General features: G+C 40.3%; 1 protein-coding gene across 2 annotated transcripts; it reads right to left on the bottom strand.

Annotated features, from left to right (window-relative positions):
- Positions 1-45,680: 45,680 nt before the first annotated feature.
- Positions 45,681-237,046, bottom strand: LOC136856724 (monocarboxylate transporter 12-B). Of its 2 annotated transcripts, none has more exons than XM_067134798.2 (8): positions 236,916-237,046; positions 132,704-132,851; positions 107,654-107,780; positions 88,410-88,553; positions 78,767-79,243; positions 73,011-73,313; positions 58,969-59,160; positions 45,681-46,680 (listed from the first exon to the last, which is right to left on the bottom strand). In XM_067134798.2, the coding sequence occupies exons 2-8, from the start codon at positions 132,794-132,796 to the stop codon at positions 46,556-46,558; spliced, it is 1,461 nt and encodes a 486-aa protein (XP_066990899.2). In that variant the 5' UTR covers positions 132,797-132,851; positions 236,916-237,046; the 3' UTR covers positions 45,681-46,555. The 2 variants fall into 2 exon arrangements, with proteins under 2 accessions (XP_066990899.2, XP_066990898.2); XM_067134797.2 differs by having other exon boundaries at positions 73,011-73,319.
- Positions 237,047-288,358: the final 51,312 nt, after the last annotated feature.

Consider the following 288,358-nt stretch of genomic DNA (forward strand, 5'->3'; position numbering starts at 1 on the left):
AACGCATAATAACTAAGTAGTATTGTTTTACAGTTATACATTGTTCTAATTCATGTTATATGTATTAACCGCCCTTATGACAACTCTGCCTGGTGCCATAGATGGATCATCTCCTGAGACCGCGTCCAATTACTTACCCTCAAGATTTGTACTTTTTTGTCGTCGGGCGCTCAAGAGTGAGTTCGTGTCATTAAAATGTGTATTTTGTAAGAGTAATGTTCCGTCACGCTTTGTTTCCTTTTCGGCTGAGTAATGCCATATTTCATTTCTTGTTTTTAAGTAGATCTCAGTTTCGAGGATTAAGTCAGCTTGTGGACATGTGAAGTAATTTATTTGTGCAATGCGGAAGACTCATTCGAGTGTTATAATGTCCAACAGTCCCATTCACTTTGTTTTAGAGATTGCATCCGAAGTAAATTCAGGATTAACAGTAAATTTGCGATGATGATGATGATGATGATGATGATGATGATGATGATGATGATGATGACGATGATGATAATATATTATGTCACGAATTTAACTGAGTAATTTTTCTTAAAGTATATGGTTATTAACTTCATGTGGAATTCAGAATTGCGAAACATTGTATTTGACACAATATGTTTGGGATATATTTGAGGTGCAAACTTTGGAATTTTTGTATGTCACCAAACTTGGAGTGGGCGTTATAGTTACGTGTCGGGGGACATTTCATTTCAGACTATGTTGTATTTCTTTAAGGTCCAACGCGATAGCCCCTGTGGAACTTTTATCTGCACACGATTTTTTGGAGGGGGATAGGGTGTAGTCAAGTTTGAGCTCTTTGTCGAAGTTATAGGGTCTGTTGTCGTGTAGTGTTTGGGATTATGTGAACACGATTTTTGTAGCCGTGTTTCACTCTGGAGGGCACTCGTGATTACTTTAGATGTCCGAAATCGTTGTGTAAATGTCCGTCACCCGGTTCTGATTCTACGTAATATCCGTTGTTCGATTAAACTTGCCTGATGACTTTCAAGTGAAGCTTAATGAGAGTAGATCGTTCTGTGGCCTAAATAATCGGAACTGAGAGAGTAGGTGAGAAGATCTTGTCGTATACATTTCATGCCACGTTTATCCATGTTAAGTTCATGTTAAGTTCACGTTAAGTTCAATATTTCGTTTGCTAATGCCGTAGGTTGATTTCTGTGTTGCATTAAAGAGTAACATAGTTTCACATGGGAGATTAGAACACATTTGTTAGCGAAGTGATGAAGTCTTTGTCTTTAGTCATCTAAATTTTCACCAGTGACCACTTAAATCCGATTTTGATATTCTCATAAGTAACCACTGACATGGTAGGTATGTATAAACCACGCCCGTAACCATCAGCGTTGCAAGTCGGTTGTATCCTCATTAGTGCGAAGGAGGTGGAGTTTAATAAACAAGTTATCATTTTGTAATGCCAGTGGTGTAACTTTATTTTGTTGTATTTCTACCATAGTTACTTTATTCACGATAGGACTGTGCCGATCACTTGACGTTGGTCATGATTACTTTTGATTTACTTTTCTTTTCTGGTTCTCATATTTAACGGTTTGTTTGAAATCTTACGTGTGTTTATTTGTTGCTAGTGTTTGGGGTTATATCTTGAAGGATACAGAGGTCATTGCCGGTGTTGAAAGTCAGTCAGCCGGGATACATCAGCACTGCGTAACCCAGTCCGATATATCTATAATCTCATATAATCCCATCTAATGTTTATTGACTCTGACCACTAACAGACTGTTATTTGAATTTGTTGTAGCATTCCATGTTCATGTACACCATTTAATCTTTATTTACGGGTTGTAAATGATTATCTCGTGGTGTAGGGGTAGCATGCCTGCCTCTTACCCGGAGGCCCAGGGTTCGATTCCCGGCCAGGTCAGGGATTTTTACCTAGACCTGAGGGCTGGTTCGAGGTCCACTCAGCCTACGTGATTAGAATCGAGGAGCTGTCTGACGGTGAGATAGCGGCCCCGGTCTAGAAAGCCAAGAATAACGGCCGAGAGGGTTCGTCGTGCTGACCACACGACACCTCGTAATCTGCAGGCCTTCTGGCTGAGCAGCGGTCGCTTGGTAGACCAAGGCCCTTCAAGGGCTGTAGTGCGATGGGGTTTGGAAATAATTATCTCTTGGTCGCACAACATGTTCCTGTTTGTTCCTTGAGTGTGGTTGGACTCAGTGATAGTGAATCCAATTTACTTGATAGCTGTTGTCCACAATAGGGTTGGGTAGTGATAGGCAATGCTCTCGCTCGAGACTCTCGAGACTGACGTCGCAGATCTCGAGACTCTCGCGAGAATCCCGAGACCGATTCTCCTGTAGCGCAAGCTGTGCGACGTACCAGTAACTACGACTGTAAACTTGATAGTATATCACTGGCAGTTATTGCGTGAAATAACGTTCTCTTATGAATACGTGTGAGCCAATACATTTTGTCAAAAGCCTGAAAAAGTACTGCATGTTCAACTATGAACCCCTTAATACCATTAACTAAAGTGAAAACAGAATGTCAGTATCTTAAACTGTTCACGACTTATTTCGGGTGGACATCTTAGGTGAATAACAATGAATAATTTGTGAATAACTGTAGATAGGATGTACACCTACTTGGATACTAGAGGCGTGCATTATTCGAACCTGAGACGATGAAGATGTGCTTTGCTACATACGCAACCCCCATTACACATGAGTGGAACTTGTAACAGGGGTGATAGGCAAACGCTCTCGAGACCGATTCTCGTGTGCTGCGAACTGTGCGACGTCCCAGTAACTACGAGTGTAAGTTTGATAGTTATCAGCAGTTCTCACATGGAAACGTGTGTGACGATAAATTTTGTCAAAATCCTAGGAAAGTACTGCATGTTGAACTATGAGCTCCTTACCATTAACGAAAGTGAATACAGATTGCCAGTATCTTAAACTATTCACGAGTTATGTCAGGTGGACTTCTTAGCTGAATAACCTATATAATTTGTTAATAATTGTTATTAGGATGTAATCCTACCTGGATGCCTCACAATCGTTGTCGGCAGGGTAGTTTCTTGTGATTCAGACCAGGCCAGAGGTGTTCTGTGACGATTTCTCTTCATTGATATTATGTGTTTGTAAGTGCCGGATCATTCCAGAAGTATTTCTGCCGATGTATTTTACTTCTTTTGAATAAGCAACACAGTGGGCTGTGCTATGTGACATCTCTTAAAAATAACCGACATCCACGACTTACGTTGCGTTTCCGACATAGTCTTCAAGTTGTCGCGTACAATTAGACACCATTTCACATTGCACCGTCATGCATCGAAGTACCTACCCATTTATGACGCGAATACTCTATAGCAATTTAGACTGCACATTCCACTCATGCGTAATGGTGGTTGCATATGCAGCAAGGCGCATCTTGCCTCTTCTCGAGTTCGAATAATGCACGCCTCTAGTATCCAGGTACGTGTACCTACAGTAGCCGTCAGGTTCTGTACTAAAACCACTCATTCGTGTACCTACCAGTGCATACAATGCCCGAATGCGTATCCTTTATAATTATGTTATACTTCGTAAAAATAGACCTCGGTATAAATGAACGCCCGGTTCGTATCCCACTGTCGGCAGCCCTGAAAATGGTATTCCGTGGTTTCCCATTTTCACACCAGGCAAATGCTGGGGCTGTACCTTAATTAAAGCCACGGCCGCTTCCTTCCCACTCCTAACCCCTTCCTGTCCCATCGTCGCCATAAGACATATCTGTGTCGGTGCGACGTAAAACAACTAGCAAAAAAAAAATGAACGCCCTAGTCGCTTGTTGACACGTATTTACGAAAATGATGCGACCCGTGGTTGGCTATTCGCATATTCGGAACAAACAACATTCAGCTCCGACTACCTGCAGGCTTACGACACGCTGCTCGCCGCACATTGTGGGGACAACGCTCTCGAGATTTCTCGAAATTTCTCGCGAGAAATAATGCCTGCGCTAGTCTCGAGAAATCCCGAGAAATCTCGAGACCTCGTCTCAGACTGCCCATCACTAGGGTTGGGCACTATGTCCCTGTTTCGGCACACTGTGCCGGTTCATACTTATGTTCCGCCGTTCCGGAACACGGAGCGTCAGTTGTTCCGAAACATTTCCAAGTGAGACTGAGACAGTGACTCGCTGTCCCGCCATAAGGCCACTATGCACTGCCCTTCATCTACTAGCTGACTGTCGATACCGGCAGTGTGCCGCCATGTACTGGAGTGTTCCGGGTTCCGTCGTATCCTCTTTGTTCTGTGATTCTGTTGCACTGGCAACTGGCCTTCGGTGCATGCGGATAACTTAATGCGTTCTGTTTTGTAAGAGTGTTTTCATTAAAGCCTAGTAATATCGTACGAAAGACGGTAAACTTTGAATAATGTCGTAAGACATATCTGTGTCACATTCGAATAGAATAAAACCGGACAGAGTGACATGCAATTTATGTTCTACTATTTTGTCTGCAAAGGGATCTTCAACCGGCACAATGACGAGATATTTGAAACTTAAGCAGCCTACAATTTTTATTTTCGTGTTCCGCTTGTATAGTTCTAGTTTGATTTTTAATTTCCTGTTCCGCTTGTATATAGTGTTTAATTAATTCTTATCTTCTTTTTTGTTTGTATGGGTTATTTTTTATTTTCGTGTTCTGCTTGTATATTGTGTACGTAAATAGAGTACTGACGAATGTTTCTTCAACTGCGCGAGTATATTTCTAATTGTTGAAAATAACATTGTGACATTTTTAAACACATCTACTACCAGTGTAACTGTGACAGGTGTATTTCAGAATGAATGAAAACATTCTTATCCTAAAATGAAATGAAATGTCGCATGGCTTTTAGTGCCGGGAGTGTTCGAGGACATGTTCGGTTCGCCAGGTGCAGGTCTTTTGATTTGAATCCCGTAGGCGACCTGCGCGTCTTGATGAGTATGAAATGATGAAGACAACATATTCACCCAGCCCCCGTGCCAACAAAATTAACCAATGATGGCTAAAATTCCCGACCCTGCCGGGAATCGACCTGGGCCCCCTGTAACCAAGGCCAGTACGCTAACAATTTAGCCATGGAGCCGGACATTCTTGTCCTAAAAACCACATTTAGACACGATTTTCTGCGTGCTTATTTCAGAGTTCCGACTGCTGGCCCTAATTACTCACAATATAGGCTGATGTATGCAACTGGTGAAAATATCCTTGGATTAGTTACTTTTAACACCTGTACTGCCATTGTAACCGTGTTATGTGTATTTCATATTGACCGAAAAAAATTTCACCTAAAAGCAGCCTTTATACGTTATTATTGAGCGCGAATTTCCGACTGTTCCTTCACGTTCCGCGCAGCTTTACGCTGGCCGTAACTAACACAGTACGTCCGGCACAGCAGCACATTCCTGCTGAAGCGGAGCATGTCATGTTACCTCTCGAAGTTCTCTCTACTGCGCAGTTACAGTCCCGTGTCCCGTGTGTCCACTACGCGCAGCACGTTCGGTACAGGCACATTCCTGCTGACGCGGAGAATGTCATGTTGTCTCACGAAGTTCTCTCTACTGCGCAGTTACAGTCCCGTGTGCCGGCACACTGTACCGAAACACTCCACCTCAAGCTCTTAATGTTCTGGAACAACTGGTTGTTCCGGTCTGCCCAACGCTAGTCCACATGTGACAATTGAATTTAATGTTGTGTAATATGTTTAGTGTGACGGAAAAATACAGTTTACAAATTTGTAAATATTCATTATCTGGGCAGTAGCTCATGTCCATCTGTGAACAAACAGTAAAATGTGTATTCGAGTTCACGATAGGTTCATTTATTCAAGTAATTCGATGCTTAGATTGAGCATACTTGTTTCAATCTTATTTGTATTAATCACGTCATGAACCCGAAGATTATTTTCGTTATTAACTAATTTTAAAATGTAACAGTTTGAAGAAGAGTTCAAAATTTCGAAGCCTTTAACATGTTCATTTGGAACGTAGGTTTTTCTTGTTGTTGGTTTTAAGCATTTTTGATATAGTCATGATGTCAGTTCTCATTGCAAGTGATGCAGTATTATCCTTTCTTGTTCTTGGTTTTCGGTTATTTGTAACTGTACTTTAGAGCATTAAGCATAGATGAGAAGTACCTTTCATTTCATCAAATAATGATTAATGTTTACCAACTGGTTCAAGTTAGATTGCTAGTGGCTTTACGTCGCACCAACGCAGATAGGTCTTATGGTGACGATGGGACAGGAAAGGCCTAGGAGTTGGAAGGAAGCGGCCGTGGCTTTAATTAAGGTACAGCCCCAGCATTTTCCTGGTGTGAAAATGGGAAACCACGGGAAACCATTTTCAGGGCTGCCGACAGTGGGATTCGAACCCACTATCTCCCGGATGCTAGCTCACAGCCGCGTGCCCCTAACTGCAGACTGTTGGCAGCCCTGAAGATGGTTTTCTGTGACTTCCCATTTACCTTAATTAAGGCCACGGCCGCTTCCTTCCCACTTCTAGGCCTTTACTATCCCATCGTCGCCATATCACCTATCTGTGTCGGTGCGACCTAAAGCAAAGTGTAGAAAAAAATTCAAAATCGGTCCAGCAGTTACTGAGATTACCAGTTACATATACACAAACTCACAGTCTCTCTTCATGCGATTCAGGTTACAAGTCACCCCATAGAGCAAACGATACATGGTTGATGAATATTGGTATATTTATTGAAGTCACGTCATTCACCCAGTGAGTAGTGAGTAGTAGATTCGAAGCCCATTGTTGGCAGTCTTGAATATGGTCTTCTGTGGCTTCCCATTTTCACAACCAGGCAAATGCTGAGGTTGTACCTTAATTACAGCCACGGTCACTTCCTTTCCAGTCCTACCTATACAATCGTCGCCGTAAGATATGTCTACTTCGGTGCTAAGTGAAGCCTAGTATAGCGGAGCGTGACCTCATTAGTTGGCAGTACGGGAGAGGCCCTGCTACAAATACAGCACACAGTAAAACATCATTAATCTTGATTGCTTGGGGGTCGCTGCTCTCCGAATCAATAAAAATATAATTATATCAGGATTAATTAATAACAGAGGTACATGTGTGCTTAAGAACAAATCACTTCTGCTAACACTTAATCTAAAGCCCATGGCGCTAAAGCCATGATATGCCTTGAGCGACCACTGCTCAGCACAAAGGCCTGCAAATTACGACGTGGCGCATAGTCAGCGCAACAAATCCTCTCGACCGTTATCCTTGGTTATTTATAACGGGGATGTTTTCCACCGTCATGTAGCTCCTCAATTGTAATCACGTAGACAGATTAAACGCCAAACCAGCCCTCAGATACAAGTAAAAAAATACGATATCAGCAGGAATCGAACCCGGTGCCTCCGTATGAGAGGCAGGCACTCGTCTCTTAGCCCGCACTTAAAGTACATTACTAACTTTCAAAGTAAGTGAATTATTAAATTAATTCATAGAAAATAAAAATGCATACACATATCGTAATGAAAGTATTTTAGCCGTTTAATTTGAAAAACGCTGTATATTTGTTCATCTGCTCAATATTATTATGTAACACGGTTTATTTCATGAATATTATGAGTTTACATTCGCTACTTTTTTCTTAAATCTCATTGCGATTTTCATATGTAGTTTGCCGTATAGCGCCTATCATTCCTCATAATATACCATACAGGTGGACAGTTCACATTCCTTGCGGCAGAAGGGATCTTATTTTCTACTAAACTTGGTGATTAACAATGCACACTCCCCATTATTATGAATAATACTGGCACTTCCAAATTTATTAGTAGTTACAATAAAACAACAGAAACTCTATATCCGCACAAATCCAATTACTTTGTTAAAACCGGTTTTCGGAAATACCATCATTAGTAACATGGCATGTAAATAATATAGGTTAGAAATGGTATGTAAATATTATGGGTTTTCTACGACTAGGCAATAGATGCGTTCGGCTGGGGCCCAAGTTGCGCAAAACTCGCCTCGTGTATGTGAATGTTATGTATGTCACTGATGATGGAATTCAATTTCCGAAAACTAGTTTTAATAAAGTACGGTAATTTGATTTGTGCTGATGTAGACTGTGTTTCTATTATTGTCCAGTATTGCGAAACATCAGCACTGCTTTTTAAAATACTGCTTTGTCATTTGATGATGATGATTGTTATTATTATTATTAGTCGGTTAAGAGTTTTCCTTCATTTTCAAGGATAGTCGATTCAATCTTGTCTTAGGTCGGTGGTATTTGAAGGTCGGTATTTAAACTCCGTGTCGTAAGCTGTCAACAAACTATAGAACTTACACCGGGCGAGTTAGCCGTGTGACTAGGAGCTTGCAGCTGTGAGCTTGCGTTCGGGAGATAGTGAGTCCGAACCCCACTGGTGGCAGCTCTGAAGATGGTTTAACGTGGTTTCCCAATTTCACACCAGGCAAGTGTTGGGCCTGTACCTTAGTTAAAGTAATGGCCGCTTCCTTCAAACTCGTAGCCCTTACCTACCCCCATCGTCCCCATAAGACATATCTGTGTCGGTGAGACGTAAAGCATGTAAAAAAGGAAAATATTTCCCGAGGGATACTGTGGCGGCTATCTTATCCCACATCAATTTGAAGGAACGTTAAACAAATGACATTAATCTTCAACAACAGAACTTATATCAAATGTCGCACGAAGGATTAATTCGGGATGCTTTCACATAAATTATTTCATATTTTAAGCCTTCGGTTGCGGGAAGTAAAGTACAAATATCAGAAAATGTTTGACTTGAGCGAATCATAAAACAAAATAAAATTAAAATGGAAATGTGTACGAAGGAAATGCATAGTAGCCTACATTAAAAATTACTTGTAAGGGAAAGAACAATTATAACTACTTACATCACGGGTGATTTATTTCCATTTCTTCGCTTGTGATGAAATTAGGTTAAAATTTAGCGAATAAGTTAGTAAACGAAACCTTGCTTACCATGGGGCAGTGCCGTCCTTTTTAGTCTTGCACAGTGCATGGACACAAGAGCGCCTGCCCGGCTCCACAACGACTTAGACATTATGCGCTTACGGGAATCCATCACTCTGAAGGGGCTATCTGATGCCATTCACGATGGACGTTAAATATTTATCATATAGGCCTACCGTGTAATGTGGCTCTGTAGAGGCATCAAAGATTTTAGAGTGCAAACCTAACCCGATCAATATTGCAGTAATGTAGAACATCTCTTGGGGAGCTTTAATCAACGTATTTATAACAGGCTTAACAATAAATACAAACTGTGATCAAAATAAATCCAACGAGCCCCATGTAGACGTATAAATATAACTAAATTCATACTAGCAATACTGCAGTGCACAAAGTATATTTTATGCATTAATGCCTAAAACTATTCAATGGACCAGTAGGTTGTATAGTGTTTATTGTATGCTAGAAAAATACAGCTACGTATGTCGACATTCATTAACATTAAACACAGGTATTATACATTTTGGTGATGGCAGGATGCATAGGCGATATAGCAAAGGCGTACTCGGATAGACATCGGTTAGATTCCCTGTCAGGAAGTTGATGAATTAAGAAACGGTATTTACTCTTCAGGAAGAGCACATGACTCAGGGATTCACTTAATGAGTATACGGTTAATTTCCAGATGAAAAAATCTAGCAGAGTTTTATGTCGCGGTCATGGCCACAGAATACATACCATGTGATAGGTATTGTGAAATAAAGTATCTTATGGAGTTAGTATGGGTTTGAAATAATCTACCGCTGGGGCAGGAAATGTGGTCGGCACGGGCTCCACCACTTGCGCACAACTCACGATCTTCCGATAAGTCTTTCGAAGGTCAGCACTGGTTATTTTGGACCTTTTGCAGTTCTGAAAAGTCACACTTCCCCCATAATTCTGAAGCCACTTATTGCCCATATGACACGACACTTTTCACCATACTTTTCTCAAATATTCACTGTTTAATTTTGTTTTGCCATAGACTTGTAGTGCTCACTATGACTACAGTAATCAAACAAAATCTCACACGTAATGCTACCACACAGAAGTCAAGGCTGCACGGCTAATGCATCACTCAATAACTTCATGCTGGGGCAAGAAACATGTTACTAGATGCATTGATCCTTCCCCTGCATAGTGATTTGTGGTCACTGCAGAAGAAAGAAGTATCTACTGTAAGGATATAATTGATGCATTTGGTTCATCAACTTTTATTGATTAGCCTACAATCTGGAATACCTTCCTTGTTCTGACAAACCATTCTATCTTTCCGATAACTCTGAAGCGATTTATTACCATTTAAAGTAGAGAAATGGATCTTGATGATTTCCGACAAACGAGTAGTGTTACGAAAATGTTACAAAATTTGGACCAGGAAGACTTGGGAGAAAGGAGAGGAGCTGTTCGACTAAGCGGTACGTAGAATGACATTCGTAGATGAATAAGGTTGAGTGGTGTTTTCAAAAGTAGGAGTGATCACAATAAGAAGATAAAGCTGGAATTCAAGAGGACAAATTGCGGCAAATATTCATTTATAGGAAGAGGAGGTACGGAATGGAATAATTTACCAAGGGAGATGCTGAATAAACTTCCAACCTATTTGAATTGATCTAAGTCTAGGTAACAATTGATAAGGGCTCTGCCACCTGGGAGACTGCACTTTATGCAGATCAGTGGCGAGTGATTGACTGACTGACTGACTGACTGACTGACTGATTGATTGATTCTGGCGGTATAACAGATTTCAGGTTAGGAAACGCGCTATTCACATCATTATTTTTCAGGTTTTTCAGGAATAGAGTAGCATATAAAATTTAGTCATGCCACACAAAAAATTATATTTCGATATTAAATAATATATTGTAAAAATTACCACGTCCTACATTTGCTGCGTTGCTAATTTCTTCGTGCGTTCGGCAGGTGTGTATTTCACTATGGTACTGATTTCCTTATGTTGCAAATTTATCGTGCTGCTAATATTCAATGAAGGTTTATTTAAAGCATATTTTAAATGTTATCGCTTTATTTATTATTTTCGTAGCCTGTTTTAGCAGCAAACTTGATATTTTCAGGCCTATAATTCCATGATATAGGCCCTACTCATAAATAATGCTGGGTTTACCCTTCAGTTTCTGAAACACACAAAACTATCATTACGGTACCATGTGCCTGTTGGCAGCATAGAATATTAGCAACCTAATTTCCTGCATGTAATGACGTTCTTAAATTGCAGTTCTTATTTTATAGTGTTTCAGTATACCTCCCAGTTGTTAAAGAACAGCCACTGTAAAATTACAGTTTCAATTACATTAAAAGTTTCAGAAATTAACACATCCTAGTCCAGACTAGTAGAAGCTATAAAGCATTGTAAACAGCTTTTGCACATTAAATTTATTTCGCTTTTAAAGGACCAGTTATTTTATTTTCTCTCCACGGTTCTCTTTTTGTGTCTAGCTTGACGGGGAGGGTATTTTAACCCCCATACACCCACACAGACCAGCCGGCCAATAATAAAGGCCCAGTAGCTAGTCACGTTGCCATGGCAACAAGCTGAAATGTGCCATTAGTTTGTTCTGGTTACGGTTTTTATGACTGGCCAGTTCGCATCTTCTCTTCCTTCGCTGATGTTATCACTTGGATAAAAGCATCTTCTAGATTCTACAGGCTAGAGTGGACCAACTAATTGAATAAAGAGGGGATGGAGTGGTACACTGGGAGGAGTTGAGGAGAGAGGACAGAAGAAGAGAAGTACGCACGAGGGACGAAAAGAAGCCAGGCAAACTTGTTGCAAGCCCCCAGAAACTGATGAATTCTGCCTCTTAAAACTTAATCCTTGGATTTATTGTGAGTCTTTGTAGCTTCACAGCAGTTAACAGCGCTACCCGCTTTGCACTTGGCAACACTTCTTGCCAGATTCTATTCACTAGAAATCCCGACCTACGCTGCAAGACTACATTTTGGAGTAAATCCCTTCTTCCTTGTACTTCCCTTGTATAACAAATCTTCACGGTTTACAATTTTGCCTGAGTTGGCAGACTTGGAATATTTCTACTAAAGGAAACCTTCCCTGAAAATGTGGCAGCAGCGAAGTTATTTCGTACGATGTCAAGTTTACTGTTCCTTAACACTCATAGAGTAAGTTGAAGAGACTTCGAGGTCGCGCAGAAAAACCAATTACATGCTGGAAGACACGACATCCGAGGAAATCTCATCCTGACGTTAATGGATGTCGGATTGAAAGTCGAAAAGCGTGATATGTTTCAAGTTTAACTCTGGCTTTGTAACACACACTCACTGCATTAAAATATTACCTGTGGCGTTAAACATTATTCTAGGATTCCTCGGTGAAACACGACACTGAACATCAATGTTACACGTACTCCGCTACAGTAGCAAAATTATATTTTGAATAAACAAATGCATAAAAAAAAGAGTCCATGTTAGTTAATTACCTTACGTGTAATACTTCGACGGTATAATTGCTTGCCAATGGTGTGATTACCAAGAGGCATAGTCACTGGATTTTCACCAAGCCCGCTACGGTTCGAATCCTGACCTGTGGATATGAGAATAGTGAAACGAAAATTCGCATCCCTGTGGTTCAGATTCCGCGTAAAACTGGATTCTCGTTTCTATGATCACAATATTAGTGGTCATATAAAACTAAAAAATGCCTTTGCTGGCAGGACCTAGTGTTTACAGTGCACTATGTCTTCTGGTATGGTCTAGAGCAATTTTATTACTTTCATTGATCTGTCTCTGTCTTACCCTTGGCTTTGACAATATGAAAGTGACTGAGGTATGAGCGATGCTAGTAATGCCATTCCTTATGCAGCCAGTCCCTGTGAAAATGTTGCTCATAGGGTCGGTTGATGCAGTTCAGTGGGCTTGGCAGACTGATATGTAATAGCAACTCTGGCTCGGTGAGGAAAGCAACGGGAAACTATCTCACTCCTCATTTCCCTAGTACGTCTCTTTAGTGATGCCTAAGCCATCTATGACAGCTGATGGCAGAGCTGTTGAGGATCCCACCAGCGGAATCGCTGACGGACTGAACATACATACAAAATAAGTTACGCAGTTTAGGATAAAGTGTTATTTCGTTCCCCTCAATTAGAGACTATCATATTTTCAGAGTCCGACTCGTTGGCTGAATGGTCAGCGTACTGGCCTTCGGTTCAGAGGGTCCCTCATTCGATTACCGGCCGGGTTGGGGATTTTAAGCTTCATTGGTTAATTCCAGTGGCCCGGGGGCTGGGTGTTTGTGCTGTCCCCAACATCTCTGCAACTCAGACACCACACATAACACTATCCTCCACCACAATAACACGCAGTTACCTACACATGGCAGATGCCGCCCAACCTCATCGGAGGGTCTGCCTTACAAGGGCTGCACTCGGCTAGAAATAGCCACACGAAATTATTATTATTAAAATAATTTCACAACTTACATTTCTCTTCTCCTTCACCTTCTTCTCCTTCTTGATCTTTTCCTTGTAAAACATGTCGATTTGACCTATGTTTGCCGTCTGATACCCTTCCTGTCACCAACCCTATTTGGAACAATATAATTAGTATAGTGTGTGTCTGTGGTGGTTGACAGTGTGATGGGTTCTGTGTACACGAAGGGGTTTCAAAGGTCATCGTTTTAAGAAATTATTTGTAAAAAAGTAATCTGAAAATATATCCAAGTCTATCAACTAAACATGTGGAACATACAGCTCGTAGTTTTGCCTGCCAAGATGACTGCTGCACATATATTTGAACGCATGTGGTCCGCATGATAACATCCTCAGCTGTATTGACTGACTTTCTTTAACAAGTTTCTGCCTCTTGTATCAGCTGTTCTCACGAAGCCGAGTAACCTCCGTTCCAGTCGTCAGTCCAGGATTAAAAATCATAAGCAAACCGGGAATCGATTCCAGAGCCCCCGGATGAGATCTGTTTCGATGATCGAGTCCCCGGTTGGCTATCGTCCGGGGATCCCTGGTTCGATTCCCGGTCAGATCAAGGATTTTTACCTGGGTCTGAGGGCTGGTTCAAGGTCCTCTCATCCTAAGGAGCTATCTGACGGTGAGATGGTATCCCCGATCAAGAAAACCAAGAATAATAGCAGAGAGGATTCGTTGGGCTAACCACGCATTCAGACTGACTAGCGTCACTTGATGGACCAAAGTCCATCAGAGCTGTAACGTTATGGGTTCTCTAATACTAAAAATTCATACGCTGTGAAAAGTTATCTAAATAGCTATCAAAATCATATATGTAGGAGATGTAGAATTCATAGTGTACAAATGAAATAGTACTTTTAATAGAATTTCTGTATCATCTAAATTTAAAACGTTTTAAGCTTTCTCCTTTTATTTATAAACTAGCATATATCCGAGACTTTACCCGCGTTTATTAATTCAACAGCTAGATGTTTTTAAAACTATTTATTTGAAAGCAAATTGAAAGTACGTATTAACACACATGGTTTTTACGTAAATTCCATTAATTACATTATTTTGTTTTCTAAAAATTGTTTCTTCCACTGCCTAAGATGTATCGGCTTGGTGGATGGTGCAGATACAGTAATATTAAAACAATATAACGGAGCTTCCGGATAAACTATATTAACTGTTCTTTCTTTTGGAACTAAGATGTATAGTGTGTTTGCCATTCGAACTCTTGAACAACCCACGTACAGTCGACCATAAGAGAAGCACACACAGTTTTGATGATCGAGTCCTACAACTTTAAGCGATTGCTCTTGTGCCTTGTTCTTGTGCACATCGAAACTCAAATGGGGGAACTGCAGATGTCTAAATTGAAACGATATATCCGAAGATATCATTTGAATCCGAGGAATGAATACTACACCTGCGGCATAACCAGTCATGATGGTGGCTTCAATATATTCGGCATCAGTTTCTTGACTGAGAGTCATATTCCTTTGCAGAGGGAAGGAGGGTTCATATTCCTGAGGAGGATAATCGGTGCCACAATCGCCCACTTGAAGATGTTCGCGGTACTCCAGTTGATTCCAAGTTCTTCAGAAGCTCTGTAGTGTAGTTGACAGCCTCTTCTCTATTACATGTGTCGATAAACTTGGAAATTTGTAAAAAAAAAACCGGGATTTTTTGTAAAAGTCACTTGTCGATGACGCTGACAACTCCAGTTTTTGGAACAAGAATTTCTCTATGACACAGCCATGCGTGATCGATGAAATGCTGTACCGACCTATGACAAACCTTTCAGATCTCTGCGTGCCGTAGATTTGGCTGGGCATCGCACAGATACATGCGAACATTTCCGGAAATTACGGACTAAATTTGGCTTCTCGTGTCGGGGAACGAAAATGGCTTCCTACGCCATGGACTTAAAATGGCTCCTTGACTTGTATTACCTATCTTATGTACGTTGCCTACTGATGGTGGATCTATGCTGGTGGCAGCACGTCCTATATATATAAAGCCACACGGCTAACTGACTGACTGACTGACATTAATGTTTGCCCACTTCCAAGTGAGCTAGGAACTTGAAATTCGGCAGTCTGATAGCTATTAGGCTGCAACCCAAGGAAAAATTCAAAAAGGTTGAAATTTTCCATATTTTGCCCCCCTCCCGAACAATCACATTATCGGACTAAAATTTAGTGTTAGACCCTTCCAGATGAGCTAGGAACTTGAAATTCGGCAATCCGATAGCTATTAGGCTGCAACCCAAGGCAAAATTCCAAAGAGTTCAAATTTCTTATATTTAGCCCCCCACCGAATCAAAATTTCGGACTCAAATTTCGGGTTAGACCCTTCCGTTCCAGATGAGCTAGAACCTTGGAATTCAGCAATCAGATAGCTATTATTATATAACCCAAGGAAAAATTCCAATAAGTTCAAATTTTTCATAATAGCCCCCCCCCCCCAACGAATCAAAATATCGGACCCAAATTTCGTGTTACACCCTTCCGCCCAATCCAATAATCGGACTCAAAATTCGTGTTAGACTCTTCCAGCCGGCAAGCTGATACATATTAGGCTGTAACCCAATTCAAAATACCGGAATGTTCACATTTTTCATATTTAGCCCCCTCCCGCGCTCATTCAAATTATCGGACTCAAATTTTGTGTTATACCCTTCCTGCCAATCTAATACCTACTAGGCTGTAACCCAAGGAATAATTCCAAGAAAGTCAAATATTTCATATTTAGCCACCCCCCCACCGCCGAATCTTCTTATATATATAAAGCCAGAATGCTAACTGACTGACATAAATGTTTAGCCACTTCGGCATGCGCTAGAAACTTGAAATTTGGCAATGTGATAGCTATTAGCGTGTAACCTACGGAAAAATTCCAAAAATATTAAATTTTTAATTTTTGCCCCCCTCCCCCAAACAAAATGGCGGACACCGAGATGCAGTGCCCTACAACATTAAAATTTGGCATAGTTCTAGCTCCTGGCCTGTAAACGACGTAGAAATTGCAATAAGTTAAAATATTTAATATTTTATCCACTAAAAAATTCGAAATGTTAAGCCAAATTTAATGACTGTGCAGGCTTTCGTTTCGAGCTCTCTTGTGGCTAAACGGTAATGGTTATCAATAAACGGACTGCACTTTCCTACCCTAAAATGAGGATATCTACAACTTTGGTCCTATGACTTTTTGTCGTATCTCGACTCCTCCTACCTTAGATTGAGCTTCATTTTCCCGGTTTTGGTCATTTTTGTTAAATTTCCATACATTATTATACTGATTCACACACTCATAAGATAGATAGATGAACGAAATTCAGCACGCTTCTTGACAACGTCATTGGCCATATGTAGACTGACTTTCGTTATTCTAGCTGCCCTCCAAGTATGGGAAAACGAAGGGTATATGTGGAAACACTACTGAAATTTTAGCCTAATTTATGATTCCTAAGCAATTTATGGCGAAGCCCTTTGAGATACGGCAAAATCTCCAATAACCAAAATTATAGGTACTTTCATCGTCAACCTGTCTGCAAAGTTTCAAGACTGTAGCTGTCTGCTAAGTTGACAAAATGATTTTTCAACTGGTGCTAAGCGGACGAAATTTGATATGGATCGAAACGTTCACCCCTTCCTACGGTATAAATAGGCAAGATACGAGAAAATGCCTCAGACACCACTGTAGGCGACTAAATAGGACGTTTGATGGTGAAATCCGTACCTCGATACGACTTACGGTTTGGCCGCAGTGAATTTCCAAATGAAAGTCTGCACTATTTAGCGTGCACATTGCCCGGCTCTATCTTATATGTATAAAGCCACAAGGCTGACTGACTCACTGACTGACTGACTGACTGACTGACATTAATGTTTGCCCATTTACAGGTTACCCAGGAACTTGAAATTCGGCAATCTGATAGCTATTAGGCTGCAACCCAAGCGAAATTCCAATAAGTTCTAATTTTTCATAATTAGCCCCCCCCCCCCCCCGAACAATCAATATATTGAGCTCAAATTTCATATTCGGACCTTCGAGATGATCTAGGAACTTGAGATTTGGTAATGTGATAGCTGTTAGGCTGCAACCAAAGGAAAAATTCCAAAAAGTTGAAATTTTTCATATTTAGCCTCCTCCTTGTCGAAACACTCAAATTTCGGGTAGACCCTTCCTGATGAGATAGGAACTTGAAATTCGACAATCTAATAGCTATTAGGCTGTATCCCAAGGAAAATTCCAAAAAGTTCATTTTTTTTGTATTTAGCGCCCCCCCCCCCACCCCCCCCAACGAATTACTCAAATTTCGTGTTAGACCCTTGCAGATGAGCTAGGAACTTGAAATTCGGCAATCTAATAGCTATTAGGCTGAAAACCAAGGAAACATTCCAAAAAGTACAAATTTTTCATTTTCAGGCCCTCTTCTGCCCAATCAAATTATCGGACTGAAATTTCGTGTTAGACCCTTCCAGATGAGCTAGGAACTTGAAATGTGGCAATCTGATAGCTATTAGGCTGTATCCCAAGGGAAAATGACAAAAAGTTGGCAATGTGGTAGCTGTTAGCGTGTAACCTACGGAAAAATTCCAAAAGTTTCGGAAAGTTCAAATTTTTCATATTTAGCCCACCCCCCGCTCAATAAGATTATCGGACTTAAATTTCGTGTTAGGCCCTTTGAGCCGGCAGTCTGATACCTATTAGGCTGTATCAAAGGAATCATTACACAAAGGCCAATTTTTTTCTATTTAGCCCCCTCCCCGAATCAAAATATCGGACTCAAATTTCGGGTTATACCCTTCCAGATGAGCTAGGAACTTGAGATTCGGCAAGCTGATAGCTATTAGGCTGCAACCCAAGGAAAAACTCCAAAAAGTTTTAATTTTTGATATTTAGCATCCGCCTCGCCCAATCAAAATATCGGACTCAAATTTCGTGTTAGGCCCTTCCAGATGAACTAGGAAGTTGAAATTAGGCAATCTGATAGAAATTTGGCTGTAAGCCAAGGAAAAATTCCAAAACATTCCAATTTCTCATATTTACCCCTGCACCGCTCAATCAAAATCCTCTGCCCTAAGAGCACCAAACAAAGTGGCGGACGCCATAATGCAGTACCCTAAAATATTAGAATTTTGCAAAAAATCTTGCTCCTAACCTGTAAGAGACGTAGAAATTGCAAGAAGTTCAAATATTTAACATTTACCCACTCAAAAATTCGAAATATTAAGCAAAATTTAATGACGGTGCAGACTTTCGTTTCGAGCTATCTTGCGGCTCAACGGTAATCGCTATTAATAAACGGATTGCACTTTTGTGAGATAAAATTAAAAGATCTACAACTTTGGTCCTATGACTTTTTGTCGTATCTCGACCCCTTCTACCTTAGATTGAGCTTCATTTTCCCGGTTTTGGTCATTTTTGTTAAATTTCAATAAATTATTTTACTGATTCACACACTCATAAGATGGGTAGATGAACGAAATTCAGCACGCTCCTTGGCAACATCATTGGCCATATGTAGACCGATTTTCGTTATTCTAGCTGCCTTGCAAGTATGGGAAAACGGTGGGTACATGTGAAAACACTATTGAAATTTTAGCCTAATTTATGATTCTTAAGCAATTTATGCCGAAGCCCGTTGAGATACGGCAAAACCTCAAATAACCAAAATTATAGGTCGTTTCATCGTCAACCTGCCTACAAAGTTTCAAGACTGTACCTGTCTGCTATGTGGGCAAATTTATTTTTCAATTTTGTTAAAAGTGGACGAAATTTGACATGGGTCGAAATGTGCACCTCTTCCTATGGTATAAATATGCGGGATACAAGAATGCACTTAAGACAGTAATGTAGGCGACTAAAAGGGACGTCTAACACCGCAATCCGTACCACGATACGACGCACCGTTTGGCCGCAATAAATTTCCAAATGAAAGCCTGCACCATTTAGCATGCACATTGCCTGGCTAAATGTTGATTTTTGTTATTTTTATTTCCCTCCCCTTAAACTAAATTGTGGATGATGTGTTGCTGTGCGCAAGAAAATTGATATTTATCGCACTTACAACTTTGGCCTCCAACCGACGGAGAAATTCGAAAGAGTTGCATTGTTTAACGTTTTTATCTCCAGAAATTATCAAAATCTGGAAGCAATTTTCATGATGGTTATAACTAACTTTTCGAGGATTTTGGTGGCTAAACTGTAAATCGTACCGCCAAATCGACAAGACGTTCGGATACCATCATGAAGAGATCTACAACTCTGGTCCCGGGAATTTTAGTCGTATCGTGATCCCTTATGCCTTGAATAGAGCTGGGGTTTTTTTCCAGATTTGACGTCCATTTTTTACATCCATAATTAATGTTACTGTTTTACACACTTATAAGACCGAGAGAATCATAAAATTTGGCACGCTCATTGGAACGTTTGTGGATCATATGTGAGCAAAATGCATGATTCTAGCACCCTGTAAAAATGAAAAAAAAGGAAGTAATACGTAAACACTGTTCTCCTAATCCAAGGTTCTAAACCAATCTTCGCAGATACGACAGAACACCAAAGAACGTAAATATACAGCGTTTCAACCACGATAAACCTACCAAGTTTCAAGTTTATAACTCCCCGTAACGTTAGGAAAATATTTCTTATCTTGTGAGAATCGTACGTAATTTGCACCGCGTCCAAACATTTAACGCTATCGTTGCTATAAATCGTGAATATACGGTACGAGAAAATATTATAGGACCAAAAATATACGCAAATTAATGGGCCGTCTCGTGGCACAATACGTTTTTCGTAACGAAGTACCGGTTCCTCACAGTAATTTTTCATGAGACCACTTGTAATGTAGAGGAATTGGGGGTTTGGGGGCGCAGCCCCCAACGAGCGAAAGCGAGTTGTATTTCTATAACCCAACACACGTTTTCCGAAATAAAAGAAACACACATACAGGGGGCTTTATATCTGACAACAGCAAGTTCATAAAGGGCAGCCATGTTTCGAGTTGTCAAAAGAAAGCGGTGATCAGGTGACAGGGAGATTGTACGTGGCGATTGAACGTCATAAATTTGTGAGAAGTGAAAAGTTAGATTCTCACCTTCAAGAATGCCAGACGTATGCTCAGCGTATGGCTGCACTAATCGGAGTGCCTTGTGCTTGTGTATTGGACTGATGTACGCCTATTTCAATCGTCTACCAAGTATGCTAAATACAGTATTTTACTGCTTTTTGTGAAATGTTAAAGTGTTTATTGTAGATGTCAGTCACATTAATATTTAAAATAAGGCAGCACATCATAATGGACAACTTTCAAGGTTATATTTAAGCTAGTAATCCCAATACGTTAGGGCAATTGAACAAAATGATACTTCCCCTACATTATAATAAATCATAACTTCCAGTATCCAGTAATCGGGAGACTGTGGGTTCGAATCCCACAGTCGGCAGCCCTGAAGATGGTTTTCCGTGGTTTCCCATTTTCACACCAGGCAAATGCTGGGGCTGTACCTTAATTAAGGCCACGGCCGCTTTCTTCCCATTCCTCGGCCTTTCCTATCCTACCGTCGCCATAAGACCTATCTGTGTCGGTGCGACGTAAAGCAAATAGCAAAAAAAAAAAAAAATCATAACTTTAAATCGTAACATTAAATAATTATAGTGGTACTCATGAGGATGCAATACGTTTAAAAATATGATCAGAATGAAGCGGCTTTTTTAATGTCGCACTGACACTTCGAAGGTTTCGGCAAGCGAGGATGGGAAAGGGCTAGGATTGGGAAGGTAGCGGTCGTGGTCTTAATTAAGTTACAGCCCTAGGATTTGCCTGGTGTGAAGATGGAAATGTACGGGAAATGATCTTCAGAACTGCCGTCGGTGGGATTCGAACACACCATCTCCCGAATGCAAGCTCGCAGGTAGCGCGACCCTGACCGCACGGCCAACTCGCTCGGAGGAGGAATGAGGTTGTAACGTATCGTGGGTTACTTTCGTTTTAAGGATTTCCGTCCTAAATACTCATTTCTGTCAAGTTTTTTTTATATTTAATTAGTTTTTTTTTTTTTTGCACTCAACCACAACAGCCGAGCAGGTTAACGTTCTTGATGCGATTTCGTGGTCAGTTCATATGTCACTGTATGACGATTTTCCCTAGATACCTTTCGATCTACCCTACAATCAGCTGATTGTGATGTTGGCCTCGCGCCGCAATATGGATTAAGTGGCGATATTCACAATCTATCATTATTAATGCTCTAAGCTTTCGGCTAACAGTAATTTTGCACTTGTGATTTTATAATGCGTATTTTCGACATTTTTCCTCATTCGAGAGCCACGTCCCCTTGCTTACTTGACCACTGGAAACATGGCGGACATATGTACAGTTAGGTTCAGCTAGGCAGCGCTTCCGCCTCTCTATGTTATTCCAGCTCGTAGCATTCACTACAGGAAGATATGTTTCATTTCATTCCCACTTCCAGTTTCTGAGAGAGAGATTATCCTTCATTTTGTCTGTCTCCAAGTGGTTCATTGTTGTGATTTGGTAATAACATATAAACCAGATCAATGAGAAATTCACACACGTGTAGAGAAATATACCACAGCCTTTTAAAATGTACTATAATTGTGAATTTTCTTCCTACTGTAATTTCTTAGATGTTACGCTTTTCGTTACTTATGGCTGTAATTTTTGTTACTTTCTGAGAGTACCTGTGCAACAATCAGTGCCCGTTGTTTGCGGCGTAGGATATGTATACGGTATTCCCTGCCTGTTGTGAGAGGCCACTAGAAGGGCTAACCCTAAACTTGATACCGCAGGGCCCCTAGCCATGTCTGACATTGCTTTCCGATCTAGGCAGTATTGAACTTGCGAGACCTAGCCAAAGTGTTAATTTTCATAGCTCCCTCACACAGTATATATGTCCATTTCTTACTCTGATCCGACTCCAACGTTCTTAGGTTTGTGAGACTTAGGGAGTGGACTTGGCCCGGTTTTTCGACCGAATACCCTTCACGACACTAACTCTGTGTAGAAGGCTGTATTGAATAATTACGTTTTTCTGCAGTGGTTAGCAGTGTGCTGTGCCGTGTGTATAATTTGAAGATCTGAAACAGAACCCAATGAACCAAATAATACTATTATTGATTTTATGTCCCAATAACTACTTTAAAGTTTTCGGAAATGCCTTGGTGGCGTAATTGTGACCCGCAGCAGTTGTTTTAGGTGCCAGTAAATCTACTGCCTTGAGGCTTCGCACCTGAGCATATTAAAATATCGCTTTTACTGTTTGGACTAATCAGCTTGACACACAGCTGGAGTCCGTTACTCTAGTTACTCAGTCATAAACTGCTCATCTCAATGGTATTATTGAATTACATGTACAGTATTATTTTTATTGTTATTATTGTTATTAGCGACAGTGAATCTATGCATTTAATCTTGGTAACAGCACGTTGGAATGTCATATCCAACACACGTTTTCCGATGGTTTTTCGTTTATAACTCACCAATGAAGGCGAAAATGAAAAATCCGGCTTCGAGGTGCATTCGGATACCCTTCCATCTACCTACGCGATGTTCAAAATTTCATATCTCTGCGTGCTGTAGATTTTGCTGGCCATCGCGCGCGCACACACAAACACTACCCTTTACTTTTATTATTATTATTATTATTATTGTTATTATTATTATTACTATAGATGGATCTAGAAGATACTGCATTATATTCTTGTGTTTTGAAATGTCATTTCATATCTTAACCTGATTTTATTGTATTGTTTTCAACCTACGCAAGTTTTAGTTATGAAGAATCTCCAGTTTACAGAGTGTATCAGAACTATACCGACAAAAAATCCGGGATGCTTTTTGTGTTATGGTAAGAACGATGGTGCAATCGGATTGGCGAAGAAAAATTATTTTCGAGAAAATTTGGCTACTTCATTACTTCCGGGCACACGATTCAAACTGACGAACTCGTCTCAGTTTTTACGCCGGAGCACAAGCCACTGCAGTGTTTCAGGGAAGAGAAGGGGAGAGAGGGGAAGTGGGGGTATGATGAAGACAGAGATAATGCTCCGCGCATATGCACAAGTTGCATCGTTCGACTCGCACAGGATTCTCCTTGTCTCTTACAGGCAATATCCACAGTTCGTTTATTAAATAGCCATAACTGCACACACAGTACAAGAGCACACTATAATTAACACACACTTGTCAGTCAAGGAATGCACCAGATCGTTTCCCCTCTCGTCAGTTGGTCGCAGGAACGTTCGAAGATAGCAACGCCGTCGATAAATGCAGAGTGGGTCTCGGCCCATAAGTGGCCATGATTGGTCCGTGGTCTAACAGCTGTGTACTCTGACCGGCCAACCGAGCAGAGGAGACTGGTAACGGCTCTACCATGGTTCTACACCTCTGCATTCGGGAAATGGGTCAGGACTGGACCTCACGGCTGGCGCCAATCGTCGGCTGTCCTGAGAATGGTTTTCCGTGGTTTTCCATTCCCCTGCACTAAGAGGAATGCCGGCACAGTTCCTAGCATAGGCCGCGGCCGCCAACCCTTCACCTTCTCCGAGCATCTCTTTCACCGCAACAAATCTCCCGGCCTGAGAGACGGGGTAACTGTCTAAGAGGCCCGCCTCCCCCTTCAGGGGAGGAATGAAAACATTTTAGTAGTAGATGCAACGCTGTCATCCAACGATTGTGTATTCCTTCACACACAACACTGTAAATAGAACTAAATACTGAACGAAGGATACAATACACCAAGTGATTTGATTACGGTATGTGTTCAGTACGCCCCCCTCCTCCTTCGATGCACAGTTCACGACGATGTAATAGAGTCCTTTAGACTATGTTCAGGATGTGTGGCGTTTCGTGCATTTCTTCTGTCTCCCATTTCCCACTTACCCTCCCTTCCCTTCAGTCCTCTGACGTACAGCAACAGGCAGCATCTGTCTCTCTGGCATAGCAATTATAGCGAGTTAGTCAATTTAAATCGCGAGCCCTGCGTTAAAAAAATGTAACCTCATTTTCTTGAAAAGAAAATTTTCTCCACCAGTCCGATTTCACCATCGTTCTTAATATAACATGAAGAGAATCCCTGATTATTTTGTCGGTGTAGTTCTGTTACACCCTGTAATTTATTCAAAGGTTAATTATTTATTTCTCTCGTGGTATGGAATGATGGAGTTGTATGTTTAACGCTTTTCTTCACGTATTCCTGTGGGCTGGAGTTCACTCTTTTCCATTCTAGCAATAGGATCAATAATGAAATGAACTAGTTAATCACTCGTGGATAGGCCTGAATGGCCTGCTCGTTTCTGTCACACAGGGCTGACGGGTGTTTATAGGCAGTTTTCTTGATGAAAGGTTTATTAGGCAATTCTCATGGTAATGTGTGGTGGTGGGTGTTTCTAGGAAATTATCTTGGTGACGGGTGCTTCTAGACTAATCTCCAATAAGTACAGGCTCCTAAAATGTATGCAAGTGTTCTTTCTCACTCTGCCAATGCCGACAGTGTGTAACAAAACTGACGAGGAACATTTGAGAAGCGCCTGACCGATAATGGTATAAAATCAAATACGGTAGAATGTTTAATCAATACTTACAGTACCAACTTTAGCTGCCTATAGCACACTGGATTAGTGATGCATTTGTGCAGTTGGGAACTGAGCAGCTCCAATGCATTTACTGTCTTTTAAATTTGTGCTTAACGTATTTCTACATCACAACCTACAGATATGCTTGAGTATATATGAGGACAGCTAAAATTAGTAGAATATTATTTAGAGCTGAGTTTCTTCTCGTATTCTTTATTATACCAATATATAAAACGTGCTACGTGTACCAAAACAGTCAAAAATGTATTTAATAGTCAATATGTGTTCTTCTGGTATTAACAACGATTTTTTATTAAGTAGTGAACATCCATCAAATAGGGAGGAAATATCTTTACTCCGAATGTACAATGAGGGCCATTGGACTAGACAAAAGAGTGACTCAGTGGGTTGCTATATTTCTAGAAAATAGATCTCAGAGAATTAGAGTAAGCGAAGCTTTATCTGACCCTGTAATAATTAAGAGGGGAATTCTTCAAGGCAGTATTATTGGACCTTTATGTTTTCTTATATTTATACTGTATATATAAATGATATGAGTAAAGAAGTGAAATCAGAGGTAAGGCTTCTGGCGGATGATGTTATTCTCTATAGAGTAATAAATTACAAGATTCTGCGCAACTGCAACGCGACATCGATAATGTTCTGAGATGGACAGCAGGCAATGGTATGTTGATAAACGGGGTTAAAAGTCAGGTTGTTTCACAAATAGGAAAAGTCCTCCAGTTGTAATTACTGCGTTGATGGGGTGAAAGTTCCTTTTGGGGATCATTGTAAGTATCTAGGTGTTAATATAAGGAAAGATCTTCATTGGGGTAATCACATAAATGGGATTGTAATTAAAGGGTAAAGATCTCTGCACATGGTTATGAGGGTGTTTAGGGGTTGTAGTAAGGATGTAAAGTCTCTAGTAAGACCCTAACTAGAGTATGGTTCCAGTGTATGGAACCCTCACCAGGATTACCTGATTCAAGAACTGGAAAAAAATTCAAAGAAACGCAGCTCGATTTGTTCTGGGTGATTTCTGACAAAAGAGTAACGTTACAAAAATGTTGCAAAGCTTGGACTGGGAAGAATTCGGAAAAAGAAGATGAGCTGCTCGACTAAGTGGAATGTTCCTAGCTGTCAGCGAAGAGATGGCGTGGAATGACATTAGTAGACGAATAAATTTGAGCGGCGTCTTTCAAAGTAGGAAAGATGACTATATGAAGATAAAGTTGGAATTCAAGAGGACAATTTGGGGAAAATATTCATTTATAGGAAGGAAAGTTAGGGATTGGAATAACTTACCAAGGGAGATGTTCAATAAATTTCCAATTTCTTTGAAATCATTTAAGGAAAGGCTAGAAAAACAACAGATAGGGAATCTGCCACCTGGGAGACCGCCCTAAATCCAGATCAGTATTGATTGATTGATTTATTGATTGATTGATCCTAATAACCCTGGTCTACCTGTGTACGACGTACGTTTTGTAAAATAATAATCTACTATTGTGTTTATTAGTACCTCCTAGCTGCATTCCTCAGCATCTATATATAGACTAGTCACTTGGAAAGTATTCGACTTTAGAAGATACTTTGAAATTTTACAGATGCACCAAGAACTTTATTGACGAAAGCAAATATTATAACACTTTCACAACGATTCGTGCCATATCCGTAAAGTAGAAGTAAATGATTTGACCACTTCCAAGACCCGTCATAACGTATGCTTCACTAACGAATATCTATACTGGAATATTCGTAAAATTCGTATTTCCCTTTGTTATGATAACCCTTTTGGAAGTGTACAGTGGTGACTTAAGATTCACCTGAGTTTCGCATTGTTTCCCTTTAATTCTGCTATGCTCCTCACTTTCATTTCTACTGTAACATCCTTGGTCATATTCTGTTCACTTTCAACCCAGAAGCAGAGGTTTCTTGAAGCCCAGAATGGCCTTCTCGCTGTTTATCCGATACCTTCATTCGTAAGGAGATTGGACCTCTTCCTTTGTTTTGTATGGTTGTTGTCAGGAGAGGGTTATAATTATGTTGTCTTTTCGCTTAAAGTAATTGTCAGAACAACAGAGTGAAATGAAGTACTGCTGGAACTTAAGAATGGTATGAAAGGATATCGCATGTATAATGCTCAACGCTCTAGAAATGTTTCCATGTAGCAATACTTCGAAAGGATTCACAGTAAGAGAAAACTATTCAAAAAATATTATACGCTAATTTGTAATGTTACTACAGAAACAGGAAAGACCTACTTAAAATATTAGCATATATTGTAGCTTCCTGCCCAGTTGCACATTAAGTTCACTTCCAGTTCTACTACGGAAGATTTAAATATTGGAACGAACGCTATAACGTGATATTTCAAATGAAGGAAGAGAAATAGGTTCAAATTCCTATCTGGAAGTGGATCTCTTTGGAATTCAAATGAATTCTGAGATAATACCTGACAGGTGTGGTAAGTGTAGTGGCTTTCAGCTACTAGCTTCCTGGATTAAAATTTTCATCCGATACATGTACCTGAGTCAACCTCAGTTAAGAAAGGGCATCCAGCTTTAAACTTCTGTCCAAACCTAAAATGAATCAGAGTGGGATAAGTTGTAGAAAACATCATTTTCGAAATGGTATCCGAAACGGACTTTTCTTCCCAATTCTATCCCCTGTTATTTACAAATCGACAACCATTACACCAGACATCTCAACCTAGTTATTAGACAGATTTCACATGTACTAATAAATGAATCTGTTATTTGAGAAATCACACATTGACATTTTCAGCAAAAATGAGTCTGATGCATAAATGGTAATAATATAATGTGTTTACATGTGTTAGAGAGAAGGTATACATGTTTGCCTCCTTGTAACTGTGCTTTAAAGATATTTTTCTTTCACGAAATCACATAAATATAACCAAAGACAAAATGTTACTCTAAATACAAGAAAATTTAAATTTAACAACGTTACTTTTAAAAATAAAGTACTTGGATCGATACGTAACTACAAGTTTCTGCATTGACAGTCCGATATGACCATCCATCCATCCATCCATCCATCGTTACCCACTACGAAAGCATACCCAGAAGGTCATTTGACAATCAAGGTGAAGAATTTCCAGACATACTGCATTTACCTCATGAGGATGAAATTAAGAGTTTCTATAACAATATATTATTCTGGCCTGCTGTTAACCGGGAAGATGTAGCTAAAGAACTTGAATGAAAGCTATGCAAGGTAATCTCCTGGTCTACCGCAAAGAGATGTTGCACCAAGTAACTTTTATAAGATACAGTACATTGTTAAGTTAAAGTCACAAATTTTCAGATTTTAAGCATTAATTTCGTTTTATGAATAGAGATTTAAACTCATAACTGATCTCTTTCCAGATTTAAATGTAACTATGTAATGTATCGTATTTAAACATTGTTTGTGAGCTTTAGATAAAAAATAAACTAATTTTTTGGTCGTTTATACTAAGAGTTTCTTTATTTCAGAAACCACATATATTTAGGAAATGTTTGACGAAGCATCACTCTTATACAGAAAAATGTTTTTCCTTAATGCCACAAAGGATCTCAAACTCATTTTATAAAAATCAGAACAAAAGTCAAGAAAGCACAAGCTAAAGACAGTTTCTTCCATTTTTCTCAAAACGAGCAGCAGTGGACATGTATAGTTCCTGAAATAATCAATTCACATATATTTGACTTCGATATTCCGTACACAGACTTTTCAATTTCATTGACAGAAACGGGAGAAGAACTCTGGTGAATGTCGAGTATCGTCAAATGTACACGTGCCTTGAGGTGGACCTACACATGTTATAGTGACTAGATCCTAACGGAGGCTACAAAAATTTCATACAACGGATGGGAATTCTCGCTCGATGCTCTCAAGACCGGTAGCCAAACTCTCGAGAATCTGACAACCACTTTCGATGCGTGGGACTCGAGCATTTTTTAAGAATCGCGTTTTCAGTTAAACTGGTGTAACACAGCGCAATACCTTTCTAGAATTACTTGAAAACTATAAAACTATTATTATTATTATTATTATTATTATTATTATTATTATTATTATTATTATTATTATTATTATTAACGTAACAGCGTATTGCAAGAAGAAATGAAACAGAACAAAGCCAAGTTTAGAAATTCTTCGTAAACAAACGAGATGTTATTTCCAATTATATAATAATTGAGTTTTGTTATTTCCATGATTATGCTTTGCCTACGAACACAACCTGCAACGTAGAAGTGCTATTAGTCGATGTTCGATTGCCTCTATCCATGGCTCTTCAAGTGGGGCTCGTGCCCGATGTGTGTCTACTATCGAAATTAATACACTGGATACAAATATAATATTTTACTTTACTTTCTGGAACTTTTGTGAAATATTCCCTGGTCTATGTCTTTCTATTGATGGCCATGAATGTGCACTCAAAATACAGCCTTCAATAATGATGTGCGGATGGGTGGAGATCCTTACCATCCGCCATAAAACGAAGGCTTAGGCACAAAGTAACAGAGATAATAACTGACTCGTGGGTTAACGGAGGTAAGTCAGACCTGGCTACCACATTCCTTCTCTCTTGCAGATACCGGTACGTCTATCGTATGCGCTGTGAATGGAAAGCCGAACCACCTCGTGACTCGTCGAGTTAATCAAGACGTCAGTCTGTTATCGCTCTCAGTGTACCACGTGACGTAAAAGCATCCTTAGTCCTCTCGTGAGGCTCATGATGTGTGCCTCCTTTGCAAGACATCAAGAAATTTTTGGGACTCTCGAAAGATGCCCACACGTTTCCCACCTATCTTCTATCATCTGAGTATCCTTTAAAGCAAATGATGTTCAGCCGGCAACCGACCACACTGGCATTCAAACATTAAAATAATTAGTTATTTTACGCAACGTATTGTTTATGAATGAATGGTACATTATCTGGTAAGTGTGTGTCACAAACGACTCCATACACAACACCAAATAAAGTAAACTGTCCAAAAGAATTAGCGGAATACGTTTTTGAACTTACGCCATATTGCATAGAACAATAATTCACAGCTATCAATGCTACCAGATATACCTGCATTGTTTACACATGACTTACGCCTCAACACATCATTCGGTTCTAATGCGCTTTTAAATAACACAAATGTCCGAACAGTGTCAAAAACAAAGTGGGAATAGCCGCTCATCCAGTCATCCAGTTTGGTTTCCTTCCGAGTTTGAGGGCTTCAGTATCGTGTATACTCTCCGTTAGCATTTATCACAGCCTGATACATATGTGGCATACTCCGTGTATTCCTATAAAGGTCATTCTGCGGTTTCCGTTCCCACTCTTCAATGAAAGCCACTAACAAGGGGGCATTCCCTACTCATCACCACCGATTTCGCTCAAATTTATAGAACATGCAGGGTTTGGCTAGAAATGAAAGTACCCGAAGTTGGAACTCCAGATGGCCAAGCGTATAGAAAATAAAAACAAAACAAAAAAATGTTGACGCGGCTCTCGCACCGTATAAGCCACTTACGTTAGAGCGCACGGCGAGTAGTAGTTGGTGTAGCGGTATGAGCTTGGATTGGTAATTCGATGGTCGTGGGTTCAACTCGCCGTGCGGAGAATATTTTTCTCAATTTTTATATTATTCATTTTAATTTATTTTATTTATTTATATGCAAAAGGCATATAGGACGTCATTTTTTAATGAGCGCACAATTGTAGAAAATTTGGAGTTGCAAACTTTCCCGACGTGTTCAAACAGAAATTCTTCTTTTCTCCTTTATTGGCTATCTCCCCTCCTTGGGGAATGTGCCATAAACGTGAATAGTCGTTTCGCTGTAAGATTCAATCAATCAATACTGATCTGCATTTAGGGCAGTCGCCCAGGTGGCAGATTCCCTATCTGTTGCTTTCCTAGCCTTTTCCGAAATGATTTCAAAGAAATTGGAAATTTATTGAACATCTCCCTTGGTAAGTTATTCCAATCCCTAACTCCCCTTCCTATAAATGAATATTTGCCCCAGTTTGTCCTCTTGAATTCCAACTTTATCTTCATATTGTGATCTTTCCTACTTTTATAGACGCACCTGACAAGTGAAGGTTGCTCCTGCCGGCTGTACACAAACAATAGATTATTGGCACAGGTAGAATAAAGTCTGACAATGAAATCCCAATTTTTTACCTTTTCTATGCCTTTTTGCGTATAAATAAATAAATAAATTAATTAATTAATTAATTAAATGAATTATTCTTCTCTTTGCGTAATTGGAAAATGAATAATATAAAAGTTGACAGAAAAAGCAGTTTCCACGCGCGGGGCAGAACCCACGACCATCGCATTATCAGTCCGAGCTCTTACCGCTACGCCAACAACTGCTCGGCGTGCGCACTAACGTAAGTGGCTTATACGGTGCGAGAGCCGCGTCAACATTTTTTTTTTTTTTTCTATACGCTTGGCCATCTGGGGTTCCCACTTCGGGTACTTTCATTTCTAGCCAAGCCCTGCATGTTCTATAAATTAGAGCGAAATCGGTGGTGACGAGTAGGGAATGCTCCCTTGTAAGAGTTCTTGGAGAGTCTGTGGTGCAATGGGCCGACCACGAACACGTCTGCCAAGCATGGCCCAGACGTGCTCAGTGGAATTCAGTTCGGGACTACTTTCATCGCTTGAATATGAAGCCTTCTCCTGACGTCCTGTATGAGAAGGAATCCAGGACCCACATTGAATTCATTAACCACCACATGGTCTAGCATGATCTCGTCGGTGTATTCCTTGGCGGTAAGGCGGCCACGGACAACGACTAGATCTGTATGGCTAACGACACTACACACCATCACTGAACTATGTCCGAACGTTACTTGCCAAATGTACAGCCAAGTCGACACGAGAAGCTATATTCAGCATACAGATACTATTTTAGTGATGCAGAGAAACACAATTTGTGACATTTTTGCATTTCATTAACTACAAGCAAATGTACCCGTGATTCGCTACGGCATTCTACCTTGTATACGGAGTTCTATGTAAGTGACTGTACACGCAGTGAGTAAGATTATATTAAATTGCATGTCTCTTAGCGCTATCCGAGAAAAAAAAACGGGGAAATCACCATACGTTGTTTCCAATGTAATGTGCACATTGTGGACATTTTGATGGTAATGACAGGTCACATTTCCTACAGCCATTCACAAACGAGTTCGAGAGTTTCTACAATAAAGGCAGGCTCACTTCCCAAGTGCCATTCACAATACAGATGGATAGTTTTTATAATAATTACAGGTACCATTTCCTAATGCCAGTCACAATCGAGTTGGGGAGAATTTATTATAATCGAGAAATGCTGCGCTATCTAAAGTATAAAGAATCGAGATACGACTATAAGGCATAGGACCATACTTGAAGATCTCTCCAAATTGAGCAGCGATTGTGTAATCGGCTTTGTGAAATGACTTACCGTTTAGAAAGTAGTTACAACGAAATGAAGGACGGCAAATCATTGAAATTGTCTCCATATATCGACATTTTCCGGGGCCAAAAATTAATACATTTGAAAAGTCTGGAACATTCTTCAAACGAAAGAGTATCCAGTGACGAAGAGAATTTATGTACACATGAAGCGACGTTTCACATATAATGCATGGATTTTGTAGAAAATCAATAGTATAAGACAAAACAGAATAAACATATTGTGGTTTCCCTATACATCCCAACTCTATTCAGCGATTTTTAAATCATATGCATAATTATGTAAACCTTTCCTGGATAACTATACTCTATATATGAAGTTTGGTCGAGATCTATTCAGCCATTTCGCCGTGATGGAGGAACAGACGGACAAACATGCAGTCAAACAGACACGAAACCTAAAAACCATAGATCTGGTCTTGAGTTGACCTAAATCGGATAAATATCTGAACAATTAGCAAAATAAACGAAATTACAGACAGATGACCCCCTACAACTTTATAGGTATGGGCACGTTAATAAGTAAGCAAAGCAAAGTCATATCCGTACAGGCCAGGAAGGCCCTTGGAGGGGTGGAAGGTAAAGGCTTCCACTATCCGTAACTTCCGCACTTGATGGGGTAGAGTGGTTAGCTCTACGCCCGGCCGCCTTTGCCCTCAGGAATTAACCTGGTACTCATTTTTGGTGTAGACTGAGTAAACCTCAGGGCCATGTGCACCTTCGAAAGTGGAAATCTAGTTTCTTAAATTTTACAACTTCTGACGGGGATTCGAACCCACTTCCTACCAGGTGAACCAAGTACGGCTTTACCGCCTCGGCCAGGCAGCCCCTCGCGTTAATAAGTGCAGACCTTCATTTCGAGGATTACTGCTTATAAACTGTACGTCGTATCAAGAAACGGATACCGCAATCATACTCCCCTTTTAGTGTCCTACATGGTTGGTTCTATAACATTTTCTTCTATCTCCTGTATTTATGGGTGAGACTTAGGGCCGGTTCTACCAACTACTGTTAAAGTAGCGTGTAACTTTCCCTCCGCGTAAAAGGATGTTTCCGTTCGACCACTCCCAGGTAGCGCTATCGGCAGCATAAATCGTAGTTACCCGGGGCGTAATGTATCGAATACTTCGAGGGCCCGATAAGACTTTACCTGTCGGGCAAGTTTTGAGAGCTGAACATTATTAGCTGTATTTCTGGTGGCATAAACTTAAATTAGCTTAGTATACTGAAAAAAGCATGATACTGTAACAGTGATCGATATTGTATTGCAGGATTTTGAACATTAATGCTTCCCTTGAGTTGCAACGGTCACACCAGCCTCTCGCATTGGTAGCGTAGGGAACACATTTTATACATCAAACTTTCGCAAATAAATACCAAAAGGATATAAAATCAAAACCTATTTGGAAATCATTTTAAATGAGCTCTAATTTTCTACTTTTTCAGTTTCCAGACACCAGGTATAACTTAGAACTTAGTGTATGTATGCTAGCCCAAGCCTTCTCGTAGCGTAATGGCAAACGTGTTAATTTCACAATACGAGATATGCAGGTTCGAGTCTTTATTATGACGAATCTATTTTATTTTCATTATTAGCGATGTGTTCATCTGTATGCCTCTTTTCATACGTTCTTTTGTTAATGATATATTTCATTGAAATGTTTCATCACAATATTATGTCTACTAGGAAAATGCTATATATGTGGTCTACTTATAGAAAGTGATGTTATGATATCATATAGGACTGTCGCCCAGGTAGCAGATTCCCTATAGTTGTTTACATAGTCTTCTTGTAAATGATTTCGAAGAAATTGGAAACTATTGCATTCCCAAATTCCTCTCCCTATGAATGGATATTTCCTACCTTCTAACTTTATCTTCACAAACATTAGAATGAAATGCATTATCAATAAATGGAAGCGTGTGAAACTAAACGAGGTCACAGATCTAGTTACAAATAGAGCATCGTGGAGATACTTCATCAATTCACAGAAACCTGCAGATAGTATGCTCAAAGACAATAATGTGTGTGTATATATATACGAATATGGAAGCGCGTAAAGAGTTAAGAACAACGGCAGGGAAAGAAAATAAATGTTTAAATGTAAATTAGAAAGGCGATGAAATCCTGTGTATCTTCTATTACGAAGCGAGCGACTTAACCAATCTACTACGAGAATACATTCCAAAAACGCTGCCTTAGATGACAGGTTATAACTGGCGTAAGAAAATGCAATATCGAGATTTTAATCCCAATTAGGTATTGATTTTTGAAGCTCAGATTAAAATCACGAAAGCTTGACATAAATCGTTGTCCATGACTCTTAAGACTCCCCTTATTAGGCTTTTTGGTGATAATCAGCAGATGCAAGCACCGGAAAATAAGACAATCGAAATGAGCTTAATACATCTGACGATAGATAGCGCCACACTCGAAAGCGAGAAGTCATTGAAAATCAGTCCAGCCAACTCCGTATATCGATGTCGAGCTCCGGGTAGCTACCCAGCGCTTGCGCGCAGGTGGTTGCACGCAAGGCAAACTACCAGCTGATTTACACCCCCAGGTAGTTCACCACCCGGGCAGCTGCCAGCCACTTTACCAGCAGATGGTAGAACCGGCCCTTTGTTAGAAACATTACAAAGGGTGAAATTTGGGTACGGTTTTCAAACATTACTTTATTTTTCGGATGCGTATGTGGCAGCTGGAATCATAAAATTTGGCTAACATATGACCACTGGTCGTGTCAACGAGCGTACCGAATTTTATGATTCTGTCTTTTCTAAAAGTGTGCCAGACGATAAGATATACGTGTAAAAAGTACAAAATTAACTGAAAATTGAGAAATGCAGCTCTATCTAACGTATAAGGGATCAAGATACGACAGTATGCCATAAGACAATATGTCACCACAAATTGAACCGCGATTTTCCAGTCTGTTTTGTGGTACGATTTGCCGTTTAGCCACCAATTACCCCGAAACGAAGGTTTGTACAGTCATTAAAATTGCCTCCGTATTTCGATACGTTCTGGGATCAAAATTTTATACATTTGCACAGCTTGGAAGTTACCTCGAAGGAAATAATGTCCAGGTCTCTGGATTAGCACTCGCATACATAAGGACTAAGGAAGAAAGCATTACAGTTAAGAAAGTGGAAATTAATAAAAAATAGGATTATAACTGAAGACAGCCGTATAGGACAAATATGCAACTACCAAGTGGATGTATTGTAAAACAAAATGTCCCTCACTAAATTGTGATGATATATGAAGGCAGTAACAGAGGAGAAATATAGGCGCCGTGATTTTTAAGTAAATAGGCAAGAAGATGACATATGGTGTTATTACTTATGCCTAAAGAGGCAAGAGAGATACAAGAAATTAAAGCGGAAAACAAAAGAAGGTCCGCCTCTGTGGTGTAGTGGTTAGTGTGATTAGCTGCCACCCCCGGAGGCCCGGGTTCGATTCCCGGCTCTGCCACGAAATTTGAAAAGTGGTACGAGGGCTGGAACGGGGTCCACTCAGCCTCGGGAGGTCAACTGAGTAGAGGTGGGTTCGATTCCCACCTCAGCCATCCTGGAAGTGGTTTTCCGTGGTTTCCCACTTCTCCAGGCAAATGCCGGGATGGTACCTAACTTAAGGCCACGGCCGCTTCCTTTCCTCTTCCTTGTCTATCCCTTCCAATCTTCCCATCCCCCACCAAGGCCCCTGTTCAGTATAGCAGGTGAGGCTGCCTGGGCGAGGTACTGATCATTCTCCCCAGTTGTATCCCCCGATCCGATGTCTGAAGCTCCAGGACACTGCCCTTGAGGCGGTAGAGGTGGGATCCCTCGCTAAGTCCGAGGGAAAATCGAACCCTGGACAAACAGATTAAGAAAGAAAGAAAGAAAAACAAAAGTAGAAGATAAATGCAGTAAAATGTATAGCAAATACCAGAAAACACCTTACGGTGTGAAATCCTGGGTACTGCACTCTTCAAGTATTAAGAGTCCCTTTAGAGCTATTCGAAGACGTTTGTAACCTCAAAGCGTATTCCGCAAATTTCCCGCAGAATGGCAGCATAACGTCTCTCTCTTGCCTTCTACGCAAGGGACAACCACGAGTTTACAGGAAAATTGACGAAAATGACAATATGTTACTTTTCCTCTGGCAAGCCATGGTAACCGGTAGTTTCGTTGTCTGTCTGCGACTAAATGCAGAGCATGAAACTCGCAGAAAGTAGCAACTTTTTGCGTAATTTGAAGAGTAAGCGAAATTATGTTCAAACAAAAGTTGTTTAAAATGAAGGGAAGTTTCACATGTAGTCCCACGGATTTCACAGAAAACCATTAACATAAGAGAAAATGGAAAACTGTTGTGGTTTCCCTTTAAACTCCCATTCTATTCAGTGATTTTTAAATCGTGTGCATACCTAAACCTTCCCCAGGGTATGTATACCCTATATATGAAGTCTGGTCGAGATCTGTTCAGCCGTTTCGCCGTGATGATGGAACAGACAGAAACAGAGAAACAGATATGAAAGCTAAAAGCCACTGATACGGTCTTAAGTTGACCTAAATTGGACAAATATCTGAACAATTTGCAAAACAAACGAAATTAAAGACAGCGGACCCCGTACGACTTTATTTGTAGTACATCATGCGAATCACTGAGTGCCTCTAGGTGTTCATAATTTATAAGGACAGAGCTTCCTTGAGGTAATCACATTAACGGGGTTGTAAACAAAGTTTGCAAACCTCTTCATATGATTATCTGGATGTTTAGGGGTTGTAGTAAGAATGTAACGGGGACGCCAATGGTTCCACTGTATGGCACCCTCGCCAGAATTATTATTAGAGAACTGGAAAATATCCCGAGGAAAGCAGCACGATTTGTTCTGGGTGATTTTCTACAAAAGAGTAGTGTTACGAAAATATTGCAAACTTTGAGGTGGGAAGATTTAGAAGTAAGAAGATGAGCTGCTGGACTAAGCGGTATGTTCCGAGATGTGATGAAGAGAGCGTGGAATGACATTAGTAGACCAATAAGCTTGAATGGAGTTATGTAAAGAAGGAGAGGTCATAATATGAAGATGAAGTAATTTTAGAGGATAAATTGAGTCATACTCGCTTATAGGAAGAGAAATTAGGGATTGGAATAATTTACTAAGTACCAAACGGTTTAGGTCACTTAGCTGTGAGCTTGTATTCGCGGGATGGTGGATCCAAATCCCACCGTCGGGGCAGCCCTGAACATGGCTTTCCGTAATTTCCCATTTTCACACCAGACAAATATTGGGGCTGTACCTCCATTAACGACACGAACACTACCGCCCCAATCCTTGCGTTGGAAAGGTAGCGGCCGTGACTTTTCACTATGTCACAGCCTCTCATCAAACACAGGTCAGGTAATAATGATGACTGTGTTAAAAATACCTACTTTTGTCAGGTGCCAATACACAAAGTGCGACCCGGAGACAGATACCAAGCCGTCAGTCCGAAGAGAGCCTCAGATAATAGTGACCTTCGGTTCAGAGAGACCGGGTTCATTTCCCTTCCGGACCGGGGTTTTTAAGCACGTTTGGTTAATTCCTCTTTCTCGATGGCTGTGTGTTAATGCTAGACTTACACATATCTTCGTTTGTATAAAATACATCAGCCTGGAAACACCACAGAGGCACGCAACAGTGAATACATCCCTCCACATAGGGGCGGCGTCAAAAAAGGCAACCGTCCGTAAAAGTGGGTATTAGTGTCGAAGCCAAGTAATTGAGAAAGTCCAGAAGGAAGAAGGTACGAGACGACTCTCCCATCAGTTTCAGGAGACTATGATTCCAGCACTCAAATTTGAATTAAAAGCATCAATAATGCTGAGAATCGAAGTAGAGTTCTCAGGAAAAGAGATATTATTATTATTATTATTATTATTTCGCTTAGGTCTGTCCACAAGATGAAAGCTGTCACCTGTCCTCGCCACGTGCGGACAGGGTTGTAAAGTGTCGACGGGCGCCCTGCTACAATTAGTATTAAGAACTAAATGCATTCAGCGATAAAACTGCGTGCTGTAGAGCCGGTCGGTCTGTCGGCCCAATGCTCGTTTGGCGTTCCTCTCCTCCCGAACGTTGTCTGCATGTTAAACATTCCTCCCGATGGATTGCACGCTCACACACACAGACCCGCCCCTGTATCTACAAATGAACAAAAGAGCTTGCTTTCATTAATTCAATACACGTTTGTTCTATACTGGTTGTTATTCTTATGTGAGAGATAAAAGTGATAGTGACAGAGAGAAAGCTGCTCGTTGTTTTGAAGAATGGTCTGAAGAAATGCTAACACTCAGATTTACCCAGATGCTTCCTTCGCATTTCTCAAGAAACTTTTTCACTGAGGAGATGGATATTGTTAACCATTTCTGTTTCATTTTGACTTGTATCCTGGACGTTCGAGTCAGTGACACAAGGAAAAATTTAATGTTTAAAGTTTATGATTCCCAATTAAAATTGTCGCTAAGTTGAAATTTTAAAGGGTGCATTGTTCCAGGTCTAACTTATTAGAGAGGGAGAAAAATAGAGAGATGAGTGAACTGTCCTGACGGGTGTGAAGTAGGGATTATAGACCAGAGTAATACAATTTAAAAGTTGGCAACGTGTGATAAAATAATTGAGTAAACGATAAGCAAATACGTTACAGAGGAATAAGAAAAGATATATGTCGAAGAATAGATGGCTGTAGATAAATTTAAAAAAATAAGTAGATATAGGACAATGAAACTTTCACAAGAAAAATATTAGCTTAGATGGAAAATAATTTCTAGGGAAGTAACATACCGCAGGGACACTGAACAGCTTAACAAAGGAAACATCTATATGACGATGTACCGTGTAATTTAAAGAAACGGAAGATGGAAGACAGTTTTGAAGTAAGCATTTCACGCAGACTTTTAGAATCTAAGTAGATATAAGGCATCTGTAACTGATGATATATTAAAGGGAGTGTTGGAGGAAAAACTATGTAATTTAGTCTAGTGTTTGGTTTAGAATCATGTAGGATGGATGCAAGAAGATATGTTATCCAGGAGAATAGTGAACTTAGCCACAGAAGGAAAGAAAAGCCGGGGGAGACCAAGGTAACGATAGTTATACATATACGCGTATTATAAATGTGATACATAATAATTATAATTTGATATTTATTTTACATCGCACCAACACAGACAGATCTTATCGCAAAGATGGGGTAGGAGAGAAGCGACCGTGGGCGTAATGAAGGTACAGTCACAGCATTTGCCTTGTGCGGTAGTGAGAAACTACATAAAAATATAATCGAGGCTACCAATAGTGAGATCCGAACCCACTATTTCTCAAACACAAACAGCTACGTAAACCAAACTGCGTAGCCATTCGCTTGGTCAATCAATAATAATAATAATAATAATAATAATAATAATAATAATAATAATAATAATAATAATAATAATGTGGCCTCAGTTACTGAGAACAGGCAGTTTCACCCGTCGTCATTCAGGCTACCTCGGTGTCAAATTTGAACTTCCGTTCCGTTCTACCATGTGACAAAGTAAACAAGAACTATGTCGGGTGGCCCACTGCAAAGTTTTCAATTGATTTTATCGGGTAAAACACCGAAGATCCTTTACACGTGGACATCATACGACATGAGAGTACAGTACAGGCAGCTGAAATTAAAGTCCTTTACGGCCCTCTGGATAGTTGTCAGCCTGGTAGGTAGAGGTCTACGACATCCCTTCTTGCTACAAGGAAGAGAGAGGCACTTCTGAATTGGGTGCTACATGACCATACCACCTCAAGTGCGCCCATTTTTTATTTTTCAATTGGCTTTACGTCGCACCGACACGTAAGTCTTGTCGGGACGATGGGATAGGAATGAGAAAGAAGCGTCCATGGTCTAAGGTCCAGTCCCAACATTTGCCTGATGTGAATATGGGAAACCACGGAAAACTATCTTCAGGGCTGCCGACAGAAGTGTTCGAACCCACTATCTCCCAAAAGCAAGCGGACAGTTACGTGACCCAAACTACACAGCCACTCTCACGGTAAGCGCGTTCCTGTTAGCTTTTCAGGGATGGGACCTCGAAACTTAGTTGCCATGGCCAGTGTATCCCCAGCCGGCCAGCCTGTGAGTTGTAGCGGAACATTTGCTTTTGTCCCTTAACGCCCTTGAACGCTATCAACAACGTGTGCCTGCGATTCTAGTAACAGGTTGTTGCCAAGCTGGCCCTTCACTGCTCTCTTCCGTAGAAAAGCATATGTTTATAGATGCATTTTAAAAGGTTGGGCTTCCACAATAAACTAGCACAGTTACGTAAAATCGTACTAGTAAAATCAAACCCTAATCACAAGCGTACAGCTTTACATACTAGTATACGTTCAGTCGTTGCAGACGAGGGAAGATATTTGGCAGCAACGCTGAGTTGCAAGTTTGGAAGATTGCCAATGACTGTGTTTCAAAGCTCTTCCACTCGCTTTGATCCCGGATCGAGAGTCAATGGTCGAGACGACAATATCCATTCATCGCTTGGTTTTCCAGTGAGATTCCCCCTGACGAGACGATACGCATCTCACCTGTACAGAGTTTCTGTGAGTGCGTTTCCTTAACCCAGGGCCTCTCAAACTCCCAAAATGTCACGTGTGTAAACCAAGGCGCAAGGGCTCCATGCACTGTGCATCGGTCCAACTCGGCTCAACTCGGCTTGACTCCGATGGTGTAATACCAATATAAATGGTCCATTATTGGACATTATAAATTTTCCAGCTAACTCATTCCTGGTTGCCAGCGTTTCGCCCCCGTGTGCTAGTTTGGGCTCATCAGTTGGTACCTAGCACACCTACCAAGATGCATGGCTAGTGCATACCGTGGAGGCCACTGCGTAGGCTACTTGAAGCCACCGGCAGCCACCAAGCAGGCATCAATTTTTGGTAGCGAGCAAAAGTCTCTCATAGTGCAATGGCACTGCCGGTGGCTTCAAGTAGCCTACGCAGTGGCCTCCACGGTATGCACTAGCCATGCGTCTTGGTAGGTGTGCTAGGTACCAACTGATGAGCCCAACCTAGCACACGGGGCGAAACGCTGGCAACTAGGAATGAGTTAGCTGGAAAATTTATGATGTCCAATAATGGACCATTTATATTGGTATTATAAATTTAATCATTCGGGACTAATATTTCAAATTCCCTATGGGAATCCACATCTATATCATCGGGTGGTGTAGTGTGCTGAGAACGACAAAGCGTTCCGTGATAGACGGCTTGTTTATCAGTGAAATAGATAAGCGCAAGACAACATAATAATGGAGCAACCTGTTTCGAAGAAAGCAAAGACTTCCGAAAGTCTATTTCAATCGAACTGGGAACTTTCGTATGTTTTTCTTAGTTGTGACGATAAAGCCAAATCTGTGGGAAAATAATTACGTGATCATCAAAAAGATCTATTTTTCAATACAAAGTCTTTGCTCGAATTCTACGAAAATTTGTCGAAGGAAGATTTTTCTAAGCCGCATCGAGAATCAGCTAAGTTTATTTGTATGTTTGGTTCCACATGCATATGTCAAAGTTTTCTATTTTAAAACTCTGTTTTGACTTGTACGAAAACTAGATTGCGTGGGAGTATATCTGATCGTAATTTAAAGAACGCTCTCAGAATTGCTGTCAGCCGATCCCTTGTTCCAGATATTACTGATATAATTGCAAATAAAAAGGAAAAGAAGAGCTAGAAGATAAATTGTCTGCTCAAGCCACATTGAAAGACGAGGTTTTTTTTAACACCGGTAACGTTGCTCCATATAACTGAGTGTCCCCGCTCACGGCACAGAAACATTTCCCAGTGAGGGGAAAATCAGTGGGGAAGGCGAAAAAGGCGGAGATAGTCCGAATGGGTGAGAGAAATGTAGGGAAAGAGGAGTGGTGGTTTGCACACTGGTCAACCTAGTGAAGTCGTCTCCTGCACCTTGCACCGTGCAGTGCACGGGCGCATGCATCCTGGGAAGCCCTGCCAGCCGCTCAGCGTTCAATGTCAGAGCATGGCTGACCGAACAGCAGCTTTGTTTACTTTACCCTTTGTGCTTATGGGTATTATTTTATAACACGGTGTCCTATTAAGATTGCACCACTTAGCCCAAGCTGTATTTATAATGAATATCGCAAAACTTCCATTGTTTACAAACTGGTAAGCCGATAAGCCGGTTTCTTTTAACGATCATTCTGAACAAATTCACTAGGTTGTTCAGTGGGGTTTGAATGAGTGTAGAAATAGGAGAAATTCAGAAAGTTGTGATGAACCTTCGGAGCCACTGGTCAAGATTGTCCCTAGCTCGTTAGAGCTTACGTTTTCACGTCCTACGTCACGTTACTTTCTTCAGCTTATCCCGGTTATTTCTAGGGTCGCTGTTGAGACCCGGTTCAATTAGGTGTCGGCTGGGGGTTTAAGCTGGTTGCCCTTCCTGACGCCGTTTTCTTTTTTAATTTACAATTTCCAACGCAGGATCGACCAGAATTCGAACCGTAGTCGTTCAGGAAGAAGGCCAGGCTGTCCTAATTGGAAGCGTTGCTTTGCGGTGCTAAGCGGCGCTTTACTGCTCACGGAAAATATTTCAAACGTGACTGTCCTAACTGACTGACGCGTTGAATCATCGCTTCGCTTACCACCGCACAGCACAGCGAGCATAACAAGCCACTTTGGTTTGACACCACTCCACTTAACCCTAGAAGTGTCTGTTTTTCCCTTAATGCCAGGCCTTTTTCGCATGAATTACACATTTATGTTTTTCACTACGTTAAGCACGCTTAGGTAGAGAAAAGTTAGACATGCAGCATACCATATTACTCAGAAAGCTTTATTTACCATTCTTATACAATTATTAGATAATTTACTTATCTGATTCATATCAGACCATCAAAATTTTGGAAAACTGAACAGTTCTTTTCATATTTTCAAGTTCACCATCTATCTTCTTACACACACACACACACACACACACACACACACACACACACACACACACACACACACACACACACACACACACACACACACACACACACACACACACACCAGAGGGCTCACGAACGCCGTACTTTCTACATATAAATGTCCCGCATGCACAAATGATGAATGGGATGCCTACCAACTGATTTTCACAGGGGAACTACTGCCAGCGGGCAGGTTACGTCAGAATATGAAGAGATAAGAATCGGAGTGCCGCTCGCAGCATGTTACTCAGCGACACCGGTCTAATGCACCCCTTGCATTAGTAAACCTCGTTTTCCACCGCATAGTTCTAGGCTAGTGTATGCTACAGCCGCACTATATTTGCTGTCTGCATATCGGCAGTAGCTAGTGTGATCAGCAGCGGTGATTACACAGACATTATTTTAATCTGAACAACCTGGTCGGAATGCAACAGAAGCTCCAAACAGACGTATGCCTTCTACTCACGTGTTTCGCCGAACAGTATTAGTTTTTGTTTCATACAATCAACTCTTTTATCGAGTGGAATGTCTACACGTGTATACATTAATAAGTCATTAGTTATCCTTTACTGCATCTTTGGCGTTTCTACCAACAGTAGCGGCGATTTGATCAGGGGGTGGGGCGAGGAGGGACAGTCACCGCCCCCCCCCCCCCCAATCACCACTCACTTTGTGGAATAAACATTACATTTTTATTCCACTCTAGCCAGCTGGAACTAGGAATTGTTTTTAAAAAGCTCTTTGTACAAGCCTTGTTGTCTTATATGCTAAAACTTTCCTTTATTTATTAACATAATTATTGGCGAAAATACGCACAAAACGCCGTTTGTCGCGGCTAAGCGACTTTTACAGCGCTACGCCAAGTAGTGGAGACTTTGCATGTGCTGTGAGGAAGGGTAGTAGGGAACTTACTTTTTTTTTTTTTTGGCCAAGGCCGTGGCCACAGTTATAATTCACCCGCATGCCGCGCGCATTCGTCAGTCTGGCAGTCACTTTAGTGTCTGTTAGTTTATTAGTGTGTATTCAAATACTAAATGATTTTTAATTGCATTATCAGCCGTACTTCTATGTAATTAAACCGGGCGAGCTCGCAGTGGAGTTACGGTTGCGCAGCTGTGAGCTTGCACTCGGGAGATAGTGGTTCCGAATCCCACTGTCGGCCGCCCTGAAGATGGATTTCCGTGGTTTCCCATTTTCATACCAGGCAAATGCTGGGAATGTACCTTAATTAACGCCACGGCCGCTTCCTTCCCGCTGTGTCAGTGCGACGCAAAGTCAATTGTGAAAGAAGATATAATTGATTGTAATTTCAACGCGAGAGAATACCAACTTTACTTTCACCGGACTAAATTCTTCCGTTTTATATTATGTTATTTTATATGTAAATGTAATTAACCTGCCCCGTGGATTATTCTTCATAATAGTTTTCTTTTGAGAATTTGATTCAATGCTGTATAATCAAATTTCCACCAGGTCTCACAAACATACTACAGGGCAGGTTAAATACATTTACTTAATAAATAACGTAAGACAAAGAAATAATTTAGCCCAGTGAAAGGAACGTTGGTATTATATCCCGTTGAAATACAATTACAACTGAATATTTTTTTTTACAATTGGCTTTATGTCGCACCGACATAGATAGGATTTATGGCGACAATGAGACAGGAAAGGGCTACGCGTGGAAAGGAAGCGACCGTCTGAGCCTTTCAGCTCTGCCTCTAATGTAAAGAGAAACGCGTACGGACAAAAAAATCCAGTCTCCTAATCAGAGGTAATGAGAGGAATTAATCGGACACCATTAAAAAGCCCGACCCCGTCAGAAATCGAACCCACGGCCCTATGAAACAAAGGCCTCGATGCTAACCTTTCAGTCAAGAAGCCGGACTCTACAAGCTTGGAAAATATGTTTCATGTATTGTCCTTAACCCCTTACATGAAGCAATAATATGAAACTTGTGTTGGATTCTCCATCTACTTAAATACGGTTCATCTTCTAATCAGGCCTCACAGCGGAAACAAAGGAATTCGTAATCTACCGAGATGTATAGCCATGACAACTTCGAAGGCAGGTTCAAATATCTATCACACTGCATCTTTTCACTGTCTGATCATCAGATAAATCCTCTTGAAAGACGAATTAGGTGTTGGTTTATGAAAACAGAACTAAAGAAACACTTCTAAATGAGCCATTCCTTTATTTTCCCTGAGTTTCGTACGTTTATTTACTATATTTTCCAAATAAATGTGCACTTGCACTCTTTCGATTTTTTATCAGAGGTCTTAATTTTAGAATTTAAATATTTCAAACTCACTTTCTCTAATATATTGCTTCGGAATTCAATGTTATAAAACATTACAGACCACTGGAAACCACTAAATACTCCACATACACTTTTTGTAACATTATTAAACATAAAAATCATAAATCATGCTTTTGTACCTCTTGCTACCTTCACTTCACTTTCACAAGAGCTCATCGCGATTACTAATACATACTAACATAGATTATACTGTAAAATTAATAACATTATTACCATTTTGCGAAGGTAGTAGACTTAAACACACGCACTTCCTTGAATATGAGTTCATATTCTTCTAACACACACACAAGAACGTTATGATATATTTTGAAAGTTGATTATATTGCCTATAAAAACACTGTAATTTGAATTGACTTCTGATATGTTGCATTTCATTCTGGTCCTTCCAGATTAATCATGAACAGAAGAAATCAAACAAGGCTTTAGATGTTTTATATTACAAAGAAAAACCTCTCACTCTTCTATATCGTCGAATTCTCTCAGCACACTAGAAAGCATATACCGCAAACTATAGTAAACTATAGTAATCGATTTCCTCCTTTTGAACACCAGATCTCATAACATATTGTCGTGTTCACTGACTGAAATTATCATCTCAGGAGATATGTAACTAGGTTTGTGTTGGTGTTGTAATCAGAACACACCAGATGAATAATACAGTTTCGTGGACTTCTCTCCCCCACTGGGTGTGTGTTTAGCATTTTTTTTTTTTTTTTTTTAGATTTAAGGTCACCTCACACATCGATGTCTCTTAACCGCAAGTTCAATCAACCAGATGATCATGGGGATCACTATCATGATCGAGAGGGCGTGTATGCACAGAGGGAAGCTTCCAGTTTTATCTCGGAACCATCCTGAAACACAGAGATCCGAGTAAGATAAAGAAATTATTGCATTAAATAAAAATAAAAAGTAGCAATCATTTATTCAGTTTAAACAAAATATATGATACTATAAGGTCTAGGAAGCTACAAATCTGCATGCAGTTAGCCCCTAACCCAAAAGGATGCAGGAATAGTTGATGGAAAATGACCACACACTTTGCGAAAAAGGAGATTTCCAGAAAAATAATAAATTTTCCAAACTATTTTTCCTTTACAGTAAGTTCTTTTTAAGGTCGAAAGGAAGTTCATTTGGCACATCATCTCGTACGATGTCAGAATGTAAAAGACACATTCGGTGTTTACTCGACAAAATATAGCCACAGATCGCCCGACAGAAATCCATTTCTCTGCCATCTTGAAGAGTAGAATGGTACGTCCAAATTAGAATATTGGCAGCCTAAATGATGTCCAACTTGCCTTTTAAAAACAATTTGAACCAATTTGGAGTAAAGGATTCACTACGAAGGCAGTATGGCAGAGCGGGAAGTGTTTAAATGTGCTATAACCACCTCTAACTTCAGAGGAGGCCGCTAAGAATGCCGGCATTAACACAACACTGGAAGGAACTGGAAAAGTTGGAAAAAGTAAGCTGACGTGGAAACAATATGCGAGTCAAGTGGGAAATTAGAAGAGCCTGGTACTAAGTAGAGAGTAATGGTGGAAACTTCTGGAAAAGTCAGTCTCAAAGAAAAAAAAGGAAGGGTGTATTCTGTTCGAAGGCAGGTCTGAACCTCCGCAGAGCTGTGCCTGAGCCGGAGTTTACGTACGGTAGGGTGGCCAGGTCGTTTCCGCTCCTCCATTCCTTTACCCCCCCACCAACAGTGCGTGGCAACCCATCCAAATTTTGACCACGCCCAATGTTGCTTAACCTCTGAGATCTCACGGGATCCGGTGTTTCAACAAGGCTACGGCCGTTGGCAGTTTCAAAGAAGATGGTGATTATTATTATTATTATTATTATTATTATTATTATTATTATTATTATTATTATTATTATTATCGGTATTTATTTTATTTACATTGTTTACGCCCACACCGGAGCACCAAAATTAAACCTTAAACAACAAAGTCTTCAAAGAATAAGTTCAGCTTTTAACACTTGACAGCATTTTCCTTTCCAAAAATGTCTTTATTCTGGATGATCTTGCGGCTCTTTCTTCTGCAGATATAACATACTGCGTACGCTGCGATATTTTTAGTGATAGGCTTGTGTACTTGTTATTTAGAATCCGTTGCTCTTCTCTCTTTTCAATTTGATCTTTAGTAATTTTCATTTCATCTAAATCCATCTGTATTTCTTTAAACCATGCGTTTTTTTAATTTTACTATGTCAAAAGAAATAATCTTGTTCCAGGGGTCTAGTACTTGGTGAGCGGTATCTGTGTCCATAAAAATGCAATCCTCCCTTTTCGCATCGTGTCAATGATCGACTCACTTCCCTTGTAAAGTACTGAATTTGGCAAAAGTCTCCAATGGTCAGCAATCTGGCGCCTTTTTATTAATAATTGTGCGAAGAATATTCTTTTATCAGCTTTCTGCACTTTGTCTGTTGTTTATTGGGTAGTTATCTTAATGTTTCACTTGCATATGTTGCATCTTGCTTAACGACGGAGTAATAATGTCGAAATTTAGCATCAATCGAGGGAGACCGTTTCTTGTAACTCGGCCAGGTAATTTGTTGTGCTCATCTCAGTTTTTGAGTTCCACTATGTATGGATACTTTTTCGTTAGAATTCTAAGTTATAATCTCACTAAGATATTTAATTTGTCTACAATCTTTATTTTTTGAGTATTATTTAACATAATATGTGAAGTGTCGACTTGAAAAGATGGCATCATTTCTGTTCTCTCGAACATAGCCTTCACTGCTAATCGTTCCAATTCCTCTACTTGAAATTTAGCATCTTCAATACCATTTGCTAATAATGCTAGACCATCAGCAAATGTGAGGCAATTTAGTCAAATATTTCTTCCAGTCTTAACAGTCAGTATACATACCTTATTCCATTCACGCCTAATTTTTTCCAGCACACAATTAAACAACTGCGATAATCCATCTCCCTGTCGAAGACCAATATTAATTTCAAATGGCTCAGAGATTTCTTTTCTGAACCTAACTTTAGAGTTTGTATTATTTTCTAAGAGTGACCGAAATAAGGTTAACAAGTTTCCGATGTAAACCCCATAGAGTAAGGTCATGCAATAATGATTCACGATGGATACTATCATAAGGGTTTTGAAAACCAACGAAAGTGATCACTACATTTTTGCTCCTAATCCTTTGATGTTTAATAATCCATTTGAGACTGATAATTTGATCTGGACAGCTTCGTCCTGGACGAAAACCATCCCGATATTCACCAAATTCACTACCAAGTTGTTCCTGAATTCTGGAATACAAAATCTTAGAGAAAATCTTGTGATATCCAGCAAAGAAATTCCTCGATAATTACTAGGATCTGCCTTAATTCAGGTATAGGCTTTTTTTGTGTAGTGGGTATATAATTGCAACATTCCATTCTTCAGGCAATTTTTCGGTATTTCATATGTCCATGAGATTTTTACGTAAATTACGAATAGTCTCTACATTTGCATTCATCCAAAGTCCCGCTATTAGTTGATTCTCCCCCGCCACTTTAAAAGTTTTAAGTGAATCAATAGCTGCACGCACTTCATCGTAAACCGGTTGGTGTGATCTTTTGCAGAGGTGCTTTATTTCTGGGATACATATCAAATTGAAAATAATCCTCCAGTTCATCACTATTAAGTAGTGTTTTGAAGTGTTCAGCCAAAATTATTGCATTGTCCTAATCATTATGGGCCATCTTTACGTTAGTATCCTTCATCAAAAGAGGAGGGGGAGTATAATTTGGTATTGTTTAAATGTCCTATAATAGTCTCTTGTTTTATGGTAATTGAAAGCTTCATCATTAGATATTAATGTCTCCTTCTGATGTTTTTTTATTTTATTTTATTTCATTTTATTTTGTTGATTTTATTTTACGTTCTGCTAGTGGTTTAACGTCGCACTAACACACTGAAGCTTTTCGACGACGCGTCTATGAAATGCTAGGATTGGGAAGGAAGCGGCCGGGGCCTTAATTCAGGTACAGCCCCAGCATTTACCCGGTGTGAAAATGCGAAAACTACGGAAAACAATCTCCAGCGCTACCGATGGTGGTATTCGAACCAACTATCTCCCGAATGCAAGCTCACAACTACGCGACATTTACCGTACAGCGAACTCACTCTGTATTTTTTATTATCGTATGGCTTTTAGCGCCGAGAGTGTCCGAGGGCATGTTCGGCTTTCCTGGTGCAGGTATTTCTATTTGACGCTCTAGGGTGACCTGCGCGTCTGGTTATGGGATGGTGGGGATGATGATGACGACGATGACGATAGGGTTCTCTGAAATCTTTAACGCAGAGTAAGGTCTTGTGTTCGACGTAACTTCTACTACGTAGATATGTGGGTGCTGAATGAGAATCTATATAGTCTCGCAGAGTAACACAAGACACGCGCGTGACAATGCAGAGACATAGGAACCTTCTCACTTCCCCACCCTGCTCTTGGGCTCTAGGTTTGATTCCTGGTTTATTCGAAATGTAATTCCATCAAGTCTAACATGTCTGCAGTTTTAAGGAGGAAGGACCAATGTATCAAGCAACAAGAACCTGACCTCGGTGTGACGTTAATGGGCGATACATTAGAGCCGCCATATTTAGGTACGAAAACTGACGTGCCACGTGGCTAACAATTAGCATAGCTCTGGACTCCGGCGTGTTAACACGTCTATGAGGTGCCATCAGATTAGTTTCTGTGAACTCTCTAAGTATGCGGCTACGTCAAAACTTGCAGCAGTGACCCTAACCCAGCCCTGCTACATTTTTTCTATAAGGTGTAAGAGAAAGGCGGCCCCGCGGTCTAGGAGTAGCGTGCCTGCCTCACACCAAGAGAGCCCGGGTTCGATTCCTGACCAGGACAGGGATTTTTACTGGTTCTGAGAATTGGTTCGGTGTCCAATCAGCCTACGTGATTACGACCTATGTTTAGAAAGCCAAGAATAACGGCCGAGAGGATTCGTCGCGCTAACCAGGTGTCACCTCGTAATTTGCAGGCCCTCGGTCTGAGCACCGATCGCTTGGTAGGATAAGGCCCATCAGGGCTGTGGCACGATAAGGTTAGTTTGTTAAGGTATAAGAGTAACTAAATTGGATAACCTATTGTCGAGTTTTAATGGTCTGTCTGTTAGGTCATCAGCCCAGAGGGTGGTTGGATCCTCAAATAGCATCACCAAAGGCTATGCAGTTATAGGGAAACCACAAAAACCAATGGCAGTACCAAAATGAGGCGTACTAGGCAAGATGAGGAGTGAGGTAGTTTGCCATTGCTTTCCTCACTGGGCCAGACAGTGCTATTGTAGCACAACTAACCCTATGAGCAACACCTTTCAGGACACTCAGACACACTGGTTGTGCTCCGAATGTCATTAATCAGCACCACCCATACCTCAGCAGCTTCCATACTGTCACAGCCATGGATGAGACTGGGACTTCAGTGGAAGCTACACTTTGCTCTGGCCTGTGCCAAGAGATGGATGCAAAAGTACTGTAACCATCAAGAAATGACAGCAGGCATGAGCTTTAATTATTTCTCATTTAATACTGAATGTATCACTAGAGATGATGTTTGTGCCGTCTTACTACCTGGGGTCAAAGGAACTTGCGATTTTGCGGTAGTCTCTTACAGAATGGAGCTACCACGTGTGCTCAGAAATTAGTTTTCTACAGAACATTCATACGCAATTCTTTTCTAACTACGGAGACTTACTGGTTTTCTTTGTTTTGGTGCATCCTTTTTCCCAAATAACAAAAACTAAAGATGGAAGGTTAGTAGTATAAAGAAAGGAACATATATACAGGCTCTATATAGTGTATATAAAATCCCTATTCCTACAATAAAAATACAACCAACCTTCCATAACTGCGAGGGTTTGAGTCAAGTGATTGTGTGTCATGTTCTCCATGTTGACGCGCACCCATTGGCATGAGGTCGAACTACGATCATCCTTGATGACATCTAACAAACTTCCTTCGTGGATGCTTCATTATAAGTATTTCCATAGTAGAGATATAATTCGGAGAATTATTTGTATATTTGATTTTTTCTCGATGGAATGCCTCTCTTCAGAGAATTGCTTTTGTCTTTTTGTTACAATATTATCATTTACTGATATGAGTGAACTAAGTCCCACCTATTGCTTTGAAAATGTCGCAAATAGAATGCGATACATAAAAAATGAGGGTTGAATATTCATTGCATTGTAAATGGTTGCCAATCAACAAAGAATAACGTAGATATAGCTACAGGTACTGCCGAGTTTTGTGTCTGTAGCCATATTAGCGAAACCATTAGTATCACCAACGAGCACAGAATAAGACAGAACACATCACCAAAGTGCTGCCATAGCTGAAGCCAACGGACAAGTGTGGGCACTAAGGCCATACCCAGGGGGGAGGTTAGTGGGGGCTCAAAATCCCTCCGAAATTGCCTACAATACATTGGAAATATTATAAAAGCAAACATTTGCAAAATAAACTATTGAATTTAACGTATAAGATCTGTGCCATCTTTAGATGTTTCTCTATGGATATAGTTAACAAGTTTACTGAAAACATAACTGGAAATGTTAATTGGTTAGATATATAGATTTTTTTATTTTCTTAATACATTTTGCACCATAAAAATCAATTTCAATAAACATATAGAAATATTTTCATGTTATTGAGCCGCTAGAAGATTTAAAAAATGAATCAAACTACTAAATGTTTTTATAATTACAGTGAAACATACTGTTGCCTATATCTTTAACCAAATGACAAATCTTTGTGTCGCACTTCACGCACGTGTTAAAGCGTGTTCTGCCTACCAGAAGGCTATACATTCACCTTTCTACTTCACCCGTTGAGTTGTAAAAGGTTTTGCTCTGAAACTACTTCAAACTCTTTCTGTAAAACCAATTTGGAAATTTAAAAAATCGTTACTATAGTTTTTGTTTTCGGAAGCCCCCTCCTCACACACACACACACACACACACACACACACACACACACACACACACACACACACACATCCTAACCCCCTCCGAAAAAATCCTGGGTATGGCCTTGTTGGGCGCTATATTGGTTGGACCAATACATCAGGGACCGGTTGCTGCGTATGATTGATCAATGTACGACGTTTAAAATAAGTTCAAGAATTCCGTTTTATGATTCGGGTTTATTGGGATATTGAAAAAAGACCTGCAACAAAAAGGAAGGTATGCACACAGGAAGATATTAGTAATTGACATACAAATGACAGGAAACTGAAAATGGCAGTAAAATTAGCTGCAGAAGCCTAGAACTACTTCAAACGACTTCAGATTTTAGTAGTCTACTATATAATATAAGTTATTCACGATCCCTGTTCAGTCAAGTTGAAATCTATGGCCCAAAAGTACTTTTAAGCTAAAAAGAAATGTAAAATCTGTAGATCCCAAATGTAGTAAAACTCGGCAAAGGAGAATTAGGCCACAATTATATTACTGATGTTTCACAAAATATATATATTAGATTTATATTCTTATCCAAATGAGAATTCAATTTACGAAAGTGACAGGAAAATGTCAGACCAACAGATTCTAAAAATAATAATAATAATAATAATAATAATAATAATAATAATAATAATAATAATAATAATGCTATTTGTTTTACGTCCCACTAACTACTCTTTATGGTTTTCGGAGACGCCGAGGTGCCGGAATTTAGTCCCGCAGTTCTTTTACGTGCCAGTAAATCTACCGACACGAGGCTGACGTATTTGAGCACCTTCAAATACCACCGGACCGAGCCAGGATCGAACCTGCTAAGTTGGGGTCAGAAGGTCAGCCCGGCCCAACAGATTCTGAACATTTTGAAAGGTAATAAAACACCATACTAGCATTAACTCCGATGAACTTAATGAAGCAATACATTATCCTGCTGAATGCGTAATTCACAATTTAGGAATAAAAGTTGGATGCGTCATAATACTTATTTACAATCTGAATACTATTGCCGGTCTAACCAACGGAACGATATTGACTGGGTAAAGTTGGACAAAGATAGTACTCATGCAGAAATTCTGAAGGGCTCAACATCAGGAAGAACGTTTTCTATTCCAATAATAGATTTGGCAATCCTGACTTAGCATTCATTCCTGGAGGCAATTTGCGTTTTGTTACAATCAACAAGTCACAGGGACAAACTAGGTGCGTTGGTGGATCAGTGGTACAGTGTCCGAGTCACTGGTTTGATTCCGGCTGAGGTACTTGATTTTTTAGGTGTACCAAATATTTCGCCACTTTGTGTCATTGTTGTTGGCAATTTAAATATCTCTGCTGGTGCACTCCAGTGTCATCCAACAAAATTAATTTACTTCATCCATAGCAACCGTTCCAGTATCCGCTTTCGTTTCTAGATTGTTGAAACTCATTGGTAGATCGCCTAGATGGCACCAATTCAGAAGACCGCTTGTGATTCTAATAAAATCACATGCGTGAAAAATGGGAAGTGGAACTTTTATTCCTAAGAAACATTGGCATATTCCTGCATGTCAAATGTGGTACAGCTGGGTGGTTAATGGTGAATCATTATGGGTAGGCGTTAGTGATGGAAGTCCGAGAAACCATATAATGTTCCACTCTGTGAGTGAAAGTTTGGGGCAGAATATAGAAAGCTACGGTCTTGGACAAAGTAACTGAAGCAGAGGCCGAGGAAAGAGATGAAATGTGACAGAAAGGGTGATCAGAAATAAGCAGTGGACTGCTCAATATTGTTACCAAATCGAATTAAGTCTTACTTTAACGTGAGTGAAGCCACAGGAACTGACAGTAAACGATATTTTCGCATTATTATCCTAAACGAGCTACGACGAAATACTTTTATCAGACATGTGTCCCAAATCCCGATGGCAGTGTTTTAAGAAGGATTGTTACTCAATGTGAGAAGCCATTCCTAATAATGTTATTGGCTTAACGTCCTACTACGTACTTTTAGGGTTTTCGGAGACGCCGGGATGTCCGAATTTAGTCCCACAGTTCTTTTACGTGCAAGTAAATCTACCGACACGAGACTGACGGATTTGAGCACCTTCAAATACTAACGCACTGGGCCGGGATCGAACCTGCCAAGTTGGGGTCAGAAGTCATTGCCTCAACTGTCTGAACCACTCAGCCCGGCCCATTATTTTCCTCACTGGGCCAGAGAGTGTAGCACGACATACCCAAGGGATAACATATTTCATACCATCAAGAGGCACCAGTCGTGCCCTGAATGATATTACTGAGCAACCACGGATACCTCAGCAGCTTTCCTACTGTGTCGACCATAAATGAGATACACAGTGGAAGATACATTTTGCTCTGGCCTCAGTCAAGAGATACACACTTCCTGAACAAAAGTATCGGACATCCCTATGTAATGCGGAACTGAATCCTAGATGTCACGAGAGATGGGCCCGTCAGTTGTCGGTAGAGAAGCAGTAGCACCAGAATGGGTCGGTCAAGAGAGTTCAGTGACTTCGAACGTGGACTAGTCATTGGACATCACCTGAGTAACGTCCGGCTCCATGGCTAAATGGTTAGCGTGCTGGCCACTGGTCACAGGGGTCCCGGGTTCGATTCCCGGTATGGTCGGGAATTTTAAGCATAATTGGTTAATTTCGCTGGCACGTAGTCTTCATCATTTCGTCCTCATCATGACGCGCAGGTCGCCTACGGGAGCCAAATCAAAAGACCTGCATCTGGCGAGCCGAACTTGTCCTCTGACACTCCCGGCACCAAAAGCCATTTCATTTTTTATCTGAGTAACAAATCCATCAGAGACATTTCAAACTCTGCTAATGCTGCCCTAGTCGACTGTTTGTGATATGAATGTGAAGTGGAAATGCGAAGGAACAACCGCAGCTAAACCAAGACCAGGTAGATTTTCTTTTTTTCTTTTTTTTTTTTTTTTTTGCTAGTGGCTTTTCGTCTCACCGACACAGATAGGTCTTATGGCGACAATGGGATAGGATAAGCCTAGGAGTTGGAAGGAAGCGGCCGTGGCCTTAATTAAGGTACAGCCCCAGCATTTGCCTGGTGTGAAAATGGGAAACCACGGAAAACGAGCTTCAGGGCTGCCGACAGTGGGATTCGAAACCACTATCTCCAGACCTCCTTTTATGACGGACAGGGACCGTCGAGCATTGCGGAGAGTGGTTGTAGAAAAACCGGAAGGAATCACTCGTGAGTTCCAAAGTGCTACCAGCAGTCCAGCCAGCACAATGATTGTGCGCCGGGAGTTAAATAGAATGGGATGCAATTGTCAAGTTGCTGTTCATAAGCCAAACATTTCTATAGTCAGTCCTCAGCGACACTTGAGATGGTGTAAAGAGCGACGCCACTGGACCGTGGATGACTGAAAACGTGTGACTTGGAGTTTTGACTCACATTATACCCTCTGGAAATTCGATGTAACGTTCGGCGTTTGGCGAATGCCTGGATAATGTTACCTGCATAGAGCCAACAGTGAAATACGGAGAAGGTGGTGTTATGGTACGGGGTGTTTTTTGTGGTTAGGATGTGGTCCCCTTGTTGCGCTTAAGAATACTAAATGCAGAATGATATGAACACATTTTAAACCATTGTGTACTGCGTACAGTAGAGGACCAGTTCGGAGACAATGACTATCAGCATGACAATGCACCCTGTCATAAAGCTGCATCTGTGAGGCAATGGTTTGTGGAGAAAAACATTCCTAAAATTGACTGGAGTGGCCTGCCCTTCCCTGAGTCCGACCTGAACCCAATGGAACTCCTTTGGGACCCCAGCGTCCGCCAGTTTAAAAGGAGGCGACGAGTATTCTCTGGTTTCGGCTATTGAGGAAGAATGGGCTGCCATTCCTCCACAGAGATTCAAACACCTCATTGCCAAGCAGAGTTGAAGTCTTCATAAAGACGAAAGGAGGATCCACCCCATATTAATGTCCAATAATAGGGAACATGACACGCGTAATGTCTAAGTGAAATTTCAGATAGATGTCGGATACTTTTGTTCAGGTAGTGTATGCTAAATACTGCACCTAATAAGAAACGGCCAACATTTTATGAACTTGACACATCTATTGCATACCTATTTCCCTTTCAAAGGCACAAATAAAACCATACATTTGGAACATAATTGTAGAGTTCCTTAGCCCTGTTAAGTCATCTCGCCACAGTAGGTGAATGAGAAGCAGTGCCTGTCAGAGGCACCATGAGTAAAAGGTGAAAGTGTCCAGAGTGCTTAGCTGGGCGAAGGGTAAAACGTCCGTTACTCAGGGCATTTCTCGGCGGTAGTCCGTAAGCGTGGTCGTTATCATATTTATTTTAGTTTTCAGTAGTACTATAGTGCAAGAGTCAGTTATTATATATTATAATCAGAGCTTGTTTACTTAATTACTTTAATGTAATGTTTACAGTGCACTATGTCTTCTGGTATGGGATAGACTAAATGTGTTACTTTCATTGAACCTGTCTCAGTCTCATCCTTGGCTTTGACAGGATGAAAGCGACCGAGGTATGAGCGATGCTAGTAATGCCATTCCTAATGCAGCCAGTCCCTGTTATGAATGGTGTGAAAATATTGCTCATGGGGTCGGTTGGTGCATGCATGTCAGTGGGCTTGGCAGACCGATATATAATAGTAACTTCTAGCCCGGTCATAAAAGCAACGGGAAACTACCTCACTCCCCTTTTCCCAAGTATGCCTCTTCAGTATCTATGACAGCTGTTGGCGGAGCTGTGGAGAATCAAACCAACCTTCGGCTGGATACCTAATATACATACAATTACGAACTTAACATAGGCCTACACAGTACGTTGAAGATTTCTTCGTTAAGAGAACCAATTGCGTTTCCGTTTCAATTGTATAAACAGGTAATGTTTAGAATTTACTAGTTTTCATTTTCCGTTTACACAATATTTAATGTCCTTATTTGTAAGCTGGAAACACAATGTCTTTATAACGTAAACCAGGTAGTCCTGTATTTTAACCGCGGCTTGACATGTGCTTACGAATTTCTTACTTATGTTTTGTTCTTCACGAAGCATTTGATACCGATTATACTAAAACGCATCAAGGCCTGTCTTTGTAGCTAATAAAAGAAGAAATATCTCACCATCCGCTTAAGTTGAGAAATCACCGCCTTAATGACACTGTCAAATTGACAACGGTGGTGGTCTCAGCGGGTCAGCAGACTCATCCCTTCTGTAGAGGTTTGCACTCAGTGCTTCTTTTTGCAAGTTGCTTTACGTCGTGCCGATACAGATAGGTCTTATGGCGACGATGGGACAGGGATGGGCTAGGAGTGGGAAGGAAGCGGCCGTGGCCTTTATTAAGGTACAGTCCCAGCATTTGCCTGGTGTGAAAATGGGAAACCACGGAAGACCATCTTCAGGGCTGCCGACAGTGGGGTTCGAATCCACTATCTCCCGAATACTGGATACTGGCCGCACTTACGAGACTGCAGCTATCGAGCTCGGTACTCAGTGCTTCAATCTATTCTATATATCAGAATAGATATAGTGGTGTGTTTAGTGACTCCTTCATAGAAATATCCTGTAACAGTCCAAAAATTGCAAGAGTTGATAGGCATTGGTTCTTCATCTCTACATACCAGTATGATAATTTTTTTGCATGTATATAGATGGACAAGATGTTTGTAGAACCTACTGTGCCCCCCTATCAATTTTTCCGTAACTGTTTAAGTCACATAAAGATAAGAACTTTTCTGTGACAGACACGAAAGATATTGATTATGGTTTCAAAACGTATCGCCCTGGCACTTTCCTGAAAATAAGAGATCACGGATAAACATTTCAGTCCGTCAATAGTGGAATTCAAACCCACAATTTCCCGAATGCAGGTTCAGAGATAGATGACCCGTGCCATGTAACCAACTCAATGAACTCCCACTACTTGTGTTCCAGTGTCTCCAAAATCTTTGTCACTAACGTAACATATCATTGTTCACTACATGGCCATATCTGCAATAACATATTATCAAGTAAAGCCAAAACCGAGCGGAAAATGTTTGCTGTATGTATTAAGATCATTGGACGTCTGCGAGAGGATTAACATAGATGGGGAGGGGGGGGGGGGGAGGGGAGACTTCTGGAGGCAATATTAAGGGAGATGCATCTCATCAGCTTACCAATGAATGGACCGATCATAAGAATAGTGATCCCCTTGAGTACCATATTGATGCCAAGAGCGGCCGGGAGTTTCTCCGCGCTGCAGGACTCGCTGATTGAGAGGTTGAGGTTGACAGTCGTGGACCCTCGCACGAAGCCCAACAATGTTGAGATTCCCATCAGCCAGTTAAGATCCGACTGCGTTGCTATCCCTGGAATCAAGAAAAGTGTAATGTCAATTTTAGAACGACAAATTCTGTCATGATACACCCCGCAAGAATGGAAGCAAGTGAAATTTGAACAGAAAAAGAAAGACAGTGAGAAAAATTAAGGCACGTCATATAAAGCTTCAAATTATGAAACATCACTGAAGTATATTAAAATGATCTACGGAATGGGAACGAACTCTAACAACAAATTTTCTGAGGTTAATGCTATTTATTCGGGGCGTTGACCTAAGAAGAACTTTTGCCCCTACTTTGCGCCATATGTTGTGAACCTGCGTGCATTTGGAAATGGGGGGAGTGTAAAGTGTTGAATTTGAGGAAAGGAACATTAAGGACGACACAACACCTAGTCCCCAGGCCAGAGATATTAATCACAATTAAAAACCCCTGACCCGGCCGGGAATCGAACCCGTAGTCGCCGGGTGACAGGCGGACGCGTCGCCCCCCCCCCCCCACTACACACACCGCGGAGCCAGACTTCAGAGGGTTTAGATGTACGGTATCCATGGTCATTAGTGAGCAAATGCATTTATTTACTTTTCCAAGTCTAATACCTTTGTGTTTGTTTACATAGTATTTGATTTTCGAACTAAACTACCTATTTACCACAGTACTCTCTATTGAGCGTGAGTTCTACGTTGCCGATTGCAATCTCGCCACTGGGCGTGAATTCTGCCGTGATAATATATGAACTCAAGCTCGATCCTGTCTCAGGTTCAGCTTTCTCTAGTGCTTTAATACATAACTTGTAGTGTGAGGTACAGAGAGTAAGCCGTGTAACGGTTCAAATCCCGTTACAAGATGATATCTGTATTTTTAATTATTGTATGATTTTATCTGTATTATTATTATTATTATTATTATTATTATTATTATTATTATTATTATGTCAGTATTATTATTATTTTATCTGTGATATTGTACTATTATTGTAATTATCCGTTTTATTCAATTTTGCAATTGCCTGTTGCTTGCAAGATTGCACTTTGATGTATACATATATACGTATGTGTAGTATAACACTCAATACCTGTACAGTGAGAATTGTTGTATATATCAGAGATCGGATGTGACGTTGGTGCATTGTGCAATATTGTTGGCGATTCTGCCAAGTCATCGCCACTCCATGGCTATGTCATCGTATTTATTTAGAATATGCGCGCATCGACTCAATCGCCGTGGGGCTATTTCACCACTGTGTGTAATATCTGTCGCGTAGGTGGGAGTATGTCATTGTTATTTTTGGAGATTACGTAGCTGTGTCAACCAAACTCTATATAAGGTAGCTCCATATTGTAGCGTCAGTCATTAGTTATACGGATGCAGTACAGTGAACAAGTCTACTAGATCAAGAGGCCTTAGTTGGCCAGTGAACGAGAGATGGTGAAGACTCAGTGAGCCATTATTGGTCATTGAGAGAGTGAGACCAAATGGTTGGTCCGTCACTTAGTGGAAGAAGCGGACGCAAGGCTTACCAAGGAGTCAGAGAGGGCAACCCTGGACCTACCAAGAGGTCATACCATATTGACTTACAAAGAAGTCAGATGATATGGAGAAGAAGCAGTCTCAAGGATGTATCACCACGTTAGGCGTGACACATCTACAGTAAACACCAGAGCAATGGATTACGTCGTAATTACACTCAAAGTGTTAAAGGTACAGTCAAGTGAATCAGTGAGGGAAATATTTCGTATAAATTGTTAAATGTTCGGTCAAGAAGAATTCAAATTCATGCCTAGTTTCTGTCAGTTGCAATGTCATAATTTCATATTCTCATCTGTTTTATCGCAACAAGACTCACTATTTTTTGATATATTATTTAAAGAATATATATTGTTCTATCAAACGAATTCAGAGTTTCATTTCATTGACAGTAAAATATCTTAACCTCAAAATTAATGGGGAAACCGAACGCCAATCTCCTTTTCCCAGAACTTATATGGTATGTTGTCAAAAGTAAGCTTATTACCCCACACCCTAGAGATGGTCAAGAGTCTCATTCTATTATTGCTGTACTGAGTGACAGCTGGCGCCCATCAAATAACGTATGTGTAAGTAAGCAGGTAACAAGTAAGTGTGAGTACAAGGTTCAACAAGTGTGTATTTTATTTAATGAATGTTAATTTTCAGATTTTCCATTTTAAATGCAGATATTCAGATTTTTCAAGTAAAATTCAGATTAATAATGTTTGTAAAGTTAGTCAGACAGTTAGGAAGGTCTCAATGTGTCGACGCAACGTGGGACTCGAATAAATTCAGAATCTGTTCTGAATGACAGCATATCATAGGTTCATTTTGGGAGGAGGATGCACAATTTAAGCCAACGGAATCATTATCGGTAAATGTCAGGAGTGTAAGTTTGTGATATATATTTGTATTTTGGGGATATGTCAAGGGATTTGAAGAGGGAAATTAATTTGAGATCGCGTACTATCACTAGTGAACCAAAGATGGACAAGGAAGACAATAACAAGTCATGTGACGACGAGGTCATTGCTTCTGCGGACATCCAAGGTGAGATTGAAAATAGGGAGCAGGTGAGCACGATGGAAGGTTCTGAGATAATTCAGGAAAGTGCAGAAATTGAGAAGCATACTGAAACTCAAAAAGAAATCGCGGGGGGAATGAACCAAGATATTTTAAATTTGCTGATGGCCAGATTTACCGAGTTCAGTAATGAAAATAAGAAGCTCAGTGAAAAGATTAGTGAAAATAATAAGAAGGAGATGGAAGAGATGAAAGAATTCTTTAGTAGTAGTAGTGAAAAGAATAAGAAAGAGATGAAAGAATTAATTAGTAATAATAATGAAAATTGTAATAAACAGATTAACTCTCTAAGTAATAAAATGGAAGAAATGATTGGTATTAGTAGTGTAAATAATAAGAAAGAGATGAAAGAATTAATTGATAAAAGTAATGAAAATTGTAAAGAACAGATTGAAAAGAATAACGAAAAGTGTATGAAACAGATGGAAAAAGTGATTGGTATCTGTAGTAAAATGGGAGAAATGATTGGTAGTTGTAACGAAAAATTTAATGTGATCAATGATAAAATAGACGGGTTAAGTGAATCACTAAATTCTAAAATAGATACTAAGATAGTAGAGGTAACTAGTCAAATATGTAAGTTAGAAAATAAGTTTAATAAAGAGTGTGTTGACCTCAGAGGAGAAATAGAGTTGAATCATACTCAAATTGAGCATGTCAAAGAAACATTTACAGAGAATATCGTAGAGTTAAGTAATAAGATTTCTAGTAATCGGGAAGAAATTCATGAGATGGTCGAAAAGAGATTGGACAAGATCCATAATGCAGTGGTGCAAGATATGAGAGAATGTGTCAGTAAGGTAGAAACGTTTGAAAAAGAGCTTGGGCAGGTCAGAGAACTAAAGAACAAACAAGAAACTTTGTCGCAGAAGGTTACAGAGAAAGAGGAAAAATTACAGGAAGAATTGAGAATAATGAAAGAGAATGCGGAAAGAATAGCGGAAGAAAAAGTTTTGAATTGCCAGAGGGTGCTACGGAAAGAAATGAGAGAAGGTCAGATTACAAGAGAAATAGTAGTAACGAGTGGTTTATACAATAGGGACCAAGATTTGCCTAAGTTTACTGCAAAACAATTTAATCCTATGGAATTTGTAACATTAGTTGAGAAAAGATTTGCAAATAAGTTAAGGGATAATATTATCGAATGGGAATACGTATTAGAGATCTTGTCTAATTCTTTCATCGGTGAAAGTAAAACCTGGTTTCAAGTGTACCGTAATGATATGTCTAATTTAGGAGAATTTAAAGAGAAGTTCGTTGACAAGTTTTGGGATGAGAATATACAAGATCGTGAGAGAGAACGGATTATGCTTGGTAAATATAGACAACAGGAGGGAGTGTCTATGACAGAACACTTTCTGACACACGTGCTTATATGGAAAAATCTTAATAGTATTGGTTCAGAAGTTGATATCGTAAGGATTATGTTAAAACATTATTCTGATAAGATTAGGGAAGCTGCGTGTATGCAGAAAGTCAGTACTATCAAAGAAATGGAGGTATTGTTAGATAGTTTCGAGGCTCTGAATGGTAGAGTAGGTGATAATCGACCGCAAAGTAGAACTGTAGAAGGAGCGGGAAACAGGTCAGATAATTATCAGAGGAGAGTGAATAATAATGATCAGCCGAGGAATAATAGAAATTTCAATAGTGATAGAGGTCAGCAGAATTACCAGAGAGAATCGGAAGATGGGAGGCGTGCAGATGTGAATTATGTGAGGAATTATATACAGAATAGCTGGAGAGGGAATAATTATGATCAGCCGAGGAATGATAGAAATTTCAATAGTGGTAGAAGTCAGCAGAATTACCAGAGAGAATCGGAAGATGGGAGGCGTGCAGATGTGAATTATGTGAGGAATTATAGACAAAATAGCTGGAGAGGGAATAATTATGATCAGCCGAGGAATAATAGAAATGTCAATAGTGACAGAGGCCAGCAGAGTTACCAGAGAGAATCGGAAGATGGGAGGCGTGCAGATGTGAATTATGTGAGGAATTATAGACAGAATAGCTGGAGAGGGAATAATTATGATCAGCAGACGAATAATAGACATTTCAATAGTGATAGGGTTCAGCAGAGTTATCAGGGGCAATCCGGAGAAGGAAGGTGTGAAAACTTTATAGGCCAAAGTGACGGAAGGCGTGAGGATTTCAGTCATCAGAGAGAGAGTAATAGGCTAAATGCGAATGGTATTCAGGAATAGTCATCGAGCAAGAGTATTCCAAATTCACAGGGAATCGGGTAAGTTAAGTGGACAGGCCGAAGGTAGAAGATGAATAGGTATGTAGTATAAGTAGTTATGTAGTGAAAGTAGATTTAAGAGTAATGTGATTGTGACCTAAGTAATGTTAAGTGAGATATTTAAGTAGTGACGTAGTCGTAGATAATGAAGTAATTGATGGTAGCAGTAAGTTAGACGTAAGAAGTGTTCTGTTAAGTGATGTAAGTACTTGTAATGCCGAGAATGTGATGTAAGTAGTGAGGGAATAACTCCGATGATGGAAATTGTGATATTAAGAAGGTAAGTGAAGGTACTACCAGATCTTATAACAGCCGTTGGGTAAGTCACAGTGAGTAAATAAGATGATAGCGGTAGTAATCACGATAGAAGATGATTGTAAGTTTCATCTATGCGTTGTACCAAAACTTGTGTATTCAGTTGTTTTAGGAGCTGATTTGGTTGCAAATCATGGAAGTAGAATAGACTTTAATTTAGGTAGTGTGTGTTTGTTCTGGGAGTAATCTAGCAAAGAAGTACGTGTTAATTATGATGGTCTGAGGTAAGTGTGTTGGTGACGTGTGTTCTTTGAAATATATGAGAGGTAAGTGAAGTTGTTCCTAGTGAGAGGAAATGTTTTGTTGGGTGTGTTATGTGCCTGTACGACCAGTATCCGAGGGATAGTCGGTATGAGGCAGTGACGTGAGGTAATTTGAGTGAATTACAGGAGGAGTAATTGTGTGCGATGTTAGGTAAGCATCTAGATGTAGTTAGTGGTAAGTGAGGAAGAACACGTATATGAATATAAATTTGTAGTACATGACCATAGATCGTTTGTGGGAGGTAAGTACCCCATTCAACTTAGAAATGCTAGTGAAGTCTTAGAACAAATAAACATTATGCTGGATTACGGAATAATTGAACCATCTTGTAGCCATGGTATTGATCCTTTAATTATTGTTGCCAAGGAGGATGTGATTTTTTGAGATATGTAAGTTTACAAGGGCAAAATTGATTCGTTTGAGTGACAGAGTGCTACTCAGAGTTCCATTTCATCATCTGCAGAGGCGGGAAATATGTTGAAGTTATTATTTTGTATCAGGGGTATTTCACTATTGTGAACCGTATCGGGAAGTGTGCATATTCCTTAAAAGATCAGGAAGGGGATATTGTCGGTATTTGTAGCATTATATATGTAAAGGAGTATTTCACGTGAGATTTGTTGAAATAAGAGTAAGATGATTACATTTTTGTAAGAAACTGGCAAAATAAAATTAACATACATGAATTAGCGTGTGAACCAAGTGTCGTATTGGTGCATTGGAAGAATAAGTGCTACATTGTCATGTTCTGTGTGACAAAACTGAGAACAGGACATTGGACAGTTATCTGCGATAACCATATGCGAGAAAAGTTCTCATATAAGTGATATTTCACAAAATATTTTGATATGTAAAAAAAAAAAAAAAAAGGAGAAGAATGTTGTATATTGATTGAAAATTATTTGTGTGTGTTAAATCAAGTGCTATACTCTTGTGATTTGTATGAGAGAAAGAGAGAGAATGGGACACTGGACAGTTATCTACGATGGCAATGTGCGAGAAGAATTCTCATATTTGTGATATTTTATAAAATGTATGGATGTTGAAAAAGAAAATTATTGTTGTATACTCATTTAAAATGTTTATCTGTGTCAGTGTTATATATATAATTTTGTTCATAAATCAATCGATTCTTTGTTCTTCGATTTATTTATGAGGGAGGCGAATTGTAACGGTTCAAATCCCGTTACAAGATGATATCTGTATTTTTAATTATTGTATGATTTTATCTGTATTATTATTATTATTATTATTATTATTATTATTATTATTATTATTATGTCAGTATTATTATTATTTTATCTGTGATATTGTACTATTATTGTAATTATCCGTTTTATTCAATTTTGCAATTGCCTGTTGCTTGCAAGATTGCACTTTGATGTATACATATATACGTATGTGTAGTATAACACTCAATACCTGTACAGTGAGAATTGTTGTATATATCAGAGATCGGATGTGACGTTGGTGCATTGTGCAATATTGTTGGCGATTCTGCCAAGTCATCGCCACTCCATGGCTATGTCATCGTATTTATTTAGAATATGCGCGCATCGACTCAATCGCCGTGGGGCTATTTCACCACTGTGTGTAATATCTGTCGCGTAGGTGGGAGTATGTCATTGTTATTTTTGGAGATTACGTAGCTGTGTCAACCAAACTCTATATAAGGTAGCTCCATATTGTAGCGTCAGTCATTAGTTATACGGATGCAGTACAGTGAACAAGTCTACTAGATCAAGAGGCCTTAGTTGGCCAGTGAACGAGAGATGGTGAAGACTCAGTGAGCCATTATTGGTCATTGAGAGAGTGAGACCAAATGGTTGGTCCGTCACTTAGTGGAAGAAGCGGACGCAAGGCTTACCAAGGAGTCAGAGAGGGCAACCCTGGACCTACCAAGAGGTCATACCATATTGACTTACAAAGAAGTCAGATGATATGGAGAAGAAGCAGTCTCAAGGATGTATCACCACGTTAGGCGTGACACATCTACAGTAAACACCAGAGCAATGGATTACGTCGTAATTACACTCAAAGTGTTAAAGGTACAGTCAAGTGAATCAGTGAGGGAAATATTTCGTATAAATTGTTAAATGTTCGGTCAAGAAGAATTCAAATTCATGCCTAGTTTCTGTCAGTTGCAATGTCATAATTTCATATTCTCATCTGTTTTATCGCAACAAGACTCACTATTTTTTGATATATTATTTAAAGAATATATATTGTTCTATCAAACGAATTCAGAGTTTCATTTCATTGACAGTAAAATATCTTAACCTCAAAATTAATGGGGAAACCGAACGCCAATCTCCTTTTCCCAGAACTTATATGGTATGTTGTCAAAAGTAAGCTTATTACCCCACACCCTAGAGATGGTCAAGAGTCTCATTCTATTATTGCTGTACTGAGTGACAGCTGGCGCCCATCAAATAACGTATGTGTAAGTAAGCAGGTAACAAGTAAGTGTGAGTACAAGGTTCAACAAGTGTGTATTTTATTTAATGAATGTTAATTTTCAGATTTTCCATTTTAAATGCAGATATTCAGATTTTCAATTAAATGCAGTCGTAATATGTATGTAAAGGTAGTCAGCGAGTTAGGAAATCCTCAGCCGATATTCACCTCGCGTGTGGTGCAGTAGCATGGAATGGAAGAGCTGTTCGACGACGCTATGTAGACCTTTTCTTATATCCAAACGGTCACCCAACATTCTTTAACAACCTGCCGGAAGAGTCCACTTCTAACCTGCGTAATGTAGATAATGAATTGCTGAAGGTTGCCTAGCAAACGAATTTCAACGAAGTGTTCGCAGAAATTTACTCAGAAAAGTAATACCGTAAATGTACTGCTTAATCAACTGCATACAGTCCTTAATTTAATAATACTGAGCTTGACTTCATACTGCTTAAATCCAAGCTCTTCATGAAGTATGCAAATAGTCAGACCACCCTGTAAGGTGTTAGTCGGGAGACGTCTATTCTCGATTGTGTCGTGAATTCGAGTCTGGTTTCAGGATTTGACATCTTCGTAGGGACAACTGAGGAGGTATCTGTGACAGTTCAGATCCAATTAAGGTAGCCGTAGATCAAGAGCCTATGGAGACTGAAATTCCATGTTTATGCATACAGACAGACAGACAGACATTTTCATTATAGTGTTATGCCTTTCAGTGTTCAGTCGCAAGCCTCTGTGAACTTATTCCACAATCCTTTATTTCTAACTAGCTCTTTATCCTCGTTGAGTTCTATATCACTTATCTGTAAATCATTATAAACTGACTTTAACCATTGTCGTCTTGGTCTGCCTCTACTTCTCTTACCCTTCAAGACAGAGTCCATCATTCTCCTATGTAAACAATCCTCCATTCGCCGCAAAATACCACCACCACCACCAAAGCCGGTTTATGCGTACAGCTTCATGCACAGAGTTCATTGTTAACTTAGCAATTATCACCTCATTCCGAGTATCCACCTGCAATTTCTCACACCTGTTTGCACCAGCCGTATGGCGCTCGCTTGGGGATTCCGCAGCCTGTGAGCAGAACTGTGAAGTCTTAAACTATACTACCTGTAGTATAGGAAACTAAAGTATTAAAGATATGATGAATGAATATGAGGAACTGTTTGTAGCAGCAGAACTTCCTGAATAGATGGTGTAATGGATTTCAGAGTTCCACAAACTATTGTTCAGATGACACTCGAGATCTACTGTAATCTTGTCCTTCCGAACATGGACAGGCGAATATTAAAGGGTTCATTGTTTGAGGAGATCCACAAAAGCACAGATAGTAGTCTTGAATAATAATTTTAAAGCTTTCAAAGTAGCATTTAACCTTTCCATAGCCAGAGAAAAACTAAAAATTATTTCGGATACTAATGTCTTGTACAGGCATCGGCTATAAAATATATTTGGAAAGAATAACTCTCTTGTGACAGACTTGTACATGAGGTCCAGACGTTGTTCCACTGACTTATTAGGTACGTTTTGATTTGGGATTTTCCGTAGCTTCGGAGCGATTTTTTGTAGGTAAATTCTATAGAGGACGAGGAGACTGCTTTTGTGAAGATATGTGCCTTTTCATTTAAAGGAGACCCACTGTCCTCGTATCCAGGAAAGACAGACGTGGGGGCACTGCCTTACTCTAGATCTTATAGTAACAGCTACTGGGTTTAAATTGTGCTTGTCGTTGATGGAGTTCAATGCAGCCTACGAGTCACTTAGTATCCCAGTATAGTTGGGAGATCAGAAGAATGCACATGCCAGGTGAGGCACGGGGCGAAGGGGTTTTCACCAGCAGAGCCAGTGACGCAATGGTTACCATAGCAACTGCGCTACTACCCAGGCGACTTTATATTATCTTCTACTGGCAGCTCTTCGCTCTTGTCAGCTGTAATCCAGCAAACTGCAAAGTATGAGTCAATGTTCTCGTGAAGCAGATAAGAGCAGATAAGAGCCGATCTGTCTGGGTAGAACAGGAAGTTCGTGCTTGCAGGCCACATTCCTCATTCTTGCATTCTTCTCATCTCTACACAGTACTACTGTTGTGTTCACACCGTGCCACAGCGGATTTGTTGGCCCATGGCTCGGTTAGATATACTGGGCAGCTGGATGACAATTTATATTGGACTGAAAACACTTTGCTATTGTTCTCATAAACAATGAATGAGCATCCCACTTTGTCAAATTCAGCGATATTTGGTGTGCGAGAACCGTCTGTGTAAATGTAGTAATCGTGGATGAGCGAGCAACTATTACAGACTAAAGTCTTGAAGATAGTATGATGACCGGATTCCATCAGTGACAGTTTTTCTCGACAGTAGTTTTGATAATTGGTGCAGGAGATGTTCTGTTTTTATTCATTAATATAAGTTCGTGTGTTTCGATAGAAAATAACAGGAGTTGTATTCCTGTGATGACAAGTGCTACTTCTGTAGATATTGTGCGAAATTCGAAGGACGATTCCTCTCTGAATCGGCAGAAACTTTCCTTTTGTCCATCGCTTTTCGATTTAGAACGAAATGATTAAGCACAATATTAGAACCACTGTAGTATATAATGCGGAGTCCTTCCGAGTTAAGTCCCCACGGCGACCTGCATACAATAGTGATGGCTTGAATAAATGTATCTGATTAAGCTTTAGTTTATTGAAATGTGCCCTAAAAGTTAAGTTTCTGTCCCACAGGCCTCCCAAATCTAAAATTTGATCTTCTGGCGAGATTTTGTATCCGTACATCGTGAGTTGTGGCTTCAAAAGATATTTTCTTGTTGTGACAACCATGGACTTAGTTTTCAATGGATTAAATTGCAGCTTGTTTTTGGAAATCCAGTCGAATAGGATATCCAACGCCGTGTTCACTCTAGTGCTTAAATCTTCATCAGTGTAAGCTTCAATTAACAAAACCACGTCGTCAGCAGAAGCAACAATCTTGTGGTCTGTGGAAGAGGTACTTCGAGAACGTCGTCATATAATATATTCCAGGTAGATCCCTGTGGGCACCTTTGGCTGATGATTCTAGTGGGCATTGCTTTTTGCTTAGCTGATAGAGAATTTTCGGCCATCAGGCGTTATCACACTCATTAGTTATGTTCAAAGATATCGATAAGCCTATTTTTCGCCTTGAAAAGATGTCTCGGATCCACTGAGTCGCTTAGACAACAGCGTCTTCGGTAGCTTTTTGTGGGGTACAGCAAAACTTAAATTGGGGTAACAGGCTGTGATAATGCATGCAGTATATGTAATTGTCGATTATTAGCTTATCTAGAATCTTTCCTAAAACTGACAGGAGGTAGATAGTTCTGAAACAGCTGTAAACTTTGCTAAGGTACTTTCCTTCGGAATTTTCACTACTGTGATTTTCCACGAGGCAAGAAAATTGTTCAAAATGAACAGTGTAACGAGTAAGAATGGAAGACAGAAATGATACATTTTATTATGCTGCACGATATGCCATCTCAGCCTGGTGCTTTCTTATCCTATTGTAGAATGATTCGCTCGACACTTCTTGACGTGAGAACGTCGTCATCAGCTGTGTCAGGGGTGATCTTAGATGAAATTCTCACTGCTCCTACAAAATTACAAAACCAAAGAAATGCAATTAGGCGTTAACAAGAACTAAATTCGCAGCATCCTGCTACGTCATTATTATTTTTTTTTCACAATCTGCTTTACGTCGCACTGACACAGAGGTCTTATGACGACAGCGGGGCAGGAAAGGGCTAGGATTGAAATAGAGGCGACCGTGACCGTGGGGTTCGAACCCACTATCTCCAGAATGCAAGCTCACAGTTGTGCGACCCTAACCGCATGGCCCCTTGCTCGGTAGTCATTAAATTGCCCAATATGCTAGAAAATATTCAAGGTCATAAAATCTAAAATGAACTATGGTTGAACTTCTACTCGACCAAAAACATTTACATAGATCAGTTGTTCTTACTCAAGAACTAAAAATTTTAAATTTCGAGCATAATGATAGAACAATTTTGTGTGTTCAGGTACCAAGCGTTAGAAGTAATAGAGTTTTAGATTTTGGATAAACCTTTCACATCCACGCACCGAAAACAAACACACCTGAGAAACGGATTCGAGCTGCAATCTTAAAGTCTAAAACATCATGTTACTCTCACAATACTGCACTGCTGACAGAGTTGTTATGCGCACCGCATATAAACAACGAGATTTCTACATCTGTTACGTTTACTTTGACTCAAAACGAGATATTCACACGATCTTCGACAGATATGTGACGAGTTAAACTCCTAATAGCAGGAGAATTCAACGCTAAACATAGGTCTTGCGTTGAGGATGCACTTTTCGACCACTCTCTGAATGCTTCATATTTCCTGAGGCTGGCTGCTTCAGCAGTACCTAAATGGCTAACCATGAATGAAATGCACAAAATGTGAAGAAAATAGTCGAACCGATCAATAGGCATGAAACACAGAGTTTCAGCACCTCCCATTTGCACCATGTGTATTCATTAGCTATTTCTCGACAGGGCAGTTCAGGTCCATCAGAACAGTGTATCCTCTTCGCCTGCTGATATGCCATATTGTTTCCCTTACGCTGGCTGAGAATTCCTTACGGTTAATTGGGCAAACTACTGGTTTTGAAATTGCATTTCTCGCTCTATGAAATCCATTGTAATTGTTAAACAATTGTTAAATTATTGTCGATATCCTCCGGTTTCTCGTGGAGTACGAACCAAAGGGACAATTTTCACTGGGGTGCCTGTTGCTATTTCTTAATAGATGCAGTCTTTTTGCAGCTACCTTTTGACACAGGTCAGACTAAAACGTAGTTTCAACCAAAGTCTCAGTATCATTTACGCTGTAACAGTATGGAAGCTGTTTAAGTATGAGTGGTGCTGAGTATACCATTTGGAGCACGACTAATGTGTCCAGATATAATGAAAGATTATACTCATAGGGCAGGTCGTGCTGCAATAACACTTTCTGGCCCAGTCAGGAATGTTGCTAACTACCTCACTTCGCGATATGCATTGTGCGCCTCATTTTGCTGCCGATTCTGGGAATGCATTTGGATTTTCACGTTTAAATCGCCTGAAGGTAATGCCAATTTACATCAGGAGCAATGTCCGACTGATGGAAAGCGTATTAAGTATTTGCCCATTAGACAATGCCGCAATTTGCTACGTATACAATGCACACAATCAAAGGTAACTGAAAAACCAATTAGAACTTCATGACCTAGTATGCACTTTACACGCACATAAAGTGTATATTTTCAATGTGATAGTTGTATCATGTGTGAACCATTAGTGTGGGTGATTGAGTGAGTGAGTGAGAGTGAGTGAGTGAGTGGTGGATCATTGTTTCAGGAGGATTTTTTTTCTTACAATTTGTTTACGTCGCCCCGACACAGATAGGTCTTATGGCGACGATAAGAGGAATTATAACTGGGCAACCATCCTCTGAGGCAGGGCCTCTCAAACGCCCAAAATCTCACGCGTGCAAACTGAGCCGCAAAGGTTCTGTGCACAGTGCATCGGTCCCACTTAGCTCGGCTCGGACCAGCGCGTCGTCTCGGGGCGACTCGGCTAACCTCGGCTCAACTCGGCTCGGATTTGGAGCACTACGGAGCAAATGAGAAAGAGGGAGACAGGCGGAGCAAGCGAGACGGGTGTGGGGAAGGAGAGAGAATCCGCTATTGCTCCAAATTGAGGAGTGGGGGCCTGCACTCTGGTCAACCAAGCGAAGTCGTATTTTACACCGGACACAGCGCAATGCACTGGTGCGTGCACCCTGAGAGGCCCTGGGCCTCTGAGTGATAGCAGTATATGTATTGTTTACTTTACGACTAGTATTGAGAAAAGGCGACTGTGGTACAATCCAGGCATTGTGAAATGTATTTTAAGCCGTCGACGTGCTAACAAGAGCTCCAGTGAATGCCATTCGTGGTCTAAATGGAGAAAAATAAGATATAATATAATTATGTACTTACAAGATCGCATGCCCGCCAGGCACAAGGATCCCACCAAGAAAACGGAACGGCTGCGTATCCTGGCCCAGTCCGTAAGGAAGGGGAGGATAAGCCTGCAGGTGATGTCTCCCCCAGCCAATAGCGACATGCACATTGCGATTTCAGAACGACGCAGTCCTACACTTTCCAGGAAGAAAGGGAAGACCATTCCAAAATTCATTCCAGCAGTGTACACGGCAGCAAGTCCGATCACCAAGTTGACAAATGACATATCACGGAGCAGATCTAGGTCGAATATCTTGACGATTTTGCTCCAGCAGGATTCTAAAACTAACAAACAAAATATTGTACAACCAGCAAAATCTCCCCACCACAACCTTTGACATAAGGAGGTTAAACAAACTTCCCTCCACTTCTTTGAAACAACAAAGTGAACTCTAAAACTGAAGAATTCCTATCTACATTTTAAAAATCGAACGCTACCATACACCTCTATGAAACATTATAAGGTACTGTATAATATTTAAAACTTACGAAGTTACAAGTAAGTAAGAAAGAAAAATGTTACTTGTGTTACTGGTTAAAATTTAAGTCAACATGCAACAATTCCGCACGAGTCAATATAAATTGAACTCGTTGTGCCTTCGTTTCAGACGGGCACAAATTTAAGATTTTTTATTTAAATCATTTTTAGTCGATAAACAAGTAAGACTAATATCTAGAAAAGGTAACCTACTGTTTCTCATCAGTAATATGTTGTTACCATTGTACGAAATGCGATTAGTCTAAAGAAAATTAGAAACAAGAGAAAATGAATTTCGAAATAATTTCCAGTCTACGACTCAAGGAATATGGAAATCGAAATCAAAGACCCGAAGTATGTTTAGTGCGAATAATATTTTAACACGCTAATACTTTGGACATATGTACGGCTTCTTGGTTGAGTGATCAGCGTACTGGCCTTCGGTTTTTATGGCAACAGATTCTATTCCCGCCCGGGAACGCACAATAACTACCCTACCATCCACTAAAGAAAAATGCAATAGCGAGTTCACCGCTCCACATAGGGTTGGCGTCAGTAAGGGCATCCGGCGGAAAATCCGGAACAAAACCACATCAAGTACTGATCCAAATGAAGTATCAGGAAGGCGAGGAAGGCGAAGAAGAAAGACAAGAATAATGTAGACATATAAAATCGTTCATAATTTATTCTGCGGGCAGAAACTTTCCATCGGATTGTAGCCTAGAGAACGAGTTGAGGGCAGTGACAATAAAACAGAACAGAGAACTGCCTTACTTCTGTGAGTTAAAACTGGTCATTTTATTTCAAAATGTGTTTGATAAGATGACTTGAAAGCATGATACAGTGAAATGTTTCCCTACACATTAAATATTTTACAAACATTTTGAAGGAAAATGTTGAGCTAGAGCTGATAATATTACTTACAGGATTATCATCATCCGCAACATCAGGTGCCTGATTTTTCCTTTTACCTATCACCCCGTGCCCTGAGGGAGTATGGCGGGCGTCTTAGCGGGTGACACCCTCTCTCAGGTCAGGAGATGTGTGGTGATTTGCAGTGCAGTGAAGGACGAAGGAGAGGGGAGAATGAGAAATCACAGAAAACCATTCTCAAGCCAACCGACAGTGAGGTTTGAGCTCACTCGTTTCACGAATGCACAGTAGCTCCCCAGCGGTCTGCTCGGAGTCTCATGCACAAATGCATTTATTTCATTTACAAGTCCGATTTCATTGCGAATGAATTTTAATGGTAGACCCAGTATAAAGAAATGTGCCTGGTCGAGTTTTTTGTGACCTCGACAAAATAACTTATTCTGACTTCAATGACTTTCATAAAAATGGAATATAAATAACTCTTCCTTTAGACCAGTTGAAGCTGACTACTTTGCCATATAATACTTATAACGAAGAGTAGATCTATGTATTTTCGGAACAAATACCGGCCATTCTACGTTTTATGTCGCAACTTCGAAGCAGCTCCCTTTCTGGATCAGTTGTAGAATTCAGGCCTCTAGATCCTAACATTGCGGGTTGAAATATGGCAGAGGCAGTCCGATGTTTCAAGGACAGGAAAAATTCAACATTCCATGAATGTGATGTCAGCATTTGAAGATCTGTGGCGTCTTATTTTTTAAATAAATGCTATTTATTCGGGACGTCGACCTAAGAAGATCTTTAGCCCATACTCTGCACCATACGTTGTGAACCTGCGTGTATTTTTGAAATTGCTGAAGTGGAAAGTGTTGAATGTGAGGAAAGGAACGTTAAGAACGAGACAAACACCCAGTCCCCAGGCCAGGGATATTAATCATTTATAACTAAAAACACCTGACCGGCCTGGAATATAACCCGGGGCCGCCGGGAGACAGGCGGACGCGTTGCCCCCTACACCGCGGGCCCGGAGGGAGTCATATTCGGTGTTTTCTCAATAAAATGAAATAAAACAAAGACATAAATCACCAAATAGAGGTAAGGTTTATTTGAAATCTGGCGGACTATAAAACGGGACGTCAGAATTGAGAGCAGGCAGCCTATATGGCGTCAAATCAAAATGCCTGCACATGGTAGCCTAGGCCATGTGAGTATTATTATTATTATTATTATTATTATTATTATTATTATTATTATTTATTTATTCTTTTACCGATCACAAATATTTTCACATTCGTATTTTCAAGGTACTTTTTAATCTTATTTTTATTTGAATTTCGTATCATTTTTCTGTACTATCGTCAGAGCCAGGGTCCCTGCCTGTCGCAACTTTAGCACTAACCAACCGGTTAGGAAATTGTAACTCAAAACTCTTGTCAGCTCGGAGGAAAGTAGCCGAACTAAATGTGCTACACAAAGCAGGTAATGGTTTATTTAGGTCTCCAGAATTAGTTCCCATATTGCTCCTCCACGTCCCGTGAGGGCGTGATTAGCTCAGTGACTTAGCTGTTGGCTTACCCGGAAGGCTGAGTTTCGAATCCCGGTCGATTCTGGGTCGAGATCTTCATCTCAAGAATCACGTGCCGTCAGGAAGGGTATCCGGTCTTAAACCCCCGGAAAAAACCAAAATGAGCTCCATCGACCTCAGAAATAACTGGGATAAGCTGAAGAAAGTATTGCTCCTCCACGTCCCATCCCGTAGTACCAGAATGAAGACCCTCTTCCATATTACATTTCTGTGCATATTCCAGCAATGTTTAATACCTTACAGTATATCTATTAACAAGAACTTAGATATCTTAGTATCATATCCTTCCTTCCGCCATGATAATTCTGATCTGTATAATAAACTAGTTTACTAAAAACAGCTTTGGAAAATCCGTCCGTCCGTTCTACTGGACCGATTTGCTTCCTTTCTGTTTTATTCTCTCCGGTATTACCTGCCGGTGAATTATGAGACATTGATAGGTCTGTAAGTTCAGCCAACTTTGAGTAATCGTAAAATCAAATCATTAAATGATCACTCCAATAACTGCAGGCGAAGGTTTAACCTAACCCGCAATACATTCTGTACTTAGCAGGTTGCTCAGCGACTAACACTTTCATTAATATTCTAATATAAGATTTCCATCCCTAGTAACGTCATTTCATACAGGCATGTTTGATTACTACCTGTCAAGGCAGAGGGTAAACGCTTCCTCTGAACATGGAGGAACTTTTAGACCTATCAACGCTTCATGATTCACCGACAGGTAATTCCGGAGGGAATAAAACAAAAATGAAGCAAATCGGTCCAATAGAACGGAAGGATGGATTTGCCAAAGCTGTTTTTAATAAACTATTTGAAGTCATAGATGAGAAATATGACGAAAACAAGGATACGATACGAAGATATCTAGGTTCCTGCTAGACGTTTTGATTCTCTAACCTTTCCGAGCTTCCAAATATATTCAACAGATGGAAGAGTGTTCCTAATAAATGACATGCTGCTAAGAGAAAAAAAGTCTACGTACAAGCAGACCCTAACACGACATAGGCCTTAGATGTTATCTGGGAACACCTATCGAAGGATAACGTAGCTCAATTAGAAAGAATGAAGGCCATGTATGTTAAAAGTTCTCTGCCTGGCAAGAAACGCTACTTCGAGACTAATCTAGGAGCTTACAAGACAACCGTTCTATATAGAAGAACTGCGATTAAAAGAATAATTGCTTTCTACGACACAATACCAAGCTTTACATCAAGAACTGCAGGATATGGATAGATTTTTACCGAACAGATGGCATGGTGGCGTCAGAATGGATCAGTTCTGGCTATGAACTGCGGCATTCGATAACGCGCTTTATTTTAAATGTTCATAAAACCATTGAAAAGGGCAGGCAGAGCAATATGACTACGACATGCATATCAAGACGAGTTTCTGACGTATTTATAACTAATGCTGCGGAGCAGCGCGGGTTCTCTAGTAAAACTTAATTGTCCTTCCTGTTCTTTCCTGGTTCTTCTCTTGTATTTATGTGTATTTTCTTTTGTTTATGTCTTTGTTTATGTAAATATGTAATATATAAGGTTGCAGAGTTTTTATTGTGTATATTTGAGTCCTTTGCACACACACACACACACACACACACACACACACACACACACACACACACACACGCGCGAGGGTTGGAACTTAAATAGTGGCAACACTGCCGTGGAGACGCTATGCAACGAAATCTAATACTGTCGCTGATAGCACACGTTGGTTACATACCTACCTTACCTCAGAGCAAATGGACTCGCCCTTCCCGCATCACCTGCGTGCGCACAAGCGAGAGAAACACAGTCACTTGTGTGCTAGCGGTCTAACGTAACGTTGTCACTATATTTTTCAAACAGGAACAACAGAGTTGGATCAATATTGAACGTGCCAGAGGTCGTACAGCACGACAGTGTCATCAAGGTCTTCAAGAGGCTTGCGGGGAATCTGCATTGCCTTACAGAACAGTGGCACGTTGGGTAAAAGCTTCAACGATGGTCGGCAAACTGTGGCGGACATTCATCGGACAGGTCGTCCTACGAGCGTCAGTGAAGAAGAAGTGCATGCTCTTGCCACATTACTGGACAGTGATGAAACAAGACGATTCGTGAGCTCTCTTGCAGAGATTCGACAGGCAGTAGACCGCTCCATTCGCACATCAACAGAACAGGCTCTGCTAAAGGTATACTACGACTTCCACATCGCTGGCAACGGGTTATACACAACGCTGGTGACTACATTGAAGGACAGTAAAGGTTGCTAACATGTAACTCTCTTGTATCTGTTGTAAATAAAGTTACCACTATTTAAGTTCCAACCTTCGTTTATTTATTTCTTTATTTATTTCTTTTTTCTTTATTTATTTATTTATTTATTTATTTATTTATTTATTTATTTATTTATTTATTTATTTATTTATTTATTTATTTATTTATTTATTTATTTATTTATTTATTTATTTATTTGTCTTTAGTAGTAGCGATGTTAGGACTCATGATCCTCTCTTACACTTATATATATCTTTCATTTTAGATTAATAACTATCGTACGTATCTCGGATCTTTGTAATTCGGCGTTATGCTGTTGCTGATCCTGAATAGGTAAATAAATAAATATTATCATTAACAACAAATACCGATGATACACTTAAGAAAATGACGACCTGGAGTTTTCTACTGGACTAAATCCGATAGTAACTAAAACAATAGCACTGACCGTACAAAACTAAATAAATACTACTTTATTTGGTATTCATAATTCGGGAACTTGTAATAGCAAATTAAAATTCAATTTTACACATACCTGAAGAGTCCTTGTCCACAATTCTGAGGTGAAATTCTTCCGCAGACTTCTCTGTAACAGATTTCTCGATCTCAGCTCTATCCCCGGATAGACTCCCCGATCTTTTGTTGTCAGCTTTGATTGCAACAATAGCAACCTGATCGCTACACAGGGATAATGCAGAGGGATTTCTCTTTGGTGGTGACGCCTTCTGAAGAGGTTCTTTCTCCCCCTCAAGAGCTGGTAAACGGCGTGAATGCCACTTTACTGGGTGGAAGAGAGAAGCTCCAACTAAAGAATTCAGTGCCAGGGCTCCTAGAATAAGTACTGTACCACGGAAACTGTACTCATCAAGCAACACACGAACTGCCTGGGGCATCAGCATTTGACCCAGTCCTGTACCAGCCATGGCCAAACCCACTGCCCGGCCCCGAGCTCTTAGGAAGTACGAATTCACAGCCACAAATGTTGAAGGTGAGAGCAAGCCCAAACCTAGACCTGGAAATAAATAAACACATTACTAGGAATGTTTACAGCAAAAGTGTTTATCCAAAATTCTTATATATATATTATATTTCGTATGGCATGAGGATACATTGTTACAATTTGGTTATTAACAAATATGTACAATTACACGAAAAACAGTTTCATCTATACACACAGAACAAGTACGTAATAAACAAACTATATTTATACATTTGAGCTCATCAATATCTGCATTGCTGCTAAAGCTGAATGTCCAGTTTTGTTAGCCAACTCACAGCTTCATCACTGGCCTCGTGGATATCCTTTATTGTCCCACTGAATCTTCGGAGTGGGCACTCTGTGACGATATGTTGAACGGTCTGAGGCACGTCAGAGCAGTCGCAATAAGGATCGCTGGTAATCTTCCACTTGTGTTTCCAGAAGTTGCATCTGCCATGTTGAGTTCTGATCCGATTAAGTGATGACCAGATTTTTCTGGGTAAGTTGAAACCAGGAGGTTGCATAACTGGATCCGAAATTAGACCTAATCTGTCAGGGTTTGAAGCTGCCCACCCATAGCGCCAGGCAGTGTTAGTACGAAATTCATCTTGGACTAGCCTCTTTCCTAGTAACCAAGAAGGTTTCCTAGATTTCAGCCTGAGATTTTCACGTAGGCAGTCTTGATGTATTGGTAGAAGAGGATTGTCACAGCATTTAACCCATTCTTTCTTCAGTGCCATTTGTCTTCGGAGATGAGGAGGTGGAATATTTGAAAGAACTGGTAACCACTCCAAAGGTGTGGATTGGATGGTTCCTGATATAGTCCTCATTGTATCGTTTAACTGAGTATCTATCTTCTTTGTATGGGCACTGTTGAGCCATACTGGGCAGCAGTATTCGGCTACTGGGTATACTAACGCAAGTGCTGTAGTTCGGAGGGTGGATGCAGATGGGCCCCAGCTTGTTCCAAAATTCTTAAAAATAAGGCACTATAAAACCCGGTCACTCCATGTGAGATTTGTGCTGGACAAAGCGGTGGTGGAACAGGGTTTTCTTCGGGTACTCCAGTTTTCCCTGCCATCCTTCATTCCAGCAAAACTCTACAATATTATTTCCTTCTGTCCGTCATCACTCATTGCCCCAGAGGAGTGCGACAGGCTTCGACAACCGGCACAATTCCTATCCTCGCCGCTAGATGAGGGTTTCATTCATTCCACTCCTGACCCAGTCGAATGACGAAACAGGCTATGGACTTTTCAAGTCACTCTATAATATAGTTTTCTTATTATCCTACAGATTTTCCCACACCTGTGGATTAGCGGGTGCGAACTGCGTCGCACATGTGGATTTGGCCCTGTTTTGTGGTCGGATGCCCTTCTTGACGCCAACCCTATATGTAGGGATGTAATCACTAACGCGTGTTTCTGCGGTGGTTGGTAGTGTGGTATGTTATTTGAATATGAAGAGTGAGAGTGTTGGGACGGACACGAACCGCAGGCCCGAGCCAAACGAATTAATCAGAAGAGATTAAAATCCTCGACCCGGCAGGGAATCGAATGGGACCCTCTGAACCGAAGGTCAGTACGCTGATCATTCAGCCAACAAGTCGGACAAGACACTATAATACAGTTGTGAAACCGAAATGTCTATACGCGAGCGCATACTTAGTATTGAAATATATATTCGATAGACTAAGCTTGAAATGTTAGGAAAATCCCGAATCCAAAGAAATTACAGAATTATGGAAATGGAAAAAGTAGTAACGAAATCTAAATACACTGACTGACAGAGCAAATGCAACACCAAGAAGGAGTGGTCAGAACTTTATGCCAATTGCAGGGTAGACTGACGTCGCTGAGGTATGCTCATGATGTGAAATGCGCCGCTGTGCTGCGCACGTAGCGAACGATAAATGGGACACGGCGTTGGCGAATGGCCCACTTCGTACCGTGATTTCTCAGCCGACAGTCATTGTAGAACGTGTTGTCGTGTGCCACAGGACACGTGTATAGCTAAGAATGCGAGGCCGCCGTCAACGGAGGCATTTCCAGCAGACAGACGACTTTACGAGGGGTATGGTGATCGGGCTGAGAAGGGCAGGTTGGTCGCTTCGTCAAATCGCAGCCGATACCCATAGGGATGTGTCCCCGGTGCAGCGCCTGTGGCGAAGATGGTTGGCGCAGGGACATGTGGCACGTGCGAGGGGTCCAGGCGCAGCCCGAGTGACGTCAGCACGCGAGGATCGGCGCATCCGCCGTCAAGTGGTGGCAGCACCGCACGCCATGTCAACCGCCATTCTTCAGCATGTGCAAGACACCCTGGCTGTTCCAATATCGACCAGAACAATTTCCCGTCGATTGGTTGAAGGAGGCCTGCACTCCCGGCGTCCGCTCAGAAGACTACCATTGACTCCACAGCATAGACGTGCACGCCTGGCATGGTGCCGGGCTAGAGCGACTTGGATGAGGGAATGGCGGAACGTCGTGTTCTCCGATGAGTCACGCTTCTGTTCTGTCAGTGATAGTCACCGCAGACGAGTGTGGCGTCGGCGTGGAGAAAGGTCAAATCCGGCAGTAACTGTGGAGCGCCCTACCGCTAGACAACGCGGCATCATGGTTTGGGGCGCTATTGCGTATGATTCCACGTCACCTCTAGTGCGTATTCAAGGCACGTTAAATGCCCACCGCTACGTGCAGCATGTGCTGCGGCCGGTGGCACTCCCGTACCTTCAGGGGCTGCCCAATGCTCTGTTTCAGCAGGATAATGCCCGCCCACACACTGCTCGCATCTCCCAACAGGCTCTACGAGATGTACAGATGCTTCCGTGGCCAGCGTACTCTCCGGATCTCTCACCAATCGAACACGTGTGGGATCTCATTGGACGCCGTTTGCAAACTCTGCCCCAGCCTCGTACGGACGACCAACTGTGGCAAATGGTTGACAGAGAATGGAGAACCATCCCTCAGAACACCATCCGCACTCTTATTGACTCTGTACCTCGACGTGTTTCTGCGTGCATCGCCGCTCGCGGTGGTCCTACATCCTACTGAGTCGATGCCGTGCGCATTGTGTAACCTGCATATCGGTTTGAAATAAACATCAATTATTCGTCCGTGCCGTCTGTTTTTTCCGCAACTTTCATCCCTTTCGAACCACTCCTTCTTGGTGTTGCATTTGCTCTGTCTGTCAGTCAGTGTAAAATAACGGAAACAAGCAATTGGACAGAGCTATTTTCTGGGCATCTCTTTAGGATGGATGAAAACAGATTGTAAAAGAAGATATCGTCGCAGGAAAGGTAAAAGGTTGTATTCCACAAAGCTCTTCCTATCAATTATTCTCCTTAAGACTGGTCACGCCTCCCAGCCACATATGGATACGCAGTCCATCAGAACAATGTCCGTTGTGTTCGTTATCCTATGTCGACGATTAAACGAAAATTAACCTTACATGCATTGTACACTAGGAGTGCGCAAATACGTAATGCAAACGTACATTCCTACAGTACGGTACTGTAAGGTTCATTTTCCTTTACACATGGGCATAGGAAAATGAACACAACAAAATTTGTTCTGATGGACTGCATATCCATACGTGGCTGGGAGGCGTGACCAGTCTTAAGGAGAAGAATTGATAGGAGGAGCTTTGTGGAATACAACCTTTTACCTTTCCAGCGACGATATACAAATACAATTTACAATCTGCTTTACATCGCACCGACACAGATAGATCTTATGGCGACGATGGTACGGTAAAGGGCTAGGAGTGGGAGGGAAGTGACCATGGCCTTAATTAAGGTACAGCCTGGTGTGAAAATGGGAAATTAGTGAAAACCATCTTTAGGACTGCCGACAGTGAAGTTTGAACACTATCTCCTGAACGCAAGGTCACAGCTGCGTGACCCTAACCGCGTGGCCAACTCGCTGGGTTATATTCAAATACCCTTGGAAGAAAAAGTAAATAAAAACCTGGATATAAGAGGTCAAGAAAGATTTGGATCGAAGAGAAGAAGAAAAAGAAAAACGCATTTTTAAAATTAAGTGTTGAATATAGATGGATGATGCAAAAGGGAAAGAAAACTTGTAACAAAAAGGTTTAAAGAGAAAAAGAAAGATGAAGGAGAATTGGAAAGGAAGGAAAACTTCAAAGGAATTTAAATTTAAATTGGAACATAGTCCCTATCAAGTCATAATGGGAAGGAGAAGAAGTAGTATTATACATTAAAAAGACTGATCTACGAGTACAATACTTTAGAAATACTTATCAGAGTGATGCACTGCACCCGAGATATTTCGGGGTAGTGCTAAAAGATTGCTGCAAGGGTACTGTTCGTGTGAGTGTGTACAAAATATAGCTACAGTTTTTTGAACTGAATGAGTTATAGGTATAGGTAAGTGTGCTGTGCAACTTTATACATTACCGGAGATATCCGGCAATAAAGCGAAAACTGACGACCAGTTCGAAGGGCCAATAGGAAGAAGTCTAGGGGATTTTACCCTCCCCACTTCTAACCACAATAAGGCTCACAGAAGAATGAGACTAACTGGCTTTGGTCGGAACGTGTTACGATGAACCTTTAAAAATAGTGCATCTAGGACCAAGAAACGTAATCTTCGGACTCCACTGCACCATCGTGTTTTGTTTGACACATCATAATATTTAAAATGAGGTCTGATTAGTCTTTTTTACAATAAATAAGCGAATTATTATTTCGCATTTTCTCTAACGCCCATTTCGTTATTGACTAATGAAATTGGTAGCTTAAAATTTAAGTTGCGCTGACAGGAACACAAATATGAATATTCATTTAGGTTGGATGAGCTATTTTCTGTACCAAGGTAGAAATACACGAGATATATGGGCTACAATACTAGCAGTTACCCGCGGCTTCGCTCGCGTGGATTTCGTAATTTGGTAAAAATAATCGTTCTTCGGCACTGCCCCCAATCGACCCCCCTCCAAAAAAAAAAAAAAAACTATGAGTTTCTTTGTTTTCAAAACAGATTGCAAATACCAACCTTCGCGTCTGTAACATCTTCAGTTTTTTATACATATAAGTATCCTCATACAAATAATTCAATAACTTTTCAATTCTTTCGTGCCCCCTTAGATAGATTTTCCGAAAACAATACTTGTTTATCTTTAAAGGAGTTTCCAAATACAAATGTTCACGTCTGCAACATTCTTAGTTTTTGAGATATAAGTATCCTCGTACAAATAATTCAAATAAATTTTCAATTCTTTCACTCCGTCTAAGTGGATTTTCCGAAAACAAAATACGTGTTTCTTTTTTAAAGGACACTCCAAATACTAATTTTTGCGTCTGTGACATCTTCAGTTTTTGAGATATCAGTATCCTAATAAAGCCCGACTCGTTGGCTGAATGGTCAGCGTACTGGCCTTCGGTTCAGAGGGTCCCGGGTTCGATTCCCGGTCGTGTTAGGGATTTTAACCTTAATTGGTTAATTCTAGTGGCTCGGGGGCAGGGTGTGTGTGGCGTATTCAACATCATCCTAGTTAGGGCCCTCATCTGCACAGACATGCAGGTCGCCTAATAGGCCGTCTACTGGAAAAAGACCTGCACCAGGCCTCTCCGGAAGCCATACGCCATTATATTATCCTAATAAAAAGAATTCAACCTCCTTTTTAATCCTTTTTAGTACCCTTAAGTGGTTTTCCGAAAACACAAATATACACGTTTCTTTGTTTTTAAAAGATTAAAAATACCAATTTTTTTTTAGATATAGGCTACTGTAGATATGCTCATTTTGAAAATTCACTCTCTTTTCCAGTTCTCCTTAAGATGATTTTCCGAAAACAAGTTATCTTTCTTTAGATTTATAGGAGATTCCAAATACATCTGTGACATGTTACTTCTCTGAGATATAATATAGATATAGTCTTTTTCTTTAATTCACCCCATTTGTCACTGCTGTTCACCCCCATTAATTGGATTTTCCAAAGAAGATTCCAAATACCAATTTCTATGTCTGTAACATCTTCAATTTTGATATATATGTATCCTCATAAAAGGTACTCAACCCCTTTTTCACCCCGATTGATAGGATTTTCCAAAAAACAAAAAAAAATACATGTTTCTTTATTTTTAATGGAGATTTCAAATACCAACCTTTACATCTGTAAAGTTTTAAGTTTCACCCCCACCCGCTTTTCACCCCCCTTAGCGACGGAATATACAAAAATCCTCCCTTAGTGAGCACCTACACTCTAATATAAATGTATCTCAAAAATTTTTCTTTATGTCCAGTAGTTTTGGTTCGGCGATGATGAAAGGAGGAGACCCAGCTTAACAAAGAAAAAAATTAATATTCTTTCGATCGTTAAATATGCTACAATTTATTGTTGTTGACAATTGCTGCACATATCCCAGTACTGGCATGCATCCTGGCAAGCAGAAGCAACTCCCTTATAAATTCGAAGTTTATAAGAATTTTCATACTTTTCCCTTTTTAAACTGCGTATCAAATCTCCACCTACAAAATGAACCTCAATCACTAACCTAGACCGTGATTTAGATATTTTTGTGGAGTTTTTATTCCGAGCACCTGAAAATATTAATATTTTTGTAAATAAATATGTTATATAAAATCTAATATACATCCTATTGACCTGAAAGAGGTACAGATTGTAGTACAACACTATGGGAGGAAACCCTGGAAAAAAAATCAATTATCCGTGAAACAGTAAGAGAGCTATGAAGGAAACCGCGATATATTGTTAAAAAGGCGGGAAATTTTGAACATTTTATTTTAAAATGTTATAATTAGAATTTTGGCATTATTGAAGTTGCCTCTTATTGCTAGGAAGCATGCCAATACTGGGATATGTGCAGCATTTGTTAACAACGTTCGAAGCATATTTAACAATCTAATGAATATTGGCCTATTTTTCCCGTGTTAAGTTGGGTCTCCCCCCTGAATCAATCAGTCAGTCAGTCAGTCAGTCAGTCAGTACATGTTATTTTATACGTATACATTGAATCCAATCGGCATAAATTGACCCAAAACACAACTTCATTTCCGTATAAAATAGGTGAGCGAAAAACTTAAATTTGATTTATAAAGTTAGTGGAGCCATCACCGATAGTCCAGGCGAAACGAGTGGCGTAAATAAAGGGAGAAACCACCCAGTGACCAGTCATGACAGGCTCTTGTTCTGTGGAAATCAGTTCTTGAACATTTAGCATTTAAAGTTTTATATAATTGCCCTGTAAAAATGATATATAACAAAATGGTTTCAAACAAAGCATGATACTGGACAGTGTTATTCGTACTCGGTCAAACAATTGAGGCTGCCTGGCAGAGGCTGTAGTGGCGCGCTCGGTTCACCCCAAAGGGCGGAGAAGACAAGAAATGTAAAAAACGAGATTTTCACTTCCGGAGGCGCACAGGATCCCGAGGTTCATTCAGCCTACACCAAAATACCAGGTTAATTCCTGGGGACAAAGGCGGCCGGGCGTAGAGCTCTCTATCCCACCAAGTGCCGAGGCTACGCGTAGAGGAAGCATTTATTTTCCACGCCTCCAAGGCCTTTCATGGCCTGTATGGTGATGCCATTACTTTGCTTTCGCTTCCCATGGTCGTAAAACCTATTCTTCATATAGATCCCATTTCCATAACACAGGTGTTATATTGTAGAAATGTGTACCTGTAAATTATGTATTTCATTGCATTGTTAATTCGAGATATGTTTCCCAAATTTTTACAGTAGCGATCTACCACAGACTAACATTTCAAATTAAATCCTCCATTCTTTGTGGAATACGTCAAATTGGTGAAGGACAAGGCCAGATAACATTATCGGATTGCCGTAAACTATGGAAGCAAGAGTTTTACTATCCAGTTTTCTAATAATGTTATTGGCTTTACGACCCACTATTTTTTCGGTTTCCGGAGACGCCGAGGTGCTGGAATTTAGTCCCACAGGAGTTCTTTTACGTGCCAGTAAATCTACGGACACGAGGCTGAGGTATTTGAGCATCTTCAAATACCACCAGACTGAGCCAGGATCGAATCTGCCAAGTTGGGGTCAGAAGGCTAGCACCTCAACCGTATGAGCCACTCAGCCCGGCTGTCCAGTTTTCGCTGCAATATACGAACAGATTAACTGGTTACTTATCCAACTGTTAGGGTTAAGGTAATCTTAAGAGAGTTACAAATTAACTTGAAGAAGTAAAAATTACATTCCATCTCGCGAGATCTACTTAGAATACAATTAGATACAACCAACAATGCAGCGTTGTTATATCACCGAAGTTAAGTAACATTGGGCTTGGCGATATCTTGGATGGGTAATCCACGTCCTGTTGGCTAGAAGAAGACCAAAAAGGACTGACCACCCCATTCGCAAGTGAATAGGTTGCCTCGTCAGCGGCTTAGCTGGGGACTTTAACGCACTTCGAAATTGTCTATATGTCATAGCTCTGGAAGTAGGAGGCAGCCAACAAGTTACTAGACTACTCCTTAACGTTAGTGGGTGGTTTCTCCATTTCTTCGGAATCATCATCGTCGTCGTTGCCGTCATCGTACCTTAAACAATGAAACCTTATATGCTTTCATAGATGGCTGAATGAGGATTTGCATGTATCTTACAAGTATTATCTTTGCAAGTACAGCACCAAGGAGTCTTTTCAAGACTAGGTTTCATTATAAAGAAACATGACAGTGCAATAGTAAAGTATAACAACCAGCACGACCAGAGATATACTTTTTATTTATTTAATTGACCATTGTTGTAACAACATTTGGTCATCCTCCATGTACAATGAACACTTACAGCACACATACAAAAATATGAATTGTCAGCGCAAAGTACATTCAATAAATAAAAAGCTAATCGCCCACATTCTTCAAGTACCGAACACCACACTGAATCTCTCTTCCGGGCGGAGAGGGGGGGAACAAACAAAACACTGGCAACAAAGTGATGAGCACAAAGTCAAATTCTTATATCTTCGGTTCTTAAAAAGTCCATCACAGCATTGAGAACTGAATTGCTGCTCGGTAACGGCAGAAGTATACATGCATTACATTCGATATTTCACTGAAGTTGTATTAAACAAACTACTGGTATACTACTAAATTATTATAATAATTAGGCCTACTGTTTCAAGCGGCTGAGCTATAAAATATTCTTTATTACTTTCCTGCTGAAATTCCATGAGCAGGTGAAATGAACTCACCAACGAAAAAGCTGTAGGTGATGATCATGTGAACCAGTGTAGTCGACAAGCTGGTAAGCATCAGGCCACTAGCTGTGAAAATTCCACCAGCCATGGCCACTGTACGGAAAGAGAAACGACGCATAAGAGGTCCTAACATCAAACCTGCAAAAGACCAGAGAATTCTTGACTGAAAAAAATTGCGTAAAATAAATCATAAACAAATAAACGTACAAATGAATGGATGAAGACCATAACGGTATAAGTGACTTATTTTTAAATGAGTTAAGTGCAGGATGTAACTCCGGGAGGATGTATCTTTTGACCAGCAAAGAGATACAAGTGATAGCGATAATATTCTGCGCTCTAGTGATGTGTGGCATAACTACAAATAGCATGCTTTATATGAGTGTTAAGATGTTTCAATGCCTTTTTCTCTGAATGACCAAAATGCTACTTATACCATTATGGTTTTCATCCATTCAAATGTATTAATATATAGCTTGATTAATTTAAAAGTTATTTATTCTAAGAGGACCACTGGTCTGGCTACGTTATATCGTTAAATTAAACATGAAAATTCGCTACGTGTTACGAACTTGAAAGAAAAGGAAGAAGACTGAAATAAATATTAAGTTAGGATTGTGTCTTAATCCCTGCCGAAATTGAACCTACTATTCTCGGTCTTTTCAGTCGATTGCTATAGACTTACTTGGGAGTATCTAACATACAGACCCCGACGACTTAGATGAATATCCTTTTCTCCCATACATTACGATAATAAGACTACATAGTTCCCCCTCCGCCTCTTTCACGGGCGGTCTACCAGGAAGCATGGGGTAGCAACCGTGGGACCTATAACTGAGTCGTCGCTCCAAACAGACTTCTTACTTCATCTTTCCTATCCGAAATATTTTGGTCAAACGCGTTCTGATAACAATGTTATTGGTTTACTTCTCAGCAACTACTTGTACGGTTCTCGGAGACGCCGAATGGCGGAATTTTGACACAGAGGTTCTTCTACGTGCCGGTAAAATTTACCGACATGAGACTAACGTATTTGAGCACATTTAAATGCCACCTCATAGAGCTGGGGTCGAACCCGTCAAATTTGGGCTCCAAGTCAGCACTGTACTGCCTGGGCTATTCAGCCCGCCAACTTCCATTCTCTTCCGATTCCTACGGTATTAGGTTTTTGAGGCATAGGGAGTCGTTCATTTTCAAGAACAGGAAAACTGAAGTTCGGATAAAATTTAAGATACAGATGCATAGGATATAATACCATATAGATGTATTAGAAAATGAAATTAGTCTCACTAAATTCTGATCATATCAGTACAGAGGAGAAATTTAGGCACAGGGCTTGTTAATGCGCCCACCCTGCGTCCAGGTACGACACAAATAAAAATACTCCGACAGCTTAATAATCTCTCAGGGTAAATCTTCATGTAAATAATTTGGCTTAACGTGAATTCAGAAGAGAAATTCGACCTTATGCGAAATAATTCAATACCGGATGAACGTCTCCATCCTACCGCATGTTTTTCCAACGCATACATCATCAGAAATCGCAAAAATCCACTTAAGACAAAGTTATCCTACGACAATTACCTATAAATCAATCACTCACACATATACAAATCTATAATAAGTTTATTAATGTAATTTAATACAGAAGAAAAGATAAAGTAACTTGTTAAAATATTCGTCCGATAAATCATAAAATAAATTAAAATTATCCATGGATTTCATTTATATTAGCGCTGACTTAATAAAATTAAATTTCAATCCTGACATTAGCTAACATCTTGTTTTTACATCTTCATTTGATAGGTAAAAAATTTAGTTAATCATTCACATTATTTAAATAATAATCAAATTGGAAAAATCAATCGTATCACTGATTCTTATAACACATGATTCATATTTAGATGTTTTCTTTCAAGTTAAGCAATCTAAATTGTTTTATGAATATCGTTTCATCTTCGTTGAATGACATGCTAAGGTCACTAACACCTATTGCCACTTAGGTATAATCTTGGCACCTACCATCCTAGTCTTACAATGTTTACGTATTCGTAAAATCATCACGTATCTTTCACAAATAAAAATAATGTAAACCTCATTACTAACTCGACTAGTTCTTAATTAGCCATAATTTCAACCTCTTATTCCATAACTGGCTTTACCTGCAGCATTATTTTCGTTGAAAAGTTAAGCGACAGCTCAGTATTATCTCCGACATCTATGTTATTTAACACAGCTACACACACACCCCGTCTTTCAATTCGTGTATTACCTTTATATGATATTTGTTATGGATATGTCCTTACTACACAGCCTTATTTTAATATAGCAGAAACCATCTACTCTGATATACGCGTCTGGGTTAGCCATGCCTACCTTGTCTTACGATATTCGCACGAAGTATTAATCATTCTATGTGCTTGCCTCTTATAATTGATCCATAATGTGAATATTTATGTTTAGCACCCATCATTACATCTTTGCTGCAACTATCTTCCTAACACTTCATTTCACTTCTTTCATATTACTCCATTCAGTTCTATATATCGCTCAATTTAATCAATTATAAACATCAACATAACCATTTTTCTTCATATCATAACCTCTTCACATATAAAACAATTCCTACGACGTATTATGTTTCATTGCATCTATATTCACTTCATTGGATCATAATATTTTACATCTAGTATTCCATAATACCATTTCATAACGTACATCAACAAGGAATAACTCAATCTACACGGAAATGATAGAGTTATGAGGTCACGACGATCAGTAATGAGCACAACGACTAATGATGATGATGCTTAAGAAGCATGTTCGGCTTCCAAACCCATTTAAGAAATCTAATACGTGCATACACTCTCATTCTGCTGTGTGAAATCTACACTCATTCTCGCAAATAATCATACATTAATCAGCTATCATAATACACTCAATACATGTATAATAACTTCCTCGAGATATATCGATTTTATCACAACTTAACCTCGTAGTATATAATTCAATGATTGCACTTCACTAGGTCACTTTTTATCTTAAATACTTCACAATTACTATAAATTTCATGAGGTTACTACATTCTAAATTAAGAACTATCATTTAATAAGCTTGTCATTCAATGGCTATGGCGGCTTTGTAGCTCTCGGCGCTACATCTGTAGTCCTTGGCGGGCTGGATACTATGGGTCAGCTGGAGTTCTCCCCTTCATCAGGTTTGGTTGGCTGGCTGGTTACATATTCATCTCCAGGTTCGTCCACCTCGAATTTAGCAAGTCGTAATCATCTTCTCTCTTGCGCTAGTGTTAACATAAAATAATCCCAACAAGTAAGAATTCATTTTAATGCTCCTTGAAAATCAAATATCTCGTCAATACTCTTGTATTTGGTTATTGAGCTGACGTTTCCCAAAATATTTAACTCTGGGTTCAGTGTGTCTTCGATCTTATCTTTGCCTGCGACGTAAAGCCACTAGCAAAACACAAATTATCTTTGTCTTAATTTTTTATATACAGTAGAATTTTATATAATAATTCTGTTCTTTAAGGCTTAAGAATCTCTTAATTTCGCTTCTTGGTAATGATTCTTGGTTATTTTTCTGTCCTCCAATCTCTATTTTTTCATAAGCTTCGACGTGTCGTTTCGCTCCTCGTCTGATCAGTTGATGAGCGTATTTAATTCAAATCTCCTTATTTCACGGCGCGATTCTTTTCTTCTGCGCTGAATGCTGTGTATTACGCTGTATCTTCTTTAGAACGAATAATATTTGAGTATTTCGTTTAATTTGGCTAATATTTTTCTTTCCTGACGCAGCTGGAATGTTTCTTGTCCGTCCAGTATCTCGGCAGATTAGTTAGTGTAATAATAATATTTACTTGTTTCTTTTCAAACAATCCACTTTACATTTTTATGTTCTCTACTCACAGCATTTGAAATTGTGCGCTTCTTACTCGGTCTTGGCCTCCTGTGAACTTTTAAATTATAGTTTACTTCATATAATTCTGGCATGTGTGGTCCATACCTTCACTCTGATGCCATTTTGGAACACGTCAGAAAATGCAATGGGCACATTAAGTATTCACATGAGATGATGACTGATTGTTTTATTATTTAGGCCTAAAGAGCCAAGGCAGAGTCTAAAGGAGCAACCAAGAAATTAAAGCAGAAAGGAGAAGTACAGTAACAGTTATAGCAAATGCCAGAAAATACCTTTCAGTGTGAAATAATGAACTACATTCCACAGTACTGCTCAAATATTAACAACCACGCTTAATAAAAATACACAGCCTGTTTCCAGTCATTTGACCGGGTCAGGAATGGAATGAATGAAGCCCTCATCTAGCGGCGAAGATGGGAATTGTGCCGGCTGCCGAAGCCTATCGCACTCCTCTGGGGCAATGATTAATCAACGACAGGTGAAATGAAATGATTTTGGAGAGTGTTTCTGGAATGAAATACGACAGGGAAAACCGGAGTACCCGGAGAAAGGCCTGCCCCACCTCCGTTTTGTCCAGCACAAATCTCACATGGAGTGGCCGGGATTTGAACCACGGAACCCACTGGTGAGAGGCCGGCGCGCTGCCGCCTGAGTCACGGGGGCTCTTACAACCACGCTTACGAGGGAACACATACATGTCGTCGCTGGAAAGGTAAAAGGTTGTATTCCACAAAGCTCTTCCTATCAATTATTCTCCTTAAGACTGGTCACGCCTCCCAGCCACGTATGGATATGCAGTCCATCAGAACAAATTTTATTGTGTTCATTTTCCTATGCCCATGTGTAAAGGAAAATGAACCTTACAGTACCGTACTGTAGGAATGTACGTTTGCATTACGTATTTACGCACTCCTAGTGTACAATGCATGTAAGGTTCATTTTCGTTTAATCGTCGACATAGGAAAACGAACACAACGGACATTGTTCTGATGGACTGCGTATCCATATGTGGCTGGGAGGCGTGACCAGTCTTAAGGAGAATAATTGATAGGAAGAGCTTTGTGGAATACAACCTTTTACCTTTCCAGCGATGATGTGTTTCACTCGGATTCGGTTGAAATTTGGTAGGAATATTCATGGGAGGCAGTAGAATGCTAAGGTGAAAACTGCATGTTCCCAGCGTAAGTTTAAACGCCAAAATAGAACAAATAAATAGTCGTAAAATAAGAAGTGCCGCGGGAGTATCTGGGTGTGGCGGAGAGGGAGGGAGGAGCGAAGCAGCGGACCTGAGCAGCGTATAGTCGGGCTGCTCGCTCGAGTCGAATGAATGACCACCCCCGCCCTCCCGGCCACTCTTCTTTACTACACCGCACTTCGCGCATGCCTCGTATCTTCCCGATTAGAAACGTCAAAGCAGATCAAAAGGAACACATTGATTAGTCGTCCGATGAGACAACGTTCTTACAATGACAGGTCAAATCTGACGTTCTTATAGTCATTTTTATGAATGGTGACTGTATATTTACTTTAACCATGTATGGTAATAATTGAATTTTTTACACCTAGATACAAAAAATACGCTCACTACAGAAGTCATTCAATCCGTGGAATGTAGTAGTGTGCCTACAGAATTGTTTTGCAGAGTGTGACAAAAAAGACACCCCATTTTCTGAAGATGAAAGGAATTTGGGATGGGAATTATATCGTAAGTAGATCAATGTATTTATATATATTTACTTTTACGAGAAAAACAAGCGTTCACAGGAATTGCGTTCTTGTCTCCGTTTTACAGGTCTAATTGCCGACAGGGTTTTGGATACCGATATGACAGTGGAACTGGATGGCACATTGGATTATGTCAGATGATGGCTTTGATTTCGAGGAAGACAATATTGAAACACCGTTATTTGACCTCATCTCCAAAAATGTCGCTTCTAACCCTGCATCCACAACAACGGCTGAACGATGCCCAATCCCAATAACTTATAAGAAGAAGGTCGTCGAATATTGGCGAAACAAAGGTGAGAAACAGAGGAGCTTCGCATCAGTGAAAAACATGTTTTGTAAATTAAAGTTCCGGGAAGAGCTTTACAGGTGGGAGCAACAACTGGAAAACGGTGGCACAATGGGAGAAAAAAATTTATTTGTTACGAAGACGACTTATCAAAAGTTCAAAGAAAGTAGACAATGAAACAAAATTGTTCACGATATAAATATTAAAAAATGGGCCTTAAAGTACGCTCGTTTAGTTAACTACAACACGTTTCCAGCGTCTCATTCCTGGGTAATGAGTTTTAAAAAGAAATTCAAAATTGGATCAAGAAAAATTTGCAAATTCGTATCTAAAAAGTACCAATTTGAAGGAGAAGAAGAAGAAGAAGAAGATACTAATTGTAACGCGACACTGTTTGTTGAAAAAGTGTCGCAATTAATAGAAAGTCACGGCCCAGAGTGCGTGTTTAATACTGATCAGTCTGGTTTTCATGAAGAGTTCCATTCTGGCAGGACCCACAATGAACGAGGAGAAGAAGTCGTATTAGCGGAAGCAAAATTTATGAATTCACTAACTCATAGCTACACAATACAGCCAATAATTTCGGCAGATGGACAACTGCCGAGGTTGCTAGTGGTGTTGAAAGAAAAAATGGCAAATTTGGTCCTAATATAGAAAAAATACTATTTACCGCACCAAATGTGTACACTTTGCCTTCAAAGTCTGGAAAACTGACCAAAGAACTTGTACAGAAATGGTTACGGGATGTTTATTGTGAGCTAGTACCAGAGTACAGTGTTTTAGTACTCGATTCCTGGACCGGACAGAAAGAAGAAAATATTTTAAATGCTAAAATTGGGAGTAAGAAAATCATTAATGTTCAAACAATTCCGAAAGGAACCACTGGACTTATCCAGCCGTTAGATGTTTTGGGCTACCGCATTTGGAAGCAATTTATACGTATTTTGTACGATTTAATTTTGTTAAACTCGTTAGACATCAAGGTACATTTAAGGAACAACATTTTAAAAGTGCAATCTTTGACGCACAACCAGTTCTCTCCGCGTTTTCGTAGCATATGGCAGTACATTTGGTACAAATGTGGCTATGTTAACAAGAAACCTTCACAATTTGTTAATCCAGTCGATTATTGTTTCAAAGAAGAGCCTTCCTATAATCAATGTAATACTTATGAAAGCGACAGCGCTGTAAGATGTGCATGGTGCACACAGTATCTGTGCCTTGTACACTTTTTTGTAAACAATCACTATTGCACTAATTACAACGAGTAACAAGAACTCGGGCGTGAATTCTTCAAATCGTATTGGCATCGTTGTTCAAACATCGTCCTTTGTACACTTGTTTCATGTGCTATTTTTCATATTTACGTTTTGCACATCTAACCGGCAAGTTAAGGGGAACGCGCTAACTATAAGCTGCCTGGCTGTTGGCGCAGCTCGACACAGCCCAGTTGGCTCACGTCCGCTGCTTCGCTCCTCCCTACCTCTCCGCCAAACCCCGATACTCTCGCGGCACTTCTAATTTTACGACTATTTATTTGTTCTATTTTGGCGTTTAAACTTGCGCTGGGGACATGCAGTTTTCACCTTAGCATTCTACTGCCTCCCACGAATATTCCTACCAAATTTCAACCGAATCCGAGTGAATCACATGTATGCGTTCCCTCGTTAGTATTATACGAATACGACCGTAACCTCCAACGGTATTCCTCAAGTATCCCACAAAATGGCTGTTTTTTTGCCTCTCTCACCTACTACCCAACGAACCACCACGAGTTTATACGAATGATGAACATTTCGTTACCTACGTTACTTCCTTGTCGTCAAGCGGGCTGAGACGTTGCCAACACAATCGGTAGATTCACTGACGATCTGCGAGAGTCTGTCATTCGCGGCAGAACATTAACTCCGTAGAAAACAGTAATTTTCTCCGTCATTTGAAGAGTATTTGAAACGTAGAGAACAAACAAATTAAAATAAAGGGCCATTTCCCGTATAGTTACATATTTTACAGAAAAGCGACAGTATACGAGAAAACATTGAATAACGCTTGAGTTTTCTTATAACAATCCCAGTTTATGAAGTGATTAAATCAAATATATCCAAGCCTGCTCCTGGGTGAGTACTGTAGACAAGTTTGGGAAAAATGCATTCACCAGTTTCCCCACGATTGTAGAACAAAAACAGGCATACGGACAAACTGTCAAACAGATAAACTGACACGAGAGCTAAAAACTACATGTACGGTCTTCAGCTGAACTAAAACAGATAAATATCTTAAAAATGCAAAATATCATTTTTCTTTACATAGCTTGTAATTGACGACTTCGAAACTGAGGAATTCATTGTGATACTGCATAACAAAAGTTTTAACCATATCAACCGCCGTAGCGTTAACACAGTCCTCAGTCTGTTAGAAATGGGAAGGAAAATGCTGTTTACTGGGGAACCAACTCCTGTACTGACCCTTCAGTTTCGGAACCAGCTCATTTGTCTTCTAGGAAATGGTTGGGAACTATCTGACAGATTTGGGAATCGGACTCCAGTACAGATGATGCAATCATCCTGACCAAGCAGCACTCCAATATCTGCATACCCTCGGGCTGGGCAGCAGTCGTCATGGTATGCCAAGGTCCAAAATGGGTTGTACATGACACGCGCATTGAAATAGGGAAGGAAAAATTTCAGTGGTTCTATTGAGTGGAACATTCCTCTCATGTGAATGCACATTTCGACAAAGACTGGAACAGTACTAAGTATGGATTCCTGTTAACATATTGCATATTAGTCCTACGTTAGATCTAAGTAAACCGAGCTCGATAGGTGCAGTCGCTAAGTGCGGCCAGTATCCAGGAGATAGCAGGTTCGAACCCCACTATCGGCAGCCCTGAAGATGGTTTTCCGTGGTTTCCCATTTTCATACCAGGCAAATGCTGGGGCTGTACCTCAATGAAGACCACGGCCGCTTCCTTCCCACTCCTATCCCTTTCCTGTCCCGTAGTCGCGTTAAGACCTATCTGTGTCGGTGCGACGTAAAGCAAAAAGATCTAAGTAATTTACAGCTGGAGAGCAATCAATACAGTTCGTGTCGCTGCAACGAGCGGTCCCTGTTTTCTGCTGTCCTTTTCTGCTCCGCGTAACTTCCAAAACCCATCTGGCTCTTCATATCTTCGGAGCCTTCCACTCTCCTTTCTTCTCAGACATCTCCACGGCTTCTAGAGGGCGAGTTCCGCGTCGTTTGTCATCATTCCTAGATGTCGCATGTCGGTAAAAGAGAGAGCGGGCGCTGTCGCACCGTTCCCGTACGTCCGTAAAAATCCCCCAATCAGAGTAAAAAAAAGCAAATTGAAAAGCAATAAAACCCTCGGCAGTAAGTATTGAATGTGCCCTCTCTAATACTGAAAACAAACATTCTAGCGTATGATGATATTCTGGTTCACGTTCTGTCCTTCAGCCTCACGAAGCTTAAATGACGATACGAATTACATTTAAAAATCAGCAAATCATGAACAGCACTTAATTCATAATCCATGAAACATACTAAACCGATCGCTGTGTGAGCTATAAGGATCAGGCAGCTATTACATCATACTGTATATTCACCCAGACTGACACCTGGACTGCGACTTTCTTTCTTCCAATAGTCCAGCTTTCACTAAGGAAGGTTTTGTTATTATTTTTGTTAAATCTAAATGTCTGCATGCTAATGTACTGCATTTGTTATTGAATAAGCTATCTGGGCAGTTGCTATCCTTCTCCTGATGCAGATTATTGTCTGGAAAATAATTTTCATTCGTGCTTCTAAATGAGATGATTCACAATATTCACAGCCGCTAGAGAAATCAACCTCCAACTCCAGTTATTGGCCAAGTTAATATCTTCAATCATCCGCCTCTCGCCATCAGTTTTTCATATCCTCAATAACTGTTGTGTTATGTCTCGAGACGTAATTTTTTCAGTGGTTTGCGAGCTGGAGTTTATGAAGGTATTAGAGCAAAACCCAGTAGGAAACAATGGTCGTTTCAATAGGGCATCGAACCTGGAATGCCAGTGCTCCCGGGACAACTATTTGGGCTCTTTGACTAACCCGACATTCCACATAGCGGCGTATTCTTGCTACACGAGACTATTTCATGTGGGGAGGAAGCTCGCCCTTCTGCTCCCATGAGCACACAAGTCAATTTTCCAAGTAAAAAGATTACAAATGCCACTGCTGTAAATTACATCACCTGTCATTTCGCATTCAACGAGGCTTTTCAATTATATTCCCACATAACCTGTTAATACGCAACTACATCATGACGGAGAAGGTAACCAGTTCAACTAAATTACTTTACAGTTAGTTCTCCTTTAACGATCTCTAAGAATAGAGTTCATAGACAACAGCAGAGTGCATTTTACCCCAAATAAATACTATGCCTTACTTTTGAGTTGCGACCTTTACCAGCATATCTGTCTTACGTTTTTGAAATATTACCTGTGCATACGCATATGTAAATATTACTCCGGCCTCTTAATTCTAAGTATCGGGTCGCAAGTCACACAAAGATTCCAAACTGGAATTGTATTCATGAGCATAAGTTCTAACATATGGCATATAATCATTTCTCAGGGTAAAACTCGCTTCATTGTTCCTAAATGCATTAAATAAATCGCGGATTCCGTTGAAGAGTCGCCATCCGTTGAAATATTTATAATATATCCTTATATTAAAAGAAGTTATCAGATCCTCACCTAATATTAAGCGTAAGCTAGCTCAATAATTCCGTATGCTATCCTACTACTACCTACTTAAGGATTATAAATGCAAAATCAAATCTATATACAATTTATTAGCATGCTAATGTATAATTACAATGAATCATATATATTCATTGGCAATAAGGAAAGGAAAATCGTAATATTTTGAGTATCATCCTCAAAGTGCTTGGATTCCGGAATAAACATATTTGAAAACGTTCAAATCTTCAATACATTTGCTTACATAATTGATAATAACCAAATTATACCATATCTTCCATTATTAAATTCGTATGAGGGGACAAATAGGGATCAGACCTTTATTAAATCAAGGAGGAGTGGAATATCTTTCATTTAATGTTGTTTGGAATTTTCTTTGGGGCATAAGTTAAGTTTTATTTTGGTTTTCGGTCTATTTGACCAACAATTTAAATATACGTTTGGCTTCTTGTTAGTGACTTTCCACGTTACGAGATAAGCATTAGCATTTTTAATTATGGGTTCAAAACACCCATACAGTTACCAAAAATTCCTATCATAACCCAAATGAATAGATTAATTCAGTACATCACCATCTGTACAACATAAACCAACTAAATCTAGTACGGAGTGCCATAGATTTGACGGTACGTCATTCTAATCTGCGAAAATCGTGCCATACAGTGCAAGTCATGTGCTAAAATATTTACATACTCCCAAATATTTCTTCGCTGTGCCATAGTTTCGATAAAGCAGACCGTACTTCGTGTAAGCGCTAACATGCTGACCTTCAAATACGTAAATGTGCGAGATTTCATTCTACTCCTAAAGATATATATATCGTAATACGTAACAAACACGTAACCTCACCATATCCTCTTCCGAAAGTTACAACGAAACAAAAACAGCATGGATCGAAACATGCATTCAACTCAACATGGCCTATATTCATTACCGGTACTTGCAGTGCTAACCAAAATCTAAATATAATATGTAACACAGGAATCCGCATTTCATTTATCTATCCCATTCTTTAACAACGAACCGAAACATATCTCCTCATTCTACTTATAACATGCCACATTAACATTTCATTTCCTCTGTAAATATATATATTCCTTCATATTTAAAATATATCATCACTCAATTCCACTAAAATAACCCCTGTGTTACGGACGCAGTATTCAATAACCTGACTATTCTTTATACACTGCAACTTCGTAATATCAAACACTTCTTTACCATATTATTATCATACTGGCCATGGTTGGTATACATATTGACCTGAATTTCTAGGTTACGTCTTATATCTCGCTTATATTTATACATCCACAACTGGTTAAACGCTTCACGGTCTATACGTATTAATTGGCACAAAACATGCATAAATACTCAGTCAGATCTAGTTACCAATAACCTTAACATTATCACATTAGCATTGCAGTTATATAGCACAAAATAGCACTTTTCATCGGCTAATAAATCGCATTTATATTCATATATCTTCTCATCGGCACTTGATCTCTTATATCTAGCACTCCTGTACACCTATAAATATTTTTCATTAATTGATTTGAAATTCATTACGATGCAACTCGTAATACTTATCTCGTAACTGGATTTCTGCTGGCTCTCAGCTGGACTACGGCATCATGGAACAGGCAATCGCTGCGATCCGAAGACTACGTCATCTGCGGCTTCATCTTGGGTCTTGGCTTGAGCTAATCAGTCTTGAGCAAAACATTTCCTCTGTTTAAGCTGAGTCCATGTCACCGGTCATCATGCAATCATAAAAGAACAAATACATGGTAGAGTACATAGTATACTGGTGAAAAATAGGCAATTCAATTCCCAATACTTGTTGTTGGAAACTCGTGTTAGACGAAAATATTCTTTTCTTTAAATTTATAATGTTCTCTAATTTGGCCTATTCCTTGTTCTTTCTTTTGCTTAAACAGCTATTGCCTCCCTCCTGGAAACAATAAATTTTGCCACTATGGTACTGTTTTCGGCAATGTGTATTTCAGCTGAAGCTTCTTCCCCGATTCTGACTTCAGATCTCACAGTGACGAATATTTCTTTCAAATATACTCCTTTTCCGTATTGTATTCTTGCAGATAGAGTCTTCTATTCCGTTAATATATTAATATTTCCGTATGTGACGTTGAGTTGATCCTTTAATAATCTTATTATAAGCCGTGCAGCTTCCCTTAAACTTGTATCTTTCATCAGTCACAAAGTAGTCAAGAATCGTTCTCTTTCAAATTTTTTTTTGTCCGTCATTATTTAACTCTTGAAATTCTTTTCCCTTGCGGCCGGGCGATATCGATTTATTAGATCACAACTCTGTGTACTCGCACCTGAAGTTATTGTCCGCCATCTTTGTCCACTGTATTCATTACATTGACGGCCGCTAATGTAACGTAATGGTACAATACATATATATAAATAAATAAATACATAAATAAATAAATAAATAAATAAATAATGCCGGGCTGAACGGCTCAGATGGTTGAGGCGTGGGCCTTCTAACCCCAACTTGGCAGGTTCGATCCTGGCTCAGTCCGGTGATATTTGAAGGTGCTCAAATACATCAGCCTTCTATCGGTACATTTAGTTGTACGTAAAAGGACTCCTGCGGGACAAAATCTCGGCATCACTGCGTCTCCGAAAACCGTAAAAGTAGTTAGTGGGACGTAAAGTATATACATTAATGCATACCGTATATTGAAAGTAATAAAAACAGCTTTGGCAAATCCGTCCGTCCGTTCTACTGGACCGATTTGCTTCATTTTAGTGTTATTCTCTCCTAAATTAGCTTCCGGTGAATCATGAGACATTGATAGGTCTCTTAAGTTCAGCCAACCTTAAAATCAAATCAATAAATGATCACTCCAATATTGCAAGCGAAGGCTTACCCTAACCCGCAATACATCCTGTACTTTAGGTTGCTAAGCGACTAGCACTTTCATTAGCATTCTGATATATGGGATTTTCATCCCTAGCAATGTCATTGCATGCAGTCATGTTTGATTACTACCTGTCAAGCCAGAGAGTATACACTCCCTCTGATCAAGGAAGAATACTATTCCCTGCTATATACTCCTTGATTCTCTAACTTATCCTAGCTTCCGAATATATTCAACACATGGCAGAGCGTTCCTAATAACTTGCATGCTGCTGAGAGAAAAGTCTACGTGCGAACAGACCTCATCTTGACATACACATTAGACATTATCTGGAACACTTATCAAAGGATAACCTAGCTACACTAGAAAGAGTAAAGGCTATGCATCTTAAAAGTAGTTCTCTGCATGAAAAAAAACCGCTCCTTCGAAACTAACCTATGATATCACAAGACAACTGTTCTGCAGGATAAAAAACGCGAATATATGGATAGATGTTGTGATAGCACACATATCACACCCTCGCACTCTCGTAAGAAGTGAGAGATATTATTGTCGATTTCCATTTATTATCATCATTGTTATTATTATTATTATTATTTCATTTGTACTTTATTATTAATATTGTAAGCTGGAAGGTCTCCATATGCGGTACGAGTAATTTGTTTTGTACAACTGCTGGGAAAATCATTGCTATCATAACTCAGGAAATTCGTATGACTCATGTGTATATCCCAAAGTCTGATGAGGTGGACTTGTTATTGTAGTCGAAAAGTCCCGATGTCTCATGTGAAACACCCTAGTGTCCGTTGATGGTTTTATTGTCTTGGGGCCAGCAAGAGATTCAGGCGTGGTCTTGACTAGAGTATCTACTCATGATTGGCTCGCCAGGATGAATCTAGACGGATCATGTGACAGGAAGGGGAAAGATGATGTGTATTTAGGCATGTGAGGATACGGCGAGAGAACACTGGTACACTTACAACTTCTGATACGGTACTTGAGTGACACTGCTGCACTATACTGGACTGGACTTGACTTCAAACGTTCTTGGAACGTAGTGTTTTTATGTTTGTGGAACTGGCTGACCTACAAACTGTGGAGTGCTTAGGCACTGGGTATTGTATCACTTTGCGGCGGCCTGGTGTTACATGTTGGTGAAAGCTACCTCGGACTTTCCATAATTTATATTCAGGAACGACAAGTGTGTGTTGCTCAAGTAAATATATCTTTAAAACAAGTATTAAGAGTCAGTGCACACAGTATTATCAGGTACAGTATCTGTGCGATATAATAAGTGCCAATTATGAGTATCTGCAGGTCGTGTTGATACAGAGACAGTGCATATATGTGCATTGTTCAACGGACTAACTGAAAATGATGGCTTAGTCCTCGCTTTCGTTTTCCCACAGCTTTCAATGTTGTTGTAAATATGGAGTCTTCCAGCAATATTTTGTGTGTGTATTATAAGTGTATTTTGGTGTGTTGATGAGGTGCTCTTGCACGGATTTTATTGAGAATATAGTTAGTTATTTTAGAATCAGTGGAGTTATTGATGAACCTCGGTGCAGTTCCTACTTATTTAGTCGTTTTCAGAAGGTTAGGTAAGGCCTGAAGCAGATGTACCAGTACGCAGCTTTACGTATACTTCCTGGGGGAGAACGAATTATTATCATGGTCTAGTAAAATTCGAGGGATCCATTCTGGTGAACTCTGGCGCCCATACTACGAATATTTCGATTAATTATTTTTACTAATTTAGTTTATTTCAAATATTTTATTACGTTCTTGAGTAATTTTATTTCAGATATTTTTATTATTGGTATTCTGAAAAACAGTTACAATGTTTACGAAACAGACGGCACCTTGACGTCAGAATGGATTAATTCTGTCTACGAACTGCGGAATGCCAAAACGCGCTTCTCATTAAATGTTCATAAAACCACTGAAGAGGGCAGGCAAAAACAATATGACGACAGGCGTATCAAGACGAGTTGTCTGATATATCTATAATGAACGCTACGGAGCAGCACGGGTCCTCTAGTAATAGTAATTATTTTTCTTCAGCTCATCCCAGATATTTCTGAGGTCGCTGGGGCTACCTGGCTCATTTTGGGTTTCGGCCGGGAGTTTAAGGTCGGATGCCTTTTCTGAGATTTTTTTATAGAACTTGCTTTAAGGCGCACTGACACAGATAGCTCTTATAGCGACGATGGGATATGAAAGGGCTATTTGTGGGAAGGAGGCGACCTTGGCCTTAAGTAAGATGCAGTACCTGGTACGAAAATGGGAAACGACGGAAAATAATGTTCAGTGCTGCCGACAGTGGGGCTCGAACCCACTATCCCACGAATGCAAGCTACGTGACTCAAGCCGCACAGTCACTTGCTCGGTGTGATTTTTTTCGAATGAAAATTCGTACCCGCTATTGATCGGGAATCAAATCTCCGCCGTCTGAGTAAAAAGCCAGAAACTAAGCCACTAATTTAATCACGCCCTCGAATAATAATAATAATAATAATAATAATAATAATAATAATAGTTTTTGTTCCAATAACTACTTTGAGAGTTTCCGAAGACGCCGAGGTGTCAGAATTTTGTTCCTCAGGAATTCCTTCACGATCCAGCAAAAATCTAACGGCATGAAGCTGGCGTATTTGAACACCTTAAAATATCAGCGAACTGAACCGGGATAGAACCCGGAAAGTTGGGCTCAGAAAACTAGCACTCTACCACCTGTGCCACTCAGCTCGACCACTGTAATTATCATCGGCCAACGGCGTAGCCATGTTGAAGCACCGGAAGACAATGTATGCAGACCTGTTATGAGTAAACTGTCGACATTGACCCATAGCGACACGTTGCTTCTTACCTGTGCCGTGCAGGAACATGTCTCCAATGCCGGCCTTACAATTCATGGAAATGCCGGCCATCTTTAGTACGAATATGATATACGAATATACAAACATTCGGTTGGCCAGTATTTCAAACATCAGAGCTTCACCAACGCATTTGTTTAAACACGTGCAGCAGTTTTCCAGTAAGATTACTACTACCACCACTCATATCTGTTGACGGCTTACAATATAGCCTCCCTCAAACGCGTCCAATTTTCAACAGCGCCTGTTTACATTTTTTTTATATCTCCGTTATGATCTGTTGCACGATAAAAATGATTAGAACATTAAAAGATTACAAAAAGCAACTCCTACAAATTTTGTATTATAAAATATTTTGATAGAAGAAACGGCAGTAATAATAATAATAATAATAATAATAATAATAAATATTAATATCTAAATATATAAATGTTAATAAATATTATTATTATTATTATTATTATTATTATTATTATTATTATAACATATGTACCCGATCTTCGCACGGTAATTTGTAATCGACGTCACGATTCCTTCCTGAATTTATGCTTAGTTACATGCCTGTATTTTTTTAAATAGACGCAAGAAAAGTTTATTTCACTTTTAGCTGTGAAATACAGTAGAGTGCAAGAAGGGAGAGGTGATAAGAAACATGACAAGCAAATATGAGAATATGATTCAGTTAAGATCTGCAGAAACCAATGGTAACAAATAAAGTAGTATTTATATTCTGCTAAAACTAAACATATGGCGAATTAGCAAACTCAATGATGAATTTTAATTTATTTTGTTTCATGTGCCTTCAAAAAATTTAGATAAACATTACATTATATCCAACATTCTGCATTGATAAAGTATACAAATGTGTGATTTTGTTCCTTGTATTCCTTGATATGTTACTTGCATTATTAAAGTCAAAATACATGTATTTTTTAATTATCCTTCAATAAATGTTTTATAGAAACATTCTGTAAGCTCATTGGCTCTTAATATAGGCAATGTATGAAAGTTTGTTAGAAGTTATAGTATTCAGTGTTGCTTAATTAGAGTTTAAAATTATTACTTGGGCTTTTGAGTTTGTCGGACATGCCTATATTCAAACGTTTTATACGGCATGTTAAACTGATATTATTCTACGAAAGCACGTGGCCGTAACGTGAAGTACGATAAAGCTGAACAAAGTGGAGACAGAATGGGGTAGATCAAAAGAGTGGCACTGTAGCTGAAGACTCGTGAAACCAATCATTGACGATAACCTCCTTTATTATCAGTTCTATCGAAAAGAGTAAAATGGAGTTTTAGTTAAACCATTAAGGACAGTTAATGATTTCTCCTCGTTTTGCAATGATGCACATGAGCAAAAAGTTTTTAGAAATTATTTTCCATTAAGGCAGGTAGATTTCCATTAAGTTTGGTTGTGTAGATTTTGTGGGAGGGCAAAATCTCTGTTCCGGCTTCATATAAACCCCCACTCAGTTCAGGGGTTTAGAAACAATATTGGCCTGAAAACCTACCCAAGGACAGGTAGATTCTAAATATGAAGTTTGGTAGAAATATATCCAGTTGTTTTCAAACTGTAAGAACTCAGACAGAAACCAAAGAAAAAAAAATATGCAGATGTTCATTATTACTCCTAAAACAGATAAATGAATGAACATTTCACCAAAATAGTCAATGTACAGACAGTCTGACTCACTGACAGAATGGTCAGAGTTGAAGCATTCGGTTCAGAGCGTCCCGGGGTTCGATTCCTGGCCGGGTCGGGGATTTTAATCAAGTCTGATTAATTCTTCTGGCCCGGGGACTTGTCCCAACACTTTCCTCTTCATATTCAGACACTACAAAAATATGCGATAGTAATTACATCCCTCCAGACAGGTTGGCGTCATGAAGGGCATCCGACCGTAAAACCTGCCAAATCCACATATGTGTAACACAGTTCACACCCTGGACCCCACAGCTGAGGGAAAAGCGGTGGAAGAAGAATTCATGTTACGATCCAGGTAGAAATCACTGACATGGTCGCGAATCGAACCCGGGGCCTCGGGGTAAGAGGCAGGCACGCTGTCCCCACACCATAGGGCCGGCTTAACATCTTTATAACAAATCTTATATATAGTAGATATACATCGCTAGCTGTGCACACTTTGGCAATTCCTCTCAGAAGACTAAGAAACTAAAGTTCAGCGATTTGTAACCTAGTGTTACTCGAAACACAATTAGCAGTTCCATTGAGTTGTTATTGAAACAAATTTTCTATGACGCACAGTGGTTTCAGTAAAATGTCCATTATTTTGCATTGTTAGACTATAGCAACTGTCTGCATTTCGTGTAAGACGTAATCTTTCCGGAATATTTTCACGTCTTTCACGACATCAGCTTTCCAACCTCTATACGAATATGAACAAGAAACGCAATAAAATAGGCCATTATTCAGATTTGTGCACACACACACGCATTCTAAGCAAACAGAGCCGATGTCCGTAGTATAGATTGTTTGCAAAATAATAACATTATTAGACTTCGGATTTTTAGGTGGTAATAGGTTAGAATTCAAACTGATTTGGTTAATAAGAAGTGTCGCACAACCCGCTCTTCCATACTGTAGCAAGAGTAACAAATTCTAGAGGTTCTATAGGCCGTACTCCTAATGCCTATGCAAACCTCATAGCATAACTGTTGTGCACGGTAGGGTACACTCCTTATTGGCTTAAATAAGTTTGCAGTCTAACTTATCAGCACCTAAAAATCCGTGCTCTATACATTATTAAGCAGAACTTACCAGAGAAGTTGACGACGGCAATCATGACATTGGAAAGGATGGCAGCGCCCGTAGTTTCAACGCCCATTTCATGCAATGTGCCAGCGAACAGGAAACCAAACACTGACATCAAAGCTTGGGTCACCACCTGAAATACCAGACAAGGTCTCAATGATGTGTTTAGTATCCTCGCCTACTTTAGATGCTTAACCAGCTACAGAAATTAAAAGATTACTCCATTTGTATGTATACTGCAGTACCTGAAAAACAGAGAGAGTGCATGGTATTGTATATTGCTCGCACTTATTATCTGACTTAATTTTTATCATTATCAAAATGTAATTAAACTCCTATGTAGTCATCCACAAACATTACATCTACAAGTTCAATTGAGCAAAGTGTAGCTGTGAGGAACTTACACAATACCATGAGCTCATTCATTTTCTGAACGAATGTAAAGCACAGTATAGTAGAAATGAAGCATTACAAAACTAAATTTTCAAAGCGGCAAGTGTGTGTTCTGGACAATGGATGCAATTCTTAAATCTTCAGTCAAATTCGGTCCAGTGTTAATACGGTTCCCAGTTGGTGCATGATATTCTAACATTTTATGTAATATATGATAGCCAGCAACACAAATTAATAGATTATGTCAATGTTCGCGCTGAATTATTTGAAAAACTATTTTAGAATGTACTAGTCACCGTTACAAAAATCTAAATAAAGTAAGAGTCATGATTTGTATGTCAGTCATGTCCAGAATAAGAAGAAAATGCAATTTTTTTTCTTTTTTTTCTTTTTTGCTACTTTACGTCGCACCGACACAGATAGGTCTTATGGCGATGATAGAATAGGAAAGGCCTAGGAATGGGAAAGAAGCGGCCGTGGCCTTAATTAAGGTACAGCCCCAGCATTTTCCTGGTGTGAAAATGGGAAACCACGGGAAACCATCTTCAGGGCTGTCGACAGTGGGGTCCGAATCCACAATCTCCCGGATGCGAGCTCACAGCTGCGCGCTCCTAACCACACGGCTTTTACATTTCTATCATGTCTCTACGTACAGCATGTATGTACAATATACTGTATGTATGTATGTATGTATGTATGTATGTATGTATGTATGTATGTGCAGAAATTCAATATTGAACGTCAGCGGAGAGGGGTACTAGAATCTAAGCTAGAAATAAATTTTCAAGTATCTGCGTTAATATTCGTCCTATCTATAAGTGCTATATAATAAAAGTTATAGAAAGAACAATATCTGACCCTATGTGCTGTTCAAATTGATTTTATAAGGAATAATAAAGGAAATATTTAGATATTAAATTTTCTTACTTCTCCTCCGTCCTACTGTTTATTTATGTAAATCTTACCGAAATAACCCTTTGTAACAAAAGGGAGAAATAGTAAATTTTGATCTTTCATGCCGCATACGTTTTATTTATTGTAGTGAAAAATTTTCGGTCTCGATACTCAAATATATTCTGTCCCGAAGTGGACTGTGAGCGGGCGTGTGCATGGCGCGTTACTTTGCCTACTGGAACAGCTCTCTGGCGAGGAGCAGGTGCGTTTGCGGAAGACAGATAACTGGCTGCGCCAATTTTGTTAACAGGTGGGAGGAGAGTGGACGAAATGAAAGTTTCACTGAAGAAATCCTGCTTATGACCATTGAATGAGGGATTTTCTCACAACCAATATGCATGTGGAAGCTGGCAGTAAGAGAGGAAAGGAATTCAGTGACGTACTACCGAAAAATGAAAATGAAACATTGCAGGACTCTGTTGATCATTCCTGCACGACAACTTCATTGACAGTGTTTTTTCTCAAATTTTTTAAGAAGAAAGAATTACTTTTCAGTGTCAACGCAGTTAACACAACATCAAAGCCTTTCAGTATGTTGAGCACTGTAACATACCTGCAAAATAAACAAACGATTAAAGAATGACATGTTTCCATCGATGAGTTTCGATGTGGAGTCCTTGTTCAGTGCCGAATGACTCGGTCATGTCTCTCATTGAACACCTGGTCCCTAAGGACATTACTAAGCTATTTTACCACTGCATGGCTTCCAGTTATTTCTTGTTGGGTGGGAATATTTACGAACAGACGGACGAGATGGCTATGGGAAGTTACTTTCGCCCGTAGTGGCTAATTTCTTTATGGAGCATTTTGAGGAGGAGGCTTTTGCTTCGGCGCCCGTCAAACCTGTGATATGGTGGAGGTATGTTGATGCATTTGTGGCCTGGACAGAAGGTCCTGAGAAAACTTCATGTATTTTTAAATCACCTAAATCAGCAACATCCTTCAATTAAATTCACTATGGAGATGGAGTCGGACGGATGCCTTCCTTTCTTGGATGATCTAGTAAGATAGAAACCGGACGGCTCCTTAGGACATTCCGTCTATCGTAAGCCTACTTACACAAATCGCTATCTTCATGTAGATTCTCACCCCCATCCAGCACAAAAACAAGGCATTCTCACGATACTCACCAAGAGGGCGAGACGAATTGGTGAACCATCAAATATCCAGGTGGAGATGGAGATACTCAAAGTCACGTTCAAGGGTAATGGTTACAGCAATTTGCAGATTCATAGAGCCCTGCATCCCAGAGAAACGACCAGGCAAAGCTCACAGAAGGAAGAAATGAAGGGAAATGCCTACCTGCCTTACATTCATAACACCACATTTCGAATTGCCCAGGTCCTCAGCAAACAGAATATAAAAACCATGTTTGGCAACGTCACTAAAATTTCTCACAGTCTGGGTAAAACTAAGGACAAATTGTCCCCACTTTTACATCCTGGGGTATATGAAATTCCCTGTACTTGTGGTAAGGTATACATACATGAACGTAATATTCGTCTCAACCAGCCAGACAAATCAGAAATAGCAGAGCACGCTCTGTCGTCGGGTCAAGGTATGTTCCAAGATGCTCGAACTCTTACCCACACTAGACACTACAGGTTCAGGATTATACGGGAAGGTGTGGAAATACGTAGAAAACCTAACAATTTCAACAGGGACACTGGCTATCAATTAAGTAATACTTGGTTGCCAGCCATTAAGGATTTACGTAGATAGTTCCCGTCCCTGTCCCTTCACTATTATTTCGTTTCGGTGTTTTCCCAAATTCATACGTTCCTCATCGCCAGATGTTTCATTCCAGGCTTGTGTCAATGTCATACCTTCATATGGGCGAACGCCTGTTAAGTGATACACTCAGACCGATTCTGATTGTCCCGTCAGCTTCCATTTCGAACGCTAGCGCTATACCGCGTCCGGGGAGCCATCTGGTGACGAATGAACGTACCATTCCAATTTCTATTGGGTAACGTCTAAATTCAAACCCCATTGTTTTAGAAACCTTTCTCGTATACGGTCGAGGTATTCTTCTGGTTACACAGAGCATAGTTCTCTGCGAAACGCCGGGCTGAGTAGCTCAGACGGTTAAGGCGCTGGCCTTCTAACCCCAACTTGGCAGGTTCGATCCTGCCTCAGTCCGGTGGTATTTGAAGGTGCTTAATTACGACAGCCTCGTGTTGGTAGATTTACTGGCACGTAAAATAACTCTTGCGGGACTAAATTCCGGCACCTCGGCGTCTCCGAAGACCGTAAAAAGTAGTTAGTGGGACGTAAAGCAATTATTATTATTATTATTATTATTATTATTATTATTATTATTATTATTATCATTATCTCTGCGAAACGTAAAGAATTTCACCTTATTTTCTTGACACGGCATAAGTCCAAAAGCCTGTATCATGTCTAATGACATGTTTCGTCCTTGAGAAGATAATCGTCATCAGAGTCTATGAAGTCACCTTTTTTAATTTTATGTTTGTAAATAAATTGATGGAAACTGTTTAGAAATGTAGAAAAATTTATGTTTAAATTCTGTTTATACCCTTTCATAAATATATATATATTGAAGTGCTCCTGCAGTACGTCCTCTCCCCCTTGCTAGTCTAACAAAGAGTACAAGGTGGCGTAATGATCAGTCAATGACGTGAGGCTAGGTGGCCAGTTAGTTTGTAACTTTCCGTTACAGCATGCTCCGGTTGATATCAATGGCTATGTTGAATTATACTTTTAGCTTTATTATTAATGTTGTCGTTGTTATTGTTATTTTAATTGTTTTAAAATTTAAAAAATTGTGTTTAATGAGCATGTAATGGGCTGTCGCATGCCTATAATTCTGTTGAGGAATTTGAACGCACCAAGGACGTTACGCACGAGTATCAATCAGGTCTATACTGAACAGGCATTAGGACGGGAAAGGGGTATTTTTGTAAGTCTCTGGAGTCAGATCCTCGAATCCTTTTTCATTTACATGTGCCAGATGGTGAGAACCAAACCATTATTTCTTTTACCCAGTTTCTCCAATATAAAGATATCCCTTCCACTAAGGGAAACGAATATCTTTAAGCTACTCACTAGCACCCGTAACATATTTCACACCTTGTACACTACTCTAATTCTAGGTTAATAGTTTACCTACTAAGGAGTCTGTTCTCTTACAGACTTGGTGGTACTTTGATTGAATTGAATTGAATTTATTGATAATGATGATTTACATGCCACTGAGGCTGAAAAGCCCCTTTGTGTAGCGTCTCCTTATAACACAATACAGGTTTATGAATATACTAGCTACATTTCATAATATTAAAATATTTAATTTAAACTTAAACATTAAACTTAAAAATTAAAATACAGATACCAATTCCAATAAAATTAATACATAAATTAAATAAGAAGTAATAAAGTATATCATTCAAATTTAATATTTTAGACTACAAGAATCTAAAGAATATAAAAAACAGAAACAATTTTCTTAGAAATATACATATTTCTGATTGTTAGACACAAGAATGCCTGATCTCAGCCCCTTGCATACTCCTCCAGGAAGATAGATGTTAAGGACTGCTTTAGTTGGGTTCAGTTCCTGTCATTTGCAAGACGGTGAAGATTAAAGACATTGAAGATACGGGATGCAGTGCAAACAAAAGATTTGTGAAATTTAGTGGTACGATGGAGGGGAATTTGAAGGGTAGTTTTTGTAAACCTGTACTGACTCCATAGATTTAAATGCATTATAAAGGTAGGGTGGGGTCTTCACTTTGAGAATTTTGTGCGTAGCAACGGCTACTGAGATTTCCCGTCGTTCATTGAGTTTCAACCATTGCAGCTGTATGTAATAGGGTGTTACGTGTTCATCACACCTGGCATTTGTCACGTAACGAACACATGCGTTTTGTACCCTCTGTAGTTGTATGTTCACAGTTTCAGATAAGTCGATGTATACGACAGATCCATAGTCAATTATGGGGGAATATAAGACTTTGAACAAGTAGTTTTGGCATAAAAGGTGGTGTACATGACACGTTATGTACCATTTTAAATGCAACAGTAACGTTGAGTTCTGACGATACACTAAAGTACCCATTGCACGTAATGGGAACATTCAGATGGTCAGATAATTATATGAATGACGTTAGAGAACAGCACTCAGTCTCACATGTTACTCTAACATCCATCTGCTATCCAGATGTCTTCCCATAAAATCTTAACCGTCTTTGGTGCTGGTGTATATCAAAATGTTTACCCATTGTTAGGTAGTGCCTATTTTCTTTTATTCCTTAAATAACCATAGTGAGGAGCACATAAGGTGAGTGAGACTCAATACATTAGGATAAGAACAGTTTACCACTGTTTTCACAAACAGGCAAATGCTGGGGCTGACCCCTAATTAAGGCCACGGTCGTTTCCCTCCCACTCCTAGTCCTTTCCTCTCCCATCGTCGCCATAAGACCTATCTGCGTCGACGCGGCGTGAAAGAAATTGTATAAAGTAAAAATACCAATGTTTTACTTATCATTTAAAAAAAAGCCCTTTCTAATATGTTGAGTGTGACCAGTTGGATCCTCAACAGCTCTGTTATCAGCCGTCACAGATGGACAAGGCGCCGCTGCAGAGGCGTAAAGGGAAATGAGTGACATAGTTTGCCATTGCTTTCCTCGCCGGATCAGAACTTGCTATTATATATCAGTCTGCCAAGGCTACTGAAATGTATGCACCAACCGACCCTTTGAGTGACATGTGCACACCATTCGTAACAGGGACTGACTGCATAAGGAATGTACTATATTTACGTCATCGCTCATACCTCAGTCACTTTCATATTATCAAAGCCAAAGATGAGTCAGAGACAGATCAATGAAAATAACCAATTTACTACCATAAAACGTAGTGCATTGTAAACACAAGGTCTCACAAGCAAACGCGACATTTCGAATGTACATATAATCTATATATATAAAATAAGAGTTTTGTCTGTACATTGCTCAGAATTTGAAAATAATGGTATTTCTGTATCGGTCATGTCCATAGTAAAAAGAAAATACACTTTTTACTTTTCCGTAATTTCTGTCTGTCTGTCTGTCTGTCTGTCTGTCTGTCTGTCTGTCTATCTGTCTGTCTATCTGTCTGTCTATCTGTCTGTCTGTCTGTATGTACACGCATCACGAAAAAACGGTTGAAGAGAATTTAATGAAAATCGGTATGTGAAGTCGGAGGATGAGCCTCTACAATCTAGGCTATAGATCATTTTACTCACGCTGAGTGAAATGGTAGTTTAGGGGAAGGCCTAAAATTGAAGTCTCAACTATTTATGTTATTAGTGGTCTAATGAAAATCGGTATGTGAAGTCGGGGGATGAGCCTCTACAATCTAGGCTATAAATAATTTTACTCACGCTGAGTGAAATGGTAGTTTAGGGGAAGGCCTAAAATTGAATTCTCAACTATTTATGTTATTAGTGGTCGTATTTTAAAGAAAATGGGTATGCAAAGTTGGGGAATAAGTTGCTACAATCTAGGCTGTCAATAATTGTATTCACGCTGAGAAAAATGGTAGTTTAGGGGAAGGCCTAAAATTTAATTCTCAAATATTGTTGTTATTGGTAGTCCTATCTTGATGAAAATCGGTATGCAAAGTCAGAAAATAAGTCGCTATAGTCTAGGCTGTAAATTATTTTATTCACGCTAAGTAAAATGGTAGTTTAGGGGAAGGCCTAAAATGTAATTCTCAAATATTTCTTATTAGAGGTGTAATCGATGAATACTACATAACTAAGGTTATATAGTATTAAATTTCCTATTATTCATGTCTTATACATTGTTACCGTACTGGCTATGATCACAAACATATTCATGAATTTGGATTTTTGTTACTAAGTCCATATCAGCGCCGAGTAACGAGAAAATGGGTAAACAGTATTTAATGAAAATCGCCACGTAAGTCGTAGAATAAGAAACTACAGTTTACGGTATAAAATATTTTACAAATCATAGAGTCGAAAGAAAACTAAATGTGAAGGCCTACAATATAGAAGGCTCCTAACATTGATCAACAATAACATTACATTGATCATTGTTTGTCGTGATGTGCTTTGTGTCTTCTGTTGCCCCTCATCTCCGGTAGATAGGACTACTGTTGCGTACAGAGTATTTTTTATTTGATTTACGTCGCACCGACATAGATAGGTTTTATGGCGACGATGGGATAGGAAAGGGCTAGGAGTGCCTTAGGCCTTAATTAAGGTACAGGCCCAGCATTTGATTGGTATGAAAGTGGGAAACCACGGAATACCATCTTCAGCGCTGCCGACAATGGGGTTCGAATCCACTATCTCTCGGATGCAAGGTCACAGCTGCGCACCGCTAACCACACGGTCAACTCGCCCAGTCGTACAGAGTGTAACAGCCTGCCTGAATATTGATGGGAAGTAGCTGGGGAGTTAGACAACTTTCTTCTTTGGCATGCCATTCCCCTGGTTTATAAATTTTCTGATACTACTGATACGTAACACACTGGATCATCATAGCATTCGGGCTATTCAATCCCTACTCTGAGGCACCGATTGGAATGAACAGTGTGCATATTTAGCGAAATAATGGCAGATCAGTGTTCATGGCAATCTGCGACCTGGTCATCCCAGCTCTGGAACTTTGGACTATTAGACTGGCATCGCAATCTAACCGCAGCACTGTTCGTTAAAAGTGATAAAACGTGCGGCTTTCCATTTGAACGAGTATTTTATATGATAGCATTGCATTTAATCGCTACATTCATACTTACGTTTTTGTAATGACTTATGTTGATTTCAGTTAGGAAAACCACAAAGTCAGTCTTTCTGAGAATCCCGTAGCGAAGCACGGGTACATCAGCTAGTAATAATAATAATAATAATAATAATAATAATAATGTTATTTGCTTTACGTCCCACTATTTTTTAAGGTCTTCGGAGACGCCGAGGTGCCGGAATTTAGTCCCGCAGGAGTTCTTTTAGGTGCCAGTAAATCTACCGACATGGGGCTGTCGTAGTTGAGCACCTTCAAATACCACCGGACTGAGCCAGGATCGAACCTGCCAAGTTGGGGTTAGAAGGCCAGCGCCTTAACCGTCTGAGCCACTCAGCCCGGCAATGTTCATCTACTACACTACATTAACCACAATTCACTGTGACAGTTCACAGAAATTGTGTCTTGGCATAAACAATCAACACTGCCCCACTCCAGTAGTAAAAATGAGGGGAGGGAGTAAAGGGATAGTGTTAAAGGCCACTACAGTACAAAACAGAAGGGAAGGAAGTGACGGGGGAGTGCCGAACGCCTCGCTTAACGCACCTGCTGGGAACATCATTTACTGGTTCTTAATTTGTTTCTGGACTTTACTGAAGTTATATCATCTTAATTTGTGTTGAATGAACCCATACTTTTCAGTGTCGACTTAGTTACATGTAGCAAAAATTTTCAGTCTGTCAAACACACTGCAACATATCTGTAAAAATACACACTGCAAAAGTACACATTTAAAACATGCTTAAAACATCATTTGATAGAATCTGAGGATGTTCTTGTAGAACGAAACATGTCATTCTTTGTATTATAATGTGTATTTTTACAGTGTGTATTTTAACAGATATTTTAAAGTGTTATAATTTATATGGTAATTGCAGTGTGATTGAAAGACTAAAAATTTTTTGTTACATCATCTTAATTTACCACCTCATATATAGAATTACGATAAATTCTAGAAATAGAAAATTAATATGCTAGAATAAGATGTGTAATCATTTCTCTATAAAAATAACTGAAAATACATTTTACCTCTTGAACAATAAGAAAACGAATCTGAAATATATTGTTATTTTATCCTAAAATATACAACAAAAATGTTACAATTGTAACAGCTCAACAAAAGTAATTATTAAATTTTACAAATGTTCACAGAAATGTCTTATCACACATTTGAACTTAACACATCTTTCTAGAAAATATATAAATAAAACAAACGTAAGGTAAAATAAACATAATGCAATGTCCATAGTTACAAGAAAAGAAAAATGTAAATTAACACAAAACTAATTGTGAAATGGGTATTAAATAACTAAAGAGTTGTTCAAATACTGACTTTACAATAAGTGTAAGTGACGAGTTCCTCCTCCCTTCCAGAACATTATAACAATCATTCCATGTCCCATTTTTCTTTATTTCTTGTTCTAGCCGGTTGGGAATGGAATCTATTAGATGTTGGAAGAAGTCCGGTCCTGTACCGTACCCAGGGTAAATACCCTCTAGGACGATGCCTGCATTCCTGTATGAACATCCGACTAACTCAGGGTTGGGCAGAGTGTGGGTTGGTTGTCGATTGGGTCAGGATAAAAAGTCGAAGTTCAACACTAAAATAGCAATCAATAACAGGAAATGGAGGTATAACACGAATGAGAAACAATCATAGGGGGTAAGATGGATTTATTAACAAATATCCCCGATCATGTCACACGAAAATAATAAAATCGAGGAAAAGTAATAATTTGTAAAAAAATAAACTCAAAGTATTTAAATAAGTCGAAATTAAAAACGTTAATTGAATGATTATACAAATTTGACATTAAAAAAAACAAGTTCAACAAAGAACATTTATATAAATCAAGACTGAATTTCTTCTTATAGTCCAATGTTTATGTTGTATGGCAACAAGTGTACGCCAACACTGCCATGTGGTATTTCCGTATGGAGTTTCACACTATCGCATCCCAACGATACGGTTTCAAAGTTAAGTTACTCCCGAGAGTCATCAAACTATTTCCGTAAAATGAAAGTTACATTATAAGAATTACGACGGAAAGAAAAATAATTAAGACGCAATGGACGCTAGGTAAGTTATGCAAAATACTAGGGGCAAATCCTACACTATATTTTCAACAATTCAAATAATCAAACTAAACATATATATATACATCGGATATCGAGTAAAATCTTAAATGCTACACTGATTCTAATGTGAATCCCGGTTCACAGCAAAAGATCTAGACAGAACTAGATAAACCAACAATACTTCAGCACTCGGGCTGTTCCCTATTAAAACAACGAGACAAGGTATACAATCACAAATAAAACAATGTAAAACATCATCCTGTAAGGGAAAAACATATAAATAACCCTTGGTATCATGAAGAAAGCAATGGGCAACATTGCCTCCTTCTGCTGCGTTTGAGCGCTCAACAGCGCGGTCATCCGTCATGTACTTCCGGGTAGATTACGAGCTGTAAAGAAATATTGAACTCCACTATGCTAAAGATTGGATACTGTCTCCTTCGCACATACAGATAAACACAGGCCAGGAATCAGCTTGCCATGAGATAACGCCTTTCATCGACTACACGGAAACTTACATATATTCATTCCTTCTTAGCATGCTTGGGCCATTTAACAACATCAGACTCAATAGTCTGGAATTAACACTGTCCATTCTGATCACAATATACACTCAGAAGACGCTAGGCAGGCACACACATCTGCACAATACTCTTTATCTTGTCAGGCATACACTCAGCCTGCACCAATACATTATAATTCAGCATGCAATTATTATCTCATTAATTCTCATGAATCCCACTGGCCTTTCCACATAATGAGACGCAGTTCGAATCCTTGGCAGACCATCAGGCAAACAGAATCCAACTTAACTTCAAAGATCTTATTTTAACAACGACGTTCTGCAGCTCCTTCTGGCCAGCTTCTGTAAAACCATGCATCATGCAAAATAGCTATACCTGTCTCTCTGAATAACCGAAATAAAATGAATTAATACGTGTTTGACGTAATATAAAAAATGAACCTGTCGATCTAGCCCTTCTAACATATATATAAGGAAAACTCGGAATATCCTACGCTAAGTAATATACACAAATAAACAACAACTAATCCTATCAATCCCTCATTTTCCCAAACATCTACTCATAAAGAAAAATGAAAATAAAATAAACATGCATTATTCTCGTATCCGAATCTATCATAGTAACAAAATTAAACAAACACATGCCGTCAGGCTTACTTTACATGAAAATTAAAATTCTATCTACACTGCCCTAGTACCTTAACATAACTTACATATCATGCCATAAATATCACATGCGTCTTACTGTATTTACACGACTCTCGGAATACCAGGATAGCAGCTTACATCCCCACTAATTTTGGGATCTACTCCATGTTAATCACAGCATTAACATGTGTGAATGCACTTCCTTCCTCTGCAGGTGTATCCATCATCTTGCTGGAAAATAATTCACTGGAACACAGAAGACTGTAGTTGATAGTCTCTTCGCTGCTTAATGCTGCGAGCCGAAATACCCTTTCCTTTTACCAGATCAGCTAAACACGCTGAATCACATATATATTACACACTTCACTTAAAGGGTAAAAATACAGTTTAAAAAGCAGCACACGGTTCGGTACGGAAGTTCCACGCGAAAACGCGCCCGTCGCGAAATAGTGAAACAATAGCACGTTTCCACTACACTTGTTACTCAGCGGTCACTGAACACCGTCTTTATCAATTGAAAGTAAACTCTGCCAAAATTATACTATTTCATTTACTCAAGTACAGTAAAATATTGCGACTGCACAATTTAAAGTATCAATGAGAACCAGTTACTATTACTGGAATAACACAACGTTATCACGATCACCAGTTACAGAATTAATGTATCCGCACTGTTCAAATCTTTACCACAGAGATACAGAGTTAGTGCATCCGCACTGTTCAAATCTTTACCACGGAATTACAGAGTTAGTGCATCCGCACTGTTCAAATTTTTACCACGGAATTACAGAGTTAGTGCATCCGCACTGTTCAAATTTTTACCACGGAATGACGCTCTCCAGAGCTAAGGGTACTGAGGAGGCTTCGGTGACGCCAATAATGCTGAGGTTCCCGGGTGTCTGAACCAACCACCAATCAGAGAGTGTCATATATGATGACAATACTTATTGTGATATATTTACAAAACACAGCTCAAACACTAGCAAATCTCTTCCACCAATTTTTATAATACATTTCCAAATATATCTGACTTCAGAAACTGTGGAAAACCGATTACCTACAGAAACTGACTTTATCCACAGAGCACGTTGGTCATCCTGGAATTAAGATTTGGCGCGGTACAGCCTCCAAGTTTGCCAAATCCCTAAGTTCCCATTGGCTGAAATATCTTGCTTGGTCAGCATCTAATACACGTGTCGATCCTTGCCAGCGCTTGGGTACGCTATCCTTTCTCACGGTCATACGGAAATATGAAGCAATATCCAGCGACTTACTGTCTTGCTCAACATCCGGGATCAACTATCTTAGGATACGATGCTTTAACATGTTAGACTGTAACTTTTATGAATAAATTTTACATATCGGGTCAAATAATATTCCAATTATTATTATGGGCCGGCAGGATACGGCTCAGTCCATTCCTCAGATTCGCACGAACTCTATGGCTGTGCATCAACAGAGCTGCTCTTGTCCTCTCCTGGCCTGGAACCAACGCGTTTACCATTCTTGCCAAAACATGTCCTATTATGTTTAAGTCAGCCGACTTGACCAGTCAAGCACGTGAACGAACGTCAGGATGCTATTTGAAGAAAGCTTCCGTTACATGTGCAGTGTGAACAGAGCAGTTACCTTGCACAAACTTGATAACGGGAAATTCTTCCACGGGGCAAATAGCTCGAACACTAAGAAGAACAGCAACTTCTAAAATGTGCACATATTCACAAACAGTCATATGTGGAGTGACCTCTATCGACTCTCCTAGACCGGCACCACTTATCCACCCCCAATAAGCCATATGTGACGCGACCCGGCTGATTAGTTATCTGGACAAAGGGCTCTCCATTACGCTTTCCAAATGGACGCCAGCACTTCAGCTGTTTACCTGGATCGGAGCATCATATCTTTTCATCCAACCAGATTGTAATTTCTCATTCCTGTCGTCGAGTAACACTTTCTTATAGTGCAAAGCCTACGCGAAGCTTTCTGTGGATAGGAAGAAGTCGCCCCCTTTTTCGCAGTCCGGCGACTGAACACCTGCAGCATGGAGCCGGCGACTCACGGTAGTCCGGCTTACTGGCAGTTCCAATGTGGCAAACGCACTACCGATAGTAGCAAACGGAGAATTGTCCATAGTTTGAACGATTCCAGCATCCTGTTTCGGAGTAGTTATCGTAGGAGCCTTGATATGTATCCTATGATCTACCAATCCTTCACCTCGTTCTTGCCATATTTCTACCCATCTCCAAACTGTCTTAAGACTGCACGGTACTGCAAGACGTATTGCTTGGGGGGTGGGTGTTGTTGCATGTGAGCCTCCCACATGCCAGGAATAGAGCCTCGATCACTTGTGATAACATAGGAGCCGTCTTACAGTGTTACAGTATAACGAAGTCTAGGCCACCACGGAATACACATGCAGTGCTTCAGCATTACCCGTTCACTCCCTTCCCCTCCTTTTCAGTACTGGAGTGGGGCAGTGTTGATCGTTTATGTCAGGACACCATTTATGTGCATGCGTGTACACAAACAAAATAGAAGGCATAGTGATTTCTTGTAATTCTCTAGCATTGATAATTTGGGACCTTGCATTTTCTAGTTTATTACAATATATTGCCTGATAACTGCCACTGTTTATATAAGAAGAGAGTACATTCGCTTCGAAAATATTGCAAAACAGGGATTACAAATTTTCCGTTTAATGTTATGTATAAAACATGTTCCATAGACAATTGACAACCCACAAAGCAACGTGTGACAGCTTTATACTTAACATTTTGTCTAGCTATAACATTAGATTCAAAAGAACACGTATATGTTATTTCAAATATAAGCTCATAAAGTAATTCAAGCATGTGACCAATTTAAGAGTCACTGTAGATTAATGCAGAACTGCTTCGTGTTGAAACACTTTCTTTGATCAGCACAAAGAAGGTGGTATATTTGTACGCGCCTGATTTTTGTTAGGTCAGTTTCCTTGACCAACTTGTCCTGCAGTGCAATGAACGGTTTCTCTACAAAATAAATTGCAGAAGGATTAGTACTCTATTTATTCAACGTAAGCAACTTAAATTTTCAGCTTTCTTTCTCATCTAGTAAGTTGTATTTCCTGGAGGCTACACGTTCTTCATTTATCGCATGAATCATCCTACAAGCCCAGACTGACGGATATATCAGATAATGATAGATAACTTTGTGCTAGTGGTTATATGATCTAGTTCTGACTGTGTTGAAGATATCATTTGTCTCATGCTCGAGACTAATAATAGCACACTCCATCAGTTTACAGTTTCCAATGTAAAGCTTTCACGCATGCTCACAAACCACCATCACATTTTGTACACTCATTGACTATCCAAGAGACACACAATGAACAATTTCTATTTTTTCCGATACTCTTTTTCCCCACAATGGATGAGTGGGTATAAATAGCTCCATGTGCATGAGTGAACCTGTGTGGATCCCTCTATCACCACTCTCCTGTAATGTGTGTTAAATAATTAATTACGGTATTTCTGGAATTGGAACAGATATTCCAGAACAGTAAAGAAAGGCTACTATCCTACTTCCTTAACTGAGAGACGGTAAAAAGGGACTACAAATGTTCCCACACTTGACAATGGAATGTTACCATAATCAAACCAATGCAATCATATCCTGGCCAAGGGTCAATTCCGCGGCAGTCTTATAAATAATTTCCTGGCAAGTTTTATTTTTCCCACCTGTTATGATACAAGGTGAACCAAAACTCAGTGGCAAAATTTCAGAAATGAATTCGTTATGTGAAGAGAAGAAATAAAGGGTTTAACAAACTGGGTCCGGAAATGTATAACTGCAGATTTACCCGACCGTTGGCTGGTTCAGAATCAACACACACGATGGAGTTGTCGTGTCTCCAAAGGTAAAAGTCCAGGGTTTTAAACTACGGGAGCGCGTTGGCCAAGCAATTGGTCCACTCCTACCTGTCCAGTGCCCAGAATAGTACGCATTATGGTGCCTGCGGGAAAAGAATGAAATGTGCGGGAGCACATCATGCAGAATCTATATAAACAAAGTTGTAGCGGGTCTGCTGTCTGTAATTTCGTTTGTTTTGCTACTTTTTCAGATATTTATCAGTTTTAGGTCAACTGAAAGCCGTATCGGTGGTTTTTATTTTTCGCGCCTGTTTAACTGTTTGTCCCACCATCACGGCGAAACGGCTCGATGGATCTCGATCAATCATCATATTTAGTGTATACTCATCCCGGGGAAGGTTTTTATATACATATGATTTTAAAAAATTTTCATTTTTATACTACTGATTTTCTGTAAAATACGTGGGCTGTATATGAAACTTATCTTCATTATAAGCAGCGTTTGTTATGTTCATAATTTAGCTTACTCTTTAAATGACTGAGAAAATTATTATTTTCTACGGGTATCATGTTCTGCATTGAGTGACCGACAGATCGACAACAAACCTATAGGTTACAATGGCAGCGTCTCCGACTGCTTGCCAGCGGGGAAGTATTGTCATTTTCGTCATCATTCCTGTGAACTCGAGGTTGTTCCTTGGGTAGAAAGCAAGAGAGACGTCATTCGGCCATTCTGCGGGATATTGGCGGAATATCGTTGGAGGTTATAACCGTCTTCGAATAGCTTAAGTAATAACACCGTAAGTCATCTTATCTGTTTACCTAAGAATCCCTGCGCCTAAATTTCTCTTCTGTTACCACTTTCTTATATCCGTAACTCGTACATCATAATTTATTGAGGTACATTTGATTTTCCAATATATCCACTTGGTATTTACATATTTGTCCTACCCGGTTGTCCTCAGTTATATCCTATTTCCTAATAATTTCAACTTTCTTAACTGTATTTCTTCTTTAATTACTCCGTATGCATGCGAGTGCTAATCTCGAAACCTGGAAACGTTTCTTTCAGAAAAAAATCCACGCTACTCAAATGTTTAACCTTTGGCCCCGGAAAATATCTAAATATGGATGCATTTTAATGACGGTGCAGACCTTCGTTTCGGCATATTTGGTGGCTGAACGGTAAGTCGTATTATAAAACAAATGGCAGAATCACCGTTCTATTTAGAGGGATCATCAACTTTGGTCCTATGATTTATTGTCGTGTCTCGATTGTTGATACGTTAGATAGCGATGCATTTCTCAATTATAATCAAATCTTTCGAGTTCGATTTCGACTTGCATTAGAAAATGCGCCTGCCTTTATGATGAAAACTCTCCACCTCTATTGGGAATGGCATTTGCCAAGTGAGCCTGCCGTTTTAGTAGAAACTTCCGAACTCGGTCGTGATTGGCAGTAGAAAATGTGGCCTGCATTATCGTCAAAACTTCAATGCCTACCTTACACCGGAAACAACGAATGGCGATCACCTTGTTTTGTTTCTAGGATAGCGCTAAGAGGCATGCAACTGAATATCTTACTCACTGCGTTTGCAGTAATTTACGGAGTAATCCGTATAAATGTAGAATATCGTAGCGAAGCACGGGTGCATTTGCTAGTCATGCACCAAGTAGCCCCTACAACTGTCTGCGGTATGCTAGTAATATGTCTTTAATCAGGCAATTTAGCACGCAATCTTCATAGTCCTGTCCAGTAAGCCTGTCCTAAAGAATGCAGAGTCACAGCAAGCAATCACCAAGGACTGGAGAAGACAGTTTATTTGCTACTCCACGTGATTACTTGTGTAACAATTGCCACCGTTGTCTCGGATTTTATTGTAGCAATCAGGGCGTGTCGGCGTACACTTACTCGGACAATTCCATGCCTTGTTTTAATTTCTTCTCTATACCCTTATGAGAAATTAATTCCTGAAATGCAGTAATTCCGTTGAGTTTTGAAACATCCTGTATATTTCCAATTACTTTAGGATCAAAAGCTTATAACGAGGAACGTATCTGACTTGCAGGTCGTGAAAGCACAATATTGCTCTCATGTTTGTTTGGGTTTTTTTTTTTTTTTGCTTTGGGCTCCAAGAAGCCATGAAACCAGCAACCAACAATCATGTACAATTACACAATTACAGACATACAAAATTGGAAAACAATGCAATACACACAAAAGAAAACAATGCCTTGGAAAAAATAACTTGCGATCCACTGATCAAATTGAAGTGTTCGGTCTAAAATAGTGCTTGTAACGTTCTGACAACATTAAATATTATATTCTTTTTCACAAAATTGATTTACAAATATAAATGAAAGCACAATAGCATATTATTACATACTACCAACAGATTTCACAATACTGAACAAAACTGATTTTGCAAGTGTATGTTAGACTATCTTAGGAAAGAAGCAATGGCATTATAAACCGGAAGGTTGTTTGAGGAAAGTAAACACTGAATGTTAACTGGGAACTGGAATCCTAACACATCCAATCTGTGAAAAATTGATGGCCGTTGTTTTCGATAGAACACACACACACACACACACACACACACACACACACACACACACACACACACAAAATGTACTAGTAAGTCTTCAATTGACTGATTTCACATTAACAATATGGAGTCAATTGCTCCAATGCGATATAATTGGCTTCTTAAGCTTCTATGATTGAGACGCATACGTATCATGTACAGCATGACCCAAAAATCAACTCTAGCCCTTTCCTAGCCCATCGTCGCCAGAACTATCTGTGTCGGTACGACGTAATGCAAATTGTAAAAAAAAAAATACTTTACGGAATATTGGAGGTAGAGGTAGTAATTGACACACATGATTAACATTACATGGAGTTTTATTGATACCAAGTTCACAAAATGACCAACAGATGGCGCTGGATAGAAACATGTCATATGTACCTGAGCACACATGCTTGACATGACATGGGGTTCAAGTGGCACCAACAGGAAGTGCACGAACAGGCCAACAGGTGGCGCTGGACAGCAAAACGTCAGTGATGTCACATGAGACCCGCGTACGGTATAAAAGGAGTCGACAATGATTGGCTTTTGAAATTAATTGTAACACACTCTGGATAGGTAGTCAGTTTAAATCACGTTTAAAAGTGAGGTTGAGGTGAGGCGTAAAATACGCAAGGGTGTTATGAAATCATCAGAACCGAGCAAGTGGCTGTGCAGTTTGTATCACGTAGCTATTAGTTTACGTTCGGGAGATAGTAGGTAGAACCCCACTGTCAGCAGCCCTGAAGATGATTCTCCGTCGTTTCCAATTTTCACACCAGGTAAATACTGTGGCTGTACCTTAATTAAGGCCACGGTCGCTTCCTTCCCACTCTAGCCCTTTCCTAGCCCATTGTCGCCAGAAGAACTATCTGTGTCGGTACGACGTAAAGCAAATTGTAAAAAAAAAATATTTAAAAAACCATCAGACACGACCCAGTATCATTAATTTCAATTGTGACGTTAGCGTAACTACATTTGTTTTTATCTTCAATTTCTAAGTGCGTTATTTTTTAAAAATCTGAATGGTCGAAGTCCACATTTGTTAAGGGTAGAGATTTAAAAATAGTTATATAGTTTAGTTAGAGCCTCCGTGGCCCACGTGGAAGCGCGGCCACTGTGTTCAGTGGTTCAAACCCCGGTCACTTCATTTGTGCTGAACAAAGCGGAGGAGGAACAGGAGTTTTCCGGTACTCTGGTTTTCCCTGTCATCTTTCATTCCAGCGACACTCTCCAATATCATTTTATTTCATCTGTCATTCATGAATCATTGCCCCATAGGAGTGCGACAGGCTTCGGCAGCCGGCACGATTCCTACCGTCGCCGCTAAAAGGGGACTTCATTCATTACATTCCTGACCCAATCGAATGACTGGAAAGAGGCTATGAATTTTAATAATAAGCGAAAGCTGGGTGGACTCAGGATACCTTATTCATAAGTTAGAAGTAACAGACATGAAAGTAGCAAGAATGATTGCTGGGACAAACAGGTGGGAACAATGGCAGGAGGGTACTCGGAATGAGGAGATAACGGCTAATTTAGGAATGAACTTGATGGATGAAGCTGTACGCATAAACCGGCTTCGGTGGTGGGGTCATGCGAGGCAAATGGAGGAGGATAGGTTACCTAGGAGAATAATGGACTCTGCTATGGAGGGTAAAAGAAGTAGAGGTAGACCAAGACGACGATGGTTAGATTCGGTTTCTAACGATTTAAAGATAAGAGGTATAGAACTAAATGAGGCCACAACACTAGTTACAAATCGAGGACTGTGGCGACGTTTAGTAAATTCACAGAGGCTTGCAGACTGAACGCTGAAAGGCATAATAGTCTATAATGATTATGTATAATAATAATAATAATAATAATAATAATAATAATAATAATAATAATAATAACCATTGTAAGGCTTCAGCTACTATGTGCAAGCGTTTTATTTTTGTTTTTTTGTTTTTTACATTAAGGCTGTCTGAATGTCGAGTTTGACGTTGCATTTTACGCTATCAAATAGACTTTTACTTGGTGAACCATTGTTGAGTTTTAGTTCATGTTGTCAGGTGAACTTTCCGTGCTCACAAGACATGCAGATATCATACGACATGGAGTGCTGAATGGACTTCTTTCCACCCATGAAAAATTCGACATCTGCTGGGTTTTCAATAACGAACTTGGGATCCTGAGGCTGATCCACAGTTCAAAATAATTGTTTTCCATCAGATCGATAATAGTAACATTCAATATATTCAAATCAAAGCTTTAAAAGCAGTATAGCAGGTTTTTTTTAATGAGCGAAGGAATACTTTGAAATGTAATGAGATTGTTACGCTGTATACTAAAATCGCATATTATTCTGTGTATGCGGACGTGCATCTTTGCTTGTATTTGATTTGACAATGTCTGTTTGTACGTAGCAAATTTAATAACTGAATTAATTCTAGTATATTAAGTAGTCTTTGTTTTAAAGTAATTTTTAAGGCATTGAATTAGCATAAATTGTTCATAAGTAGCTATTCTGATATATAATTCCCAGCACTTTGAGAACAATGCCCGTTTCGGTAGAACCTCAACACTCAAGTCCTTTGATCAGTAAGATTACTGCTCGCCCCAAGGACATGTTCGCTAGGAGCCATAGTCTCAAGACGCGGAGTGTGTTTACCCCTGCTACGTGCCGCCGCAACTAACCACTTGCTCTACGCGGATCAGCTCTCGTTGAGCTGCCACTTGCACCAGCTCAGAGAATGGGACAATATTGACCGCTACCACCACACGGCTTTCGTCGTCATATCATATCTCTCGGCAAAGAAAAACTCCATGTCTGACAAAACCGGGAAACATTTACAGTAGTAATACTTTGGAAACAACAGTAGAACGAGTCGCTCTTTAAGTGCAGTTAATATTTTCGCTTCCTTTTTTACCCATAAATAGTTTAAAAGCCTTGTGACATGACACGACACGTACTCAACATTGTACACTTATTAATAGTTCATAAACAGTGGCATGAAAGGAAAATGTATAACGATGTAAACTGTATAAACTAAACAGGACAACAATTTAGGGTATAACTGGTTTGGATTTGGCCCAGTTTTATGGCCAGGTGCCCTTTCTGACGCCAACCCTATTACGTATTTGTGTGGTGATTGGTACTGTGGTGTGTTATACGTATATAAAGAAAAATGTATTATTTTTTTACAATTGTCTTTACTCGGTTTTATGGCGACGATGGGACAGGAAAGGGCTAGGATGAGGAAGAAAGCGGCCGTGGCCTTAAATAAGGTACATCTCAGAACTGCCGACAGTGGGGTTCGAACCCAGTATCTCCCAAACCACTCGTTCACTTGACTCTATAGATAGAGATAATTACGGGCTTGTCCAAATTTTACACGTCTTTTATCCGGTGGTTGTGGTGGTGGTGGTGGTTGCTTTAAGATAAACTACATGTGGGCAGCCATCTTACATTACACATTAATAAGAAATGAAAATGGAAGAGATTCCACCTTCGATAAATGAAGATATCGGCGAAAGAGTGGGAAAGGCCACGAAGGGAGAGAAAGTTAAGAACTTCCTAAGCCTTGCAAAGCAAATACCGTCAGGGTCTAAACAAGAGAACAAGAATTGACCATGTCGTAGATACGACATCGTAATTGGCGTAAATCCTTCAATTATTATGTTTAATATATGTTTTAATTAATAGTTTATTTAATGCTAAATTATCTTTTATTAAATGTTAAATATGATTAATATATGGTTTCTCGATAAATATGTAGTATAAATATGTATAACCTCAAATACGTATTGTATAACCTCAAAATCTACAGAGTCGAAAGCGGTAGAAAATTCCATAATGTTCGTATGTTAGACTTATTGTACTATAATTTGGTGTATATGAAGGTTTCTGGAAACTTACGGTAAGGTTGTATTATCCAGATACATGTAAAGACATTACGAATTGTGTAGATATTTCCATGCACATTTTGAAATATTGAAAGAAAGTTCGAGTACCCATTCGACTAGCTGGTCGATCGATGTTTCGAGGGTGTTCCATTAGAGTGTCATAAGAACTCTTCCAGAAGTCGATCATTCTAGATGGTTGATCGAATGGTATAAATATCGAGCTGTCATCAGTGAAGGCAGTTCGAAGTTCTAAGTTCGCAGTTCTTAGTTCTTGGGACTCAGGCAAGTGATGGACTGGAAGTGACTGTTGGGCTCCGAGGTGGAGTCAGAGTACTGGACTCAAGTGAGTCGGGCGGTGAATTTGAATGAGAGTATGTTATAGTGCGCGCGTCAGTGGTGTTGATATCTGTACTTGTCAGAATCGACTTCAGGGTACTCCGCTATTGAGTGTTGTATATAGTGTCATTTGCTACTGCTACTGTGATATTTATTTACGTCAAATAAAATCGCAACGTAGAACGATAAATTCTAAAACCTAAATTCTAGGTGTCCTTATATCTATTTCTACGTGTCTCTTAGTCCTCACCATTTAATTACACATAGACTACCTCAATCACCCTGTCTTCTCGTTGGCGTTGTTGAAGTACATATATCACAGCTAGATAGCCACAGGGGATCCGCTGGGTCTGGCTGACGGTGTCCCTGTTCTCCGTAGCAAAGATCCGTAGGTCCTCGCGTGGCAGTCGACACTCCACTGACTTTCCACTTCGTCGTGCCTTTGTGTTCTGCCAGGACGTACGCGTCTTCGTAGTCCACCGGTGTGATGCACGGGAGAGGCTCGCACGTCGTGGTCTTGGTCCCGTTGAGTCTCCTCTTTGTCCGGGGTGCTGGAATTTAACGTTTCTACCGGCATATGATTTTGTGCCGGGACTAGTGTCCTAGTTACGTGGCACCCTCGTTTGTCGGTCACCGTCGCCACAAGGATCCCGTCGTCCCGTGGAGTTGCCATCTGCACGACGCCGGAGCCGCCATCACTGCTTGCAGGCTTCACCCGTGTCTCCAGAGCTGTCGTGCTTTCACACAGCGCACTCACTATTTCCACTGGGCCTTGAACTACGGACTCCTCCATCGCTGCAATGATCCCGTCGTCCCGTGGAGTTGCCATCTTCGCGACCCCGGACCCGCCGTCACTGCTTGCAGGCTTTACCCGTGTCTCCAGATCTGTCGTAATTTCACATAGCGCACTCGCTTTTTCCGCTGGGCCTTGAACTACAGACTCCACAACCGCAAGCATCACTTCGGACTGCTTCCCCTCTGGTTCGTTTTTATCCGGCATGACGTCAGTGATCCCTTCGTTGCCCAAGGAATTGATTTGGTTCCTTATTTCTTGAGTCGGGCCTTGATTTCTTTTAGTCTCGGCCCGGATTTTGTTGGTCTCTGCCTGAATTCAAGCAGATAGCTGTGCGAACGTAATGTTTACCCGGTCGTTGGTTTCTTCCTCCGAGGTGACTTCGAAGTCGAAACTGTCTGGGTCCTCTCCGTTGTCTATCAAATCCTGGCGCAGCATCTCTTGTAAGTTCGCTTTTCTTCTAGCCGTCGGTAAACCTCGAGATGTCAGCGCTTTCCGTAACACCAGCAAGCTCATTTGGTCGATCATTGCTGAAGTCTTGAAGTATCCTGTCACGGTCGCCAATTTATCGTTCTACGTTGCGATTTTATTTGACGTAAATAAATATCACACGAGAACACGTTCACTTCCTTGTATAGATTACTTTATTTACACTGTACGTCATAACACACTATTGTACACAGTAGCAAATGACACGATATACAACACTCAATAGCGGAGTACCCTGAAGTCGATTCTGAAAAGTACAGATGGCAATAACACTGACGCACGCACTATAACATACTCTCTTTCGAATTCACCGCCCGACTCACTTGAGTCCAGTTCTCAGCCTCCACCTCGGAGCCCAACAGTCACTCCCAGTCCATCACTTGCCTGAGTCCCAAGAACTAAGAACTGCGAACTTAGAACTTCGAACTGCCTTCACTGACTGACAGCTCGATATTTATACTCCTCGATCAACCATCTAGAATGATCGACTTCTGGAAGAGTTCTTACGACACTCTAATGGAACACTCTCGAAACATCGATCGACCAACTAGTCGAATGGGTAGTCGAACTTTCTTTCAATATTTCAAAATGTGCATGGAAATATCCACAACATTCGTAATGTCTCTACATGTATCTGGATAATAAAACCTTACAGTAAGTTTCCAGAACCCTTCATATACACCAAATTATAGTACAATAAGTCTAACATACGAACATTATGGAATTTTCTACCGCTTTCGACTCTATAGATTTTGAGGTTATACAATATGTATTTGAGGTTATACATATTTATACTACATATTTACCGAGAAACCATATATTAATCATATTTAACGTTTACTAAAAGATAATTTAGCATTAAATAAACTATAATTAAAATATATTAAACATAATAATTGAAGGTTTTACGCCAATTACGATGTCGTACCTACGACAACCAAAGGAGGCCGGACAAGATTGATGAAAGTGAGGAGCCTGGCACAAGTAAGTGGAAGCAAAGCCAGACAAATCTATTTGAAAACCGTGGCCGCCAACCCATGCTCCTCATTTAAGAGCCCCTGGTCCCCCTTTAAGTCGCCTTTTACGACAGGCAGGAATACCGTCAATATATTCTAATACCTTCACCCTGAGAGGGTAAAGGACAGTACGTTTCTATGGTAGTGATCCCCATAGCTTCATTATTAACAAATACATTAAAATATAAATTTGACCGACTCGTTGGCTGAATGGTCAGCGTACTGGCCTTCGGTTCATAGGGTCCCGGATTCGATTCCAGGCCGGGTCGGGGATTTTAATCGCTTCTGGTTAATTCTTCTGGCTCGGGGGCTGGGTGTATGTGTCCGTCCCAACACTCTCCTCATCATATTCAGACACATACCACACTACCAAGAACCACAGAAACACGCAATAGTGCTTACAGCACTCCACATAGGGTTGGCATCAGGAGGGGCATCCGGACGTAAAACAGGGCCAAATCCACATGTACGACGCAATTCGCATCCGCGATCCCACAGGTGTGGGAAAAAGTGGTATGAAAAGAAGAAGAAAGATATTAAAATATTAATTAGACCTAGACCTGAAAACAAGAAATAATGGACGCATTAACATTGAAAATTGCAAGTAGTATATCGTAATTGCTTTTCTTTACTTTGTAACAGACTGGTAATATTGTAATGCTCGTCTAAGTCTATAACGTAGTGAATAAAAATAGAAGTCCTGCGTTACTACTGGTTACATGATTACTCACATTAGCTAAGGCCACTCCCAGGACGACCATCCATCCCCAGCCTCCGTCAGGTGGCACCAAAATCTCTTCCCGATTTTCGATGTCTGGCGCCATGACTGTAACACGTACCGGGCGGGCTCAGTAGGACAACATTCTCCTCCAGAGATGGCTGAAACAAAAAGCACTGACATAAACAACAAGGCGAACGCTGTACGAAAACTTCCCAACACTCACATGTCGAGTGACTTCGTTGATGTACATGACAATATACATTTTTGGGCATTGGCATATCATAGTTAGGTTCTAGTGAGCGATAGTGATCCGCTGAATGACAAAAGGCAAGGAACGTCCACGAAGAGTGGTCTATAACCACGTGAAGGCCAGGATAAGGGCTAGCTCGACCATGTTGCTTCACCTGGTCCTCACTTAACTTATCAGATCAGCTATGAATACGTATGTATGGACAAATACTGTGCGTAGTACTCCCCATTCGCTCTCTCTTAACCACTACTGCCAGCATCGGATGGCTGACACAATTATCCCGTAATTCAGCCGCGGACCTATCAGGTATTAGATAATGATGACGACAATGATGATACTTGTTCTTTAAAGGGGCCTAAAATCGAGATCATCGGCCCCTAATATTACGAGATGAGACGAAATATGACAATTAAAATTCCAAATTTCATCCATTGACCAGAATTCAAAACATGATAATGAATGAATGATTATGAACTTAAAACAATGGCATAAACTGAACAAGGGACTGCTTCCAAAGCAAAATCCTAAATCGATTATTGTTGTCTAAAGGGGTCCGAAATCGCTGGTAAAGTATAACCATGCTGTCCTCATGTAGCCGAACTAAACACGAGTAACGCAACCCATGGTGTTCCTCATGTACTGGTACTAGTACTAGCGGCGAGGATAGGAGTTGTGCCGGCTGCCGAAGCCTGTCGCACTCATCGGGACAATGATTAATGAACGGCAAATGAAATGAAATTATATTGGAGAGTGTTGCTGGAATGAATGTTGACAGGGAAAACCGGAGTACCCGGAGGAAGACCTGTCCCGCCTCCGCTTTGTCCAGCATAAATCTCACCTGGAGTGACCGGGATTTGAACCACGGAACCCAGCGGTGAGAAGCCGGCACGCTGCCGTCTGAGCCACGAAGACTCGTTATACGTACAATATGAACAGTAAAATCAATTGGTCTCAACTCCTTTTTCAGCCCACCGCTGTTAAGTTGATTTACGCTCCTCTCCCTCCAAAAAGCAGAAAGTGTGTTTCTTTATATTTAAAGGAGATTCCTAATACCAATGTTCACGTCTGTTACCTTCAGTTTTGATATATAAGTAACCTCATAAATGTAATTCAGTTTTTTTACTTTCTTCCCCCCCCCCCTTAAGAGAATACTTGTTTCTTTAATAGTAAAGGATCTATATACCAATTATCACGACTCTAACATCTTCAGTCTTTGAGATATGTGTCCTCATGAAAGGAATTCACTCCTTTTTTCCTTCCGCCAACCAAGATGATTTCCTCCCAAAACGCGTTTTTCATTGTTTTTAAAGGAGATCTAAATACCAAATTTCACGTATATAACATGTTTTTGAGATATCAGTATCCTAATTAAAAGAATTCAACCCCATTTTCAGTCACTTTGACCCCACCCAAGTGGGGTTTTTTTCGAAAACTAAAAATACACATTTATTTTTAATAGAGATAAAAAATACCATTTTTCACTTGTGTAACATGTTAAGTTTTTTATATATATACTGTAGAAATTCACATTGTAAAATTTCGCCCCAATTTTAGTTCTCCTTAAGTGGAGTTCCCAAAAACAAATCACCTACGTTTCTTTACCTTTACAGGAGATTCCAAATACCAATTTTTACGTCTCTAATATTTTACGTTTCTGAGATATACTGTCTTTCTAAAAATTCACTCCAAATTGTTACTTCTGTTTAACCCCTATTAACTGAATTTTCCAAAAACAAAAAAAGCGTGTTTCTTTATTTTTAAAGGAGATCCCAAATACCAATAATCAGGTCTGTAATATCTTCAGTTTCTGAGATATAAGCATGCTCATTAAATGCATTCAACCACTAATTCACCCTTTTTCACCCATCCTACTGGGATTTTCAGAAAACAAAAAAATAAGTGTTTCTTTGTTTTTAAAGGAGATTCTAAACATCAATTTTTACATCTGTAATCTTTTAAACTTTTGAGATATAGATACACTCATTTTAAAAATTCACCTCCCCTTTTCACCCCCCACTATTTGGATTTTCCAAAAAGAAAAATACGCGTTTATTTATTTTTAAAGGGTATCCCAAGTATCATTTTTCACGCCTGTAATATCTTCAGTTTCAGAAATATAAGTATCCGCATTAAAGGCATTCGACCCCAATTTTCACTCCTATTGACATTATCCGAAAACCAAAAATACGCGTTTCTTTATTATTAAAGGAAATTCTAAATACCAATTTTTACTTCTGTAAACTGTCGAAGTTTTGAGATATAGATACACTCATTTAAAAAAATCGCCTTTTTCACCTCCTATAATTTGGATTTTTCAAAAACAAACAATACGTGTGTCTTTATTTTTAAAGGAGATCCCAAATGCCAATTTTCAGGTCTGTAATACCTTCAGTTTCTGAAATATATGTAGCCTCATTAAAGACATTCAACCAATTTTTCACCCTTTTTCACCCCTCCTATTGGGATTTTCCAAAAACAAAAAAATATGTATTTCCTTATTTTTAAAGAAGATTCTAAATACCAATTTTTACATCTGTAAACTTTTAAAGTTTTGAGATCTAGATACAGTCATTTTAAAATTTCACCCCCCTTTTAACCCCCTTAGCGCCGGAATATCCAAAAATCCTCCCTTAGCGGGCACCTACATTGTTATATAAACGTATCCTCAAAATTTCATTCCCTTATGTCCAGTAGTTTTGGCTCGGCGATGATGAATCAGTCAGTCAGTCAGTCAGTCAGGACATGTTCTTTTTGATATATATATATATATATATATATATAGAGAGAGAGAGAGAGAGAGAGAGAGAGAGAGAGAGAGAGAGAGAGATTACAGCCGGGCTGCGTGGCTCAGACTGTTGAGTCGCTGGCCTTATGGCCCCAACATGGCAGGTACGATCCTGGCTCAGTACGGTGGTATTTGAAGGTGCTCAAATACGTCAGCCTCGTATTGGTAGATTTACTGGCACGTAAAAGAACACCTGCGAGACTAAATTTCGGCACCTCAGCTTCTCCGAAAACCGTAAATATGTAGTTAGTTAGAAATAAAGCCAATAACATCATTAGTATTGTTATTATTACTATTATTATTTACTATTTGTTTTACGTTGCACCGACACAGATTTGTCTTATGGCAACGGTGGGATAGCAAAAACTTAGGAGTGGGAAGGAATTGGCCGTGGCCTTAATTCCTGGTGTGAAAATAGGAAACCACGGAAAACGATCTTCAGGGCTGCCGACAGTTGGGCTCGGACCCACTATCTTCCGGATGCAAGCTCATAGCTGCGCGCTCCTAACCGAACGGCCAATCCGCTCGGTATATAATATTAACATGTTAAATGTTCGTCCCTTACTCTTGAACTTCGAGATAATTAAGTTATGTTTGTAGCGGTAGATACATAAAAATTTTAGTGAAGGCAGTTGGAGAGGTATGTCACCACAAATCCTTGGTCCATAACACAGTGCAGTGGTAGAGCAGGTGGCTAATGCTCGTCCCTGACTCTGATGTCTATCACCATCATTAATAAGGCTTTAATAAACTTCCCGTGAGCAGGTGTATAATACACCTCCCATTATTATTCAGCATAAGCGAGTCAGACCGACAGCCAAGAGCATGAAGTGCTTCGGGAACTCAGAACATCCTCAGATATGTGGCTCGCAGTACTCAGTTAAATTATTTTAACAATATTATTAAAATAATGCTCGTTTCTTCTCCGAAGGAACGCGTAGACAATATCGTCCAGCATATAAGCATACTTATTAGTTTTTTATCACGTTTCCGGCTGTAGTGGATTTGAATAGCAACTACGTAGTCAATATTTCACAACACCAAAAAAAAACGTATTTCCTAATAATTCTTTCCATGTTTATCCTATTAATACACAATTAACACTCTAATGACGTACTGTATGTTTAGTAATATACATTTCTTAGACGTCCTGTCAAATGCTGTGCATGAAGAGACGCCGAAGAGCTGTTTAATTTAACGAATGCATAATAAACACAAAACTTGCCTCTAAAATCTAGTTTGCACAAGGAATTCCGTTTTTTACGACAGTACCTTAACGTCCTGAAAATAACACAGCAATGTAATATTTAAACTGCTGCAAATGCCACCCACATCAGCTGAGATCGAACTCGCTACCCTGGGAAGGGAAGGCGAGCTTTTAAACGACTGTGCAGTTGTAATCCAACTTGCGAGGTGAAAAGACGTGTGCTGAGAGTACCACTGCGAGGGCGTGAATATAATACGGGAGTTTTAATTGAACAATACCGATGCGCTATAGGGAGATTGCAGTGCGGGCTGAAAGCGAAATACGAACGGTCAACAGTCCCTTTTTGAAGAGAAGAAATACGGGAAGAAAACCATTTAAAGAATGTATGGTGTAAAATCTAAGGATTCAGAAAATTTTCGATAACGCTTAATACCTGAAAGACACTAAAATTTGGTAAGAACTTGATCCTAAAGAAATGAAAACTACAACATGAAAACTTTTCCATACAGGCAGAGCACGGAATTCAGGACTAAAATCACTTATCAGCGGAAACAGGCTTATGGTGTTTGTTGAGTTTACTCTATTAATGGAGAGTAGAAGGGAAAGAGGATAGGACAAGCCCATGTTTGAATAATAGAGAAATTCCTGGTCTGGATTTTGTAGACGGATGTTCTTCTGCTGCCACCAGTCGGTATGCTAAACAGTACCAATAAAATTGCTGAATATTGCAGAAAATGGGCTTTTAAAGTTAATACTAAAAATAGTAATGATTTGTAAAAAATACAAAATAAAGAAAAATGAAAGGTAATGGTTAGAAGGTGTAGAACTTGAAGTGGTCAATAAAATTTTATACTTAAGAATTATAGCATCATTAAATGGGGGCCGGTAGTAAGCTCCGGCACGGTTGTCCTTTTCTAGAAAAGTATGAATACTGTGTCGATGTAAAGTCCGGCAAAGTAGAGAAGTAAACTCCGTCACAGCAGGAAAGTAAACTACTCCGCGAACTATTTCTTTACGAGTTAGCACTGCATTCGTTTTCATACTGCATAAGCCGGAGACACTCTCAGTCTTTTGCATTGGTTTCCTAGTTCAGTCTACACTCGCCTTTCCTTTCTGCAAATCGATGACAAACTACTCTTTCACAGATTATTTAATGGCTTCGAAATATAATTATCACCAGTTGGATGAATTTTGTGACTGCATCCATGATAATTACATCTCTGACAAAGTTCCATTTCCTCCTACATTATGGGGACACCAGAATATTGACGAATTACAAGAAACCACTAAAGCAGTTGAATCATTTCATTCCAAATTCAGTGCCGCCTCCTATCGCAGTCATCCGAAGATTTTTAAGTTTATAAGCAGCATATTACTGTTTTAAGTGCTAACGTACATAAAGAGCCGAAGCAGCAAGCAACAAGTTCCCATCAGGAAGAATACAAATTCTATAACTAAATATCAGCACATTTCACAGTTGCGTCAACAATACTTTCTGAAGGAAATATCTCGATTTTAATTCGTTAAAAGAGTAGCATATTTAAATAAAATTACAAGTAAAAATTTTAAATGCTGACTTCTCAATTACGATAAGTAGAAGAGGCCAAATATTCTTAACGAAGTAACATTTTGACTTCTCAAATTTAAGTATTGGAGAGTGGAAGTGGCCAAATATTTATAACCACACCTATGAATTTCACATGGCCAGTCCTCAGTCTGGTAAAATGGGAAGTAAAATGTTCGAGTTGTCTCCGTGAGGATGTGAAGGAGTTTCCATAGTCCCTGTGTGAGAGTTTACGTTACCTGAATATGGCTTTTACTTGCCCGTACCGGAGTTTATCGTCGTGGAAATGGGTTGTGGAATCAACAAATACGGCTAGCTAAAGTGTAAGGGTTGGCCTGACCGCTCTATCTAGTACGGTGTGTTTGGAAAGGAAGATGTCAAAGACTGAATATAAGCTATATCCAAATACTTTAAATGATATCAAAAGCATTGTATGAGGCAGAAATATGGGGTATTGAAGCGGATAAGAAAAGAAACTATATGTAACTGGTAATACTGTGTACATTCTGCAAAATAATAATGGGACTGTCATAATGTGCAGTTAATAGCAGAGTTAGAATACTATTTGAAGATATAAGTATACTAGCAGATATAACTAGAGAAAGGTAATAAAATACTGGTTTGAGATTACGAAAGGGGGATGAGAGGGGAATATTGAATTTAAAATACCAACACGAGATGAAGCATTTAAATGATGATTACTGGCTAATCAAAGTTAAAAGAATGCTTGATAGAGTACGAATGGGGGAACATTGGGATAAACAGATTCAGAAAAAAGATAAAAATTGTGCAAGAAAGTACAAAATATTGAGAAGCAGATGACTACGGCAGAATGTAAGATAACATTATCGGAATTATGTGAAATTATTCAAAAAGTGTTAATAAAGAAAGAGGCTTCCAGAGTAGTAAGAGGTATGGTATGGTGGCTAATGGGATTATGTAAGAATAAAGATCAGAGAGAGAAACATGGAGAAAGCCGTTGATATTTTGTGGAGAAATGATGGAAGGGACGCCTCTACTGAAAGTCTGTAGGGAGACGAACGCAATCAAAGTTAAATATCTAGGTAGGGAATGCAAAAAATTATTATAGAAGAAAGAATTCTGTACAATTGTTAAATTAATAAACAGAGGATGGATTACACCGGGGGGGAAGAACTTTTTTATATTATACAATATATATGGCAGTAGTTTCTACGATCTGGATGTCCTTCCTGACGTCAAACCCCCTCCTTTATCCGGGCTTGAGACTGGCAATAGCAGTTAACGAGCTACACAATTCACCCAGTATCTAGGTGCAATTATTGAACCAGCAGGACTAAATCAGAAAGCTAACAAAGAAAGAATTGCAAAACTTCAGAAGCATATAAAATTACTTGGAACAGATACAATAAAAGAACTATGCCCGACTCGTTGGCTGAATGGTCAGCGTACTGGCCTTCGGTTCAGAGGGTCCCGGGTTCGATTCCCGGCCGGGTCGGGGATTTTAATCGCTTCTGATTAATTCTTCTGGCTCGGGGACTGGGTGTATATGTCCGTCCCAACACTCTCCTCATCATATTCAGACAACACACTACACTACCAACCACCACAGAAACACGCAATAGTGCTTACATCCCTCCATAGAGGGTTGGCGTCAGGAAGGGCATCCGGCCGTAAAACAGGGCCAAATCCACATGTGCGACGCAGTTCGCACCCGCGACCCCACAGGTGTGGGAATAAGCGGCAGGAAAAGAAGAAGAAGAAAGATACAATAAAAGAACTATATCAAAAGAGGCAAAATAATTACATTATAACACAGTAGTTAAAACATAAGCACTTTATGCATCTGAAACTATTATAATTGGTGGAAAATCTTGCATAAAGACGATCGAAAAACAAGAAAGAAAAATCCTCAGGAAAATCTTAGTACCAAAATGCGAAAATGCAATATGGATGAAAAAGAAATCACAAAATCTATGAAGTTACCGTACAGAAGAAAAAAAAATCACCAGGTACAATCAGGAAACGGTGATTACAATTCTATGGTCACTTACATAGGATGGATAATAACAGGCTCGCAACACAAATTTTAAATTTAGCCTTATCAATGAAAGATCACAATGATTGGCTAAAATACACTGACAGAGCAAATGCAACACCAAGGAGGAGTGGTTCGAAAGGGATGAAAGTTGGGGAAAAAACAGAGACGGCACGGACGAATAATTGATGTTTATTTCAAACCGATATGCAGGTTACACAATGCGCACGGCATCGACTCAGTAGGATGTAGGACCACCGCGAGCGGCGATGCACGCAGAAACACATCGAGGTACAGAGTCAATAAGAGTGCGGATGGTGTCCTGAGGGATGGTTCTCCATTCTCTGTCAACCATTTGCCACAGTTGGTCGTCCGTACGAGGCTGGGGCAGAGTTTGCAAACGGCGTCCAATGAGATCCCACACGTGTTCGATTGGTGAGAGATCCGGAGAGTACGCTGGCCACGGAAGCATCTGTACACCTCGTAGAGCCTGTTGGGAGATGCGAGCAGTGTGTGGGCAGGCATTATCCTGCTGAAACAGAGCATTGGGCAGCCCCTGAAGGTACGGGAGTGCCACCGGCCGCAGCACATGCTGCACGTAGCGGTGGGCATTTAACGTGCCTTGAATACGCACTAGAGGTGACGTGGAATCATACGCAATAGCGCCCCAAACCATGATGCCGCGTTGTCTAGCGGTAGGGCGCTCCATATTTACGGCCGGATTTGACCTTTCTCCACGCCGACGCCACACGCGTCTGCGGTGACTATCACTGACAGAACAGAAGCGTGACTCATCGGAGAACACGACGTTCCGCCATTCCCTCATCCAAGTCGCTCTAACCCGGCACCATGCCAGGCGTGCACGTCTATGCTGTGGAGTCAATGGTAGTCTTCTGAGCGGACGCCGGGAGTGCAGGCCTCCTTCAACCAATCGACGGGAAATTGTTCTGGTCGATATTGGAATAGCCAGGGTGTCTTGCACATGCTGAAGAATGGCGGTTGACGTGGCGTGCGGGGCTGCCACCGCTTGGCGGCGGATGCGCCGATCCTCGCGTGCTGACGTCACTCGGGCTGCGCCTGGACCCCTCGCACGTGCCACATGTCCCTGCACCAACCATCTTCGCCACAGGCGCTGCACCGTGGACACATCCCTATGGGTATCGGCTGCGATTTGACGAAGCGACCAACCTGCCCTTCTCAGCCCGATCACCATACCCCTCGTAAAGTCGTCTGTCTGCTGGAAATGCCTCCGTTGACGGTGGCCTGGCATTCTTAGCTATACACGTGTCCTGTGGCACACGACAACACGTTCTACAATGACTGTCGGCTGAGAAATCACGGTACGAAGTGGGCCATTCTCCAACGCCGTGTCCCATTTATCGTTCGCTACGTGCGCAGCACAGCGGCGCATTTCACATCATGAGCATACCTCAGTGACGTCAGTCTACCCTGCAATTGGCATAAAGTTCTGACCACTCCTTCTTGGTGTTGCATTTGCTCTGTCAGTCAGTGTAAATCAGTGAAGACCTGTATGAAATTGGCATTAATGACGAAACCATTCAAGATAGAATAACATTCAGAACCTTCGTTCACAAACAATATTTTTCTAAAGCCCACCCGATTAAATAGAATACTCTCCTCCCCCAGACTCGGGGTAATCATTTTTTTTTGCTAGGGGCTTTACGTCGCACCGACACAGATAGTGTACCTTTCCAAGACATCAGTACATGAACCAGTTACCATTGTTCATAAATATGACGTTAGAGTGGAGCACCATCGGTGAGCCTCGAACTCAGCCCGGTTGTCGAAGCCTCACCCTCCCCTACTAGAATAATTCGCTAGCCGAGTCGGTATCCCATTTTCGGGTCTGTGGAATGTCCGATGGGGCGGTAAGTTCTTTAGTAATAGTCTCTATAGTAGGGGGAAAAGTTAATGAGAGGAATACCATTTCATTACTAATGAGAAGAAACTATATCTTGTATAACAAATTTTACTTATACTAGCGAAACACATATTATTTACACGGATATGCCATACAAACACCTTACATAGAGTAATTTGGGTGATCTTGACGTTTAAATGTTCGGTAGTCTTTTTTCTACACTTCATTATACGTTCAAATATTCAAACTTAAGAAGGCGTTCCCTCTTGGATTATTTACACTATCTCAGATTTAGAGGGGCGCTTCCTCTCGAATTATTTCACTCTACACTTACATTAAATCACACACATATTTAATCAGTATGGACACACCCCACTGTAAATCTGTTTACCTGCTGAGAATTTATATATTCAAATTGTATCAAATTATGATATAAGTCTGCTAGAATCGGATGAACTGAAATAGGCAATTTACACTCCCAATCCTTTGAAAGTCGCGTTACAACACTTAAGTTAAACGTTGCCAAATATGCAGTATAATAAACACGCTCATTTCATTAGGATTTTTATCAACACATATATCAGGACATTATTTACACAACGTTGCTACCTATGGACAAGCACTTAGCGACTTCAATACCAGACATCATAAACAAAGTATCATAGCACTACCTGCAATACCTGGACAAGAATATATACATTTCACACACACACGATGAATCACAGATGGTACAAGCCACCCGCTGTTGGTAACAGTGAACATAAACTTTCACTGTCTCCTGGAACGAACCCAAGATCTTCTGAGGCGGGATATATCTAACCTGGAATTCCCTGCACGCTATAAGTAATTAAGAAAAGAAGTTGGGGGGATCCTTCCTTTAATGCTCATTTGGGATCTCTGCTACGCTGGCTCTATTTAAATTAACACACGTAATCTCTGTGCCGAAAGGAAAGAAACTCGCCACTTGTATCTGTTCTATTTCACTGAAGAAAACGCCGTCACTCCCCCGTTTAAAGGGGCTCATAAAACTCCAGCTGTTAGCTGCCCGTGACGCACTTCCAAAGAGCGGTCCACTAAGCCTTCTCGGACAATGGTTTCACGGCAAATAATCTATCTCACTTCTTTCTCTCGGGCCACAATGGCATCACCACAAATCTCGGCCCTATATCCGGCCGTAATTAACATATTCACATCGCGATATGCACCTCGCGTATCTTAATGACAGATTCCAAGGGAACTTCACATTTTCATTTCACAATATATATTATGGCTACAGCCTGTCCAGCCATCTCGTTTCTCCTTTCGGTACATCGACCACGATGCATATATAATGATGAACTCCTACCACACGGGTCCAAATTACCTTACGCATTCGCGAACTAATTAATTAACGATGTAAGATACCCACTGTCTCGATGTCTTGTTCCAGGTGCCTTAGTAACTAATTAGGAGGGATCTCTACCAGGTGAAGCGCACCAAAAGAAAGTGAATTACTGAAAATCTTGATGACTCGTACACGCTATGGAAAGATGATAACTGGAGTCATTTTTACAGAATATTTAAGCCCTCTCTACTTGACAGCGCTTCACACTTAATTAAGCCAAGGTCCTTATAATTACGTCATGCATTATCGAACCCTTATACAAGGATGGAAGTAAAATATGGTCGTCCCAAAACCATGATGAAAGTATTCTATAAAAGACCCAAATAAAAATGAAATTATTATTATTATTATCCCTCTGAAATGGCGTGCTTGCAGTCTACGTTACATCTATGTGAAAAATCTACATATTTACAATGGGACACGACCTTCAAAGATATAAATACTTGGAAATGTACTCAGCCTTCTGGATACCACGTTCACAGCTTTACAGGGAGGCAACCATGGTTTACTCGGCTTCCATCACGTCATCAGCGATGCGAAGACCTATGATGACTTCCTGGCAGGTCACACACATGACAACGACGTTCCAGACGTTCTCTGCTACCAGGCGAAATTTCGGCAAACTGCTAGATGACTCGTTCACTCCGGTACACAGGCAAAACTTTAGCATTCAGCTGGATGTCGACGTTCTCATAGACATGTAAATGAGGGGAAGTTATCTCATGTGAATGCGTTAGTTTATTACACATCACAATTTGAATATATGGTTGGATATACTCATTAGCACGAGCATTCCAACACGATGTCGGTAATGTCCCAGAAACCCGACATTAATCCCTTCTCATTTATCTATTCTTCTTGCAGGCAGCTATTATAGGCCCAGAAATTTCACTAGTTTCCCTAGAAACGACAGTGGTTAGGCCACTAATGTATTAGCATTCTCGTATTTCATGATACTAGTTCAGGCCTGTTCTATTGCACTTAGCCGTAAGTCGAGCTCTCAACTGCACTACGGATTACTTTAACGTGGCACTGTCCTCAATTGGGTCGACAATGAGCCGTTCACTGACTTTCTTGGTAATTCACATTTATATCGAGCACGCTCGCTCCACACACTTCGCTAAGTACGTCCCTATATATGTTAACTGAGCCGTATTAGCTTAGATACATAGGAGGCTCGATGTACGACCTCTTCTACACACGGACATCGGTTATTTCGGTCTCGCACCGTTCCTATTTTATTAATTAGCGGCACACTGTACACGCTAACATCTCACTCAGAGGGTGATTATTTCCACATATATTCACAGACTTTAATAAATCACTGCATTACACTGCTCGAATTACAAGATTATTTCTTCACAAACGACTCACACACAAACAACGACAAAATACTACCGTACTGGCGTTGCACTGAAAATGCACTGGGTAGTGTCTGCCTCTCAGCTCTTGAATATATAGGTGAGCTACGCGAGAGGCTCGAATGCTGAGGGTGGGGGAAAAATGCAACCCTTTCTCACACGTTGGTCCGTTAATACGCAACGTATTGTGACGAACAGGATATCAAATTGTAGCTCTAGCATTCTCATTTCCACTGAGTGAATGTTTTTGAAATAGCTTCGTAGATTCTCAATCAATCTCAAAGGCGTCCTTTTGTCTCTGGCGGTGAATGATGACGAGCACAGGGGATTCCTTGTGTTCGCTGGCACGGTTAGGGTCCAACATCTGTTAGTCATTAGGACGCACCCTTGTTTACAGCGTAGTTACCGCTCTGTCAGTTAAGTAGAGCAATTCTCGGTCTCATAATTATGCGTAAAATTGCCTGATTCAAATGAATATTTGCGCTTAATTATCCATTGAGTATTTTGCGATTTATAAAAATTAACAGAAAGAAAACAGCTGAATGCGATAAGTTGGCAGTGGTGAATGAGCGAGGAAAACAGGGTATAATGTTAGTTTTCACGTTGGATATACTCTCTGGGCTCAGCTAGTGACCTAGATACTCTGTCATGTGATAACGCGTCTCTTTTCATCTCGCTCGCGGTTGGAGTGAGAAAACTTCGAGTACAAGCGCTCTTGCACCGCCTTGCTGCTAATTACCAGCAACTAGAGCTGGGTCGCGCGACTCTGGATACTGCAAATCGAGTCCTGGAGCGGGTGGAAAAATTCTAACTTGGGCAGTTTTATCGTAGAATGACGCGGAAAACGGCATATTTCATCTCCTAGATATCATGACATACCATAGGTGACGTTGTGAACGGTCACAATGGGTCTTATGGCGACGATGGGATAGGAAAGGCCTAGGAGTTGGAAGGAAGCGGCCGTGGCCTTAATTAAGGTACAGCCCCAGCATTTGCTTGGTGTGAAAATGGGAAACTACGGAAAACCATTTTCAGGGCTGCCGATAGTGGGATTCGAACCTACTATCTCCCGGATGCGGGTAATCATTTATTGTAATCCAAAATATGTTTTGGTACATGCATATTACACCATTAAATATTTACAATTAAACTTATTCACTATTTCAATCTATTTCCAGATTGTATTTTGTTTTTTATTTTCAGATTATTTATTTACAACGTATTTTGCGCTAGACGTTAACATCTTTATATAGTCTAGGACAGACATGCATCTTACCCTCCCTAAGTTGTATTAGTGCATAATTGTCTAACTTTTTAATGAATTGAATAACTAAATGAATGACTGAGTGACTATAGTTAATTCACATGCGGTTTAAAAGTTAACTTAAAAAAAGAAGAATAGCGACACTAGGACCATTTATCTATTGCTACATTTAATAGTATATTTACACCTACAAGTAATTGTGTATCATCTTCCTTATTTTCTCTGTTTTCAACCTATTTTAATTTATTTTCCAACATTCCTCTTATAATATTACAAATTCTTTCTGTTTTCCCCGGTACCTTCCATTGTCTGTTTATTAACTTAGCAATGGTGTAAAATTCAGGTTCATTATCGATTGTCCTTTCCGTCTTTATATTTCTCTCGTGCCTTTCTTGTTTCCTTACAGTATTTTAGCTAGTGAGCAACTTCCATACCTTTATTGCATAAAATGCAAAGATTTTCCTCATTTTTTTGTCATAGAGCTTTATTCTTATACTATCATCAGCCACCAAATTATCCCTCTCTTTTCCCTTTTTCTTAATATTTCAGTCCTTCTGTCATATTTCCACTTTAACAAAATTCAGCTAATGTTCATTTGCTATCACATTCTGTCTTTATTGTTTGTTTTTCAATGTCTTTCACTTTTTGGACCACCGTTGTACACAGTCCCATATCATTGCTTGTTAAATGTATTTCCCAATAGAACCCCATTCCTATATCATCCAGTAATTTCTTCGCTCCATCCACCCAGTAACCCTCATTTACATGTTTCATTTGGTGCTGGTATACTATTCTTAGAATTTCACCCCCTGCCTCCGTCTTTAGCCTCAACCAATATTTAATTATTTGTTTAACAATATCCGCCCGTATACTCATCCCTTCACCCATATTTCTCACTCCACTATTTGCAGTATAGCTTTGCAGTCCCATTATTATTTTGGCAAATTTACTTACAACTATATATAATGTTACAATTCCATCATCCACTCCCCACGTTTCTGCTCCATACAATAACTTTGATTTAGCTACTGAATTAAGTACATTTTTCTTAACTTCGTATTTGAAGTTGGGCATCTTTTATCCAATATTTTTATACTAGCCAGAGCACTTACTCCCTGTATTTTTGCTCTTTTTATCTTTACTGACCATCTTCCATTGCTGCTTATGACCGTCCCTAGGTATTCAATTTTTTTAACAACTAATTTTGTCTTACCCATCCACCACTGTTCACTTTTTGAAAGGTTGTCACCCATTTTACACACCATACCTCTGGTTTTCTGTTGATTCATTTTTAGATTTCACTCTTTACAGCAATTCACTATCCAATTAATAGTATTTCGCATTTTGACAGGGTTTAATGTGAGCAGCAGAAGACAAGACCAGGAATATCGTGGTTCTAGAGACATGGAGATGCTCCTTTCTCATAGCCTTCGGAATAGAAAATGTCAATCTATATACAAAAAATAACTTGTCCTGACTGACTGATTCATCATCGCCAAGCCAAAACTACTGGACATAAAGAAATGAAATTTTGGGGATACATTCACATTAACATGTAGGTGCTCGCTAAGAGGATTTTTGGATATTTCGTCACTAAGAGGGTGAAAAGGGGGGGGGGGTAAAATTGTAAAATGAGTGTATCTGTATCTCAAAACTTTATAAGTTTACAGATGTAAAAATTTGTATTTAGAATCCCCTTTAAGAATAAAGAAACACACATTTTTTTGGTTTTCGGAAAATCCCACTAGGAGGGGTGAAAAAGGGTAAAAAAGGATTGAATGCCTTAAATGAGGATACTTATATCTCAGAAACAGAAGATATTACACACCTGAAAATTGGTATTTAGGATCTCCTTTGAAAAAAAATAAACACGTATTTTTGGTCTTGGGAAAATCCAATTAAAGGGGGTTAAACAGGAGTGACAAATGGGGTGAATTTTTAGAAAGACTATCTACAATGTATCTCAGAAACGTTAAATATTACAGACGTAAAAATTGGTATTTGGAATCTCCTGTAAAAGTAAAGAAACATAAGTGATTTGTTTTTGGAAACTCCACTTAAGGGATACTAAAAAGGGGATGAAATATTAAAATGAGCATTTCTACAGTATATCTGTTAACGACGTGAAAAATAGTACTCTTTAAAAATAAAGAAACTTGTATTTTTAATTGTCTTCTGAAAAACCACTTGGGTGGAAGGGTAAAAGTGACTGAAAATGGGGTTGAATTTTTTAAATGGGATACTGATATCTCAAAAGCTGAAGATGTTACAGACGTGAAATTTGGTATTTGGAATTTCCTTTAAAAATAAAGGAATACGTATTTTTTGTTTTCGGAAATCCACCTAAAGAGAAGAGAGAAATTGAAAAATGTGTTGAATTATTTGTATGAGGATACTATTATCTCAAAAACGAAAGATTTTGCAGACCTGAAAATTGGTATTTGGAATCTTCTTTAAATTTAAAGAGACACGTATTCTCGGAAAATCCAATGAAGCGGGGGGGAGGGGTGAAAGAATTGAAAGATTAATTGAATTAACTGTATGAGGATACTTACATCTAATAAACACTAAAGTTATTACAGACGTGAAAATTGGTATTTGGATCTTCTTTAAAAACAAAGAAAAAAGCGTTTTGGGGGAAATCATCTTGGGAGGCGGGGATGAAAAGGAGTTGAATTCCTTTTATGAGGACACATCTCAAAAACGGAAGATGTTAGAGTCGTGATAATTGGAACTTAGAAGATCCTTTACTATTAAAGAAACTACTGTTAAAGAAACAAGTATTTTAACGGGAAATTCACTTAAGGGGCGGTAGTGTGAAAGGACGTGAAAAAAGTGAATTCTTTTTATGGGGATACTTATATCTCAGAACTGAAGGTAACAGATGTGAACATTAGTATTTGAAATCTCCTTTAAATATAAGGAAACACGCCTTTTCTTGGGGGGGGGGGGGGTAAATCAACTTGACGGCTGTGGGGTGAAAAAGAAGTCGAGACCAATTGATTTTACTATTCATAATGTACTTATTCCGCTCATAAACTGATCATTTTTAATCTTGCCTGGGTTCGTTTTCAGGAACCATCTTGTCGTTTGGAGAACATATAGACTATGTAGATTTTCCTGGAGATAAATAAAAATTTACACACATTTGAAATAAACGATAGGAGTGATATTGACCGCGCAATTGTTCACCTCTATAATAAGGTCAATAATGCACGGAAGTATATTATTCGTGTCGCCAGAAATCTCGCCCACTTGCTTACGCGCGACGATGGTGCTGGTCACATTGTCAGCAATGACATTAGCTGCAGATGTAATTTACCGCCAAGTAGCGGATTATTATTATTATTATTATTATTATTATTATTATTATTATTATTATTATTATTATTAATAATTTCTGGACCGTTGTCAAAATGTGCGGACCGTGCTGGAAACGCGTCCTGGCCGGGTAATGACTACGATTGCAGTCGGGCCGCGGGTTCAGTACCGCCAAGGCACCCAAGATGACACCACGCCGGATCTCCTCAAGGATTTGATCCATATTAAAAATACTTATAGGAAAAGATTTCAAAGATTTAGGGACCCACTGACCGAGTGGAATACCTGGACCTAGCCCTGGAAGTAGGAAATCGATTGCTGGAAAGAAAGATTGAAAAATGGGAGGAACTTTGCCGTAATCTCTCAGAAAACGAGTCAGATTACGAACTTTAGCGGATTCTCTCCGAAAACCAGTTAGATCGCGAATTTCGGCGGATTATATATAAAATGTTGAGCATTCAATTATGAATTTCATTATAATACCATAGCGAAGCACGGGTATCTTGCTAGTAAACAATAAAAACAATATTGGTGATAATTTGAAACCTAGTTTGAGACCCAGTTTTATGAATAACTCCCCCACTACTACCCCATCCTCTACTTCGAGAGAACATTTAAATTCCTCATGCGTATTTTCATTGTTCTAATCAGCTTCCTTGATATTCCGAGAGGACTCGACCTATAGACGACAGTCCATCTACTCACCGAGTCAAAAGTTTTCTCTAAATCGTTTGCCGTGATGTACCTCTTTTCTTCATGTATTTATCCATTATTCTTTTAACAACCATTATGTTGTCACTTGTCCTCACTCCCTTCCTAAATCCTGATCGGAGTGTCGACAGGCCTGAGCACCCCTCTCCCCAATTCATTAGTCGTTTTGCCAATATCCCTGTATAAATCTTCCTTAGAAAATCTAGTAACGTTATCCGTCTATAGTTACCTGGATCTTTCACCCCGTTTCTTATATATAGGGCAAATAACTCCCCCTTGCCATAATTTTAATACTCTTACTCCTTTAAATATCTTTTTGAATATGTTTACTAAGCTTTCGAGGGTAAAGTTGTTTTTACTTATTTCCAAAATTCATTATTAATATCTGAAATTGCTCCTACTTTACCTTTTCGCCCTTTCTCTATTCGATCTTTTACATTACTAATAGAAATTTCCTGGTCTAAGGTAGGCAGAGTGCACTCAAACCCTCTCGAAATCTCAGCTTTTTCTATGTTGGGTTTCCAACTATCCTCCCCATCTAATAGCCGTCTGAAATGTTTGGTCCATTCCCCACTACTTATATTCGCTTGTGTTGTACCTTTTATATCTCTACAGACTTGGTTCTATTCCACACTTTCTTACTGTCCGTTCTTTCGGAATCTCTGTTTAGATTTTCAGCTTGTTTCTTCTGCCATGAATACTGTGTTTACTAACCGTTCTGTATACTCTTTTCGTTTGCTACAGAATGCAATTCTTGTTTCAAAACTCCCTACCTTCTTGTATGATTTTAAAGCTTTCGTTACTTCCACACTTTTCTTCCTGGATTCTTCGTTGTACCACCCAGCATTTATTGGAAGTTTTGTTCCCTTCACTCGCAACTTCTGTCCTGCTATGAATATAGTATTTTCTATAAGCTGAATTGACGCATCTATTTGGTTATTTTCAATCGTAAGTCCTATCTCTATCTTTATAATTTCGAAACTTCTCCCTTTAAAATAATCCTCAAAATCTTCCCTGAGGACTTCCCTCCATCTACAGTATACTTTGACACTAATCTCTTTTTAATATTAATATTGCCTTGATAACAAGCCACACTATGCTCTTCCCTAATTATAAAGATAATGATTACATGTAAGTGGTTGGATTCTGCCCAGTTTTTAACTGTTATTCTTATGACTAGTGATAATGCCTTCTTTGAACATAATACTAGGTCTATAACACTTCCTTCCGTTTCTGTTATATGTGTCAAGTTACTCCATCTCCTGGCCACCACCCTTTCAGAATATACCGTTCTTCTGTACCACGTGGTTCCAGTAATTTTTCGACGTACCTATTATACTCTTCACTTTGACTTGTTCTCATATTAACTACTTTTCCATCCGCGATCCTCGCATTGAAGTCCCTATAAGCATAATACCTACATCTTCATACATATTCCTTAATCTGTTCATTTCCGTTCCGAACTCAAGGAATAAATTTCTGTTTGTAAATCCCCCAACTAAATACAGGATGGACTCAACGACGTACAAAGGGACACAGCAAGAAGATGAAGAGATATTGGGAAGAGAATAAAATACAAAGAAAGTGCTAATAAGTTGAAACACGCTCCTTAGTTGAGCATAACGAATTAAGAGAAATATGTGGCAAAAGGAAATAAGAAAAACGAAAACAATATAACTAAAATAATGAAGAGTAAGATGCATGTTTGTCCAACAATATGTAACACTTTATTACATCTACGGTAAAGAGGAAATGTGATATGTAACGTCGTTTTGCATAAATATTGTAACAAAGATAATGCAGCGTGTGCTTGATTCTATCGTTATATATGTGCTCCTACAAGACAAATGTAGGTGATAAATGATCAATTTAAGGAATGCAAAATGATATGTGTATTATGTATACCTGTCCCCTAAACTTTAGAGTTTGTATACAAGCGATTTAGACATCCCTTGTTTGTTTAATACACAAAACATGAACTGCAAAATACTGAGTGATGACAAACTCCACTAGAGCGGATTAGGGAAGAAAAACACAGCACATTAAAACTAGGGGAAAGCAAACTCAGAATTTAAAGCACTAGCGGATGGCGGTCTTTGTTTATTATCTCTTCAAGAGTTGGAATTTTAACACCCTTCACGCTGTACTTGCTTCTTGCTGGGGATTAACTTAGGCCATGTGCTTCGATGGTATATATCAAGTAAAGGCTTCCAATATTCAAAATACGGTTTAACTAATTTGAAAAAAAAAAACGCGCAAGTGGCTGCGCTGTTTGGGTCACGTAGTTAACAGCTTGCATTCGGCAGATAATGAGTTCGAACTGCATTGTCACCAGACCTGAAAATGGTTTTCCGTGGTTTCCCATCTCCACGCCAGGCAAATGCTATTTGCTTTACGTCGCACCGACACAGATAGGTCTTATGGGGACAATGGGATAGGAAAGGCCTAGGAATTGGAAGGAAGCGGCCGTGGCCTTAATTGAGGTACAGCCCCGGCATTTGCGTGGTGTGAAAATGGGAAACCACGGAAAACTATCTTCAGGGCTGCCGACAGTGGGGCTCGAACCCACTATCTACAGATTACTGGATCCTGGCCGCACTCCAGCGACTTTAGCTATCGAGCTCGGTCCAGGAAAATGCTGGAGCTCTACCTTAATTAAGACCACGGCCGCTTCCTTTCAACTCCTAGCCCTTTCCTATCCCATCGTCGCCGTAAGACCTACCTGTATCGGTGCGACGTAAGAAAAAAGAAAACCATCTTCAGGGTTGCTGCCAGTGCGGTTCGAACCCACCATCTCCCGAAAGTAAGCTAACAGCTACGTGACCCGAATCGCATAGTTAACTCATTCAGCCTGGTAGAGGAATTCGAAATGTCGAAACTGACACCCAGCTATCCTAAAATCTCAAATCAAAATGCCTGCACATGTTAGTTATGGCCATACGATTTTTTACATAATTGGTATACTGAACTTCGGAATTCATCTATGCCATATTAAGGTTAAATGAAATGTCCTGTACCTACGTTTTTATGATAAATGAAGATTTCAGGAAATACAGCGGTTATCAAAACAGATCAGGAGGATCTATTGTGTTGCGGATAAACTGATTAAATCACGTTCTCAGTGTGGTTACACTGTCGTCCTATTACCCGAAATTATTTAAAAACCGAGTAAATATTGTGCCCTTTTGATGCATATTCGCCTTATGGGTGCAATATTGTTACCAACTTTATCTTTTCTTAGTCTACATGCGAGTCGATTATTGTATCTCCTAATTGTCTGGCTTCACATGGCTCCACCATCTTAGTTGACCCTGACGTGTAACTTGACTAATTAGATGTCATTGCCATCTTGGCTTCTAATTTAACAACAAATATCATTTGTGTCCCGTAAAGCCTTCTTGGTCTGCCCGGAAAAGTGGGCAACGTGTGATAAATTTCCTCAGTAATATTACTTGGCTGTCTTCGCCGAGTTTAATGCCACTCATTTCAATAACCAAGAAGGCTGGTGACAATGCAGTTCGAACTCTACTTCCGAATGCAAGCTGTTAACTACATGACCCAAACAGCACAGCCACTTGCGCAGTCTTTTTTCCAAATTAGTTAAACCGTATTTTCAATATCATGAGCGATCTGCGTGCTTCGTTATAATAAACAAGGAAGTAAAATCAGACTGGCACATCCTTCGCCGTCCAACGGATTTCTACAATATAACTCGAGCACACAGGGCACGCCCAATTATAAAATGTGCTCCGACCAGCTGGACTGAAGAACATCCGGGAGGTATCACCTCAGAGCGTGCCCAGCAAACACCACATTTCATAAGGACTAGAACTTCTCAGTAGACCCTATCAGCTATGAACTCAGTTCAGTCTATAGGAAGATAAATAGCCGTCATGTGTCTTTATTCACCTTATGGTCCGGTCACCACAACAGCAACGACCAGCACCACTACAACCACCATCGCCACTGACTTCAGTCAATCCACCGCAGCTGTTTATCACTCGGCCGTAATGTCTAGCTTCGCAGCTGCTGACTACCAGACCAGACTTCTTCCCATGAAACCAGCTACGCAACAGGTTAACAAGAAGTTTTAGAAGTTTTCTCCACATTCTGCTCCGGAAAAAGAACAAGCTCCAGGTAGCCTCGCTTTGGATCCACTACCTGCACCATGGACAGACACGGCAGACGCACCGCCGCCACCCGTGGATGTCATTAGCGAACACAATCCTCCAAATTCTACCCCGGCCACCACCACCACTCACTCATTGGCTCGCTCTTAGCTCGAATATTCATATGTATCCGGCACAAGACATCCCATCAATCACTCCCTTTCCTCCATCCTATCGCTCCAGGAGCGCATTCATTTCTACTCTCCAAACTTATTCCCGAGTTCCAATCCCCGCGCGCCATTTTCTTCACCCTACCCAGTTTAATATGCACCGTGAGGATATAGCAGACATCCGAAGAATGACAACTGGTGTCATTCAGGTCAATGGGGACACCGCGGCCACTCAACTCCCCACTGCAATGTAAGTTCACCAATTTGGATCAAGTACCCCGTTTCAACTTCTTTCCCCACCCACCAAAACTTCACGTGTAGACCCCTCTATTAGTGAAGACACCATCAATGCGGAAGGCATCCCAGTCAAGAAGGCATTCGGATTCAAGAACTCAACGGGCCCTACCTTCATGGTGCGAGTTGTTCTTCCATCGCTCGAAGATGTGGACCGCAACATTGCCAGCAGAGTCTCCATTACAGACATCACCATGAAGTTGAACCACCTTGTGCCCTACCTCCACAATCCAAGTGCGAGCTCTGCCTCATGTACAGCAATTATACTACCATTCAGTGTACTGCCAAGGCTCCTACACGCGGACACTGCTATCAAGATCAGTCTACATCCGGTTGTCTCAACACGAATCAAGTGTCCCATTGTCACACCTGTGGGGGTAATCAACACAGTGTACTCTTGATGTTGCCGTCAACGCCTGCACCTCCTCAAACTAACCAGAACGCATATCCCCTATAAGAACCATTAATACACCATGTCATTACCAAATACCTACCCCCTACAACAAACCTCCTACATCAAATCAAACACTTAATTTTCACTTTTAACCACCCATTCGGGTTTGAATTCGCACTTTAACTTAAATCCTTTGGAAACCCTTGTTTAAATACATTTACAGCCCTCTCAGGTCAATCAATTGCATCACGGTAACGCATCACCTACACGCTTCATAATCACCGACTGGATATTCATATGCTGTCAAATGTAGGTTTTTAAGTGCATCAGGGACATAATATATTAATCATAACTTATCCACAAATGCATAAACGTCACTTTGTCTTCAGAATAGTGTACCTAGGCGAGGCGGACGTTAGATATTACTAATCTACTGCGTTAAATTGTAGAACTACCGCTATATGCATAAACTAGCAAGATACCCGTGCTTCGCTACGGTATTATACTGAAATTTATAATTGAATGCTTATTGTTATAGATATATAATCCGCCGAAATTCGCGATCTGACTCGTTTTCTGCGAGAAACCACCAAAATTCCCGATCTGACTCGTTTTCTCTTATTTTACGGCACGTTTCGTCCCATTTTTCAATCTTCCTTTCCAGCAATCGAGTTCGTACTTCCCGGGCTAGGCTCAGGTATTCTTCCCGGTCAATTGTGTACGTAAATCTTTGCCATCTTTTCCTATAATCATTTTTAATATGGATAAAATCCTTCAGGAGATCCGGCGTGGTGTTATATTGGGTGCCTTGGCGGCACTGAACCGGCGGCCGGACTGCATTCTTAGTCATTACCCGCCCAGTAGCCGTTTCCAGGGCGATCCGCACATTTGATGACGGTCCGGAACATTATTATTATTATTATTATTATTATGTGTTGCTGGAATGGCTGATGACAGGGAAAACCGGAGTATCCGGAGAAAAACCTGTCCCGCCTCCGTTTTGTCCAGCACGAATGTCACATGGAGTGACCGGGATTTGAACCACGGAACCGAGTTGTGAGAGGCCGGCGCGCTGCTGCCTGAGCAACGGAGGATCCTTATAAGTATATTAATAACAGTAAAATCAATTGGTCTCACCTCCTTTTACACCCTACCGCCGTTAAGTTTATTTACCAACCCTCCCGCCCCCAAAAAATTAAAAGAAGGCTTGTTTCTATATGTTTAAGGGAGATTCCAAACACCAATGTTCACGTCTATTACCTTCAGTTTTGAGATATAAGTATCCCCATAAAAATAATTTACTTTCTTCACTTCATTTCACACTACTCCCCCCCCCCCCCTAAGTGAATTTTCCCGCAAAAAATACTTTTTTCTTTAATGGTAAAGGATCCTCTAAATACCAATTATCACGACTCTAACTTCTTCAGTTTTTGATTTATGTGTCCTCGTGAAAGGAATTCAACTCCTTTACACTCCCGCCCTCCAAGATGGTTTCCTCCCAAAACGCGTTTTTCTTTGTTTTTAAAGGAGATCCAAATACGAATCTTCACGTCTGTAACAACTTTAGTTTTTATTAGATGTATGTATTCTCATACAATTAAGTCAATTAATTTTTCAATTCTTTCACCCCCCCCCCCCAACCCTTCATTGGATTTTCTGAGAATACGTGTTTCTTTACTTTTAAAGCAGATTGCAAATATCAAATTTCACGTCTGTAACATCTTAATTTTTGAGATATCAGTAGCCTAATTAAAAGAATTCAACACCATTTTCAGTCACTTTAACCCCTCCCTCCACCCAAGTGGTATTTCCGAAAACTAAAAATACACGTTTCTTTATGTTTAATAGAGAAAAAAATTACCATTTTTCACTTCTGTAACACGTTACGTTTTTTTAGATATACTGTAAAAATTCTCATTTTAAAATTTCACCCCTTTTGAGTTCCCCTTAAGTGGAGTTTCCAAAAACAAATCACCTCTGTTTCTTTACATTTACAGGAGATTCCAAACACCCACTTTTTACGTCTGTAACATTTTACGTTTCCAAGATAATCTGTAGATATAGTCTTTCAAAAAATTCACCCCAATTTGTCACTCCTGTTTAACCGCCATTAGTTGGATTTTCCCAAAACTAAAAAACGCGTTTCTTTATTTTTAAAGGAGATCCCATATACAAATTTTCAGTTCTGTAATATCCTTCGTTTCTGAGATATATGTATCCTCATTAAAGGCATTCAACCTATTTTTCACCCTTTTACACCCCTCCTATTAGGATTTACAGGAAACAAAAAAATACGTGTTCCTTTATTTTTAGAGGAGATTCTAACTACCAATTTTTACATCTGTAAATTTTAAAGTTTTAAGTTGTAGACACACTCATTTTAAAAATTCACCCCCTTTTCACCCCCCCCCCCCCATTATTTGGATTTGCAAAGAACGAAAAAATACATGTTTCTTTACTTTTAAAGAAGATCCAAAATACAAATGTTCAGGTCTGTAATATCTGCAGGTTCTGAAATATAAGTAGCCTCAATAAAGGCATTCAACCCATTATTCACCCTTTTCCATCCTTCCTATTGGGAATTCCCGAAAACAAAATAATATGTTTCTTTATTATTAAAGGAGATTCTAAATACCAATTTTTACATCTATAAACTTTAAAAGTTTTGAGATATAGATACACTCATTTTAAAAAATCACCCCCTTTTCAACCCCCCCCCCCCATTAATTGGATTTTCCACAAACAAAAAATACGTGTTTCTTTATTTTTAAAGAAGATCCCAAACACCAATTTTCAGGTCTGTAATATCTTCAGGTTCTGAAATATAAGTACTGACTCATGAAATGCATTCGACCCATTTTTCAACCTTTTCCACCCTTCCTATTAGGAGTTTCCGAAAACAAAATATACGTGTTTCTTTATTTTTAAAGGAGTTTCTAAATACCAGTTTTCACATCTATAACCTTTAAAAGTTTTGAGATATAGATACACTCATTTTAAAATATTACCCCCCTTTTCACCCCTCTTAATTGCATTTTCCACAAACAAAAAAATTCGTGTTTCTTTATTTTTAAAGGAGATCCCAAACACAAATTTTCAGGTCTGTAATATCTTCAGTTTCTGAGATATAAGTAGCCTCATTAAAGGCATTCAACCCCTTTTTCACCCTTTTCACTCCTCCTATTGCGATTTACCGAAAACAAAAAATACGTGTTTCTTTATTTTTAAAGGAGATTCTAAATACCAAATTTTACATCTATAAACTTTAAAACTTTTGAGATATAGTTGCACTCATTTTAAAAATTCACCCCCCTTTCACCCTCGCATTAATTGGATTTTCCAAAAACAAAAAAATATGTGTTTCTTTATTTTTGACAGCGATTGAAAGTACCAATTTTGAGGTCTGTAATATCTTCAGTTTCTGAGATATAAGTAGCGGTATCCTGATTAAAGGCATTCAACCCATTTTTCACCCTTTTTCACCCCTCCTATTGGGATTGTCTGAAAACAAAAAAGTACGTGTTTCCTTATTTTTAAAGAAGATTCTAAATACCAATTTTCACATCTGTAAACTTTTAAAGTTTTGAGATATAGACACACTCATTTTAAAATTTCACCCCCCTTTTCACTCCCTTAGCGACGGAATATCCAAAAATCCTCTCTTAGCGAGCACCTACATTATAATATGAATATATCCCCAAAATTTCATTTCTTTATGTCCAGTAGTTTTGGCTCGGCGATGATGAATCAGTCAGTCAGTCAGTCAGTCAGTCAGGACAAGCTACTTTATATATATATAGACTAGCAAGATACCCGTGCTTCGCTACGGTATTATACTGAAATTTATAATTGAATGCTTATTGTTTTAGATATATAATCCGCCGAAATTCGCGATCTGACTCGTATTCTGCGAGAATCCATCAAAATTCCCGATCAGACTGGTTTTCTATTATTTTACGGCACGTTTCCTCCCATTTTTCAATCTTCTTTTCCAGCAATCGATTTCGTACTTCCCGGGCTAGGCTCAGGTATTCCTCCCGGTCAGTTGGGTCCGTAAATCTTTGCCATCTTTTCCTATAATATTTTTAATATGGTTAAAATCCTTCACGAGATCCGGCGTGGTGTTATATTGGGTGCCTTGACGGCACTGAACCCGCGGCCGGACTGCATTCTTAGTCATTACCCGTCCAGGAGCCGTTTCCAGCGCGGTCCACACATTTGACGACGGTCCGGAACATTAGTATTATTATTATTATTATTATTATTATTATTATTATTATTATTATTATTATTATGTGTTGCTGGGATGAATGATGGCAGGAAAAACCGGAGTGTCCGGAGAAAAACCTGTCCCGCCTCCGTTTTGTCCAGCTCGAATGTCACATGGAGTGATCGTGATTTGAACCACGGAACCCAGCTGTGAGAGGCCGGCGCGCTGCCGCCTGAGCAACGGAGGATTATTATAAGTACATTAAGAACAGTAAAATCAATTTGTCTCACCTCCTTTTACACCCCACCGCCGTTAAGTTTTTACTGCCAACCTCCCCCCCCCCCCCCAAAAAAAAACTAAAAGAAGGCGTGTTTCTTTATGTTTAAGGGAGATTCCAAACACCAATGTTCACGTCTATTACCTTCAGTTTTGAGATATAAGTATCCCCATAAATATAATTTACTTTTGTCACTTCATTTCAAACTACTCCCCCCCCCCCCACCTAAGTGAATTTTCCCGCAAAAAATACATGTTTCTTTAATAGTAAAGGATCTTCTAAATAACAATTATCACGACTCTAACTTCTTCACTTTTTGATTTATGTGTCCCCATGAAAGGAATTCAACTCCTTTAAACTCCCGCCCCAAGATGGTTTCCCCCCCAAAAAGCGCTTTTCTTTGTTTTTAAAGGAGATTCAAATACGAATTTTCACGTCTGTAACAACTTTGGTTTTTATTAGATGTATATATTCTAATACAATTAAAGTAAATTAATTTTTCAATTCTTTCACCCACCTCCTCCCCCCCTTCATTGGATTTTCCGAGAATACGTGTTTCTTTACTTTTAAAGCAGATTGCAAATATCAAATTTCACGTCTGTAACATCTTCGTTTTTAAGATATCAGTAGCCTAATTAAAAGAATTCACCACCATTTTCAGTCACTTTCACCCCCCCCCCTCCACCCAAGTGGTATTTCCGAAAACTAAAAATACACGTTTCTTTATGTTTAATAGAGATAAAAAAATACCATTTTTCACTTCTGTAACATGTTAAGCTTTTTAGATATACTGTAAAAATTCTTTTTTTTAAATTTCACCCCTTTTGAGTTCCCCTTAAGTGGAGTTTCCAAAAACAAATCACCTAAGTTTCTTTACATTTACAGGAGATTCCAAACACCTACCTTTTACTTCTGTAAATTTTACGTTTCCAAGATATTCTGTAGATATAGTCTTTCAAAAAATTTGTCACTCCTGTTTAACCGCCATTAATTGGATTTTCCAAAAACTAAAAAATACGTGTTTCTTTATTTTTAAAGGAGATCCCATATTAAAAAAATCAGTTCTGTAATATCTTTCGTTTCTTAGATATATGTATCCTCATTAAAGGCATTCAACCCATTTTTCACCCTTTTACACCCCTCTTATTAGGATTTGGAGGAAACAAAAAAATACGTGTTCCTTTATTTTTAGAGGAGATTCTAACTACCAATTTTTACATCTGTAAATTTTAAAGTTTTAAGATGTAGACACAATCATTTTAAAAAATTAACCCCCCTTTTCACCCCCCAATATTTGGATTTTCCAAAAACGAAAAAATACGTGTTTCTTTACTTTTAAAGTAGATCCAAAATACCAATTTTCAGGTCTGTAATATCTTCAGGTTCTGAAATATAAGTAGACTCATGAAATGCATTCGACCCCTTTTTCAGCCTTTTCCACCCTTCCTATTAGGAATTTCCGAAAACAAAATATACGTGTTTCTTTATTTTTAAAGGAGATTCTAAATACCAATTTTTACATCTATAACCTTTAAAAGTTTTGAGATATAGATACACTCATTTTAAAATATTACCCCCTTTTCACCTCCCCCCTAATTGGGTTTTCCAGAAACAAAAAAATACGTGTTTCTTTATTTTTAAAGGAGATCCCAAACACCAATTTTCTGGTCTGTAATATAATCAGTTTCTGAGATATAAGTAGCCTCATTAAAGGCATTCAACCCTTTTTTAACCCCTTTTCACTCCTCCTATTGCGATTTTCCGAAAACAATAAAATACGTGTTTCCTTATTTTTAAAGAAGATTCTAAATACCAATTTTTACATCTGTAAACTTTTAGAGTTTTGTGATATAGATACACTCATTTTAAAATTTCATCCCCCTTTTCACCCCCTTAGCGACGTAATATCCAAAAATCCTCTCTTAGCGAGCACCTACATCTTAATATGAATATATCCCCAAAATTTCATTTCTTTATGTCCAGTAGGTTTGGCTCGGCGATGATGAATCAGTCAGTCAGTCAGTCAGTCAGTCAGGACAAGTTATTTTATATATATATATAGATTTGCACCAAGAAAGAAAACGAGGAAGAGAAAGAAATATAATGGAATATAAAAGGTGTTGGTATAGATATTAAACCATTTTTCCTTGTAAATAACAATAAAATCAAATAAAATAAAGTTGGAAAAACCCTTAGCTAAGAGACCTAACTCCCTCCCATCTCCTACTTCACATCCTTTTACCCACATCCTCCCTTCATTAAAGCTCCCCAAACCGCCCACATCTCTTTGCCAGAAAGAGGGCGTAACCCTCTAGGTGGCCCATCTCATCCTTTCAAGGTGGGGAATTAAAACTTTGTATGACGATTATGCAGAGTGGCAATTGATGCGACAGGGATTTCTTGCCCTCTCTGCTACAAGTGCAACCTGGATTTTGCTCACAGAATCTAGTGCGATCTCATTCGTATATACAGATTATTTACTCCACGCGAAGAACTCCGCTAGGTTAAGGTTCATGTAGCTCAATTACTTACGCCACTACATTCATATTATTCTGCACGCAATGGCAGTGATCGTATGTTTCACGATGTTATCGACTCAAAATGTTTGCTCTCTGCAGAGTACTCACATGCAGCTTACTATCCTCTCTTTTGCGTAACTTCACCTCTATTAAAGAGGGTTTTAAGATTAAGTCTTAATTCCGGTTCATTTGAGCCAGTCTGATTCGTATGGATTTTGATCAGGGTTTGGCTTAAATTTGGGCATCCGTATTGAAGCAATATAATATTTCAGATGAAAATTCCATCCCATAGTACCTAATATTGAAATCTTTTAAGTGTGGATGAGAGGTCAGTGGCTAACCCGCCCCCTCCCTCCCCCCGGTAATTTCACTTCTAAAAACAAATGAAATGTAGTGCTAGAGCCGTGGTTTCTAAACTACGGAGATGTGAGAGATTTGTAGGACGGGGTGGACGGAGGAACACTACAACTTGACCTGATAGGTAAATTAATCTACATCACATTCGTGTTCCGTGTTCATATCGAATGGAGTGTCCGCGCGTGTTAACTCGCTACGGCTACGGAGCCAAGCTCTGCATTCGGGAAGCAAGTGGGTTCGAACCCCACTGTCGGCTGACCTGAGAATGGTTTTCTATGGTTTCCCATTGTCACATCCAGCAAATGACGGGACTGTTTCTATTCACAGGTCCCGTAAAAGCATGGCATAAAAAATAATTTCACCTCATCCCAGACTCCATATCAGGAACGGGACTGATGGTAGACATATATACATGTTCCTTGTTGTTGTGAGACCAAAAAGAACAGTAAAATAGCTGCTAAGAATGAAAAGAGTTGTTCTTGTGCATATGGATTCATCTTCATCACCATCGTCCTCCTGTCAATCAAACCATGTGCTCAGTTCTATTCCCATTCCACCTTTTGTTAGTAGGCACATGTTGCAGAGTTTGTTTCGGCCTCCTCCTGCATCTTTTGTGGTTTACCGTCGGACTAACAGATCGAAGGTTTTTTGGCGATGCAAGGATGCGAAAGGGCTACGACTGAGAAGGTAGCAGCCATGACCTTAGTTAAGCTACAGCCCCAACCTTCACCTGGTGTGAAAAGGGGAAACCACTGCAAACCAACTCCAGGGCTGCCATGGTGAGATTCGAACACACCTTCCCCCCAAATATAAGGTCAAGTTCACAGCTACGCGACCCTAACCGCGCGGATAACTCACTTGTCTCCCTAAGTACCTGTGTATTTAAACACAAATTCAATTCTTAAATGAATTGTTTTTAAATTACAGGCAAACTAATGTGAGTGGAAACATGATGTGTTTAAACTTTAGGGCAACCCTTTGAATTTGAAGCAGCAGCAGCAGCTTGTTATTTACATTTTGCTGACAAAGTTTTTTTATTATTCCAGTTTACATTCTTGTTCCAGCCACATAGCATAGCTTCTGTTAAGATTTTCTTTTTTTTTTTTTACGTTGCTTTACGTCGCACCGACACAGATAGGTCTTATGGCGACGATGGGACAGGAAAGGGCTAGAAGTGGGAAGGAAGCGGCCGTGGCCTTAATTAAGGTACAGACCCAGCATTTGCCTGGTGTGAAAATGGGAAACCACGGAAAACCATTTTCAGGGCTGCCGACAGTGGGGTTCGAACCTACTATCTCCCGAATACTGGATACTGGCCGCACTTAAGCGACTGCAGCCTTAACTGTAAAGAATACACGGAAGTTACAGAGCTTACAGATGAGAGGCCAGCTTGAAAAGTTTGGGAACCATTACTCTGGAGTTCCTCTTGGACCTCCCATGGGTACAGATCATCATTGCCGTCACTTCACTGATGCCTGATGATGATTATTATTATTATTATTATTATTATTATTATTATTATTATTATTATTATTATTATAATATCCTGTTACAAAGCCCGCCTTGTGGCCATGATCGCTAAGGCGTTGGAGTCTAAACGGACTGACATTGTGGTTAACCTGTTCAAGTCCCGCCGGCTCATATGGAGTGAGGGCATATGACGCTGTTGATGGTGATTCGTCCTTCAGATGGGGACGTTAAGCCTTGAGCAGACTCCTTGGTGCTATTTGACAGGAGTAGGCTATGTGCCGGCACTGAGTTTCACTCTCTCCCTTCCTACTATCATATATATCACGTCATTCAGTTCATCTCTAACTCCTCTGATGAGGCTGACAGGAAAATCATCCGATCGTAAGAACTCGCCAAACAACGGGACAAGGGTTGGACACACATATTCTGTTCCAATTCAAAACTGCCTAAACAAGCCCCTAACTATCGCAATTTTATCTACAGTAGTCCTTTAAGTTGTACGAAAAGAACGACACAAAGTTAGATCCCGTTCTCGGTGGCCCGGGTTCGATTCCCGGTACTGCCAGAGATTTGAGAATTGCATGTGGGCTAGTATGCGACTGAAATGGTGTATGCTCACTTCCATTGGAGGGTGTGCCTGAAAAGAGCTGAACCACCTCGAGGCGAAGATACGAATTTACTTTAATTGATATTTCGTCATGATCAAAAAGTGTGAAGTTCGTAATAATTTGAATTAATAGTATTATTGATTTAAGTCCCACAAACCGCTTTAATGGATTTTCAGAGACATAGAAGCGCCGGAATTTTACACTGCATGAGACGCTTTTACTCGTTGATAAATCTGCCAATACGAGGCTGGCATATTTGAGAACCGGAGTGAACCTCAGTGGCCTCAGAAGATCAGTGTTCAACCGTCTGAAGCACTTGGACTGGCCATTCATAATTAATTGAGAATCAGTATCATCTCGTCATTCATGTCGAGTTGAAAACAGCTTGGGATGCAGAAAGTGAATAGGAGTCAAACCGCAGGTTGTATGTAAGATGATTTCATGGGATGAATGTCCCCTGTTCCAAACTGTCAAACCCCTCCTTAATTCGTACCCGAGTCCGGAATCGAAGCAGCTCCAACCGCACAGGATGATAATTCGTTAATCCTTAAATCATGGCGACAGCAGTCTGCTCATATTATACTCTCTCCCCTTACTCGAAACAGATATTATGAAATTATTACGTATGGGTTTCGTGACCCACTAACTAATTTACGGTTTTCGGAGACGCTGAAGTGCTGGAAATTTGCCACGCAAGAGTTTTTCGGCATTGATAAATGTATCTGCACGAGGATGCCGTATTTCAACTTATCAACCACAGGACTGCGCCGGGATCGAACCAGTCAACATGGACTCAGTAGGTCAGCGCTTTGCCGTCCAAGTCATTCGGTCCGGCACCTCACTTTATTTTTTTATTCAATTTATTAAGGGCGGCACTTGTTGTGTATTTGGTCCAGCTTTACGACAGATTCCCTTCCCCGTCACCAATTTTATATGGAGGGATGTCTTCACTATTGCGTTTCTGTGTGGTGGTTGGTAGTGCAGCGAGATTTGTTGTAAATGAAGAGAAGTGCATTAAGACGAACACAAACACCGTATCCCCGAGCCGGATGAAATAACTAGACGTGGCTAAAATAATCCGGCCCGCCCGGGAATTGAACCCAGCTCCCTCTAAACCGAAGACCAGTACGCCGACTGTTTACCCAAGAAGCTGCACTTAGTCCGGTATTAAAATATTAATTTATCTTTCCACTATGAGAGACCCATTGGTGCGTGATTAGTGTCTTAGCAGCAAGCTTTACACTATGATACCCCAGATTCGAATCCCGATGGGTCCCGTTTTGGAATCTTCACCTGAAAAAAATTACGTGGTGACAGAAATGGAATCTGACCTTAAATGCTCACCAAAACCCAAAATAAACCAGGATGGCTTCAGCGACCCTATGCTTCATCTAGAGTGATCGGAATAAATATTTTTATTATGAGTAATCTAGCTGCTTTTCCACGAGATGTTCAATCAACTCTTCATATCAGGCGTCATCTACTGACTTACATTTATCTTCATTATAGACTTGCAAACCAAAGTAAATCTTACCGTCTCAAAATACGAAAACTCAGCGCTTACACCTTCACCAATTAAGTGTGTCGTAAAACGTCTAACTATTTCGGACAAGCGTGTGTTGCTGTAAATTTAATCTCGTGCGCTCATTCTGAGGTGGTGCAGCTCCTTTCAGGTACAACGGAGGCGAGCTGCATGTATGTACAATTTTAACCACATACTAGCCCTCCTGCCATTCTTAAGTTTCTGGCGGACGTGTTGTTACTAAGCTGACGTCATGGTTGTCGCGGTCAAGCACACACTGTTTGTTCCGCACAGTAACTTAAGTGGGGCTAATTGCAGTTAAGTGTGTACACAAATAATTTGACATTCAAGCTGAAACCTCGGTTGGCAAGTAAATTGTTGTTTTGACTGTTAAGCTAGGAGGACCTTAACTGTCAAATGTGGGTAAAATTATTCCCACAGCTGCCGCCGGACGGGTTAACGTACTGTACGTAGCATGCGATCCTGAGTTGGACGATTCATACACAGCTCACCGCAGGCTATCTGGATTATATCACTAAATGAATAAATATTACTAAGTGAAACCGAATCAAGATGTAGCAGGATCTAAGTCAGTGAGCTCGCAGTTGCAGTCAACGGCGAGTTCTCGGACTAAACTGTTTTTTACAACGGCCTGTTGTCAGGCAGACTTTGCTGTATAGGAGTGAAAGCTGGGTGGGCTCAAGATATGTCATTAATAAGTAACAAACATGAAAGTAGGGAAGAATTATTGCTGGTACGAACATGTGAGCACAATGTCAGGGCTGTACTCGAAACGTAGATATAAATGTGAAGTTAGGAATAAATTCTAATATGAAGCTGTGTGTATAAGCCAGCTTGGGTTGTGGGGTCCTGTGAGGCGAATGGAGGATAGGTTACCTAGGAGAATAATGGACTTTGTCATGGAGGTTTAGGACTTAGATAATGATGCTTAGACTCAGCGCCGGGAGTGTTCGAGAACATGTTCGACTTGCCATTCCTGTAAATCGTTTTCACGGTACAGCTGATGGGGCGTGTCCTACACGTACCGCTGAGTGAGGGTGTTGTCTGCCAATGTGGGTGTAAGTTCACGGACTAGCAATGGGAAGGAAGCGGCCATGGCAAGATACTACCCCGGCATTTGGTTGGAGTTGAAATAGGAAATCGCCTCTGTGGATCCGTGGTAGAGTGTCGGCCTCTGAATCCCAAGATGGCGGGTTCAAACCCGGAAGAGGTAGTCGGATTTTTGAAGGGCGGAAAAAAGTCCATTCGACACTCCATGCCGTACGATGTCGGCATGTAAAAGATCTCTGGTGATACATTTGGTATTTACCCGACAAAATTAATTAAAATCTCAGCCATAGACGCCCTGGAGAGATCCGGTTTACTCTGTCTGCCATCTAGCGGACCGAGAGTAAAACGGAACGTCGAAATTGACGAGCAGACAGCCAGATGGCGTCAAATCGAAATGTCTGCACACGGTAGCTGAGGCCATACGATTATTATTATTTTTACCGAAAACCGTTTCGAGGATGGCTGATGAGAGATTCGAATCCAGCAGTCTCCCAAGTACATAACTAGCAACAATTTCATTATTCTGGATAGAGGAGCGCTCGTGTGGAGGCAGAATACTAGAAATAACAGCAATAGTGTCTCACCAAATAATCCGACTCCTTGGCTGAATGGTCAGCGTTGAGGCTTTCGGTTCAGAGGGTCCCGGCTTCGATTCCCGGCCAGTTCGGGGATTTTAATCGCGTCTGATTAATTCTTCTAGCTTGGATACTAGGTGTTTGTGTTTTCCCCAAAACTTTCCTCTTCATATTCTACTGCACTACCAACCACCACAGAAACACACAATAGTGATTACATCCCTCCATATAGAGTTCGCGTCAGGAAGGGCATCTGGCAGTAAAACAAGGCCAGATTCACATATGTGTGACTGAGTTCGTACCCGCGACCCCACAGATGTGGGAAAAGTAGTAGTAGAAGAAGAAGAAGTGTCCTACCTAATACTATACGGCAGGTGACATCGCGAAGAAAACAAATGAACTTAAAACAAGGAGTGTTGAGCTGAGCGCTTCATGCCTTGCTGACATCACTATTAGTGGCAGGGGAAATTCGCACAGAGTTCATTTTCTCCTGTCCATGATATGATATGCGGACCGGACACTTAGACGGTCAATACATACCTCAAGGAAGTTCTCTGTGAAAACAACGGTCAACAGAGTTACTGGGCCAAACAGCTCGAAACTTACTTTCGTTAAAAGGGAAACCATAGTCTAAATCAACTTTCCTAATTCCTAATTCACACAGAAACGCCAGATCTGATTAGGAATAGAATGGTCAATATGTTGAGTAGGGTTACTACACGAAGAACGAATTAGTTATGGTGGTGGTGGACAGGTTTTGCAATATTCTCTTGAGACATCCAAGAAATAATTTAGTGGTGGAGAGGAGTATATTTGATCTTTCAGGTACATGATCTCTTCGTGTAAAAGCCTTTAATTTATCACTTGTGACTATTTCATGGACATTGGATGAGATCAGGAAACGACGCTCCGACGACGGCTGGACGAGTAAAAGAATTACACTGAAGAGCCATTACATTACGATCACGTACTTAGAACAGTGTACGACCAACATTAGCCCGCAGAACCGCAGACACTCGGCGAGTCCTCTGTTCAACGAGTTGGCGGAAGGTATACTGGGGTGTAACACAACAGGAGAACTTCCATTTGGTGTACAGCGAGGGATGGTGGTGATGTAACACGAAACTGCTGTTCTAAGTCGAATAATAAATGTTCAATAGGACTCATATCGCTGCTGTTTTGGAGCCACAGCATTAAAACAAATTCACTGCCATGGTCCTGGAACCAGTCATTCTCAGTCTTGGCTGTGAGGTGTGGCTCATTTTCCTGTTGGAAGTGACTGCCACTAACAGGGGCACTGTCGACATACACGGATGGATTTGGTTTCCAATAATGTCCACTTACTGGACAGCTGTCATGGATTGGCGTAACTGAATAATGGGCCCAAGCGTGTCCCATAAAATCATCGCCCAAACCACAACACTTCCTCCATCAGCCTGTCTCCAACTAACAGTGCAACCAAGTTCTAAGTTAAAGCCTCCGATGGTAATTTTACGTGCCGGGCTGAGTGGCTCAGACGGTTAAGGCACTGGCCTTCTAACCCCAACTTGGCAGGTTCGATCCTGGCTCAGTTAGATAGTATTTGAAGGTGCTCAAATACGACAGCCTCGTGTCGGTAGATTTACAGGCACCTTAAAGAACTCCTGTGGGACTAAATTTCGGCACCTCGGCGTCTCCGAAGACCGTTAAAGTAGTTAGTGGGACGTAAATCAAATTACATTATTATTATTATTATTATTATTATTATTATTATTATTATTATTATTATTATTGTACCGGGCGGTACACCTCCGCGCCGCTAATTCAAACTTTGCGCCAGTTGAAACTCCTCTACTGGAGGAAGCCTGAACTTTAACTACAGTGTTAATTCTCTAGTTTCTCAGAAGATGTCCCTACTTGTAAATTTTGAAGTGTTCTGAACGGTGTCGTTTTCGATGTATTTTTGTTTTGCCTGTAGTAAGTAGTGTGAACATTCTCTTCTAGATGGCACTACTGAAGGACTACAATTATGCACCCTAGTGCGAAGTGAAAAAACTGTGTTTTTGGAGAAAGTTTGTGTTCATAAGTTTGTTCTTTGTTAAATTTCTTTCAGTCATTGTTTAGGTTGGCTGTATAACCCTTCACTTTCCGCCAGTTTTGAATTCGACCAATGAGTAATTTCTGTAATTAATTTTCCACCAATCCTGGTTTTCTTCTTCACTTCTGACATGTAATCTTTTGGTCGTCCAATAAAAGGCTTGTGGGTGGGTGTTCTCATTCCTGAAAGGTTTCGAATGCTCCGCGAGGGTATATAAACTGTTGATTTTCGGGTCTCTGCGCCACTTCAGTGACACCTATCATTGTGTAAATTATGTAGCAGGGGGCGGGAAGCGCCTCTTTCTTCGGGCAGCAGTTCAACCACCAGGTAATGGCCGTCTTATAACTTATTTTCTTGCCAGCTCAGCAGTTTAACCCTCGGGGCGGGTTCGAAACCTTCTACCATGTAACTTTCCTCTAAAATGTAAAAGACTCTTGATTTAAATTCTGCCTCTGTAACTACAAATTAGGATAAAGAGTGCCTAACCCTCTCTAGCTCCCTTTCACATTGTTTTTGAGGTGACTACGTTTTCTCAACCATTTTTCTTCGTTTCGTAATGTAATAGTTTTCCTATCGTGTCACCTCTTTAGTATGGGATTAGCCCTTGCATTAGCGGCCTAGTGCCAAGTAGGTTTTAATAAGGCGTATTTGGAGTGCAAGTTTCGCCTCCACTCAAGTTTGTATTTTGGGGCCTTGTAAATTTCCTGTTTATTTAATAAATCGGCCTCAGTAGGTTGGGTATTTTTACCCCTGTGTTTATGTCCTTAGAGGACAACTTGAAGGTGGAGTTTGGTGTGGTCTTTGATAGGCTGGAACTTCGAGAGCGGGTTGCTCTTCCAAAGAAATTTGTTTCTGTGTGCCTCGAGGAGGCTTTTGCTATGTAATTGGGAGCAAGTGCTCTTGAGCATGATTGGGGCCTTCTGCCCCTTGGTTGAATCGTGTATACGGGTAAAGTTGGGCTTACTGCTCAAGAATTGTGTGTCTGGCTCTCGGAGCCCAAATCCTGTAACTCCGTAATTGTACATTCTTGATTGGCTGCTAGGCTACTGTGTACCTGTTATATTTGTTATTTATTGATCTTGAAAAGAAAATATAACCTTGTTAAATTTTAAATTAACTTTAATTTCGTAGATTGAGACCTATTCATCCCAGCACCTTCTTTCACCTCTAACTACCACGGATAACTCCGTAACAACAATTATTATTATTATTATTATTATTATTATTATTATTAATTTACGTACACGCCCATGGCCGTGATAAACGAGAAATCTGGGTTCATCGGACTAGGCAACCTTTTTCCATTCATCCACTGTCCATTGTCAATGATCTGTGTCCACCTGTTGAGCTTGTGTCAGTGGAGTGCGACTGGATCTTCCACTCCGCAGTCCAAAGCGCAGCAGTATTCGCCAAACCGACTGCTGTGAAACTTTGACCTGATCACCACTGTTGCACCTATGGGAAATTTTACGATCTGTGGCCCTACGGTCGATCTGACAGCCTCCGCTGGCCTCTGGTATTAATGAGCTGCTGTTAACACATGACTGGACAACGTGTCGTCATTTATCATCTCTGCACTATTGCTCAGAGCAGGGGCACGAAAGCAGCCAACAAGCCGCGCCATTTCAGAGATGCTGGTAGTAAGGCGCCATGCCATCTCAATTTCACTCTAACAGATCGCCCACTTTTTCCATTCTGACTCCGGAGACAACTAACAGTGCCTTACGCATACCTTGCTGCCAGCGTGACAAGTGTCTCTCCCCGCGCTCCAAGGGCGATAAATAGTTGAACCTACTTTATACGTAACTGTTCTGCGTAGTTCATATTTGTACGTAATTTCCTTTAGGTCCCGGCAAAATGTAATTTAAAAGCGTGTTAATTAAACCTTATTTATACGTAATCCGTTCATACATAATTCGCTGTTATACATATTAAGTGTCATTGAAATATAACTGAGTTGTGCGTAATTGTAGGGGCTGCCTGGCCGAGGCGGTAAAGGCGTGCTCGGCTCGCCCGGAAGGACGTGGGTTCGAATCCCCGTCAGGAAGTCGAAAAATTTAAGAAATGAGATTTCCACTTCCGGAGGTGCATATGGCCCTGAGGTTCACTCAGCCTACACCAAAAATGAGTACCAGGGTAATTCCTGGGGGCAAAGGCGGCCGGGCGTAGAGCTAACCACTCTACCCCATCAAGTGCCGAGGTTACGGATAGTGGAAGCCTTTACCTTCCACCCCTCCAAGGGCCTTCATGGCCTGTAGGGAGATGACTTACTTTGTGCGTAATTGTAATGAGCACGTGCTTTTTTTAAAGAAACTACTGTATTTGCAACGTTTTCTCTTTGTCGGCGTAGGCGGAAGTAAAACGGTCGGGTTTCGGTGCTGAAACAGAAAACAAAGAGTTTCGCCGAGTGACATTGTTGACCCTTACTTACTGGCGGCTTAACAAAGACCGACCAAGGGAGTCCCCTTCGCTCTCCATCTTGCTCCTCCTCTACCTTAGTCGTTTTTGACCTTCATAATGCCGCCAAAGATTAAGATACATTACAAGCAAAGCGGGCGGTTTCGGTGTGGAAACAAAAGAAAATACAGTAAATTTGTTTGAATATGAGAATTTCTTTCGAGGGTACAACGGAGAAGTAAAATGTCCACGGTGCCGGTATCTGCCGTTTACTGTTGAACAGTCGCTTTGTTATTCAGTTGCTTTTGATTAGCCATGGAGAACAGGAAAAGTTATACCCTAGATGAAAATGTAAAATGTATACGGGAAGTGGACGCTAATCCACACCAAACAAAAACTGAAACTGCTTCAGACTTAAGGATTGCTTATACCACGGAGGGTACGTAGATTTGGAGAAAGTACTTTTAACATTGTTACAGCATAAGCGGGCTGCTGTTCTACGAATTAGTGGCGACATGCTGAAGGCAAGGGCATTAGCTTTAGCTAAAGTGATGAGTATCACTGCTGATTCCAGGGCTTCATCAGGATGGTTGCAAGGATTTAAAGATCGTCATGGAATCACAGGGAGAACAATTTGCAGTGTCTCAAAAGCTGTGGACGATGTCATGGTGTAACACTGGAAAGAAGAGGTTCTGCCGGGTATCGTAAGCGATTATCAACCTCCAAACACCTATAATTGTGATGATACCGGCCTGTTCTACAATCTTCTTCCTAATAAAACGTTAGCTGAAAAAGGTGACCCATGCATGGAGGGAAGAAAAGTAAAACTCGTGTAACAGTACTTCACGCCACCAATGCAGATGGATCTGACAAACTTCCTCTACTGGTGACAGAAAAATCGAAGAATCCGAGGCGTTTTAAGAGTGCAAAAACAAAACCTACGGAATATGAATCCAACAGAAATTATTGGATGACTATGCTTGTAATGGAACAGTGGTTGAAAAAACTGGGCATTAACATGAAAAAGAAACAGAAGATCCTTCTTATGGATCGATGTGCAGCACATCCACCTCAAATCGTCCTGGAGAATGTCAGAGGGGAATTTTTCCCTTTTAACTGCACCAGTGTTCTTCAACCTCTTGATTTGGACATCATTGCAAATTTCAAAGTGCATTATAGAAAAATGCTGGTTCAGTTTTTAATAACACTGTGTGATGCAGGAAATGAACCTCTCCATTCATTTTCTACAAGCCATGGACTTTATTTCGGCTGCCTGGAAGCATGTGTCATCGTCCACAATCAGCAACTGTTTCTGCAAAGCTGGTGTTTTACTAGAAGAGGCTGCCTCTAATGATTATGGGGACGAAGTTTTGTCTGGCAATGAGCTAACGCTACCGGAGGGTGTAGAGTTCGATATTTTGTGCATTTCGATAATCTGGCTGTATGTGGAGAACAACCTGATGAAGAGATTATTGCTCACGTATGCCAATAACGCGGTGGTGATAGACCAGCTACAAGCGATCGTGACAGTGATGGAGATTGAGATAACTACTTCAATCTTGGAACACCTGAACTGAGTGAAGCGTTAAGTACAATCGATGTGTGTAAGCGTTACATCAGTGTGAAAAGTTGTAGTGAAAATGCTTTGAATGCATTACTAAGTTTGCAAAAAGAGGTTTATACTCTTAATGCAAGAAAAGTGGAACAAGCGAAACTATCTGATTTTTTTAAGGCTGGACCAAGTTCAAAATCATAGTTTCTGGCTTAATATATTTATTATTTGCAAGGATTTACACATGTAGGCCTATTCCAGTGTTTATTTTAGTAAATATCTAATGTACTATGTAATCTGATTTCTAAGTAATTCTGAGTTACAAGTAGTTTTTTCTCTTTCCCTTGAAATACGTATAAGACAGGTTCAACTGTATTCTCGAGTCGGAGTGGTCATAATGTAATGGCTCATAGGAGTATATCCTGAAACAATGTAGGAGTGGATTGTACGAGCTTTTAAATGTATTAAGACAGATTTGAGTAAATTTTAACAAAACTGGATTTCGTAAGAAGAAAAAGATCTGTGTATAATTTATCCCAGCGTACATTATTGTTGTCCCCAAGAGAACATTCTACAGTAAGAGGAGAGTCCTACATTGATATCTGAACAAATTATTGGATAAGACTTTTCAGATATTTTATCTGGAATGGGAAGCTGAATGGAACAGGATATATGAACAATGACTTATAAAATGAAAACCTCGAAGCATTTGGAATGTGAATATGAAAGAGGATAGAAACAGCTAGCTGGACGAAAGGAGCGAGTAAGACAGGTGGTGTTGGAAAAGTTAGGGGAAAGGGAAAGGCCCCTGCAACCTTGCTGGTGGATACTCCTGGAGGGATAATATGCAGTAACAAGAAAAGATTTAGAATGTATAGTATTATACACAACATGAAGATACCAGGCGAGTGCCTAGCAAACTATGCTACACAGCCAGTAAACGAGAGTTTCACAGAAAGTTGATTCCCAATAGCAAACGAAGAGAGTAATGTTGGGAGTAGTGACAGGAACTATGACAACGACAACGAAAGGTAACTACTGACAAGCGTAACTTATTCTGAAAGTCCTTCACTGGACAATTATTTACAGGTCTTGCTTTTATTTGCTGGCAAAATACCCGTAACTTAAGACTTCACTTATTCTAAACGTTAATCTTTGGCATTAAATTGCCGCAATCTCAATTCATAACAGTGGTAAATTCCCGTCATTAAAAGAGTGTTTACGTAAGAACTAAAATATACTTTAACTGCGATAATGTAAATATTTCAAGGATACTATGTAACATGTCTAACTCCTCTGATATCTTCAATTGCTATTACATTTTTAGAAATGCTCATGTCAGATCTTTCTTGTTTCGGCATAGAAGGAATAGATCCGTCACTCCTGTATAAAAGCAATGGCTGAGAAAACCAAAATGAAGGCAATTGGATTAAACAACAGAGTGGTTGAATAGGTGGCTACATTTCCAGAAAATATAACTCGGAGAATTAGTGTGTAAAGCGTTATCTGATCCTGTAATGATTAAGAGGGGTCCCGCAGGGCAGTGTTATTGGACCTACATGTTGTCTTATACATACGTATATGATATGAGTAAAGATCTGGAATCACAGATAATTATATTTGCAGATGCTGTTATGCTCTAGAGAGTAGTAAATGCGTTGCAGGATTGTGAGCGGCTGCAGGGGGACTTCAACAATGTAGCGAGAAGGACAGCAGACAATGGTATGGTTGTAAATGAGATGAAAAGTCAAGCTGTAAGTTTCACCTAGAGGAAAATTCCTCTCAGTTTTAATTATTGTGTTGATGAGGTGATAGTAGCTCATGGGAAACAATGTAAGTACCTTGGTGTTAATATGAGTAATGATCTTCATTGCGGTAATTATATTAACGAAGTAGTTAAGAAAGGTTACAACTCTCTTCACACGGTTCTGAGAGTATTTAGGGGTTGCAGTTACTATGTAAAGGAGAGGGAGTATAAGTCTCCGGTAAGTATAGCCAGAGAGAATGAAGTATAAAGTGATGGAACTCAAGTAGTTCAGCGTTACCGCCGCAAGGCGGTGCTAGTGTCAATTGGTCTTTAACGCGACTGCATAGCGTAATATGAAACAGTTGGACCTGGAGCTTGTCGGCGCTGTACTGCTAGAAGACTTATGCACATAAATTAAATACAGATGAACGCGCCTGTTATTGGGTGTTCTATATAACGCACTACAGTACACTTTGCAGAATGAAACGGTCAAAAATATGCGATGCAGAATATACAGTTATTGAAAATTATCACCTACAATTGGAAACTTAAAGAAATTGCTTGCTGCTTTAGATGATGACCTGGACTTCGCCTCTCTTGGTATTTCCTTCACCCGAGAAATAAATCTGGAATTAATGTAATGGAATGACATTTTGGGTAAATATAATACCAGATGATCCTCTGAAGAGAAAACATTTCGAAGCGCTAATTTCATACGTCACATCCACACAAACTGTAAATATATCAGGTATTCCCCTTTTTAGCTTTTCTTCCATTATATCGTCTACACGTTTCAGCATGTCATAGAAGGCATAGAGACATTTAGAGTCATTACCACTAAAAACCCGTAATTTAGAAGGAACGCTTACATCGCTAAGAACACAGTCCGTTTCAGAATCATATTCTAACCATTTCACACACACCCATCGTTCGGTATATTTTCTTTTCTGTTCTGTGAATCACGCGCAGCCACACAAATAATACACTATTATCGCCTATTCTAGCTGAACTGTTATCATTTACTGACAGGTCCATGGGACCTGGTCTGGTTTAATATCTGTCACTGAAATGTGTCCTTTATCTGTTCATGAATATTTCCCTTTACCTCCCTCCTTCACAGACTTTCATCCCGTGCCTCTGATCTTATATTTTGCGTGAAGACAAGTTGTGGTGAATAACAGTGAATGAGCGAATTCCTTCCATGGGACTTACAGCCTTGTGTACAGCCCATATAGGCCGACAAAAAAGGAGATGAGAAAAATAAATAGCATCGGAAATGTAGCTCTTATCACGTATAAATATTTCAGGTACTTCTGTTTTCGAATCCATGCATATTCTCTATAAAATGCCAGACCTATCGCAATTGAACTTCTAAAGAGCTGCATCGCCAACTTTGTATTCATCTATAGAAAAATCTTAGAATTTATGTACCTTAAGATTTACATTCTTACAGAAAACAGCCTGGCATGATGCTGACTACATTAAGTAACAATACTCAATTCACACGCAAACAATATTTTACAGTACATCGTGCTTACACAATATTGCTTTCAACTGCTAATCGTTCACAGAAAACTATCTGTGCGGCGCGGAACTAATTTATCTGGACTACGGAGCCTTATGGAAGTTCCAACACTTGATTACCTACTCGCCCTGGTATGGCTCCAATGTATTGGACCCTCACCAGGACTGCATGATGTGAGAACTGAAAAGAATTCAAAAAAAGAAGCAGCACGATTTGTTCTGGGTGATTTCCGACAAAGGAGTAGTGTTACTAAAATGTTGACAAACATTGGGCTGGGAAGACTTAGGAGTAAGGGGACGAGATGCTCGGCTATGTGGCATGTTTCGAGTTGTCAGTGGTGATCTGGCGTGGAATTACATAAGTAGAAGAATAAGCTTGAATGAAGCTTTTATAAGTAGAAAAGATCATCCATATAAATAAAGTTGTAGGGGGTCCGCTGTCTGTAATTTCGTTTGTTTTGCCAATTTTTCAGATATTTATCCGTTTTAGGTTTGTTTGTCTGTCTGTTCAACCATCACGGGAAAACGGCTGGATAGATCTCAACCAAACTTCACATTTAGCCTAGATTAGACTCATCCCGAGGAAGGTTTCGATATGCATATTAAAATTTTTGAATAGACGGGGGTTTATAGGAAAACCAGAACGGTTTTCCTCCATTTTCTCTTATACTATTGATTATCTTTAAACTCCGTGGACCGTATGTGAAACGCATCTTCATTATAAACAACTTTCATTATGTTCATGATTTACCTTACTCTTCAAATGACGGAGAAATTTACTATTTTCTGCGGGTATCATGCTCTGCATTGAGTGACCGACTGACCGACAACGAACCTACAGGTTACCAGGGTAACGTCTTCGACTGCTTTCCAGCAGGGAACTAACGTATTGCCATTTTCACTTTTTTTTCATTTCTTGTAAACTCGTGGTTGTTCCTTGGGTATAAGGTAAGACAGACGTCAATCGGCCATTCTGCGATATATTGGCGGAATATCGTCGGAGGTTATAACCGTCCTCGAATAGCTTAAGTAATAACACAATCATCTTATCTGTTCATCTAAGAATCCCTGCGCCAAAATTTCTCCTCTTTTACTGCTTTCTTATATCCGTAACTCATACCATCATAATTTATTGAGGGACATTTGATTTTCCAATACATCCACTTGGTGATGATGATGATGATGCGTGTTGTTTAAAGGGGCCTAACTTCGAGGTCATAGGCCCCTAATGGTACGAAATGAAATAACAAAGTACAAATTCATCCACTGACCAAAGTAAAATAAAAAATGTCATGAAGAATGAATGGATGGACATGAACCCAACAAAAAACAAAAAACAAACAAAAACAGTGGATCAGACTCAAAAAAGATCGTAAATAATAGTATTACTGACCAAGGGACCACTTATAAAGCACAATGATGCTTGATGTCTAATGGGGTGCAAAATCCATGTCTAAGGCCCCACAGAATGGTACATGTCACGAGTAAAGTGGAACCATGGTATTTGTCATGTTGGGGTACTAATCAAAAGTAGCGAAGACTCACGGTGTTCCAGACAAGATGGTACTACTCACAAGTATTGTACTTCGTACTACAGGGAACACAGACCTATGGTGTTTCTCACACAATGGCGCCACTCACAGCCAACGCAAACCGATGAGGCTCCTCACCTAGGTGTACTAATCACGGGCGTCGGTATTCCCGTGGTGTTCCTCACATAGCGGGCACCAATCACAGGCAACGCAGACCAACGGTGTCACTCATATAGCGGTAAAACACACAGGCTACGTCCAGACCCGCGGTGTTGCTCACATGGGTACGACGCACGGGTACTGGAAACCCCCAGGTCAGCCTCTTTACTGCTACGAATCACAGACCTATTTCGTACCTAATTTAGTGGCACTACTCGCAAGTAAAGTCAATCCATGGTGTTCCCCGCATGATGGCACGATTCAAAAGTAGTTTCATGTTTCTAATTCAATCATCCCTTGGTCGCCCCTTTTAGTCGCCTCTTACGGCAGGCAGGGGATACCGCGGGTGTGTTCTACACGTGTGTCCCCCACCCGCAGGGGGTAGTGTGTTCGGTCCGCGAGAGGTATTTTATTTCCCTCAAGTCCGCCGGCAAGCCGGTTAGAACCCCCCTATCCGCCACCTGGGACGCGCCACGTGGGAGTATCACTTCTCCCCCTGCTATGCCAGCGTAGCAGGTTCGTGTACATCCACTTGGTATTTACATATTTGTCCTATCCGGCTGTCCTCATTTATATCATATTTCCTATTAATTTCAATTTTCTTAACTGTATCACGTTCTTCCTTAATATCTCCGCATGTATGCGAGTGCTAAGCCCGAAGCGTGGATACACTTTTCTTTCAGAAAAAATTCCAAGCTGTTAAAATGTATAACTTTTGGCCCCGGGCAGTGCCGAAGTATGGATGCATTTTAATGGCAGTGCAGACCTTCGTTTCGGGATAATTGGTGGCTAGACGGTAAGTCGTATTACAAAACAGATAGCATAATCGCCGTTCTATTTGGAGAGATCAACAACTTTGGTCCTATGGGTTATTGTGTCTCGACTGTGGATACGTTGGATTGCGCTGCATTTCTCGGTTATAATCAAATCTTTGGAACTCGACTGTGACTTGCATTTGCGTTTTATTACTACATCCTTTATTACGTAGAACACGCTGGAGAATAGAATTGGTCATGTCATGAGATGTGGTTGTGAAGATTGGACGCACAATCACGCGCAAAACAATATTCCAAGGAAAGATTTGATGCGAGTAATGGAGTCCTTTTCATTAAGTTTTTTAATATTAAGACTAATTGACACGTGTGATCACGCCGCAACTTCACCAGAATCCAATGAACCTCGAATGTTATATAGTAGGGCCTACTAGGTGCAAGTATTAATGGAATATGAGAAGTAGCCATTGCCAGTGTATGTGCGGCTGTATGCTTCTAAGAAGGAGATGATGTAAAATATGGAGAATTAAACTAAAAATGTGTCGAAGACCAATCTTCTAGCACGTGACTGTATTAAAAATGAATAAAACCGTGGAATTCCAATTAAAGTATCTTATACATTACACTAGCTACCTTTCCCTGCTTCACATGGGAGCAGTTATTAATTTAAGGGGATGGACTACTTTTAACCCAGGGCTTATAAGATTTCCTTGGATACGACACTATTCTTTCCTACGGCCGTAGCCGTGTTGAAGCACAGGATTCCGTGAGATCTCCGAAGTTAAGCAACATTGGGCGTGATCAAGATTTGTATGGGTTGCCACGCTCAGGCACACCTTTGCGGAGGTTCGGACCTGCCTTCGGGTAGAATACACCCTTACCTTACCAGTAGTGAACAGGATTTCGTTTGATGTAACATGCGAAAAGGACACGTAAAGCTATCCATGAGAAATAAATCGTCCATAGAGATCAACTCCAGCCACGCTAAGTGTCCGAGTCTGTACTTTGTTTACTGTCATGTCAAAGCAGACTCCTGCAGGGAATTGGTATCGTTTGGAAACAAAAGACAGCATAGGGATTGTCCGTGTTAAGACAGTTTCGCCTATGCCACGCCTAGTATAAATAGTACCTTCAATCAAACAGTTTTTCAAAGTTTTCACTACCAATTGCGTCCTATTTAATAACTTGTGGCGGGTTTAGATTACATATTTCGAATGAAATGTACTACGACCTATACTCGCTTTCAGTCTCTGCTTGATGGGTTATCATAGATCTTATGTAGATAACACAAAATCATTCGAAAACGATCATTTGTATAGTAGTATATGAAACGAAATATTCACAGGAGGTATTTAAAAAAGCCGAGGTTCATAAAATTAACAGAGAAACTCCAAACACCACCCTCCTTATTAAAACTCGACTGTGCACCCTGTGCAAGAAATCATTCACAGTTGCAATTTTAAGAAAAGCCGAGGTGCATCAAATTACCAGGGATACTCCAAACACATCCCCTTCTTCTCGAGTCTCAACTCGACTGTGTAGCCTGCGGAACTAAATGTTCACAGACTGAATGAAGGAAAGCCGTGGCTGCCAACCTACGCTTCCAAGTTAAACGCCCCTAGTCCGAGTTTCACTCGCCGCTTACGACAGGTAGAAGATACCGTGGATGTTATTCTACCACCACCACCATCACCCACAGGGGGTTACTCACCGAGTCCAATCAAACGACATCACGCCGGTGTCAATAGCTATAGTAACTACTGTTAACCACCCAGCACGGCATTTTAGTACAAGATGGAGCTTTATTGCATCACTCGATGACGTGATACGGAAGTCAGGCTTTTGTTGTTGGGTACAATGGTTCTTCCTCTTTATAACACTCTCGTCGCAAATGTTACCTAGAAATGGTTTTGATTTTAAAACTTTTATTACTTTTGTAACGCTCGCCAGCCCAATTACAGTTCCGAAATTATACACTTGTTCTCTGCCAAGTTTATAGCCCTTTGAGTCTCCCATTTAGTCGCCTCTTAAGACAGGATGCCATGGATGTTCTACTACCCCACCCACAGGGGTAGTCAAGTTCTGAGATTCAATGTCCCAACATACTGAGAGTAGATCTTGCCTGGAATTTTCTCTACACTCTAGGAAGCGCTTGTATTACTCCTAATTTCAAGTTCTGGGCCATCTATCCCAATTTTGATACGAAATATTTATAATTTCATAAATTAGTAAAAAAGACTCCACCACAGCACGTGTTACCAGTTTCCACAAGTTTCATGATATTAATACATGATATTAATATTTCTATGCAATATCTGAGGACTCGTTTTCATATTCTATCATGAAGTAACTCAAGCTAAGAAAGATACCTTGTCTCTCCAAAGAGAATGTCCCACGAAGAATCCGTACATTAAGGAAAGAATGGTGGACATCAAAAGCAAAAGAATTCCATTTTAAGAAATCTATCGTTCCAGCATATTATTCATGTGTTGATTCCTATTCTCATACAAACATTTTGCTCACAACTTGCTTTACGTAACATGGACACAGAGAGCTCTTATGGCGAAGATGGGATAGTAAAGGCCTAGGAGTGGTAAGGAAGCGGCCGTGGCCTTAATTAAAGTACAGCCCCAACATTTGCTTGGTGTGAAAATGGGAAACCACCGAAACTATTTTCAAGGCTGCCGACAGTGGGGTCAGAACCCACTATCTCCCAGATTCAAATGTCACAAGTGTGTGCTCCTAACCGTACGGCCAACTTGCTCGGTAAAAAATATTATAGGGAAGTCCTTAAATTCACGCAATCACTGCTTTTGTTTCTATAAGAATATCAATGTGAAAAAAGAAGGCAATACAATTCAGGGATACTCCTCGTGTGTGTGTGTGTGTGTGTGTGTGTGTGTGTGTGTTTTTTTTACTTAACATAAAATGATAAATCTTATATCGCGAAAGGAAATTTACTCCTCATTGACAATCTAATAAAGTTCGTAAATCAAATGCATGAAATGAAATGGCGTAGGCCTATGGCTTTTAGTGCCGGGAGTGTCCGAGGACAAGTTCGGCTCGCCAGATGCAGGTTTTCTGATTTGACCCCCGTAGGCGACCTGCGCGTCCTGATGAGGATGAAATGATGAAGACGACACATACACCCAGCCCCCGTGTCAGCGAAATTAACCAATTATGGTTAAAATTCCCGACCCTGCCGGGAATCGAACCCTGGACTCCCGTGGCCAAAGGCCAGCACGCTAACCATTTAGCCATGGAGCCGGACAATGAAATGCATATCATGACCCGTTACAATCCTTACACAGTCCTGGTCTTGTTCATTACCAGTCAGTATCGGTTCGAAAAAATTGACATCCTTTCGGGACATTTTATAACCGAACTCCAGCAAATAAACCTAGGTGTCCAATCTGTGCATTAGCAATCTACTGTTTAACTCAACCAATCATATTCCGCTGTTGTAAGTCGCCCCTTTCCATTTGTTTTCAAGAACTGAAACTATTTTAGATTGGTATTGGGATAGAAACCTTACAATAAAAGAAATAAGATATCATCCTATAATTTGCTTGGCACGAATGTGGCAACGTTCAGGGGGAAGATTTCACTTAAAAGTTCCTGTCAGTCCCGGAATATGAAACTTAGACCTCCAAACTGTCAACTTCCTCGTTCTTATAACGTAGGATGATTTAAAGCAGAGAGCTACAAATATGTGTAGATTTTATATAAATTATCAGGTATTGTAAAACTAAGGCATTAACCCAAAAGAATATCTTGTCTATTATTCTGGTCTGATATGGCATCAGAGCCTCAGTATACTTCATTCCACACTGAACTTTATCACTGTTTAAATTATATGTTTAATTAATTTTTGTTTCCCGAAGTATCATTCATACGGCATAAACCCAAAAGGCTATCCTGTCTATGGGGACTACCAGAATTGGTAATGTAGACGAACATACTGTATAAAATGCAATACAAATTTATGCAAGGAACTGATTTTATTGAAAATGCTCTGACCGATTTTGATAATTACCATTATTTTAATAAACTCCCCTCATTCCAATGTTGTGTGCAATCTGGTCGAATTTATCGTACTGTTAGTAAACGAACCGATGACTACAACTCTCACTGTACCCAAAGAAGATAACTTCTTAAGAATGACCTGCCATTGTGATGAGTAGTTGCAATTTGAAGAACCTTTTAACGTGCCGTAATGTTATCAAGTGTCCCATAATTTCTCAGATGTACCTTATTGGGTTACGTCGCGCATTCCTATCTACGAAATGTCCCTGTAGAATTTGTCACAAATGGAACATAATAATTGCTCTTACATAGTTGAAGTCTAAAATCTGCGGTAAATTAAGAAATATTTTATTTTTGGTGAATATTATGTATACCTACTTTACTACTTTACAATTACTTTTGGTGCTACGGTCACAGTAACACACGTATGTCTTGTTTGTCTTACACTTTCAACAATTTCGTGTGTGATGTCTGTTTACTGAATTTCTTTGCTTTCGTTTTATTGCTTCAGGTGTCAATGACATCATTTCCTGAATTGTATCACGATATGCAAAATTTAATTGGCGACAAAAAGCTATGGCCCATGTACATAAGAAGAATTCTGTGGACTAGTGATTTATTGGTCCAGGGATAATGCTATTTTCGTTCGAACAAAAAAATATTTATTGGTCCAGGGATCATGCTATTTTTCTTATCGTGAAAGCTATTGATCTCCATTTTGCTGTTTCAACTGGCCGCTCTAGTCATATGGACAAAGATAATGAGAGTCCACAAACATAGCACTTCCATTTCTCGGTGGTAGCCCTGGACCTCAAGAAAGTAACAAAAGACGGCACCAGCAGCGAAATACGACATAAAGGTGTCCTGTACACAGGCCTTAAGTATGTACTCATATTTCTCTAATAACGGCGGTATTTCTTAATTTACCGCAGATTTTTCACTTCATTTAAGTAAAAGCAATTATTATGTTCCATTTGTGGCAAATTTTTCAGTGACATTTCGTAGATAGGAATGCGCGATGTAACCCCTTATTGTTACGATCGATTTTTCCAACATACGAAGCTAAATGTTTATCTTTAGCATGGTTTAACAATTCGCCACCTCCCATCCTTCCAAAGTTGGAGACCTGCATCAGAGATGCGGATTACGAAGATAATTAGGTTATGACTCAATGGACCGGCCAAGAGGGATTTGCTCCTCCCAGAAGCTTCAGTATATCCCAGTGAGGTCAGCTCCGTTGACTATCTGATCGAAGATTAAGATAAAGACATCACCATAATTCACGACAATAGAGAGCTAAAGACACACCCATATTGGGCAAGATACTGAAAACATTCAAAAGTTCACGAAAAGTGTTCTTCCTAACAGTACCAATGCCGATCAGGGGATTAAGTGGAAGAGTATGAGTATTCTACGAAAACTGTTAACTAATCTGTTATGGAGAATCGCTTGTGAAAGGACAGTAATACTGATGAGTTATTTTAAGTTGGGTATTCTTTTCTAACACCTATATAATCAAACTAAGTGATTTCTTGGTACTTCGGCCAAAAGTTTTACAAATGTCCGTTCGTCCGTCTATCACAAGGCAACAGCTGAACAGACTGTAATGAAAATGGATATTTAAGGTCAGAGGAGAAGGTTCTTCAATCTAGAGCATAGATAATTTTATTCACGACTATCAAGATACCCGTGCTTCGCTACGGTATTATACTGAAATTTATAATTGAATGCTTATTGTTTTAGATATATAATCCGCCGAAAATCGCGATCTGACTCGTTTTCGGCGAGAATCCACCAAAATTCCCGATCTGACTCGTTTTCTATTAGATTTCGGCATGTTTCCTCCCATTTTTCAATCTTCCTTTCCAGCAATCGATTTCGTACTTCCCGGGCTAGGCTCAGGTATTCCTCCCGGTCAGTTGGATCCCTAAATCTTTGCCATATTTTCCTATAATCATTTTTAATATGGATAAAATCCTTCAGGAGAACCGGCGTGGTGTCATATTGGGTGCCTTGGCGGCACTAAACCCGCGGCTGGACTGCATTCTTAGTCATTACCAGTCCAGGAGCCGTTTCCAGCGCAGTCCGCACAACTGACGACGGTCCGGAACATTATTATTATTATAATCACAGCAATAGAACCAGCTTTTGGGTGGTTAGGCCGTGTGCGTTATGCAGAGTTTCGTCCAGACGTGCCATTTGGATTCATCAGCTGGAATGGCACGCCCCTCCAGGACTCTGCTTAGCAGTGGCAGACCAAACTGTGTGGCCCCGCCGTGTTAGCAAATCAAGTTTGCTAACCTGCTAAAGGAGAAATGGTTTCTCCGTTTAAAAAATGCTCCCCATTGGAGAAAAACCTGTCCCGCCTCCGTTTTGTCCAGCACGAATGACAGATGTAGTGACCGGGATTTGAACCACGGAACCCAGCTGTGAGAGGCCGGCGCGCTGCCGCCTGAGCAACGGAGGATCCTTATAAGTACATTAAGAACAGTAAAATCAATAGGTTTCACCTCCTTCTACACCCCACCACCGTTAAGTTTATTTACCGCCACCCACTCCCCTCCCAAAAAAATTAAAAGAAGGCTTGTTTCTTTATGTTTAAAGGAGATTCCAAACACCAATGTTCACGTCTATTACCTTCAGTTTTGAGATATAAGTATCCCCATAAAAATAATTTACTTTTTCACTTCATTTCACACTACTCCCCCCCCCCCCACTAAGTGAATATTCCCGCAAAAAATACGTGTTTCTTTAATAGTAAAAGATCTTCTAAATACCAATTATCACGACTCTAACTTCTTCAGTTTTTGATTTATGTGTCCTCATGAAAGGAATTCAACTCCTTTACACTCCCGCCCTCCAAGATGGTTTCCTCCCAAAAACGCGTTTTTCTTTGTTTTTAAAGGAGATCCAAATACGAATTTTCACGTCTGTAACAGCTTTTGTTTGTATTAGATGTATGTATTCTCATACAATTAAGTCAATTAAATTTTCAATTATTTCACACACACACACACACCCTCATTGGATTTTCCGAGAATACGTGTTTCTTTACTTTTAAAGCAGATTGCAAATATCAAATTTCACGTCTGTAATTCCTTCATTTCTGAGATATCAGTAGCGTAATTAAAAGAATTCAACACCATTTTCAGTCACATTTACCCCCCCCCCGCCACCCAAGTGGCATTTCCAAAAACTAAAAATACACGTTTCTTTATGTTTAATAGAGATAAAAATACCATTTTTCTCTTCTGTAACATGCTAAGTTTTTTTAGATATACTGTAAAAATTCTCATTTTAAAATTTCTCCCCTTTTGAGTTCCCCGTAAGTGGAGTTTCCAAAAACAAATCACCTATGTTTCTCTACATTTACAGGAGATTCCAAACACCCACTTTTTACGTCTAACATTTTACGTTTCCAAGATATTCTGTAGATATAGTCTTTCAAAAAATTCACCCCAATTTGTCACTCCTGTTTAACCGCCATTAATTGGATTTTCCAATAACTAAAAAAATACGTGTTTCTTTATTTATAAAGGAGATCCCATATACAAATTTTCAGTTCTGTAATATCTTTCGTTTCTGAGATATATGTATCCTCATTAAAGTCATTAAACCCATTTTTCACCCTTTTACACCCCACCTATTGCGATTTACAGCAAACAAAAAAAATACGTGTTCCTTTATTTTTAGAGCAGATTCTAACTACCAATTTTTACATCCGTAAATTTTAAAGTTCTAAGATGTAGACACACTCATTTTAAAAAATTCACCCCCCCCCCCCTTTTCATTCACCAATATTTGGAATTTTCAAAAACGAAAAAATACGTGTTTCTTTTCTTTTAAAGTAGATCCCAAATACCAATTTTCAGGTCTGTAATATCTTCAGGTTCTGAAAAGTAGCCTCATTTAAGACATTCAACCCATTATTCACCCTTTTACACCCTTCCTATTGGGATTTTCCGAAAACAAAAGAATACGTGTTTCTTTATTTTTGAAAGAGATTCTAAATACCAATTTTTACATCTATAAACTTTAAAAGTTTTGAGATATAGATACACTCATTTTAAAAAATCACCCCCCTTTTCACCCCCCCCCCATTAATTGGATTTTCCTAAAACAAAAAATACGTGTTTCTTTATTTTAAAGGAGATCCCAAACACCAATTTTCAGGTCTGTAATATCTTCAGTTTCTGAGATGTAAGTAGCCTCATTAAAGGCATTTAACCCTTTTTTCACCCCTTTTCACTCCTCCTATTGCGATTTTCCGAAAATTTATTTTTAATGAAGATTCTAAATGCCAATTTTTACATCTGCAAACTTTAAAAGTTTGGAGATATAGATTCACTCATTTTAAAAATTCACCCCCTTTTCACCCTCCCATTAATTGGATTTTCCAAAAACAAAAAAATACTTGTTTCTTTATTTTTAAAAGAGATCAAAAGTACCAATTTTCAGGTCTGTAATATCTTCAGTTTCTGAGATATAAGTACCGGTATCGTGATTAAAGGCATTCAACCCATTTTTTCCCCATTTTCACCCTTTTCACCCCTCCTATTGGAATTTTCTGAAAACAAAAAAATACGTGTTTCCTTATTTTTAAAGAAGATTCTAAATACCAATTTTTACATCTGTAAACCTTTAAAGTTTTGAGATATAGATACACTCATTTTAAAATTTCACCCCCCTTTTCACCCCCTTAGAGAAGGAATTTCCAAAAATCCTCTCTTAGCGAGCACCTACATCTTAATATGAATATATCCCCAAAATTTCATTTCTTTATGTCCAGTAGTTTTGGCTCGGCGATGATGAATCAGTCAGTCAGGACAAGTTATTTTATATATATAGATGGATGAAATAGTAGTTTAGGTCTAGGTCTGAAAATTAATTCTGAAATGCCTTCGTTAATAATAGACCTGTCGATGAATGCTACGTAAGAAAAGCTGTAAAAAGTAAAAATGCGTAGTACAAATTAATTCTACGACTGAAATATGTACAATTATATATACACTGTATATTTTCCTCGTCCTACCCTTGTTAGTTTTAATTTCACCGAAGATTCTTTATTAACAAAGAGAGGGGGAGTAGTAAATTATGATCTTCCATGCCTAGCAGAGCGGTCACCTGCCCCGATAATAATTCATTATTACCCAAAGCGGGCAGTGAGTGGACGTCTACATGACGCACGATCTAGGCGAGTTACCTCACCGAGGGCAACATCCTGTCTGATTAATGGCAGGGAAGAGCAAGGGAGTTAGATAACTTTCATTTCTTTTAAATCTTGCCATTCTTCTGAATCTTGCATATTCTGATAAGTACTGATAATTGACACCCTGGTCCATCATAGCATTTGAGCTATATGATCCATGCTATGGAGGCCCTGATAGGAACGTGGAGTTTGCACTATAAACAGGCCATAGCAGAGCAGTTTTCACAGCCGCCTGCAGCCAGGTCATTCCATCACTGAAACTTAGCAATTATAGATCGTAAGCATAGTTCTGTTCATGAAAAGTGAGCATCTGTGCTGCTTTACATTTCATCGAAAATATCGTAGCGTTGCTTCTAACCGCAAAACTAGACCATACTTTCATTCTAAAAGTGAATTGAATTGCTCTTCCCAATCCATCTGAACCACCAACATGGCTAAACTGTCGAAAACACGTACGATAGCTATAATAACGATAATATACAGTAGGGTGTCGTGCAAGATGCGACCGCTGTCAATAGCGACCGCCTTGTTACATAAATCGTAAGTACTGAATTATAAAAGGACTTCACCGTCGTGTTCACAATATCACGTTTATTATTATCAACAACACACACACGTCACAGAGTAAAAAAGGCAACTATACAAATACAAAGAATACATAGATATTTCGATGTTGACGTAACCAATGTCAATCCGCGACATCCTCCCCACCCTGGTCTATCTCCAAAGGGATGACCAGCTGCACTGGCCGAGTAATGAGCGTGTTGTCAGGCTGCCGCAGAACGACCGTTCTTGCATGTCCGTCTCTTCCTGGGCGCATCTCTTCTATCCTCGCTTTCTTCCACATGTGGCGAGGTCTGAGTTCTTGGAGGAGGACGATGTCTCCGATCTTGGGCAAATGTGTATTGGTCTTTTGATTTTTGACCACATGGTGACTTCTCAGTTGAAGCAGATACTCCTTTTTCCAGCGTCGTGAAAAAGTCCCCCAAGACCTTTTGTTGTAATCTGTATTTCTTTACGAGATTTTTCCTCGTGCTCGATTCTGGCCCTTCTGGGATGGACGTTAGTTTTCTTCCAAGTAAAAAATGAGATGGTGTCAGGAGATCTCCAGTGTCTGTGGCCTGGGTGATTGGCCTGCTATTGAGGGTGGCTACAACACTTGTCAATACTGTATTGAGACTTCCTTCGTTCAGCTGGGAATGGCCGAGTACCTTCCTTAGACATCTTTTTACAGAGCCAACCATTCTATAAACCGTAACCACTGAATTATAAGAGGACTTCACCGTCGTGTTCACAATATCACGTTTATTATTATCAACAACACACATACGTCACAGAGTAAAAAAGGCAACTATACAAATACAAAGAATACATAGATATTTCGATGTTGACGTAACCAATGTCAATCCGCGACACGCATAATCTGTAACTGTGCCGGATGCGACCAGTGCTGACATCCCAGTTTCCATTTTAATAAGCTGCATCATCATCCATCGTAAGGTAAGCTAAATCAGAACCAGAAAGGATTAGAAAATAGGCCAAAAATGTATAGCACTGATTACCACGTAGGAAATGAAACTGATCGTTGTTCCGTTCAAATTCTGTTCAAATAGCGAACTACTATAACCGCAAACCGTGCACAACATTTAATTATGTAAACTGAATTAGTCCTCGGGAAATACAGCCTATATCAGCCCCTTTGCCTTTGCTGGCGTGATGTAGTGTTTATAGTGTACTATGTCTACTGGTATGTGCTAGAATAAATTAGTTACGTTCATTCATCTGTCTCAGTCCCATCCTTGGCTTTGACAGTACTTAGCCTATAAGGAATACAAAGCCTGTTCATTCGCAGTGCTCTCTTCTAAAACAGTGTCCGCGTGGCAGTGCGCGTCTTGAGCACTGCAGCGCTAGAATACCACCTCACATGAGCATTCACTAGCATTGCTAACGAGAGTTAAAACCAGCACAAATTTACCTCTACACTGTACTTCCTGTATATTACATACGTTACTGAGCAGAATGAAGTAGAAAATAATAAATGTTCATCTTTTACCCCTAGGAGTTCAACTGTGGATTTTCATTTCAGATAACACACACAACTATCGAAATTTATGTGTGGCATTTAAAAGGATATAAGGTCTGCACTAGATATTTTTACTACAGCACCGTAGATTTTCAGTGAAAAGGAAAGACTAACCATTTTCCTTGATATTTTTCTCATAAATTGTTTTTCTTCTCAAGAAGTATTCTCTGCGATACTCATCTGTCATGCCAATAGCGTAGTTAGTGACAGAGGGGCGCAGAAACTTCTGCAGTATTATTCTGCTTAGTTCCTCGGGATGATCACTTTTCCCACACTGTAGAATAGGATTTTTATCAACATATGGCAACAGTATTTCGGTTAATGTTTGTGCTTTTTTTGGACTGTCCAGAGTTACAGATATCATTTCGTCCGTTACGTGCCCCAGCAGTGAAACCAAACTTGTCTTTGGATACCTCAGACCACCTCTGATTTTTATTAATGACGTTAGTGGAGATGGACTCTGGATACTACTAATTTGATCAACACACACTTGACATGGCATGTGGTCTTCGACAACTCTTACCAAATACCCTCCAATATATGCCATTGCAGCACTCGATATAGACACGCATGGTCCTTCTCCGGCTTTCTTTTCGATGCTTTCCAGTAGTGTTTGAAAATTTCTTGCTAACTGAGGGTTCGTTGCTGCCGGTTAATACGCGTGTGCGATTTGTTCATTAACTAACGGTTGCAAAGGTTGGAAAATATACATTTTATTTATTTTGTTCCGAAAAATAAGAAAAACCATTTACAAGCTTATAGGAGACCATTCATTCCTTTTCTGGTTATTTTCCACGAAAAACTGAAAGGTAAAAAGGAACTACTTATATGTCACTTTACATTCCACAACATTTCCTCTCTTCCTCAAGAATAGACGAGCACATTAACACGCTCCGTGATAAGAATGGGCAGCTGCACTCTTCGAATATTCCAAGGTTCAAATCACAGTTTCGACACTGGCATTTCTCAGTGTGAGTCATGTAGAGTATACCACGGAAATAATTAAAGTACGAGAGAGCCTTCAAGTCCTGGGGTACCTACTCCAATATTTGTGCCAAATACGATGGCCATGATACCCAAAGAGTCTGGCGTTGCTTATACCTTCCCAAATGACATGCTAATGTTGACGGATCATGTAACTACTAAATATTTTCATTCCTCCGCCGAAGAGGGAGACGGGCTTCCTAGACGGTGACACCTTCTCTCGGGCCAGGAGGTTTATATCGAAGATATTATCATCAAAACAGGAGCAATAATAATAAGTAACCTAATTTTTTGCCGTCACATGGTCTGCGTATTTATTGTACCATACCTTGTCTGCTTATCGCTTAATCCATAATTCCCTAGTTGGCCCTTGGCAAGGGAATTCATGGAAACTAGTTCCAGGAACTTTATTTCTAGAGGCTTGTTTACAAAACGGTACGCAACAGTACACCATCGTAGTATAATTGAGGTTTTTAAACAATACGATGTCACCAGTAAGCATACAACGTGTAGAAATACCGCCAACCGAGGGGTTCATGTGAGGTTGAATTGCAGCGCCTCTAGCGGCAAATATAGCATCCACAGGGCGGACAGCTATGAGTGGCTACTGGGCAGGCCTTGCATTCCTTGTTGGCTAAGGGCAGTATGAAAGTAACTGAAGTATGAGCGATGCTAGTGATGCTGTTCCTAATGCGGCCAGTCCCTGTCATGAATGGTGTGAAAGTGTCGCTCATAGGGTCGGTTGCTGCATGCATTTCAGTGGGCTTGGTAGACTGATATGTAATAGCAACTTCTGGTTCGGCGGGGAAAGCAACGGGAAAATACCTCACTCCTCATTTCTCCAGTATGCCTCTTCAGTGACACCTTGGCTATCTGTTACAGTTGTTGGCGGAGCTGTTGAGGATCAAACCAGCCTCCGGGTTGAATACTCAACATACATAATCCTTTACGGAGAACAATCCCAAAGATTCCGTGAAAGGTTTATAAATAATATTTAATGAGGGCATTTCTATGACGGAAGTTTAAATGAAGTATACCGTACTACTTCTTACTGCGTCGCACATGTGGATTTGGCCCTGTTTTACGGCCGGATGTCCTTCCTGACGCCAACCCTATTTGGAGGGATGTAAGCGCTATTGCGTGTTTCTGTGGTGGTTGGTAGTGTGGTATGTTGTCTTAATATGATGGGGAGAATGTTGGGGCGGACACATAGGCCTAGTCCCCGAGCCAGAAGAATTAATCAGAAGCGATTAAAATCCCCGACCCGGCCGGTAATCGAACCCGGGATCCTCTGAACCGAAATCCAGTATGCTGACCATTCAGCCAACGAGTCTGACAAGTATGCATACATTATGTAACACACAAAAGTAATATCTAAAACCTACTCAAGATCTCGTTGAAAACTAAATCAGTGTAATGTATTATTTGGAATGCCATAGAGATATTCCTTCTGCAGAGAAATAGATGGGCCTTAAATTATGCAAGAGCTATTTTAAGGTCAAAACCCTAAAAATGTGGGGGGGGGGCGGGGTGTACAATCAGGTACTTCTATAATGAATAATTTTAGTAACATAAGTTCAGTTATATTTTAACGAAGATTATATTTGTTTTACAGTTACCTTATCTATAAATACAGTTCTTGGAGATCATCAGGAGCAGTCCCTGGATTTTCGGGAAACAGAGATGAGACAGCAGCATCCTCTTAAGTTGCTTTTGAAGAATTTACTGCGGAGTACCAGCACCAAGCGTAATGTCACTTGAACCACTCCTCTAAGCAGCTGCTGCCCCTACTTCACGTAACACTCCCTTGCGACAGGTGTGGTAACTAAACACTTCGGCTTATTACATCTAATGTGCATAATAAAGAGTATTATAGCCTTAATACCAGACATGCGAACTGAGAAAGTTTACGAAGGGACGTAATAGGCTGCAAATAGAAATTTCTTCCACTATCGAAGCAAACAGGCTTGCTCAGTTACAAACCCCGTCACTCAGTCTTTACATACCATGACACCTGACGGTGAAGACAGAGTCTAAATCACGCAGTAGATACAGCATTCTCGGACTAAGAATTACTCTCAGTAATAACATTCAGATAAGAAAATATTAAAAGTACATCGCTTCCTCCGTAAAACTGTGCGAGATGGACAGGCTGTGCTAGTGCTTCGACAACAGCTGTTGCGTGTAGTATTTGAAGGTCGTACTTTACCTTCTTATGTATATACCGTACATTTAACACTCCATGTGGAGTAGAGCCGTATGTCTAGAATGTAACCCTTTGTTACCAACGTCTTAAACTAGGACACGTAAACATACAGTGTAGCAAACCTTGCTGTGGCTACAATCACGTCAATGAAGACTGCCTCATTCCAGATACGACTAGATATAATTACTGCTCTGGTACTCATCGTACAGATGACCGATAGTGTCCAGAATAAGAACGACAGCGTACGATCAAATATAATACATCACACTTAAATATCACTCTTGATCAAGCACTAGAAATAGAATCCATAAGCACATATGCTAATACTGTGAAGCAGAATAACACTCCTCCAGCAAGTACATTACACAATAAGAAATTTCCATCCCTTCCTTCCCCTGCACCTGCACCAGTTCCCACCAGCCCAATCCTACCTCTAAGCTATCTCTAAGGTGTCCTCGTTTTACACCTAAACGTCCTCTCACCCCAAAGTTTAGTGTTCCAGTTCACAACCAGTGGAAAAGTAAAACAGGCAGCGTTCTCCTGTCAAATCCATTGGACCTATATACCTTTCACAACAATTTCAACTACGAAAAAGTATCAAACAAAATAGCAGACTATAACTACAACTCCATTGCTTGAAAACATTGTACAGTTTACCTTGACGCTTAAAAACACTGCCTCCTCGGAAAATGACCCGTCCCACGTACGTGAAGTTATCTCAGAATAACCATGGATGCCACATTTCAACACAACAGAATAATTCAATGGGACTTCGCACTCAATACGAGCGCATGAACTTATCCTACAGACTCTAATGCAACATTACTCAATTTCTGTGTGTGTAAGTAGCGAGGCCTGGCAGAAGGATATCACTCCGTTTCAGCTCCCAGGCTACAATTTTATAAGACGTGATCGTGATGAAGGGGTCGGATTTCTCCTCAAGAGGAACATCATTTATGATAAAGTAACTCTTAACCTTCGAGGGACTAGATAGGAAACATGTTCCATCAATGTTAATTACAGAGATTCACCGTCAACTATTCTTTCAGTATACCGACCACCTAACCAACTGGTAACTGAACAAGGACCGAGTCGACTTTTTTCACAACTTTCAGAGTCTTTAATAATCTTCGGAGACTTCAATGCACACCACTTAAATGGAGGAAGTTGTTCTACTGACTCACATAGAATACAATGAATGGGAATAGCTGAAGAAGAAAAGTTAGTGCTAATGAATGATGGGTCTCCTACCCAAGTGCCCAGACCTAACTACACTACTTCAGCAGCAGCCGTTACTTTCGCGTCTCCTTCAATAGAAGTCGACTTCTCATGGCAGGTTTTACAGGATACACTAGGATCTGACCACTTTCCAATATTATTAACGTCGACCAACTCATTAACATATCATCGACCCAATATATCTTCGGAAAACTCTACAAGCTGACTGGGCAAGTTACAAGGGGACAATAGATTTCATCCTGGAGGATTACCACGAAATGAATGACATTGTCAGAGACTACGAAACATTTTGTTACTTCATTAATCGAGCAGCCTGCCTTAAAAATCTGCAGAACAGACCATTTGCTAACAGCGAGCGATCAGCTCCCTGGACGGATAAATAATGTCAAGCTGCGTTGCATGACAGACGTGAAGCATTCCATTAGTATAAACAGAGGTGAACTTCGTCATCGTACAACAAAATCAAACAAAAGCAGAACGTTTATTTAAACTTAAAAAGCGAGTGTTGGCACCATTATTGTAATTCACTCAACTGTTATCTCTCCTGCTATGATGTGGTCGAATACGCATCGTTTTCGAAACTCACAGAACTATGATAATAAAAGAGAAAATACTGAGAAATGGCACCTGCTTCAGCTCATATAGGCTATACACTACGAAATAGCCACGAAGAGAACTTACATCCACTACTTCGTCTTTGAACTTCAAGAAATTAAAGCCTTAAAGATGAGAAATAATATACAGCCCCAGGCCCGGACAACGTCCACTATCCAATGTTACTGAACATGTCAGTGCTGGACATATGACATTACTTAAGGTGATGAACAGGATGGAGTTCCTGAGAGTGCACCCTTCTACATTCAAACTTATTCGTCTGGTACTATTATTGAAGAATGGGAAGAATCCACACTAACATTCCTTGATATCCTGCTTGTACAAGACTACGGAAAAGATGGTTAAGCATCGATTAGAATGGTAGGTAGAGGTAGGACATCACAAGCTGCTATCACCTCAACAGATCTGTTTTTGACGTGGAGAAGGTACAGTAGATACACTTGTATATCTATTTACAGACATCCAACTTGGTCTGAGCAACAATTACGTTGTAGCATTGTAACATTCTGCGTATGACAGCGTACTTTCCCCGGTCTTGGAAGACAAATTACGCTTCCTGTATCTCCTAGAAGTACTTATTGGGAACCTCAGTTGTCTGCTGTAAGATAAGACATCCCATCACGTTTCTCAATGCCATGATGACAATTGGTGCTCAAATGACATCACAAGGCCTTCCACAAGTATCTCGGCACTGTTGCTTTTTAAGTTTTACGCAGCAGATCACACCATCTATCTTATCTCCTGAGGCACAATTTATTCAGTACGCCGATAATATTTGACAAGTGTCAAGAACAGATGACTTGCCATGCAGACGTTCACTCTATGGTTTAACGATATCGCCAGGAAAATCAGCAGTCTCTACTACACTCGACATTCGAGACCCCCGCTGGGCACGCGTCATTTGGGTACTTGCATGTTTCTTGTGCTATATTTAGGACTTCCCATCGACCATAAATTGACATGTTCTCCACAAATTCATTAGATCCTCCGTAAATACGATATTGCAGTCAATAGGAGCCATTAGCGGCTCATGGTGAGGTTGTAACCCGAAAACTGCGTTGTTTTCGTACAGATCCTTGATTCGACCTCTTCTGGATTATGGAAGTGGATGTTTTGCTACGGCCTCCAAAACATTGTTAACTAGACAAATGTCAGTATATGGCCCTTAGACTGTGCACCGGAGCAATGCAGTCAACACCTACGAATGTTCTGCTTGATGAAACACTTGAACCTTCTCTCCATCTACTAAGTCTGTATCTAGCGGGGAAATAAATTTAAGATGTTTTAATACAGAAACTCCAATACTCCTCAATATGTCCAAATTGGCTACCCTAGTACTGACCTTACGCTACTGGAGAAAAAAATTTCTACCGATCCCAGTGGATGAACTTACCAACCTCAGTAATTGCAGACGTATTATACGCACTACATATACCCATGCCAGATTTAACTATTCTTGTGAAACCACGATTAATAACCTGAAAATAAGACTAGAAACAGTGTTTGAGTGTTAAGAACTACAATAATGTCAGCTTGAAACATTGCCTGGCAGAAGGGCCACATGCCCGGTATATCTACAGTATATAGATCGATCAAAGGACTGTAATAAAGTGGGTAATGCATATATCGATGTACCTTCAGGCGGATGTGGCAAATTCAAGCTACATCCAGTAACATCCATATTTATGGCCGAGCTCACAATCATTTGGGGGACCCTGCAGTGTGCTACAACACTACCTGAACGGCTGATTGTGGTGTTGTCCGATTTCAGGTCAGTATTGCAGAGTCTACAAACCATTAACTCGGGGAAAATATCCTTAATTCTCGTGCATGAGATTACTGAAGTGGTACATCGAATTGAGACAGAGGGGAAGACAAGTGTCCTTTGTGTGGATAATACCAATCGTAATTGTAGTCAATGAGCCAGCAGACGAAGCTGCACGATCAGCTGCCACTGAAAGCCAATAAACACTACAGTTATAGCGTCGGATTACACCTCCTTGGTTCGACGAGAGCAATTGACGGCGTGAAACAACTATCTCCCCACGGCGTGGATAACGCTGTTCATCCAGATATTCCAAACGTACTCTGGTACCACAAGCGCCAATTCATCAGAACAATCGCAATAATGAAATTTCATCACGGTTGTTTCCCTTAGCACCTCCACTACGATCTCCGTTCTGTTCATGTTCAGCTGATACAGTTGCAGATCTTACACACATATTCTTTGGATGTCCACAACACTTTGTCCCCACTACTTGCCTACTACAGTAATTATCGTCATTTGTGATACCAATTACCACCTATTCATTCACCAATTCTGCACAAAAGTGACTAGTCTGCCTATCTTGACATATATGCATTTCTTTCTGATATTGGATTGCAGATTTAAAACCTTCAACTAGCATCGGTCTTATCCTACCAGAACTACGTATACCACCCCTACCTCTTTGTGCTCCAAGGCCAACTCACGTACAGCACTGGAAGTCATAAAGGGCTTTATGACGAGCATATGAACCCATCTCTCCTGTATACCAACAACAAATAAAATAAATAAATCCCTTATTTACATAATTCACTGACTGAGTGAGCATTAATCCAGGTTACCAAAAATTAAAAGAGCCACTTGAGGCTCGAAGAATATTAACGTTCAGTGGTGCACGTATTAAAGTATCATTTTACATGCATACCGAACCCTTTGGTCCACACTGAAGGATACATACCTTCCTTACCTATCAGCAAAATTTCATGAGATCTGTCTCTTGGGTCGCATCGGGTTCTTCGTCACTTGCTGAGGTAAAGGTAGGGTTCAGTAATCCTAATCTATCTACTCAAATGAACGGTCTGTTTAAAAATATTCCTATTTATTCAAGTAATCTCTGAAGAGTTAATAATTTGTCATCGGTATCATTGGGATCCAATCGTGTCCACTGGACACCAAAATCATTTTACACAGAAGGTCAGAACACTGGTGTGAGCCTTTGATATAACTGCCTGATGGGCATCCTTATTAGAAACCATTGTCTCAATTATTAATTAAAGAAAAGAAAGTCTGGAAATCCTTAAATTCGGCTTCCATGTGAGACTACATGTACCATCATAGTGATTCATTATGGTCCAGTCCTCGTAAAACGAACTCTGGACTCTGGGTATAATTAAGGCAGTCCAATCGGTGTGTGCCACACAGTGGTTATATGGCATGGACCGTTAATTGAATCGATGTGACCTGCGACTATGTCATGGACCGACATCTACACTCCTAAGTTACTTTAAAGTCATTGTGGATGATGACCGCAAGGAAAAGGATGATACGGTGGCATATGGCCCTACTCTAAGTCACTGAGGTTGATGACCCCATGACCATCCAAGTTTCTAAGCTGAAGGTTAAACACAATTAAGTTACATCGGTTGATGACCAAAGTTTCCACTTTACTAACCCCAGCACATTTACTGCTTCATCAATCAAAGTCAAATAATGCAACAACAACAACAATGCTCACAATACTTTGTGGCAGTAAAATCTATTTACCTTCGGATATGTCCCCTTAATCGTTACGTTAACATTTATATATTCCCCAGAAAAATAAACTAAGATTTCCAGAATACATCTTCAAGTTATTCGTTTGATTTAAAGTTATTTCAAAGTACGTTTCCACTGAATTTAATAATTAAATAAATTTAAATGATTTAATGAAATCTTAATGAACAACAAATTCTATCTCCGCGGACGAATGGTTTCCTTCACAAGTCCCTACACAAGTTTTGACGTAATTCATTTTTAATCATGTTGGATGTAGGCCTATATCGTCGGTTGTTTAGCCCTGTATCTGGAAAAAAATTATATCATTTATTCCCAGTATTTATCTTGTTTCGTGACATCACACTTTAATTTAATCTAATACTAACCATTATTACTACTTGGATAACCCTAATAATTAAGTACAAAACCATAAGTAACTCGCCGTACAATGTAAACCGATTACGATGTCATATCTTGTCATAACATTTCCGTGAAGATTTGTGCGTCCCTCACAAACAAAACAATCATTACCATCGCTCTATATTTTGGACAACCCTGAAATTGGCTAACCTCGCTCATTATACTCTAACTTCATGGTTTCAAATGTACATTACAATCTCAATTAAACAAATTTACAGTATCTAATAACACACACGTTATTCCCGGATGAAAATTTCAACTAGATTCCGTAATTATTGATATCCACTGCCAAGAAATGCAATCTCAATTCTAACACACTACCCAAAACCCGTTACTCGAGCTGCGAACTCCTATCAGCTGACGGCATTGAAACACGAACCACCCTCGCTCCGCTTTGATATGAAACATCTGTTTCGTCTTGCCTGACTGGCCTCTCAGAAGGAAACCTTTAACTTCGCCGACATAATTAAACAAATACGATATTTCTGACCAGCAAAATGCACATAGATTATACTTCAAAATGCCCTACAATAATTGTAACGTCGCAAATTAATACCTGCGTGGAATCTCTAGTTCTACATTCCATCCCAAACATTACACAAAAATCTTCCTCGGGCTTATACATATCCCGGCACATTTACAGGCTTCCAATCACCTGATTCACAAATCCTATCTCAACTCATACGGCAAATTAACTCTTGCCCGAACTCGACTGCTCTCACTGACAAAAAACTGGAATAAAAACACTTAGAATCCACGACGCATAATACGCACAAATATATTAATAATGAACATTTCGCATAATCATGTCGTATTTTCCAAAACTGGATTTCACAAAATGACTGTCAAATTCTACTACCCTTTTTATTGTCAGTTAGACACAGTTTAAATGGACATAGAATAACGTTTCACTTCGTGACAAAATTCACCACTATACATTTATCAACCCGACAGCGCGCTTCCACTCGATTGAAAATGGGTAACCATGGATTTCTTACATTAATTCCATCAAATTTCAAACAGAAAATTTCTCAGATAAAATATCTTAATTTAACATCGCAAAAGTATAGGCAATAAACTCACGGAAATTGACGATCTACTCTGGACGTGATATCACTTCGAAATCCTCACTAATAACTTTTACATGTCACACGGCACTCGCAAGATTTTCAACAAATTATCCAAGCAGAAAATAAAACAAATGACCTTTCGTCATATTTTGACATTCGCCAAAATCACATATGGGTGACCAACTTCGTCATAAAAAAACATTTCAAATGCACATAAGTTCGACATCACAAAACACGATATAGTAGGTGGTAAGATGGCAAGTCACCTAGCTTAGGTTTCGTCGGATTCCATCTTTCGGCTCACCCGAGACCTTCCGTCGCTTATCTAGCCATTTTACATTTCTGGCTGTACATCATAATATTTAATTATTTTTCCTGGAAATAAAACATTTAAAAAAAGAAATACCCTTCACACGTGTCTCCGCTGATCGCACTCGACTGATGGTAGTTACTGCCCGCACACGAATTACTTTTTACAACACAAGAAAATATTTTACCACTTTATACTTCTGCGGTATCTTGACCGTCTTTTTATCAAACTAAATCCACTTGGATTTTAGTCCCAAGCCACATCGCCCAAAATCTGTTCGTCGGACTTAGCCTACTTTTGTCGCTTGATTTGCAGAACAGTCTAACTCTCTCGCTCAAGATTCAATAACACAATGCAGGGGTTTCATCGTGGCGTCCCTTCTATATTTATAGCCATTACCCCCTCTCTCCAGGAATTTTCTCTTTGCCGCCAAGAAAATTTGCGTAACTTTTCTGACTTACATGAACCGTATTTAAAAGAGTTTTGGATGTAACCATATATTTGTTAACTCACTAGCAGTAGTGATCCTGAACATTTACAATTTATACTTATTAATTTAACTGGTAAAATGACCTCATCTGATAGGCACTATTTTCTGTCAACTTCGCGTGGGGACGCTAGACACCGCGCCCTTCTGAAATAATCCACCAAATAGCTTAGCAGTCTCAAATCTGTCTTGCTAAAGACCAATTGTCTTATAGATATATACAGGACCATCATTATATTGCATTCACCACTAATTATTTCATTTAATTATATTTATTCGACATAAACCTTCGGTATCCTTCCACTGCCGACACGTGCGGATGACGTCACATCTCAGAGCGTAGGACGGAAAGTAGCCACCTCCTTGCCACGTGTCACTTCCCGTGATATCAATAAATGTTCAGAAATGTAGTAACTTTTCATACTTAAAATTCTTAGGGCACAAAGGTCATGGGTTCAATACATACATACATACATACATACCTGTATATGTGCATTTCCTGCCACAAAAAGTGATCGTCTGAGGGGACGTGATAGTCGAAAGATATTGTCACTGGCATTTCACCACGGCGACTGTACCTCTAATCCCGACCCAATGCATTCATTTGGACAATTTTGGAAGTTGAAGAGTCACGTCTTTGTGATTGGGATCCCATGTAAAAGTCGAGGTATCTTGGTTATGGTCACTATGTCCAATAGCCGCGTGAAAACTTCTTTCTTTCTTTCTTTCTTTCTTTCTTTCTTTCTTTCTTTCTTTCTTTCTTTCTTTCCTTCATTACCTACAGAAACACAAGCACGACTGAAATTAATTGGCTAGTTAATACACTGAGGTTTATGTACAATTTAACTATGGAACTTCTACGATACGATTTGCGAACGAGTTTAATTGATTATAATAATAATTTCGTGTGGCTATTTCCAGCCGGGTTCAGCCCTTGTAAGGCACACCGTCCGATGAATGTGGGCGGAATCTGCCATGCGTTGGTAACTGCGTTTTATTGTGGTGGGGGATAGTGTTGTGTGAGATGTGCGAGTTTCAGGGATGTTGGGGACAGCACAAACACCCAGCCCCCGAGCCAATGGAATTAAGCAATGAAGGTTAAAATCCCCGACCCGGCCGGGAATCTAACACGGGTCCACGTAAACCGAAGGCCAGTACGCTGACCATTCAGCCAACGAGTCCGACAATTGATTATGAAATGGCCTAAACGCTGTTCGTCGACGAGTGAGTTGGCTACGTGATCTAGGTCACGTAGTACCAGCTTGTATTAGGTTCGAACCCCACTGTCGGTAGCCCTGAACGTGGGATTTTTTTTGGTCTCCCATGTCGACGCTAGGCTGCACTTAAATTAAGGCCAGTCCTAGCCCTTTCCTCTCCCATCGTGGCCATATCCTCTGTCGGAGCGACCTAAACAAATACCTGAGTGCCATTTTTATAATCAAATAGAACTACGCGTGTTTATTGTATAAATGTAAGTTGAAAAGCAAGACAAAAAGTAAGTTTTTAAGAAAGACCATAACACGGGATGAGGGACATAAAGTTTCTTCCGTACTAAGACTTCGCTCAGTTCTTGTGTCAGGAGGTGTATGTACACTCAACCACACAAAAATTGGCCGGCAAAGAAATATTTAATTTTATGTATTTCCGAAACCTGAGGATATTCGTAAACTGTGAATAACCGGTGACCGAAGAGGTGATACTTCGAATTCTACCACCAGCACAATATGTTCCTCTTACTTCACAAGAGGATTTTGAACGAAAGTAATCTTTTGCGACGGCGAAGTTTTGTACGATTGAGTGTACACATATTACGAATTTCCAGATTTCAGTCAACTGTACCCAGACTGTATTTTCTACTCAACATGTTTAGTTTATTTTATACTAGCTTTTACCTACGAATCCACTCGCATCCACCAGGTTATGCTAATCCAAGCGACGGTGTCCTTCGAGTTACGTAAAAATTACACTAAGTGGAACAGAAAAATGTACTAGTTTCAGGCATTGCAGTGAGAAGGATTTGAATGAACCTTGGAAAAACCTTGACTGCTATAGGTTTAATGTACTTTCTGGAAGATAACACTTCTAACGCTGACTAATGTTAAATATACGCAGCAGTTTAATTTGTTTTTATTTATTTGTCACTCAATGACAAATTTATATTTTTCCGAAAATATGGAAGTTTGAACGGTATTATTTGGTGTTTTTTTTAAATATTAGCTTCTGCCCTCCTAACCACTAGCATGAAAATGAATAGACTGCCTGTACCATTGTTTTAAAAGAGATTTGCAAACTAATTTGATTCACATAGGCAAAGCCGTGGAAAATTTGAGCTATTTAGTTGAGGGATTCTTTATACACCTGTGGTCTTGCGTACATTTACGTAGGAGTTTTTCTAGTTTACTTCCTACACATCCAGTCAGAGGATATCTTTAATGTTTTAATAATAATTATGTTATTGGCTTTACGTCCCACTAACTACTTTTACGGTGCCGGAATTTTGTCCCGCAGGAGTTCTCTTACGTGCCTGTAAATCTACTGACACGAGGCTGACGTATTTGAACACCTTCAAATACCACCGGACTGAGCCAGGATCGAACCTGCCAAGTTGGAGTCAGAAGGCTAGCGCCTCAACCGTCTCAGCCACTCAGCCCGGCTTTTTAACGTTTTAAGCAGCGTTACGCCGAGACCAGGAATGGTGTTCCCGTACCTAGCGCATGGTTACACACACAAACACACACACACACACACACACACACACACACACACACACAGTCATTACGTCGTTATAGACTGCTCTGCTTTTCAGCGTTCAGTCTACAAGCCTCTGAATTTACTAAACGTCTCCGCAATCCTCTGTAACTTGCTCTGTGACCTCGTTTAGCTCCATATCTTTTATATTTAAATCGTTAGAAGCTGAGTCAAAGCATCGTCGTCTTTGTCTCCCTCTCTTCTTTTACCCTCCATGACCGAGTTTATTATTCTCCTAGGTAACCTGTCCTCCTTCATTTGCCTCAAAATTATGCCACCATCGAAGCCGGATTATGCGTACAGCCTCATCAATAGAATTCATTCGTAACTTAGCCTTTATCTCCTCGTTCCGAACACTCTCCTGCCATTGTTCCCATCTGTTTGTACCAGTGATCATTCTCACTACTTTCATGCCTGCGCAAGGTTCCTACCTTAAAATATACGAACTATTATTATGAGCGACCTTTCATAGATACAGTATATAGGCCTATGTCGTTTCGCGGATTCCTTTGTACCTAGATCTCTCTATAATTCTCCCACAAATACATGGTAGATATCGGACCGTTTGGGCAGCCTAAGCCTTGGAGTTCGCGTGCAGTCACCTTCAAGTTATTTCGCATAAACTTACTACTTCCTTACCTTCCTTTCATCACAGTTCAGTATTTATTACTTTCAAATATTCCGCGGAAGATTCTCTTGGGAACAGGAAGAAACAAAAATCTGTCCAGCAGTGCACACGTTGTAAAGGATTAACCAGCGTTAAGCCAAGCCTGACGAATGCTCTTCTTATACCTTACGAGTCTTCCTAAAATTAAAAACAAAACTCTTATTGTGGATGTCTTTTTAAAGATAGACATGTAGTCAGTCGGATCTTATTCCAGATCGTTTTGTGTTCTATACTTCTTACCCATATAGTTTGTGAATATCCTTAACGGTTCAGGCAGTGTAAGTCGAGATGAAGATCGCGCGGTGTCTTCCTCTTCGACCTGTTTCGCATAAAGCGTTATTACTCGGCTTTCTTACACAGTTCATATTTTTGCTTTTTTTTTTTTTTTTTTTTCTAGTGGCTTTACGTCGCACCGACACAGATAGGTCTTATGGCGAAGATGGGACAGGAAGGAACTGGGAGTGGGAAAGAAGCGGCCGTGGTCTTAATTAAGGTACAGCCCCAGCATTTGCCTGGTGTGAAAATGGGAAACCACGGAAAACCATCATCAGGGCGGCCGGCAGTGGGGTTCGAACCCACTATCTCCCGAATACTGGACACTGACCGCAATTAAGCGACTGCAGCTCTCGAGCTCGGTAGTTCAATATTTAACTTAAGGAGTCTTCCCCGGGAGATTCCCTAGACAGCAGTGAAAACCGTACGACAATATGTCCAGGGGTTCCCGAATTATGGAATTATGGAGTGCACATAATGTGCCCTGCGGAAGATTTCTACCGACAAACATAAAAATGGTTATTGGGGACGAATTTTAAAGATACATATGTGATTCCCGAGACTTTTTTGTAGATCCTTTTATGGTCTCAATTCTTACGCATGTACTTTGTAGATATCGTTAACGGTTTCACTGAAATCGTCACTGCTTGGTTTCCTTTCACCACGTTCAATATTTAATACACGGAAACCTTCTTCGGGAGACCTTTTAACAACGAAAACTCGAATAAAAACCATCCCGTGACTCGCTAGATGTAGCTGAACATCAGTTCATAAATACATTACATTCATTACGTAGAGTTTTATTATGCAGAGATATTTATGATCTCTAAGTCTGCAACCGTCATTTTATGGATCAAATTAACTATTCAATATTAGGCACTTATTATTGTCGAGTGTACCACGGATATAAATTCAGAAGACTTCAAAGGTTTTCCTACAGGTTCTACAGTACTTCTATTCCTCAAGGGCGCTCAACTCGGAAGCGTGAGGTAGATAACAAAGGGCTCCCATTTGAACATAATATTGCTTCCATTTGCTACTACCAGTCTCCTCACTCTCTTTCCTGTTCGAACTAACTTGTTCAATTCTTTTCCTTTTGTCATACATTAATTCTTTGAAGATCGGAACTCTTCCTGTTTCGTCTACGAAAAAAAGTTAGGAGATTTGATCATCATTCTACTTGTTTAACGCCGCACTAGCACATCGAATATTGTCGGCCACGGAGGGATGGAAAAGGGCTGAAATGGGGAAGGTAGCGGCCATGGCCTTAAGGAAGGTATAGCCACAGCATTTATGTGGTGTGAAAATGGGAAACCACGGGAAACCATCTTCAGGTTTGATCATCTCGAGTTTCACCGTTATCATCATCATCATCATCATCATCATCATCATACATAACTACCAACTGGTACGATGATAATGTATGGTGTTATTGCACAATGTACACTTTTGATTATCTGGCATACAATAGTATTGCTTTTATTCCCTAAATATGTAGGCTACTCCCTACATTCCTGTTGAAGTTCTGCCAAGACCGAGTGTATGTGTCACTACGAAGTCATGCTGTTGGCATATTTTTCATCATATACAATCCAATTCTGACCATTTCATTTCTATCATATTAATTTAAGATTCAAGATTCCAAAGAATGTTACAATTCTTCGAACAAAGTATCAATATATGATAGCCCATATGGTCTATCATGATCTCCACAAGGCTAATCAGTGCAAATAAAATGGAGTCATCATCAAAGTAGACTTATCTCGGCTATTGTAGATAACGCAGATAACGTAAAGTTTGCGATAGGCACGCAGTGATGGATTTAAAAAACTTAAATACACGCATGACCGATAATTTAAGACAGCCTGAGCTGCTAGTATGAATCAGTAATACCTCTACTACTTACTTAAACGTTCTTATACTACTCCCTAAACGCGTAAACGAAGAAATGCTGATCATGTACATCAGTGCTTCCCGAAAAAAGTGTATTTTCATAAGATTATTGTAATCTGGAACTCATGTAATTATTGTGACTGAAGATACTGTTCCATACCTATGGTACTGTGGAGGCTGTGGTAATGTGTGAGACAAATTCCTTCCTCCTCGGATTACGATAGGTATTAAGATTTCTTGATGTGCAATAATAATTATTATAATAATCCAATCTATCTAACTTGGGAAAATACATATACCTTACTAAGTACTTGAAATGATTTACCTTTTCCAGTTTTGTATTCCCAACCTGTCATTCAGCTCTCTCAGGTTTCTTGTCTACTGACATCACTTTAGTCGTGGAAATGCTCTTTTTCATACCATACTCACTGCACCTATTTTCCAGTTCCATTATATTAGATTACAGGCTTTCAGCACAGTTTACCATTAAGATCAAGTCGTCGGCATAGTCCAAACTCCTTGCCTAACTGAATCCCTACATGCCATTTTATATCTTTCAGATCCATGTAAACTATGAACAACGATCATAAAAGATTACAGCCTTGTAAGTACACTGAACCAAGAACTCATTCTACCAGCGATTCTCACTGTAGCAATTGTCGACGTAACGCCTTTGATTGCTTTTATTAATCAAAACCGCAATTCCATAATCTCTCAGTACAGCTAACATTTTTCCTCCGTACTCTGTCTTCTGCAGTCTCCAGATCTACGAAACAAACTCAGTAATTGTCTATTCCTGTTGTAGAATTTTTCAGTTACCTGGCGCATACTGAAAATCTGATCTTGCCAACCCCTCTGTGGTCTGAAACCACACTGGTTTTCATCCAACTTATTCTCCGTCATTTATCGCACCCTCCCTCCCTAAATGCTAGTGAACACCTTGACTGGTATACTGATCAATGGAATACCTTTAATAGTTGTTGCAATCCTTCCTGATCACATTGCTTATAGATAGGCGCAAATGATGTTTCGTCCATTCAGAAGGTAGTAACACTGTGTTAATCTTTTTACTCTGTGAACCCATTTCGCCCTTGCCTTCCCACTATACTTCATCACTACAGGCCTAATTTCATATATTCCTGCTTCTTTATGAATACTGTGTTTACCATCGTTTCAACTTCCTCGAGCGTAATTTCACTAACATCATTGCTGGGTGAAGAATATTGGGGGATTGGTGTTCAACAGTGACACCGATCCCGCGATCTAGGGGTAGCATGCCTGCCTCTTACCCAGAGGCCTGGGTTCGATTATCGGCCAGGACAGGGATTTTTTACCTAGACCTGGGGGTTGTTTCGAGGTCCACTCAGCCTACGTGATTACAATTAGTGAGAAGTTATCTGAAAGTGAGATGGCGACCCCGGTCTGGATAACCAAGAATAACAACAGAGAGGATTCGCCGCAATGACCCTACGTCGCCTCGTAAACTGTAGGCCTTCGTGCTGATCATCGGTTGTTCTATAGGTCAAGCCCCATCAGGACTGTAGCGCCATGGGGCTTCGGCTGTTCAACAGTGTCGTGCGACCGTAGGTCGATACACGGACGTATGTAGTGTGAGCGTAGGCCAAGTGCGCAGAGTAACTGGCAACAATCCGTGCTGCAGGTTTCTCTGATGGTGGTAGCAGTAATTGCAGTACTACTTGTAATAGGAGGTGTTGAGACGAATATTGGTCCCGAACCAGTGGGATCAAGTGGCTGGGAAGAAATGGAGAAATCAAAGAAATAGTAGACATGCTTGTCAGGCTGAACAAACTATAGAGACCTAATCCGCGAACTATCTAACGAAAAATGAATGGGTTAAAAGAGTGTTAAAGGGGAACTGAGAATAATCACAGAAAACGTTGTGCAGAATGCTGGTGAAGTATCAAAGTAAATAATGGTGGGTGAGTAAGACAAAATTAGAAATTAGATACCTCGGGACAGTTATAAGCAGCAATAGATGAAGACCAGAACATACAAAGAGCAAAAATGAAGGGATGCTTTGGCTAGTACAAAAATACTGGACAGAAAGATGCCCAACTTCGAATATAAACTTAAGTTATTGTACGGAACAGACATTTGAAAAGTAGACGATGGGATTGTAGCACTGGATGTAGTCTTAAGTAAATTTGGGAAAATAATCATGGAATTTCCAAGCTGTACTGCAAACAGTAAAGTGAGAATGATGTGTGACGGGACGAGTGGGTATATGGACAGATATTATTAAGCAAAGAGTTCTGTATTGAGACTAAAACCGGGGGCAGGGGGTGAAATTCTAAATTCTAGCATACCAGAACCAAATTAAACTCAAAATGAAGGCTACTGGGGATGAAGAAACTGATAGATGGTATAGAAACGGGGTACCACTGGGAAAGAAATTTATCAAGTGATTTTACAGGATTATGAAATAAGGTGTTCCAAAGAGTGAAAGACGTAGCAAGTCATAGGACAGAATGTAATAGTAAGATAACACTTAGATTTTTTAAAATAAGCAAATTATGGCAATAAGGACTGAAATGTTAACAAAAAGGGAAATGATGGTGGCTGATGGAAGTATAAAAGAATAAATTCATAAGACATAAAAATTGATACATTTTATGCAGTGAAGGTACGAAAGAAGCAAATCTAGTAAGAGATCGTAAAGAATCAAGAAAAATCAGGGATAAATATGTATATGGGAAGGAGATAGGTAACATCGAACAAGAACCTCGCCTTTACACTTGTTAGGCCATTAAACAGAGAATAGAAGACACTGGGGAGAACAGCAAAACTATATAAAGTGTAGTACGGTAATATTATAAGAGAAACATGGAAAAAGAAATGTAAAACAAGACTATAACAGAAGATGCATTTCACTAATAGTAAAGATATACATGAAGAAGTATTTATGCGATATTATATTAGTAAATGATAATTATTTTTGTAACATTTTATTAGTTGGATTATCTTTAATATCTATATATATAAAATAACTTGTCCTGACTGACTGACTGACTGACTGACTGACTGACTGACTGACTGACTGATTCATCATCGCCGAGCCAAAACTACTGGACATAAAGAAATGAAATTTTGGGGATATATTCATATTAAAATGTAGGTGCTCGCTAAGAGAGGATTTTTGGATATTCCTTCGCTAAGGGGGTGAAAAGGGGGTTGAAATTTTAAAATGAGTGTATCTATATCTCAAAACTTTAAACGTTTACAGATGTAAAAATTGGTATTTAGAATCTTCTTTAAAAATAAGGAAACACGTATTTTTTTGTTTTCAGAAAATCCCAATAGGAGGGGTGAAAAAGGGTGAAAATGGGGAAAAATGGGTTGAATGCCTTTAATCAGGATACCGGTACTTATATCTCAGAAACTGAAGATATTACAGACCTGAAAATTGGTACTTTTGATCTCTCTTAAAAATAAAGAAACACGTGTTTTTTTGTTTTTGGAAAATCCAATTAATGGGGGTTGAAAAGGGGGTTATTTTTTTAAAATGAGTGTATCTATATCTCAAAACTTTTAAAATGTATGGATGTAAAAATTGGTATTTAGAATCTCCTTTAAAAATAAAGAAACACGTATTCTTTTGTTTTCGGAAAATCTCAATAGGAAGGGTGTAAAAGGGTGAATAATGGGTTGAATGGCTTTAATGAGGCTACTTATATCTCAGAACCTGAAGATATTACAGACCTGAAAATTGGTATTTTGTATCTACTTTAAAAGTAAAGAAACACGTATTTTTTCGTTTTGTAAAATCCAAATATTGGGGGGGGGGGGTGAAAAGGGGGTGAATTTTTTAAAACGAGTGTGTCTACATCTTAAAACTTTAAAATTTACAGATGTAAAAATTGGTAGTTAGAATCTCCTCTAAAAATAAAGGAACACGTATTTTTTTGTTTCCTGTAAATCCTAATAGGAGGGATGTAAAAGGGTGAAAAATGGGTTGAATGCCTTTAATGAGGATACTTATATTTCAGAACCTGAAGATATTACAGAACTGAAAATTTGTATATGGGACCTCCTTTAAAAATAAAGAAACAAGTTTTTTTTAGTTTTTGGAAAATCCAATTAATGGCGGTTAAACAGGAGAGACAAACAGGGGTGAATATTTTGAAACACTATATCTACAGAATATCTTGGAAACGTAAAATGTTACAGACGTAAAAAGTGGATGTTTGGAATCTCCTGTAAATGTAAGGAAACATAGGTGATTTGTTTTTGGAAACTCCACTTAAGGGGAACTTAAAAGGGGTGAAATTTTAAAATGAGAATTTTTACAGTATATCTAAAAAAACTTAACATGTTACAGAAGTGAAAAATGGTATTTTTTATCTCTATTAAACATAACGAATCGTGTATTTTTAGTTTTCGGAAATACCACTTGGCTGGTGGGGGGTGGGTAAAAGTGACAGAAAATGGTGTTGAATTCTTTTAATTATTCTAATGATATCTCAAAAATGAAGATATTACAGACGTGAAATTTGATATTTGCAATCTGCTTTAAAAGTAAAGAAAAACGTATTCTCGGAAAATCCAATGAAAGGGGGGGGGTGAAAGAATTGAAAATTTAATTGACTTAATTGTATGAGAATGCATACATCTAATAAAGACTACAGTTACAGACGTGAAAATTCGTATTTCGATCTCCTTTAAAAACAAAGAAAAACGCGTTTTGGTGGGGAAACCATCTTGGAGGGTGGGAGTGTAAAGGAGTTGAATTCCTTTCATGAGGACACATAAATCAAAAACTGAAGAAGTTAGAGTCGTGATAATTGGTATTTAGAAGATCTTTTACTATTAAAGAAACAAGTATTTTTTGCGGGAAAATTCACTTAGGGGGGGGGGAGTAGTGTGAAATGAAGTGAAAAACTCAAAACTCAAAACTGAAGGCAATAGACGTGAACATTGGTGTTTGGAATCACCTTTAAACATAAAGAAACAAGCCTTCTTTTAATTTTTTTTTGGGGGGGGGGGGTAAATAAACTTTACGGCGGTGGGGTGTAGAAGGAGGTGAGACCTATTGATTTTACTGTTCTTAATGTACTTATAAGTATCCTCCGTTGCTCAGGCGGCAGCGCGCCGGCCTCTCACAGCTGGGTTCCGTGGTTCAAATCCCGGTCACTCCATGTGACAATCGTGCTGGAAGAAATGGAGGCGGGACAGGTTTTTCTCCGGATACTCCGGTTTTCCCTGTCATCAGCCATTCCAGCAACACATAATAGTAATAATAATAATAATAATGTTCCGGACCGTCGTCAAATGTGCGGACCGCGCTGGAAACGGCTCCTGGACGGGTAATGACTAAGAATGCAGTCCGGCCGCGGGTTCAGTGCCGCCAAAGCACCCAGTATGACACCACGCCGGATCTTCTGAAGGATTTTATACATATTAAAATGATTATAGGAAAAGATGGCAAAGATTTACGGACCCAACTGACCGGGAGGAATACCTGAGCCTAGCCCGGGAAGTACGAAATCGATTCCTGGAAAGGAAGATTGAAAAATGGGAGGAAAAGTGTCGTAATCTAATAGAAAACGAGTCAGATCGGGAATTTCGGTGGATTCTCGCAGAAAACGAGTCAGATCGCGAATTTCGGCGGATTATATATCTAAAACAATAAGCATTCAATTATAAATTTCAGTATAATACCGTAGCGAAGCACGGGTATCTTGCTAGTTTCTATATATATATAAATGAATGTATGTTTGTATGTAAATGACACATCTCCTCCTAAACCACGGAAGCAATTTCAACCGAACTTGGTACACTTACGAATTACTATCTGGAGACGAGCACTGTGGGGGTAAAGCATCTGTAGCTCCATTAGGGGTGGGGGGTCAGGGGGGTCAATGTATAAAAATAACCGAAAAATGTATCGAATCCACAGTTTTCAGGGTCGCTGAGATGAATAATGACACTCCCAATTTTTTAAAAGTCAAAGTGGGGGTGGGTGGCGAGGGGGGAGTGATATATAAAACTAAACGAAAATACTGTCGAATACATAGTTTTCGGGGTCGCCGAGGTGAATTGTACACTCCGGATTTTTAGTATCAGGAGACAAACCACGTGGGGGTAAGACGGCCCAGGAACCCTTAGGAGCGGCGGGAAGAGGGGTGAGATATTAAAATCATCGAAAGTAGTGTCGAATCCATACTTTTCGGGTTCGCTAAAATGAATAGTGACACTCCGGAATTTTTTAATGTCCAAGTTCAGCCCCCTTCGGGTTGGGGGCGATGGGGGTAATATATAAAAATAATAGAAAATAGTGTCGAATCCATAGTTTTCGGGGTCGCTGAGATGAATAGGCCTAGTGGCAACAGATTTTTAGTATCAGGAGACAAAGCACGTGGGGGTAATACACACCAGGAACCCTTAGGGGCGGGCGGCCAGGGGGCTGAGATATCAAAATCACCGAAAGTACTGTCAAATCCATACATTTCGGGGTCGCCGAGATGGAAAGTGACATTCCGGAATTTTTGAAGTCCAAGTTCAGCCCCTTCTTGGTGGGGGGCGATGGGAGAGTGATATATAGAAATAATAGAAAATAGTATGGAATACATAGTTTTTGGGGTCGCTGAGATGAATAGTGACACTCCGGATTTTTAGTATCAGGAGGCAAACCACGTGGAGGTAATTCACCCCCGGGAACCCTTAGGGGCGGGGGGAGGGGCGAGGGGCTGTGATATAAAAATCATCGAAAGTAGTTGCGAATCCGTACTTTTCGGGATCACTGAGACAAATAGCGACACTCCGGAATTTTTTAAATTCCAAGTTCATCCCCCTTTGTGGTGGAGGGCGAGGGGGATTGCGACATAAAAATAATCGAAAATAGTGTCGAATCCATAGTTATTGGTGTCACTGAGATGAATTCTAACACTCCCGATTTTTTAAGAATCAAAGTTTGGCCCCCTTTAGGGTGGGGGCGGGGGGAGTGAGATGTAAAAATTTATAAATTAAGACATAAAAATGAAAACAGGCGTGAATTAATGAGACCATTCTAGGAATCTTAGAAACTTGGTACCAGACAAGCTGATACTTCAGGGTCCCTAGAAAAATCTAAAATTCACAAAGTTCACTGAGGGGGACACGCTGGGAGTTTCAAATCTGCATAAGAATACAGTCGGTGATATTTATCCTGAAGGACAACTTATAGGTTTCATGGGCTTAAAAGTTTCCTGAAAATCCTAATTTTAACCCCCTCCTCCATATGAAGATGGCGGCACAATCTCCCGGAAAAGTTAGAAAATTGAAATTTGGCAAAATTATAGCTTTTTGGTACGTTAAATTGGGCTGTATTTCTGGATTTACCTATTTTTTCCACTTTGTACACGTATAATTGATGGTTTGATTCAATTATAGGAAAGATGGGATCGTCAAATTCCACACGAATATTGGCCCACCCAGTAGCCATATGTGAGCTAAATTCTATGTTTGAAGTTGTCGCATAAGTATCTGAAAAGTAATTCACTGTGTGAAAATCTTACACAAATTTCACCCTATTCAACCTCTATACAACAATCTTACCTTTAAATAGATGGGTTACAAGGAAATATCATAGGGGCCAGCCATTTAGATCGCTAAATGAGGCCAGAGGCGTTTGACCGTACAATCCGCTTTTCGATATCGTGCGCCGATTAGCAGCAGTTATTCTGTAAATGAAGGTGAACATGCATACGCTTCCGTATGTCTATCTACATTTATTCGCTGAAGTGGATTTGTAGCGATCTAGAAGGGAGTGTGTCTGACATTGTAGTTAATACTTTACAAATCAATAGTGACTGTCAGCTGGAGGGCGTCTGCTGTTGTAATCAGTACTCTCCACATCGAATTTTAACTGGCTGTAGGAATGGGGTCCTCCTCCTACGCCTATGTGCCATTGTAATGAATAATTCCCTTCTCGATTTGACTAGCAGACAAGGGAGCGTACATTTTTTCAAAACTCTTTTAGCTGATTCTCTTTATCATTAGGAATAGGTGCCACCTTGCAAGGGTGACCCCGATTATTAAAAAATTTACCCATCAAAATGTGACTGACGTTACGCATAGTGAATTGCGGTGTACAAGTGGACCTGTCGCTATCATCACAACTCCGCAACTCGCACTTTACATTGGAAACAACGTCTGCGACCTCCCTATGCTGTTTCTCGGATAACGTCAAGAGATATGCAATGTGAAAAATCTTATTCACTTCATGTACAGTAATTTACTTCGATATCCGTATAGAATGTAGAATACAGTAGCGAAGCACGGGTACATTTGCTAGTTGTGGTATAAAATTCTACTGCAAGTAGCTGGTTGTCATAAGCGACGGTGAGAGAAGAGTATTTATTTATTTATTTATTTATTTATTTATTTATTTATTTATTTATTTATTTATTTATTTATTTATTGTTACTTTTTCTTAATAATAATGCTATTGGCTTTGCGTCCCATTAAATACTCCTACGGTTTTTGGAGACGTCGAAGTGCCGGAATCAAGTCCCGCAGGAGTTCGTTTACGTGCCCAGTAAATCTACGGACACGAGAATGAGCACCTTCAAATACCATCGGACTGAGCCAGGATCGAACCTGTCAAGTTGGGGTCAGAAGGCTAGCGCCTCAACCATCTGAGCCACTCAGCCCGGCTTTTTTCTTATTAGTCAAATAGTCCCAAGAATAAAGGAAACGAGATAATTCTGAGTGTACGACTTAATTTTTAACTCTTAATATTATTGGATTTATGTACTAATACCTACTTTTAAGGTGTTCGGAGACGCTGAGGTCCCAGGAATGTTGAACCATACGAGTTTTATTACGTGATTTTTAATCTACCGACACAAAGCCGATGTACTTCAACATCTTCAAATATCGCCAGACTGAGTACAGATCGAAATCACTACCTTAAGCTCTACTGTCGGAGCTAATGGGACGGGTATAATAATAATAATAATAATAATAATAATAATAATAATAATAATAATAATAATAATAATAATAATAATAACAATTAAGTTAGAGGTTTGAATTCTTCGAAAAGGGAGAGGTAACAACTGCACATATATATTACATACTGTAACGAGTGAATACTTGCTACAAGTAGCTCTTCCGCTCTCAAGGTTATGAGAACAATGAAACACTGTTCTGCGAACGACTATTCAGAGTCAGTGAGAAGGTTAAGGTCTGTGAGAAATAACACAAAATATGCCAACGAGTTGACAGAACAACGATAGAGTGATCTCCTCGAAAAGATTCCTGAAGGTTCGTACATCGTATGATTAATTCGCAGAATAGCGGCTAATCAGCAGTATGCGTGCGTGCGTAAGTCATCAAAGACTGCTTTGAATTTGATATCCTCCTAAATTTGACCGCCTGCTGTAAGATGTCTGGACAAACCACTACTCAGTGGCAAGAAGTATGCAGTACTGTCTACCATCTGATATAGAATGTAATTTTCAGTTGTTACTAGCTAAGGAATTTTACCCTTAGGTGTACTGACACCCATCCATTTTCAAATGTTAACACTGTAAAAGTAGTTAGTGGGACGTAAAGCAAGTAGCATTATTATTATTATTATTATTATTATTATTATTATTATTATTATTATTATTATTATTATTATTATTATTATTATTATTATTATTATGAGATTGTACCATAAAACTTAATGAAATTGATTTCAAATTTCCAACCATTCTCACATTTTGAAAAAAATACTTCATCAGATTAAGTTCAGCCCCTTGGCTGAATGGTCAGCGTCGTGAACTTCAGTACAGAGGGCTCGGGTTCGATCCCCGGCGGGGTATGGGGATTTTAACAGTGTCTTGTTAATTCTTCCGGCACGGGAACTGGGACTTTGTGTTTGTCTTAGCACACACATCTTCATTCATAACAGCACACTTCCAGCCACCAGAGAAACATGTATAATAGTCGGCACGTAAGGCTACAGCCTACACTAAAAAGTCAATATTCTCTTTTTGTTAGTGGCTCATCACTAGCTACATACTGAAATCACGTGACAACCGTCAGCAAACTTACCTCAATGTAAGTATCAATAATCGAGGTTCCTTATCCAAGTAAACGATCAATCAAGATATTCATAATTAAGTCTGTTTCCAAATTTAATGAGGAATTATGGAAATAAACACACTCTCTCTCACACCCTCTATAAATGCCAGTTCAGTTGAAATTGAAAGAAATTTCGTTATCAGCCTAACGTAACTTAACCTTGTCCGGCTCCACGGCTAAATGGTTAGCGTGCTGGCCTTTGGTCACAGGGGGCCCGGGTTCGATTCCCGGCAGGATCGGGAATTTTAACCATAATTGGTTAATTTCGCTGGCACGGGGGCTGGATGTAAGTGTTGTCTTCATCATCATTATTTCATCCTAATCACGACGCGCAGGTCGCCTAAGGAAGTTAAATCAAAAGACCTGCATCTGGTGAGCCGAACTTGTCCTCGGACACTCCCGGCACTAAAAGTCATAACCCATTTCATCTTTACTTAATCTTGTCTTTTCACGACTTTGGTACAATTTGCAGACTTAGCCTTTGTGTATTCTTACTGATTTGCGGCATATCCGCCTGTAATATATTTGCTTGTGTTTATTATTAGAGCATAGTTTCATTTCAGTCCGACAAGTAACAGCAAAGTTCAAGAAGGGAGCTGAATTACTGTATTTACACCAGGCAAACACCGACGAATGCGGTTATGGTAACGCATATCAAAATAAAGGCAGAAATACATGCAACGTTACCTCCTTTCCTTCGAAAACCGTAAAAGTAGTTAGTGGTACGTAAAGCAAGTAACATTACTGAAATGTTTTCATTCCTCCCCTGAAGGGGGAGGTGGGCCTATTAGACGTTGACACCGTCTCCCAAACCAGGCAATTTGTAGTGGTGATGGAGATGTGTGGAGGAGGTGAGGGGGTTGCCTGTCGCGCCATTCGACTTAGTGCAGGAGACTAGAAAACCACGCGAAGGCATTTTCAGGACAGCCGACGGTGGGGTCCAGTCCCTCTCCGCCTTCCGAATACAGAAGTGTAGAGCCACAATAGAACCGTAGCCACCGATCCTCTGCTCGGTTGGTCGGTGGGAGTGCGAAGGTGTCGGACCACGGAGCAGTCGTAGCCACTTGTGGGCCGACGCCTACTCTGCAACCACCGACTGCACTACTAAGCAGCGTGCGCACTCGTGAGAAACGAGACAGCGGATGAATGAGCAGTGTGTTGGAATCCAGTCAACGGGGACTACTTTCCGTATCGTAATATTTAACCAATAATTTTAACATGGATTCATTATTTTCCTCGCCTATTTTTATTTGTACGAATTTCTCTTCCTTTCTTGATCTGTTTACCGTCCAGGGTTGGTTTTCCCCTCAGACTCAGCGAGGGATCACACCACTACCGTGAGGACTTTGGGTCGGGGTATACAACTGGCAAGGAGGACCAGTATCTCGAGCATGCGGCCTCACCTGTTATGCTGAACAGGGGCCTTGTAGGGGATGAGAAGATAGAAGGGATAGACAAGGAAAAGGGAAGAAAGTGACCGTGGCTTTAAGTTAGGTACCATCCCGGCATTTACCTGGAGGAGAAATGCGAAACCACGGAAAACCACTTCAAGGGTGGTTGCGATGGGAACCGAAACTCCTCTACTCAGTTAAGGTCCCGAGGCTGAGTGGACCCCGTTCCAGTCCTCGTACTAAGTTTTCAATTTCGTAGCAGAGCCAGGAATCGAACCCGGGCCTCTCGTGGTGGCAGCTAATCACACTAACCACTACACCACAGAGGTGGACTATATGATTTTCTAAATACTTATATTCCTTACTAAGTGGACGCATCATAATACAACTTGTACTAAAAAATTTTAAGTTATAACAACTAAATCACCGGGCGAGTTGGTCGTGCGGTTAGGGGCACACAACTGTGAGCTCGCATCCGGGAGATAGTGAGTTCGAACCCAACTATCAGCAACCCTGAAGGTGGCTTTCCGTGGTTTCCCATTTTCACACCAGGCAAATGCCGGGATGGTACCTAACTTAAAGCCACGGTCACTTTCTTCCTTTTTCCTTGTCTATCCCTTCTATCTTCTCATCCCCCACAACGCCCCTGTTCAGTATAACAGGAGAGGCCGCCTGTTCGAGGTACTGGTCCTCCTTCCCTGTTGTATACCCCGACCCAAAGTCCTCACGGTAGTGGTGTGATCCCTCGCTGAGTCTGAGGGAAAAACCAACCCTGGACGGTAAACAGATCAAGAAAGGAAGAGAAATTCGTACCTGTACCTTAGTGAAGGCCACGGCCCCTTCCTTCCCATTCCTAGACCTTTTCTGTCCCATCGTCGCCTCTGTGTCGGTTCGACGTAAAGCAAAAAATAAATAAATAAATAAATAAATAAATAAATAAATAAATAAATAAATAAAACTGAATCAACACTGAAAGAGAATGGCTTCATTTTTAACAAATGAAAATTTCATTTTATCGGTTTAGTAGGTTTTGAAGCAAAGGGGCTTTTTACGTTGAAAATGTCAAATGCTAAAAATATGACAATACGACCATTTACACAAAAAATCGTAGATAACAAACAAATGTCGAGTTCTAGACCGCCATAGTTTTCACTGCAATGCTATCAATGTGTGGAATAGTGTTTACTCCACAAGTTATGAGTTAACTACAGTCTTCTGTGTCAGAAATACGGAGACTTTAGTACAAACTTTCCAATAAACGGGATAATTTTAAAATGGTAAACGTAGAAGTTGGATGGCGAATATATAGTTTGAAGAGAAATTACAACTAGATAAACATTCTCCCTTAAAACTAACCAAAGGAGGTAAAAATGGGAGAGATTTCAACAAAAGAAAAGCATCGGCTATGCAAAGCGTGAAGATGAGACTCCAAAGGGCTCGCAAACCTAATACCGTCGCGACCGGAAGAGAAGGCTTGATCAAAGGAGGTCGGATGGAAACTATGAAAGTATGAAACCTGACATAAGATAAAGCCATGCCAGACTCAGCTACAAGCCCCATAGTCGCCAAGCTACTATAATAATAATAATAATAATAATAATAATAATAATAATAATAATAATAATAATAATAATGGTTGTACGTCTCAATAATAATTTTTACAGTTTTCGGAGACTCATAAGTGTCGGAATTTTTGTTCTGCATGAGTTCTGTTACGTGCCAGTAAATCTACCTGCAGAGGCTGGCGTATTTGAGCACCTTCAATTACTACTGGACTGAGCCAGGATCGAACCAGCAAACTTGGGCTCACAAGGTCAATACTTCTACAGTCTGAGCCACTCAGCCCGGCACTCCCAAAACGAGATACCCTGGGGGTTTCCCTTTTCAATGGCGTCTTCCGGCAGGCAGGAGACACCGTGGATGTGTTCTACCGCGCCAACCCACAGAGGAACGTAAAAGATAATTCTTGTTTCTTTACGAGTTTCTGCACAAGTAATGCACCCATTTAATTGGGAAAACCCTGCCTCCCTTTTGCGATGAAAACATAAAATTCTCAATTGTTTCTATTTAGTCTTATCCTCCCCTCGATTCTTCTTTCCCTTCATGCGCCTGAGCCTGTTTTCATCCTGTTCGAGTATCTGATAATCAAGCCTGAATTAGTACCAAATCGGGAATCGAGCCCTACTAAATTCAAGTGCAATTCGATACTATTTGTATATTTTACATATTTAGTGCTCTGCTGTGAACAAAAGGACCAGTTTCTACGTACAATATTGTTATTGAACAGCCAGCGTATATAGGAGAACATGCCAATCTATCAATACAATAAGCTGTTTATGAGTGGAGATATTGGCTCTGGCACGCAAAGTGTTGTGTTTACATCGCAACAGATGGTCGGAGCAGGGTACGCGGATGTCATCAAATTAACCCAGCGCACGGTTTGCAATACGAGATGAGCCTTCTGTTTCATGCTCGCTCTGCGAGTTGGCCATCAGGATGAAAACATAGATATCATACGTCATTACCTCAGTCATGGGGTAGACATAGTAGCCTACCATCCATAGTACCTTATCTGGGTTAGATTCCAGACTTTGCCCCATTATCAGGTTCACAACTGACAAGACAATCATGTGTTAAAATTCTAGTCCTAAAAGTAATTTTCGTGGTTCCTCACTTCCATAGAGGACAACTGCCGGTTGCTTTACGTCCCACCGACACATGTCTTATGACAACGATGAGATAGGAAAGGGCTAGGAGTGGGAACGAAGCGGCCGTGGCCTTAATTAAGGCACAGTCCCAGCATTTTCCTGGTTTGAAAATGGTAAACCACGGAAAACCTTCTGGGCTGCCAACAGTGTGGTTCGAACCCACTATCTCCCGAATGCAAGCTGATAGCTACGTGAATCAAACCACATAGCCGCTTGTCCAGTACTACATAATAAGCTAGGTACTTCAACAACCTGCGGCATTCTCTTCAAACACATCAACACATCCATACAACCATTTTATCAGACTGTCTTTCCCAGTGCATTAACAACTTTGCGATTCGTAACACCTGTATGTATTTTCCAATGTGATTTTTCTTTCCTTTTTGTGATATGGGACATTTGAGAATGTTAGCTTGATTTGATGAAACTTGTCATTCCGTGTTTAATAATATTTATCTCAGCAATGGCATCTTAATATCTTACTTTTATCATACATTGTGCTCGAATGACCAGGATTTAAAACTATGAACGATCTGGGAATCAAACCTGGGACCTCCAGGTACGAAACAAACACGCTATCGCTACATCACGGGGCTGGCTCATTATTATATTCGTTTTACCAAATAGCGAGTGAGTCTCTAGTGATCAATAAATAGGAAGCTAACGAGACTGGTTAGATAGACGATTTGGCCGAGGGATTTGGAAGAGCGAAGAGGAGGAAATAGTACAATTTCTTTTTCAAATGTTACCGAACAAAGAGTAGAAATGTATTTCTCCATTTAAATATAGCCGTGAATCCTCCACTGTGCCTCATCGTTACATAACTTACAGAATGACTCACTATAAGCAGAATCACCGACTCAGAGTGATATCATCTCAATACTGAGGTCAGTTCAACGACCTCTTCTAACCTGTATCCACCCACGTTCATAAGGTTCGATGGTGATTGTAATTGTTTTAGGAGAAAGTACAACTAGGAAATCAGATTCCTTCTATTAACGCTAATCACAGGGGAAATGGAAGAGGCCCGACACTTCGAAGAATGTAGGTATGGACAAAAGAAAGACGAGCCACGAAGGGCGTGAAAGTGAAGGATTCCGGAGGCCTCGCGAACTAGTACTGTCGCGGTCGGGAAAGGATAGGAGTTGACCGAAGGAGGTAGGGTAGGAAAGACTAAAGTGAGAAACTTGAATGGCAGACTCAGCTACGAGAAGAATGATCGCCAGCCCACGCTCCAAAGTTGAAAAACCCTCGTCACCCTCTTACGACAGGTAGTGGATACCGTTGGTGTATTCTACTGTCCCCACCCACAGGTGGATTATAAGTTTCAATCCGCGAACAAGCCAACTTTTGGCACGTAATATGATCGTGGCTGTTTATGATTTACAAGATGCATGTGTGCCTTAAGCCGGACAGAAATAACCAAGTTTTAATCATGTGTTATATTTCTTCTTCTTCATAGTACCGTATCAGGTCCCCCTGACGTTGGCGATCACTGTGGCGAATGCAGAACGATCTCTAGCTAGGTGGAAAAGTCTTTCAACACTGTGAATTCCAGTCCATTCTTTGATGTTTCCAAGCCATGATGTTCGCCTCCTCCCGACACCTCTTCGACCCTGTATTTTGCCTTGTACAATCCGCTGTAAGATGAGGTAACGGTCATTTCTAAGGATGTGGCCAAGGTAAGAGATCTTCCGGAGTTTTATTGTTTGAACGAGTTCCCGACTTGCTCTTGCCCTTCTGAGTACTTCTTGGTTCGTTAGTCGTGCAACCCTCGAAATCCTGAGCATTCTACGGTGGATCCACATTTCAAAGGCTTCCAAGCGTTCTTGAGAGTCCATGTTTCCACACCATATAGCAAGGCTGACCATATATAGCACTTGACCATCCTCTGTCTAAGTTTTAAATTTAAGTAGTCATTGCAAAAGAAAGATGACATTTTTGTAAAAAAATTTCGTGCTATTGCTATCCTCTGTTTCACTTCTTTCTCGGGATCAAGTTGTTCAGTGACAATGGCACCCAGATATTTAAAAGTGGTTACTCTCTCAATCTGTCGGTTGTTTGGTTGTAAGATTGCCTCAGCATTGGCACGTCTTCTGAAGATCATGAACTTGGTCTTGTTTACATTTATTTTTAGTCCCATGTCCTCACTTACTGCACTGATATTGAGCAGGAGCTGGAGACCTTCAAAATTGTCACACAGGATGACACCTGACACTGTTTACATATATGGGCACGTATCGTTTCGGAGTTGCAGTTCATCCGAAAGCAAAATTTCTAGAAAAATGCTACAGTTCGTCCGCGACGGTTTTACGTACCTGCAAACAAGGTAAAGAATTGCGTTTCGTCCGAGCTTAGGGCAACCCATCGGGACCGGAACGGGAGGAACTAGGGCCCTGAGTGGAATTGCCACCAAAGAGGACACGAGACAAGTAACACGGTTGAAAGGTACAACCACCGGTTGAGCACAGTCATGGGCGAAACATACCCGCGAGTGAAGGATTTGACTACGTATATGAAGAATTAAGCGCAATAATCAGACCATAAGATTGTTAAGAACACGTGACTGGTCAGGTTAGCTCATTCCGTTCAGGTGCTAGCTGCAGACGTTTAAGAAGATGAATAAGTTCAAATTTCCTGGCTTTCCATTGGCTTTTCCTTTTTTAAATGTTTGAATGATGCAGTGGCGGTTTCAAGGTAAATAGATTAATATTTTGGGTGGGTCCAAACGTGAAGTTGCTCACATGCACATTTTCGTCAAATTCAAAAGTAGCATCACATTCAATGCGTTCATTGCGTTCATGTTGCCAGTATATTTAACAGAATGGTTCATATTATTTTTAAACAATGCATTGCCTAATTTTTTTTAACTATAACAAATATGATTATGTCGTCTAAACACGTAAATTAATTATGACTCGCATGATCATGCTATATGGTTTCGGTTTACTCGGTCTGCCATCTAGTAGGCCTAGAGTAAAACGGAACGTCGAAAATGACAAGCAGACAGCCAGATGGCATCAAATTGAAATGTCTGCACACGATAGCTGAGGCCATACGATTATTATTATTATTATTATTATTATTATTATTATTATTATTATTATGAACTGAAGTCTGCGTGTTTTTTGAGAGATGAACTCTTCAATGACGACATTCGGCTTATACTTAAAATATTAGCTTTTCTCTTTCTCGGTTGAAATCGGAGAAGTTTCCCATTCCTAGACGTTCTTTTTATTTTTTACGTCGCACCGACTCAGGTAGGTCGTATGGAGACGATGGAATAGGATAAGGCTGGGAGTGGGAAGAAAGCTACCATAACCTTACGTAAGGTAAAGCCCCAGCACTTGCCTGATGTGAAAATGGAAAACAATTTTCAGGGCTGCCGACAGTGGGGTTCGAACCTACTATCTCCAGAATTCTAGTTAACAGCTACATGTCTCTAACTACTTAGCCTCGGCATCAGTCGCAAGAACTAACACAATTTTTAATAAATCTTTCATCTTCTTGAAGCACCCTTTATTCTATTAATTTTGGAGAAAATTCTTTATCACATTCTTCTTCTTCTCCCACTTTTCCCACACCAACGGGGTCGTGGGTACGATATCCGTCGTACGTGTGGATTTCGTCCTGTTTTACGGCCGGACACCCTTCCTGACGCCAACCGTATGCGGAGGGCTGTAACCACTATTGCGTGTTTCTGTGGTGGTTCGTAGTGTGCTGTGTTGTGTGCATATGAAGATAAGAGTGTTGGGACAAACAAATACCCAATCCCCGAGCCAGAAGAATGAATCAAACGTAATTAAAATCCTCGACCCGGCCGGGAATCGAACCCAGGACTCTCTGAACCGAAGGTCTCAATGCTGACCATTCAGCCAAGGAGTCAGACAAAATTCTTACCACAATACTTTGCATAATTTTGATAGAGCACTAACTATTTATGTAAATACTAGTTTCATCATCTCGATTACATCATTTAGCAAAGGTGCAGAGGATTTTTGAATTATGAATAAATCTGAGAAGAATCAGCAATATAAACGATTTTAAGTATATCTGCACCTGAAAAAAAAAGCTCTTAGCCGTTTCTACAGAATTGTATATTATCCATGAAAAAAAAATTGAAATTACTTTGATACATTCTTATCGTGCTCGTATCTTTTCTGCCTGGTTTCTATTGTCGTTCTCAGCCTATACCAAAAACGAGTACAAAGTTAATTCTTGGCAGCAAAGGCGGCCGGGCGTAGAGCTAACCACTCTGGCCCATCAAGTGCCGAGGTTACGGATAGTGGAAGCCTTTACCTTCCACCCCTCCAAGGGACTTCATTGGCTGTACGGAGATGACTTTGCTTTTGATTTGCTTCTATTATCGTTAATATTTTCTAAAGTTCCAATTTTTCTGAAATTTCAAAATATCATATTTTAGAGTGGGCCCGGACTTATGTGACCCACCCGCTGAAACTGCCACTGGAATGATGCCTTGCTGAAGAAGCGCGTCTCCCTTCTTCATAGGTCTTAATTCAGCTTCCTTCGCACGTAAAAGACGTGGCTAAAGATGACAGCATTTGCCTGGTGTGAAAATAGAACACTATCTTCAGGGCTGCGAACAGTGACGTTCGAACCCACTATCTCTCAAATGCAAGTTAACAGCTACACGTCTCTTTCCCAGTTCTAACTAATTGGTCTCGGTTCGAAAATCGATGAAGCACGGCCCCTTACTACATCAAAAGCTCGAAAAATTGAATCTCAGAGGAAGAGCAAAATTTTTATATTTATAGAGGTTTCGGATTATCAAGGTTTCAATTCCACCGGGTAAAATAAATTCAGGTTTGGTAAGCTTTTGTGTGACTGATAACAGACTTTTTAATACAAGACTTTGGTGTTTTAAATTAAAGTACCATCTTCCTTTAATGTATTAGTCCTATAGAAGAACTGTTACGGTCTATTCAAAAGATTTGAATTTTCATGCCATCTCTTCCTGGGGCGTCCCAGAGATCTCTTCTCACCGGGGCAGTAGTTTATGACTGCTTTGGGGACCCTGCTTTTGTCCATCCTGCTTAGGTGTTCTAGCAATTTCTCTGGTATTCATAGATGTATTCCAATATAGGCCTGCTTTTTAGGTCATTCAGCACTTCTGTACTACTTTTGTGTTCACACCTAGTGACTGCTGCTGTTTGCCGCATGTATTTCATTTCAGCTGTAGTTATTCTTCCTTGATCGCATTTCCTCACGGTCCACACTTCGCTTCCATAGCAAAGTACAGGTCTTGCCAAGGTTTTGTAGATTCTTGTACGGGTGTGTTTTTGAACTAATGATGGTGTAAAAACTTGATTGACGATTCCTAAACATCTGTTGAATTTGGAGATATTCTCGGGTTTGTCCAGTTCTTCAAAGAAAGAGTTTGTAGCCGAGGTATTTAAAATAATTTAATATTTCCAAAATGTTACTTAAGCATATCTTGCTTCTCACTGGTTCCTTACCACAGAAAGCCATTATCTTAGTTTTGTCAGGGGATATTTCCATTGAGTACTTTTCTGAGACGCTGTAAATCATCATCTTAGGTGGCGACCAGCACTAAGTCATCTGAAAATAATATTGTGTACAGTTGTAGACTACTGTTAATGCGGATAGAACTATGTCTTGTTTCTCTAAATTCCCGTATGAGAGCATTCATATAGATTATGAACAGGAGAGGAGAAATACCACAACCCTGTCTTACTCCTGTGTTTATTGTTTTCCACTCTGATAACTTACCGTTGACCTTTACGGAAATCAGTTTATGTTTGTAAAGGTTACTTATGTTCTGTACCATCTGTTGTAGGGTGTGATCAGATATTAAAATATCAAGTAAGGTATTGCGGTTCACTTTGTCAAAAGCTTTTTTGAAGTCCACGAAGACAATGTGTGTTTCTATATTAAATTCCCTGTGTTTTTCTAGAAGAATTTTCATTGTGAAATAGTTTAATTTAAAGCATTGTACATATTTCACTATAAAATACTGTCATACAAGTTTTTGCATTATTGGAATCCATATCGCACCGGTTACGAACTCTAATCTCGTCAATCATATATTCAGATGTCCGGCTCCATGGCTAAATGGTTAGCGTGCTGGCCTTTGGTCACAGGGGTCCCGGGTTCGATTCCCGGCAGGATCGAGAATTTTAACCATCATTGGTTAATTTTGCTGGTACAGGGGCTGGGTGTATGTGTCATCATCATCATCATCATCATTTCATCCTCATCACGACACGCAGGTCACCTACGGGAGTCAAATCAAAAGACCTGCATCTGGTGAGCTGAACTTGTCCTCGGACACTCCCGGCACTAAAAGCCATACGCCATTTAATTTCATATATTCAAATAATCACATCACATGATTAGGTACCGAACACGAACTGAAAAATTCTTGTTCCTTTTGTTGCCGAAAATGCATTGTCCCATGGAGGAAGCGTGAGTCATATTTCAGTCATTCGACAAGTTTAAAAAACGATCATGTCCCCTGTTATCGGATCGGAAAAATTCTCATTTTGGTGATTTCGTTTCCTTCAGTTCGAATTGGAGGTTCTTATTGTCATAATACGAATCGTAAAGGTTGCGTTTCTACCAGACACCCTCCTAAAATTATATTATCTATTGATCTTTGAACTATCGAGGCTTTTGTCCCGGAGTAGAAGGGAACAGACTAAAACTTCATAATAAATAGGTTTTCAGTATTTCGAGGTTTTACTATGTAAGGAGAAGTACTATCGTCAAGAAATAAGTGGTAATAGGTACAAGTGGTGTTATAACATCAAGATTCCCCAACAACTTCCGTGATTTCGAGATCTCCAGTTTCGTGAATAAGAACGTGTATATTTCCACCCTTAAAGCATCAATCACCTTCTTGAGGAACCACCTTTACATTCCTTCAATGTAGTATAAATTGCAGAATGTTCATTTTTCCATTTTTGAATCAATCTACGTATTTCTACATACACATTCTTCTGGGAATCATTACCTCGCAAGGAAACACTGGAATCAAGGAGGCATCGAAGGACAAAAATACATCGTTAAGAAAAATTATGCTTCTCCGAATCCAAAATTAATACTGATCGTAAACAAACTGTAATGAAAGGGGAAAAGAATTCTCCGCTACACGGAAAATATGAAAGTCATGGATACATTATTCTGCTTAGAAAAAGAGAGAGACAGTTCTATGCTTTTCCGTGTAGTGAGAGTGTCTATACTATATTACAGGAGAGTGGAGGCTTAATTAACTCAGGCTAGACGACCACGGTTCATTTGAAGGTCTTGCTTGATGCTCTGTATAAAGTTACTCGTCACGCATAGTTGAGATTTATCTTCGCAAGCCGTACTTCCGCTCGAAGTCAGAGGTTTACAAAAGGAGAGGAAATAGACAGTCACAATGAAGATCTTTGTTCATATACCTTGAGAATTCTTCTTGGGGCTGCGTAAGTACACTATTTGGGTTAATTTCCATTTAATTTATTTATATATTTAATAATTTGTCCGGCTCTTTACCTGAATCGGCCTTCGATTTCTTTTTTTATTTATTTTTGCTACTGGCTTTACGTCGCACCGATACAATAGGTCTTAATGGCGACAGTGGGATAGGAAAGGCCTAGGAGTTGGGAGGAAGCTGCCGTGGCCTTAAGGTACAACCGCAGCATTTGCTTGGTGTGGAAGTGGAAAACCACGGAAAACCATCTTCATCGATGCCTACAGTGGGATTCGAACCCACTATATCCCGGATGCAAGCTCACAGCCGCGCGCCCCCAACCGCACAGCTAACTCGCCGGACAGCCTTCGATTCATAGGGCACCTGGCTAATTCCTCTAGCTCAAGGACCGAGTATTTGTGTTCACCTTCACCGACTTCATTTACATGCAGCACATCACGCTAACAAGTAATAGTCAATACTATCCTCCCGCATAGGATTGGCGTCACCAAGGAGATCTGGCGTAGAACTGGGGTTAATAATGTGATCGCTATATTAAAATAATCAAAATTCGGGACATGTAAAAAAAAAAAAAAATACGGGAAACACGAAAGGAGTGTGTAAATAAACCTTTTGGGTACCCTACAGATAAATAACTTTTCCTCTCAGTGTTAAAATGTTATTAATAATAATAATAATAATAATAATAATAATAATAATTCCAGGAAACAGTGTTTTGTTTGCTAGTGTAAAGAAGGACTTATCTTAGCCACTTTGATTTCTGCAATAGAAATACTTGCTAGAGTTAATGGATTTAAAGTCTTTTTTTAATTTTAGAATCTAGTGATAAAATAACACACATGATAAAGTCGAAAAATGAGTGTTTAAAGTGTTGAACTCGTTCTAATCGTGTCATGTCTGTTGCCGGCCTGATCTTTCCGTCGCTCCAAAATGGTTTCATGAGTGAAAATACATGCTCAACCGAGTTATTTGACCCCGGGAGAAATTTCTATATACAATAATTCATAAAAGAGACATGTGCATAAGATGTAGTCATTTTAACGTCCCGTTGCGTGAAGTGAAATCCATTATTTATTTTAAATTTGATGAAATCCTACGCATTTATATGCTTCCAAGAGCACTTTCGGGGCACCGGGACAGGTGTAGTCATCCGGTACCACCTGGAAAATCATGGACTTATAGCTTAAACTACATGTTACTTTGTTAATGGATTTACGTCACACCGACTTCTTACGGTGACGATAACATAGGAAGGGATTATGACTGGGCGGAAGGCGACCGTGGTCTTAAGGTACAGCCCCAGCATTGTCCGGTGTGAAAAAAACAATCTACAGAAAGCCATCTTTAGGGATGTCGGCGGTGGGATTCGAACCACCATCTCCCAACCTTTAGATTATAAATTTATATTTATATGAGGTATTGTTTCTTCTAGAAAAATAACAACTATTGATTCTTGAGCTTAATAATAGGCAGTGACAAATGAACGAATCTATTCAGACTTTTGGAAACCAACTGCCGTATTTACAATGGCATCGAATGTACATCAACCCATTTTTTAACATCTTAAAACCCAGAAAAAATACTGGCAAATATAATACACATCATTACTAAAAATACACATTGCGTTCGAAAGAGACACCGTAAGTTTTCTCCGCTTTTTCATGTCCACACTAACAGATATCCTTAAAAGTGACCGTAAGCTTGTGAAATTCGTACCTAACACAGATCACGATGGTTAATTCCAAACCACTCATTTAACACTGATTGTTGGCAAGCTCTTTCGGTTTACTTGAAAACGCCAAAATTGTTATAAAGTATTTCGTAAAAACTAAGGATCTTTTAAAGTTTGATTTACGTCGCACCGACACAGATAGGTCTTATGGCGACGATGGGATACGAATTGGCTAGAAGTGGAGATAGGCGGCCGTAGCCTTAAGGTACAGCCTAGTGTGAAAATGGGAAATTATAGAAAACCATCTTCAGGGCTGCTGACAGAGGAGTTCGAACCCGCTATCTCCCGAATGCAAGCTCGTAGCTGCGCGATACTAACCGCACGACCAACTCGCTCATGGTTATTTGCCTCACTGAAGAACGAAATAACATCGTGAATGCTGTTGACCTCCATTTTGCTGTTTGAACTGGCCACTCTAGTCATATGGGCAAAGATAATGAGAATCCACAGACACAGCACTCTCATTCCTCGGTGCTAGCCCTGGACCTCAAGAAAGTAACAAAAGACGGCACCAGCAGCGAAATACGACAAAAAGGTGTCCTGTACACAGGCCTTAAGTATGTACTCATATTTCTCTAATAACGGCGGTATTTCTTAATTTACCGCAGATTTTTCACTTAATTTAAGTAAAAGCAATTATTATGTTCCATTTGTGACAAATTTTACAGTGACATTTCGTAGATAGGAATGCGCGATGTAACCTCTTTTACTAACAAAAGCATATTCAACATCGGTTAGATATGTACTTCGTTCACTAAAAACAGAATATACAGTTCTGCATATTCTATATAATACTAGGTTAATTTCTGGCGGCAAAGGCAGCCGGGCGTAGACCTAACCAGTCTACCCAAGCAAGTGCCGAGGTTACGGATAGTGGAAGCTTTTAACCGTCCACCCCTACCAGGGACTTCATGGCCTGTACGAAGAGGACTTTGCTTTGCTACATAGACTTTTGTTATGAAGGTCATTACAGTAAATGAAATGAAATGGCGTATGGCTTTTAGTGCCGGGAGTGTCCGAGGACATGTTCGGCTCACCAGGTGCAGGTCTTTCAATTTGAGGCCCGTAGGCGTCCTGCGCGTCGTGATGAGGATGAAATGATGAAGACAACACATACTCCCAGCTCCCTTGCTAGCGAAATTAACCAATGATGGTTAAAATTCCCAGCCCTGCCGGGAATCGAACCCAGGACCCCTGTGACCAAAGGCCAGCACGCTAACCATTTAGCCATGGAGCCGGACTGTCATTACAGTACTTACTAATAACAAATATCTGAACTATAGAACTGAGGGAATGCGCTGGTCACCCTACAAGTCCTTTGCTAATAAAAAAAAAAAAAAGGAAACAAACTGAAGAGTTCTCGAATATTCGTTGCAATGTGAACTGGAAACCCAATGCGTTCACATTACAGTTCTAGTTCTCAATGTGGTATCATCCAAGAGACAATTAATGGCCTTGGCCTCCCAGACGACTACTTCCCCTTCTGATGGCGAGCAAATACAGGACTGCCAAGCTGTCAGTGTAACGACACCCTCAGTCTTATTTCTAGACTTTCGCGACCGTATCTACTGCCTCAGTTGGACTTACTGAATTAATCGCGTTCCATTCCTCAGTACAGAATTAAAATCACTGAAATGGCTGAGATTTAGATCCGGATCCTCCAGGTAAGAGGTTGGCATGCAACCGATATACTACGAAGCTCGCTTTGCAGTTATACGTGACTGGTGATTATAGTTACGAGTGGAATTTCTTACATTAAGACGTAGGTGTACGCCAGAATTCACTAAACCATCAACGAAAAAATAGTTCAACGAGATAATGCATCATTACAAACCATACTTTTTTTTTTTGCGTCGCACCGACACAGATAGGTCTTATGGCGACGATGGGACAGGGAACGGCTAGGAGTGGGAAGAAAGCCGCCGTGGCCTTAATGTACAGCCCCAGCATTTGCCTGGTGTGAAAATGGGAAACCACGGAAAACCATTTTCAGGGCTGCCGACAGTGGGGTTCGAACCTACTATCTCCCGAATACTGGATACTGGCCACACTTAAGCGACTGCAGCTATCGAGCTCCGTACAAATCATATTTAGTTTAAAATCTGTTGACCCTGCCTCTTCATTCTAAGAATACAGAACTAATATTATGATCTTATTGTAACTTTATTTAAGCCTGCACACTAAATCTCTGATGATATCATAAGGTTTTACAATACACAAACACGTACAGTAAATTTGTGATAACTATGTCACTGTAATGTGTGCCGGCGCCGTGGTGTAGGGGTAGCGTGCCTACCTCTTACCCGGACGCACCGGTTTCGATTCCCGGCCAGGCCAGGGATTTTTACCTGGACCTGAGGGCTGGTACGAGGTCCACTCAGCCTACGTGATTAGAATTGAGGACCTATCTGACGGTGAGATAGCGGCCCCGGTCTAGAAAGCCAAGAATAACGGCCGAGAGGATGCGTCGTGCTGACCACACAGCACCTCGTAATCTGCAGGCCTTCGGGCTGAGCAGCGGTCTCTTGGTAGGCCAAAGCCCTTCAAGGGCTGTAGTGCCATGGGGTTTGGTTTTGTCACTGTAATTCTCAGTGATAATGTAAGTTATCATTTGTACACAGTATTCAAAATTTGTAATGACAAAATACGTTTCTTGGCGACAAAAATTGAGTGATTTGATCCCAGATCTCAGCTAACTTAGGTACGGGAGTGTCCGAGGACATGTTCGGCTCGCCAGGTGCAGGTCTTTCAATCTGAAGCCCGTAGGCGTCCTGCGCGTCGTGATGAGGATGAAATGATGTTGGAAACACATACACCCAGCTCCCTTGCTAGCGAAATTAACCAATAATGGTTAAAATTCCCGGCCCTAAATAAAGTCGACCGTTTTCAATTTATGAGCATAAGACCATTTCTTAGGTCATTTGCAAGTACGGCCGTTAAGGATGGCTCTATAACAAAATCTTTCATGATACAAAAATACAAATTAAATTTAAAGTAAGCTCGCTTTGAACAGTTTCTAAATGAAGCTGGCTGTTTTCAAAATATCCGTAAGAAACCATTTCGCTGCGTTACGTTCTATAACAGAAACCATTTCAAGGGTTTGGTAGAGAAGCGGAATCGCCAATTCGGGCACTAATTTTATCATACTGAGCGAATTTTACCATTTTACATGCGAAAACTTTAATTTTCTCCATGTCTACGGAATAAGCAATTTATCGTAGTTTTCGAAGAGTGGCTCAGGAAATTGTAATGTTAGCCATGTTTATGACGTAACATATCACATACTTAACATTTTTACATCAGCCTACATGAAAGAAAGACAGCTATATTCTCCAACGTAATAGCACAAAAACAGTAAACTGGGTACGGGTATTTTAAAGCAAATCTCACAATAGTCCTCTAAAATAATGTGGCACCAGGCAGTCGTGTAGAAATACTAATAATTCGATACATAATCAGAACAGTCCCATTTTTAACACATGAAAACTTGGAACATTACTACTAACGTTTTTCGTACGTAACACTGTCAAAAACTACTCGAGATTAAGAATGTTACTTCTAAATCACTTGGTAAAACTAATTAAATTCTTACACAATACTCACAGTACACTGAAGGTTTGAATTCTTGTATATCTTTTGTTGAATATATAATTTCCCAATGTTTGCCTTCAGTTGAATATTACACTATAATAGTAACACTCTTTCTTTCCATTTCATATGCATTCTAAATGAATTACACCACACAAAGTTGCGTATTTGCATAACAGTACCACAACGTTTCAATTCTAACACCGCATAATCGGTTAACCACGTGTTCGAACTGTCAAAGCTTAAAACATGTAGAAAAGTAACAAACGGACAAGCGCAGAACAGTATCGACAGTAGTGCCAGCAGTATTCAATAACACCAGCTGTTTTCATGTTACCTATGTCAGTCATTTTAGAGTGCATGTTGGCGATCCTGTTTATGATGCAAATACATATAAATTCTCGTCGTAAAATACAGTACCATACTTTTAAAATTGCATGGATAATTCCAGAGATTTTTAAAGAATTTTTTTGTTTTAAGTAACTGGTATCGAGATCACGGCTACGGGAATTCGAACAGCATTTAAAAATCCCGCCTGCATTTCATCAAGAATCTAACCGCAACCAGCGGTAATATCATTCGGCTACCCCTCGCCATTACCTTGTGATCTCTAGCACAGGAGGCAAGCAACTAACCAATTATCCCCATGATGCAACAGCCTAGCAAGAGACCGCTGCTCAGCCCGAAGACCTGCAGATTACGATGCGACGCATAGTCTTCGCGACGAATCCTCTCGGCAGTTATTCTTAGTTTTCTAGACCAGGGTCGCCATCTCACTGTCAGATAGCTTATCTATCGTAATCACGTAGGCTGAGTGGATCTCGAACCAGTCCTCATATCCAGATAAACTGCCTTGGCAGAAAATCAAACCGGGGACCTCCGGATGATAGGCAGGCACGCTACCCCTAGATCCCGGATTCGAAGAAGAAGAAGAGGAAAAGGAAGAAGAAGAAGGTTTGATTAGTTTAGCTGCTGGCTTTCAAGCCAGAAGGCAGAGGTGCGAATCCCGGTTGATCATGGGTCGAGATTTTCATCTCAAGAATCATGTGCCTCAGGATGGGCATCCGGACTTAAACCCCCAGCCAAAACGAAAATGAGCTTTACTAACTCTGGCGACCCTAGAAGTAACTGGAATAAGCTGAAGAAATTTGGTTTCCAAGAAGAAGAAGAAGAAGAAGAAGAAGAAGAAGCAGAAAAATAATTTCGTGAGGCTATTGTTAGCCTGGTGCAGCCTGTACAAAGCACGAGGGTGGAATGCGTCGGTGTTACTGTGAAGGAGGATAATGTTGAGTGTTGTGTATGAGTTTCAGGGATGTTGGAGATAGCACGAATAACCAGTTCCCATGCCAAAAGACTTAACCATTTAAGTTTACAATAGCCGACACTGACAGGAATCGAACCTGGGACCCTCTGAACTGGAGACCACTACGCTAACCATTTAGCCAAGGAGACAGACACTAACAACCTCAGCTGGTCACATTAGACTCCTAATAATAATAATAATAATAATAATAATTACTTTACGTCCCACTAACTACTTTAACGGTTTTCTGAGACGCCGAAGTGCCGGAATTTTGTCCCATGGGAGGTCTTTTATGTGCCAGTAAATTTACCGACACGAGGCTGTAGTATTTGAGCATCTTCAATTCCCACCGGACTGAGCCAGGATCGAACCTGCCTAGGAGGTGTCAGCGGAGAGATGGCGTGGAATGACATTAAGAGACGAATAAGTTTGAGTGGCGTCTTTAAAAGTAGGAAAGATCACAATATGAAGTTAGAATTTGAAAGGAAAAATTGGGGCAATTATTCATTTATAGGAAGGGAGTTAGGGATTCGAATAATTTACCAAAGGAGATGTTCAATAAATTTCCGATTTCTTTGAAATCATTCAAGAAAAGGTTAGGAAAACAACGGATAGGGAATCTGCCACCTGGGCGACTGCCCTAAATGCAGATGAGGATTGGTTGATTGAGTTGGGGGTCAGAAGGCCAGCGCCTCAACCGTCCGAGCCACTCAGCCCGGCACATTAGACTCCATTAAGAAAACAAACCGAGACACTTTGGGTTAAATCCCTGGATCATGACAAAAGTGAATAGTGTGCATTTAAGTCCCAGGTGTACTACATACAACAAACAGTTCTTGAGCATTGATCCTGAGTGAACAATCGCGGAAGAGAAATCACATTACACATTGCATCAGAAATGTTACGGAACAGTTTCACTGATTTCTGCCACATTTGCGTAATTACATCACAATCCACCATCATTCGCTTGCTTTCACTTGCAGAAGGCTATCCAAGAAAATTGTAACAACTTACCAACTACTTGCATACCGGGTCCAGTTTTACGAGTGGTAAGTGGCTATGTGCTATCAAGTCCAATTCAACACTGCACTACGACTATAACTAGGTAAATACAACAAACTACTAAACGTGCATTACCTTCACTTCCTGCAAGTTGTTCCTGTCACCTTAAGGAGAGCAGCTGGTGCATTAATGCGAAGATCCTACTTGCTGAGTACACGTGTTTGAGACGTACTCACCACTGACTGTCCACGGCAAGAGTGCCGTTTACAACTAACAGTGTCGCTGCAACTGCTAGGCGGAGGTCTGCCCCTATGTGACGTCATTCGTCACGGTTATCACATCACTGATAGACAAGCAAAGAGACCAACCATGACCTTGATCAACGCTGTAGGTTTGCTAACAATAAGCTTCCGCCTTAACTATATAAGCTAAGCTCCTAAATCGGATATCTTAAGGCATTTATTCTAAAAACCCGTCATCTGGCTGGAATCTGCTCAAGGCATTTGTTTTGAAACCCCGTCATCTGGCTGGAATCTGTTGTATCAGTCACTCCTCGTTGTAGTACGAAAGATAAAAGAGGCTGGCACTCGTCTTCTTCATGAACACATGGACAAGGACAGAAAGGCTAGGTCAACAAGATGAGAGAAGGCCAGTTGATAGGAAGATTCCTCCACATCAGACAGGAACTGATGAGCATGTATTGCGTGCACTGTACTTGATAATGTCGTAGCTTTATGCAGGAAGTTCTAAGCATTATCAGTTATAGTCTCGACTGTTATATGAACTTCCCAGGGACAGTTACTATTATTAATTACTATTATTAATTGCCACATTCAGAAACAGGTAATAGGGTTAAATAAAACAGGGTGGTGTCAAAATAATGAGGGTTTAGATGCGGAACAATGACACTTCTTCTTCTTCTTCTTCTTCTTCTTCTTCTTCTACTTCTTTCTTCTTCTTCTTCTTCTTCTTCTTCTTCTTCTTCTCTTATAGCTAATCAGAAGGGAAAAAGCAGGGCAAAGTGGCTCGGACGGTTTAGGCGGTGACCTTCTGACCCCAGCTTGCCAGATTCGATCCTGGCTTAGTCCGATGGTATTTGAAACTGCTCAAATATGTCAGCCTCGTGACGGAAGATTTACTGGCACATATAAGAACTCCTGCGGGACAAAATTCCGGCACCTCGGTGTGTCTGAAAACCGTAAAAGTAGTTAGTGGGAGGTAAAGTATTATTATTATTATTATTATTATTATTATTATTATTATTATTATTATTATTATATTAGTAGTAGTAGTAGTAATAGTAGTAGTAGTAGTAGTAAAGCCTCCGTGGCTCAGGCGGACGCGCGTCGGCCTCTCACCGCTGGGCTCCGTGGTTCAAATCCCGGTCACTCCATGTGAAATTTGTGCTGGACAAAGCGGAGGCGGGACAGGTTTTTCTCCGGGCACTGTGGTTTTCCCTGTCATCTTTCATTCCAGCAACACTCTCCATTATCATTTCATTTCATCTGTCAGTCATTAATCATTGCCCCAGATGAGTGCGACAGGCCTTGGCAGTCGGCACAGTTCCTATCCTCACCGGGCGAGTTGGCCGTGCGGTTACAGGCGCGCGGCTGTGAGCTTGCATCCGTGAGATAGTGGGTTCGAACCCCACTGTCGGCAACCCTGAAGACGGTTTTCCGTGGTTTCCCATTTTCACACCAGGCAAATGCTGGGGCTGTACCTTAATTAAGACCACGGCCGCTTCCTTCCCATTCCTAGGCCCTTCCTATCACGTCGTCGCCATAAGACCTATCTGTATCGGCGCGACGTAAAGCAAATAGCAAAATAATAATAATAATAATAATAATAATAATAATAATTCCTATCCTCGCCGCAAGATGGGGCTTCATTCATTCCATCCCTGGCCTGCCCAATGACTGGAAAACAGGTTGTAGGTTTTCATTTTCATCATCATCATCATCATTATTATGTCCGCTCTCGTAGCGTAACGGTTAGTGTTATTAGCTGCCGTCCTCGGGGGCCCGGGTTCGATTCCCTGTACTGCCAGAAATTTAAGAATGGCGGGAGGGCTGGTATGTGGTTGAAATGGTACATGCAGCTCACCTCCATTGGGGGTGTGCCTGAAAAGAGCTGCACCACCTCGGGATGAGGACACGAGTTTACTTTATCATTATTATTATTATTATTATTATTATTATTATTATTATTATTATTATAAGGAGGGAAACATGAAGAGGTCCGGTCGTTCAAAAACTGAAGGTATCGGTAAAAGAAGGGAAGAGCCAAGAAGGGCGTGTCAGGCCTCGCGAATCTAATACCGTTGGTTAGGAAGAGAACAAGAGTTGACCAAGGGAGGTCGGAGAGGAGGCTGACGGTAGTAATGCCAGGACTCAACTAATGACCCCATGGCCGCCAACCAATGCCCCCAAGTTAAAAGCCCCTGTTCTCCGTTTAGTGGATACCGTAGATGTATTATACAATCCCCACCCACAGGGGAAATGCCCTTCGCGGCGCGAGCTGCACGCGAAGGGATGTATTCACATTTGTATATTTCTCTGGTGGTTGCTAGTGTGGTGTGTTGTGTGCATGAGAACAAACACGAGTACTCGGTCCCCGAGTCAGAAGAATTAACGAGAACCGGATAAAATTCCCGATCCGCCCGCGAAACGAGGCCGGGAGTTTTTGTACCGAAGGCTTCAGTGCTGATCATTGAGCCAAGAAGTTGGATGAAATAACGAAAATAATAAACGTTTCCTGATACAGGATGGGGGATGAGGTGAGATTAAATTGTATGGCATGTTTTACGGCAGGAAAGCCCTTCCTCAGCTCAGGAGCTAATGAAGATGAAACGAATTATGGTGAATGAAACTGGATAAGGAGAGGGAAGGAATCGTCTGTGACCCGGCATTTCCCTGGAAGTGAAAATGAAAAACCATAGAAAACCATTCTCAGGAGAGTCGACGGTGGGGCTCGACCTCACTCAATTCCCGAATGCAGAGCTTGGCTCCATAGCCGCAGCGCGGTCACTCCACTCGGTTACAGAGATCGTACTTACAACTATATTTCTTTACATATTAATAATAATATTATTATTGATTTGACGTCCCAGTAACTACTTTTACGCTTTTCGGAGACGTCGGGGTGGCAGAATTTTGTCCCGTAGAAGTTCTTTAACGTGCCAGTTAATCTACCGACACTAGGCTGACGTGTTTAAGTACCTTCAAATACCACCAGACTGACTGTGAGATGGGGTCAAACCCGCCAACTAGAGCTCAGTAGGCTCTAGCGCCTGAGATACTCAGCCCGGCGCTTTAAATTTTTATCAGCAGCCCAAAGTCCTTACATATTCCACATTTTCTTGGCTTGTGTGGTCAAAATCCGAGACCGTAATGCTACAGAAAATATCGGTAAAATACCGGTTTTATTTCGGTATTTGCCTGTACCGCTACAGGAAAGCGTACCTCGTTAATACCGGTAATGAGACGTGGATACCGTACATCAACGATATACCGGTTACGTCTCAAAAACTCACGGGCTAAAATTAGTAGCAAATAGTATCAAAACTCACGACCACAAACTAGTAGCTATTTTAACATTATAATGAGTCTCAAAATTCACCACTCCCAACAGCAGGTGCCTCCGATGACCGCAGGAGGGATGAGGTGCGCAGTGATACACGCACCAAGCCTCTCCGTTGGCCACACGCCATTATTGTAAATTTAAGTCAAAGGGAAAAATATACATTATACCAGCTTTAAGGCCACAGTAAAACATTTTAATAATAATAATAATAATAATAATAATAATAATAATAATAATAATAATAATAATAATAATAGTAATAATACCGAGCTCGATAGCTGTAGTCGCTTAATTGCGGCCAGTGTCCAGTATTCGGGAGATAGTAGGTTCGAACCCCACTATCGGCAGCCCTGAAGATGGTTTTTCGTGGTTTCCCATTTTCACACCAGGCAAATGCTGGGGCTGTACCTAAATTAAGGCCACGGCCGATTCCTTCCCACTCCTAGCCATTTCCTGTCCCATCGTCGCCATAAGACCTATCTGAGTCGGTGCGACGTAAAGCAACTAGCAAAATAATAATAATAATAATAATAATAATAATAATACACCTCTCTTTCACTTCATCATCATCATCATCATCTGTTTACCCTCCAGGTTCGGTTTTTCCCTCGGACTTCGCGAGGGATCCCACCTCTACCGCCCCAAGGGCAGTGTCCTGGAGCTTCAGACTCTTGGTCGGGGGATACAACTGGGGAGTATGACCAGTACCTCGCCCAGGCGGCCTCACCTGCTATGCTAAACAGGGGCCTTGTGGGAGGATGGGAAGTTTGGAAGGGATGGACAAGGGAGAGGGAAGGAAGCGGCCGTGGCCTTATGTTAGGTACCATCCCGGCATTCGCCTGGAGGAGAAGTGGGAAACCACGGAAAACCACTTCCAGGATGGTTGAGGAGGGAATCGAACCCTCCTCTACTCAGTTGACCTCCCGAGGCTGAGTGGACCCCGTTCCAGCCCTCATACCACTTTTCAAATTTCGTGGCAGAGCCGGGAATCGAACCCGGGCCTCCGGGGGTGGCAGCTAATCACGCTAACCACTACACCACAGAGGCGGCCTCTCTTTCACTTACCAACCATTATTTTCCCCTGCGGGTTGGGGTGGCAGAATAACATCTACAATATCCCCTGCTTATCGAAAGAGGTGACTAAAAGGGGTCCAGGTGCTCTTGAGTTACCGACCGTGGGGCCCTTAGCTGAGTCCAAGCATTGCTTTCACTCACTTGTGGTAGGCTCCTGGCTTTCACCTATCCTAACCGACTTTCCTTAGACAACTCTTGTTCTTTTTACGATCCCGACGGTATTAGGTTTCCAAGGCCTAGGGAGTCTTCCATTTTCAGGTCGTTCGTGGCCCTTGTCTTTCTTTGCCCGATACCTTCATTTTTCGAAGTGCGGGACACCTTCCATTTTTTTTTTCCTCTGATTAGTATTAATAGAGGATGGATGCCCAGTTGTACTCCCCCTTAAAGTAATCACCACCACCACCAACTTTTCCTTCATTGTTTTAAACACTTATTGATTTGTATTAACTATTTCCAGTTTTTCTTGGCTGGGTAAAGAGACACTGTCACAAAGTATCATAATCATTAGCGACGTGGAGTCTTTTTGAAGTCATTTAGCGATAGAATCTCAAGGATAGTGACTAGCGACTTCGCTATTATTTTATTAGTCATTACTACGTAGCAATGCGCTTTGCGTAACTGCGTGGGCACGTGATGCAATACATTAATATATGCATTTTAATTAACGGCATCTGAGAGTGCATTACTCATTCATACGTGCGAAGTACGAGTTTATATTATTTTTGGAGAGCTTTTCATAGATCGTTCGTCCTACCCGTGCACTTCCTGTGAAGGAATGCAGATTACAATATTAGAATTACTTTTCATTCCATTATTTCGAAAGCATTCACTATTCTATTGCCCCAATCATTTTAATTGAATTTCAAAAGCATAATCGGAAAAAATAATCGAACAACTGAAGCAATGAAATAACTTAATCGAATAAGCGATTATTTTGTTTTTTATTACCGGGCGAGTTGGCCGTGCGCGTAGAGGCGCGCGGCTGTGAGCTTGCATCCGGGAGATAGTAGGTTCGAATCCCACTATCGGCAGCCCTGAAGATGGTTTTCCGTGGTTTCCCATTTACACACCAGGCAAATGCTGGGGCTGTACCTTAATTAAGGCCACGGCCGCTTCCTTCAAACTCCTAGGCCTTTCCTATCCCATCGTCGCCATAAGACCTATCTGTGTCGGCGCGACGTAAAGCCCCTAGCAAAAAAAAAAAAATAATATTTTTCATTATCCCATCCAATGAATCTCTAAATGTTGAAACTAAATGAGTGAATTAAGAGTCTTAATCTTTAATATCTGTAAAATAAATTTCCTTATTTAAGTAAATGCCGTCTTCTGGCCGCATAATAGAACTAATCCCCATTTCTACCAATTGACCATTTCTTTTAACTAGCAGCAGGCAATATACCTACTTTAATTTTATGTCGTCCGGCTCCATGGATAAACGGTTAGTATGTTGACCTTTGGTTCAAGGGGTCCAGAGGATCTCGGGTTCAATTCCCGGCCGGGATATGAACTTTCATTTGTCAATTCCTATGGCTTTAGGCTGGGTATTTGTGCCGTCTTCAGAATTAGATTCCATGGTTTGAAGAAACGTGAATATCTATTTTTCGTAATAGTTCATCTATTCGCTTATTTCAGTCGATTATCCATCCGACACATTTAAACCGAAAAATGTATTCCTGACGCATCCGAATATTATTTTACGCGATATAACTGAATGATATTTGAAACTCAGGCCCCTGTTCAACATAGCAGGTGAGGCCGCCTGGGCAAGGTACTGGTCATCCTCCCCAGTTGTATGCCCGATCCAGAGTCTGAAGCTCCAGGACACTGCCATTGAGGCGGTAGAGGTGGGATCCCTCGCTGAGTCCGAAGGAAAAACCGACCCTGGAGTGTAAGCAGATTAAGAAAAGAAAAGATATTTGAAACTCATTCGATTAATTTGATTATTTATTCGATTATTGAAATAACCGGATGGAGGTTATTCGATTGTTGAAAGTATTCGATTATCTTATCACTAGAAGGGTGGGCATTATCCGGCCCCGCAGTGTCCCCTGGCCTCGGGATTGGGTGTTCGTGTCGTCCTTAACGTTCCTTTCCTCACATTCAACACTCTACACTTAATTCCAATTACACGCACGTTCATATCACATTGTGCAAGTAGGGGTAAAAGATCTTTATAGGTCGAAGCCCCAAACAAATAGCATTTTTTTAAAAGGGTGAGCATTTATCCATCCAAAGAAGAAAGCGCCCTGCTCGTTAATTTTGAGACTGGCCCAGGTATAGAAACCAACTCTTACTAATCCTCTTCTTGGAATTCGTGAATTTTGATACTAGTGAGTTTTGAAACTCGTGAGTTCTGGGACGACACGGATATACCGATATAATACCGGTTAAAGCATCCAAAACTAAAATAATAAAACGTTAATACTTAAAGAAGGGATTCAAGTAGTTTTGAGAGGCCTAGTTATTACGTTTCCACGGTAAAGAACTGGCCCTTCTGATCGAATTCTTGGTGTTTCGTTGTGGTAAGCACTGACCTGTACAGTCTGCTGTTCCGTTAGGTAGTGAAGGCATACAGCAATCTTTAGTCGAGCTGCAGTCGTAACACCTGTTGTGTGGTGAGAGAGGTAGAATAGGTAGAAAACAAATCCCGTATGCCGGAACTTTGAATATCAGATACCAGCAAACATCAGACACACCCAGATGTATAAAAAACAACACCCTGCATTTTGTGGATGTTTGCACATTACATTAGTTAACAATAATAATAATAATAATAATAATAATAATAATAATAATAATAATAATAATAATTGCTGAGAATGTAATAATATTAATGGGAGCCTTGTATGTATGTTTAGTCCTCAGCCCGAAGGCTGGTTGGATCCTCAACAGTTCCGCCATCAGCTGTCATAGATGGCCTAGGCATCACTGAAGAGGCGTACTAGGGAAATGAGGAGTGACGTAGTTTCCCGTTGCTTTCCTCACCGAGCCAGAAGTTGCTATTACACATCAGTCTGCCAAGCCCACTGAAATGCATGCACCAACTGACCCTATGAGCAATATTTTCACACCATTCATAGCAGGGACTGGCTGCAGAAGGAATGGCATTACTAGCATCACTCATACCTGTCACTTTCATTTTGTCAAAGCCAAGGATAAAGCTGAGACAGATCAATGAAAGTAACAAAATTGCTCTAGCCCATACCAGAAGACATAGTGCACTGTAAACACTAGGTCCCGCAAGCAAAGGCACAATGGGAGCCTTATATACGGACTAATTTACTTCTAGGGCAATCATGAGTTGAATTTGGAGGTACATTTGAGCAACATGTATGCAGACGAGTTCATGACAATTCTGTGCACACAAACAAGTGTCGAAATACTTTTCGTCATTAAAGTACATACTTCCTCATTGCTGCAACTTACGCAAGTATAATAGAAGATATCTTGTTAAACAGGACTGATCTACAGTAAGGGTTGTTATCTGGCTATTATTGCACTCCAGAATACACGTACATGACATTTAGACATGCCGTCCAGATGTGGTTGTGAAGACACACGAAAACGGAGGCTCAGGCCTCTCCACTTATAATTAAACGTTTATTTTCCTCATATTCAGGATCTTCCTTTTATCTTTAGTGGTTTGTTTTCGACTAGGCTTGGTACGGCCAGGCTCACTAGCGTGACCTATGCTCTTGAACTAGTCTGGAATATCTCTTCTCGTAATTTATATTCTAATGTATGAATTCAATCGCCGATAAAGTATTTTTTGCGATTATATTTGCCCACAGTCTTTACCGGCAATGTAACCTGTATATTGCACCCGTCCACCTCCCGAGTCCCAGACTAGCATTATCTCAGGGGTATCGGTTCATTATTTAAGTCATCAAGTATAAATATAGAGTCATAATAGAACACGGGAATGAACGGAGCAATTAAAATTAAAATGGGGAAAGCTCGATTGTAAACTTTAATTTAAGGACTCCACGATAGGACTAGGAAGATGCAGTTAACTTTAAAAAGGGTATCATCTAACTACAATAAAAAGATTATGAGAATGGTTTCCTTTGAAATAATTGCCAGAAGGAGCAGTTTATTACGCCATCCGACGTACGAAACTTTGATACATTTGGCAATGATATTTAAATTTCCACACATGTTACATAAACAAATCACTTGCTATACCGCAAGTGGTATCAATATGTTGCTGGGTTACTTCTGAAAGAAATTACAAGTGGAGTATAACTTATGGATCGATTCCATTTGAATCGAACCGTTGTTCAAGGATATAGCTTCCTTCTATCGGGAGCCCGAGCATAACCCATGTTACGGTCGGCTTCTCGATTTAACTAAGATGATGTACCCCGGCTATATACATTTTTCTGAGACCGGTACTCGGACTGGGTAATGTTTCTCGTGAATTACGAAAAATGGATTACACGGACAGTTCCTATCTTACGATGTCCAGCTGATGCCATACCACTGAATTAGCATTTATATTTTATTTACACATGATCTGAAATGTTACAAAGTAGCCTCAGTAGACTACTGCCACAGATAAGATAACGAGAAGCGGTGGGAAATACCGTGCCGATGACCTCCCCTTGCATCGCGAGCGAAGTAAACAAACACGCCAAGTATTACTGTAACTCGTCCCGTGCGGAAACCGTACAATAACGAGGTAACAAATGATTATAATATTTATTATTCTTATTGTTCAAACATACGAGTAGAGGGATGTTGTCACCAATTAATTAATTCACTATCGTCAGAATATTCATTTATCCACGAAATTATTATCATCCTTGAAATTATTATTATTATTATTATTATTATTATTATTATTACTCAACAGTTCCTGGCACTGTCACGTTTGGTAAATATCGTCATTATTATGCGGGACGCAAACACAAATGGTTATTACTGTTATTATTATTATTATTATTATTATTATTATTATTATTATAATATCCCTCTGGTGATTATTATTATTATTAATGAATAGATGACTCCAGATTTTATTATTATTATTAACGTCACTCAAGATGTTATTATTATTATTAATGTCACTCAAGATTATTATTATTAATGAACCGGTCACCCAAGGTATTATTATTATTAATGTCACTCAAGATTATTATTATTATTATTATTATTATTATTATTATTATTATTATTATTATTATTATTATTATTAATGAACCGGTCACTTCCGCCAAAATGCATTAGGATATCGGTCGCAATTACAATTATTTTACTGATCAACCAACGACATCATTACTGTTATTATTATGACAATTATTATTAATCTGACCGCGACGATTTGACATCGTCCTAACATTGTTACTATTATTATCGGTTGCATATTCTCACTTAGATTCCCGCTTAACATCTTTATCAACGCTCATTTAATTAAGGCGGTCCAATCCTTTATTTGCAATATTTATTATTATCATCACGCCATAATGATTGTCATCACTCGTCATTACAATGATTACAATATCCGATCATTTATGTGGAATCTGAACTCTCATTATCCTTAGATCCGTAGTATCTCGACGAATAGCGGTGCAGTCTATTTATTTCGTACATGCTGTCACGGGTTCGAATTCTACCCGCTACGTAATTCAGTATTTCTCTGTGACACTGCCCGTACATTTTACACTCGTTTCAATATCCTAAGTGTCTCTCGTACGGAATTTATATCCCTTTCTATCTCAATATTCCTTGATTCATTTATTTCTCACAGAATTATCAACTGACTTATTTATTCCACTTCTGACATCGTACGACCTTTTATTATCTGACTGCAGATCCTTTAACATTTTTCTATCTCATTTTGATCTACGCCTTAGTTCGTTCTCCACAAATAATCGTAACATTTTGAAATTATATTTGCCTAAGTTTGACAATCATGGTTTCGTAATATTAGTCCTACGTGTTCCGGCTACTGAATTGCAAATTTAAGACACGACATTTATTCGTTAAAAAATGTATGTATGTTCAGTCTTCAGCCCTAAGGCTGGTTGGATCCTCAACAGCTCTGCCATCAGCTGTTATAGATGGCCTAGGCATCACTGAAGAGGCGTACTAGGGAAATGAGGAGTGAGGTAGTTTCCCGTTGCTTTCCTCACCGAGCCAGAAGTTGCTATTACATATCAGTCTGCCAAGCCCACTGAAATGCATGCACCAACCGACCCTATGAGCAACATTTTCACACCATTCATAGTAGGGACTGGCTGCAGAAGGAATGGCATTACTAGCATCACTCATACCTCAGTCACTTTCATATTGTCAAAGCCAAGGATAAGACAGAGACAATAAATTACCACACACTTTAATTCCGAATTAAAACCGACATCCCGTCATTAAATGATTTCCGATAAACTCAACACCTGATCATTTAAATTTTATTATTACGCACGGCTCACTAAAATTTCCAATATCTCATGAATTATTATTAATATCGCTTCTCACAAATTTAACAACTTTACTTTGGTATGACAAGGCTGGACTTTCCTTCAATGTCATTACATAACTCGTCAAACTGACAAACAGAAAAGCACATATCGGGTCTATTAGACTATGATAACAAAATCAAATGTTAAAAAAAATATTCTTGACTACAAAGAAAATATGAATGCATGCATGACTTAACGTACTACCCTATACCTACAAAATTTACATCTACAACAAACTGAATACATAAAAAGACCCGATTATTTACATTGTTATTATTTAATACTGTCCGTGCTACAAATTTAGAATGGGGTCGTTAAGCGACTCATCTTGTTACAGAAGGTAACCAAGTCTAATCAAATTATTCCCATTTTTCCAATCACGCTAACATTTCCCAAATATTATGTACATTTTAGTACTCATCTTAGTTATCGGTAATCCATTGCAGCTTGGCAGATGAGAGGCTCCTTTCGGCCCCTCTCCGCCGTATTACTCCTCCATTCTTGATGGCGTAGTTCCACAAATGATTTCCTGGCACATTACCATTTTTACACTAATACCTTAATTATCACAATACTTCACCATTGACAATGTTAACACTGAAAACTTTACTTTTATAAAACAAATTAATACCCTAGACCCAAAAATTTAATATTTTACACTGTTTTAAGCTTCGTCCAATTACCGCACACATGGACATGGACACGTACGACGGTGTGTCGAATATTACGCCCGTCGCGATTTATGTCGTCCGACGCGATACGCCTGTTTCATACGGTCCTCTTGAAGTGTTCATGATAGCGGTTCGATATTCCAAAGTACAGGCTATTAGTCCCTCAAAGTACTGTTCGTCACACAGTATGTTATCTACGTACTTATTGCGGTGCAATTTATATTACTCACTCTTACAATGCAATTAATTGACTTCACTATGATATTTATAACTGGCAAACACTGTCCTAAGTTAAGTAATTTCAGTTCATGTTGCTTGAGCGCGATCACCTTTTATAAGTACTGGCGGATGCTCGCGGCATTAAATGTTGAGTTACTGTACACCCGACGGATTTGAAGTCAGCTGCGAACGACGGTTCAGCTCCAGAGATTCATTTCAAGTGTGTTGGCGAGTATCCCTTGTCCCGTATATATGGATGAAGCTTTCCCTCGCGGATTCATTGACGTCATACCCATGAGGGAGGGGGTGGATATTTAATATAGGCACTTGCACTCCGAATTGGACGTTAAAATTTATATCAAATTAATCCACTCCTCTAGCTTATTTGCTGGATTAAATATGAACTCCTGGCGATCATAGATTTAGGAGATACGGGTGGATTTAGCTCCTCACATTTCGCGCCTTTGGAAGCGTCCCTTACAACGTGGTTTTCGTCCAGCCAATGACATTCAAGCTGTCTGGTTTCCAAGAAATCCAGCCTTCAATTTATTTAATTTGCCAATAATTATTTTTATTTTTCCATGCGTGACATCTAATAAATTCATTACATTGCTCCGTGTACTCACAATAATTTATTACTGATTACTTTTGAAGTTACGAGAATATCTCATCCATCATCTCTTAAGATGGTATCCCTGAGTCTCCATTTAAATTTTCGTGATTGGCCTATAAGTGGTCACGTGATTTAAGTTTCCACCTGCGATAACCTAGGCTAGCGAATGTCCTCGCAACCACTGTACCTTTCCATGACGTCACGGAAATTTCCGTCCGTCAAAAATATCCCAGCGCACTACTCATGTTGCAAGCTTCCTTTGTGTCAAACTACCCCTTTCTCTTTCTGACCAAGACTTATTTGTGGACTTGTATTTTTCCTGGTCGCCACTAATGGGGTCCCCTGCTGTGAAGTAGCTAAATGTTGTTGTGTCGAGCTAATCCGTCAGGCTCCAGTCTGTCGTGTTCCTTCGCTCATATTTCAACATTACACAGATGAAATATTTTCAACTACACTTCTGTATTTCAATAAATGTACTATTTCCCTTCATAAATCAAATCATGATTGACTTTTGGCCTAAGTCACTCGGGTTCAATATACTGGTATGAAAATGCCCGTATTGGACGCATTGAGCCATATCACAATATGTCTCAATATATTTATCAGAACACTGTGGCATAATTTTATTTAATATATCATTGTGTCGTTGGGGGACGAAGGCAGGAACTCTGGAAGGCCATGTTGTAGGTCATGTGAACCCCGTATCGAACCGGTAGGAACGAACTTCTAGAGTTTGAATTGAGCCGTTAACCGTGAATTCAGTCGTGCAGACCCCAATTTGAACATCGGGTTCAACTGCCACTAGCTGGAGAGGAGGATATTTGAACGTGGGGAAACACACAACAGTTGTTCCGGTTGACAAACTTCGATATCCCAGGACTGGGGTTATTGGAAATCAAGCCGTTATTTCCACTATAGAGCGAGATTCCACAGGTCTTACTACATACGAAATTGAATATAGAATTATCATAGGCTTGGAGCCAATAATAGTGAGTATTTGTGCTAAATTGAAAGTTATACGCATTTGAAAGAAAGCCCGTTGACACGAGCTCGCTCGTTACAAAGGAAGGCTCAATATTTACTGGGGAATCACATCGCTGGCGGTATCACCTCAAGGCTATATAAGCTTGCCCGGAGTGGGGAGCTTTCTCATTCTGTTTTACTCATTCTGTTTTATTCAGTCTGTTCTACTCATTCGTGTCATTCTGTTTTCTCATTCACTCTTTGTGAACGTCGTGTACGTGCTGCTCAGACTTGTTTAATATTATGGCTGTTTGATTTTCAGATATGAGAGACTGTGAGTTCTCTCTTAGTTTATTAACTATAGATAAACGCCGAGTGCAGTCTGATATAATATGCAAATCTTGCTAAATGCATTTAATTCGTGAGTCTCATAAGATTAGTACTCAGTAACTGTGAGTGTGCTCACGAGAAATAATTACACTATTAACTAGCACAAACTGTTAATACGCGTTCGCGAGTCGCGAAGTAACGTACGCGTTCCGCATATATATTTACCGCTGAGAAGGACTGATTTCGACCGGTGAAGTTCCCGTAAATTAAAGACGCACATATTGCACTAATATTTGTGTGTAGATTAAGCAAATTATAGTCTAACATGAAGGTCGATAACCTGTGTATGGTCACGCTAAGCGGAAAAGCAGGAGTCTATAACATTTATCATCACTCCAGGCTCAAGCAGAAGCCAACCATGGCATCCCCCGGATTCGATAGGAGGACCATGCAGCCTGTGATATGTGCAGTGATGATGGTCTAGGCAACCATGACTTAGCGGTCATGTGATTCGTCATCGGTGGAGAGATGGCTGTAAAGTTCTTATGTCTTGCGCGCATGCAGAGTAGTTAAGTAGTAATTGATTTAATGTCAGCCAAAGTGGCACTTGTTTTGTTGAATTTTAATAAGAGTAAATGCGTTCAGGGCTGTAATGCATGCTCAAGCCCTGATCAAACTGTGTATATTTTAATTAGGATAAAAGGTAAATTAGGTCAGTTATAGGTGTGTGTTCCTTTGTTTTCTTAATTTCAGTATGTTTTATTCGCATGTGATTGATTTTGATAGAGATGTTGTGTAGAGTCTTTACTGTATTGATTAGGTTGTACGCCATCAGCGTTACGTGTGTTATAAAACAGTTTAGAGATATTAATAGAACAGAATGTATTTTTATGCATATAGCATGAATATTTCAGCTGTTATGAGTATGCGACAGTACTTCATTCATCGTTGAAATTATAGCAGGATCTTCGATTTTCAGCTCCTCGTCAGCTGTTGTGCTGCTAGCCCATTGAGAGAGAAAGTATTTTTGTGTTCGCCCGCTATGTTTCAAGAATTACCGCATGCCTCTCCTGGTCATTTAAATATTGTCGTTCTACAGCTGATCGTCTAAGCCACGTGCAGAGTTACCTCAAAGTGGTGTCTTGTTGAGACACATGTCTACGGAGCCTGGATATGTCGATATCAATTCCCGACAACTCATTAATTCTCATTGTATTTGGATATGTGATTTCATATCTGTACCGTGTACTGTGTATATTTTTCTCTTCTATTATTTTGTTTGTTTGTGACGATGTCTTGTGTTGCGTTAAGGGGATGCATTTGCCCGCACGGCTACTAGAGGGAAGCAGATTTATCCTAATCCGCTCGCAAACGGAACGCGCCCATGATTAAAATCTGTGTTATTTTGGAAGGGAAAACTAGGGACAGCCCTGAACAAGTGTTTTATTTCATTATATCCGAGTTTTCGGAATGTTAATATGTTATTCTAACCAATTACTAGTATACCGATTATTACCTGCGCACATAATGGACGGTTTTATATCGAGCCTACGGGCAACAGACATAAGAATTTAACGATGCGGTCATATTTTCTCAAGCTATGTAAGGTGAGTCCAGTTCCATGTAATATTTTGTAATTTAATTTACGGGTCGTCACCCGTGTTGCTCTGTTCAGTTTTGACAATATGTAATTATCTTTATGTGCGTGTCACCTTTTGACCGATTTTGATGGTCGATTATTTATTATTTTGATATTTGATTTTTATTAGTATGAACTGAATACATGTTTCTAGATTGATACATCCACCTTACCCGAATACCTGAGTTCTTATTCAGCTATGTATCCGTATTTCCTGTCCATATACTTTTTAGTATTTTATTTAGATATTTTGATTGATGCCCACTTTCGAACGTACCGCATCCTTCTACCCTGAGCTTAGCCGAATTTTGAGACAGTATATGGTGCAGTATTTTATCTGTAACTAGCTGATGTACCCGTGCTTCGCTACGGGATTCTCAGAAAGAATGACTTTGTGGTTTTCCTAACTGAAGTCAATATAGGTCATTACAAAAACGTCAGTAAAAATGCAGTGATTGAAAGCAATGCTATCAAATGAAAAACCGCACATTTTCTCACTTTTAGCGAACAGTACTACGGTGTCGATCTAACAGTCCAAAGTTCCAGTGCTGAAATGACCAGGCCGCAGCCTGCCGCGAACACTCCCCTGCCATTATTCCGTAAAAGATGAACACTGCTCATTCAAATCAGTGCCTCAGAGGAGGGGTTGAATAGCTCGAATTCTATGATGAACCAGTGTGTTACGTACCAAGAGTATCAGAAAATGTATGAACCGGAGGAAAGGCATGCTAAAGAAGAAAGTTATCTAACTCCCCAGCTACTCTCCGCCAATATTCAGGCAGGCTGTTACACTCGGTACGACCGGGCGAGTTGGCCGTATGGTTAGGAGCGCACAGCTGTGAGCTTGCACCTTGAAAATAGTGGATTCGAACCCCACTGTCGGCAGCCCTGCATATGGTATTCCGTGGTTTCCCATTTTCACATAGTGCAAATGCTGGGGCTGTACTTAATTAAGGCCAAGGCCGCTTCCTTCACACTCCCAGCCCTTTCCTATCCCATCGTCGCCATAAGACTTATCTGTGTCGGTGCGACGTAAAGCAAATTTTAAAAAATACCCGGTACGCAGCAGTAATCCTATGTATCGGAGATGAGTGGCAACAGAAGACACAAGGCACATCACAACAAACAATGGTCAATGTTAAGTTATTGTTGATCAATTTTATGAGCTTTCTACGTTGTAGGCCTTCACGTTCTGTTTTCTTTCGACTATGAGATATTAGGGCGTGTTATAAAATTATTTAAAGCATAGACTGCAGTTCCTTATTCTCCGACTTTACACACCGATTTTCATTTAAATCTGTTTAACCATTTTCTCGTGACTCGGCGCTGATATGGACTTTGTAACAAAATTCTAATTTATGAATATCTCTGTGATCGTAACCGGTACGGTAACAATGTATAAGACATAAATGATCGGAAATTTAATACTCTATAAATTTAATTATGTAGTATTTATCGATACGACCACTAATAACAGATATTTGAGAATAAAATTTTAGGCCTTCCCCTAAACTACCATTTTACTGAGCGTGAATAAAGTTCTTTATGACTTATATTTCAGTGACTTATTCCTCGACTTTGCGTACCAATATTCACTAAGATAGGGCCACCAATAACATAAATATTTGAGAATTAATTTTAAGGCCTTCCCTTAAACTACCGTTTTTCTCAGCGTCAATACAATTTATTATAGCCTAGATTGTAGCGACTTATTCTCCGACTTTGTCTACCGATGTTTATTAAGATACGACCACTAATAGCATAAATATTTGCGAATTAAATTTTAGGCATTCCCCTAAACTACCATTTCACTCAGTGTGTATAACATTATTTATAGCGTAGATTGTAGGGACTCATTCTCCGACTTTGCATACCGATTTTCATTAAATTCTCTTCAGCCGTTTTCTCGTGATGCGTGTACAGACTGACAGACAGACAGACGACAGAAATTACGGAAAATTAAAAATTGCATTTCCTTGTTACTGTGGACATGACTGATACAGAAATACCACCCTTTTTAAATTCTGAGCAATGTACAGACAAAACTCTTATTTTATATATATTGATAGTAACGCTTTAAACAAATACGGCTATATATCGGTACAGGTGGATTGTAATACCGGCATTCTATCCAAGCCTAAATTATTCCGGTATTCGGTCTCTGGTCAAAACAATGTGTAACTCAGCCTTCATCAGAGTTACATTGCAACGGCTTCCATCGTCAGACTATTTAGTGTTCATCAAAGAAACAGATATTTTACGGGAGAAAAATTATATCACGATGAAACCTAGGAAACGCAACGATGACTAGAATGTAAGCGGAAGCGGAATTTTTTAAATATTTGGTTTAGAGTCACTTTAACTCTAAAGTCTTCTCGCGTCTTGTAATTCTACATATTACATTAAATTCGGCTACTGTAACGATTATGGGTAGAGGCGAAGAACACGAGGAATGTTAGATGATGTCATGCCATCGGTACTGAAAGAAATTTCTTTTACATGCGAGAGAGGTTACATTATTATCAATCTGCTGTCAATTTCTGAAATACAGGGGATACGAGCTCCCGGACTGATGCAAATTGGCAGATAGGTTATGGCTTAAAAATTCCCGTATAATACGAGGGGTGTTGGCAACCCTACCAAGTAATATAATTCGTAGCTCGGAATACGAATTTCATAAGCGAAACATCTCCCTCCTCTTCCCCATCCCATCCCATCCCATCCCATCCCATCCCATCCCATCCCATCCCATCCCATCCCATCCCATCCCACACACACACACACACACACACACACACACACACACCCTTAGTAGCTGCCAACGATTATTTTGATGTGTATCATTTTGAATATTTTCTTCCTTTCTTAATCTGTTTACCCTCTAGGGTTGGTTTTCCCTCGGACTCAGTGAGGGATCCCACCTCTACCACCTCAAGGGCAGTGTCCTGGAGTTACAGACTCTGGGTCTGGGATACAACTGGGGAGGAGGACCAGTAAGTCACCCGGGTGGCGTCACCTGCTATGCTGAACAGGGGCCTTGTGTGGGATGGGAATATCGGAATGGGTAGACAAGGAAGAGGGAAGGAGGCGGCCGTGGCCTTAAGTTATGTACCATCCCGGCATTTGCCTGGCGGAGAAGTGGGAAACCACGAAAAACCACTTCGAGGATGGCTGAGGTGGGAATCGAACCCACCTCTACTCAGTTGACCTCACGAGGCTGAGTAGATCCCGTTCCAGCCGTTGTACCACTTTTCAAATTTCGTGGCAGAGCCGGAAATCGAACCCGGTCCTCCGGGGGTGGCAGCTAATCGCACTAACCACTACACCACAGAGGCGGACTTGAATATTTTGCTACCCTAAATTGTTCTCATACCACAGACCGGTGGTTATTAACTGTACTAAACATTGTAATTACTTCTAGTCATTCTATATGTCAACAATTCACATCCTACTGGTACAATGTTTTTGTAATGTGCCTAGTTTGCAAGAAGGGCCGATGACCTTTAAACAACAAGCAACGAGCAGCAGTTTGCAAGAATTTCTAGTTTTGCTACTTATGTGGTGTCACACTAACACAGATTCTTATGACACTCATTTTTCATAAAGGAAAAGGGTGTAAAAGTGTGGAACCGCATAAAACCAGTTTTAGTGCTTGCAATGGTAGCGGTCGAAACTAACACCTTCCGAATGCAAGCTTGCAGCTACACGACCTTTACCGTGAAGTCAACTTTCTTATTGAGCTCCTGGAAAATACTATGGAATTTTTTTCCCTTTTACCTATTTAACCTTCCTTATTTCTGTTCTATAAGGCTGTCTCAAAAAGTGAGTGCGCAAAATTGAGTGGACGGTCATCGTTTGTTCTTGTTTTCCGAATAAAGTTAAGTGTTGGCTCGAAAGACCTGTCCATGCATGCCATCTTACCTTCCGCCTTACTTGTCCAGCCGTCAGGTTTCGGCGTCTGGCCCTGAGAGAGTCCTGGTTGGATTGTTGGCCGAGCTGGAGGATTTTAATCTTAATTGGTTAATTCCCTTCGCTCGGGGAGTGAGCGTTTGTGCTGTCTCCAACACTTCTGTTATTTTCACATCACGCACAACATTTTTTCCATCATACAAACAATCAGTTTCCTATACACGACAGACACCGCCCACTCTTGTAGGAGGATCTGCCTTACCGGTTTAGGAATAGACACACGATTTTATATACAGGGTTATTCACCTAAGACACTACATCGACACCTTCTAATCCGTTGAAGATATCGATATTCTGTTTTCATAATAATAATAATAATAATAATAACAATAATAATAATAATAATAATAATAATAATAATAATAATAATAATAATAATAATAATAATAATAATAATGTTATTGGTTTTACGTCCCACTAACTACTTTTACGGTTTTCGGAGGAGCCGAGGTGGCGGAACTTAGTCCCGCAGGAGATCATTTACGTGCTAGCACCTTTAAATACCACCGTACTAAGCCAGGATCTAACCTGCCAAGTTGAGACCAGAAGGCCAGCGCCTCAACTGTCCAAGCCACTCAGCCCGGCATCTGTTTTCATAATCTTAAATGAAATTAAAAAGCTCTTAAACACAATGCGCTGCATTTTTTCGATAACTGGGATATCGACGCCAACTTCGCTTCTTTAAACGGAACTGTAGTAATTTCTGCCATTAGCGAAAAGTTCAAATTGTTACGAATTCAAGCATTTAGTTCATTATACATCGGACAATTACTGGGATTCTAGATTCTGAGGGCGGACGCTGGTTCTTGCCGTCCAAGCTATCATTACTCGGACATTATTCATTTACTTATCTGAATGGAGATGTTTAGTTTTGTTGTGTTACTTTCATTTCTCAATTCTTATGTGCTGTATTCTCAAAACAGAGACAATAATGTTTTAGTTGCGCTCCTTTGTAACCAATACTATTATTGTATTTCTTTTTAAAAACATTAACCTCCTTATCCAGTCTTTAGTTCGCTTCCTCTTCTTCTTTACCTGTTTACTCTCCAGGCTCAGTTTTTTTTCCCGCGGACTCAGCGAGGGATCCCACCTATACCGCCTCAAGGGTAGTGTCCTGGAGCTTCAGACTCTAGGTCGGGGATACAACTAAGGAGGATGACTAGTATCTAGCCCAGGCGGCCTCACCTGCTATGCTGAACAGGGGCCTTGTGGAGGGATGGGAAGATTGGAAGGGATAGGCAAGGAAGAGGGAAGGAAGCGGCCGTGGCCTTAAGTTAGGTACCGTCCCGGCATTTGCCTGGAGGAGAAGTGGGAAACCACGGAAAACCACTTCGAGGATGGCTGAGGTGGGAATCGAACCCACCTCTACTCAATTGACCTCCCGAGACTGAGTGGACCCCGTTCCAACCCTCGTACTACTTTTTCAAATTTCGCGCAGAGCCGGGAATAGAACCCGGGTCTCCGGGGGTGGCAGCTAATCACACTAACCACTACACCACAGAGGCGGACGTCTTAAGTTCGTCTGTCATAAAACGTTGCAAACCCAACGGATACATCACCATTGTATTTACAAGACATACTTGTACTGTACGGTACATACGTACATTACAAATTGTGTGGCAGGGATCACAAGGACGTAGTGTGGAAACGGGCCATCCATCCGTTCTACCTGCCAGTCTTACCTGATCAAGAACAACGGAAGATGGTAGTCGGACTAAGGCTTACTGAAAAAGGTATAACCCTTTTAATTTTGCCGTTAATATTCGGGTTTAGGTTGGAAATTTTTCTTTTTCCTATTTGTTTTACGCTGTAAGACAAAGAGAGGACTTATGGCGACGATGGGATAAGAAAGAGCTAGGATTGGGAAGGAAGCGACCTGGCCTTAATTAAGGTACAGCCTGATGGTAAAATGGGAAACCAAGGAAGGTCATCTTCAGGGCTGGCGACAGTGAAATACGAACCCACCATCTCCCGAGTGCAAGCTCACACGACGTGACCCATATAACGCGGCCAGCTTTCTCGGTACGCTTGAACTGCATGAGAGATCTATCATTACTTGTTTATCAGTGAAGAGCCTAGTCAGTTACGTTAAAATGTGGTTGAGTTAGGACATGATCAGTTCACAGAACTACGTTAATGAGAGCGAGTGCGCTAATTAACTACTCATAACACAGTTGTTATCTACGATGCGCTGGGAACTCCATGCGAAGTCGTATTCCTCTCATCTCTCTCTCCGTTAAATGAGAAGACTCAGTGGCATTAGGAATAAACTTGCAAAACATGTTGGAAGTAACGTAGTAAACTTTCAGCACTGTTAAACTCTTGCATCGAATTCCCTCCGTAGACTTGTTAACGAAAGTAAAATAATAAGTGTAATAGACAGTGGCTGATAACACAGCATCCTGAGGATAGAGGGCTGGATCTAATGTTTAATTTGTTGATGCAGTATATGTATAAACTAGGAACGTTACAGTCATCAGCTCTCCAAATATGACTAAGCCAGTTACAGTAATCCCAAATTCACATCTGGTAGATCACATCAAAAGCTCCATACTACATTAGACACACACGTAAACGAAGAAATTAATCAGCCCAAGAATATCACAGGGTTGTCGCTCTCCAAACTCGAAAACTTTCAACGCCTGGGAATTTTTAATCATCTTACTGCATAAAACATTAGGTTTATTATTGTTACGTGCCAGCCCCGTGGTAGACCTTTTCGGTACTTCCAGGAAGGGGCCGGTGACTTAGCGGACTTGGGATCACCCAACCGGCTTGTAGGCTGCGGCCGGCCTTTCCGTGTATTCTTCTCGTCGGCCGGCTTACCTGTGAGTTTCTTGGAGATTCAACGGGAATGTTCTGCCTCTAGTGGTATCGCTATATTTCTGGCTCAAATCACCCGAGCTATAAAAAGGGAGGCTAGTCGCGGACAGGGAGTGACTGTTGGACTCCGAGGTGGAGTCGTTATATGTTGGGGTTCGGTGGCTGGGTTGAGGGCGACAGAGGTGTTGGCTGTTGCTAGTGCCCCACCGAGGTCTCAACCAGGAGCTGTTGTTGTGGTGTCGGAGAGACCAGTGAGTAGATGGGCTGGAGACGACGGAACGGAAGACGTGAACTTCCTCAGAGTACTGTGTGCTTGTGTATTTCTGTGGACTGAGGATCCCCGTGAGACAGCGAGGAAACCCGCTATCGTGAGTGCGAGAATAAATAGACCTGTGTTAATGTTCGCTGTTGTGAGTATCGTCCTGCTGTTGAATTCTGTTGAGCTGTTCAGTTGTTCGCTGCATGTGCCTGTGTGAATTACTGGAGTCGAACCAACGAACAGTCGCGTGTCGAGTGGTCCGTAGCCCTGTGTTCAGATCCAGCGGTCTACACACAGCTGCTGTATGAGGTGACTGGACTTGGGGACGTGAAAGCAGGGATTAAGCGTCCGCAGGTAGACAAACGGGCTGGACCTCCTACTGTGCCGTAAGGAAGAGCAATTTGTAAATAGACTTGTAATTAGTAAGTGTGGCCGTTCATAACTGGTTAGAATTGTGTGTATTTGCATTCATTAGGTCATACTTAAAAAGCCTCCGTGGCTCAGACGGCAGCGCGTCGGCATCTCACCGCTGGATACCGTGGTTCAAATCCCGGTCACTCCATGTGATATTTGTGCTGGACAAAGCGGAGGCGGGACAGGTTTTTCTCCGGGTACACCGGTTTTCCCTGTCATCTTTCATTCCATCAACACTCTCCATACTCATTTCATAGCATCTATCACTCATTAATATAAATCACTGTGGGAGTGGCGACCCCATCGTAATAACAGCCTATATCTGATTCATTCATTACATCCCTGACCCAGTCAAAGACTGGAAAACAGGTTGTAGGTTTTCATTTTCAGGTTATACTAAACTAAATTAGAGTAACGAAACACATGGAGTTTCATTCGTGACAGAATGGTGTCGGAAGTGAGTTTTATTCGTAACATTATATTACGAGTAAATGAGTGCACTTACATAATAAGCAAGGTTACAGTTTTACGTGACTGTTGATACCGTGATAATAGATGCAGGACCTCCAACTTGACGTGAAATCCGAAACACAAAGACAAGGCTTTCCACCGCAACATTTCCATATGCATTGGCTGGGATTCAAACAGTACCCGCCAAGATGAGAAATCAACGACGAAGCTTGCAGGATAAATTGCAAATTTATTTCGAATGTACCTTGGCTGAATAATCAGTGTAGTGCCCTTTGGTTTAGACAGCCCCAGGTTCGATTCCCGGTCTGGTCAGGCATTTTAATTGCATATGGTTAATTCTTCCAGCTCGAGGATAGGGTATTTGTGTTCGGTTTAATATACTTCTCTTCATCTGCGCACAACACACCACCAACCATCACAGAAACACGAAATAGTCAATTACATCTCTGTACATAGGATTGGCGTCAGGAAGTGGTGGTGATTATTATTCGAAGGGGAAGTTCAACTGGACAACCATCCTCTATTAACACTTATAGAAATAAAAAGAAAGGGGTAGCACACTTCGAAAAGTGAATGTATCGGCCAAAGAAAGACAAGGGCCACGAAGAGCATGAACATCAAATACTCCAGGCCTTAACACCTAATACCTTTGGGGTTGGAAAATAACAAGAGTTGACGAATGGAGGTCAGATAGGATACATGGAAGTGACGAACCCGGCAAAAGTGGAAACATTGCCAGGAATCAGCTAAGGACTCAGTGGTCGCCAAACTACGCACCCAAGTTAAGAGCACGTGGAAGGGCGTCCGGAAAATTATAGGGAAAACAACGAGAAACCGAAGCGGTTTCAAGCATGACCAACTGTAGCAATCGATTTAATATGTCTCTCTAAGTGCTGACCCTGAGAAACTAGAAAATCGTCCAAGTAGAAGAAGGAAAATAAGAAGATTTGCTTACGATTGTCGCCCACTTCAAACTAGACTTCTGCAGGGAGATGGTCTCTAAGAAAACTGTATCTATCGATTAACGATTTTCTATTTAATGGAACCATAGTGTGAACTAGACGGATCTAGTTTGGAATATAGTTCATAACAGCAAATATATATAATTTTAAAATTCCTTTAATTCTCCAGAGATTCCAGAATGCCGGAATGTTGCCCACAAAAATGTTAAGCAGATCTACCGACACGACGTGTCTCCTACATTTGACACTCTTCTTCTTGATTGTTATTGGACTCCGCATAAATATCCTCCGTCCAGCCACTATTTGGCACTCTTCAATGGCTGTCGCATTATGCCAGGATTAGAGGAACGCAGCGCGCTCTTGCGGACTGTCGGGTCATCTGAGTAATTCAATTGACCGCCCGGAGCGCAGATCACCGAGCGGGAATAGAGAGGTGAGCTACCGTGTTGATTTGACCTGATTCACATATGTTTGTTTATATGAGTAGGATACTAATACTTGGTGTAATACGCAATCGCTTTCAGAATCGAATCCTGGCATGATACATGAGATTGACACATTGATTATTTTCAGAGTGCCGGGCTGATTGGCTCAGACAGTTGAGGCGCTGGCCTTCTGACTCCAACTTGGCAGGTTTGATTCTGGCTCAGTCCGGTGGTGTTTGAAGGTGCTCAAATACGTCAGCCTCATGTTGGTAGATTTACTGGCACTCCTGCGGGACTAAATTCAGGCACGCCGGGCTGAGTGGCTCAGACGGTTAAAGCGCTGGCCTTCTAACCCCAACTTGGCAGGTTCGAGCCTGGCTCAGTCCGGTGGTATTTGAAGGTGCTCAAATACGACAGCCTCGTGTCGGCAGATTTACTGGCACGTAAAAGAATTCCAGAGGGACTAAATTCCGGCACCTCGGCGTCTCCGAAGACCGTAAAAGTAGTTAGTGGGACGTAAAGCAAGTAACATTATTAATTAAATTCAGGCACCTCAGCATCCCTGAAAACCGTAAAAGTAGTTAGTGGAACGTAAAGCCAATCACATTATTTCGTCTTCTCGTTTCGGTCTTCCATGGACCACACTATTTCATCTGCTTTCTCCTGCATTTTCCCAGTGTTCCCGAATTCTTCTTCGGTGAGCATCCCTCCGTTCTTTGGTCCACTTCTTGCCGGTTTTCATTTTGAGTTTTGGCTGAAAACTCTGTACTTCCCCAAGTTTCTTCTTCAAAGAGTCACGTTCCAAGATGTTCTCATGTAAGATCCCCAGTTCTTGTAGGTCTTTTTCCACCTCTATAAACCAGATCCTTTCGGTTTTCTTTCCCGCAAAGTAGGCACAGATTCGATTAGATAATCTTCCGGAGCTCATTCGTATCAAGTGGCCGTAGAGAGAGACTTTCCTTTCGCGTATGATGTCTGTTATCTTCTCCACGTGTAGACACAGTTCATCGTTGTGTCGTCTTCTGTACTCTCCTTGTTCTCTGACCGGGCCCAATATCTTTCTCTCCTTGGCTTCCAGTTGTTTTGCCAGCCCTTTCTTATTCATCGCGAGGCATTCTGATGCACATAGCCCCTTCGGTCGAATAACGGTACAGTAGCACCTGAGTTTGGCCTTGAAGGACACTGATCGTTTATTGTGGGTGCCATTGGTTAGATGGTAAGCCATTTCCATTTTGTTGATCCTTGACACGAAAGCTTCTTTTTCACGAAGGTTCGGCTCTATCCATTCACACAGGTATTTTAATTTCTGTGCATTCTTTATTTTTCCTTCCTTCACCTTAAGTTCTCTCGGTGCTGACTCGATGTTCGGTATGAACTGTGTTTCTCAAACGAAATCTGAAGCTCTGCCTTTGCTGTTTGCATCTCTAGTTGACTGATTTGTTGTGTGGCCGTGTCAAGAGAATTAGAGAGAATTGTAAGGTCGTCTGCGAAGGCTAAACAGTCGATTGTCAGGTCTTTGTTCTTACAGCCTCGTCTGACCCCATTCTCTACACCTTCCTTACACAATTCTTTACGACACTCGCGAATAATTTTCTCGAGAACATGATTCAACAGCAGAGGTGAAAGTATTTCGAAGGACTGAGAAATCTTTGCCCTAAATTTCACATTCGTGGTCGTGTCCAACAGAGTTTTATGAATGATTGTTCTTGTCTTATTATCTAAACCCAATTATTTTAACACCTGGATCAGGGTATTTCGATCCTGCGAAGTCAACGAAGGTCACTACGAATTTCTTACTTCTCAGTTTCATGTATGAAAGAATTGATTTTAGATTCATGATTTGCTCAACACAAGATCGCCCTTTCCTAAACCCTCCTTTGTATTCTCCCAGTTGTTCATCTAGGTGTGATTAAGCTCTCATTTGAAGTTCTTTCGCGAGAATACTATATGTTATCGAGAGGAGTGGTATGCCACGATAGTTCTTTACCTCCGCTTTGTCACCCTTCTTGTGCAGGGGGTGAATCAGGGCCGATGTCCAGTCACTTGTAAGTTTCTCTGCTTCCCAAATCTCCCGGATGATATCCGTAAGCTTGCCTACTTCCAAAGCTCGACAACTATTGTGTCCTCACCTGGTGCTTTAATGTTCTTAAGTTATTGAATGATCTGCCTGATTTCTTCTCTGGTTGGTGGACTTGAGTATCGATTAACGGGCATATTTTCTTGAACGGAAAATTTTGATGTTGGAGCCTCACAGTTGAGGAGGGACTCAAAGTATTTCGCCAGGATCTTACACTTTTCTTTGTCACTGTAAACTACTTTCCCATCGGAATTCCTAAAGTGAAGACTGGATGGTGTGTATTACTGAGATTTTGCTTGAAGGTTTTGTAGAAGTTGCGAGTGTTGTTCTTTTTGAAATTTTGGTCTATCTGTGCCAAATGATTTTTGTGGAATGCTCGTTTTACCCTGCGTATGGTTTCGTCAACCTGCTTTATCAGGAACCTCTCTCTGTTTTCTTCGTTCTCCCGTTTGTTTTATCGCAGCCAGGCAAGTCACCTGTGGTGTATGGCATCGTCGCATTCTTTGGTCCACCAAAGATGCTTCCTCGATTTTGTCAGTGGGGTGGTTTCTTTTGCCGTTTCAACTATGGATTCTTTGAGTTGTTCCCAATTCTGTGGCTCAAGTGATTCAAGTTTCTGACTGAATTCCCTTTGAGACCTTAATTTTTCGCCATCAAACCTGTTGATCTTTCTTCCCTGAAATCTCTTGGTGGATCTTGGAATAAGCTTCACTTTTATCTTTGAGGTATAGTGATCAGAGTGAAGATTTGTGCTTTTTAAGATTTTTACATTCTGGATTTTTCTCCGAGATTTTTCGAGAAATAGCAACGTGGTCAATTTGGAATTCGCCGAAATGGGGATTTGAGGATGTCCAGGTTTTCTGCTTCTTAGGAAGATGTTTGAAATCAGTTGACTTTATAACTAGGTTGAACGCCTTGCACAGTTCTACCAGCCTTTCTTCGTTATGGTTTGTCCTCTTGTGGGCCGGGTAGTCTCCAACAATACTCTTGAACTTATTTTCTTTTCCGAGGTGAGCATTGAAATCATCGAGAAGGATGATGGTGTGTTCTTTGGGAATCTTGGACAGAATATCTTCAAGCTCTTTACAGAAGATGTCTGTTCCTTGTGGGTCTGTCCTGTTAGCTTGATTAATTGGTGCATGGACGTTCACTATGGTGTAGATTTTATTTGTGCTTCGAAAAGAAATGATCGAGATTCGACTGTTGGGGTATGTGAAGTTGGTAACAGACTCTAAAATCTTCTTGCTGACCAGAAATCCTGTACCTATGTGGGGGATATACTATATTACACGTTTCCCGACTTTACCCTTGAAGATCCTATACCCTTGGGATTCTAAGGGTCTTCCACTACGAACCTTGTTTCCTGAATTGCTGTGATAATTATTTGATCATATTGCAGAGTGTCAATCAAATGGTGCAATTTACCGATTTTCAGAAGGGAGTTCACGTTGAAAGTTGCGAAAATGTTGCGGAGTTTTTGTCTCATCTTGTTTGTAGGAGTCTCTGATACCTCCAAGCATGTCGGTGCAGGCTCCCCAGAATCCGAAGGCCTGCATGCGTCGAGCGAGACGACGGTGGGTTGGTTACCACCTGGGGTAGTTGCTTCTGCTGAATTTTCCTCCTTGCTTTTCACTGTTGAAAAACTGTAGATGGGGGCCGGTGATAAATTACACCGACCAAGGTACTGCCAAGATTGTGAACCTTGGAGCTCCCAGCACTGATCGGCTCGCCGACCCAATTTGCCACTGGGATTGGTTACCCAACCTTCCACTGGGTTGCTCGGCTTAACGGAGACACCTTTTGTAGGTTACTTGCCGGAGTTGGAGTGAAAGAGACTAAGTTGGATTCTCTTGCAGAATCCAATATGTTATAGCTGCAGATGACATGCAACGACGCATTTCACTCCCATTTACCCGGAGCCATAAGAGCTCCTCCCAAGTTGATTCCTGGGATCAGCAATGACATTATTATTATTATTATTATTATTATTATTATTATTATTATTATTATTATTATTATTATTATTATTATTATTATTATTATTATTATTATTGGAGTAAAGATGGATTCAGTAACAGGGCGAATTGGCCGTGCGGTTAACGGCACGCAGCTGTGAGCTTGTATCCGGGTGATAGTGAGTGATAGTGTTGGTAGCCCTGAAGATGGTTTTCCGTAGTTTCCCATTTTCACACCAGACAAATACTTGGGCTGTACCTTAATGAAGGCTACGTCTTCCCACTCCTAGCCTTTTCCTATACCATCGTCGCCATAAAACATATCTGTGTCGGTGCGACGTAAAGCAAATCGTAAAAATAAAAATAAAAATTAAAAAGTGGATCCAGTAAATGATCGACAACTCACCATAGTTTTGTTGCTTCATGTTGTTTTATGAGACGGCGAGATCACATTCCTATGTGAAATTGCAATCTAGTTATTTTAAAAAATTCCTTCAATGGATATTTATCTCAAGAGATACTAGAATGCCGGAATGTTACCCAGAAAAGGGGTTCGTTAACATGTTAACAGGTCTATTGGTACGTGTCTCGTAGATTTAAAGCACTCTTCAGTGCCTCATTATGCTAGGATTAAAGGCACGCAGCGCGCTCTTGGGGATTGTCAGATCGTCTGAGTTAATTCAACTCACCACCCGTAGCGTAGATCGCCGAGCTGGAATAGAGAGGCGAGCTAGCGTGTTGCTTTGGTCTGATCTACGTATGTTTGTTTATATGAGTACGGTACTAATGGGAACTTTATCAAAATGTATAATATCACAACACAAGGAGACGCCAATTATTCACAGCAGAAATGAGTTAAAACCTGAAATGCAATAGCCTTACATAACCAGCGTTGTGCACTAATAGGTCAGTTACATTCTGAGGGCTAACTGTTCCACTCTTTTCGGTGTGTTTGGGCTTACCTTGCTGAAATTTATTTCGACAGAAGCACTCGTTACGTGGATTGCTAATATTTGGCTGTTTCAGCGACATGTCCGTTCTCTTGCCACTGCCAGACTGAATTGGCACCGGCGGCGCAGTTACGACACAGTCCAAAAACACGTGGAACGCTACCACGCATACAGTATGTGCTAGCCGAGCTTGGCGGGCTAGAAGTCAGCTCTCCGTTATGTGTGCGTGTGGTACTTTTGAGTGTCATGTCGATGAGGTACAGGAGCTCGCCTAAACCCAGCTGGCACGAGCTGTGACAGCACGCTGCTTGCCTCTGGCCAAGATTCAATCTCACATCCTTGAGAGCGGGTCTATGCAAGTGAGCTTCTCATCCAACGGTTCCTCTGTTATCCACAAATTCAGACTCATGAAGGTAGGCTATCTCGTACCGGTGGTAGTGGTGGTGGTGATTATATACTTACAACTGGGCAACCATCCTCTATTAACACTAATCAGAGAGAAAATGGAAAATGAAGGTATCGGAAAATGAAAAGAAATGGTCCCGAGAGCGTGAAAATAACAACTTCCTAAGACTCGAAAACCTAATATCGTCGGGGACGGAAAAGAACAAGAGTTGACCAAGAGAGATCGGATAGGAAAAATGAAAGGGAGGGTCCTGACACAAGTAAGTGAAAGCAATGCTAGACTCCTTTTGGTGACCTCTTATGACATGCGAGGGGTACCAAGGGTGAATTCTACCGCCTCCACTTACAGAGACCATCTCATAACTCGAAAACATTTCACAGAGCCGTGACTGAACTGCAAGTCTGTAAGATTCTAGCTCATTAATATAGGCTAATAATTAGAACACGGGCTGGTATTTTACCGTTGACAGAGACATGGGCCCGGTTTCATCAACAGTTGTTAATACTCAACAAGGTTTAACATTCGAAGTAACAAAAAATATGATTCATCGAAGAATGTAAAGATTAATAATTTGTTAAACCAGGCCTATATATTAATACCTCCGTTCCCCGGTGTTATACGTTCCAGAACATAAATATTAATGTTGCTGATTGTTCCAGAATTGCTGCTGTGAATCGCGCTTTTGATGGGGAATTGCTCTATTTAGATCTTTTGAACAACATTCCAGAGAAAGGGTTTCAGTCAAAACAGTCCATGAATTATACGTGTACAAAGTGCAAAATAAACGAACAATCGAGAAATACAGACAAATCCAACGTATAGGGAATAGAGATACGACAAAACGTCATAGGACAAAAGTTGTAGATCATTCCAAATTGAACCGAGATTTTGCCATCCGTTTTGTGATACGACTTACCGTTTAGCCACGAAATACCTCGGAATGAAGGTCTGCACCAACATTAAAATTGCCTCAACATTTCGATATATTTCTGTTTAAAATGTGAAATATTTAAACATCCTGGAAGCTTTCCGTTGGTTGCAGGCTGTCATATAATTTTGACAAATTTCAATATTCTAGCTCGTCTGGCAGATTGAATCAAATATAGCCTGGGGGGGGGGGGGTAAAAAGAGGACTTCCAGGATACGAACGACAACAAATATGCAGATTGTCATTATTACACCTGAAACGGATAACTGTACGAAAATTTCACCAAAATAGTTAACGGTCGTTACGATTTTATTTATATAGCTAGCAAATGTACCCGTGCTACGCTAGGGTATTCTACGTTGTATACATATATCGAAGTAAATTACTCTACATGCAGTAAATAAGATTTTTTTAAATTGCATATCTCTTAGCGTCATCCAGAAACAGCAATGGGAGATTCCCATACGTTGTTTTCAATGTAAAGTGCGAGTTGCGGAGATGTGATGATAACGGCAGGTTGACTTGCCTACTGCCATTCACAGTCGAGCAGGGAAGTTTTCAGTATAATAACAGGCCCCATTACCCACTGCGCTGCCACAATCAATCAATTTGGGAAGTTTTCGTTACAATGGAAGGCCCCCTTTCCTACTTCCCGAGAGATTATAATTGAGGATATTTTATTATAATGGCAGGCACCCTCCCTATTGTCAGTCAAAATTGAGTACTGCTGTTATCATTATAGTGACAGGCCAATTTTCTTAATGTTAGTCACACCGAGTTGTTGAGTTTGCATTATAATAGCAGGCCACTATGCCTAATGTCGCAGCCCCGTGGTGTAGGGGTAGCGTGCCTGCCTGTCGCCGAGAGGCCCCGGGTTCGATTCCCGGCCAGCTCAGGGATTTAACTCTCGACCTGAGGGCTGGTAAAAGGTCCACTCAGCCTACGTGATTAGAATTGAGGAGCTATCTGACGGTGGGATGGCGGCCCCGGTCTCGAAAGCCCAGAATAACTGCCGAGAGGATGCGTCGTGCTGACCACACGACCCCTCGTAATCTGCAGGCCTTCGGGCTGAGCAGCGGTTGCTGGGCAGGCCAAGGCCCTTTCAAGGACGTTATGTGCTGTGGGGGAGTATGCCTAATATCAGTAACATCTTAGAGGGGAAAATTTGTTATAATGGCGGGCACACTTGTTCATGACAACAGTAGTCCGTCCTTACACAGTCACACAGGATTTGGAGAAGGATCCCATTCCTACTGGGATCCACACTAACAGAATAAACTTCCTGTTTTTCCTGCATGTTTCACGTGTGCCAACGTCGAATTTTGGCGCGATTACAGAGTTTATTGTACAGAACAATTCCTGGTCCGATTTGTACCAAATTCTCCCTGCTCTCGGTTACATATTGTTTCTCTGATCACTGGAGTGGCGCTGTGGCTTGACGTACTCGCTGTGTTCCTGTGCAGTTTCATACGTGTTTTGCATTATTGCTGTTCTTGATTTGGTACCCTCCTTCTAATATAAAAATCAATAATCAGATTAATATTAAAAAATTTCACGCAGATGTACAAAGCAAACATTGCCGGGATGATCTTAATAGAAACTCGCTAGAGATAGTATAGATTCATGGACTTAGAAGTAACTCAACCGCCACTGATATTTCCCTTATCTACATACATAAAATCGGTCTGCACATTGAATATTTTTGCTAAATTTTCGTACAGTTAGCCGTTTCAGGTTTAATAATGGCCATTTGCATATTTTGTTTAGCTTTGGTGTCTGTTTGTCTGTTCGTTCTAATCCCCCCGCCATATAGCATTCCTACAGTGGTTCACGAGCCGAAGTTTCGGGAAAGTCAGAGAATGACTTCTTGAACATCATACAGTTGGCGGGATGCATGTGGCCCGCGGGTCGTGAGTTGCTAACCCCTAATCTACACACTGAGTCACAACATACACGTCACGTATCGTTCGGCTATAAAAGCATGCACAGTATTAGTTTTACTCTAAGGTGACACAAGGCAAGTTCAATGTTCATCAAGATAGGATTATTACATCGGAGGAATTTAAAAAAGCATTATTGTACTCTTTGATCACGTCAGGTCAAATGTAAATAGAATTTACGAGTGAGTTATTAAATAATCTGAAATTGATAGACCATAATGAATTAGTTAGTTTTGAGAAATATTGCAAAACAGAAAGTTACAAGTAATTGGCTGCATGGAAATTCATGCTGATAAATGGAAGTCGAACGCAGCGAAGTATAAAATTAGTTGTAAAAGGGAGAATCAATGAGGCAGTTTTAGTCATCCTAGAAACCTAGAACTTGGTATAATAGGAAAAAATAACAAGATCCCCAGAAAAAACGAACATTTCCATAACTCACGGAGGGAACCGAGCGGGGTGGAGAGTTTCGAATTTGGGACTCAACAGTAAAACAACGTAAGCACATCCGGAGAGAAATTATTTTTCCAAAGAAATCGCCTATTATTATTATTATTATTATTATTATTATTATTATTATTATTATTATTATTATTATTATTTTTGCTAGGGGCTTTACGTCGCACCGACACAGCTAGGTCTTATGGCTACGATGGGATAGGAAAGGCCTAGGAGTTGGAAGGAAGCGGCCGTGGCCTTAATTAAGGTACAGCCCCAGCATTTGCCTGGTGTGAAAATGGGAAACCACGGAAAACCATTTTCAGGGCTGCCGATAGTGGGATTCGAACCTACTATCTCCCGGATGCAAGCTCACAGCCGCGCGCCTCTACGCGCACGGCCAACTCGCCCGGTATTATTATTATTATTATTATTATTATTATTATTATTATTATTATTATTATTATTACTACACTGGGAGACACGATGTTTGGTAACTACAGTATTAGTCCCTTTTGGGGGTGTTCTTGGGACAAAGATTCTTAATTTTAAACGCATTGTTACTCTTTAATTGTTCCCTACGGCATAATACCTAGCAAAAAGAAAACAACACACGTACTGTATGGCACCTTCAATTTAACATGTCGCTGAATCCATGTTTTTGCGCTTTTCTGCGATGTGGTTTTTCTGGGCATTATCGTTGGATGTTCCAGCAAGAGTTCGCCATCATATGCCTGTCCCATCGTCCATGGTACCAACCGTTCCTGATGCTCCTAACGACTTGGTGGATTCACTCCCCTTGTTCATCGCTGACATCACCAAGGTAAGGAGGGAATCGATCCAAATGGCTTTGAAGTTAATGAACTTTAATACTCATATTGCATCTAAGTATACGAAATGCAGTTAGAATATTCCTTACTAGTACACCATAGTTAGTAGCCTTAGCGTTTCCAAGAAAATTGTGGACAACTACCGTACACAAAATGACAATCAAGCACGCAAAGAATCTCTGAAATTCTGTGCTTTAAAGAGGTCCCGGATTTGTGGACCATCGAATAGAACCGGCTTTTATTTCCTTCATGCTCAATGATGGAAATTTTCTACCTTTGTAGCCGAATCAGTCACTCTCTCTATTAAGAGCCTTAATAAATGCCTCGTCAAACCCAGTTTTAAATGCAGGGACGACAGTATGATCTCACTGTCCACCAAAGGTTCTGTGCTTTTTCCAGCCATCAAGTTTTCTCTTTGCATTCAATATTTATCTCTTGCTCCGCAGTCCCAAAGTCAGATAAAGCAGAGTTACTTGATGCCTCGATTTCCAACGTTGAATTCCACCAGATGTATCACTGTGGATAGGAATAGATTGGTTTATGGTTATTTTTGAGTACTTTTCGGCCAAGTTATTCTTTCTTCTTAGTCTAGGAGGTTCAATGTGACTGAGTACATACGGTCAGAAAAGAGGTTGTGGATTTAATTGTGCCATAGATAATCCACATGGGTTAATTCAGGACAATGCCTTATCTTCCGAATATGTGAGCTGTTCATCCATACTGTACAACAGTATTCTGTTGCTGAATAAAGTAGCTCGATAGCTGAGGTGCCATAGCGTGGGAGCAGAAGCTCCCGATGTAGAGCCAGCTTGTTTATGAAGCATCTTGTTCCTTGTTATCAATTTAGCAGCACTGGCAGTTAGATATTTATATAATGGTAAAAATAGATCGAGAGTAACTCCAAGGTACTTGAGATGAGAGTTATGAACTAAGGAGGCCTAGTGAGTGACAAATTTAGGGTAGTTTTCGACTGTCTGTTGTTTAGATGAAATAAACAGTCTCTGTTTTGCTGGTTGTTGGAGTCAGTCCATTTCCTAAAATACAAACACAAAATAGTCAGGTCATCGTATCAATTTCTCTTTACCTCATCTACTAACGTGTGGTGAAAAGCAAGTACTAGATCATCAGCATATGCAAACTGGTGGGAGGAGGTAGATTCTATGTCGACGATTTATAAATTAGAAAAGAATGGTGAGAGCACAGATCCTTGAGGGAACCTGTTATTGAGAGCTTTCACTTTGCTATACTTATCGTCCATTACTATTGGTACTTGAATTTTCTTGTATCATTAATTTGAATCTTGTCAGTTTAGAAAGCATACATACAATTCCATCTGTCTAAACCGAAGAGTATGCTTCTGTGAGGTCTACGAACACCGCTCCAATGTTCAATCGTTTCTCGAAGCCTGACTCGATGTAAGTTGTCAATGCTATAACTTAGTCTTCACAATTTCGACGTGACCTGACACTCGCCTATTCAACAGGAAGGATGTTAAATATTTGAGGACTGATCCTATTATAAATGACTCGTTCCAGTAGTTTGTAACAAACACATAATAGGGCAACTGGCCTATAACATTCAAGGCAATAAGCAGGCTTCCCTAATTCAATGTACACCTGAACTCTGGAGGAAGTTTTCCAACAGCTGCTTACCTTTGTGTTAGCAGTGGAAAGAACTATCTGACTCGGTAAGATCTATCATTCAAATACAGCATTATTACAGATTAGCCACACACTGCAGAGAATGGTTGATTCTCGGGAAGTATCAAGCACTTCAAGTGCTGTGCCTACATTTATTGAATGCAAGATATGTCACAGAAAGTTTACACAGAGGGGCCTTAACATACACATAAGAGCTCACGAGTCACTATCTCAGGACTGATCATTTGTAGATAATGAACAATTGCACGTTAATAGAATTCCTCAGGCATCTCAAATTATTCATCCAAGTTTACCAGCTAGCCACACTGCGAATTCTTCAAATCAGGCATTTGACAATATAAATTCTCAGTGTCCACACTGCGGATGTCATTACTCTAGTTCCTGTGGGGACAAAATACACATCAGTAGAGCTCATCCTGATATTCACCGTCAAACATTAGTTTATAGAAATCGACGGGGAGTTGATCCCTCTCAAAGTGTCGAAACAATCGCTCAAGAAAGTGACCCTCATGCTAACACGGAAACTAATGGTGTCAACGCTTTACAGCATGAATTTAAGCAGAAAATGATGTAGAGGAGAAGCAGATCTTTAAATAATTTGACAGACGAGCGATTTAACAATGATATTAACATTTGGTATGAGTTGTTGGCTTCTGCGATTGATCTACTCCCTGGCCCCAAACATGTCACGAAAATACTAACAATACAGGAAAAATAAATAAAAAACACAAACAACCAAAGGAAATATAAACAGACAACCAATGCTGAACGGGCAACAAAACGGGACCAAATAAAACGCCGCGAAAGGTACAAATATCAGCTTACCCAGTACCACTTTTACAATCAGCGCAGAAAGGCTATTCGATCTGTTTTAATTTCCAATGCCGAAAATTTGTAAAATTCCTTCGGATGAAATATTCCATCATTTCTCTGAAATTCTCAGGCAACCTTATGCCATGATTCGATCCGAATACTCATCTCATACAAGTGATATTGATAGGGAACAAATTGACATTTTATTTAATGATTCTATAATCCCAAATGAAATCAACTTTGCTGTTAATCATATAGCCGTAAACACATCACCCGGTCCAGACCACGTCCTCGTCAGAGTTATCAAAGACAGTGTCCGGCTCAATGGCTAAATGGTTAGCGTGCTGGCCTTTGGCCACAGGAGTCCCGGGTTCGATTCCCGGCAGGGTCGGGAATTTTCACCTTAATTGGGTAATTTCGCTGGCATGGGGCTGGGTGTATGTGTAATTTTGATCATCATTTCATCCTCATCACGACGCGCAGGTCGCCTACGGGAGTCAAATCAAAAGGCCTGCATCTGGCGAGCCGAACTTGTCCTCGGACAGCTCGATAGCTGCAGTCGCTTAAGTGCGGCCAGTATCCAGTATTCGGGAGATAGTAGGTTCGAACCCCACTGTGGGCAGCCCTGAAAATGGTTTTCTGTGGTTTCCCATTTTCACACCAGGCAAATGCTGGGGCTGTACCTTAGTTAAGGCCACGGCCGCTTCCTTCCCACTCCTAGCCGTTTCCTATCCCATCGTCGCCATAAGACCTATCTGTGTCGGTGCGACGTAAAGCAACTAGAAAAAAATTGTCCTCGGACACTCCCGGCACTAAAAGCCATACGCCACTTCACTTCATTAAAGAGTATTGCAGTCGACATATGATCTCACATTGCCACACGTCTGTCGAAAACTGGGATTGTACCTTCTATCCTCAAAAAGTCCAGGACTGTTCTAATCCATAAAAGTGGAGATACACTCAATATTAAGAACTGGAGACCTTCACAATCTGGTTAGTAATAAGAGGAATAATTGAGCGAGTCCTTGACAGGCGTCTCCGTGAACATGTTGTCTTAAACCCCTATCAACTAGGATTTACCAATTCCTCTGGAATGCACGTCAACACTGCGATACTCGACTCTCTTCTCCCTGAAGCCAAAAACAGACAAGCCAATCTGACTACTATATTCTTAGAAATACAGAAAGCCTTTGACAACGTTGGTCATGCTCATTTAAACAAGACATTTCGTTACCAATTCCAACGAAACTTGCGAATTTAACCATGAATCTGCAAACAGGGAATTCCATACAAATTCAGACGCAGGGAAGCAAAACAAGACCTCTCTTGATAAGCAGGGGAGTTATGCCAGCTTCTCCTCTGTCACCAACCCTGTTTAATCTCGCCATGAATCATATTCTGGATGATCTTAGCGAAACGTCGATATCTACCCAATATGGCTTTCAATTGAGTCTATACCATGAAGACCTAACAGTATTAAGGTTTGCTGATGATGTAGTTATTGTTGGAAACGATTCTGAGTCAGCTTTATTACTTGTACCTGCGGCCATACATCATTTACAAGAAATTGAACTTAACATCAGTATTGGAAAATGTAAAGGAATATGCATCAAACATGGTCACCTACCAGAAGAAAAATTATTCATGGCAGATGAAAAACAGATACCATGTCTGAAAGAAGAGAATCTATTAAGTATTTGGGTGAAAATTTCTCCAATGAAATTACTTTCCAGTCCGTCGAGGTCCTAAATAAGCTCAAAAAACACTGGAGCTCCTCATTTCTTCACCGCTTTTGCATTCAGATCAAAAATTTGTAATCATAAGCACTTCTATCTGTCCCAGTTTTGTATGTAAATTTCAGACAGTACCACCACAAAAGATTCCAATCAAATTTATAAATGATGCCCATATTATGGTTACGGGAGCATTAAAGGAAATATTTCAACTTCCCATAGATGTCCCGAATGATATGAAATATGCTGAAATGAAATTTTAAAATATAGATTTCTTTTTTACATCATAGGAAATATATCTGCAAAATATTAACGAATGCAACATTTTGAAATCCTCCAATAACTTTCCTAACACTCAACGATAAATGTATGTCAAGACATCAGTACAAGCCTCGCCGCTTCGAATGTCGCAGGAAAATAATCTATTCGAGACAAAAGGCATGATTTTGTAGATACAAAGAAAGTTTGACTTGAATTGAGAATAAGATCTTTTGACAACTAAAGCAAGAAAAAGCATGAAGGCAAAGGTGTAGTCCTATTTAAACAGTATACTCCAGCCAATACACGGATTCGTGATCATAAAGGATTGTCTTGCAGTGAATGGTGTGATGCAATAAAAATGAATGCCAATGTCTCTGCTGTTCGTACTGTACCAGGCAGATCCCAGGACAAAAGCCTCTGTCGGAGTTGCCACAGAGAGTTCGAAACCCCTTCTCATGTCCGCACCTCACACCATAATGTAGCCAGAACAATTATAGCTAACGCTTTGAGAGGACAAGGTTATAATATCTGTGAAGTAGTACACGGTCTCTCCAACAGAGGAAGCAACCGACGCATTGATGTTATTGCTTTTAAGCTGTTCTGTTGTGAAGGTTTTATCATTGATCCAACAATTAGATCTGAGACCAACGAAAACCAGGCAGAATAGGTCGATGCGGAAAAGGAATTAATGAAGAAATGGTGGACTTCTATAAGCAAAAGTATAAGCTCTTATCCATCTCTGTAATAGGCGTGATGTTAGGTTCTCGAGGAACCATACCTACATTTTTCTCAACTTTTGCAATTCCTTTAGGCTGAATAGATACTTAATTATAATATCGCCATTACCATACTTAAGTCCATAATGATCTTCAAGAACCATGCTTGCGGACCTCGAATAAATGTTTGACGTGGTTCACTCTTTTGCCTACACTTAACCTCGTACGATCTCATTACCTACTTTATCTATATCCATTATTGTTGTTAAGGTACTCTTTGTTCTTGGCTAACCTGCATCTGTCGCAGGAAGATTGTATAATAAATAACAAACAATGTTAGAAAATAACTGTGACAGCCATTCCCTTGCATACTTTCCGCAGTGTGTAAGAAATTCGGGATGTACTGTATTCTGCACAAACCTAAAGCCTTTCCGTTTCCCACCCCCTTCAGGGCTACTAGAACATCAACTTCAGTTAAAGGAGTGAAGGATGTCGAAGTACGGTGTCTATTCATAAGATCTGAGATATTCTGCTCCACAGGTGTGTTTATAGTTTAAATAATAGTTTAAGGGCCAACTGACTCTACTCAGTGTGATTGAAGTCTGCTTAATATGGTGTGCGACCATGGTATCTGTAACAGTACGTACAGCAATGGAAATATGTATTGCACTGTTGATCACCTGTACTAGAACGCAACCATTCCGCCGATTTCTCTCATTCTTTTGCCGATAAAAAGCAAATCATTATAGGTGAGCAAAATATTTGACATATTCTCGTTTAGTGCCCTTTTTATTTGGCTACGTGTATGTTCGTACATTATACATTGCTATTACCGTTCATAGCGTCCGACTCGTTGGCTGAATGGTCAGCCTACTGGCCTTCGGTTCAGAGGGTCCCGGGTTCGATTCCCGGCCGGGTCGGAGATTTTAACCTTCATTGGTTAATTCCAATGGCCCGGAGGCTGGGTGTTTGTGCTGTCCCCAACATCCCTACAACTCACACACCACATATAACACTATCCTCCACCACAATAACACGCAGTTACCCACACATGGCAGATGCCGCCCACCCTCATCGAAGGGTCTGCCTTACAAGGGCTGCACTCGGCTAGAAATAGCCACACGAAATTAATTTTTTTTAAACCGTTCATAGCCACTTCCCGCCCCGAGGCATGGTTGTACATGTCGAGGTATTCCCAACACCGAGGAATCCAACTTCTTTCGGGGCGCATTATCCCACGATACGACTCAATTCATCAGCAGTCCATGCTTCCCGGTCATAGCATATGCACTTAAAATACAATATTCAAAGAAAATCTCATGCATTTTCTTTGTAACTCTAGTTGTTCTCCAAGAAATTACGCTTCTACTTGTTAAAACACGCGTTCAAAAATAACCTTACACTTACTCACTATTCAATGAAGTGCGTTCAGTCTCTTCTTCTGCCACTCATCTTCGCTATACTGTTAATAATAAGAGTTGGCGTCTGACATTTCTTAGAGGGAGGTCCGTTTACTGCCTGCCGAGGCGGGATAAAGGGAGTGGCTGTGTGGTTGCCATGGAAACGAGGGTGGGGCGACTGCGGTTGCCATGGAGATAAAATTTCAGGGCAGCTCGTCTTGCTGGGAGTTGCCAAACCTGTCACTGTCACTGATAAGAACCTGATTGTTTGTATAAGAGTGATCGCAAATGGGACGACACCGCCTGACCAGATAGTCTACAACAGATCACAGCGGTCAGAATGAAGGAGGGAACAAGTGAGCCGGAAGCGAGGGGTAAGAGTATGTAGAAAGGAATGCTGGAATGTGGCAACATCGTGAAATGGCACGTGCAGTGCTCCTCCCTCCGACCTTATCTGTCAGACGCCAACTTTAGTTAAGTCTAGTATAGATCGTATTACTGCTGCAATTGTAAAGAAGCCAACCCTTCGAATAGGTACACATCAGCTAGTTAGTTCATCAACATATTTATCTATAACATTTGTCAATCTAGAGCAGATCTCTGCTGGTAAAAATATTTATCAATGTTAGTAACATACAGTGCCATTGTGTTGTGGAAGAGTTAAAGATGTTTCAAAATGGAGATGATCTTGCAGACGCAGGAAATAAAAAGGAAGGTCTATCCTTTTCGAGCACATTCCGATAGTTTATTTGTAAAACTACAGCTCATGCGAAACGTCTGATGTCTTTGGCAAAAAGCCGAGGGCATTCTTATTCGGTAGTAATACAGTCAAGAGCTTTCAGTGAGATACTAGGCGGAAGTGGAAGTTAAGTTACATAGTATTAGAGAACCTGTTTCTTACGGTTTAATGATCTGACGAGACTGCATAGTTTGAATTGACTTTCACAATCATCACAGACAGAACAAAACACCAAAGACTATATTAAAGCAACAATCTACAGCCCGTCCTTTATTTCAATTTTATATTGTTACGGAGCATGAAGCAGGAAGGAAAGTTACTTCAACTGAATCTCACGCGACAAAAACGGATAAAATTCCCATTTCGTGATCTACACAACTGACATGGTATTACCTTCTATTACGCATATATTTAATACATGTCTTACTTTAGGCAATAAGCTATCCCAGTCAAGTGCGAAGATGAATTCTTTTTTCCAGTACTAAATAATCTCCAGCAAGTAATGAGACAGCCGACCGGTCTGCATTTCATAGAACGTCCAAAGGCTCTGTAAAATACAATGCATACACAAACTGTTAAATACATGGAAAAATATTATTTACTCGACCCCTCGCAATCTGGTTTTAAGAAAGAACACAGTACTGCAACAGCATTATTTAAGATTACGCATGACATTATACGGGCAAAGGACGAACGAAAAGTAACTAACGTATGTAATGGTTGTAGCAGAGATGTTGTGGTTCAAAAGTAGATTTAACACAAATTACTCCATTTTAGGTACTCAAGTTTCAACTTTAAGTTATCATCAGCGTTCTGAAATTGAGTAATTCGGGTTAAAAATATTTCTAAAACTCATCATCATAACTATACTTGCACTTTTATTTGTCATATGTGGCAGATTGTAGTAAGTAAGAGTGGAACTTAGTAGGATTGTGAACGTATTGTGATTGGGTCGTGGTTAATGTGTTCCGGAACAGTTACGATACACTGAAAATCTGTTTTCGCGAATTTACAGCCATATATTTAGTAAAGGAGCAGATCAATTTATGAAATACTACAATATTGATACTTACATTTTGAAGCCTATTATATTTGCACAAATATCACTGAAATTATTGGCATCAAAACTTCAGGATCGAAAACGACTCATGTGGAACGTATTTTTTTTAAGTTGCTTCACGTCGCACCGACACAGATAGGTCTTAAGGTGACGAAGGGATAGGAGTGGGAAGGAAGCGTCCGTGGCCTTAATTAAGGTACAGTTCCAGTATTTACCTGGTGTGAAAAAGGGGAAACCACGCAAAAGCAACTTCTGGGCTGCCGACGGTGGGAGTCGAATCCACTATCTCCCGAGTGCAAGCTCACAAATGCACGCCCCTAACCGCAAGGCCAACTCGCTCGGTGGAATGCTTTGTGTGCAGGAAGAATATGGCGCATATTTTAGAGCAAGATTAAAAGGAATCGAGACTTTCCGTGAATTAGGGTAACAGAAATGATTGAAGCAGTGGCGTGTGGCGAATAGATTCGTTACCCCAGCCGCAAAAATTCAAAGAAAATGCAATGCATATAAGTCTCTGGTAAGACCCCAACTACAGTATGGTTCCAGTGTATGGGACCCTCGCCAGGATTACCTGATTCAAGAACTGGAAAAAATCCAAAGGAAAGCAGCTCGATTTGTTCTGGGTGATTTCCGACAAAAGAGTAGCGTTACAAAAATGTTGCAATGTTTGGGTTGGGAAGAACTGAGAGAAAGAAGAAGAGCTGCTCGACTAAGTGGTATGTTCCGAGCTGTCAGCGGAGAGATGGCATGGAATGACATTAGTAGACGAATATGTTTGAATGGTGTTTATAAAAGTAGGAAAGATCACAATATGAAGATAAAGTTGGAATTCAAGAGGAAAAAACTGGGGCAAATATTCATTTATAGGAAGGGGATTTAGGGATTGGAATAACTTACCAAGGGAGATGTTCAATAAATTTCCAATTTCTTTGAAATCATTTAGGAAAAGGCTAGGAAAGCAACAGATAGGGAATCTGCCACCTGGGCGACTGCCCTAAATGCAGATCAGTATTGATTGATTGATTGACCCACATCTCTCTCTCTCTCTCTCTCTCTCTCTCTCTCTCTCTCTCTCTCTCTCTCAAGCACTTTTATAAACTCAATCAATATCTAAGTGGAGGTATAACAAGAAAACAGATCAGACAATAAATAAATAAATAAATAAATAAATAAATAAATAAATAAATAAATAAATAAATAAATAAATAAATAAATAAATAAATAAATAAATAAATAAATAAATAAATAAATAAATTAAAGAAGCTATTAAATAACTTATTTATTATAACTCACTTGAATGAGAATATTTTCAACCAAATACTCGCTCATATTTCCAAATTGTATTCACGGCAATGACGTCACCACTAGAGCAGATTTTAAACAATGTACTCACAGTTTCACCGACTGACGCTTCGTAACAGTACAGTCATGATTTTCACAGAATATACTGGGACTACATTTTTCTTTTCTTACTTACACACCCTAATCTAAATTAAATGAGCAAAATTTAGCAGGTATTTTACCGTCACCGCAGTTTTACAGTTTCACTCGTTTACTGAGCGCAGGTACAGCAACGACAAACGAGGGAATATATTCCTCATGCCACTGTTATATTCACGAAAAATGCCACAGATTCCACTAAACCTATAAATCAAGAGGAACACTACAAAAATTCATTACAGTCAAACCCATTCGTACAGAGCAACCGAGTACAAAATTATTTTATTCATGCTGGGCAACCAACATATTTTTCCGCGTGCATGGAAAAATAGACTCTACACGTGCTATCAATGAATCCCTACCAAAAACTTCATACATGCCGAAATCCAAAAATAATTACATTTTATTACAATTGATTTCATAAAATGGCTATTTCTATTAGCAAGACCATCTGCAAGCGGATATACTGTTTTCTTTTCTTGTAGACTCTGGTGTGTGGCGAAAAACACTTCGAGTGTTAACTAGAACAACTAACATGTACCCAAGCTAGCTGCTCTGTCCCCGTAAGACGCTGTTAATCTCGAACGAGGCCAACAGTTATCACCCCGCCACCCCAAGAGAAGGAGGCTTGAAGCTCAGGCGTCAACCAAGCGACTCGAATTGCACTGGGGTTGCCCTCTTTCGCGCGGGTAAATTGAAACCCAGCTCGCTGGAGAGACCTGGACTGCGGTAAATCGAACTGGTTATCGAGTCAGCTGTACTTGCCTTGACTCAGCTGTGTGAAGTTTTTTAACTTAATAAAGAAGCGTTCTAAGTAATAATAAGAAAATATAAATACAATATTCTTTACCCCAGCAGCGCTGGAGTAGCTGGGGTTTAGTGCAGGCCACTGGATTAAAGGATAAATTTGGTTGAAATTAAAGTTGAAATTTTGAGATGAACGTTGAGTATAATATACGATATAATCATTTGGGAGGTCTCGCGAAAATCCATTGTTGAAGTTCGTGTATAAGAGCTGGAACACAGTATATGTTTTCTAGTCCATCCAATTATATTGTTTCTCTTCTACCTGCTGCGCATATTGTATCTACTCTCCATGCCAATTTTTTTCAAGTTCTTGGCGTTGAAAACTAACTGTGTGCATCATTGGTGTGGACGCGTAGTAAAATTTTAACTAGTACATCAAGAAGTGATAGTTTAGACGTGAAAAAAAGCATATGTAATAATTAAGGGGAATCATTGTGCTAATTTTAAAAGCACGTGCGTGAGGAATCGTCGTACTCACATATCGGGCGAGTGTAACTTACGAATTATTATGCATATCTACTCTCTTGTCCCCTTTTCTCAATTAGTGAAGTATTTAAAATGTTTAGCAAGTGTGTCACAATTGACTTCGAGTTTCAGATATACAGGATGGAAATGGAATGCCGGTCTATTAATACTGAAACCCACTCGGTGAGCATCAAAATGACCAGCCAAATTGTTTAGCGTATTATGAAATAGAACATAAAAAGAAAATAATACAGATCCATAAGTACATCTACAAAATTGGGCTCACACAACTGAAAGTTTATATTCGTACATCTAAACTCTTGATCCAATCCACCGCTTCAGGAGTAGTTGAGTTCAGATCCTCCAGACTTCCAGGGAAGGCACGGAGGGGACAATCCAACACTATGTGTTCCATTGTTTGTGGAATGATAGCACAGTCGCAGTAAGGGCTATCTCTCTAACCAAATTATGAAGAACAGAAGCAGTTCTTCCAAAGCCGCATCTGATACGGCTAAGTCTACTCCAGACAGCAGCTGCGATTAGGATAGAGCGAGGGGCAGTTTGGGAAGGTAAATAAAAACTTTTGTACCATTTTAGCCACCTATTTTTTTTAGTTTCGGCTCTAGCCGTGTTGAAACACCGGATGCCGTGAGATCTCCGAAGTTAAGCAACAATGGGCGTGGTCAAGATTTGAATTGGTTGCCACGTGCTGTTGGTGGGGTAAGGGAATGGAGGAGCGGAAAGGAACTGGCCACTCTACTGTCCCCGTCAAATTTGGTCATTATTAGATCATTTAATACAGGTCTATATTGAAAGTTTTATTGTTCACCAAGAGTTGGATTTATCATTTGGAGAGCTGTGTTAGTACACCAGACTGGTTTATTCCAATTCAGAGAGAGAGAGAGAGAGAGAGAGAGTATTGATCCGTCTTCGATTCAATGCAGGGGTAGATCACGTGACGGATTGGTTTCCAGAGTGAGAAATACGCATGTACTGACCAGCGAGCGAGCAGGTGACAAGCTTCTAGAACAGTCACGACCAAGAGACACTGCGAACCAATGATCGTCTTTAGAAACGACACACCCCCCGAGCTAAAACTATAAAACCTCGTGCTCGCACTAAATCCCTCTCTTCTACTTCGGATTCCTCCATATTCTGCGCTGTGTTGCTGACGACGTACTTGCTGTTCATCGGGACCACGTGGAACTAAATTCAGCCTTATACAGTAGACGAAAATCTACTCTGCTAACTTACTGCAGTTATTTACGATAAAGCTTTACGAAGTGTACTTCGAAATTAGTGGATTCAAGTTAAGTTCATTTCTCCACGAGAATATTAAACATTCCGACTGGTGTGTGCAAATGTTATTGTATTAGTTGCAGCTTAACATTACTGGCACGTGGCGAAGACTCAGTCCAATGGATCGTCATCAACGTCAAAATGGATTCTTCTTCTACAAGATTCAGTGTAATTTCATCGTAGGACGTCTACTGCTGTGTCTGCTAAGCATGTACGGCATTTCTGGCTGGAGAAGGTGACTGGCGGGAAATGGCGGAATGATGGACCTCAACCGGGAATCGAAATCAGCTAAAATTGAATACCATTTTTAATTGTCTGATATATTTCTCATCTATGTAAAAGTAGATGTTCTTCCCTAGATCGTAGATCGATTAGTTTTTGCAGTAGTTTGAGTTATTCCCATTTTCATTCTCAAGGTGTCATGGTAGTTGAGTTACATGTGTGACTGAAATTTGAGATCTATTAGACTAGTTGTTGTAGTCATCCTTTTGAAGGAATTCTCAAAGGTAGGATTTAGACTTGGCAAAAATCACTGACCACGCGATAAATTTCACTTGCTTAGATGTGATATTTGAAATATCGTGAAATGGAGTTGTAATTAATTTTTTTTGTGAAATAGTGTCGAATTGAGTGTCATCTAAGTTCACTTGCTATTCTTTAGGATCGTGTCATCTAATTTCACGGCATTTCAGGAGGACCGATATACCTAATAATCACTAATAATAATGATAAATTAAAGTAGAAGACCGGGTTAAAAATGTAATTTAATAGTCGTGAGCTATAAATTGACTTAGAATTTTCTCGTGTGTGGTATTTGAAGTGCTCTGTTCATAATTGCGCCTGGAATATTGGTGATCCTGGGGGATATTAATTGAATAATTTGTTGCTTGTGTCTTTGGAACACAGTGTGAATTATAATAAATGTGGAGCACGTGTTGAATATATTTCACAAGTGATTAAGGCTCACGAAAGCTAGACTTGCGACTTGTAACCCATGTGATGGTGATGATTATTGAATTCTATTAGAATCTTCAAGTTAATTCTGAAATTTAAATGGATCTTCGTTGCTATTTAAAGATTATTTCAATTAAAGTGACAACACTAATTCGATCACTAGCCACTAATGAAGTTGTTAATGTTACCGGGCATGAGTTCATCTACCGAATCTTATTGAAGCGACCATGTAAAAATAACTATATAATTAATTATGTCAGGATTCGTTGTAAATATTGTACATAAAATACGTGTTACCCTTGTGTGAATGTGATGTGTGTGTGATGTAATTAGGAATATTTTCATGTTTTCAATTGTTCATTATGCTTTAATCTGGTCGTGCGTTCATCGCGATTATTTCAGCGTTGATTTACCACCATGATTATTGGTTTGGTGAACTTTAAGGAACAATTTTTGGAGAATAATGTCAAATAAGACTAGATTAGGATTTAATTTCGTTTAGTGCTGATTTAGACGAAAGATCGTCTAGTTCATTTTCAGCAAAGGCAAGCGATTTATTAATAAGTCTTCAACTAATTCACACGTGGTTATAATAAATTTTTCCGTGCATAAATTTTTGGTAAAATTTCTAACTGATTTATAAAGATTTAAAAGCTGAGCAAATAGAGGTTAAGTGTCCACAAACGACATAATTAATTTTGAGCCAAGGAGGTAACGAGTAATAATGACAATAATTAAATAATTAATAAACTTGACAAGAGTGTCATGATTAGAGTGAGTGTTTATCTAAAGAAATACATCCAGTTGTGAACACAATCGTGTGATAATCGAAGTAAATGTTACCCACATAATTTACTGAGAATTAAAAATAATTAATTAATTAGACTTTGGAGTTAACTCAGGTTTCCTAGTAGAGTTTCTACTGATGACTTTAGCGAGTGTTACCTACCTTAAATAACGTAATTGACCATTAGTTAACAGTGACCACGTGTTAAAGTTCTAATAAATTAATGGAAAATTTCAGTTAAAAATTTGTTATTGAAATAATGGATGAGATCGCTGCCGGCTGATTTCTTTTGTAAATGCAATTATGAATTATAGGAGGCTAAGTTATATATTTTTTTTGCTAGGGGCTTTACGTCGCACCGACACAGATAGGTCTTATGGCGACGATGGGATAGGAAAGGCCTAGGAGTTGGAAGGAAGCGGCCGTGGCCTTAATTAAGGTACAGCCCCAGCATTTGCCTGGTGTGAAAATGGGAAACCACGGAAAACCATCTTCAGGGCTGCCGATAGTGGGATTCGAACCTACTATCTCCCGGATGCAAGCTCACAGCCGCGCGCCTCTACGCGCACGGCCAACTCGCCCGGTAAGTAAGTTATATTTTCATTTACATTCTTTTTTAAGGCAGTAAAGGCCTAATCCTCCTGATATTATTTGATTTCAGAGCCTAACCGTTGTCTGCAAGGACGAAGATCATTTTTGTTGTTTGTAATTTAATACAGGAAGACAAGACAACATGAAAATACAAATGTATTCAACATCAGCAAGGATATTTTGTTTGTTTTAATGAATGCTTATGTTAATAAATGTCAGAATGTTGTTTTTAAATTTACTTTTATGCTTGGTCGTTACCCCTTTTCCTTAAATGCCTCTAGAAAACAGAAAGCCATGAACGAACGGTGCCCCTTGGATCTCTCGCTCACTGGCTGGGCTTAGCTCGGCAATAAAGGGGGCACTACCGTTCGTAAACTCTGGCTCAGGCACACCTCTGCGGAGGTTCGGACCTGCCTCGGGCAGAATACACCCTTACCATACCTTGCAGGCTGAAGAACCTAACAGTTATTTTAAAAATCTCCTGAAACTAGGAACTATAAAGAAAGCAATTTGAACAACCCACATTGTTTTTTCAGCTGATTCCTTCCTTTAATTTATTTAATTGTTAAGAAAAATACTTAGCGTAAATACGCACTAAATATCGCGTTCGTTGTTTCTAACCGATTAGTACAACGTCACAGCAAGAAGTGGAGATTTGCGCAGCAGCGTGTAACTTGTGCCGTGAAGAAGGTTAGCAGGGGTATATTTTTGCCAAGGTCATGGACACGCACATTCGTCATTCTGCTAATCTCGCTCAGTAAATTACTTTGTTAGTGTGTAATCAAATACTAAATGACATTTTAATTATATAATCACACCGGACTTCTATTCCATTGTAATACATGCGTAATTTTTGCTCCTTTGGTGAAAGTTTTATTGTATAGCACTATTATTACCTCACTAAAGTTGGCAGACTCAACCTTTACATCTCTGTCGAAATTCTCTAAGAGAGAGCATCAAAAAACTTACCATTTTGTAGGTTTTTCCATTTTTTATGTCCTCCTCCCCCCTACCCGTCACCACTATAGCCCTCAGCCTCAGGTACTTTTTGTTGTCTGTACCTTTTTGTGCCCTCCCCCCCCCCCACTTCAAATTACCAATCCCCGCTGCTGGCTCCAGACACACCTAGGCAGATTGAAGCCATTAAACTTTACATTTTGGTTCTCAACTTTCAGAATGCCTGGTGGTATAGAAGATGTCCACTGATTCCGCCAGTTGTCTTCAGGATTGAAGTGATGTTAATCAATTCGAAGGCCGGTTTGTGAGACTTCAGTCTAGATGTTCCTAGTTGACTCACATATTCATGTATTAGGATTGTTTGTTCTTGCGCATTCTTGCCCATAGATGAACAAGATATTTCGTCTCCTCATCGGAGGAGGCAGGATGTTACTCAGGACTGGAAGACAGTTGATTGGAATAGGAATCAATATGCCAGTTATGATTCGCATGCTTTGGAGAAGCTGAACATTCACAAGGTGAGTGTAGCAGCTGTTAAGCCATACCGGGAAGCAATACTCAGCTGAAGAATAGGTAAGCGCTAGAGCGGTTGTTCTCAATGAGTTGGCATCAGCACCCCATGATGATTCGGCTAAACGCTGAAGGAGGTTATTACGGCTCTTCAGTTTTGCAGCAGATTTACGTAGATGTGCTCTGTATGTTAAAGATCTATCCAGAGTCATCCCCAGATATTTAGGGGTGGCATTGTACTGTAATAACTAATCTCTAAAAATGACTCTGGGGAAGTAGTTTGCAAGCCTGTTGTCCAGGTGAAAAGCAGTTTCTTCACTTTTCTGAGGATTGGGTTGTAGGTGCCATGTTTTGAAGTAGTCATCCACAACTGCGAGGTCTTGAGTGAGAATATCCTCCGCTTCAGCAAAACTGGTACGCTCAACAATGAAGTTGATATAATCCGCACATATGAATTTGCGGGACACTGTTTTAGGAAGATCGTGGGTGTACAAATTGAAAAGAGCAGTGAGAGAACCGAACTTTGCAGTAAGCCATTATTCAGTTTGCGGAATTGGCTTCTGTTGTTCTCGGAATAAACCTGGAGTAGTCTGTTACTTAGCATGCTATCTATCAGGGTTGTGATCTTCGCACAGGAAAGAGCCTTGATCAGTTTTAGTAAGAGACCTTCCTTCCAAACGGTGTCGTAAGCTGCTGTGAGATCCGGAAAGACAGAGACGTTCTTCACCTTCTCCTCAAAACCAGCTTTCACGAAGGTGGTCAGTGAAAGGTCTTGGTCGCTGCAATCACGGCCAGGGCAGAATCCTGCTTGTCCAACTGGAATTAATACTTCCATTATTGGTGCCATTCTGTTCAGGATCAATCTTTCTAGAAGCTTGTACGTAAAAGAGAGTAAGCTTGGGTGATAACTTTCAGATAATTTCGGATCTTTCCCTGGCTTTAAGAAGGCAATTATTTTAGTATTTTTGAATATTGAAGGTAACATT

The sequence above is a fragment of the Anabrus simplex genome, chromosome 1, assembly GCF_040414725.1.
Source record: "Anabrus simplex isolate iqAnaSimp1 chromosome 1, ASM4041472v1, whole genome shotgun sequence".
NCBI classification, from domain to species: domain Eukaryota; kingdom Metazoa; phylum Arthropoda; class Insecta; order Orthoptera; family Tettigoniidae; genus Anabrus; species Anabrus simplex.

Coding starts and splice junctions, on each gene's coding strand:
- LOC136856724 (XM_067134797.2), bottom strand. CDS start 132,796: ATGGCGCCAGACATCGAAAATCGGGAAGAGATTTTGGTGCCACCTGAC. Junction 88,554..107,653: donor TGCCGTCGTCAACTTCTCTG/GTAAGTTCTGCT, acceptor GGTCTTTTGCAG/GTTTGATGTTAGGACCTCTT. Junction 46,681..58,968: donor TATGATCGGTCCATTCATTG/GTAAGCTGATGA, acceptor TCTGTGTTTCAG/GATGGTTCCGAGATAAAACT.